Raw genomic sequence first — 288358 nt, forward strand, 5'->3', positions numbered from 1 at the left:
TACTACCTAGCCCTTTGAGTACTACCCTAATGAAACAGAGTCATATCTGAAATACTAAGAGAGAAAGGAAACAATTTGCTATGTACAGTAGACACAAAACAAGATTATAAATAAAATCAGATTGTGTGAATGTTGGGAGGTGGGGTGACAAACTCCTGGAGTACTCAAAGGTTGGGTGGGGAGGTGGCAACAGAAAAAGTGTCACACTAAGGAGCATTGGTTGACAAATGAAAGCAGTATTTTATTAAGAAAGAAAGGCCTGGTTATCTGAGTTGCAGCTCCTACAAAAGCCAATCGAGGTTTGGAAAGTACAAATTTCATACTGAGGATTGAAGCAGCAGCAGTAGTAGCACATTTCACATATCTTTTATAAGAGATAGGTTGTCAGTTCCTTTGACAGTGAGTGTTGATACTTAACCAGTTCAGAGATATTACAGTGCATTCACGCTCAGTGCATACTAACAGATTTCATAAAGCTAGATAAAATTATTACAGAAGGAATTCAATCCCCAGCGAATACTGTAACAGAACAGAGTTCCGTTTTTAAAAATAAAATTAAATTAAAAAAAAAACACCATGAAAAACAGAGTAGGAATGAGTTTTGTCAAGTAAGTAGAACCTCCTCTGGAGTAAGAAGTCAAGACTATATCACAGCATATAGCTTTGCTTTCTTTCTTTTTCTCACTTTGAAAAAATGTTTCTCAGCATGTGCTAAAAATAATAATCAGATAATTGAAACATCTACACAGAGGCGGGTCTTAAATGGGTTATAGTAGGGTAAGTGCATCTGCCCTATATAAACGGCACCATTGCAAGTTTGCTGAGATCTCTCAGGGAATTTCCATGACTGGTGTCACTCAGATGATGGTACTATACAATTTGTTTGTGTTGGTGTTTTCCCCCCGTAATAATTTTAAAAAGTGAGTTGAGGGGCCTAGTTTCCTTTCCTTTTTAAAAAAAGAATGTAGGGCTTTCTCCCGAAAAACCCAAGTGAGGCCATTCTAAATTTTAACCTCATCTCTTAAACAAGGACACATCCCTGAAATTAGAGGAACTAGTCAAATGTTTGACCGATACAAGCACAACCTAATAAAAAACCCAAGGTCTGAATCCAAGAAGTCATACTCAAGGTAGATCCACTGAAATCAATTCACATGATGAACTTAAGCCCATTGATTTCAACGAGTCTACTGTAAGTATGACCCCCAAAACGTCAGTGGATAACTGCAGTGTGTTTAACCATGGTGTGTTCTATTGCCTTTTTTTTCCAAATGAAGAAGACTGCAACCCAGGCCTTGCTTCCTTTACATTCAGTAACAATAATATCCTACCATAGAAAGCTTTTAAAAGGACTAAAAATACTGATTGCAATAAATATCTGCATGGCCTCCATCAGCGGGTGGAGCGTGCTGATGAGGGGAGGGTCTCTGAGAGGCACAGCTGATGGCTTCTATGTCTACAGGCATGTCCAAAGATCTCCATTAACTGTGCGTGGAAACATCTGAAGATGAGCTGCTGTTGCTGTTGGTGGTCTGGGCCCTCTTTATGTACAAGTTGAGGAGCTTCATCTGAAAGAAAGGAGACACAGTAACACCCATGCCTCTTCATTAATTTGCTTCCAGTTCAGAATGGGTCTTTCACAGTGCAGTCCTATGTGTGTCAGCCTGGAAGTAAGTCCCACTGAGTTCAATGTGACTCATGGATCCCTGACTTTAGCGTGAGCACTCAATGGTTGTAATTTTCATCAAATTTTCTGTTTTACAATTTCAGATAAACATTTTACAAACTTTAAAATATCCAGTGACTTTCTCCCCCTCTCTTTCCATGGTTTAATTTACATATCATACATCCCTGCATATTTTACTATAACCGTTCAAATCAATTTTCCACTTTTACATCCATCAAAAATTGTTTACTCTGTTGAATTTATCTTAATGCTGGCAGCGTTTTCAGCTGTATACAGTTATTTTCCATATATTCAATAAATGTTTTCCAATCTTCTTTAAACGTATGTTCTTCTTGCTCTTATTCTATATGTTAAATCTGCAAATTGTGTATATTCTGTCAATTTAAGTTGCTAATCCTCTTTAGTTGGGACCTGGCTCACTTTCCATTTGGGGCTAACAAAACATGGGCTGCAGTTGTTGCATACATAAATAACCTTTTCTGACACCATTTCAGTTTGGGTTACCCCCAACAAAAAGGACTCTGGTTTTTTTTGGTAAAGTAATTTTAAATATTTTTTCCAATTCATTATAAATCATTTCCCAATACCCCTTTACGTTTTTACATGTCCACCACAAGTGGAAGAACGTTCTCTTCACTTCTTTACACTTCTAACACTTACCTGATTCTGTCTTAAAAATCTTAGCCAACCTACTCAGAATTAAGTACCATCTATGAATCATTTTCAAATCATTCTCTTTCAATGAATAGCAGTTCATTGAAAGGTGACTGAGGATTTCTTTTTACTGTCATATGGCTTTATTGTCAATGATTTTACTTTCGTTTTTTATGACGCATAGCAAATTTATTTTATGAGGCAACTAATAAAAAATAGAAGAAAATAGCTGGTCCCTGCACAAAAAGAGTACATGAACACAAGTCTGACATCAGAAAGCAGTGGAGGAACACATCAACTTGCCAGGCCCATTATGTCCCTTTGCCATTTTGTATGTGCCACAACTATTGATTTCTCCCAAACGCTGCTGTGGCTGAGCAAGGCCATTTTATATTATAGGGGACTCTTTTCCGGGCTAACATGTATGGCAGATGCTCCTCCATCTTGAACTAGCCGAAATACACTCTTGAAAGGCCAGTAACCAACTACATATATAAGTGGGCTGTTCCTGAATGCTTGTGAAGCCAGCAAAATGCTTGGGAACAACTGCTCCTGATTTTGGCCTACTGACTGTGCTTAAAGTTACAGGAACTGCATTGTGTTTCAGAATCAAGAGGCCGCACGTACCTTACTCCCAGTGAGCTGTGCAAGGTGAGGCTTCAGTTCTTCACCAATAACAGAATAGATTGCCACGAGGCAAAATACACTGGCTTTGCGAACACTGCTTTCTGTGTTGTCATAGCCCTAGATGGAAACAACGGAAGGAGTCATGAGAATCGAAAGGTTTCTTCACAAGTTGTCTCTTCCTTCAGGGTTAGGAGCTAGTGGAGTGGGTTTGTAGTACACTTTCAAATGAGAACAATTAAAATATGCAGGGACACAGAGAAACCTAGTACCAACATGATGATGATGATGATGATGATTTTTAAAAAGATAATTTTCAAGATAGCCTGCAAAAGAAAATCATAAAGCAAATATAAAACAGATCAAACAAGTATTGTTACAAGATTTCTCCAACCTGGAAGGAGGTTCCCCTTCTCTCCTCCCTTCCCTTGAAAACTGGCGTGCCCAAAAACCTGACAGAATAAATAGGAAAAGTGACATATGGCTTCAGGAACTACATAAGCTCTCCACAGACAGCAGATTACCAGCCTGGCTCACAGGAAAGAACTGGTAGCCCCAGCACCCAAGAATCCCCTGCATGGAAGGCTGGGCTCATACTGTGGGTTTATTAGCCAAGGACTGGGCAGCGGTCTGCTTCTCTCTGGTACCAGTTAACCCTTCCTTAACCCACCGAAATGCAGGTTATTCAACTTCAGGAAGCAGCCTTTTCGGTAACGAATTCCCAGAAGGCTGAGTCATACTTGCCTGGGACAGGGAAGGCGTTCCTATATTTGCATTTGTAAAAGGAACATCAACTTTGTACAGAGAAGAAGGTTAACCTTAAAAGAACACCAAAAACCCAAGAACGAATTCTGACCAATAAATTGATTATAAGTTATAATACGCTAAAAATGGTTTTTTGTAAAAGAAAAAATGCAGTGATATAGAACAGTGCACTGAAAAAATAAAAAATAAGGCCACTCAGTGAAACCTGCAACAAAATCTTGCAGTGCATTACTCTACCCAGTCACCCATGTCCTTTTTCCAGGACACTCAATTCAATTCCTGCTCCCCACTGTTTTTCATCCCATGCTCCATCCAGACATTCGTATTCTGTGGCCCCTGAGCCTGCTCAATCCTCACTTGTCTTTATTTGGGGTGGGTGGGTGGGTGCGCGCGCGTGCAAGAGAGACAGATTACTTCCTTAGGTTTCCCCCTTTAACTCCCCCCCCCCCAGCTTCCTTATTTTTCTACGTTCTAATAGTGATCCCTGGTGACGAGTGCTAGCTGGATTACAATCAAAATAAGTCCCCCAAGAAACAAGAGAGGTATTTGCATGCTTCAGGTGGGTGCTGTATGAAATGCAGTTTTGCGAGTGCTTTGTTTCCTAGAAGACAGTGCCTGTAACATCACTAGTGCCAAAGAACACACTGCCTCCCTCATAATATGCACACCGTTTGGGGAACACTACATTTTAGCTTTTAAAAAACTTTTACTCCTATTGAAGCAATGTGCTTTTTCACTGCATCACTCACACTGCTCAACAACAAATAGCATCAAGCATTGGCAAGAGCTCAGCCACTTCAAAAAGCCATTGCTTTTTAAAGATTCGTGATTTTTTATTTAGTTTTTTCGAAGGCAGGTCAATACCAATAGAGGAAACAGCTGTGGGGGATTTAAAAATTGTGGTCTCAACAGAAGCAAAACATTGCAGAATAATGCCTGGATCGCACACAGCAACTGAGTCACAGCTGTGAAATTATTGCACTAAAATCAGCTTCTGGAAAGGCCCTGGCAGACGGACAGAGTTTTTGGTCTTCTTGTGCCCTTGGCTCAGAGTGACCTCTGCTGGGAGAAGGCTACAACTATCTTCATATTTCCACCCCTCCTCCTGTTGCCAGACACTAAAGGGGAATGGTATTTATGAAGCAAGACTAAGGCAAGAATCCTCATCTAATGAGGCAGAAGTATAAAAATACCGGTGTTATTTCTCATTTCCAGAGCAGGTGTCCAATTAGGGTTAAATTCCTGGGCCCTGTTTCCAGGCTGCAAATCAACTTTTTGCTCCCTGATTTAGGACAGATTCAGATGACCCACTTGGTAGGCACTTAGAATCCTATTGCCCGGCAACTGAAACTACGCAAGAAGGTGGTCATCTGTATTAACCATTTGGTTAATATTGGCCTTTTAAGATTCTCTCTCCATCTGAGTCAATGTAGCGTTGTAGCCAGAAAATGATGAACTGGCCTCAATTGAAGAAAAGGGCAGGCCACATCATGCTAAACAAGGGTGAAGTTCATTATAAATTAACTTTTTTATAATTATACATTTGACTTCATCTTGACAAGGTAATAATTTGCTTGACTTATACAGCTCCGTGCCTTCTTTGAGCTATTTTTAAAACAGTTTTTATTCCATGAACTGTGTGAATATGATGAAACAGTATTTTTAAAATGACGGAGGAGAAACAACTTGAGTCACATTGTAAAAGATGCGACACAATCCAATGACTCTCCCAGGCACTGGGTTTCACCTCGCCTTCTAACACAGGTCTTGCAGAGAGAAGACGCTTCTGAAACACTCAAGAGAGTATTCTTTCTGCTTCATTCTGCTGCCAAAAGGGTCTTTTGGCTTTGCTACAACTCTTGAAGTTCTTAAACACTGGGCTTTAGCCCTCCGCAGAACTGAACATGGTTATATGCAATAGCCAGGCATTATATGGCCAGATCTCACTGGAAGTGACACCAACTGTATGGCTTTAAATCTCTGGTCATATCTTAATGAGCAACACCACAGGTTCATTGATTTTTCTCTCAGAGCAAAAGACACAACACACTCTAGAGGAAGAATTCCAAGTGGGGGCAGCTCTCACCCTAACCAACATGACCCTCCAGACAAAAACAAGTAGACAACCTGGGGAACAAATCCTGATGGGGAAGTTCACTCAAATGCACCACCTAACTTAACTGCATCTTTGAAACCTTAATGAACTAAAAAAAAAAAAAAGGAGATTCAGTCCAATGAAAAGGCTGTTTCAGGCTGCTGGGAGGTTATCATGGCTCTGATGAGAACTGGAATCCAACAACATATGGAGGCACCCCTTCAGCTGGACTGAAGGCTTCATCTCAGGGGTTACAGGGAAACAGATAAGGCCAACTGAATGAATGAACACTTCAGGGCTAAACTGTATATTACACATAAATGTGTATAACAAAGACCCCAAGGGTGCCCGTTTTTTAAAAATTAAAAGCAGCCTCAGAAGGAGTGGTGGGGAGCAGGAGATACTTAAACTTCTCATTCACTGGCCAATTTTCAAAGTTGTCCCTCCTGTGGTTTTGATTTTTTTTTAAATCACCTTCACAGCACATATTTGCATGTAACAGTTCAATTTGCCTCTTAGGACACAACGGGAAATGAACTGTAACCTCCCCAAGGCACCAGCGCCTTTGTTTTGCAAACTGTGTGGTGTAGTAAATCACTCATGAGAACTTGGGAGCTCAGAAAGTGTGACCAACATTTACAAGAAGGCAAAACTTGCCAGTTTCAGTGTACTGATAGGTGAGAGGGGAGAACACACAGTCCCGTTTTCACAACTGTCTGATACCAGGAATGAGGGCAGTTGTGTCTGTGATACACATCAAAATATTGATTCAACCGGGGTGGGGGGGAGAGCCAGTAGAGCATTTTAAAGCAGCACTCTGCTTTCATGATGGTTATGTGCCATTTGAGGGCACAAAGGTGTGGAAGAACATTGCCGCAATAATCTTTCAAGCAGAGAGTCAGCTGCGCAGAGGGAGGAAAAACCTCTGTTTCTGAATACGCCTTGACATCATGTGCGCCATACAACAACCGAGGATACTGAATGAGTCAGCTGGAACTCTGCCAGAGTTCCCTGCTTATAACGTGGTTCTTGTCCACCTCAAACACATGGCTGCGCCTCTGACTTTGTACAAGAGAAAAACGTGTCTAGTAACTTTCAGAGGAAAGAGAACCCATAAAACGTAGCTGCCAACTTCGCCATGCTATTGGAGGCTTGGGTCAAGAGAATACAATTCACTTTGGCTGGTATATTCTTATTATACTCATAAAAAACCAAAACACAAACCATAAATATGGTACTAATCTGAATTGTTCAGGAACCAAATCACAAGAGAACCTTAAAATGGCCAAACAAAAAAACCAAAAACATTGCAGGCCAGACCCTATAAGTTTATCTAGCTAAATAACTCCAAATCATAGGCAAAACCAGAAAAAGTCCTCCAACTGATTTTTACTTTTTATTTCTTATTTCTTTTAAAAAAAAAAAACCAGCCAGGTTGCCCTGAGGTAAGGAGAAACAAAGTCATGAGAGCTGCTTGACCTATAGCTCCCAATGGCGGTTCCAGCTTACTGGCCCCTCCCTCAACCAACTGCCATCTCAGGCTACTGGCTGTGGGAGGGTGGGAGAGAGCAGATGAAAGAGCCTATCTTCAAATAACCTGAAAAAGCGCCAGGAAATGATCAGGCGGGAGCATATATTTAGACATCAAACTATCCTGTGAGATGCGTGAAAGGCAACTACTGCAAACGAACTTTTTTTAACCATAGCAACCTTGTGTATTCTTAGTGTTTAAATTATCTTTATGGTACACTGCATGGATAAGTGATTCATAACACAGCCAATAAAATAAGTTTCTTCCAGTTTTCAGAAACTTTAAGCAGGGCTTATCCAGTAGATCGTAAAGGAGAGGGAGAGAGTTCAACAGGTGCTCTCCTAAGATATACAGGACCCAGACTGTATAGGAGTTGCCAATGCGATGCCTTCCAGGTACCGTGGACTACAATTCCCATCATCCCTGACCATCTGCCACGCTGACTGGGGCTGATGGGCCACAACATCCCTATAAAGACTAATGGAAGAAAACAAAGTTCAAGAACATATACTGTCAGCTGGTCACAAAACTAAACCAGGGAGATGCTATATAGCCGAGTGAGGGTTTGGGGGCAAGTTGGAACATTTAGAACAGGTGTGGGGAACTACGAATCCCATTGCACCTATCCATTTACTGTACTTGCTGGAGCCGATAGGAGTTGTAGTTCAGCAGCATCTGGAGGCAACACACCTGCCTTAGATCCACACCCCCTCAACGCCCCACTGACTCTACTCTAGAGTTGCAGCTGGCTCAGGAAAGGCATAATACTTAGTAGAGACTTAGTAGAGACCTGAATTTTAAAGCCACAACAGTGCTAAAAGACAAAAGGGATACTAGAAGGCAAAACTAAACTGACAATTGGCTCCATATATACTCCAAACTCAAAACAACAGGAGTTCATCCAGAAAACACCAAACAAATTCCTCTCCTTCTCCGAAGGGAAAGCAGTTCTGGAAGGTGACCTTAACCTAAATATGAGAGGCATCTCCCTGAAAGACATCGAGTCCACCACCCCAGGGGCAACCTTCCTCCAAAAGAAATCTACCCAAGTGATGCCTACACAAAAACGTCATACATACACTAAGTAAAAGAACATTAGCCTTACCACCACCCCCTCTCTCCCACCCCCCTTTCCTTCCCAACCCTATACTACATATAACACAAATGTAACTGATCTGCAGAAAACACAACTTGAAGAAAGAGACAATGCATGTGCATTGGAAAATCGCTTATAAAAATTATACATATATAATGAGTGGCTTTTACTACCTGACAAAGAAATGTTAAATAATACTTGGTTTGTGCGGACTAAATGCGTTCATTCAGGGTAGCATACCTGCAACAGGCCAGGGATGATGTCTTGAAGAAGTTGATGCAATGACTCCTTTGAGATCCTCTCAATGACTTTTGTTTGCATTTTAATAGCGGCCAGATTGATTGGATAGTCAGCTGTCTGAATGATGGGGCACAGCACTTTGATGCACTGCTCAGGGTGGATGGAGCTGGCCAGAGTGGAAGCGGCTTCCTCAGCAGCTCTCACAACCTAGAATTTGGGGAAAGGGGGTGGGGGAGAGATTTACATTTTACAGATTAGTACTGCACAGAAAACCCATACATTTCCATTTCTAAAACTTAGCATGACCCAGCAGTCCTCTAGAACTAGGTTATTGTACTGATGTTAGAGAATGCGTTTTGAATCTATACACGTAATAGATTGGTGATAGTCACAAAATGCGGTTTTCTGTATTGCCCCAACTGTAATAAAACATGTCTCTCTTGTATCGGTCTCTACAGCCACAGCAGGTGTTGTAACTCTTGAATGGTTTGAGTTTACTCCTGATGACACTCTTGCCTTGTCTCTTGAGACAGACAGATGCCAACAATGGTAGGCATGGCAGGACCTTCCCAATTTTTTATTTTAATGCTTATGAAATGTGCCAGAAGAAACAAACACTGCAGGATAATGTATAGCTGAAGGTAGCATTAAGAAGAAAGGTGGACAGCTTTCTCACAGCTTTCTGAAGCCACTGACTTATCTTAGGTTAGTATACTCTGTATTTTGGGAGTTGAAGACAGCCCCAGATATGCTCTGTGTAATGAATTGAAAGTATTTGTTATGTGACTGTTTGAGGAAAAGCAAATTAAGTTTAGGTATCTTTATGAGACAAAATGATTTGTTTGATCCATCCTCTCCACATCTGAAGCAAATTTATTAGGCTGTATGATAAAATAATGTATGATAAAAAGAACCAATTATGGTTTCAGATATACACTAATTTGTTCAATATTATATTTTCCTCAAGTTAAGATACCAGACCTTTTAGTACCAGTGTGTTTTCCTGCACTGTCACACTGTAACATGGTTAATATAATTCTAAGGCTGTATATGCATTTATTCTGTACATGTACATTTCACTGTATAACAACTAAGATTGTTTGCCACACAAATAGGACAAAGTAATATGAAGGTTTAATGACTGTACATGCATTTTTTTGCTTTAGAAAGTGCAGACTGTTTGGTATATGTTTAAGATTTTGCAAAAATACACATTAAAAATAATTAAATATTTTGGTAATTCAGATATCTATAAATACCCATTCCTGTAAGGATGACAGGTACATTCATCAGAAACAATGGCACCTGTAATTTTTACAAGTGACAGAACTGAAATATTTGACTTGCTTTTTACTTTTAAAAAGGGCAACTATTTTAGCAAATTCCACCAGTTCAACATGAAGGTGAAGTGAAAATCCATAATTCCATAGGAAAAAGGAATTGGAGGACTGATTCTCACCCACAAAAGGTACAATTAAGCTAAACATACATACTGAGCTCTTCAGTACTGAGTCTATATCTACCTTTTTTTGCACTTTCCACAACGGTAATGAATACAACCACCCACAAGATATGCCTGCACACATCTGAACACATACATTGATTTCTGGAGCGGGATGCATGTCTATACTTATTGATAGCTCAAAAGTTGGTGTTTTATATATTCACAAATGCACACAAGTGGCAATGGGAGCATAAGAGTTTGAAGCAATTTAAGCACTATACATAATTTTGATACTCTGTGACACAATTGTACAAAAGTGTTTTAGGCAAAAAGGGAAAAAACCGGTGGAGAAAGCTTTGGGAGATGACAAGCTTTTCCACTCACTTGTGGAGGTGATTTGGGGAAGAAGAAGAAAAAAAAAAAACCCAACAAGGGCACAGAGTCAAGGTGAATCAAAAAGAATGTGTGCTTGGGAGATGCCTGCCAATAAAGGCACTCCTTCAGAACAAAATGTTTTGTCCAGCTGCTTTATCTGGAAATCAGTTTACAGCTGCTGTTAAATGCTGTTACAAAAAAATGAGTGTCATGTGGAGACTCTGGTTCCAAGAAAGTGTAGTACAGACATGCTGATTTATTAAACGGATTAAATATTTTCTGGTCCTCCTTTTTAAGACAGTCTTTACACATTTTGTTCCCATGTTGCTTGCTTAACCGGATAATGCCACCTTGTGCTTCAAGCTATAATCCTGCACGGGTTACATGGCTGTCTCCTGTAGCCTGGTTTGCCTATTACTCCCATTTTGCGGCCAAGAATCCTATTCCCACCCCACCCCCATTTCTCTATAAAATGCCTCAGATGTTACTTTAAAGTAACCCTACAGTACACAGTTGTACTCAGAGTTGACCCCCTGCTATTAATCTCCATTAATTTCAATGAGTCTACCCTGAGTAGTATTAGCATTAACCACCACCCATTCTATTTTAATACTTTTCCTTGGCATTTAGGTTCCTGTCTGCTACAATTCATTTTATGTAGAACAGGCACAGAAATATCTGTCAGCCTTTGAAGTTAAGCTTTGACCATTAAGAGGGCTGAGATGAGTCTCTTGCCAACAAGCCCTAGACAACAGAGCTTCTCCAGCAGCAACAAAACAGCCACCTCACCTCTTTGTGAGAATCTTTATGTGCTTCCAGAGTCTTCATGATAGTTAGTTCAGCATAGTTCTTAAACCTTGCAGGCTGGTTTCTCAAGATTTCTCGCAACACCCTCAGTGCCAAGGCTCTTATTGAATGCTAAATCAAAAGAAGAAGCACATGTTGGAGAAGAGAGCATTTAGTTTTTCAAAATGACAAGCATAAAGTGTGTAATGCTAGGACTGGCACAGTTTCTATTTTGGGGAGAAATCTTTTAGACCAAGAAAAGGGGAGCATTAGGGTTATGAGGGACTTGCTTAGCAATGAGGATCCCTCAAAACCACACATCGTGGGTCTCAAATCATTTGCAAAATTCAGTTATATATCTGAGATATATATCAGTTATATATCTGAGAGCTACCTAACAGTGAGCAATTTATATGCAGAATTATTATATTCTGCTTCTGTGTCTGTTAACCCCCCCAAATTTAAAACATTTGAACAAAACACAAAAGAATTATAATCCATAACACTGGGTGGGTGGGGAATAACTTGACTTTTCATGTACCTTTTAGCTTCTGAGCTGTCCCCATGCTCTTAAATGTATTGACTCAAGTATAAGAGGCAGATTCTGTTTTAAAATGAAGGCTGGGATTTTCTAGATTCTATATTCTGCGGGTCACTTTATCTCAGCTACCCATTGTTGAGATTCTCAAGAAGAGATATGCAAAGTTCTGATCCTGTATGTTTCTTAAATGCATGTTAATACCAAAAATAAAATCCAACACATTGCCTACTGAAATTCAGTTAAGATAAGTTTGTACTCCTCTTGTCTCACTGCATTCAGAAGAGCTACAACTATTGTTAAGCATAGCAAACCCAAGTACTGTTCTATTTTATATTGCAATAAATCTATCCAGCATTTCTATCACAGTTCTTGTCATTCGGTGTACTTCCACCCCAGCCTTGCCATTTACTGATGTTACAAACAAGAATACTAGGAACAACTGCTCAAGTTATATAACTGTTGAGTTATGCTTTTGGATGACGGCCATTCCAAACAGTGCCTACGGTTTCAACAGAGGAGCACTGAGCTTAACTTGCTCCTGGCTGAACTTTTTCAGTACATCCTGATGCTTTGAGTATTCACCTGCTCAGTTCACAGGCTAGAACATGACTCATACCCTGAATAAATCTTCTGACGCATCTATGACAACAATAACTGGTAGACACTAATAGCAAACAATAACTGGCATGCAACAAACTGCTGCTTTCAGAATAATAGTTTGATGGCATTTTAAACAGGTAAAACCATGGGCACTACTTCAGATACTTCATATCAACTGAGTAAACGTTCAGTGGTGAAGTGCTAGTGTTTCAGTTTTTATTTTGTGGTGGTAGGCCAGGGGGTGGAGGAGATGGAAACCAGCTGGCATAATATTGAATGCTGTCAAGTTATTTGCCTGTGAAATGTAAGCCAAGGGGCTTTGTAAGTTCAGACCATATCAACAAACTAAAGTCTGGCTACCTTTGGTTTACCTAGTTGCTATATTATACTGCTGTCAAGGCAAGCTGGGTGACACCACTACATTTTGCTCAACAACTAAGAAATGATTCCATTGATTGCTTTGGTACAGTGCTCAGAAACCCAAAGGCGATTGGTAAGATGTGATGACCAAACTGAAAATTTCAGAGGCTGGAATGTCCACTTCCTCTCATAAAACAAGAAAATAGAATGAAGGATAATGAAGTTTCTATTATTCTATTTGTTTCATCATCTCATTCTTGCAAACTGACCTGGTGGCTTTGCTGAAGGGCAGGATAGAAATCTTTTAAACAAATGAAGTTATGGCAGTAGCAACTGTGTTCACCCAAAGGGCAACAATGATCACACAGTGCTTTTAAAAGGCATGGCTATTCCTTAGTGCTAGCATTCATAACCATCCATGTTCAAGCTGATCTGCCCCTATTCTCTCAGCTTCCTATCTAGTTGTGTGGGCAGCTCCAGGTCTGAGGAAGTCCTGGGTAAAATGCCATCTGGTGGGATCGCCTCCTCCAAAAGGCTTACTTGGCAGCAGGGGTGGCAACCAGGAAGGTGCACAGCAACGCTGGGGGCTGCCATTTTGATTTCACATCTTGCCCCAGAATGAGGCTACTTTGAAGGCATTACAGGAAATTTAAACAGCAGCGAGACTCAACTGTCCAGTGCTGCTCAGAACACATGGATATTTTTTTTAAGGGGCTGGGGGGTGGAAACCAGATTTGGACCATTTTTTTTTAAGCAGTCTGAGGTATTCTGGAGAAGCCCGTCCAAAGCAGCTAGTTCCAGTTTCTTTGAATTCCTGGGAAACATTAATGATAGCAAACCACCACAGTATTGCCACTCCATCTAAACAATAGCCACATATAAAGGGAAAACATCACCCTTTGGCACCATTTGCTGTAGAAAATGTGTGTCACCTGAAAGATCCCTAAAAGATACTGGATCCTATGTTGATAGCTTACATCTTTGTCTCCAAGCGTTTCCAGCAATAACAGCAAAATGGTCTTGAAATGCTCCTCCCAAACTCCTAGGTTGTCTTCCCTTGTAATCTTCAGTAGCTCAAAAAGGGCCCCTTTCCGTTCTTCTACCCGCTCATTGTGGTTGGATAACTCTTTTAAAAGATCAGCTACCAAATCAGAATGATCAATGGGCACTGAGAAGGGAAAAGGAAAAGCACAATGAGGACAAATCAGAACCTACTGCTGCAAATGGTTGAGGATGAGACAGATTCACATTGTTTCTTCGCAGCGTCTATAAATATGATTTGGCTACAATACATGTTGATCTATAACATTAACATACTTAGGGAGCAATTCAGTGTTGCAGTTGCAAATGTTCTTCTGTCAGTGCAAACCATTCTGCTAGCCTGATAGAATAATCTTCCCTCTCCTTCCACTTTGAGCTGTTCTGGGGGTTCATCAAGTCAGACCATTGGTCCATCCATCTTTGCACTGCCTACAATGGCCATAAGAGGCTGTTCATGGTTTCAGGCAGGAGTCTCTCCCAGCCCTACCTGAAGATGTGAGGGGTTGGCTCCACAATGTTCTGCATGCAAAGCTTGTGCTCTATTACTGAGCTATGGCCCTGACTCAAACACACACACAGACTGCTGTAGGCTCCAGCCTCCAGGTACAGTCTCCAGGCTCATGATCCTGACTACTTAAGGATGCATTGTCTCTCCCTCAAGTTCATGTGCTGAAGCTAAAACACAGAGATGGAATACTGGTCTACTACCAGGGGCTGTCAGAAAATGTGAAATGGCTCTAATAACAATGACATTCCTGTCATTCCCACCCCATCAGCCTTATCCTGTCAAAGTGATGAGGGGGAAAGACTGTAAATGTTAAAGCAAACACTAAGTTTACCCAATGAACATATTCATATTATAGTTTTAAAGACTAGGATTTCCCAATTAATAGTTTCATATTTCATATTATTCACTGTCTTTGCATATTCTAACAGAGATGAGCTAAGAGGTGATGGAAACTGAACTCAAGAAGCAAGTTCCAGTACATTTCATCACCAATTAAATAGGAATATTCATATTTTAAAGCAAGAATGGGGATCGTCCAGGAATTTAGAAAACAAAAACAAACCGTCCCGAAGCTGATCAATATCGTCATCAAACACCGCCTCTTTAAGGGCACTCTTGTCATAGGCGCTGATAGTATCCGAGTGTGGGTAAGGGTTATACTCCCGGGCTCGGGGTCCCGAAAATGCACGCGGGGGCTGGGTGTTGAGTAGGGAAGTTTTGTTATCAAGAGCCATCCTTCCCCCTTCCACAACATCACTGCCTCCACGCACATCAGTGGCTGGTGAGGCTAAGCAGCCATCTCGAGAAACCTGTGGGAACAGGGAGAACAAGGGCAATTAAGACTAGCAAGACTTACATTAGATGCAGTTAGTAAGATCACAAAGAGAGCAAAAGCTGCAAGATTTGACTCCTGAAGTTCAATGCTAAGAAAGGGCATTGGATTATCAAAGTCAAATGGCATGAAAATATTTTCCCTATAGGAAAACTATTCAAAATCACGACATTTTGCTAACCATTTTCATCAACATCATCCTTTCATCTCCCCAGAAGCCTACTTACAATGTCACTGTCCTTCTTTCCATCACGCTTGATTGGTTCATTTAGATCTTCTTGGCTGCGGAAACTAAACTTTTCAATTGCTTCTGTGACTCCACGAAGGGAACTGTAAATTTCATCAGAATTTAAGTTCTCTGTGTCGTAATCCAACATGCTGAAGATCAAACACATACGGAATGTTAAAACCGAAGAGTGGTTTTCTTGATTTTGATCTATAATATAGCCCACTTGGGGACACATGATTTGAAATTCAGCTTCAAAACTTATGTTAACTTTCACAAGGCATGAACTCAGGACCCCAAAACAGGGATTCAGAGGTTGGCTGTGGATGGTACAAACCTGGCAAACATAAACTAAGTATTGACTGTGATACTACACTTATATGGCGGACATGAATACTCAACCAGCCCTTTCAGTGAAGCAATTTCACTGTATATTAGAAATAATTAAAAGTAATAATTTCAGCCAAAATTTAAACAGCATTATCTCATACTACCATCAACCAAAAGGCACATCAAAATCAATTATTTCCATATGAAGTTCGAGCATTCTAGCATATGTAGTCATTCCTAGTTCCAAATAAATGAAGTATGGTAAATGGTTAGTAATAAAAATGCACATCGGTGATAATGGAAACTGAAAAGTTTATGGCACCATGGACAATGTATGAAATACACAAACCTAGTTTTTGGGCTTTTAATTGTGCTTTCCAAGAAACCAAAGTCAAATTATCTAAATTAACATAAATTGATTATATCCAGAGGAAAGCTAGTTTAACCTAAACTTTAAGCTGGCTTAAGTCTATTACTACCATAACAGGAGTATCAGATATGAAACAGCTTCCCTTTGGCCCAACTGGATACTTGATCATCTTTGGATCATTCAGATCTGTCACAGGTAGCCCAGTGTGATCACTGATGCCAATGCAGTTTGCGTCAATATAATACTTGGAATGGATTTATGCAAGAAATGTGGGGAGCTATCAGCAAAGCCCTGCTTTTCTCTAATGCTCACTGGGAACTTTGGCCCCAAATACCAGAGTATATGTGACTGAATATTACCAGGGACACCAGCAGACCACCATTCCATATAAAAACCCTGTAACTATGAATATCATTTGAAAGCAGGGCACACTGGCGGTTGCAATCTTACATTGCAAAGCAAGGCAAGGGAAATCACCTTCCTGCAATCCTGTTGGTGTGAACTAAGTCATCATTTTGTTCAGCATGCCATTTAAACCTTGTCTCATGGCTTGTCTCACTTCATACAAGCCACGATCTGTAACCAGATCATGTTCTTGGGCTTTTAGTTCACAGTTTGTCTGGAGTGCGCGAAACAACCAGTCCAGGTTCAGATGACACACTAAGCCAAACCATGGATTAGCTCACAGTAGTTGGACCAGGCACAGTGACCACTATGCTGTCCTCTTCGTGTTGTGTGTGAACCAGCTATGTACAATGACTCTTGGGCTGGAGACTATTCATTGCTAAAATGAAAGGAATGAGAACTGAATCCCATCGTTTCCAAACAGGGGTGAAAGATGGCCATTTTCTCTCTGCACTGGTATGCCTCAACTTAGGAAAGATATAGAGCCAAACTAGACATGATGGGGAAAACATTCTTGGGTGTGCGCTGTTCACATATAAAGCAGAGTATACATGTATTCATTTTTTACAACAAGAAATGCACATGTGCAAAGGATCTGAACCCTAACTCCCCCTCCCCCACTTTACCTGTGTTTCCAGTCAGGGTTCAATAGAAGATGCTTTATATAAAGATGGGGGCAGCACTGTGAATGAACAAAAGTGTCTGCCCCCTTCACATATAGTGTAGTCCAAAGAAATGTGCCTGAAATAAAGAACTGGCAAATAGATTCTCCCATCACATATTACCTCTGCTGAATGGATGTTTCGCAAAATGGAAACATATTTTGCCTGGCACCTCACCAGAACAACGTTCTGGTTTCAGCAATTGACAATTGTCTAGAGGTTTCTCTTCCTGGAAGGGATTCAAAGAACTGCGGACCAAAGACAAGATTTATGTCTCCTGAGTTCTCTGGGCTTCATGAATACTGGGAACAGATACAATCCTTGGACCTCTGTCAATGCACTAACTCTGCAACACCAGCCCAAGTAGCACTACCAGAACTGAATGTCCATGGTGTGTTTTGGCAAAGCAGGCATAAGGCAACACCTAATCTCTGAACAAAGAAAAACTTGGAAGGAAGATCTGCCAGTGGTGGAGGAAAAACAAACAAATATGAAAGCCCTTTCAACTGCACTGTCAGTTTCAACTACACCATCAGTTTCAACAACATAATTTTCAACCACTTGAAAATGTTATTGTAACTCACTGATAAGAAGATACATAAAAGTTACATTTTTTGCAAAAGAATAATTTCCTTACATTCTGAAAATGGCAAAAATAAAGGGCTTCTCGTCCTGGCATTGTCTACACCACCCACAGTGAAAGTCTTGCCAGGATGATTTTGTGGAATGGTTGAATCTAGGATTTACCTACAATAGCACTTGCATCATTATTCTACCCAGTCTACCACAAAATCAAGTTCTCTCTCTACATCAGTTATTTCTCTATCATATTCAAATGTGCCACCATTTCCCGTGTTCTGAAAGAATTGCTCATTCTGTAACCAATCTTCCTTCCATCTTTTACCTCCAAAGTCTTGAAACGTGCTATTTGCTCATGCAGTCTCTACACCATCTCTCTCTAACCAGCAAAATTGAAGGTCTCTGGATTCTTGCTGCGTATACACCACACATTTAAAGCACACACGCAAAATCCTGATTGCTATACTTGTTAAAGAGTGCAGGGAATAGAAGGTATGTGAGGGATAAACTATAGTTCCCAGGATTCTTTGAGGGTAGGAGTATGCCTTAAATGCATGGTTTGTACACAGCCTTTGACCTTACCTTCCTTGATTTATGTTGCCTTTCATACAGCTGATTGCTTCTCTTCCTACCCATCACAACTTTTCAGCAGCATCCCTTCCCCTTTTCTTGGGACTTTTCTTAATCTCTCTATGTTCTGGCTTTGGGCAGATTCATCAAATTGTATGGCATTCAAACATAGACTCACTTTCCAGATCTCTACTCCCTTCATCCAGTCCCACATCTCTAAGGGCTTGGGCATTCAGTGCTTAGATTTCATTGGGCTTTCACAAGCTCACTATACCCAAGGCTGCTCTACACCCAAGACCCCAACTACCACCTTAATATTAGAGGTTACCGTCCACACACTTTCACTGTGCAGACACTGGTGGTTAGGTAAAACCTCTTTTAAACTGTTTAGCAGAGTTTATCTTCTTTCTCTCTCACGGAAGTCGTGAACAATGACAAAGTTGTTGTTTCAAAGATGACGCACAAACTCTGTGAAGTCTCAGTCAAGAGATAATAAATAATAATAATAATAATAATAATAATAATAATAATAATAACCCCGCTCATCTGGCTGGGTTTCCCCAGCCACTCTGGGCAACATCCAACAGAACATTAAAAACATAATAAAACTTCAAACATTAAAAACTTCCCTAAAAAGGGAAGATTTTATTCCCAGACCGGGTACAAGCATTACGATAGCAATATATATTTTCAACTGTTAACATAAACAGCAATTAACAGTACACTTTCAAACAAAAGTTTGTCTTATCTCCAGCACCTCATAAATTACAGGAACAGGCATATGCAAAAACCAAATCGAGTGGTCTTCTTATTTGCACTTCTAGCTGATGCTAATTAAGCTCAGAGTGCCACTCCCATACATTCAAGGAAAAAACTCTGGAACCTTCTAGAAATTTTCTACTTGTTACTGGCACAATGATTTCTTAACACTTAGCTCCTCCAACTATAGCATCTTTAGGACTCTAATTTGAATGATTTTTTCATCCATTCTCATATATGGCCCACGATCAAGTCATGGATGGCAGTGGTCTTATGAATCATTGACCTGGCATTGCACAGCAGCACCTTCAGGTCATGTGGGTATCCCTTGCTGATTCCAGTATCCGTCCAGTCAAGACCAGACCCAGCGGCAGGGATAGTCCTCAAACAACGACTAAACCTGCCTTCTCGGTAATTTCATCGTCTGGTCTTAGCGTAAATCCTCCTCCTGCCCATGATCACTGAGATCGGTTGTCCCAGTGCATCCCCCCCTGTGGAACCTGCCCCAGCCATTTTGTTGGCTCCCAGGCAGTCCTGATCCCTCCCCTTAAAATCAAATTAAAACCTATACAAAAAGCAAAAAACAATAAAAACCAAACACAGTAAAAGTTACAAACATACCAAAATTAAACAACATCCCAAACCCGACTAAACATCCATCCCACCCCCCAGGCCTCCTTGGAGCCTTATAAGCTGTGGCGGTGAGTATGGGGCCTGCCCCCAGGCCCAAGGTGTAAAATGGGCTTTAAGGGGGAGCGGTCCTCCCCAGAACTCACTGGCAGAGCTGCAGCAACAACAACAAAAGACAAGCCTGCTGGATCAGGCCAGCATCCTGTTCTCACAGTGGCCAGCCAAATGCCTATGGGAAGCCTGCAAGCTGTCTACGAGAGCAACAGCACTCTGCACACCCGTGATACCCACCAACTGGCGTTCAGAAGCATAATGCTTCCGACAGTGGAGGCGCAACACAGCCAGTGTGGCTAGTAGCCACTGGTAGCTTCATTCTCCATGCATTTGCCTAGTCCTCTTTCAAAGCCATCCAAGTTGGCGGCTGTCACTGCCACTTGTGGGAGCCAGTTCCATAGTTTAACTATGCTCTGTGTGAAGAAGTAGGCTACCTCCCTTCCCCTTCCAGCTGTAGCTAAAAATCCATTCCTTCTGTGACTTTTCTGGTATAACTCCCCCCCCCCCCAATAGTCATAGAGTACATAGAAAACTTAAGAATAAGCAACTGACACCCACTCACACGCATCCTTTGCAACTCTTGGCTCTCCTCTTTCTACTTATGTGCCTCTCTCCCTGTTGTTTCCTCCTTGGGTCTAAATTTAGATTATAAGCCTCTCAGGGCAAGGCAGGATTTTTGTTTATCGCATTCTATACTGTTGCACATGCACGCAATAATAGCCTGCATCTACTGGAAACACTATTTGCATCAGTTCGTTTATTAGTCTGTTGAGAATAAAAGTGGGTGGGGTGACATTATTTTAGAAGTAGGGCTTTTTTAAACAAGGTTGATGATGGCTATTAAAAAAAACCAAACCACCCCTACTAACACTTAGTAGCTAAAGCAGCTCATAGAGTTAATTCAGACAGTTTCTATTCTAAAACAATAACATCTGTGGAGCACAGTTACACAAATGTGTGGGTTATGTCATACAACTTGTATCATGGAATGGAATTTTATCTGCAGCCTTAAAATATCAGTGGCATCCAAAATCCACAAGGGAAGAACCTATTTTTATAACCTAAGAATGAATCGTTACAAAATAGCCAAAGGAAGAAAGAAGGAAGGAAGAAAAGCAATTTCTAGAATATTGTTTTTTTAAGAGTAACCACATGTGCAATAAAATACATTTAGGCAGTACAGGAATTGTATGATACACAGATAACACGAGGAGAGAGAAAAAGAACTGCAAGATGGAACAACATCCATTTACAAAGAACAAATATATCCCATCAATCATACAAGATAGAAAACAATGATTCATGCAGAAAACTGGAAGAATTACAAAGTGAACAAAGAGATGAGGAGAAATGCGTGGCTTTTACAGATGTCACAATATTATTTCCCAACTGCCACAGCCTCCAACAAACACAGTCTTTAGGATTCAGAGCTTACCAGTTTCTGGAGCTTTTAACATTTTCCCTAAAGTTAACCAGGATTGGCCCCTAAGGTGAAGGAGAGTTCTTCTAAATATCAACAATCCCCCTCTCTTTCTCTACAGGCTGACAGAATCTAGACCTGTGTGAAAATCCTCATTCCCATTTTCATATCCATTGCTATTCATATTCCTAGCTGTTGCCTGTGAGTGTATCATAATGGCAAATAGAATGATCTGTAGTACAGTACTACTGCAGTCTTTGCCCAGTAAACTAATTGGGAACGCAATCTATCTGTTCCAGTGTTCTCATTGTTCATTTATTCTGCAAGGAGAGCTGGATGCTTATAGAAACCTTGGAATCTGCCTTATACCAAGCCAGACCATTGGCTCCATCTAGCTCAGTACTGTCTACACTGACTGGCAGCAGCATCCCAGGTTTCAGACAAGGGACTTCCCCAGCCCTAACTGGAGATGCCATGGATTGAACCTTGCGCCTTCTGCACAGAGAGCACATGCTCTACCACTGAGCTATGGCTGTTCCCCAATTGAGGCAAGCATTCAGTTCAGTGTGTATCCTCAGAAAGCGGTGTAATTTGAGAGGAGACGCTGTCAAGTTAAAAGGGGGGCTGAACAGAATGCTAATCTTACTTGCCTTGATCCAGCCAGAAGCTACTATACCCATGCTGAAGATGGGGAATAGTTTGTGCCGTTTCCCCAGCCTGCTCCAGCAGTGAGGGAGCCGCCGCAATCCCAGTTGGCGGAATCCCAGCTTTATTTACTGGGTTCCAATTTAACTGAGGCTAGTGACTATGCACAGACTATACAGCAGCTAGGGCCAATTCACATTTAATGCAGCAAAACAGTGCTTGCCTTTTGTATGGCAAATTAAATTGCGAAAGGGTGATATATACTTCTCCACAGATTGCAGAATACATGCCAGGAAGCCATGGCCAAGCTGGTGCATGTCATGACCAGCATGCCTAAGATGCGCAGACATTTGCCCCCACAAACATCAGGATACACACAGCAAACATGCCATGTAATGTGTGATCCAGCCCCTATGTACCCAAGTGAATACTGATTCCCGGTGCAGCTGAAAGACTAGGAAGCACAACACTAAATGCAGAGAGACAACATGGTATTTCCCAACACCGCCCAATGATGCCAGGAACCCATTTTCCCCTTTGGTAGTCAAGGCAATGTAATTCTCCAGCAGCAACTCATCTATGTTTCAGTTACGTTCCCCGTGCTTCTGGTGTTCTGGGTGGTTTATCGCAAGACTCTACCCCAGGCTTTACTGCACAACGGGGAAGTGGGCTAAGGTGTGTTACCCTGGGAAACTTGCTTGCCTGACGTTGCCTTTACTGCAGTGCTTCCAGCAGAAGGAATGAAGGAAGAGATAGGAATGGTTTCTGACAATTCGGTGTGGTGGCTGAACAGGTAAAGCTTCTGGAACTGAGAAGTGGAGATTTCTCCACAGATAAAAAGTAGAAAGCAAAGAGCTGCTGCCTGTCTCTGCCTCTCCAAGAACCTATCTGTTTGGAAAGCACCCTACCTGAGACAAAAGGTAAATAACATTGTGACACCTCAGACAAGATGGATTAACAGGTAGCTTGTTACCTGGGAGAGTAAGAGCGCCTGAAAGTCTTGTGAGGAGGAGCAACGGGGATGGAGTTAGGCTGAAAAAGGGGAGGGGGGTGCTTCGACAGCCCATCTGCACTCCAACCCCAGAAACGACTGCAGTGATCACAGGAAGAAAAGAGAGAAAGGGAGGAAGAAAAAGAAAAAGAAAAAAGGAGAAAACAAAACTATAATCTGAGTGGCTGAGTCTTTTCATGCTTTCTCAGCAAGAGAGGAACTTAATAGAAACAAACCGGACAGAAACACTCCGTGTAAATATGTTGTTATTCAGTAATATCTTTAGTATCAACCAATGTTGTTATTTAAGGATTTCAGGACAGTCAATGTGTTGTTTCTGTTTGCGTATTTCACAATATAGACCCAGGATGCTATCCTGCAATTGAAATCAGTGAAAATCTGGCCATTGGCTTTCTCTGGAAGTGGTTTTCAATTGTTCACCTAATGTTAAAATACTGAGGTGATTGCTGTTCTGAATATGCATCTGGAACAAATTCACCTGGGTAACAGAATGTAGGCTCCAGAAGGGCTTCACAACTAGCCAAGTGCTTGATGGTCACCAGGTCTGATATACACATTCACAGATGACCTGGCAGTGGGAGGAATCTTATAATCCATTTCCCCAATAAAACTTCCAGGACAGTGTTTCTTCTTAGCATTATAGCTATGTCTCTGGTCCTCTGACTGAATACTCATATGAACAGTAAATACTTGTCATCACTGGCAAGTTCTTCTTCGAACAAAACCCAGAGTTCCTCCTAATCCACCCCATTTCAGCACATTTTAAGAAGACACCTTCCAAATTAGCAGGTCTACTGTCAGACTGAAGTAGAATGGGCCTTGTAAAAAAAAAAAAAAAAAGGTTGTCCAAGGCCCTGATAAACAGCAGGAGCTTTCACTGATGACTTGTGACTCTAGTTTGAATGGTAATTGCTTCTGTGGCTTCTTCATTCATTCTTCAAAGCTATTGCTCTTCAAAACATAGAAGCAAAAAGATGTTCTTATCCTTCTGCCTCCTATCAGAGTGGTCTACATTCTGCTTTCCATCTCCACCCAATCAACTTTTGCTGACTAAACATAGTTTTTGGGGCTGAGTTTTCTCATGCATGTTATGATGACTAAGGCTGCAGCCCAACACCATTGAACTCAATGGGATTTTTGAGTAAACATGCATAAGATTGCACTGCAAAGCCAATATGCATTTCCATCTTGTGTGATTTAAAAGTTAAAAGGCAGGAGAGAGGGAGATTCAGTACAGATGGAAAATTCCTGTTCTCCTAACTATAGCTGGGAGATTGCAAGGACCTCGTGGGTTCAATCACCCTCCTTCTCTCCTCATTTTTCCTTTTCAATTTCCCTCTCCTTTCTGTTTTCAAATTGTAGTTTCAAAACTACAGTGCATATTTTTCTGTAATAATAATAATAATAATAATAATAATAATTTATTACTTATACCCCACCCATCTGGCTGGGTTTCCCCAGCCAATCTGGGCGGCTTCCAATAGGAGATTAAAAATACATTAAAAGCCATGGTTCGTTCTAAGTCAAGCATAGTTAGGAGTGGTGTTAGGTTAACATTATCACAATGTTCCAGCCTGGTCTCCTAGACATTTATTAATGATCACAAAGATCTGTCAGGTCAGAGAAGGCTAGATATGGAGCCCGCAATCACTGCTAGAACCTAACATCTCAGGACATTTCCTTCTGGAGTTGCTGGAATATTAAATCCGTCACTTTGTTTCTATTGAGTTTTAAATACGTTATAAAGGTAAAGATCACATTGGTGTATGAAAAATGCTACAAGACTGGAAATGGGAAGTCAGAAATAATTCTATTGCATGTCACAGCAGTTTCTTTCTGAGCAGCAGGATAAGGAAAGTCACCCAAGAAAAAGAGATAAGAAGAGCAGTTATGCTTGCAGATACTGGTTCACAGAGAAGGAAAAGAAAGGGCAATAAATTCCACAGATGCCAATCTCACCTACCTGTGAGGGAATCATCCAAAGTCATTCAATCCCAACTTTTGAAACACACACACACACACACACAGAGAGAGAGAGAGAGAGAGAGAGAGAGAGAGAGAGAGAGAGAGAGAGTGTCCACCAATCCTGTCACTTTATAGCCATGCAAGTGGACAGGTTTATAATTCAAAAATACCACATCCTATCAAGAAAATAACATTTCAAACAGAAGAGGAATTATTTGTTAGAGTGTTCTCAGGCATTATCAGCCCCAAAGCATCTGAAGAATAATACAAGACGTTGATCTCACTATTACAAATCATTCATTCATTCATTCATTCATTCATAGTTCAAGGCTGTGTTCCTATGTCAACTTTCTGACCTAGGTGCAGGATTTTACTTTTTTGTCTGTTTTAAAACTCAAGGACAGCAGCATCAACAACAAAAATAAAAAATAGAACACAATTAGAAATAAATAAACAGTAAATAAATTAAAAAATGCAGCAAGCATTTCAGAGAGCTGAACATGAAAGCTACAAAAATGAACAGGAAAGTTACAGAAATGGCCAGAAATAAAAAGCAAATAATTGGCTGAATACCAGAAACCCCATCAGCCATGATTTTCTCTGCAACACCCTTGCTCTGCTTACTATCTAGCCAGAGTAAGAGTTCTGGAGAACCTGAAAGTTTGCACATTGTTTGGTGATATTTTGGTTGCCTTAATAAAGGTATTGATCTAATATGTTTTTTGAATCCAGCTCAAAGATGTGCATCTACTGGTATGTGTACAGAATGGAACCCTCAATAAGATGTTTGAGCTAAAGCATTGCCTTCTAGGCTCTTTACCTAATAGCAGAGTCACACTTAGAAATGTGTGTGGTTAGGAGAACAAGAACTGCATAGCCAAGTGACATCATGATGCAAATATCAACACTGTCCATTTTACTGATATCTAGCAATGGGAGTCTTCTTTAGTGCATCTATATTGCTTAAAATGTGCATCTTGGACAATTAAACTTTTTTGAAAATGTTTCTAAATACCGAGCTGCAACACTTTACCCTGACTATGAGTGTATTGTGATGAACACTATGGAAGCAAATAATTTGGTCTCTAGTACAAATTTGGTGTCAATTACCTCAGGGCCCTTTATGACATTTGTGTGTTTTTAGTCTAAATTGTCCCTAAAATTTATTTCACTGGAAAAGGAGTATTATATGAACATTAAGAAGCTGGCTCTCCAGGGCCTCAGACGAGTGTTTTTAGGTCAGGAATCTTACAGATACCAGGAAATGAATCTGGGACCTTATGCATACGAAGCCTGCACTAAACCAATAAGCTATAGCACATCCCCTAATCTAAACATCAAGTATATTCAACCATGCCCTTTGCTTTCCCCGATCTAATCTGTCCCTGGCCTTTTTGCTCAAATCCTTGAAATATGCCATGCAGGTTCCTCAAGCTGAGGCTAGGCTCCTCAAGCTATTCAGCCTAACATGTCCTGAAGGTAGCACCTTTATTGCAGGAAAATCACATTTCCCCTTGTGGTTGCTGGGGGGGGGGGGGAGGAATAGGATCCGCCCCCCAGATTGCAATTGTGATGACTACTATGTGGAATGTGACAGTACAGGTGTCACAGGAACCTAATGGCTAACGCATACAACAGTGATACTGTTCCTCCCTTCCCCCTTGATACCCATGCTACTGTGTTGTTTAAAACAAAGGTTGCATTTTATTAGTATTTTATTTATAAAGCTTTGCAGGGACTGTATCACTGTCCCCTGTATCACTCTAGCACAGGAACAACTTAGCGCAAGGGGTAGCCAAAGTAGTGCCCTCTGGCTGTTGCTTGGACTCCCAACTCCCATCCAAATGGCCAATTGGCAGGGATGATGGGAGCTGAAGTCCAACAACATCTAGAGGACACCATGTCAGCTACTTCTGATCTACGTAGTCTACCCTTCTACTTCTGAAGTCCTCGTTGTGGCACAGATGCTTGGTAATTATTTGCCAGCCTTTCAAGCCTGCGTGTTACCAGCTCCCCTGTTCTAAAATAGAAAAAAACAAACCCCCAAACCCAGGAGACAAAGTTACAGCTATCCCCTTCAGTGAGTGTGGTGAAATGATTAGGGTGCTGGATTAAGACCTGGGAGAGAAGGGTTTAAATCCTACTCACCTGTGAAGCTCATTGAATGATAGTGGGATAGGTTAATCTATCTCACAGGGTTATGGTGAATATAAATGTTGGGAGGGCCTTGGAGGAAGGTGTTAATTTACTTCATGAGCGCAAATTATTACATGGTTGAGATAAGCCAACAGCAGCGGGGAAAGCCAAGCCAGCTGCTACAGCAACAGTCCAGTGCTGACTATATAAATGATTAAGGCATGTCAGCTCATCAGCCGGGGTAATTGTGCTGTAGTGTCAGGGTCAGTCTTGAGAAGTGAGTCAGAGTCTGTGTTACATCTTGAATTGCTGTAGCAACAGAAATACTTTCTGCTTGTGTACATATATGTATCTGCAAAAGCCTATATATGCTGCAGTAATCTATTGTGAACCTTAAGCTGCCTCTGTGTGGTGACTGGAACTGGGGGCAACTTTTGCTACGTGGTTATCTCACCTCAGATTCTCACCAATAGATTGTGGAGGTGGGAACTGCAGCAACTTGAGCTCCTTGGAGGAATAATGCAATAAAAAGTAAAATAAAATACATTTTGAAGGCTATGCCATTAGATCAGGACATGTATGTAGAGTTTCTGCTAACAAAATTCTACCATGTTACACAGCTTTCATAATGTTCTCTGTTACAATGCACAAGGAACACACCCAGTTGCACCTACAGCTACAAGCAGTGTAACATCCTCTGATACGACCTGATAATGCATTATTAAAATTCAATTGTACAGCGAAGTAGGGAAAAAATATACAATACAATCCCCTTTACAGAAGGCTGTGATGTATACTTGAGCATGTGCATTTGTATAAGCCTATAGTTCAGTCTGCCACATCTATATTAGCTTTTAGACATCTTATTATAAACAAGCGTTTTGTACTCTGTGCAAAAGCTGTCATATAAGGACAAGTTTAGGGTTTTATTAAGGTACAGACACAAGCTTCGTTTCCTGACCCACTTTCAGAGCGGAGCAAATGTGTTACATATTTTCCTACATTGCCGCTTCTTGAGGAGTCACCTTTCAGGCATGTTTCACACAGAAAAGCCGCTCAGACACCTATCAATCTTTTAAAATGAAGCTGCAGTATTACCTTGGGGAGAGTCCTCCATGAGAACAGTTGGTAGGTGAAGTTAAGGGGCTGGTTCTGCTGCTAGGGTGACGTGAAGGAGTTCGGCCAACAGTATTGCTAGGAGAACCCTAAGTGTACAAGCAAAAAAGAGGATAAGGGGCAAATAACATGTGGCACAACAAGAAGATGAATAAATACGGAACCATTTTGTCCCCATTCATATAATGTGTCACTTAAATAGGATTAATTTTTCTAATTAAGTTGTTGGAATAAATGACTCCTGGGCTTGTGTTGGAACACACACACACACATACATATACACAGTGCTTCTTTCTGGGGGGACACATACCCCTAAACATTTTGTGAATCTTTGTACTTTTGTCCATTTACTGTATTTATTTTTCCTGATCTGAACTATAAAATGGTGATTTTTTCGAGTCAAAATGAGAGTACCCCTAAACATATTTTTTAAAGAAAAAAGCACTGCATATACACATGCATATGTTCTAAATAAAATAAGCCAAGCTACTCCCCCCCACAAAAATTCAGAAGTAGATTGGCTAATTTTTTCGGGACAATCCAGCTTCAGAAATTGCCTACCACAATCCACCACTCTGCCCATTCCCCCACCTGAAAGGAGTAGTGACAAACTCTGGTCTAGTTATGGAAGAGGGAAAGAGGAAGGTCTCTCTTCCTCTCTCCAGTGACTGGCCAAATGCCCTTGGGAACTGCAGTTTTCCAACAGGACATGCTGCTATGCAATGCATTAGAATGCTGGAGGAGGAGGAGACTGCCCACCTCACCTGTCAATGGAAGAGGTGGAAGGTGAGGATAAGCTTCTTCTCCAACTTGGACTTTAACCTGAGCCAAATAATATAATTTGGCTCCACAATCTTTACTGAGAAGGTTACTATTACGATCACCTAAAGTTCATAGCCCTGCCTGAGCACCAACAAGCTTTGTCGTCACCTCTGCTTTTTAGAAGCCATTCTTCAAAACCCAAGACCAGGGAAAGCCAATGTGATAGCCTTCAGGTGTCGTGGACTAGACTTCCCATCAACACTGATAATTTGTCATGCCGGATGGGAGTTGTAGTCCATGTCTGAAGAATACCAAATGCCACTGATCTAGACAATGCCAAGCTTCTTATAAAAGCTCACAACTAGTGAGCCCATATTTGAAGAAACTGAAAAAGCAGAAGTGATTTATGTACAATTATGTACAATTGTATACCTACTTTGTCAAAAGGTATTTTTTATACTACAGTGTAACCTTGGTTCCCGAACGCCTCCGTTATTGTACGTTTTGGCTCCCAAATGCCGAAAACCCAGAAGTAAATTCAACGGTTGTCGAACATTTATTGGAACCTGAACATCCGAAGCGGCTTCTGCTTGAGTGCAAGAAGCTCTTGCAACCAATCAGAATCTGTGCCTCAGTTGTTGAACGTTTTGGAAGTCAGACGGTCTTCCAGAACGGATTATGTTTGACAACTGAGGTTTGACTGTATCCTGTAAAACAAACGCTGTGTGATTTTAGCGTAGAGCTTTAGCTCTGAACAGATCAACAGTAGGGCTGGGCAATGTTAGGCTTTCAACATCACGATGTATCACCAGCCAAGCAAGTTGCATTGGCTCCGTCCAACAGGTGCTGCTAGCAGAGGGATTCAGGAGCACGGCGGTTTCACCAGCAAGTGTAACCAACATCATGATATACTACTCATACTGGTCCTGGGCTATATATCGATACATTGGCCAGACCTAATCAACAGCTTAACATAAATCAATGCCTCAGTTGATTTTTAAGGAAAATATGCCACAGCCTCACCACACTAGTGTTACTGGAGTTCTTGAGGTGGTTGTGTAGCAGCCTGGTAGCACCGTCCTGGAATGTTTTGGGCAAGGCACCAAGTAACATGGTAAACTCAGGAGTGTTCAGTTCAAACAGAGAAATCAGGACTATTTGTGCTGCCTAGGAAGGAATAAAAAAACCCCACCAATCAACATCAGGGCAATATTTAAAAACTGCTTATGTTCTATTGAGGAGGGTCTTACCAGTAATAACGTGGGATGCGATTAAGATCCATTAATACATATAGTGTTTTGTGACAAGCTTCAATTAGATGGAATTAACATTCATTAACAGTATCCATAACCACAAAGCACATCCATAACAATGAGATCAATCCATTGAAGTTTTGCAGGAATTGCATCAAAGGTGTATGCACAAAGTACTTCCCAAGTCCAATGAAATATCTTGTTTCAGCTATCTGGCCTTGGGGCTTCAGAACTGCCTTACTGCATCAGACAACAGGGTTACCTAATCCACCATGGTGTCAAACAATAAAGGGGAGCTGCAGTGCTTTAAATAAACGAACACATTGAAAGAATGTGTATCACATAGACTTGTATGTCACTTTTTGATAGAAGGCTCTTGGATCCAATGGCAGCTTCCATCAGTAGAACAGGGAGGGAGGCGACTTTTGCCAATTCTTCCCTGGTGCAGCTGTCTGCGCCATCTCCCATGTTGTTCCAAAGGGTCCCCCCAACTCTCTGGAGGTTGGGGGAAGCACAGCGAGGATGGGAAAATAGGTGGACATCACTTCCCTCCACATTATGGTGATGGTGACCTCTGTTGGTTCTAAGAGTCATGCATAAGTAGAGGGACACCACTGAATACATCCCGAGCAATGCAGTATTTTTCCTAGTAGAGATACATATCTCATGTTACACACCTTCAAAAATTACTAATCCCTACAAAGCCTTTTAGGGCATTTAACAAGCTAAACTCCAGACCAGCATCTTACACTCCACACTCCAGTGGAACTACTGAGCAGTCAGTTTTTGCACATGAAGTCTATCTGAAATATCTCAATTGAAGAATTATCCCCATGTAACAGACTCATCATATGTGGATATACACACAATGCAATCTAAGAATGTTTACTTAGAAGTAAATCCTACTGAGCTCAATGGATTTTACTCCCTAGTAAGTGTGTGTGTGTGTGTGTGTGTTTAGGACAGTAGCCTCAAATGCTGCGGCTGCTTCAACACATTAACTACAAATTCTGACTACTCTGGTCATGAGAACATTTTCAATTGGCCTGAAAGTTGATGTAGTCAGTAAACTTGGGCAATACGGTAGCCAACAGGTGCTGGAGTTTGCTTGGGGAGGGAGGGGGGAATCCACATCCAGCATTCACTATCCAGCTGCCATCTCGTTTCTTGTTTACATGTGCCATGAAGTCAGCCCTAAGGGTCACTTGTCAGGGTCTAAACCGGCTGTTCAAAGGTGTGTTAAGATTCAGTCCTTAAATGGTGACCCTTTCCGTCCACCATAAGCAAACTGTTACACCTGAAGAAGAGAAAATGTGCGTCTGTTGTCTACAAAGGCCTAATAGTTTCCTTCCACCGGCCAGAGCATCTTCCAGCTGCATAGAGAATCTGACTGTACTGTACCCAGAAAGAGGGTGGAAATCACTCCTGTCCATCTTGTTCTACAGAACTGAAGAACATTCATCAAAAGGACATTCTCTGAACTGAAAATATTATGACAAATCAAAGATGCAATGAAATAATAGGGAAAAGCAGGAAATCATGCCAAAGTACATAAGCACTCGGGACAGATCATGCAGATCCAAGCGCTGGAATTTTAGTTTGTCGGAGGATGCCGACATGCAATCAGTAGTGCACCTAGGCAAGCAAGACCTCAGGGTTGTGGAGTCCTAGAAAAGAGCAGATTCAAAGCCCCTCTTGACTCATTTCTGAATTGACTAACCCTCCTGTTCCTAAATCCACAGGACAATGACTGCTTCTTTCAGTTGTCTTGGCAGTTCTGAAGCAGGCTCCTACCAGTTTCTACTGCAGGTCTGTTTCCCCCAGGAATAATTACAATGCCATTTATCTAAATCCAAAATTCTCTCTAGTAAAGGAGCTTATTGCATTTGAGATTGCCATTCCTCAAATGCCACTGAAGGGCATAACCAAAGTTGTCTTTCTACGTAGACAAATGTCATTTTGCCTTTGTCTCCTGTAATAGGGCGGAGCTGTGTTGGGCTAATACCCAAAGGGTGTGCCTGCTGCATGCAGATGTAAAAGCAGGCACACCCCAACTTTGCGCCAGGAGCCTTCAGTCCCTTTCCACCCAACCTTGAGATGTGAACTCATCATGCAGTGCAACTAACTGCAGAGCTTCTTTTAGACAGTAATGATTACACTTCATCTAATTCAAACCCTTGAGGGAAAGGAAACGTACATCAAGCCAAGTTATTTGCACACACGCACACAGACACACACAGTCAGCACTGCATATTTATATCAGGCCCCCATTTCTCTCCACAGATGATGTAGACTAGATTAGAACTCTGGACTGCAAACAGAGAGTATACCTTATGATTAGTGTACACTACTTTTTAATCTACCTGTTTACACTTCTCTTCCAAGTTTCCTTCACCAGGACCTGATGAGGCTGATGGTCTAGCTGGTATATCCTCACCTACCCAACTATGCATGGTCTGAGGTCAACAAATAGGAAAGGGGACAGGATTTAGTAGAAGCAAGCACAATATTTTCAGTGACCCATACAGAAAAGCAGTTGCATATTTTAGTTTCTTGCCAGGGCTGCATTTTCAAAGCAGGTGGTACTTCTCAAACTTGAGGCCAATGCTGTAAAATTTAAATTGCTATTTGATCACTAAGATCTTTTACATCTTATTTTGGCTGGGATCTCATCTATTATTTTAGTGGCATTGGATTCTATCTGAATTCTCCTCTGTTACTCATGTAGCACTCAGCAGTTTTAAAGGTACTATCAGACTTTAATTACCCCCACCTTAATAACTGCTGCAAAACATTATTTTTCATTTTCTCTTTTTTTTGCGAGAGAAAAAGCACATGGACCTCTCAAATCGATTGCTCGCAAATCTTTTCTCTCCTAAAACCAAAGTAAGCTTTAAGAAGCTTTAGGAACCTCAGAGTATTAGGCAAGAGCTATGTTAATACAAACTGCAAGTTTGTCAAACGACGCAATCCTATACATGTCTATGAAGTCCCAATGCTTTCAGTGGGGCTTACTCACAGGTAAATGTGTATAGGATTGCAGTCCGGGGCAGCAAAGAAGCAGCACATCACTCTATGGTGTTCCAGCAACACCACATATTTGCCTGAGCGTTGATTAGATAGCCTTTCGCTGCAATAGTGCAAGCAGATTGGATTGCCATCCTAAGCCTGGTAGGTGAATTTCCAGAGCACATTCACCTAGCAGTAGTGTTGAGAACAGTGATGGAGAGCCACGGAGCTGTCCCCCTGGCACTGGCATCACCACAGCTTACCTGGATAAGAATGTAAGGAGAACCTGATGGATCAGGTCCATGGCCCAGCATCCTGTTTTCACAGGGCCATGGTCAGGGTTCCATGGATGCATTGGTGGAGCTCCCATTGTACCAGTCATGACTGCCATTTAGCTGCCACGTTTTGAAAGCTACAATGCCAGATGAATGACTTGTCCAAGAGACATACACTGTCCAACAAAACCCCATTGGAACTTTTATGGAACAGCCCTGCTCATTCAGACCAAGGATCCATATTGTCAGGACCTTGTTCCCAACTGTGGACAGTCAGATGCCTCCAGGAAGCCTATAAAAGCAGGGCAGGAAGGAAAAAGCCCTCTCTTGTTCTGACTAGTATCCAAGGTCTAGTTCCTCTGAACATGGAAGTTTCACTCAGATATAATGGTAAATAGCTTTTCTTAGATCGGGGTAGCCAATGAGCTGCCCTCCAGATGTTGTGAACTACAACTTCCATCATGCCTGACCACTGGCCATGCTGGATGGTTCTGAAGGGAGTAGATCACATCTGGAGAAAACTACTGGAGACCTGCACATTGGAGACCTGCACATTTTGTGACAGGCAATTAGATAAATTAACTACGCACCATGTGAGGAAGTATTTTCTTTTGTCTGCCCAGAATCTACTGCCAAGCAACACTCATCCTATTTTTTTAAAAAACTATTATTTGCAGAACTCAAAACTCATGTACTGGCCAAAATTGCTCTTGAGCTTCTCATTCAAAACAAACAAAAACTGATGGCCACTGTTTTGGAAACAAGGCTTAGGAACAGAGAGATCTTTATAGGTTCTAATGGCATCAAAGACACATTTTCAAATACCAATGTGAAAGAGGTTTTTAAAGGCTCCTTTTCCCACTTCTCTTTTGAAAAGTGCAAGTTTTATACTTCTCCAGAATGCTTTTCTATGAATAAGTATATTTAAAGAGCCCTCCTTACATAACCCCTCTCTCTTTGCTCTTACTTGTGCTGAATCTAATCAGACTTTTTTTTGCTCGGTCATTCAGTTTGACGAGACACCTTTAGAACTCTTCACTGTCTGCTTCTGATTTTAATTTGGTGTTAACAGCAAAAACTGACTTCAGATCATTTATAATTGAATTAAATAGCCATAATTTGCTTCCTTCCCATGTGAAAATTATGCAGTTAAATGCTTTTTGTATTTGCATGCAAACACCTGTTTTGTCTTTTGTATGAAATCTGTGTTTGGATAAAGTAATTTTTCCACTGATATTTAGGTTTTTCTGAGTGGACCTTTCTCTTCAGTTTCTCTCTGTGTTTTTATCACCTGCTGCCTTATCCTCCCTAACATCCACAGGTTGTATCTTTTTCTTCTTATCTAAACTTTAACAAGGTGAGATTCCTCTCAACTTGTGTGTAGCAATGGTGACACCTAATGGCAGAGCTGGAAACTTCCTAGACCTTGCTAAAATTCTATCTCACCAGCAAGTTGCTTTAAAACTATATTTTTCTTTCTTTATCACACAGAGACAAGTAAATTAGCCCATTAAGGATGGGCAGCACAACAAAGACACACACACTCTCTCTCTCAAACACTCATACGCACACACACAGTTCCAGACACTGCCCTGCTGTGGAAATCTTCTTATGAATTAATCCAAATAATCTAGCTTTAAGTCTTGACATGTGGTGCAAAGGTATGGGGGTGGGGGCCAGAGCATCATAATACTGTAGTAATGCAAAGCACATATTTACAGAAAGGTATTCTGCTTATTGTAGACAATTCCAAAGTGCCTCTTTTGTAATTATATGAAATAAATATTATGTATGAACTGAAAGAGTGTGTGTGTGTGTGTAACATCTGTTCATGCTGCCCTTTGGGTACTCCCACTGTTAAGAGGGGAATTAGGTAGTGAGCAGAGAAGGGCCTTTTTTGGTTGTAGCACCCCATCTGTGGAACTTCCTTCCTAGGAAAGCTCACCTGGCACCTACCTTGTTATCTTTCAGGCACCAGACAAAGACTTTCCTATTCTCCCAGGCCTTTCAAATATTTCACCTACTCTGTGAATATTTGTCTCCTATTGTTAATACTACTTTTTATGCTGTTTGATCTGTTATTATTGCTGGCTGTATTTAATTTGTTTTAATGTTTTTTAAATCATCCTAGACCAAGTGATAAAGGGGGTGGGTGGTGCAGACATGTTCCAAAACAAGCAAGCAATCAAGTTCTCTGAATTTTAGGGTTCATGGAAAATATGCTTCTAGATCCTATTTTTGTTCTATCTAGTATTATCTAATAGGAATGTAAATATTGTGGATGGTGAATAATCGACTCTCTCTTTTCAAAGTAAAATACCATTTGATCCGTCAGATGTAAAAAAGAGCTCAAATTTCTTCTGGTTATTCATAAAGTGCTATGGAAGACAAAAATGGATCGTCAAGTAGCCATAAATTTTATCTAAGGTGACAGATATAGATACAGCCATTCAAAAATCAAATTACTTGACCTATTCAATTTCACAATGTTTATAACGGTTTATATTAACTTTGAAAATTCTGACACTTAACCCTTGTCGTTGCTTTAACTCACCTTTCTCACATCTGAGCTCTTTGGTTCTGTTGTCCAAGTAATAATCCTAGAAACAGCAAGTTTTGCCTCACTGGAGTTTGCAAAATCTGTGGGGTCCATCTGTCTGGCCAAGGACTCAATATATTTCAGGATGGCCACTTTTACCTAAAGTGAGTGGAATACTTCGGTAAGTAAGACAGAACCCTGCAAATTCCCCAAACCCCAAGATCTTTCCCTGCTCCTGTTCAAGGATCTGTGGGTCACTGATTGCTATATAAAAGTCATCTCTAGATTTTCTGAACGCCACTAAAATATAAACACTGGACAAAAGACTACCTTCCCCACTGTGGTCTGTGGTCAAGTACTATGTTCTCAGATGCAAGCATTTCCCAATGTTACTGCAAAAGCTTTTACTTGCCTTAAGGTTTGGTGTTTGGGTTTGATCTACAATAAATCTCATCAAAATATTAAACTGTTGATCGAATGGAAAAGAATCCCTAGAGTGGAAAGGAAAGAAAAGAAAACAATGCATGAAAACAAATTTCATTACTAGTCACAACATTTATGCACACATGAGGCCACATTTGCACATGATGCTAAACCACAGTTTGTAGTATTTAGATCAGCAACCTGTGGATTAACTATGGTTAATCTCAAACAACTTGCAATTGTAATTGCTGGAGCAGACTTATTTAAACTAACCATAGTTAAGACTAGCCACTTTCAGGTTTGGATGTCATGGGAAACCGATTAATTGAGAGTGCAAATAAGAGCTTCTGAAGTCATCCTCCAAGCTGTGTGGGGTGAGGAGCAGGGGGACGGTAACTTCCAGGCGTGTTGTGTCTTGTTCTTGTTCATACATATTGCATTCACCTATGGTTTACTGAGGTGTGCAGACATGGCTAATGTTCAGCCAATAACAAAGGTTCTAGAAATATAGTTCTCTCTCTCTACACCCCCTTTCTGTTTCATTCGGTTTTCCTTTTCTTGTAAGATCTTGTCTCAGATGGAGAAATCATGCAGCACTTACCACTCACAGCTTGGGCGATGGAGCACAAAAAACTATATATATATATATATATATATATATATATATATATATGTGTGTGTGTGTGTGTGTGTGTGTGTGTGTGTATATATATATATATTTGCTTTCGTAGATTTTCACGGGTACAGGAATGCAGGTTTTGGTGTCCTCGGGTGTCTTCCCGTGTAAAAGCTGGGGTGTCTAGGCGACGTTTCGACGAGGTCTCACTCGTCATCTTCAGGCTGGTGCTTTCGGCTTCTTGTTACAGATCCTGCTCTGTTCCAGTAACAAGAAGCCGAAAGCACCAGCCTGAAGATGACGAGTGAGACCTCGTCGAAACGTCGCCTAGACACCCCAACTTTTACACGGGAAGACACCCGAGGACACCAAAACCTGCATGCATATATATATATATATATATATATATATATATATATATATATATATATATATATATATGGGTCTCAAATGCAAACATGCAAAAAAAATTTGCAAAAATGCAAAGATGGTTCTTTGGGCACTGCTATATGCAGCCCTTGTTTCTTTGACCTGGGCTTTCATGGAATCCCTCCAAAAAGGGAGGGAAGCTCTATAGCGTAGTGCTTGATGAACAACGTCTTCCAACTTATACAATCCAAGCATAGACCTTAACTATTGGCTGCTGAAAAACTGTCAAGAATCCGTTGTCATAATTTAAAGCACTCTTGTACAACTTTAACAGTCATGGCATAGCCCAAGGAAACTTGGGAACTATAGTTTGTTAAGGGTGCAGGGAATTGTAGTTCTGCGAGGGGCTTCCCAACAACTCTCTGAGTCCTTAAGAAGCTGCAGCTCCTAGGATTCTTTGGGGGAAGCCATGACTATTCAAGTTGTAGAAGAGTGCCTTGACTGTATGGTGTGGGTGTGACCTCTAGGCTCAAATGTTTAGGCTGGTTTTCAATGAATGGCAGGGTTCCTTCAAGTAGTAAATCAAAGTAAATAGCTTCTCTCCTGAAATGTACCAGGTGTTACAATGGCGTGGTTTAGATATACTGCTAAACCAGTTTACTGTTAGAGAAACAAGACTACCCGAGATTCAAGCATAAGCACTCTCCTCTCCCAATGTAGCCATGAGAATTTTATTGGAAGCATCCACGTCCCGGTTGAAATTAGCTGTAGTCTCTTACTACATCCAAACTAGGAACTGCAGTTAGTTTAAACTGTGGCTTATTTCAAGAATGTGGAATCTTTGGCCCTCCAGATAATGTTGAACTACAATTCTGATCATCTCTGATGACTGATCAACAGCTGGGGATGTTGAGCATTTTATTTCTGTACTGCCCTTCATCAGAGGATCACCGGGGGGGGGGGTACATATAAAAACACAGAAAACACATACAATAATAAAAAAACAATACTTCCACATACACACAGTTTAAACGGTCATCAATTGTTTAATCGTTCTTATTCATTTATTAAATTTCTAGTTGTTGATATCCAACATCATCTGGAGGCCCAAATTCCCCATTCCTGGTTTACTAAAACAAGCCAAAAACCACAAATTGATCTTAACTTGTTTCGATAAACCATGGCTTAAACTAATCACAGAATGGTCTAGATGCAGCAACAAACTGTGGTTAGTTTAAATCTAGAAATGTTCTGCTGATCTCCTCGTTGTGGTTGCATCAGAGGAGCAGGAAGTATTCGGGTGTGCTTGTGCATAGGGCCCAAACAGGCTTCTTCCTGTGATGTTAAACTACGATTTCATGTTATATCCCAAGCGGACCATTATGTCTAAATGTCTGGTGAAGTCACCTTGCTGGTAGGTTCACAGGTCATCCATTGTTATTTGCAGACACACTACCTTGTTACATCCAGAGCTTTCTGCACTTTTGCCTGTACTGAGCCCAGCAAGTCAGCTCCCATCTTCTTGAGCAACTGTGTCAGCAGGACAAAAAGCCAATCCTGCAAATCATCCTTGTGAATAATGATGAAGTCTACCAGGGTTTCAAGAAACATGCTGAAAACCTATAAGAAATATAGAGATAAGGGGGGGGGTGGATAATAGTTATAACAACACCGCAAACATGTCCAAAAGAAGAAGAAAAAGGGGTGGGATCTACTTTAGATACGGAATACTTTTAGAAACAATGTTAGCACTGTAAACTTTCAGGATGTGCCATATTAAACATATAAAAGAGGTGACATGAAGGGGTGGGGGTGAGGAGGAAAGAGAATACACTTACTCTCTGTAGTGAATTCCACCGCAAAACAGGCCATGCAACAAAACAAACCATTCATTAGTACATAGATATGGAGAACCAAAGCCAACTGCTCTAGGGCAGTTTCCCCCAATACCCAGATAATATGTGCATTCACATAAAGTTTGAGACATTTGTTTTATTATAGCCTAGAGTTAAGTGTTTACAAATTGATGCAAGTAACATATTTTGAAACAACCGTTCTTACTGCACATTAAGGAGATGTTCTGCCCTTAATGAGCCCTACTTCTGCAATGCTCAAGCTTCAGGAAGAAAGGCACAAATATTCTGTAGTGAGATAATTTCTTTATACCCCCACTTCCTTCACTAAGAAGCCTTAAAATATTACACACAAAGTCAAATCTGTTTCAGAGCATAATGACGCCGTCAAGAGATTGAGACAACCAAGGTTTCAATAATAAGCTTGTTTTATACCAACAAAATGCTTAAAAATATGTGTACATTCACAAAATATTACAGGTTTATCTTACAAGATCTACTTAAGATTTTACCTTGCTGTGCGGGTCAGCAAACATGCGTGTGAAGATCTCACACAGTCTTTTCAACTCAACTCGGCTGAAACACAAAACCCAAATGAGAATGTTTTAGATCTGACATAAAGTATCTGTAAAATGCGGGAAAGGAAGTATTTTACACTTGCTGTCCGACCGTAAAATGTGTGGTACTATGAAATACAGTTCTTAAGATTGGTCATATTCACAAACAATATAATATGTGCTGCTATGAATTCAGGATATGCCAATTTTATATGATAGTTGAGTGTAATGATTCTCCCTCCTACTGCCGGCCTGATGACGGGGCCCACAATTAAGACCATATTAATAAAAAATGATTTAATCTACACTGCTTTACTTCACAGACCCAATTTTAAGATGCTGGTTGCCAACTTTAATACCACAAGTGTTTGGGGGCTGGAATATTCCAAAGACTGCTTATCCAACATGACCCTATCCATCCACTGAGATCTTCTGGGGAGGCCCTGCTTTGCATCCCGCCAGTATTAGAAATACGCCAGGTGGTTACATGGGACAATGCTTCCTTGGTTACAGCACTCCCTCAGAAGGAGAATTTAGCTTCTTCCCTTCTTTAGGGAGACTGCAAATGCCATTCCTGCGGGCTTTTAGTTTAGGGTGATCACCTGCCCTCTATTTGTTTGCTGTTTGGCATATGGCTGATCGGGCTTTCCTCTTATGTTTTTTTCTGCTGTATAACCTTTTATTATCACTGAACTCTACAATTTTATGATTCTAAGGGATTCCCAAGGATCATCTAGCTCAACCCCCTGAAATGCATGAATCTCAGCTTAAGCATCCATGACAGATGGCCATCCAACCTCTGCTTAGAAACCTCCACAACACACACACTCATTTAAGGGCATTCATTAATCCTGAGTTAAAAATAAAGGGTGGTATAGACAATCAATCAATCAATCAATCAATCAATCAATCAATCATACCTCTCTTAAACTTACTAAAACAATTACCTCAGTGTCCTCTGGCTCTTCAATAAGTTTTGTAGACCTATTAGCCCCTCTTTCCTCTCAGACCAGTTGGAACTTGCACAGTGATTTAAGACCTCGGCCACATCTTCCGTCTGCCGCAGATAGTGTGGGATACCTCCATTTCGGGAACCATAGGAGCGCTCTGAGCAAGCACTTGATGCGTCACTGTTTGCATCATCATCAGAATACATTCCATATGGCTCATACCTTCGTCTCACCGGCTTTTTCTGGTGGGGGGAAATTAACCCTGAACTTAGTGGGCTCCACATGATCACACTGAAGCAAAAGCTAGGAATTTAACACCAAAGAAGCCTTTTTGACCCTGCTGGTGATTATGGCATAAAAACATTTAAACCACAATTAAACTGCATCAGGAGCCTTAGTGAAGAGTGGCATAGACTGCCCTAAAAAGGACAAAATATAAGCAGTGATAACAGAAAAGGCCCCATGAAAGAAGAAACTACCGATAATGAGATATCATAAATACTAATATAGAAAAGAACTGCAGAGATAAAACATGTAGCTAACAAGCTAGTGATTTAAACTGGAAAAAGAGAAATATTCTGTTGCTGATATCACTTTGTAAATAAATTACAAGGATTGCCTCCAAATTCACCTATATAAATTCAGATTTAAATAGTATGCCATATTTATGGTTTTAAGTGTTTGTTGGTTCTTCTTTAATAAACAAGAGTCATAATTATGCTAATACAAATTTCGTTTAGTGAAAACCAATGTCTTGAAAGCTCAGGTTTGCAAGTAAGATATTTAGCAATGATAAATGAATTTCTGAAATGATTACATCACACTCCGTAAAAGCTACTCAAGGAATACATTGGGGAAAGATGTGCACACTCCCTCTAGTCCCAATGAAATTCAAATCCCAAGAAAATGTGGAAGACGAGCACAGGGAATCCCCTGCCTGCTGGCATCAGCATAAGATCCAGGTGTCCCAAAATTAGCATTAGGAGAGGTTCTTGTTTTTGGAATTGTGTATATTTATAGAAACCTGGAGGATATCACTAGAGTGCAATAGGCTACTTTGAAAATTCATACTTACTTTGGATGTAGTCCTTATTGTCACATAATGTGTGTGGATGGCAATGCATTATGAAGAATGGCAGCTATATGCCAAATGAGAGACCATCTTGCCTGTGTGTTCCTGGAAGACCTGTTCCCTGCCTTGCAGGCCTTTCCCCACCTGGCCTGGGAGCGCAGAGCCCTGAGTGACTCCAGGTGAACTGAACACTCTTGGGCTGGGGTGTTGTTTGGTGAGGGGGGTTGTTGCTGTTGGTTTCTTGTATCTTTATTTTAGATCCTGTTGCGATTTATGTGGAAACTGTTCAGTTTGGCTGAGTATTTTAAAATAGTTTATTTGTTGTTTATGACTACTTTAGCTATGCCGTGGTTCTGTATTATTTTCATGTTGTAAGCTGCCTTGAGCATGTTTTGAAATGTGAAAAGGCGGTATACAGCAAAATAACAACAACAACAACAACAACAACATGGAATATGCTCCCACCCTTGCTAGAAATACCTAATTGTGCTACGCAACATCAAATAGCTATTATTTTCAGAGCTATGTATTACACCCGATTTCCTTATCTTTCCCACCCTCTACATAATTTAGCATATATGCATATTCACATGTACACAATAGTAATGTTTTGTTTGCATAATTCATTAAATAGATTTTTTTTCTTGGCTTTTCTTGTTTTCTTTGACACACACACAGACACTAAGTGAATGATACAGAACGTGTTTCTGAGATCCCAATTCCGCAGCTTGATAGGACTCCAGAGCTGGGCTCTAACATATCAGAATATGCTCTAACATATCAGAATATCAGCACCATATGAATTCTGTAACAGGAGAAGCAAAAAAAGAAAAAGAAATAAAGGAAAAGAACTTAACAACAACAAAAAGTCAAAAAGTCAGGCACTAGTACCTTGCTTCTGGAGTCTCCTAAGAGCTGTATGCAGGAAAAGATTGAAGGGCGGGAGAAAGCATAAGAGAATTATGTCAGAAGCTTATGCAGGGATTGCACTTGCAACAAAAATGTACAAGCAAATGTGTCTTAGCAAATAAAAATATAAATTCAGTCAGATTTACTTCAAGCAACACAAAATTAAAATGGGTACAGAGCATGGCACCAAACAGATTGATCTTCTGATCTCACTTCCCAATGCAACCTAAGTCCTCTTCAATTCAGGCATAGGTGATGTGCACTTAGCATTCTGCCTTCACTTAAAGCCAACATTATCCTATGCCATTCTGACACTTTTATACAACTCCAATAAAAAAGAATTGCAGTCCTGATTATCACCCCTATGCTTCTGTTCTCCTTAAGGTGGCATTTGAGGACATGTTATCTCTTACCAGCCACAGACACAGAATCCAAGACAAGGAAGAGATAACAGGCTCTCTAGCCTCACAGAAAACCAAATAACTAAGAGCTATTTTTTCTCCAAAGTTGTTCAAATACACTATGGCAGGCATAGGCAAACTTGGCCCTCCAGATGTTTTGGGACTACAACTCCCATCATCCCTGACCACTGGTCCTGTTAGCTAGGGTTTATGGGAGTTGTAGTCCCAAAACATCTGGAGGGCCAAGTTTGCCTATGCCTGCACTATCGTCTCCCAGAGCTCCCTCCCTCTCTCATAGCCAGCTGGGACTTATTTCTTCCCCTGAATGTAAAATCTATTTATCCCAATGTTTTTCATTGACCTTCAAATCAACAAGACTGGTTCTGTACACTGATTTCACGTTTGCTAGGCAGAAACAAAGATGTTTCTTTTGACCAGGTTCAGTTGTCTCCTTTTACAGGTACATAATTTAGTGTGTGCCAGGACACAGAATTTGACCTGCGGGGCTTTGTTTGAAATCTTGTTTGGTGGGATAAAGCCTTTTTGGAGCAGCATCTAGACTTCTCAAATACCAAGGTGGAGGGGCAGGGAGCAGAGAATGCTGCTTTTGTGAGAAAGACTACTAGAGATTAGGGGATTTTTTTTCCAGTGAGAAACAGAGAAAGGCTGGAGACTGGCTACCAAAAGTAAAACAGCTGCCTTTTCACAATAGTAACAACGATAAGAAAAACAGCAAAATTCAACAGAAATAGACTTTGGAGGGTTTCTTGTTCTACTGCAACATCAGCTGGACCTGGGTATCTGTCAAACAGGGGTTCAATGAGTCAGATGACTGGTCTGCTGCTCTGCATATCTTCAGTATGAGAAGGCCCTATCTTACCAGTTCTGGGGTTTTCTGGATTGGGCTTGCATTGCTAGTCGGCGATGCAAAATACCACTACCTTGAAGTAGAAACAAATTGTCTCGGTGTTCCATGTGGAGAATTGATTTTATGATATACTTTTTGAGGGCAGAGACCGAAGGACCCTTCTCCCTATCAGTCTTTAGACAGATGAAAATAACTGACGCGTGTATGCTTCAGCTGACAGGGTAATCTGAAAATTTATTTTGGAAAAAAATACAGGCCCCAACTTCACTACAGCCCTTTCTTTATGGATTTATGATTTTACTGAGACATGGGAGAGAGAGCGTATAATTCACAAGCTGCACCTCAGGGACAGTAGTTCCCTGTCAACTTTAACAAACACAAGAGACAGCTTGTACTGAAGTACTGGAGGCCTCGCTAGCTATCCATTCTAATGGAAGCTCTTCAGTCGTGGGTGAGAAAACAAAGTCAGTCATGGATGAACATTTTCATTCAGTAAAAAAATACTGAGATAGGTGGACCCATAGTCTAGGAGCTAGAATCAAGCCCACAGTGTCACTCATAGCAGAACACATTGTACTTAGATGCACTTAATGGATGATTTTCTGGAAATGAGGAGCTTCCAGCCGAGCACTTCTAAGGCCACATTCACGCGACACATTTTAAACACTATGATACCACTTTAAATTGTCACAGCTTCCCCCAAAGAATCCTGAGAGTTGTAGTTTGTTAAGGGGGCTGAGAGTTGTCAGGAGACCCCTATTCCCCTCACAGAGCTACAATTCTCACGAGTTCCCTAGGAAAAGAGATTCATTTTTAGCCTTCCAAATGCACCAACCAACCTTCAGGAGCCAAGCAAAATTTGTTAACACGTCTAGAGAGATTCCCAACCTTCTCAGGCCTGGAGGTATATTTGAAAATCAAAGGAACTGTTGTAGGAACTGCAAAATACCCATTTTACAGAAGTAACAGCAGTACTCAGACCTATCATCTATCTATCTATCTATCTATCTATCTATCTATCTATCTATCATCTATCTATCTATCTATCTATCTATCTATCTATCTATCTATCATCTATCTATCCATCCATCTATCTATCAATCCCCCAAAAAGCGTTAAACACACACACACACACACACACACACACACACACACACACACACACAAACATGTAAAACACAGAGCAAAAAAAGCAGGCAACACCCCCCCCCCAATTCAGGAAACTTCCCAACCAACACTCCCCCCCCCAAAGTAAAAAGAATAAAATATAATAGGGAGGGGCAGGGGCTTTGGTGAGCATCATTGGAAGATTTGAGAGTGACCCCAGATACCAACCACACCAGGGACACCTACTGTGCTGGAAATCAAACCTGAAATATCTAGAACTAGAGACACAAGTCCTTAATGTCTTACAGCTGAAGCATCTCATCTACCATGGTATATAACTGCTGAACAGAGCAGACAGCAATTCAGAGACTTTGGCTGTGCTCCTAAGTGCATTTAGACGGAATATGACTCATCCAAATAAATGAGGCTTACTTCCACATAAGGGTAGTTAGGATCAAACAGTTAATGCTTGCAACTCTTCACTTCTATCTGAGACTACTAGTGTCAATCTTCTCAGCTCCAATGCCAGCAGTCACAACAGCTCTGCCTCTTGTGCAGAACGGCATTAACTAACTTTATTCCACATATGCCAAATTCCAAGACAGACATTTAGGCAGTGTCACGCACATTAAAAAGGAACAGTTATAAACAAGAAACAGGAGAATGTACGTACAATAGGCAGCTTTAAGTCAGTTTCTGGTGTTGGTAGCATTGTGTTTTCCTTCTTACCAGTGCATCCGCCACAGCAGCCTCCAGATCTGTGCTTGTGCTGAGGACTCGCATTGCATTCATAGAGGCAGGCAACCTGCCTGGCTGTCCGAGCCCAAACCGGTCTGCACAAAAGACAATATTGAAAGGCATCATTAGGGGAGTTCACAGTCCCTTGGAATATTAATAAGGCTGCTGGCCAGGAATGAACCGACACAGAGAGGGAACTCTCACCATGGCTTTAATTATTACCAGGCACTGTTTTGTTTTGTTATGATCAGACCTCTTTAGCACCACAACAGACTTGTCAAAATGTAGAGTCCTGTTACATAGCTAGCTAGGATCCCAGATGTAGCATTGGACAAGTCACCAGAATACTTTCCTATCGAGAAACAGAGGGGAGGGAGTTGATCTCTTTTATGGTGTCTTTTTAATGAAACAACCTCTGGATATCACTCATTGTTCAAAGGATGATGCATGAGTACCACAACAAAATTTTCGAGTGTGTGTCTTGTGTGTGTTTTAAGAGAAAAATTGTTACTAGTATTCTATTAATTTTCTTTCTTTTTTTGCAGGTCCTGCAATGTGTACTTTTTAAAATACTCTAGAATAGCTAACAATTACTCTGACAGGACATGGCTTAGCATGAACTAGCAAACATGCGGATTCCAGAGTAAAGACTGTGGCCTTACTGTTGATGGGCAACACAGAGATAAGCCATGCTTTGGCTTAGCATTACATCTGAATCTGGGTTTCACAGCCTTATAGAAGAAAGATTATAATAAATAATAATGATAGAATGAATTTCAAAAGGATTTTTTTTTCAACAGCTAGCGTAGGTTATCAATCAAATAAAAATCACAGTGTTTGAGCTTTTTAAAAGCAACAGTAATGTCGAAACATGGCATGCCAATCCTACTCTAGCTATAGGCAATTAGCTGAATGGTGGTGTATATCCCTAGTCAGTTCAGTGGGGCCCAATCAGCATCACAAAGTGGATGAGTGTATGGATATGAACTACCTGCAACAGCAGAAGGCTGCGTCCTTGCATATTTCCCTTGTTAGATAAGGACAATGATAATCTGCACTACTGAACCATATAATTTGCAACTGTGCAATAAGTGATAAAAAGGTGGTTTGCATGCAAATATTTTAGGGCACTCTAATTAGAAACAGTATTTGCTTAAGTAGCTTCATCTCCAATGAATAGGAATTTCTTGCAAGGTTTAATGGGGGTGTGCAGATTCAATAACAACTGGTGCAGGAACCTAGGCATAAACAGAGTAAGTTCAACAGGAAAAATCATTGGTGAGCTCTGTGAACTCTGCAATCTTCTCTCAGATAAAAGTTGCATTCAACTTTTGCATTCGATATTTGTTTAGGTCTGCAGGAAGGGAAGCAAGATCAGATCAACTATGGCATAAAGGAAGAATCGATGTTAAGAGGCCAAAACCAATAATTTTCTAAACATTGGGGCAATTATACCAAAAGTTTTTCATTTTTCAAAATGCGTTACCAAGATAAGGCATTTTAAATTTACAACAAGCACATTTTCTAAAAATAAAAGTAGACTACATGCTAAAATTAAACGTTTTTAATGGAAAGCTTTTTCTGAAAGCAATTGACTGATGATGTTTACAGGGAAATAAAAACTGCATGTTATTACTATTCCCTTTTTTAATGCACCTAGTTGCAGAAGCAGCACAAATACTTGCTTCAAACGTCAGTTTTGTTTCAAGTAGATCTTCAAGTAGAAGACCTGGTGGAAATGTGACAATGTATATGAAGTGACAAGCCAAATGCACTGTTATGAAGTTTTGTACTAGTCAACCATAATTTTGTAAGTATCAGTAAGTATCTGGTGCAATATAACAGCCACAATCCTATAACCTACCTACTTTGTTAAAGCCCTCCACTGTTCAGTGGAACTATTTGAGTAGGAGGTTTCAGAGAATCTACAAATAGCAGGATAACTGCACTTATGTCTTTGGCTCAGGTGGCATTGCTCAGGTCTCACTGAAAGCCAGAATTTCACCCCCTGGATTTGCATCTTCCAAAATTTCAGTAATAGCACAGATAAAATGAAGTGTATGATCCAGCCACTTTCATTTGTTTCAATGAAAGAAATGAACCACTAATCTGCATGGGGTTTAAAAGTGCTGAAATTCAGCTGGGTCATGGATTAGGGTAACATTTCTACTATTTGTGGAATATCCACAGTTGAAATATAGAACTGCCATAACGTTGCCCCATTGAAAGGTACACAGGAATTTTGGGACGTGACGTTTCCCCACAGACATGGCAAATCATTATTTCTATTGCTACCTGCTTCCCAAAATCAAGGAACTGGTTGCACTTTCATACATGGTAAACTGGCCCCAGAACGTGCCACATGCAGCTTACTAGGCTAATTTTGTGACATGCAAATGAACAAGAAAGTGATCAAAGAGGTATGTGCAACCAAATTTGCTCCAGAAAACATACATAAATCTAGTACTCTTGCCCAGAAAGTAATCACCAACTTGATTTAATACATCAAGATCCCAACCACCCTGGCAAGAGCTCCAATACTGAACAATTCTTTGACAAATCATGAAGTAAAAGAAATCTTTGCATCCCAGTGTGGTTATGGCCACCCTCCAGGAAAAAGGCATGCCACTGGGGAATTAACTTTCAAGTGAAAATATTACTTGTGTAAGTTGGTAAAGAGTGAAAATCTAGCTCCAGCAATGCCAGTTGAAATGCTCACAATTTTCATAAGAACCAGAACTGAATTCTATCTGTCACATGTTATCAAGCAAAACTAAGACTGCATTAGAAAAGGGAAAATAGTTTTTTTAAAGATGTGGATAATCAGAATGGTAAAATAAATCATGTCATAAGCCTTTAAAATACCCAGCAGAAACAACTAAATTAAACTCACATTAAGTTACAAGGTGGCATGCAGCTATATGCCCTACTTTTAGCAAATGGGAAGAACCCATGAGATGGGTGACGATGCAATACATGTTTCTATTGGGACAAATTCTGGGCTTGTCAGTTCCTCACTCCAGAGAGTATGTTTTCAGTGTACTAAAGCCCATTTCAGAGATATGAATGAAGTTCTCCAGTAAAGTTTCAGAAGAGCACAAGGCAAATCCCAAATAATTTTTCAATGACACCCATTTTGAGACAAATTCTACCAAATCTGCCACCTTTCAAATGTATAGCACAAATTCAAATAAATCATGACCTATAGAAATCTATACTACTTGGCTTAAGAAACTAATGCAAATCCGTAAAGACCCAGTCCAGCTTAAAAACCCAAGCTTCTAATTGCTTGATTTGTGCCTTTCAGTAAATAAGAGTTTTATAAAGCTTGGATAGAACATCATTTAAAAAATTGTATTTACCAAAGAATATTAACCTGACTTTTGCTATTTGCACACTAGAGAGATACACTGTACAACTGAATTTTGAGCCACATCCGTGCTGCTGGTCAGCTCTGCCATTTATTTATTGAGCGTTAGAAAATTGTAGCTCCAAGTGATGTTATGCGCTTCCTGTGGCTGCTGTGAAGCATGCCCCAAAATACTATGCAATCTGTCTGAACCAATGCATAGAAGATACATTAACAAAGCCCTGAATCGCCATTTTAACATTGTTTCCTTTCCAGGAATAACAGTATGCAAACCCCCCCCCCCAAAAAAAACAAGCCACCTTTAAAAAAAAACGCATTCAAAACTTAAAAGTGACAAAAGCATGTTTAAAAGGAAAAAAAGAAAGCCTATGGCAGCGGTGGTGGTGGTAAAAAAAGAAGAAGCAGCACATGCTGAATGGAGAGCGACGTTTGTGACTGCAAATGTTAAAATGGCAATAAAAAGAGACACTATTAAGAAGCAGACTCATGCAGTTAGCACTTGTTCACCTGACTGCCCAACAGAATCAGCAGAGAGAGCGCTAGTGGACCTGGAATGACGTCGAGAGGCTGCAAGTAGAAGGAATGGCAACACCCACAGGATTAACACACATGTACTCAAGACAGAAAAGTGCCACAGTCCAAAGAGGATGCACATGATTAATACCAACACTGGCGTTACATAGTGAAAAGGAAATGGCATCGCATATGAATGGACATATAAATCGAGTGCCAGCCCCACAAGCAGGACCAACACCCAAAGCTCCCTTGCTCACACCCCCCACCCTCCCCCTCCAGCTATGGGGCATGATGCATGAAAAACAGAAGGGACCCCTTTTGAGACTTCCGAGTTACGTGCAGTCCAGCAGAGACTGAGAAACATGAATCACCTGCCGGGTTCAGGAGAATCACTGATGAAAACATGAAATGATCAACTTGGAAGCAATAGGATTTAGGTGTGGTCCGTCTAAATCCTATGGCGGAATCGCAATGAATCCTTAGAAACTGTGCTTGCAAGTGTTAAACCTCAGTAGTTTCATTCATAGATGCGAACCCATGATCAATAAAAAGACAATTTGTAGTTCAGGGACAAACCGACAGCGCCGGAGAGGAGCGGAAAGACAACATAAGGAAATAACTTTCATGACATATATTTGCTGCAGAAATTATATCCCCAGTACCACAAAGCAGGTAACCTATTAAAACTGAACATATGGTGCTACCATAGACATATTTGGGCTCCCTCTTACGGGTAGTATCTCTCCCATTCCCCAGGCAGAGCAATTTCCCCAGTTCTGCTAACCCAGAATCCATTAGCATTGAATGTGGGAACTTCTGATTTTAAAGCAAGTGCTCTGTCGAGAGTCTACTTAGGGTACCATATAGTCTGGACAACATGCAGCTACAGTACGGAAAAGAACAAATCTGGATTTGAGAGGAGATTTGAATCATTAATGTTAGTTACAGACTTTACACTAAATATAGAGTCCTGAGGTCAGTTTTGTAGCTGGAAAACATCCAAGCACCCAAAAAGTAAAAGGCACCAGCACTGACAAATAGTCATTTAAATCATTCACAAGTGCCAATAGAGTTAAGCAGTCTGGTCACAGTATACTTACCTTTGGATCTAAGACAACGAAGAGTTTGTATCATAATGATGTATTGATTAATACAAAAATCAAAGAGGTCACACATTATACCATGGAAAGAAGCAGATTTGGCTGGGGAAAGTGTCATTTAAATACTTTCACCGCTTATTTATTCAGCTGCTCAATCTGCTGTTGTACTGCATGCATGCTCATGCTTTCACTAGTTCTGAACTCAGTTTTGGATCTGAAAGAGCACCCTTCACTTTAACAACTAAAAGTCTAAGCAAGAATAGAGCCGAGAATTTGGTGGTTGATGTAAGATGGCAAAGATAAACCCTGCTAATTTTTTTTCTTCATTTCATATACTCTCCATTTGATCCCATCTTGGATGTTTCAGATAGCTATATGTGGGCCCATTTTGCATGTCACATTATATTATACGTAGTATAAAACAAACTGTGTGTGAACTAGCAGTTATAAAAAAAATGATTATGACTTATTTTATTAGAATAGATTGTTATAAGATCTGTGATCTTGTATATTGTGTTGTTCTTCAGCTTGTTAAACTTCCTTGTGTATAGTAATATAGATGAGTGGTATACAAATTAAAAGCGACGTGAAAAATGAAAAATTGTTGCTAAAAAGTTCCCATAGTTCTCTTCCCCGCCTTCTGCTGCCGCCATGCTGCATACGGAACAAGTCAGAGTTTGGCTTCCTGTGTTGCCCAAATAAACTATTAATATAATGTGATGTGCAAACCGGGAGATGAGCCAGGGTAGTACTAACATTATTTAGCAAATCTATTTCAAAGTCTATAGTTGCATTATATATAAAATGCTACTAAACTCTTAAAATTGAATTTTGATTTAGATTATCACTAACAGCAGTATTTTTCTTATCTTGCCTTACTAGAAGAAAAAATATAAATTTGCATATGTTAGAAGCTAGGAATATGTACAACCGGTTGTATACTTGGACAGTAAGAAAAGAATACAGCTTTGTATTAACAGTTGAAAAGTTTCTAAAATGGTACATTTGATACATGCACATGCGCCACTAAGACCTCTTTGGGTTTTAGTTTTTAGTTATAGTATATGACTGGAGAAAACAACATGAATATTTGGTTCCAATATCATACACAGAGAGAGAGAGAACCCAACTGCTCCTTTAAATTCATATTTTCTGTGCCTGTTTGCAAACTTTGCAGCCCAAGAACTGAGTCACAGAACAACAGTGGAAAGAGAAGAGTCTTCCAAATGCTTAAGCAATGCATAGAGATTCCCCTGTATTTCCATGCCGTGCTCCACATGTTGCATTGATCATTGCCAGGCTATGCAGCAACAAATGCCCCCCTTCTCCTAGCACTCTCTCAAACATTGGCAATACGAGGCAAAGAAGACCAGGGTTTGTGTTTTTGCTCAGACCTTTTTAAAGCCATTCCTTAATCATCCTTTAGAAAGTTATCTGAAACATTCCAGAATTCAGATTAATATTAATAAATCTTAGTTAAAGAAGAGAGGATGGTTCCTGAACACACAAATCCCTAACCTTGTTTTAGCAGTAATAGATCACCGAACTAGAGAAATTTTAATTATCAACAGTGAGTAGAAAGGTTTTCTGATTCACCTATGGCAGCAACAGTCACTTATCAAGTAGAAGAAATTTTTGTTTTTTGTTATATTGTCATTCTATCTACTATATATTTTTGAAAGCTGTGTGACGTCTGTCCATCCATTAGTTCTCTAAGCCTTCAGACCTTTTAATTGGCATGATGGTTCCTGAAGCGGGTTTCGGTCTATGTTTGGAAACCACCAGATGCCATTTTGAATCAACATGGATTGACTGAACCTTTCAAAACAATACTGATTTGGACACATATGAAGATATAAAAACTGCCAGGCTCCTTCTGCAAGAATTCTTTTCAGAGAAGGACCTGGTCCTCCCAAAGCAAATACTACAGAGGAGCAGGCTGGATCTGGGGCCTTCAGAGTTCAAGGCATCCCAACACCCTTCACAAGAGACAGAGGGGCCCTGAACAGAAGCTGAGCTGCTACTGAGTCCAGGGGAGCTCTGGAGCCTATAAGTGTAGACCTAGTGAGCTGGAGTGCCTGAAGGCTATGAAGGTTCATGCATTAAAGCTCCTAGTTTCTAGAAGGAAGTGCTGGAACAACATCCTTGACTGGACTTCCTGTGTTTTGTCCTTGGACTGCTTCTGGACCTTGCTTCTTGTGTTATCCTTACGTTCTGGTTTGTGACCAGACCTTTCTTTTTTTTTTTTTAGGATTACTAGATCTAAAGCAGGACAGTAACCAATTTTTGCATGATGGCTGATAAGATTGAGGAGAACATTTTTCCTTCCACTAAATTTGGATTCAATTGGATGCCATTTTGAATCAAGATGGCAGACTGAATCGTTCTAAACTGCTCACATTTGGACACCTCTAAAAGATACCGTCACCAATGTCTGAGGCCTACAGTTGTGCTCTGGATGTGGATCTGAAAGCTCATGGTTTAAAGACTCCTTTCCCCATCAGCAATGTTAGAAACCAGCCTCTACAGGTGTCACACACAGCAGGGTTACATTCCATAACATTTGCTTTCCTCCACTATGAAATCTCAATGAGCGTTGGGTATATAGTGCTAAAATGCGAAACACAGAGAGTGGTACTCAATTATGTCTTACTCAGAGTAGACCCATTGAAACCAATGGCCCTAACTTAGTCATGTTCATTTCTATCCCACCCTTTTTCTCCATGGAGCTCAAGGTGGCCTGTACATGGTTCTCCCCCTCCTCATTTAATCCCCACAACAACCCTGAAAGGTAGATCGGGCTGAGAGGCAGTGAATGGCTCAAGGTCACCCAGTGAGCTTCATGGAGGCCAAGTGGAGATTTGAACCCTGGTCTCCCAAGTTCCTAGTCCAGCACTCCAACCTCTATGACAGGCATAGGCAACCTTCTGCCCTCCAGAAGTTTTGGCCTACAACTCCCATGATCCATAGCTAACAGGACCAGTGGTCAGGGATGATGGGAATTGTAGTCCAAAACATCTGGAGGACTGAAGGTTGCGTATGCCTGCTCTATGACACACTGGTCTACTCTGAATAAAACTTAGCTGAACACCACCCAGTTCTTGGTACATGATCACAAACTACCTGTCTGCTTTAAGCAAGTCACAAGTACATTGTAGAATATACTGGAATGGTATTTTATATTCAGACTGAATACTTCTACAAAATCAACTGATGCCTTTCAAGGCTTCAGGATGCTCAGTTTCCTTCAGAATATCTTGCACAACTAATTAACCAATAATACAATAAAAAGCATTCATTATGAAGAACCAAGACATTGCACTACTAATTTGGAAGCACAGGTTTTTCTTTGGACTAGGGTTGTTGGACCATAATTTTAAAAGCAAAACCATGGAACTTCTGTGAAATTGTGATGAATCCATTATGCCCTATAAATACAGGGCATTTTAATCGCAATTACAGCTGGGGATGGAGTTACCCTGCGACAGCAGTCTTGTTATTGCATGCATGCAAGCCACAGGATGGAGTGCATATTGGAAGAGGGGGAAAGAAAATGTGAACACACTTTCTAAGTCCCCCCGCCCCGTGAAAGCCAATATTACATTGGATCTAAATGCCACCAGCTCATGCTTTGAGGCAGCATCACTCTTCCCTGAAGTGATGAAGGCTGGCTGCTTTCAGAAGTGCTGGATTTGTCAAAACCATTGTTGCTCAAATGCTGCTAAAAGAACTTGGAAACTATAACAAAATGATTATTATTTTTAGACGGGAGGATCTTCCTACTAAAGGAAAGCAGGATTTAAGCATGCAGAAGGGAAGAGAAAAAAGTGAGGGTCGGAAACAGGGAGTGTTGGGAAGGTTTTTTTTTGTTTTTTGTTTTGCAATTTAAAAAAAAAGAGAGAGAGTAAAACAAGCTCATTCCACCTAGTGATGTCTTGACTAAGCCACAAAAAAGGGGGAGGAGAAGGAAGGGCCCTTAGAAGCTCCAGCGCCTGCAGGTACTCACCAAGTGGAGGGAAGCCCCGAGCAGGGCTTGTATCTCGGCTGCTCTCACGGCTGGTATCGCGGCTGCACCCCTGACTCACGCTGGGTCGGGGGATACGGCTGCTCCGTGCTAGCATGCAGCAGGGAGGGTTTCAGAGAAGGTGAACACAAGTTTAATGAGGACACAAAGCTCAGACAGGAAAGTCACATTTATGGTCATTATTGACATTAGTAAAAAAGGAAAATCATGGGCAGCAGCAGCCAACTCTGACTGGCCACAGACCAACTGCAATGCATGCCAAGTGGTGCTTTATTGTGTTGCAAATCAGCACACCTGAGAGGCCTGCCTGGCAGGCAATCCCGGTTGGTGTAAGTGGTAAAGGGACAGAAGATCTTAGTTGGAAAAACAGAGGGTTAGACTTTTGCACATACAGAGAACATGCCAAACTGCTGAGGCTGAAAGAAACATTGTGGGAAAGAGATATGCTTTCAGAGGGACAACCAGATCAACAAGGATTTAGCCATGAACCACTAAAGAAAGGCCACTTTTACAAAAAGAAAAAAAAGGTCTTTGTCATAGTAATAGACAAATAATGTCAAAGGAAGGTAAGCAGGACATTCACTTATCTAGAACCTTCTCAAAATATGCTATTATGACGATGTCCCTGATCGGTTATCATTGCTACAGGCACCCTTGCAGGATTCTCTCTCCTCTCTGCCCTTCTTTTCTCCTCAAAATCCGGCATGCCTACTCAAACATGAAGTGGAATCTATTCCTTTGGGTTTCTATTCAACAGCACAACCAAAATCCAGTTATTTGTTGGAGAAGAATACAAATAAGCACCTGGAGACCACAAAGACTGAAAGGTGTCACTACAGAGCCCTTCAGTTTGAGAATAAAGAATATGGACTGAAGATGAAAACCAAACAACTGGTGCATCATTTGCTTCCACAAACCCATCCTGTTATTGCAAACTCTGGATCAGTCCACCGGCTCAGTGAAACAATGATCTGAATACTGAGCCTGAATCATAAGATTGTGAACTGAAGTGCGATCTGACTGAACCAGATTCCAAACAGGGACCGTGGCAGACCTACATTTTTGCTGCCCTGAGGTTTGAACTGTTATGTGGGGCCCTTTGGAACCAGCATTGAGGTCCAGGTAACCACTATGATCTTCTTCAACTTAGGGATTGTTCCATACAGATCACCACATATTTTTTTTAAAAAAAATTAACTTCTATGCCTCAGATTTTGATTAAAATTTATGTGCCAAAATATCTCACATGTCAAAATCACTGATGTGAACAAAAAATTTCCTACGCCTTATAGTTTTCGAGTTATGGGAGGGAAATGTTATATACATGCATGATTAACTTTTTTAAAGCAATGTGGACTATAGCTGCTTCTGGGGTCCCTCTGGGATTAGGAGCCCTGAAGCTTAAGCTTCGTTAGTTTCATCCTAGATGCGCCCGTGATCAGGGATAGGGATCTGCTTGTAGCATGTGATTCTCATGATGCAGCAAGAGAAAGCAGAAATGAACCTGCAACTCTATAAAAAAATCCATTCTGTTCATAAATAGATAAACAAGAGTGCCTGAGTAGCAGAAAGCGTTCCACCAAGTGCGAACTATTCATGACAAAAATGAACAGCTGGAGAAAAATGCACAGGGAGGTGCACTCTATATAGATTGCACTATGCTGGGTGACCTGATTAAATGCCACTGTAAATATCCATATGGCTTTAGAAAGGACGTGGCTTATTAGAGAGTATTCACAGGCATGAAATTTTCACCTTTCTGGTATCATCCAAACTGCCTATATACTGAATTCTTCACAGATGACATTTAAATAAGGCCACTACCTGACCAAATTTTAAGTTTAAAATTTTAAAGTTCTGCTTTATTGCTAGCCTATAGATAAATCTTTTTTTTCACGTATTTAAATGAAAATGTAATATATAAGCAAAAGTAACAATTGCATGTATTTTCCCCCCACCACAACAAAAGTGACGCTGTATCCAAAGAGGACTCAGACCTTACTCTGTAGCTCATTCTGCTCTGAACAGATGTCTTAATTTGGGTTGATGGGAATCTAGTTTGTTTTCCTGGATCAACTGACTCTCAACAAAATTACAGTTTTCTCATTGTGATGACTGCCCTGGTTATCAGCTTGGTATTGATGTCCTCTGCCATTTTCTTAAGAATAGCTATGTCCTTCTTTATCTTGTTTCCCTTGTCTGCGTTTTGCCTTCCTTCTCTGTGCATACAACCAGAAAGCCTGTCCCCAGATCTCTTCTAGAGAGGTAACCTCACATCCCACATTACTACTAAGGCTTTGATTGCCTCTCTCACTCACCCCAATTGCCATCTCATAAATCTGGTTGAAATTTCTGCTCAGATCTTGTATGCCTTCTGTGCTGTCATTCTATCCTGTATCTTGAGCTCTGACCATGTATGTGTCTCCCCCTCCAGTCCCACCTGCTTTCCCAATCTACTCTTGCCTGTTCACTCCTGGAATTCTGATATTGACTTTAAAGTCGCTGTTTCCAGTTCTACTCTGCTAATTTATCTGGAGGTCTCAATTGCAGTTCTGGTCAGCAGGACTGGATTCTATGCTGATGAATTGTGATGTAAACCAGAACTCCTACCTTCAAAATAAAACCTGCCAAGGCTACCATATTTTTTACACTGAAAGCAGGCAGCCTGGCTTGAACATCAGATATCTCTGATAACTGGACAGCTGCTTTTACTGAGCCATAGAACGTGCACAATGGTTCTACATATGTTCATTTGTGGGGAGGAGAAGCTACAGAATAAGTTGAATAGTTACTTGAATGGTAAACAGTACACTAATAGGTTCGATTATCAAGCAGAGGCAACAACATGATATATATTTATACATATTTTTTTCCTAAGGGAAGGTAGAGAAAGAAAATGTTAGCATTCACCAACATCAACATGAACTATGAAGTAGCTAAATTCTGTCTTAATGCTCTTGACAGTACATTTGAAATGATAGGATGGAATTAAATCATGAGAGTGGCAACTGGTTGTTGTTTTTTTGTTTAAAGTATTATTTTCTGATTAATGTTGTGATTAAACCTGGGCAACCTCCACCTAAGGTGGCTTCACCTAAAGTTCTACTAGTGTGGAATTAGGTGGAAGTTTTACTGATTCAGTAGAAAAGATGGCCTTGCCATTTCAAAGTGCTCTCTCAACAGATTCCTCTTTCCTCATTCTGGAGTCACAGAACTTTGTGGACATGTTAGCATGACTCTGAAAGAATGCAAATCACTAATAAAGTTCTTAGGGTGCACGTTTAAATAAGGCCATCATAGCCACCATGTTATTGTGGTAATACCAAGTACCATGCCGTGCTTCTTCAGTCTCTTTGTTCTGCACCGAATCCAATACAAATCTTACCTAGACCTATCCTGTTTGGACTGGTCTCTCGGCTGCAACCCTGGCTTCGAGGGACCTTGCTGCGTTTTTCAGCAGGGGATGGCGCTGGGTGTCCTCTGGTTGTTCCACTGCTCAGCCCACCGTATGCGCTTCCCAAGAGCTTGCCAGGGGAACTGGATCGACTGCCGGCTAGACAGGAACCACAGATATAAAACAAAAATATTCAGCTTATCTCAAAATGACTAAATCTGCCCAGCTCCATTTAATTAAAAAATATATCAAAAACAAAATTAAAGCAGCAAAGTAAACCCAGAAGCCACCCATTTGTTAATAAACATGTCTGATCACTTCTAAATTACGTATTTCAAAAATTATGATGGATTGAGAGGAAGTACCTCCCTTAAACAAATACCCAGTTCACACATAATGAGGCACTCCTACAAACCACAGTTTGTGCATGAAAGAAAGCTCAAGTGCCCCCTATTTCCACTTCCCCTGTTCTTCTCTACTCTCATACACCCAGGCTGCAGACTAGAGGATGCCTCCTCATTTCTTAAACAACAATTTCCCTTGATATCCAACCAGGAAATATGGTTTTATGAAGGCAGAATGGGATCTAAAGAACTGCTCAGCTCACACAAGGGACTTGTAGCAGCCCAGTGGAATTTTTTTTTTTACTCTTTCAGACTGCCTTGTGTTACCACACAACCTACTTTTAAAAGTCCCTTCAGTTTCAAAAGCACTTTGCAATGCTAGGAAGTGGGCTCCTGTTAAAAAAAATTAAAATCCAACTGAACTCACCATACTAGATGCAAGATCCTTTGATCGTGAATTTATCTTTAAATGCCTTGCTACTAGTAAGTAGGTTCTATACATCTTGAGGCATCTTGCATACTTTTTAAATTGAACCTACAATTAAGAATGTTTTTCCCAACCCAGGAACTACAATTTAAACCAGTGCTGCTGCTTCTGTTGTCTGAACAAGCAGCAAACATTTCATTTTTATTATTTTAAGAACTTCTATACCTCCTCTATCCAGCAAAGTGTCATTCGTGGTTGTTTGCAAAGCATTCTGTTTTCCATTTGAACATTTGAAGAGGTGACCAAAAGCACCATGGTCTTCTTAGCAGAAGCCCTAAAGCACACTTAAAAGGGAGCAAGCCCCATTGAACATAGTGGAGCCTACTTCTGAGTAAACATGCATAAGATTGTTCTGCTAATTCATGCCAAACTACCTGGAGACCATATAGAAAACCACATTCCTGATTTGTACGTACATTCAGAAGATTTGGGCTCTTGATTATATGGGTCTCTGCACCTTATCTTCACTCTATAATCTACTGTACTGTACAAGACAAAAATGCCAAATCTTCCTTCCAATTTACACTGAACTTAATCTCACATGCATCAGCAAGACTAAGCTGCCCAATCAGAGCTGTGTCAGAAGAAAGTCCTACTGAATTACGTAGGGTTTACTCCCAGGTAGTGGGGATAGGATTACAGCCTAAATTATGCTGATAAAAAAGAACACCTAGTTTTTAATAGTCATAGCAGCTTAAAGTATGAAATGTCTTTATATATGCACAGGTATTCTAAGTACCTAATGTGTATACCAAAAGCCGTCCAAGTCTAAATTCTCATTTTATGGGTACTCGGGGGATTAAAGAGGGGCAAGTATCCTGAATATTAAAATAGTTAAAAACAGTAGCTTGAAAGACAGCACAGACATGGAAACAGGAGTGAAAAAACAAAGAAGGGGTTCCTTACCACCAGCAGGGTTAGCTGATCTGGATCCTGGATTATGAGAGCAGACCAAAGGACAGGCAGAGAGTGAATTAGAGAAAGCGAGACAATACAAAGTTCAAGAAGCATTGCTAGTTGCACACAATACCACTTGCTTTTTGACAGACACATCACTGCTTGCACCATGCAGTATATTACACAGCAGGGCCTTTCTTGCCAGCATGTCAACAGAGACACCTATTACCTGAACGTATGAGCTGGCAAATGACCACTTGGGGGGGTCAAGCAAAAAAGAAATGTAGTGCCAGCACAGAGCCTTAATCAGTGGTATCATGAGCTGGCCTTGCACAGCAATTAGGTGCAGTGTGGCAGGACATGCAAAGCTGTTGCTGGTCACAGACAAATTACTAGCATGTCTGCACTGGGATAACTAGTGGGTCCATGATCCAACATACACATCAATCATCCCAAAGCCAGCTTCTGCAACACATCCTCCCCCCCCCCAAACGCTTCGTCCCCTTAACAATGTATTGATTTTGTTAAGGATTTAGAACACAAAGAAAGATACCGGTAAGAAAACAAACATCATCAAGAAACCAAGAGCAGCCCCAATAGCTATATTGCTCACTAGCAATCCCTTATAATGCGATTGCAACTTTCACAAGCAGGATAGTAAGACTGGCCTGCCAAGCACCCAATGAAAGAACTGCAAGATTCAAAGATTAGGGCTCTAACAATCAATGTAAAAAACACAACATCAGGAAAACTGGCATTCTGTCAGGGTCAGTGGGAATGCTCATACCATGCAACACACAAAAACTTGTGAATATGCTACTGGTAATATCATTTTTCTCTTTATGCAAATACACTACATTAAGCACCTAATCACCATTTTACATATTCTACATTATCCCTTCTTTAAAATTATTTTCACACACCCAGCACGTCAGCTTAATTGAGAGATGCCCCAGGTGATCAGGAATCGGAGTGACTAACAAGATGCAAATTAGCAAGTATCATATGCTCTTCCCCATAACTGATCAGTAATCACAGATCATACAGTACAGTAAGAAAGGATCAGAGAGCCAGCTATTATTTATGACATATGGGCATCCATTTTATTTTCTTCAGCAGTCATCAAAGATGCAGACCTTTCTGCATAATGTCAGCACTCGACCAATCCAGCCAAAGTCCCACCTTCCTACTCTCGAAAGACATGCTCCCATGATGCTGGATGAATTACAGGATGAATTGCACAAGACATCCCAGAGAGATGGATAGGGCCTGATTTAGTGGACCTCCTCTGGGGTGAAAAAAGTAGGAAAGCCCTTTACAAGTAAGACAGGCAGACACCACAGATTAGAAGCAGCTTCTAATGAAGGAGTATTCTTCCATGCTTAGCACAAAGAAGTTCATGAATGTGTGAAACACAAGTGAACAATTCAAGCAGCATATTAGGAGATAAACGTACGTGATCATAACGAAAGAGGAGGGGAATGTACACAGGGATGGTAACCATTACCTAGAGCCCTCAAATATCCTGATATTTCTATATCAGTGTACCATTTTATAATGAACTGGAGTCCTGGCCTTGGATAAGGCTGTTCTACACAAATGATATATACTGAACGGAACTGATTGGAGTGAATGGAATATGTGCTTTCTACAAGGACAGGCAATGAAAACAAGCTGGAAAAATATAAAGCCTCCTCAACAAGACAAAGCTAAATGGCTTCTTACGCTGGGACTGTGAAACTACTTTAGCCCGGCTGCGGCCTCGAGTGTCAGCAGGTGATGAGGTGATACTAGTGGTACTTCCAGAGCTTTGCCTCCTTGTGCGGATCCGGCCTAGGGAAAAGGGCGGAAAGAAGCAGCAGTTAATTAATCCAAGTGATTGTGCTTTAAATATCTTATCCTCTCACCAACACATTCAAATTGGGATGAACAAATCTATTATTATAATAATAATACTTGTACTAAAATGTAAAGGCATCCAATTTTAACTAGCGTTAGAAATATGGTTAAAAACCACAGTATCAAAACCAGGAATGAATATTTAGGTGCAACCCAATGTTGCATGAAATGGGACTTCACCTCTCTCCTCTTCCTACAGCCCCCCAAATCTGCCCTAGAGGCTTTTACAATCCTCTGGAGATGATTTTGATGGTGCACAGAGGACTCCAGTGGGGAGGAGAGGATAGTAAAGTTCTGTTGTGCAAGTGGGAGCCTGTTCTGCTTACACACATATAATGTTGGATACAACCCTTTGCATTCAACAGGGTACATATAGAACACCCAAAACAATTTGCATCAAAATGTCACAAGAAAAAGGAAAACAACAAAGTTCATTCCTAAATTAGGGGAGAGAACTGGAGATAAAGAGGTTCTGGGTGTTAATGGCTGATCTTCAAAATTATTATTGAATAAGACTAGGCAATATTATTCCTGCTTTACAGATAGGATGAAGAAGTCCCTGTGTGTCTCCAGAATGACCTAGCAGAACAACTTCTCAAGAATGCTCTAGCAAACATCCTTGCAGCCCAGTTATGGCCAGTAGAATCAGTAAGCACAAAGCACGATGATCCAAATTTTTCTGAAAAATCCTGGAGGGATCTACCTCAGTGGCAGAGCATCTACTTTGCACAGAGAAGCTCCCAGTCCCCAACATCTACAGGAACGCCCCATGTCTGAAGCCAGGGAAAGCTGCAGACAATACTAAGTTAGGTGAGCCAATGGTCTGGCTCAGTATTAAGGAAGCTTCCAATGTTCCTATGATAATACAAAGAAAGCAACAGCAATGTACCATACTAAACTTCCTGGAAGTGTGAATTAACAGAAGATGACACCAACAGATGTACCATTCCTTCATAGGCTGCATCCCATCAGAGCCCAACCCACTAGCACCACTGGACCATTTTGATTTTGTTGGACTCCTACTCCCACTTAGCCATTAGAGCCAATTGTCAGTAATAACAGGAATTGTAGTCCAATGTCTTGAGGGCACCAGGTTGGCTACTCCATGATTACTGCTCCTCCTCCTCCACTACTACTACTACTAATAATAATAATAATAATTTTCCCCAGCCGCTCTGGGCAGCTTACAGCATATATAAAAACGAAGTAAAATATCAAATATTAAAAACTTCCCAATACTTGGCTGCCCTCAAATGTCTTCTAAAAGTCTTAGCCTGTCCTACCTCACAAGGTAATTGCATCTACTATCTTCTCTTTAAGCTACAGGTTAGTCCAAAAATAACCAAGTTCAGTGCAAATGTTCAGTCTGGTTTTGGCTATTCAGCAAAGTCAGCCATTTTCGCAGTTGCCATTAGAAATATGATAGATTTTTTTTTAAGAATAAAAAGCTATTATTTCCCAAGCGGATCCCCTTTCTCTCTACTACATTCTATTTCTTCTACCTTTCTAAAGGTAAAGGTAAAGGGACCCCTGACCATTAGGTCCAGTCGTGACTGACTCTGGGGTTGCACGCTCATCTTGCTCTATAGGCCGAGGGAGCCGGCGTTTGTCTGCAGACAGCTTCCGGGTCATGTGGCCAGCATGATCTAGCCGCTTCTGTCGAACCAGAGCAGCACATGGAAATACCGTTTACCTTCCCGCCAAAGCGGTCCCTAGTTATCTACTTGCACTTTGACGTGCTTTCGAACTGCTAGGTGGGCAGGAGCAGGGACCGAGCAACCTTCTGATCGGCAAGTCCTAGGCTCTGTGGTTTAACCCATAGCGCCACCCAGTGCTATTTCAGAAAACACACGTTTTGCAATAATGAAACTATTTCCAACACCATGAAAAGGTAAACAGAAAACAGCAGAATTTAAAACAATCCCATAATATTTGTACTGTTAAAAATAAAATAAAAACATACTTAAGAAATTTAGAAACAATTAAAAACATCTAAAATATGTAAAAGCATTAAGAAAATCAAGTAACAGGTAAAGCAGTCACAGCTAATAAATTTCAAGGTTGCCAAGAACTGTACAATGAAACAAACTATTAGCCATTAAAATGTTACTAGTTCTACACAATTAATAAATAAAGTAGAGGCCTAGGAAGGCCACTGGGCAAAGAACCAGAATAACATTTTTATGCCCTTTCCTTTCTTTTTTTAAGCAAGCTTTTTCTACGGAAACGAAAGAGCCCAACATTTCCAGTTACAAAAACCAGGTAAACCCTCAGTTGTGCGGTGATATTCATGAAGTGTTCGACACGTTAGGCTAGGTTCACAGGACTACTCAGAAACAAAATGTTCCACTAAGTATTATGCCTAATGACAAGGGTGAGCTGAGAGACAAGGTGAAGGGTACTCAGCAGCAGCAGCAGCATGAGTAAGAGGAGAACACCATGCAAGAGGTCATGCAAAGGCACCAGTGAACACAGATGAAAATCAGGGACCACTTGGGTGATAACAGAGAACTGGTGTAAGAGCCAGAGACAGACCTCAGTTACACAGAGACTGCTTACCCTCAGGTTTACTGGTAGTACCATCTTTAAGCAAATTTAGAAAAAAAAATGAGAGGGATAACAGGGAAAGTTAGTAATATTCAGCAGAAGTGGGCAGTGTGTAGTTAGCTACAAAAACAAGGTATAACTTTCAGTTGAATTAAATGAATAATTTTAGTTAAACAGAAATGCAACATCTGTGCACCTGAAGCCGGAATTATCATAATACATACATGGGTAACCGCACAAGGCTGCTACCACCCCCAGATATTTATGACATTTCCTAGTCCTCACTTGGGTTGTCTTTCTTTCGATCCCCCCCCCTTTTTTATTTCATCAGGCTTTTAGTTTGCTTCCTTTTCTGCCACCTGGCTTTTAAGTGTGTTGCACAGTTGATAAGATTGTTTTAAAACTTCATGTAAACCTGTTAGAGAGGCCTATACTACCAGAGTATACAAGTACCATGAACACACAAACAAAAAATATTCGGTCATTTGTTTAACCAGACTGCTTCTTACAGCAGAGATCGTTATGACAATAGCTCCACCTGCTGACAAATAACCCCATAATGCTTTCAGCACATTTAATTGGTGACATCCAGTATTATTCCCAATGCTCCCGTTTGCACAACAGAAACCTGATTGCACAATAGGACTTCTGTTTTATTTTCTCCTCCTTCCATAGCAGATTTGGGGAAGAAGAAGGGGGGCTGTGGGGGAAGGCATGCATTGGATCTCACCCATTATGGTTCATTAACACAAGTGTGCATATGAGCGATCTTGCAAAGGCTGCTGGTTGTGCGAATGGCTCTTAAGGAACTGTCTCTGAAACTGCCTGCCCATGTACTAAGTATAGAAGGGAAGAAAGAGAAGCTTGATGTCTTTTCACTAGAGTGTGTGCGCTACTCTTTTTTAATACTGAAGAAATACAATTAGTATATTGCTGAGGAAGGGACAATGTCAAAATGTAATTCTCTAAACCAGCAGAAGTAATACAGCACTAGTTTGTTTGTGAACCACTTGTCTTTGCTTCTGTGTTTCTCTAATACTGGGCCCACAAGTTCTTCTTAAATAAAAAGGTGCTTGTGGAAATGCAGGCATTGCATACTTGGTCATTAGAGCAGTGTTTCCCAACCGGTGTTCCGCGGCACACTAGTGTGCCGCTGGACGTTGCCTGGTGTGCCGTGGGAGGGAGGCGGGCGAGTCGGGCGGCAGGAGCAAGGCTTGCGGACGGCAGCCGGCAGCCGGCAGCGCGGAGCACGGCGCGCCCTTCGGAGGACGCCCCGTGCTCCGCGCTGGTGTCGGCAAGCCTTGCGCACCCGGGGGATCTCCCCCCGAGAGCGCAAGGCTTGGGGCGGCAGCTGGCAGCGCGGAGCACGGGGCGCCCTTCGGAGGACGCCCCGTGCTCCGCGCTGGTGCCGGCAAGCCTTGCGCACCCGGGGGATCTCCCCCCGAGAGCGCAAGGCTTGCGGGCGGCAGCTGGCAGCGCGGAGCACGGGGCGCCCTTCAGAGGACGCCCCGTGCTCCGCGATGGTGTTGGCCAGCCTTGCGCACCCGGGGGATCTCCCCACGAGAGCGCAAGGCTTGCGGGCGGCAGCCGGCAGCGCGGAGCACGGGGCGCCCTTCGGAGGACGCCCCGTGCTCCGCGCTGGTGCCGGCAAGCCTTGCGCACCCGGGGGATCTCCCCCCGAGAGCGCAAGGCTTGCGGGCGGCAGCTGGCAGCGCGGAGCACGGGGCGCCCTTCGGAGGACGTCCCGTGCTCCGCGCTGGTGTCGGCAAGCCTTGCGCACCCGGGGGATCTCCCCCCCGAGAGCGCAAGGCTTGCGGGCAGCAGCCGGCAGCGCGGAGCACGGGGCGCCCTTCGGAGGACGCCCCGTGCTCTGCGCTGGTGTTGGCCAGCCTTGCGCACCCGGGGGATCTCCCCCCGAGAGCGCAAGGCTTGCGGGCAGCAGCCGGCAGCGCGGAGCACGGGGCGCCCTTCGGAGGACGCCCCGTGCTCCGCGCTGGTGTTGGCCAGCCTTGCGCACCCGGGGGATCTCCCCCCGAGAGCGCAAGGCTTGCGGGCCGCAGCTGGCAGCGCGGAGCACGGGGCGCCCTTCGGAGGACGCCCCGTGCTCCGCGCTGGTGTTGGCCAGCCTTGCGCACCCGGGGGATCTCCCCCCGAGAGCGCAAGGCTTGCGGGCCGCAGCTGGCAGCGCGGAGCACGGGGCGCCCTTCAGAGGACGTCCCGTGCTCCGCGCTGGTGTCGGCAAGCCTTGCGCACCCGGGGGATCTCCCCCCGAGAGCGCAAGGTTTGCGGGCAGCAGCCGGCAGTGCGGAGCACGGGGCGCCCTTCGGAGGACGCCCCGTGCTCCGCGCTGGTGTTGGCCAGCCTTGCGCACCCGGGGGATCTCCCCCCGAGAGCGCAAGGCTTGCGGGCCGCAGCTGGCAGCGCGGAGTACGGGGCGCCCTTCGGAGGACGCCCCGTGCTCCGCGCTGGTGTCGGCAAGCCTTGCGCACCCGGGGGATCTCCCCCCGAGAGCGCAAGGCTTGCGGGCGGCAGCTGGCAGCGTGGAGCACAGGGCGCCCTTCGGAGGACGCCCCGTGCTCCGCGCTGGTGTCGGCAAGCCTTGCGCACCCGGGGGATCTCCCCCCGAGAGCGCAAGGCCGCAGCCGGCAGCGCGGAGCACGGGGCGCCCTTCGGAGGACGCCCCGTGCTCCGCGCTGGTGTTGGCCAGCCTTGCGCACCCGGGGGATCTCCCCCCGAGAGCGCAAGGCTTGCGGGAGGGAGCTGGCAGCGCGGAGCACGGGGCGCCCTTCGGAGGACGCCCCGTGCTCCGCGCTGGTGTTGGCAAGCCTTGCGCACCCGGGGGATCTCCCCCCGAGAGCGCAAGGCTTGCGGGAGGGAGCTGGCAGCGCGGAGCACGGGGCGCCCTTTGGAGGACGCCCCGTGCTCCGCACTGGTGTCGGCAAGCCTTGCGCACCCGGGGGATCTCCCCCCGAGAGCGCAAGGCTTGCGGGCGGCAGCTGGCAGCGCGGAGCACGGGGTGCCCTTCGGAGGACGCCCCGTGCTCCGCGCTGGTGTCGGCAAGCCTTGCGCACCCGGGGGATCTCCCCTCGAGAGCGCAAGGCTTGCGGGCGGAAGCCGGGAGCACGGGGCGCCCTTTGGAGGACGCCCCGTGCTCCGCGCTGCTGTTGGCAAGCCTTGCGCACTCGTGTTGGCAAGCCTTGCGCGCCAGCCCCACAAGCTCGGGGGACAGCGGGGAGGCGCAGCACCGCCATCCCACTGTTCCCCGACCTGGTTTGGGGGGGGGAAATAAAGGAAAAATTTTTTTCCTTTATTTCCCCCCCCAAAAAAAGTAGGTGCGTCCTATTTCATAATAAAGTAATTATAAAATACTTTCTTTGTGTTTATTTGATGCCTATTAAAGAGAGTTACTTTATATATAGTCAATATAGGCACACAGTTAATTTTTTAAACATTTTCTAATGGTGGTGTGCCTCAAGATTTTTTTCATGAAACAAGTGTGCCTTTGCCCAAAAAAGGTTGGGAAACACTGCATTAGAGAGCCCTTCTGCAGAAACTGACAATGGTAAGGTGATGTGCACTCTATAATAATAATAATACTAATAATTTATTATTTATACCCCACCCATCTAGCTGAGTTTCCCCAGCCACTCTGGGCGGCTTCCAAAAAAAATATTAAAATACTGTAATACATCAAACATTAAAAGCTTCCCTAAACAGGGCTGCCTTCAGATGTCTTCTAAAAGTCTGGTAGTTGTTGTTCTCTTTGACATCTGGTGGGAGGGCGTTTCACAGGGCGGGTGGCACTACCGAGAAGGCCCTCTGTCTGGTTCCCTGTAACCTGGCTTCTCGCAGTGAGGGAACCGCCAGAAGGCCCTCAGCGCTGGACCTTAGTGTCCGGGTAGAACGATGGAGGTGGAGACGCTCCTTCAGATATACTGGACCAAGGCCATTTAGGGCTTTAAAGGTCAGCACCAACACTTTGAATTGTGCTCAGAAACGTACTGGGAGCCAATATAGGTCTGGATTAGTTGTAGTTTCCGGGTCAACTTCAAAGGTAGCCCCACGTGTCGTAGGTGTCGTAACTACTTGGATGCTATCAAATAAAATTAGTCACATATTTAAGTACTATCAGAAGAACACTGCCCCCTTTGACTGCAGTGCAGACTAAACCAATTGAAAGGAACAGCCAGCTAAGGTCAATGAAAGTAGTCTGGAATTTAAACTGAAGAAATTAAAAAATAAATAAATGATTGGGGTTATTGTAAGATTAGATGCAAGAAAAGCAGTAACTGAATAAACAAATATACCCACAAAAGTTGACAGAGATTCTGTGGTGGCACTATTGACTCATGCTGACAAGATTTCCGCTTGAAGAATGCAACATGCAAACCAATCAAGAACACAGGAGGACACATAGAAGCCGGCGTGGTGTAGTGGGTAGAGTGCTGGACAAGGAACCCGGGAGACCACCAGTGTTTGAATCCCCACTCAGACACAAAGCTTACTGTGTGGCCTTGGGCGGGTCACCAGTCTCAGCCTACCCTATCTCACAGGGCTGCTGTGAGAGTATATATGTACACCACCCTGAGCTCCTTGGAGGAAAAGTGGGATACAAAGGTAATAATAATACCTAGTTATACTACGATCACTTAAAGCATAGAGTTATTCAGGGTATTCTCTGGAGAAAAACTAGTCTATTTCATGCCGGAAATATGCTTCCTTTAACATTCACAGGTCATGTTTGTTTGTTTTAATTTTGCTCCCCCAGAATGTTAGGCAAAATTTAGCAGCTGCTCCAAATTTTTACACTGGTGGAACTTAGTGGCTGTTTTATCTTGGCCCGACTTGCCACATACTCACTTGTATTGATCCTCCTTTAAACAATGTTTTCGCCACACTAAGCTGTAATAACCTAATCTTTATGAGAAAAAAGGAGGCGATTTCCCCTGATCTGCACTGAATCCTAACAAATGTATATTCAAGATTAGAAAAAGGTTGCATTCTGCAACATCATACCCATCGCACACCTACTGAAATCAATGGATTTGAAGTTAGCTTTATACTCTGATGAAAATGGGATTACTCTGAGTATGACTTAGTGGAATGCAACCCAATAGGGACACCTTCCCTAGACTGCAGCTACTGCATTCTTTCCAGAGAATAACATTTGTTCCTCATGCTGCACAGTTTGAGTTGTCTGGCTCACAGAATTCACAGAAGCCTTGCCGAAGAAAGTGACAGCCATCATGTCAAATAAAACGCCGCCACTCCATAAACTGCTCAGGCGCCGTAGATGCCAAACCTATTTCGTTTAGCTAACGCTTCTGTAAACAATCCACAAGTTTATTCCCCATGGGACAGTATATACCGTTTTTCCAAACTATTTCTCTGTAAGGCTGGAACTTCTTAAGAAACACAGTCATTTATTCTACTAAATCCTTACATAAATCACTCATCTCCTTTATGGCAAAGCAAATAAGCTTACCTAGAGATGCATATGAACCCGGGGGCAAGGCCGCTGCTGAGCTGAAGGGGGCATCTGATCCAGAAGTGACTTTAGATTTGGCACTAGCTGCTGCATTCACGTCGATGTCACTGCGAGAACGTTGGAGGGACCCTGATGCAGACACAGATTTTGCACTCACTGTAGAAGCTTTTGAGGAGGGGGGTGGGAAGAGAGATACGCACCGTTAAAGATAAGGATACTCAGGAAGATCAGTTTAGCACAAGTCTTTTTCATTCCTGCCAGGAGAAATGGGGGTGCTAAGACTAAAGACTTTTCCCTACGCCCAAAGAATAATTTCAGGCACAAAAATGCTTCAGTAAGTTTTATCCTAATTTTTCCCCCCATAAAATGGAAAAGTACTATATGAACCTTCGATTCAAAATAAAACTCTACGCCTTCACTATTCTAATGTGGTTTTAAATAAGCCTCATGCTTTCTCTTTTCCAGCTTGGTTTTAAGTTCAGCTGAAAATTGTTTTGTTCTGTCTCTGCTAAATAAAGTTTTTTGTTGTTCTGTTGCTGACACAGAGCAATAGAATACATGAAATGAAAACATACAATAACATACAGCAATAAAACAGTAAGCCAGAAATCAATCAGTGATAAACTCCAGCCATAAAATACAACACACAAGCACAAAACAAGCAATCTGTTCAATGCTCTTCCAAAATTCACCCTCTTAAAAACAAAACAAAAAACTACGGACTGAGAGAGGCATAACAACACTGTAATTCTTGTGGTTGCTATTACAAGAAGTCTTCTTATTCAACAAATAAACTGTGTTAACATCAAACTTTTTACATCTTTTAAATTAATGTGTCATACCAAATTAAAGAAAACATATTTGTGCTCTTTATCCAGCTTCCTCCTCTCCCTTCCTATTTGGCAAAATAAAGATCTCCCTCACATTCAGTCAAAGAAACAGCAATATGACTATGGCCCTTTCAAGGACCAATCAGGTACTCTTTTGCCGGTGTTGTGTTAAGTATTCTGTATGTAATCTCAGCTACTGGGGTCCTTCCAACACAAACCATATGTGCGTTAACCAGAAACTCATCAAAACTCTAAGGCTCTAATATAGCTTTCCCCGAAGTGGTGATCATTGTTTTGGACTACAAATCCCATAAGACCCAGTCAGTGATCAGGGGTGATGAAGGCTGTAGTCGAACAACATTCAGAGGGCCACAAGTTGGGGAAGGCTGGTCTAGATTGGTGGACCTTGGTTTCTCAGTTACATGAACTATCCAGACTCTGTTCTGTTTAAAATATAGGTTTTCCTACCTCCACTCAAATCTTTATTCTGAACTAAATCATACTGCTGCTCTGATGTAGCTTCTGTGAGAAGAAAATTTGACGGAGTAAGTTAATGCTACCTATCTATTAGATTGCTACTACAGCTTATTATTACTAAAAGAATAAGGCTTCTGCAGATACCATTTGCCATTCTGGATGGTTACTACAGGAATACTCAATTCAATTTGAGGGAGTATTTGTGGGGAAGATATAGTTGAGGATTCATCTCCCTATTTGTTGGCAGGCCTTATTTTTAAGGATGTAGTTGAAAAATCTTACTAAAATTGCAACAAGACGACTGAATTTCTCTTGGCAAACAGAAACAGGCACATGAATAAAAAGGTGGCCTCATTTTGCTTTTGTTGCAATGACAATACATGATTAAAGCGTTTTTAGAAGAATGTGGTGGGTGTTAGCTGTTGCATTTTAAAAATATATATTTTGCTTGCAAATGATTGCAGTTTTCTTATGATGAGTGGTATAAATAAACTTAATCGCTTCCTATATCTAATTATGTTACTATATTTATTGTGCGTACTGTAGTGCACATTCTGTACTGTCTACAACACATTCAAAATAAACTGAAGAAACCATGGAAAACTCTGGCAATTGTAATAATCTGTCTAAAAGTTTTTCATTCATTCATCTGCAGTTCTGAGCTACTGAATGAGACATTTGTTTATGAAGCTAGGAAAAGTTAGAATGAAGACTTCAAGCTCTTCCATTCTCAAAAGAAATCCGTTTTGTGAACAGGGTGGCAGACATAAAGTACTGTGAGTTGCATCAGAAACCAATGGAGAATTACTCTCTGCATTCACAGTGTCCCTAGGAGCCTGGTTGCTGGCATCCCTTAATACTTGCAGAATATGGAATCCAAAGATTTGTCTAGATCAGCCTTTGCCAACCTAGTGGCCCCCAGACGTTTTGGTCTATGACTCTCATCATCCCTGACTAATGGGCACATTGGCTAGGCCGAGAGTGGTTGTAACCAAAATATCTGGAGAGCACTAGGTTCGTAAAGGATGACTTAGAAATTAATGGAAAATGTATCATGCCTGTCATAAATTCTCATATATTAGTGATTTGTTGCCGTCTGTCATAAGTGGCACTAAGGCCAATCTAACGAAGACATCCCAACTGATTTTAAGGAGCTTAATAAAGAATGATCTTTATCAAAACAATGTCTGGCTCAGAATGCCTTCACGGATGAACATAATTCAAATATTTTGCCAAGTGTTGCTTCAAAGTTATTAAATGAGAATTTACTCCTGCAGTATAAATTTTGAGACTAATCTGCTCTCAGAGTTCTGTTGCCATTTATCCCAAAATGTTTTCCCACTTCGAGACTGCTTCATGAAAGGTAGTAACATTTCTGAGCATCCGCTCCCATACTGAATTAAGCTAGTACTACCTATTCTGTCTAGCAGTGCCTGACAAGGGTCACTGAACAGAATTGTTTCTTGTCAGCTTGACACGAGGAGCATTAGCAGGGAAGGTGGTGCTTCACCTTTCCCATACCGCCCCATTCCCACTCCCACTTTAGACCCAGTCCTCTCAATTTTCACCTCGCGATGTAGTGCTTCCAGTTGGACTTCTTTTGGCAGACAGCGGACGACTAAAAAGGAGGAGAAAGAATGGATTTAAGAACAGGTTTTCCTTGAATCCACAAATGGCAACACTTCCAAAAATTGTTATCTCGGAGGCTTAGGAGGCTCCCTCCCCTCCCCACATTCATTTACAATTGATTACAACAATGCATGCCTGCACTGTCCACAGATTCCAATAGATGAAGAACATCAACGTTAAAAAGCATTCCGCCCACCTTCCCTATTTATAGAAGGTTTCATCTCCCATGCTTTTTAACTTCTACAAGAAACTGCTGAGAAAGGTCATAGGAAGATCCAGGCCAAAGCGTCACCTTGGGATTTTGTTTTCATCAGATCCCAGGTGTTGGTCCTCTAAACCTGGGCACCTGGGAGTGGAGCATTTCCAAGGACCACCTTCTCTCACATGTTCCCTCCCACATGGTCCAATCCCACTCCAGAATGAACCTCGGGGAGCAGGGCCTTTTAAACACCAGAATGCTCTCCCTAAGGAAGCTAAAATGGACTCAAAGTTTCAATGCTTCATTAAAACGTGGCCTTTTAGGGAGCTGTTTGGGGTAGACTGATGAACTCTGGGATTTATTCCTGTCTGCTGTGATAAGAGGCGGATGCACACTGTTGGATTATGGTTTTGTTTGGAATAAATGTTAATAAAATAATAATAATAATAATAATAATAATAATAATAATAATAATAATAATAAATTATTTCTACCCTGCCCATCTGGATGGGCTTCCCCAGCCACTCTGGGTGGCTTCCAACAAAATTTTAAAATACAGTAATGCATCAAACATTAAAAGCTTCCCTAAACAGGGCTGCCTTCAGATGTCTTCTAAAAGTGTTCATCATGTGAATGTTTAATGTTTTACTGCAAGCCGCTTCATTATTTTTTTAATGAAGAAAAAAGCAGGGTAGAAAACTCTAAAATGAACAAACAAGCTAAATTTTGGATCGCATGTGAAATCAGAACAATTAGATCAAGTTCCTATACATTAAGCCAGCAACAATTCTCAGAATCCAGAAGCGGTACCAATTCAGCAAATGAAGCTGAATGTTTAAAAAGACAATGGGGAAAGGTCATATTTTGTTAGTATTAACACTGTGAGGGCTTACTTGAGACTCTCCTGGGAGCTAGAAGAGGAGCGGTCAGACTGAGGCAAAGACACTATGCTGTCAGAGTTCTTCAAGTCAGACTGCAGGGCTTTCTGGTATGAGGACTCCAACGAATTGAACAGATGCTCTGCTTCTCGGCTAAAATGGCTGTGGAAGCCCCAGTAACACCTGAGGATAAAATTTCAAATCCATCACTGAACACGACATTAGCGTAACAGAACTTTAGCCCCAGAGAAGCTGCTCTGTTGAAATTCCAGCCAAAATTTAAAACGGCAGTGGTGGTGGGGAATCAACTTATGAAATCAAAACCAGCATATTTACATCCATTTATTTCCACATGAATTATTTATGCCTCCACACACTGGTCCGGTTCATACATCACACGTTACACCACTGTTAAAAGCAAACTGTGCTTTATTGTGAACAAGATGCATGCTGCTCACAAGTTCTTCATCCTGTCTTCCCCCACTGCTGCTGGGAAATGAGGCAGAGTTGGCTTGTCGCAACATCTGAACCAGGCCTCATGGTTTGCTCCTCAAAAACAAATTGTGAGTGGTAAGCCAAGAACAAGCCTTGGCTTCCGCTTGTGGTTTGTTTGCAGCAAAACAAACCATGAGCCCAGATTTGGACAACATGAAAAACCTGGCAGCTGCAGAACTAGGGGAGGACAACAGCAACAACAACAACTTATGAGCATCCTGCATCTTGTTCACATTTAAACTTTCACTAGCTTTTCACACTAGTTCTAATGTTCCCGGCAAGAAAAGAAATTAACAGGAAATGAGACTAAAGATTCAGGAATAATTGCACTTCCTACTGCAAAATAAGAATATATCACAATGGGGAGTACAACACACACTAACACAGCCTACCACTTTGTCACTACACTGGGTTTAACCATTGCAATTGGACTTTTCTTGCAGTTTCAGCTAAGGCAAGCAATAATCCATGAAGGCTGAGTGATCCAGCCTTGATAAGGAAAAACTGAATTCTATTAAGTCCTCAAAAATATTGGGTGGCAAGAGAGAAAGGCATTGCAAACTGCATTTCTGAAAATACCAGCCAGTCTTAGAATGCAAATGTCTGACCTTTAAAGAACCACTGAGCAAACAGATCTTTGAAACTGACACAACTCTCTTGTGAAAATGGATGAATCTTCCAAACAACTTACACCAAAACAAGGCAAAGCTATTATTAACAATACAGTCCTCTAGCATGCCTACAGTAGTCTCTTTCTCTCCCTTTTGCATGTGAGTTCCTGAAGGCATGATTCTGCCCCTCACTAAGTGACATCAAATTTCATGAAACTGCTGCAGACTTTAATAGCCTTGAATTCAGCTGCATAGCACACAACAATGTTCCTTGATGGAATCTGCAATGGAGGGGAAAAGACACCCACTTACTTTCTGGCTTTTATCCGTGCTTCAGAGTCAGCATCGTGGATTCCCTTCTTTAGTGTTTCAGCCAATACTGATATGTGCCTGAGATTAGAAAACAACATCATTTACCAGGCCGGGGGGGGGGGGATACTCCAGCGCCACTGCACTTTGGGGCCATAAAAAGTTTGTCCATCTTGCCAGAATAAAAACAGCATGCTTTGCTAAGCCCAGATTTCTACACAATATCCTTTTTGAGGATGTGGTTGCTTACTTGTGCCAGTCAGCTTTATTGCATTTGCCTCTCTTGTATTCAAAATGCCAAGAAACATTCTTCAGAGGTCAATCCTGAGTTACTTGGAAACCACAGAAGCATAAAAGTATAGAGATGCTAAAATGTGCATATGCCGCTGGAGCCATTTGGGAATCAATAGGGTTTACTTGCTGGCGGGAGCGGAACAAACAACTTTGGCACCATAATCTACGTTGTATCGTGCTTGCGACACCAACTGGTTAAGATAATGTGACAGCACAAAACGTTCAGGGAACAAAGCTATCAAAACAATTTGGTGGTCCCGTCTGCACGCAACATGAGTAACTGTGCAAGCTCCCACAGAGCAGATCACAGTCGCTTCGCTCCTACATCTGTTCTGGTTCTGTGCTGAGCTAAAACACAGTTTAGCATGTAATCCAAAATAGGATTGTGATTTAGGTTTGTCCTGTGGATCATGGTTTGCCTTGGAAAACTACATCACGAGCCTGGATTTGGACAGTGTGCGTGAAACCAAACCATGACTTAGCTAAGTGAAAGCACAGTGGCAGAACAACCAGAGGAGCAACATGCTGATCGTGATCTCCTTTCCAGGAGCCTGCACATTTGCTCCTTTGGCTTAATAGTCATAGTTTGGCTTAATGTTACATGGGAATGAGGTCGAGTCTAATGTGCAACTTATGTGACGAAAAGGGAAGTGGTCAGTTTGGTTGAGATTAAACCATCACAAAATCTCTAGAGACAGATTTGGGTGATGTAGGATACGACAAGGAGCCAGTGAAATATCCTTTGCAGTGAGGAAAATATAGCCGTAGTGATAGGAAATATAGGCCTAATTATTCTTTTCCATGCATTTCATTCTCCTTCCTCACTGAGAAAGGGTGAATTGAGACGTACCATCTTCAGTTGTAAGCGTGGTATCTCCCAGGCAATCTGTTCTCCTTTTCATTCCAGATGGGCAATATCAAATTTAGCTAAATTAACTCTCAACCCAGCATGTGGAGAACTAAGAAAGACATTAGGGTTCTTCCCCTCCTGCCCTGAAAAGTGGAGCTCTCCTGCCACAAGGTATTAGACAGCAGAAGACTAAGATTTGCCTAAAGTTCCCAGAGACAGATACATATTCTGTCAGCACAATACAATATATGCAAGCTGTCTCATCTCCTTAGGGACTATTTTAAGGCTAAGAAGTGTGGATGCTGTCTCACTGACTTGGCTGAAAACTGCAACGTCTTTTTAGCTACTGTGACAATCTCCTTATGCTCTATACCCCTGCAGATTCTTATAATTCAGCTCTCATCTAAATACTCAAGTTAGCTGCAAATGTTTTGAAAAGGATAAGCTATTACATAAGTAACACAGTTCTCTGGCAACCAAATTCCTCTCTGCCCTGGGCGCTCTACCTTTTTCTTCTAAGCATAAAACACTCATGAACTATTTTCAACTTCTGAACGTGGTCAAAGAAAAATCTTCTTTGTAACCAAGCTGGCTTGGAAATCTTTAAATATCAAACTACTCAGCAGTTTTACCTAACAGTGATCCTATAGGCCTGGTGCTAGAACACACACTGGTTAAATTTGATTTCCTCTTCTCCCTTGTTTCTCTCTCCTCTTTTGTTTATTTGTTAATTTAGAATATTTTACTGTGCTCCTCAGCCAAAAATGCTTCAAGAACAGCTTACGTAAGATAAATAAACACACACCTAGTCTGCAGATTTACAATGCAAAAAATGCAATACAAGCAGAGAGGAAAAGGAATAAAGAGGGAAGGGGAAAGCAAATAAACTCAGGCACCAATCCTTAAAGTGATGCAGTTCTTTTAAGGACCAGCTGGAACGGAACAGTTCAGGGAGAGTTTCACTAAATGGAACTGGTCTTCCCACAGAGCTGAAGGAGTGGCCCTGCTTCCCATCAATCCCTCTGCTGGAATAGCTGCTGCCACATGATATCTGCGGGAGTAAGGAGCCCAATGGAGATTGCCTACTCCTCCCAAATGTCGCCAAGTCTATCACAGAATTCCCTCCCTACCAAAGAAAAAAGGGGGGGAAAGTGAGGTTAGAGGGAAGCATGCTTCCTCTTTTACAATACACACATCTTACCTTTCTAGGGAGTGTGTTTGCCATTCTTGTAAAAGTAAATATAAAAATTCAAAACAGCGCCTAAGGTATGAACAAATATGGGAAAATACCATTAATTAGGTTATCTTTATAAATACACATACCACATTAAACTTCGTAACTGCCTAACACAAGGTCACTAAAAGCCACATCTACCAAAGAATATATGCTTCTGGAAAATACTTAGGCTTTTGCAAATTTCTGGGCAATGTGAGTTCTGTAGTTGTGATGCAGTCACTGTAATATTCTGTGTGCCTATCACTATGAGGTTGGATTTTATTTTTAAGTGGGTCCCTCCGGCTGGTCATAGAATGTGGAAGGTTCTCCTTTTGCCTTCAAAGCACATTTTTGTATGTTTCGACCAAAGTCTTGGGCTCACAGAACAAAAACCACACGCAACATTTCATACAGTGCTGAAGTGAGGATCATGTCCCTTGTTGGGATCAACTAGCATTTCAAATGCAGGCAGAAATCTTGTTCAGAATGGGTGTTTAGGATTGGGGGGGGGGAATACTGGGGGTTGGGGTTTTTTATACTAATTTAAGTGTGTTACCTCGTTGAAGGGATAGGATTCCATCCCCACCCTGCACCCTTAAGACTGAAGTCTTCTATCCAAGCCAGTTGGAAGCTAATACCAACTTTTGAACATTTCAGGTCACTTTATTTTAACTTACTGCGGATGCTTTAAACAATTGTCAACAACTGTGTGATAGATGCTACACATAATATAAGAATGAAACAATTAGTGTCTAGAAGGCTTAAAGATTTCTGAAATTGGCAGTTACAGAGATCTAGCTGATTTCCCTTCTTGTGGCAATATATTGAGGGCTCTAGGAAGAGAAGTAGGGGCATCTCCACTGTTAATTTGATCTGCAGAATTTTGGCGTGTTTCTGGATCTGAATTTGGACCTTGGGCTAAATGTGGGGGAGAGAGAGACTTTTGATCCATTCTGTTTGAAGAGGGGTCTTCAGCTTTTTATTGGTAACTAAAATTCATGTATTTGGCCTTGGTTTAATAAATAATAATAATAATAATAATAATAATAATGCCTAAGACACTCTGGGCAGCTTCCAACACATATAAAAAAATAATAAAACACCGAATATTAAGCAATAAAACAACAGCAGTGGCAGACTTTGGGTTCTCAAATTTCAGCAGCATCCTGTGTGATGCTAAAATTTGATGCTCCCCACCCTCCTGTGCTCACTGTTGCAGCACCTGCTATGGGCCGACACTCAAGTGTGGCTGAACCGAACATGCTACCCTAAAACTGCCTCTGCTAAACAGTGAAAAAGATTTCTCCATGTCCTGTGGGCAGTCTCTAGGACATTCCAAATCTACAATTCTAACACTAAATTTCATTTTGCTAAGCCACCAGATCAAGAAAAGGGGGAGGGAAACACAACTCACCTTCTAACTGCGACAGATTTGGAGGTACAGTTACTGGTGATGATGGGGATTAGTCGAGGGATGTGTGTATGCTACGGAACGAAAAGCAACAACAGGGAAATCTTAAGAGAGGTTGAAAGCAAAAAAAACTGTTCCTAAAGTGTAGATGCTAAAATGAAAAGATTGTGGTTGACTCAATCAGACACACAGAGGATGGATTCAGTGCCAAACATGTCCCTCTGCTCCTCTCCATGACAAGAATAATAAATATTTTAAAAACAAACAATTATATGCAGTGTGGTATAGTGATTATATTGTCAGACTGCAACTGGGGAGAGCAAAGTTCAAGGCCTTCCTGAGCAGTAAAGCTCACTGTGGGACCATGGGCCAGTCTATGTACCTCTCAGCCAGGGCTATTGTGGTGAGAATCATGCAAGCTAGCTCAAGATGCTTGGAAGAAAGGTGGGATTTAAATGTATAAATCATGAACATTAAAATGTATTCATTTATTTATTATCAGTTTTTCTTGGCACATGCTTTTGTTAAAAAAATACACTGGACTGAGTTACATCCCTGTGCTTGCTTGCTTTATTTATTTCATAAAATTTATACACCACTTGATTGGGGGGGAAGAGACTTAAAGTTGTTTACAGAAATAAAGATTTACAACTCTATTTTAAAACATACAAAAGTTTAAAATACTAAAAAAGTTTTCTAGTTTTGCCTCCACAGAATCTGTGATGATACAACTATGTGTCTTTTAATGCTGATATTTTCTTAGAACTGGATATGGATTTATTTGTTTCTCCTTCAGGTACTGAAAACCAAAACTGAATTTAAAAATTGCAGGGGATCATCAACAAGGCTCAGACACAGAGTAGGAATTCAAATATGTTTGTTTGCATGCTTGCTTTCTCAGGGCAAGTTCTGATCACCAACAAACGATTACTATCCCTCCTTGTCTCCAACAAATGATATGCTTTATTCTTCATCAGAATTGTGCAAGTTATGAATTTAGCATAGCTCACTGTCATACTATTAGATGGTAGCCCAGAGGGTACCGTTGAATCACTTCATTTCTTTGGCTTTGTTGGTTTCCAGTCTGGCTATGTTCTGTGAAGGAACGTTGTGGAAATTAGCACATTTGTGCACTTTTTCTGCAAACACACACACAATCTTCTTGTCTGCCAAATGTTGTCCCATTTAGGATTCTTCTGGACAGCATGCTGACTGGAATAAATAAAAAATATTCCCTGGTGTCACGATTCACATTTACTTTGAGAGATACTCACCCGAATAATTAATCTAACAGCTACCACACCAGAGGTGGCCATTACTTTGGCACTGTTGGGAATGAGATTAAAGATTGTTGGCATGATGGCTTCTGCCCCATGGTCAAATTTGTTACCCAAGACTGATGACAAGTGCCTGAAACAAAACAAAACAACAACAACACGAGAATTATGTCATAACAGTAAAACAAAAAAATGGAGTTCAATATGATCATATGCTACTTAGAAGCAGAAGCTCTCAGCAGCTTTCAATTGCATCAATACATTACAAACAGCATAACCAGAAACTGGGTTAACAAAACACTTCACATTTTTTTCTCTAACAGATAATGTGGTTTATTTTTTGTATGTGTTTTAACAAGCGATAGAGTTAGCGCAGGTCACTGTCGCACTACCGGGGAACAGCCCAGAAGGCATAGCTAAATTGCTTTCTTTTCCAGTACTGTCGGTTTCAGGCCCATTCTTTTCATAAGCTTTCCATCTTGTCTTGACATTCGTAAATTTCAGAGGCGCTGTTAAATGTGCCCTAGAGTCCAGCAGACTCCAATGTAGAATTACCACCAACAGGATGAGCAGGCCAAAGCAACGATTTGAACTTTCACCTTGAACTCTGGTTGAACCTAGAAGCAATATTATAGCTTTCCGTTTTTTAAAAAAATAGAAGTTCTGCTTCTGGCACATTCATAATACGGCGTAGCACTTGGCTTAGGGGTAAAACGTAAAGAACGATATAAAATAAGCTTCTAGGCACTTAAACCAAGAACTGCCAGTCCTTTCTAGAAATGACATTAATAGGAATGTCCTCCTTATTTGCAGCCAGCTAGCACAGTCAATGGTCAGAGATAATGGGAGCTGGGAATCAAATAGCATATGGAGGTTCCAAATATCTCTGGTCTGGATGTTAAGCAATCTAACTCAGAGCACCCCTAATCCTGCCAAAACAGAAGTGACAGGACTGCGGACAGACCACTGCAATCCCTGTTACAACAGTTAAGAAGACAGCTAAGAATATGTAGACTGCATTCCTTACCCCAATGTGATACAAGCCTCTCGCACCACCTGGGACCGCAAGTCTTTAGCAGATAGTTTAAACGCTCCATCAAGCAGGCGCAGGAGTTGAAAGAAAGTATCATACTCAGCAGCTCCAGCCAGCAATAAAGACCGGATCTTTTTTAGCTGTTGGGTAACAAGAACAAACTGCAGATTAATATCAACCATGTTTTATAATAACATTTCATTATTTATACCCCGCCCACCTGGCTGGGTTTTAAAGTGACATGTGAACTACCAAGTAAATGTGGCCTATTCAAACTTCTTTCTACAAGCCTGAGAACTGAAAGCTAAATTTCCTTCTTTAGATCCTTCCACACACACACTCCCCAAAAAGAAAACTAGAATTTCTGAGGTATAATGGTTCTGAATACAGGAGTCCTGGAGATACATTGTGGTTGGACCAGGGGTGGGGAGAGGGAATCAGAGGAGCTGTCTGTAGCTGACCTAGGGGTTGGGACAGGCTGCATCAGAGGCTTGAGAAGGGGAGGGAGCTGCGGATGAGGTGTCAGAGACCAGAGAGGGCTCCAGCAGAACATAGGCTCTTAGTGCTCCGTTCTGTCCCCTCGTTACTCAGGCGCACTGAACCTGCTTCACTCCCAACCTCTGTGCCAGGTTCACCTCCAATCTCAGCATCCCCCTCCAGCAGCACCAGAGTCGTTGGAGTGTACAGGTAGGTGTGAACAGGCACCTTAGATCCAGCCCTCTGGAAGTAATTCCCATTTGCTTGCCGGTTTGCCATGCTGAAGTTGTACTGACTCCATTCCTATATAAGGGACTCAAGAGGGCATGTTTCTTGTTGTATCAACACTGTAGCTTGCTTAGTCATGTGTAGCACCTGCTGCACCTGACCTGACTGAGCATTAAAGATTTCGCCAGAAACCATACTCTGAGTTCTTCATCCACTGAGAGCCAAGACATACAGATAAGTTTTGATTTCCATAAATATGCATGTATAAAAGGACTACTGCTATTTTCCACCATACCACAGAGTGACAGCTTTCAGGTGTCCACTCTCACATAAGACACAAAAGAGTGGTAAAATACAAGCCAGATAAGTTGCAATACATACAGAATTCCAACAAATACTCACTGCAGCTACTCTCTGTTCCCAATCATGTTTGTCATCAGACAGGATTTCTCTGATTTTGTTGATGGATTCTTCAAGGTCTCGGGCAGAATAAATCTGGAAAGTATACATGACATTTCTTAAGATACAAGGCTTATTTCCATAAACGCTGAGCTTATATTCAACTCCTACGGTTGATGAACCTTTACAACAACTGCAGTCGGTCATCCACGCCAACTTTAACTACAACCCCCAACATCCTTGGCCACAGGCCATGCAGGATTCAGATTTTGGGCCTCAGAGCAACATCTGGAAGGCACCATGTTGGCTGCCCCCTGCTCAACATGCAGTCAGGTAGCACCCCCCCCCCTCCATCTTGTCTGCAAAGAAAATATTAAAGAGGATTTGCATTGGCCATGGGCTGAAGTAAGCTCCACCCACTGCTCTTCCCATAGCTGGCTGAAAAGTATTTGGGAGCAGTGGCAGCATAATCTAAGTAACAAGCCTTGACTATGGCTGAAGGACCGTGTGTGTGTGTGTGTGTGTGTGTGTGTGTGTGTGTGTGTGTTTTAAGCCACATTATTATTACCTGAACTGTTGGGACATCTTCAAAAGCTTTAATGAAATCCTCCTCATCCACGGCACCAGCTCCTTCTTTAGTAGCTGGCAGATGCCAAAAGGAAAGAGTGCTTTAATGCTTCTTGTTAAACAATATTAAAACAAAATTAGAAAATAACAGGCAAAACAAGCTGATGAAACCATGGAGCTGCATGTAAATATTTCTTATTCTGCTAAGGATAAGAAAAGCAAAGAAACCTAGAAGTAGTAAGAATAAGTGTATCTCATAACACACAGAGTCTGGTAATATAACAGAATATTACCTAAACTAGAGGGATGCCTTTTCTCTTAAAGGATTCAGACCCATGCATAATTAATGAAAGTATGGTATTCTTGACAGGAATATACGATGAAGATGGACAGATGGGCCGAAGAAGGAAAATCTTTAAAACATTAATTAGCTGAGGCTATTGTTCAGCACAGAAACTCTTGAAAGCTTATTGTAGGTGCCATTTGGAAACAGCTTCCTAGTTATTTCTTTCTCTTATTTTGGTTTTCATGCAGTTCAGGAAAACAAGATATGAAAAAGTGCTGTCTTTATGGGAACCACTACAAATTGCAAATGAATGAAGATTTGAAGACAATTCTGATTTTGCACTGCTAACAGGGAGAAAATCTGTAGAAATACTATGAACAATTTAGTTGTGTAGCACCATGCTGACCTGATGCTATCCCATCATATTCAAGAAACATCCTTTTGTATAGTTCTCAAAACTATGAAAGACAGCCAGCCTCCTAAAAATGTTATAGTCCATCAAGAAAATTCAGATGGGCACTCAAAACAGAAAATAAAACAACACACATTTTATTTTTAGGGCCATGGGTTTTAGGTCAGCCTTATGATTTATCAAGGCCTCCACCTACCTGGAGCCTTTGAGACCAGAGCTGTTGTTCCAACTCTGCGAGCAGAACTCATCCCACTTTTTCGAGAGCTTGATGGAGCCTTTGAAGATGTTGAGGAGCTGGCTGAGGAAGGCCTGTTCCCATCCACAGAGTCGTCATCATCAAAGTTTTTATCTGCAAAAAAAAAAAAAAAAAAAAAAAAAAGGCCACAAGATGAAATTCAGGAATTTGTGAATAGCTTCTACCTCACATTTTGGAGCAAACTCTCTCTGCAAGAATTCAGAAGACAGACCCGATCGCCAGAAGGCTGGCCTTTCAAGTTCCAAGATTATATCCAAATTTCCAAAACCTTCTTAAAAAGAGGGATATGTTACCTTGTCAGTGAAGCGTATGACAGAAACTACAGGAAGGACAGTTTGTTTCAGGGGAATTCCCGATCTCCTAAATTCCTTCCATTCTATCACCCTAATCTCTTCCAATGTGGAGATTAAACATAATTCCTTCACTAAAATTTCTTCTGACAACCAGGAGGAGAGATTGGTTAGTAATCACGCACAGCTTTCTCTCTAAGGCTGTGATTAACTGCTCGAAGTGTTCAAGGGCACAAAGAAATATTTATTCCTTGGACATGACTTGCAGCTGAGAAATATTGTAAGCATGAAAATTCAGGCCTGGACCATATATACAATTCATATTATCCTCTCCATGTTCTTTAAATTGACTGCTACTGACCAACACTATATCCTGTGGTTGTGAGTTCTCACAAAGAAAGCTAAGCAAAGGCAGAGAAAACTCCATTAGTTTATTTAAACTGTCACATAACATTATTTGTCTTCCCATTCTTGTCCTGTCTGAAAGCAGCAACAGCTCCTCACACAATTTTATCCAAATAACTTACAGTGATCCTTGTTTTTTCCACTATTCTAGCCCCTATATCCAATTTAATTACATTCAGGGGATGAGTCCATGCAAGTTGTTCAGCAGAACCAGAAATTAAACATTGTTTTCCCCAGGATTAACTTTCTCAGATCTCCTTTCAGATATAGAAGGCTGTCCAATATGAATTTCAGAAAACTAGCATTAACTTCTTCTGTCAAACATTTGGTGACTGCTCATTGTTCCTGCTGTTAGAAGCGTTAGTGCTTGTATTGGCGAGGAAGGTTTTATCTCATTTTCTAAAAATCCAAAATCCCCATTTTCAAAACATTCCAGGAGGCTGGAGGTGGCAGGTGGTGTCTGGAAGTGACTGCCCCACCTCCTATTCTCCCCCCCCCACTAAGGTTTTCATCCCATAGCTTGACAATGAAGGCCTAGTTAACCTCAATTTCTAGAAATAGTTTACAAGTCTTTGGAGCCCAGATACTGGAAACGTGTGGTGAAACTATTTTGATGAGCCCATAAAAATGTTCTAACATTTATCATCCATTGCCAATGGTTCCATTCAAATACATCTGCTTAAGTCCATCCTCATTCAGTAGACAACATAAGAATGTACTCTTTTATTTTGTACTGGAATAAACCTGAAGTGAAATGTGAGAGACACAGAGGCCTATGAAGGAAGGCACTCCCTCAGGCTTTCATTGTCTCCAACATCGTCAACAATATGAAAGTGTCATCCTTCTACCCCTTAGAAACAGACCTTGCTCTATACATTAAGTAACTGCAGAAATGTTTGTGTTTATTATAAAAAGAAAACAGATACTTCAATAGCAAAGACCTGCGCTTGAAAGCAAAAAGACTGCATTGCTGTTCTCGTTCTCTCTCTCTCTCTCTCTCTCTCTCTCTCTCTCTCTCTCTCTCTCACACACACACACACACACACACACACAAAAGCGCACACACAAAAGCACACACACAATACACTCATCAAGGGTGTGGTTTATTATACCTTAGCATTAAATGGAGAGGAAAAAGCTTGATGTCCACGTTTCTCTTTAGAGAAGCACATTTCATTTTTATACATATCATAAAGAGAAACCGCTTTTCAAAAGATTGCAGTATAAAAAAAATCTCATACATAATGTATAAAAATCCAGCACCCTTAGGAAAAGTTACAAAAATACATTTACTCATAACTTAGACTGAAAACCCATTTCATTCTGCCCACTAACCAAAATAAGCTAACATTTCCCAGCTTCCCCTTCAGTTTCAATAAACTGACACATTCAAGACACCAAGCTCTGAAGCAGCATGTGCACAAGGCAGAAAGAGAAACAAAGAATAAGACAAAAACCAGAATATGGAACTTCGTGAAAACATGATGCAAGCAGTCAGATCAACACAGTAAAGTAAAACTCATATCCAACCTCAGTTAAAACAGTTGGGTGATGCAGTGATAATTTATAGCTCAAGCTCTACAGTTCATAACACTAAGTCCAAACAAGCTTTACTTCCACTGGCTTCAGTGGACATAAACCAAAGCAGTGCATGCTTTTCTGTGATGAGCGATTATCTATCACTGCTGATTCTTTGACTCGTGTATGAATGATGACTAGCAATATGCAGGCACATGCCTTGTGTGTAAAGAGGCCTTTGTCTGCTCTCAATTGTTAGGGAAGAATAAAATGCTTACAAAACCCTCTCACATTTTCTCTAAATAAAAGGAGGAAATCGTGATAAATTTGCTTACGGGTACAAATCCTTTTGCAAATAATCTTCCTCAACATTCCTTCATGCTTTCCATAGCAAGCCGAGATGCAACGCTGTCTTGCAGACCACTGCAGCTTTCAAGTCCAGGACACAATCAATCCTTGCCCCTTGTGTTCATTAGGCATTCTGCTTTCACACGCAGAGTTAAACAGCCCTGGCTTCAGCACTGAGACTTGAGAGGAGGACAGAGCATCCCACAGTCAATCCTTGGGAATTTCAAACCTTCCAATGGGGTGAAACAGGCTAGGACTGAGAGGCAGCTGCAGCAAGCAGTCCTACTATGGCTGGCTTGACTACCAAGAGGTAGCAGTAGCCCAGTATCATCCCTTGGGAAGGTTAATGGGAGTGTCTCAACAGCTCTCGTCATTTGTCCATGACAAATACATTTGTCATTATTAGTTTTTAAAAACAAGGGTTGTGTCAAGGGCAAATTCAGAAGAAAAAGATGCTATGCCAGGAATTCCAAGAATCTATGCTGATTAATGGAGGGACGGGACACACAACTGCCCCTCTCACAGGTTTATAAATTCTATAAAGGCACGTCAGGAGGCTTCTAAATAATGTTTGCTTCGAAACAAAAGAACAAACTAACAAGCAAGAGGTTAGGTTTTCATAACCTAAGTCCTAAATATGTTGCTCTTCAGATAAAACCATGGCTCTGTGCTGTGTTCCCCATTTCCAGTGGAAAGCGAGAGCTCTCAGGAGAAGCAATTTTGTAACCATCTGTTTATTTAACAGTTGTGCTGGTGACTCTTAGCCCAACAATTTTGGATAAAAAGTCCACAAATTTCCCAGAGCAATGAGTAGACATCTCTAACAAATATATCTAAGCAGCCACCTTCAAAGACTCAACATACGTTGTTGCTAGAAATGTGATTTGTTCCCTAGAGCAACGTGTAGAGCAGCCTTTCACAACCTGGTATCCACCAGATGTTTTGCAATACAGCTTTAATCAGTACCAGATGACGTGGTCAATAGTCAAGGGTGGTGGGAATTGTAGTCCAAAACATCTGGAAGCTACCAATTTTGGGAAGGCTGGTGAAGAGCACATGTAAATCTGTGCATGCATTTTCTGGTGAGAGAGAGAGAGTTCTTTTATTTGAACAACTGGATTCCCTAAGCTGTTTTCCAAGCGACACAGTGAAAACATGCCAACAATATCAGAAAAATATTAGCCTGTTCTCACAGGCACATTTATTTTCATAACCACTGTGGCACACTTAACAGGCTCAGATTCAGTGCTGAAATCTTGGAAATGATAGCAGCAGCTTTTCACAAGAGGCTTTTAAGAGAATGGCACTTCCACAAAGAGCTAGGTTTATTATTGATCATGCCTGTCATAGCATACAAAATGCCTTGTGAATTTGTTTTTCATTTAGTATTATATCAATCCCACTGGATAGGTTAGAATGAAATGGGGCTTGTCTAAAGTAAACTAATATGACCCACTGTGGCTGATCAGGGTTTTGAGTACGACTGTTTCAAGTTGAAAACAAACCATTGGCTCCTTAGCAGCGTATTTCCTGGATTACTGAATAAAGAGTGCATGACATAAAAGCTCTAATGCACTGAGGAAAATTGTCCACTCCCACTAAAACTTCACAATGTAGAAAAAAATATTCCTGATAGGAAGAAAATATTTCATATTATCATCTTCTACCTATCGAAGATAAACCTTGAAAAATGTGTCAAAAAAGCACTACACAATATTTTTAAAAATTACCCAGGAGAAAAATTCCATACATTTACAGTGAAATGGACATCAATATCCCACGATGCTAACTTAATCCTAAAAGCAGGTAGACAGAGGAAAGTTTTTCAATAATTAACACCCAAGGTGTTATTTTAAACCAGCTACATGATTCTGGATTACAGCACTGATGCAATCAGTTGCCGTGGCTTCTAACCCCTCAGAAACAAGTCCACTTCTACAATTACTTTTTGGGGTAAGTACATTTTATGGAAAGAAACCTCAATGACCTCAGCCAAATGCAGCAAGCTGTTTTCAGTGCAGGAAAGGGAGTAGACAGCTGCGCCTAAATGGCCTAGCAAGCACAGACTCCACTATCTCAAATGTGGAAGGTTTCTACCTTTTTCCCTGGTCTCACCTTGGGATGCTGAGACCGGGGGGGGGGGGGAGAGAAGCATGATCACTCCCAAGGGTTTGCCCCACTGCTGCAGAACCCACACCCTCCCTTGGTTTACTATGGAGCTGTGGCCTATGAAGCAGGCTAGGAGATGACCAGAGTGCAAGCGGTGGAAAGCTCACTCTGAACTTGGCCAGACACTTGGCAGGCAGAATCATGTAACCTAACAAGAGGCAGTGAAGGTGAAGAATAACTACTTTGTAACCTCCCCAAGAGCTGTCCAACAGAATTCTTTTGGATGGTCCAGAGGCTAGTCAGACGAGAAGTAGCGGGTAGACCTTTGCAACACCCAGTTTGCATGGTGTGAGTTGTTTGCATGGCCCTATGAAAACAAAGTTGCTAGGCCCCGCAGTGCCTTGGATGTCGTAGCTGCTGAAACCCCAGTCGAGGAGTCCAGCGCAGGGCCTTCTGATACGCTCTGGGATCAGTTTCAGTTTATTGCAGCCTTATGGTGTGGGGAGGATGCTTGCAAGGGTGTAACCCCTCTCTGCAGCAGGCAGGGAGCTCGATTGTGTTGCACTAGGGTGTGGTGAACACTTCTTGTGTGATAAGAGTTGTGCCCACTGCCCTTAAACAGGCGGTAATACATCCACTTTTGAAGAACCCCAGCCTAGACCCTGGGGTTTACAAAAACTACTGCCTGGTCATTAATACCCGCTTCTCGAGTGAGGAGACGGAGAGACTGGTGGGGTTCTAGAGAGCACAGCAATTTAAAAGGCCATGCTTTATTCTTCTTCCCACTAAGTGTCTATGAAAGGGGTGGCCAACTCCCAAGAGACTGCAATCTAGGAGAGCCAGTATGGTGAAGTGGTTAAGAGCGGTAGATTCGTAATCTGGGGAACCAGGTTCGATTCCCCGCTCCTCCACATGCAGCTGCTGGGTGACCTTGGGCCAGTCACACTTCTCTGAAGTCTCTCAGCCCCACTCACTTCACAGAGTGTTTGTTGTGGAGGAGGAAGGGAAAGGAGAATGTTAGCCGCTTTGAGACTCCTTCGGGTAGTGATAAAGCGGGATATCAAATCCAAACTCTTCTTCTTCTTCTACTTTCAGAATTAAAATCTGGCAGTGATCTACCCCTGTTTTTTTAGGGGTTCAGCTCAAAGTTGTGGAGCTTTTTTGGGGGTTAAGGTACAGGCTTCTTTGAGGAGAGGAGATCCATGGGGGGGGGCAAGGGAAGTTGGGGTTAAGACACTCACAAAAACATCACTATGGATGAAAACAGAGGGAGCACCATCTTCCCTTCCTGAGTTCAAACAACAATGGAGAGCGGGACAGGAATCTTATTTACCGACGCAGAGGAAAGGGAGCCAGATATCGACCGTGATCTACCAAAACATCGTGGGGATCTACCAGTAGATCATGATCGACCTGTTGGATATCCCTGGTCTATAAGAAATGCAGAAATGCATTCCAACTTGGACCAACTCTCCCTGAATACATGAAAGGGCGGGGGAGAGGCTTCAGAATTTATTCAGTTGTAGGGGCAAAGGCGGAAAGGGAGAAGGACGAGTATAAGATACTGCTGTAGTCCCCTTTTAAAAGGACCAAATGGACATCAGCATTTCCCTAGGATGCACATAATAAATGGCATTTACAACTTCTGATAATGCAGTAATTGCAGTTCTCTTTTGAAATATTAATGTTCACCCCCCTGGTCCTGCTTGTAATTTATGAAACTAAATTGCACAGGAAGGCACTAGAAGGGCTATGCTGTCTAGGAAGAAGAACATGGGCATATCTAATTATTTTAATATGTTATACATGCACAGTGAGCTTTACTGCTGTTTTAAGCAGTGTGATCTCCACTGGAAACTGCCTCTTCAATGCTAGCAGCCATACTTCCCAAATGGCATCAAGTCCTCAACCGAGACTTAGCTAGATGTAGAATAACTGATTATCCCTAAACATGAACCCTATTAAAGAAATGCAAATAGTTTAATACAACCCACCAAAGAAACTGCTTCGTGGCCAAGTGCTTTTTTGTGCACAGAGTCAGCATTTGCAGCATTTGTGCTTTTAATTACATATACAGTGGTACCTCGGGTTAAGAACTTAATTAGTTCTGGAGGTCCGTTTCTTAACCTGAAACTGTTCTTAACCTGAAGCACCACTTTAGCTAAGGGGGCCTCCTGCTGCCGCCCCGCCGCCGGAGCACAATTTCTGTTCTCATCCTGAAGCAAAGCACTTAACCCGAGGTACTATTTCTGGGTTAGTGGAGTCTGTAACCTGAAGTGCATGTAACCTGAGGTACCGCTGTATAGCATAGCAGCATTATATATGACCCCAATTATTCCACTCTCGGTTGAATGCATCTAGCTGTACTAAAGTTGGGAAGCTCTCAAACAAATCTGTCTCCTGTGCATATTCCAGCCATAAAACTAATTGCTAGACTTAAACACAGATGGTTAAGAGCACTTTGATTTTAGATGTAGCTTTATAGGAGCAAAAGTTGTAGGCACTGTCAGATTCTCTGTTAGTAGCTTGTTTTAAGTAAATAATAACAATAAAGTAGACTATCATCACAGCAATGAAACAGCAGAAGGTTTAATCATACCCAGAACTGCATCAGCCTCTCTATGACACAGTCAGAAGATTCAGCATACCACATCAGGCTGCATATATTTGTGTGCTGTTTTTTGTTTCTCAAAAAATATATATTAAGTGATGGGAAATAAAAAAATGTGACTCACAAGGAAGCTGACTTTATTCTGTCAAATTTATTTATGTAAAATACTCCCAACTTGTGCGCATGTTGTGCTCAGGGCAATGCACAACATAATTTAAAAACAAGCACATAAATGCCACTAAAATTAAATTTAAAAGCCATAATTTCAAAAAACAGAAACGAGAAGCAGAAGCAGCATCACAATAGCCAGACCTCTACAAGACCTTCCAGCCAAATGCCTTGACACATATGCAACTTCAGTGCAACCTGAGCTGATGATACGTTAGGCTTATTACCACAGAATCAAACAGAAATCATGAACTTCCAGCCAGTAGACAGATGCTCCAAGAACCAGGAAAAAAATAGGTAAGGGCCAACCTTCGAGGAGAAAATATTTTATTTAAATAGTAAGACATGGGAAATTCAGTAACCAATTATATTTACCTAAAGCCACTGGTCTCAGAGAGGCTATGCTGAAGCATGAGCTCACTGAATCCCCCCCCCCCCCATTTCAGACATTTCACATTTGTATTATTCTGAAGATTTGCATGTGAGCTTAAGATCTACGATGTTGAAAGCTGTAAACTCTATAAATTTGCCAAATAAAAGTGTTATTTAGGCTGATCAATATCTGCAATCGTCCCGAGTTAATGACTAAAGCAGCAGTGAAGGCATCTGTTTACCCATAATTGCGTCCCACTCAATTTAATAGGACTCATCATCTTGTAAGAGAGTGTTGAGGATTACAATCTTAAAAGTATGTGAAGTATCTACTTTTGGGGTCTACGGAGTGCATAGGAAGGGCTTTATCAGTCATCTACTTCAGCACCTCCATAGTAGGGCTCATAAATTTTACTCTGTAGCTATGCAGTAAAATAAAATCTTGGTTTATCTACACCTGCTCCACAAGACCTGTGAATTCTGTGCTATTTTCGCCCAGCAGTGCTAATGAGAATTTATTGCACTTGGTATTTTTAGATCTAAGAAAACTCCCATGCTGTTATTCGATTCAACCAGATGGAGAGAGAGAAATATGTCTGCGGTCATATTTCTGATCACTTCTTTACAAACCAGAGAACAAAAAGGCAACACTTTGTCAAAATAATCTGTGGCAAAATGATACAAAGTTGCACAACTAATGTTCAGTTGCATGAGACAGGAGGACAGCGGAGGAGATCTCACTAAGTTCAAGGTTGAGCATGAATCAACGAAGCTGAGTCGAGTGGCAAGAAATCCTTGTCTTTTTCCATGACTTGCACTATAAAGGCAGTGGATCCAATTTTGCTTCAAATGAGTGCAATTATGGCTTATAAGTAAAATAAGAGTAAGAGTAAGTTCTACCTCTCCTTCAAATCAGAACCTGTGAGAGTGGTGAAGGTCCTGTGAGAGTGTCTGGAGGCAGTTGGAGGATGGATGGCGGCTAACAGATTGAGGTTGAATCCTGACAAGACAGAAGTACTGTTTGGGGGGATAGGGGGCGGGTGGATGTGGGAGACTCCCTGGTCCTGAACAAGGTAATTGTACCCCTGAAAGACCAGGTACGCAGCCTGGGAGTCATTTTGGACTCACAGCTGTCCATGGAAGCACAGGTCAATTCTGTGTCCAGGGCAACTGTCTACCAGCTCCATCTGGTACGCCGGATGAGACCCTACCTGCAGACTGTCTTGCCAGGGTGGTGTATGCCCTGGTTATCTCCCACTTGGACTACTGCAGTGCGTTCTATGTGGGGCTACCTTTGAAGGTGACTCGGAAACTACAACTAGTCCAGAATGCGGTAGCTAGACTGGTGACTGGGAGTGGCTGCCAGGACGTATGTTTCCAATTCAATTCAAAGTGTTGGTACTGACCTTTAAAGTCCTAAACGGCCTTGGCCTAGCACACCTGAAGGAGCGTCTCCACTCCCATCACTCAGCCCAGACAATGAGGACCTCCTCTGAGGGTCTTCTGCCGGTTCCCTCACTGCGAGAAGCAAAGTTACAGGGAACCAAGCAGAGGGCCTCCCTGTGGAACGCCCTCCCTTCAGATGTCAAGGAAATAAAGAATTACACAACTTTTAGAAGACATCTGAAGGCAGCCCTGCATTGGGAGGTTTTTAACGCTTTATGTTTTTATTATGTCAGATATTCTGTAAGCTGCCCAGAGTGGGCAGGGTATAAATAATAAAAGTATCATCATCATCATCATCATCATCAACAACAACAACAACATAGCACTGCACTTTACAGAAACAACAATGGATGGAATAAAAAATGACTACATAGGTGTCAGTTTAAACATACATTAGTTTATATTCAGTGCATTTGCAGCACCAAAGTAGCTCTATGACACCATGCTCATTAAATGATCCATACTGTTTCAATAATTAGCTATTGCTTTTAAAACTACAGTTGCTGAAAGTAAGATAAAGGATGATAGACTAATTAGGAGAATATAGGACTGATGATAATCATTGCTGCACATTTCTTTCAGAGCCACTCCAAGCCATTAAGAAAATGAGTGATTTCTGTCTGGTACAGTATCCATTCTTGTGGATCATTGTCACTGACACTCATCACCATGAATCATCCTCAACATGGAGGTTTGAGCTCTAAAATATTTGTACTTCCGTTATTAATTAATCCTCATGAAATCAGTTAATGAGAGTCAGAGGAAATATTGGCTCTGGTCCCACAGAACTTGTTCCTTGACCCTACATGTTGTTGTTCTTATTTTTATTATGCATTTTATGGTTTTTATATTGTAATTTTATGTTGTGAACCACCCCGAGATCTACGGATGACAAGGGGTATACAAATTTAATAAATAATATTAGTAGTAGTAGTAGTAGTAGTAATAATACATAACTACGAGAAAAGGTACTATAGGATAGAGAAATCTCATTTCTTAGCAGGACTACATTTGTTGAACATTACTGAGTACATTTGGTAAGATCTTGCTGACTACATGTTACACAGAACAATGGGATCGTGGCTGTCACATAGCTTAGACTAGGTCAGTAGCGAGGGGAGTGGAATTGAATTACTGGCAGTGTTCCTCCCTAATGTCCTGCATTATATAGTGAACTCACTAAAGACTGTGCATGCAAATAAAGTGAGGCAGCATTATTCATTACTGTCTAGTCCTAGAGAAGAAAACAAGGAAGAGATTCACTTTGCTTAGAACAACACAGCAATAGGATTCCTCTGGTGATACAGAGGGGTATGATTAATTCTTTCAGTAGGCAAACAAGACATCCATTAGACGGTACTTGTTTATATCTATTAGCGCTATAAAAAAGAGAGGCTTCCATTCATTGAGAATGGGAATTTGCACCAATTCACAACATAGCCAATGAACATGTAACAATAATCATGCATATTTAAGAAAGCTCAAACAAGACAGCATAGCAGTAGATAGTTATAAAAGAGTTATTCTGGATGCATTAGGATGAGCACATGACATCTAGCTTTGAGCCAGTTCCTTTTCTTACTCAGAAGTAAATCCCTCTTCTGAGGCTTACTTCTAAGCAAGTGTGCACAGGATTGCAAGCTTAGTGGTTCAAAGTCTAGGCTGGGATTTGGGGAACACCCTACCAATTCCCTGTATAGTACTCTATTTTATTTTATTTTATTATTTTACTTTATTTTATTGACGGCTGATGTAGGCATCTTTGGTTTAGGGAAAATAAGACCTCTATTTTGATAGCTCCTGTATGAAGCAAACCAACTATTTATGGGCCTTTTAGGTAGAAACTAAGGCACGTCTGCTCAAGCATTTCTGCTTGAGATGTATGTTAAATGATATGTGGACGGTTAGATGATGAAGCAGACAACACTGAGAGGTGAACAAAAATATACTGTGGTGTACACATGCGTTTTATGGCAATAAACAGGGTTATATCAGAGACTGTGGAATCTGTGGAAGCATAAAAGGAAGATACTTGGGATTCATGTTTGGCTAACTCATTCACAAAAACGCTCACAGGATGTTTTGTGCCTCTCTTACGTATTGCCGGACAGACCAAGAGGGGCTTCCCATGTTATCATTTTGCTTCATCAAGATAAGCTCTGTATAGGAAAACTGCAACAAGTGAAGCCATCCTATAGTGAAATGCGTACATCACTCCTATTCTGAGTGCTGGTGAGCTCTCGGGCTCCATTTAAGTTACTGATACCAGTATATAAAGCCCTAAATGATCTGAGACTCAAGGACTGGATGATGGAACACTTTCCACCCGAAGTCCCAACTTGCAGTTTATGATGAGGGGGGAGAGGCTTTTCTCATGGTCCCACAACTGAGGACGGCTAGGAGGATGCAAGTGCAAGAGAGGGCTTTTTCCCTGCAGAACTCTGCCCCTCCTGTGGGACATGATGCCCCTTCTCTGGACGTGTTTAGGTGGACAAATGTTTATTTGTCCAGCTCTTTTGAATGGGATGTGTATGTTTAGGCACTGTTGCTTTTATAACTGTCACTTTGATTACTGGATATAGTTTCATCAGTTTTTATGCCGTTAACTGCCCCGGGAACCCTTTGGGGAGGAAGAAGGATACAAATCTAATAAATAAATATCATTATAAACTTTCCATATGGCAGAAAAGTGTCCGCAAGGCATTGCCATCAAAATGACGACAGTTCAGAAATGGACAGTGCTGCTTCATCCCTTGATATAAGGAATGGGGGGGGGGGCGCAGAAATCAGTCTTTCTAGTGCCATACAACCAATCATTTGGCAACCAAGAAAGCATGAAAGAACCACCTCCAATAGGCTTTACAACACCAAACACAGTCCTGCAAGGGCATTGTGTTCAAGAATTGCGGCTGCAAATCCAAAAGTTACGATATCAGGATGTTTCAGAAGGTAGGGTCGGGTTTGTTCTTAAATGCAAACTGTACAATCCTAGAGATTGTCAGTCCCACTGAGTTCAGGAGAGTCCACTACTAGATAAGCATGCACAGGATTGCAGCCTAAGAAAGCAGCCGTGCGGTGAGAGGAGACGGAAGAGACCATTATTGAAGCAGTGGAAAAGCAAAAGGTTTACAATGCTAATTATTTTATTCTCCAAACTTCCCCTGGGTCATGAATATTTCCATCACTTCCCTGTTCTAACAGCAATCTTACCCAACATAATATTTGAGCAGCTTTATACTGTACTAGGAATTAAAGGAAGTGATTGGTGCAAACAATACATTTGCTATTTCATAGCTAATTATACTGCTAGATTCTTAATCATACTAGAAAAACTGTTCAGTGTTATTAATCCTGCTGAAAAGAAACAATCTATAACCTTTTTTCCCCATTTCAAGCAATGGACCTGAATGCATTATCTTCCTGCGTCATTAAGCTAACTACCATTACTTTAACAGGTTCAAATATCACCTGCACTGAGATAATGTAATCATATAATTTTACTGCCTAGGGTAACAGTTAACAGATAAGAGTTGTAACCAATTTAGAAGCTCCAGTTTACATCTCCTTAAAACATTAAGAGCAGATCCCTTCAAGATAAAACAGGCAACAGAAAGGAACTGATAGGAAGCAAAGTTTTGCGTCTTGCATCCCTTATCAGCCACAATACTTCAGTTCCTCCCTCCCGTTTAAACTGTTAAAACACAAGTGAATCATGCTTTACCAAGAAGATTTTTTTAAGGGCAGCAGAGAAAGCCTTGTTTTCACAGAAAAACACCTGCCAGTCTTTGGAAAGAGTGTGGAGAGAACAGCACAAACACAGTTAAGTCAAAGATGGCTAATGCAAACGGTTCCCCCAAAGAGAAAAGCAGCGGTCTGTGTCTCCCTGCAAATTAATGCTTCACAAGGTTGCAGGTGATTCAGCATCACCCCCAACCCCCATCTCTGCTCTGTTACTATGCATCCCACTTCAACATACATTTCTTGCTGCTGCGGAATTAGGCTGTTAGGAAAACAGAAGCAGGCTCTTAGCTGTCACTCACTTTCGCTTCCCAAACGTATTGTGCCTAAACAATTATTGTGACGAAGGCTGCAATTCTAAACACGCTTAACTAGGAAGCGAGTCCCACTGAATATAGGGAGACTTGCCTCCAAATAAACATGTACAGCAGGATCGTGCTGTTAGCCTTCCATAAGCTACTGTACTACTGATTTCTTCTTTTCTTCCCCTAACCAAATCTGCCTGTCTTCTAATGCCCGTTCGACACACAAACATACCAACAAGCATCCACACATATTACAAGGCATTTTGCCCCTAGAAATACGATTACAATATTCCAGATCAGTTTATCTGTATTCCTATACAGAGACTTAAAACAAATAGCATAAAAAAATCCCTTCCATATCTAATGAAGAGATGCTATTTGCCTAAACTTTTTTACATGGTGATAATGCCTCTAGCAGGGGGGATGGCAGGGGAAAATCCATTTGTCAGGAGAAAATAACTTCTGATGGCATAAACAGGCTCAGTTGTCTGCAGCATATATATATATATACATGCTGCCTCCTTGTTTGTTAAGCAAAATGCCTACCTTTGCTGGCAGTCATGATCTGCAGAAGTCCTGTGATGCTAGACAAGGGCTGGATCTGAAAGGAGTCCTACAGTGCAAGCATCAACTCAAACAGGAGTTAACTCTCCACCCTCTTTGACCCAGCATGAGAAACAACTGCTACACTCCTCCAAAATAAAAGCCTCCTCTGCAGTTGGAAAAGCGGTGCTAGCTCCTTTCAGCACAATCTCTCTCTGCATGTAGAACAGGATTCAACAGAAATGAAGCATTCTCCCCCCCCCCAGCTCTTTCACATCTCTGTTCAGAAAACCAGCAGAAGCAACCAGAGGGATTTCAAAAATGTTATTTATAACGATGCTTTTCACCAGAGCATTGGAAAGCCTAACCAATTTCAACGGATGCAGATCACAAGGAACCCTCTGGGTACCATTCCCGTCACTGGCTCATTAAGTTAAATCTCAATAAATTTTAACTCAAAGGGAAGCCACTAATGCATTCAGGAATTGTAATCCTGTATTAATAACAAACAAACCTAGACACAGTTCTGCAACTGAGTATGGGGTCCCCCCAAAAAAATAGGCATCCTTCAATAACAGCGTTAAGTTATGCATATTTTAGTATTTGCTTTTTTTCAGTATCCCATAAATTCCATGGCAAGATCCAGAACAGAGACACACCTACACACCTCCCTGCCTAACCAAAACATAAATGCCCTGTTACAAGAAAATTAAAAGTATCCAATTTTGTTTTCTAGTTCTGAGTTTATAAGCAGCTTGCTTTAACGGATACAAAACAACCACAGTCACCTTTTCAGTTATACCTGCTGCTGATGTACTGTACGTTATGCAGGGACAGAGGGGCTTGGTTTCCAGAAAGTTGGGTGCTGCAGGACCAGGCTTGGCGACATTGCAATGGAGTTTTAATCAGGACAGTTTTGCAGCTGCCCCAGTCCAAACTGTATCAAAAGGGCAAGGTGGGACTTCCAGGCATTAACTTCCTGCTTTATGTCTCTGGTGTTTTGTGTTGAGTGGGCTGTAAGACACAGAGTTCCCTTAGCTCCACATTGCAAGAGAGTCAATACAGGCAAGCAAGCAAGCTCTCTTTGTCTCAACTTAGGCATTCCATCCCATTCCTGAGTATGGCCTTTGATGTGCCACCTATGCTGATATTTCTAATGTCCCTGGTTCTGATTATCATTCCCGGCTTCATAAACCAGGAACAGCCATTTGGGCAGAGCCCTCGTCCCTTACCAGACCCCTCAAGCTACTTCTTCCTCTTGCATACCATCTTTGCTGCTCCATTCCTGGTTTGCCAGAGTTCCTTGTTAAATCTGAACCAAGAGGACTGTGGCCACATCTGCACTGTAATTCCAAAGCTATATCACGCTACAATTCCCAGAGTGGTTTAGAAGAAAACCCTCTTCCCCAGGGAACACTGGAAATTATAGCTCTGTGAAGAGAATAGTGGTCTCCAAACAACTCTCAGGATCAGGCATAGGCAAACTCGGATCTTCAGATGTTTTGGGACTACAACTCCCATCATCCCTAGCTAACAGGACCAGTGGTCAGGGGTGATGGGAATTGTAGTCCAAAACATCTGGAGAGCGAGTTTGCCTATGCCTGCTCAGGACCCTTAAACTATGTTTCCCATGATTCTTTGGGGGAAACCATTACTGTTTAAAATGGTATGGTGCTACTTTAAATGTTACAGTGCAGATGTGGCCTCTGCACATCACTCAACACATCAGCATAACAAACAAAGCTCAGTTTCCTGGTTTAGACATAATGGGAGAAACTGGTGAAATGCCTCTTTTTAATTGGAAAGTGGAAGTCGCAGCATCAAATTGAAAGTAAGAATGTACCTCCATCATCCCTGTTTCTCGCTATGTTGGAACTGCAGCTCTGGATAGTGAAGCAAACTTATTTGATCTGGCTTTGGCATTGAACAGCTGCTTTCTTGATTAAAGGAGCATCAATTACACCACATTTCAAATGTCTTGCTATTAACTTCTACCTCACACACCTAATGGGAGCGCTGCCTCGTGGGGCACTAGAGAAAATGATAAATAAGTTGCCACAACTGTATTATGAGTCAAAACCACAAAGCTAACACACAGAGAACAACTAACAACTAAAGCTGGGAACATAAACATCATCACCACCATCAAGTCCAATAGAAAGTGTCTGCTCTGTGCTTCATTTTCACTGGACTGGGAATCAGCAACCTTAAAACTACATTCACATGGAAAGGGACTGGTTCTATGGATTAATTTATAACCAAAGACACTCCTTCCTGCATCTTATATTTAATTAAAGATCCACACACTATATCACAGGAATGGGCATGCTTGGAATTTTGGCTTTGTCATACAGATACATTTCTATGAAAAGTGCAAGCACATCCAAGGAATTACAAAAATCAGGGAAAAAATAGTAATTCTGGTTCTTTCTGAAACCCTGAGGTGAAGGAAGAACTTTCAATTTCTGCTTCCAGAGACTGATTAATTATAGGTAAAACAAGAGACATGCTCAAACAAATATGCACAGTGCTAAGAACCACGAGAAATCCAATGTGCAGCCTTGCTCCATTTTCTGGCTACGAAAGACTGAAAAGACCTCCTCGTAACTTAGCAACCAACAGCATATCCACAAGATGAAATCCTCCTTCCTCTTATATAAAGTAAAGCCCACTTCAAGTTGCAATTTACCCCCACCAACTGGCATTTTATTCATAATACTATTAAAGCTTAAAAACAAAGCCCCCGTGGATAAGGAACTTAATGCTGGCATTTCTTAAGATCTATTTAAGGAAAATGCTGATGGACTTGAATGAAGGAGGGAGGGGAAAAACCTCTCATATTTAAAGAATGGTCGAGTCATTTATTTGTGGGGTGGGAAAGCTGTGGCACTCTGAGTGTTGTTGGACTCCATCTCCCATCAGCCTGACCCAGAATAGCCAATGAACGGGAGTGATGGGAGTTACAGTCCAACATCATTCCCTGGGGAGGGGGGTGCAAATTCTCCATTACAGTGGTACCTCGGGTTAAGTACTTAATTCGTTCCAGAGGTCCGTTCTTAACCTGAAAAAGTTCTTAACCTGAAGTACCACTTTAGCTAATGGGGCCTCCTGCTGCCGCGCGATTTCTGTTCTCATCCTGAAGCAAAGTTCTTAACCCGAGGTACTATTACTGGGTTAGCGGAGTCTGTAACCTGAAGCGTATGTAACCCAAGGTACCACTGTATTGGTGAGTTCCAAGAATTTGGGATGTGTTTATATAACATCCATCTCTCTCTCTCTCTCAACAAAATAGTTACTTTATACAAAACCAAGATGCAAGCTTCATATTAGAGGTGCAATGATCAAAATTAAACTTCTGTTCAGTGAAAACAGCATTTCTAAGTCTATACGGTTATAGAGGCTCCTGTTACCTCTCCAGCCGGGAGAGGGCTGTGGGGCTATGGTGTCTTCGCTCCATAGGACGCACACACATTCCCCCATCATTTTTGAAGGGGAAAAAGTGCGTCCTATAGAGCGAAAAATACGGTACTTGCATTCTCAATGTTACAGTGAAGTAAAGTGTCTCAGCACAAATATCAGCAGCAAATATGAGAAAATGAAAGATTAAGGTCCCAAAATCTGAAGAACACCCGGTCTATTTATTAGAAGGCATGCAATATTTCTGTTCTTTTAACATAAAATTATTGGAGCTAAGGACTTCATGAATGACTGCATTAAACTCTATTTGATGCTGGTTACTGGTTACTAATTGTTAAATCACACACTAATCTACTGACATTCAAAGACTGCATCAGACACCAACACTATGTACAATATAATGCTTGTTTGCATTTTACACCGAAAACAGGACAGGCTGGGAAGATCTGCTCCAGACATAGCCGTATGATGACCTCTGAACAATGTCCAGCTTCCTCTCAGGCGAAAGCAATGGGCTACTAGCAACATAGCTTCTCCAGTGTTCACTTTAGAATTTGACCACATCCCCTCATAATAAGATACTGAAAGAACAAGCTCTGCTACTATGCCAGGCTGGCTGAAGGCTACAACAACACATGAAATAAAAGGAATATTGAATCGATAACTTTACAGCTGCAGAACTTTCAACCACAAAATAGGAATATACAGTATATGAATGCTAACACAAAGTGTCTTGTTGCTTTCATATAGAGCTATTAATCTCAGAATGAAAATTCACTCAGGCTTCTGTTCAAAACCCCTTTGGCCCCAGCCTAACCAACGTGATGCTTTTTTAAATACACCATATTCCTTTTCAGTAGTTCTGAAAGCAACTTGCATGCTTTGTTTTTAATGGCAATAAAAAATAGGATACATCAATCACAAAATAAAAACACAAACCCATTTACTTGTTATTCATTCATCCCACTAATTTCAAACAGGTCTTAACCACAACTTATTGAAGTTTGGATAAAGGGTATGATTTTTCTAAACCACTGGTTTCATCTTATAAGAAAGCAAAAACAATATTTCTACTCACCACCTGATCCCTGGATCATGGTTCCTGATTTCTGGACCTCATCAAATTTTGTAAAAATGATGTTCAACCTGGTTTGCAAGAGGGAAGATAAAACAACTGAACAATCAACATTGCAAATCTTCCAGCTGAGAATGCAGACTTTGGCAAAGGTTCGCTGATATCAACCAAAGTATATTTGTGCCGCTAATTTTAATGAAAGGAAGAAAAAACTCTTCCTTCATTAGTCAGATATAGGTGTTAAATGGACAAGAAAAAAGGGTACACCTCAGAAGTGCACACAAGCTGTGAATTACATTATTCCAGAAAAAGTTCAGTACATTCTACAATCTTAGCTTTCTCATTTATTAAAACAGCAGGTGTGCAATCCTTATAGTTAAGCACAGCTGACAATGTTCCCAAAGATGCTAACTTTTCAAATCTCACAATTTTCAAGTCCACATCATAATTCTGAGATTTTCTTTATTCATCCTGATTGTCAGACTACCAGACAAAACAAGTAATGTACAAATTAGAGTCAACTGAACAAACCAACATCATTTTCAAACTACAATCGTTCCGATTTGCTCAAGGCTTTTGAACACTAGGGATCAGGTCCAACCAGTTATAACACTCAGCAGATGAGAAGAAAAGGAGGCTCAGAGTTTAGCAGCAGAAGAAACTGAAGAGCGCTGGAAAATAAGAACATCAAAACCAGAAACTCTTCACTCACCGAGACTGTGGCAATCCTTTTTTGCTGAGATCAGCCCTTACACGTTCACCTACATGTCTGTAGATTTCTACTAGGCTATTTATTGCTGCATCGCGAACCTAAAGATCCAAGAAAAGAATAGGGGGAAAGTTTTATACATGCAATTAGATAAATCCATAAAGTAATAATACTGTTATATAACTGTCAATATTGCTGTCCAGGTCTAGGCAGAATTACATATAGGAACACACCTGACTCATGTCAAATCCCCCCCCCTTTCCCCCAATAATGTTCACTCAGACTTACCTGTTTCATTCCTCTGCACCTGTTCTATGTCACTGGCTGATGCCAGAAAAGCAGGGGAATAATATGACTAATCCATAAGGAAAAGAGAGGAGCAGAGACCTCAACCATGTCTAGTTTTCACCTCAAATTTTTAAGAACAAAAGCTTTTCACACAGTTGTGAAAACAAACCCCTCTGAACTTCCCAAGGGAAGAAATCTGGTAGATAATAGGCCACCACTTTGGCAGCTGAGTAATATAAACAGGAACACATATTTTTTCCTGTAAGCATATGATAGCATCCTGATGGCCACTAATACAGATGCCAACACAACCTGGTACGTTCACCCAGAGCCTGATACACAAGCTTCTAAAGTCATATTATGGCAAGATCAGGGTTCGAGAGCCTATGGCCCTCCTGAAGTTGATAGATTCTGTCATTAGCTTCATCCAACACAGCTAATGGTCAGGGATGATGGGACTTGCAATTCAACAGCAAACGGAGAGCCACTGGTGTCATACCCCACCCCCACCCCTTTTAGATAGTCTCCTAAAGGCTCACACTAGAGAAAAAATCTGGAGTTTCTCAATCCTATGGTTGGCTGGCATCCTTCTCAATCTTACAGGTAGATCGAACTCATCACCTTTTGCAGACAGAGGAAGAATCACCAGGGCTCAATTCATTTAAATTGGGAGTGGGATTAAGGCCAAGCAAGTCAGAAGCAAAAGTAATCTATCACAGGGAACAGCAGCAGTTTACAAAGACTGGTACAGAGACCAGTCAGTTATATTCTGAGCCACTGGTTTAAAAAGGTTTCCTTGCTGGTCTCCCTGAAGCCAGTTTTCTTCCGTATCAAGAGGGCAGTGGTGTGGCATACCAGTTTAAATCCCTTCCTGGTGTACCTTAGGTCTCATACTCAGGTTCAAGTCCTGACAACGAAGCATGTATTCCCAACCCTCCATCCATTTAAAAGATGTTCCCTAGTATTTTCAGCTCAAGGAAGAGTTTGGTGCCACTTGAAAGCTTGTATAACACACGGCGAGCAGCAGTCGCTTTTAATAAAAAGGCTCATTTTATGTTAATTTTGTTTTAACAAACTGACACGGGTGCTTGCTTTTGGCCAGCACTGTTTCAAAGGCATGAACACAGCCCTATCTTAGGATCTTAGGATCAGATTAACATCCAAAATGAATCAAGGAATTATGCACACAAAATGTTAAGAAAAAATTGTGTTACTAGATCTAACCTCTCCTTCCCTAGCCTTCTTTTCCATAGCAAATTGCATTTCGAAAACCAATCCTCCATTCTTCCTTGCTCCCTCTAGGCCGAATCCACATCCATCCCACCAGCTATATTTCCCTCCTACTCCCATGCCAGCTCTTCTGCATTGCTCCTCTTCTACCCCCCTGACCAAGCATGGCTCAGGGATCTCCCTATCTCCATGACAACAACGAGTAAAGGAGAAGCACTGTGTGGGAAGACCATGAAGAAAGAAGACTCTGCCTCTTGGCCAGTCCAGAGACTCAGGGAGTGAACCTGGAGGCAGGGTTGTGGACCCTCCTCTCTGCCCAAATAACTCACCTATGCCTTTTCAACTGCCACTGCCTAAGAGTACAACTGCTCACCGGCAGAGTTCTGGAACTTGGACTCCTACAACTGGCCATAAGCATTCCACCAACTTCTGACGGCGAGAGGACATGAACCTCTCAGTCTTTTGTGAGGTACTCTTCTAACTCTTCAAACAAACAGCAAATCAAGTCACCCCAAAGAAGAAAGGCAGCTCTGAAGATAGAGACTATAGTCCTTTTCGTGTCAAGGGGGGCATCCCGTGAAAACTGGGGAGCAACACCATTTTGAAGACCACTGGAGATCACCCAGGAAGGGACCCTATCTGTCCTGTACTGGAAAAAGAGTTGCATCGTTCCAGACTCTGAGGCAGGTGACCGTTATACATGCACATTTTTAAATGTGCCAGAGTTTCCTCTCTGAATCATTAGCAAATACATGCGGTGCTTGGTTGACTTTACTCTCTTTCATCTTTCTCCAAATATGTTTATGGAGACCAGTTGCTAGCCATGATGGCTATATACTACCTCTAATATCAAAGGCAGCATGCCTCCAAGTATCAGTTGCTGAGGAACATGACTTTGTGGTATTGCACTCATATCCTGCTTGAGGGGTTCTTGTAGGTATCTGTGGTGTCAGAATGCTGGATCTTGTATTCTTATGCAAGTGTGTGGGGATTTCCCCCTGTTAATCAACACGCAATAGTTATATTAAACTACACTAAAGAGAACTAAAATAATGTAAACAATGTTTACTAATAATAATAATAATAATAATAATAATAATAATAATAATTTATTTCTACCCCGCCCATCTGGCTGGGTTTCCCCAGCCACTCTGGGCAGCTTCCAACAAAAGATTAAAAATACATTAAAACATCAGTCATTAAAAACTTCCCTAAACAGGGCTGCCTTCAGATGTCTTCTAAATCAGTGTTTTTCAACCTTTTTTGGGCAAAGGCACACTCGTTTCATGAAAAAAATCAAGAGGCACACCACCATTAGAAAATGTTAAAAAATTTAACTCTGTGCCTATATTGACTATATATAAAGTAATTCTCTTGAATAGGAATCAAATAAACACAAAGAAAGTATTTTATAATTACTTTATTATGAAATAGTAAGTAAACAGAAATATGAAAAATTATAAAATACTTTATTTTTAAATCTTTCGAATTTTTCAATTTTTCCCACGGCACACCAGGCAACATCTCGCGGCACACTAGTGTGCCGCGGAACAGTAGTTGAAAAACACTGTTCTAAATGTCAGATAGTTGTTTATTTCTTTGACATCTGATGGCAGGGCGTTCCACAGGGCAGACGCTACTACCGTTTGTTACTGTTTGTAAATCAACACACTACGTTTATATTAAATTCCACTAAAGAGAACTGAAAACAAACGTAAAGGATTTTTACTGTTTCCCCCCTTTTTATATTTTAAAAGAATTTTTATTGCAAAGTAAATACATCAATAACAAGCCATACATAAAAAATAATATAAAGAAAAAGAAAAAAGGGAAAAAAGTAGACAGTAAAAGAATAAAAAAGTATATTTCAATACAATAAATGCTGTTTTACAAAATAATAATAGTAATGGACTTCCATCACTCTCACGAGACTTCCTTTCACATTTCATATTTTATCTGTATTTCAGTATTATTTTCATCTTAATAGATATGTATATATATGTGTGTGTGTGTGTTTCCCCTTTTCCATTCAGTTTGTTACTGTTTGTTAATCAACACTCTACATTTATTAAACTCCAGTAAAGAGAACTGAAAACAAACATAAAGGATTTTTACTGTTTGTTAACTACATCTAACTCTTCTTTTGAGAGAAGCAGCTTACATGAGACTTCCAGCAGTCTCCTAGTCAGGCCCACACTTCCATAACTTCACCAGGATTATCTATGAAGTATTATACTAGGTGCTCTTGGATCAAGGCATAGCCAGCTAATATAAATAACATTGTCATCAATCACAACAACTAAATCCAATTATTGCTGTCAGTGGGTCTAATCAACACTTCCTGAATTCTGCCCAACAGCTGGACTAATGGCTAAAAAAGGAGTCTAATGAATCAATGGGGGAAAACTTCAACGACATATAAAACCGCACCCTCAGAGTTGCCGCCTAACTGCTTTAAGCCCACATCTGACATATAATGACCTTCCTTTGACTGGACCAGTAAAAGAAAAGGAAGAATGATAGAACATACAGGTTTCGGCTAATTTGTTTATAAATTAAGAATAAAAATTTACATCTCCCCCCCCCCCGATTCACCTTCCTAATCATCCATCCTGTGCCTGCAACAGCACAGCAGAGTTCATTTCCTGAGCAGGAGCAGCACAGAGTATTTTATGGAGTTGAAGAAAATCTCTCTTTCCCATTACCAGCAAGGTCAAAAAGAAGCTTTTGCCGCTGGGCTGAACAGAAAACACAACAAGATGCAAGTGAAACAGTCTGGAGAGAGGGAAAAACAAGATCTTCTAGAAAGCTGTTCTAAAAAGCAATGATGTTTCAAGTCCAAGGAAGCCAAGTTTGAAACAGCATCTTGTGTAATGATGCTGAACTGAAGAGAAATCCTGCAATGCTTCTCATTTCCTCACTGTGTAATTTACGACCAGAGAAGTCATTAAAATCATGTTAAATTTCATGGAGTGACTCCACAGCATTTTAAAAAGTGCTATCTAGCTAAAAATAGACTATCTGCAGTTAAAAATAGAAGACCGGCCATTTAAATTTGTCGCCTTTTAAATATAGCCAGTGTCGGACACAAAGCAAGGGTTTTATAAAATGCTATAGCCAGGATCCAAAGAAACAGCTCAGTACACCCAAGGCTACTTTTCGCCTGAATTTCTTGATTAGAAGCCCTTCATGGAACATAGTGCGACTTTAACTCAAAAGTGAACCAATTGAAAATCAAGGTCCCCTTCTATTTTAATTGTTTCAACCATCAGAGGTCAATACTGATGCAAATTCCATTCTCTGCAGCTTTGATGCTATAACTCTACAACAAGAACAGGCAGCAAGTGATGGATTATGATCTGATAAGATACTGAGTCCAACCCCCTTGGCAAAGGCCAGCTGTAATCCTTGCTCAAAGAAGTGCTTATGTATTTAATTGGTACAACACTGATTTAATTTCAGCCAAGTGGTTTATTTCCGGAAATACACAACCTAAATGGCTCTCATATGGCAGTAGCAGGAAAGTAATAAGATCATTTCTAGGGAACTGCTATTAGCCTAAGGGTACAACTTAGGATTCAGGCACAAAAGCAGTGAGAGGAGAGGTAACAAGGAAACTCGTGTTTCAGATACACTTCCGTTAGAGCCAGAAAAGGAGGGGAACATTGTTGACCATCTGTCCACTATTGAGCTAGTAGGTGTGAAAGCGTGGATATATGCCTAATTATTGTGTTTGTTGTTAGTAGTAGTTGTGTTTTCCCTTTTAACTTCTAAGTGCTGTATAAAGATTTCTTTTTTAAAAAAATAGGATAGCCCCTGACATCAAAAGAAAAGGGAATGGGGAGGGAAGAGAAAACCTAGCAAATTCAGGTACCGATTCCTGAAGTTATCATTATCTCAAGTATAATGAGCTTTCCATATGCTACCATGTCAGGTTTAACATTATTTTACTACTGTACAAAACGCTGAACAACTTAGGCCCAGGATATCTTAAGGACCAGGTATGACCCAAGCCAATCACTGAGATCATCTGGGGGAGCACTATTAGCAGAACTGGTCCTGCCATTGGGCAGGGTGAGGCCACTGCCTCAGGCGGCAGAAGCCCCCACAAGTGCCCCATCTGCCCTGCTGTTTCTGTCAGAGGCAGAAAACCAGCACTGCCAATTTTTAAACTATTCATAGACCTTTGAACTATGCCACTTCTATGGGCAAGAGTTGGCGGGGGGGGGGCCCTCAATGACTTTTCTGTCCAGATTTTCACTGTTTGAAATATGGCAACCCTATTATAGCATAACAACTCAAATCCTTCCCAGACATGTTGACAAAAATCATACCTACCTCACCTGAATATGGAGGCAGATAGTATACTGAGGCTTGATTACTGGGTAAACTCCACAATAGAGGCTTGATTACTGGGTAAACTCCACAATTCTGCCCCTGGCATGGAGTTCCATTATTTATCTTAGTAACATCATGGTCCCCCTGTCTCTCACGGCCCCATAAAACTATATGCAGCCAGTTTTATGGCACTGCAGAAACATTACACCACATGCAGAAATGAAACCAAACCCTCACTGAAGGCAATTAGACATTCATTCATATAACCATGTTCGAGACTGGCACAACAACTTCAGCACAGTAGACATCATGCTCCAAGATCAATGAATGAGAAATCTCAAAGCTTGCAATTCCACACACCTGCCACCCACAAGCATTTCTTGGACAAATTTATTGCATGCAATTTAAAGGCTGTATCTGAAATAAAATTAAATAAAAAGAAAATCTTCCCTATCCACCACAGTCATTTTTTCTCCTGGGGGAATATATTTAATCAAATTTGTTTCATTGCAGACTCACCTGGCTGTTTGGATCTCCAAGTAAATTACATATATGTGGCACAATCTTGCTCAGTGTTAAACTCTGAGCTCCAGATCTAAAGACACAAAGGGAAGAGGGAGGGAGAGAACAAAAGATGTGCTAAGTATTTTGAAATGATTTTGAATGTGGATATTGTTGTTATTATTTATTATTATTAAATTGTGAATTGGGGAAACCCAGACAGATGGGCGGGGTATTATTATTATTATTATTATTATTATTATTATTATTATTAATAATAATAATAATAATATCTTGCCCTTTCTCCCAAAATAGCCCAGGGCAGCAAAATATGCTACAGGCTCCAACTTACGCATTGAGTGTTGCAATAAGGCAGAGGCAAATTCCTTCTCTAGTCCGGAAATTCTTGTGTTTGAATCCTCCCAAAATCCTGTCCCATACGTACTGCCACAGAGAAACAAGAAAATAAGAGAAAGATTAACCTAGACAGGCTGCAGTTTTTCGTTTTGTGATTCTGAGTCTTGTAAAGTCCGAGGAAGAGTGTCAGGGGGTTGTGTGGGTTGCTATTCACATGCATCTGAGCAGGCATTGATGGGAGTGGGACTTGTCAACTGTTAATTTTTGTTTTTCTAAGAACTCCTTTTTATTGAGTGAGTGGTAACCTAGCCCCTTTTCATATTGCCTTAGGAAGCTAACTATGCAAGACCACCACACAGTGATTCTCCAGAAAGTCCTATCCTGAACATCTACCCACAAAAGGGGAACTGAATGTATGTTAAGACAATTAGGACTAGAACTCATTTGGTTGCCCATAAAATAAGCATTTCAAATGCAGTGAGTACAGCCCTTTAGGTAGATTAGGTAAACAGGAACACTCAGTTGTCTGGTAACCACTTTCTCTTAGTTGGTTTAAATAGAGAATAGCTTCCCATGCCAAAAGAATTGCTAGTGTTTTGTTTGTTTCAAACAGGATGCATCTACTGGAACAAACCTAAAACTGATTTTTGTACTCCCCACCAATTTAACACAGATGCATCAGCGATGACAGCTCTAGTAGGTCATTTAAGAGTGACGCATCCGTTGAACTCTGAGCGATAAGGCTGTCTCCAAAAATTGTATTTATGTGTTTAACAGCTCTCAGCTACTTTCAAGGGTTTCAAACACAAAGCGGGGTTGTCTCTGCAAGGGGTACAGAATGGGGCTTTGCAGCTGCTCCACTCACCACAGGGCAGGTCCCCTGATATCTGTGCACCAAAAACTGTGAGAGGTTGCTTATGAGCAGGGGAACCTTCTCAGAGATCTAAGCTGTGCTTCACACATGTAACAAATGAAGGGGGCCTTAAAGTGAGAATGGCGTGCTCCATTAAATGCTAAATATTTGTCTTCTCAAAGTATGGAAATGAATGTCTTTGTATGTATCTACTTTGTGTACACTGTTTCTCTGTAATAAGCTATTTTCCATTAAAACATGCGCAGTGACTATTATTTTAAAATACGGTACTGTAAATATTCATGTCTTTCCTCCCCATCAACCTTCCAAGGAATTAAATTAGGATACTCAAACTGTGACTACTGCTGCTGCTGAAAGACTCCAGAAGTGTTACCTCAGTAGAGAGATGGCCAGTTGTTCAAACAGAATGTGATAGAGAATATAATATACCGGCCCTCTATAAACAATTTCATTGAGGAGTGAATTGTGAGGAACAAGCGTTTTCCCAAAAACATTGTACCTGATTTCTTACACACCGTTTACACAGAACTTATTCACCCCTGTTTTGCATGGTGCTTCCACAAAACTGTTCTGAAACCTCTTGGTCCCAAATCAGGAAAACCATTTGGAATTTATAGCCCCCAACTGAGTGTAAAATAAAAATCAGTTTTAAATTTGTTTCAATGGGATTTGCTTCCAAATGAGTGTCTATAAGATTAACATTCTTTATAGCCGAAAGCAATTGGGGAAGGAATCTATTGCAGCAATGTATTTATTTCAAGGCTTTTCACAACAAAACAGGCAGGTAGGTGGTTCAAAATAATTCACAGGTTTGGGTGTATTCCCTAAACTGCATACAGATTTTGTGAAGATTCTGGATTCCAATCCCTCTAGTAACTTTATCATTAACTATTGCACTTCTGAAGCAGCAGGCCATGACTGTTCATTGAAAGCTTTTGCCCCTGGGTGCCGAGCAAAAATGCTGCTACCACAACTGCAATTCCACTGCAATTCAGTCTGCAGGATGCTGCTTATGATGGATAGGTAGCACTCAGCCTATTTGAAAAGCAGCATTTTCTAAATGATCACAAACCAAAACCTCCAAGGGATTCTTTTCTCGGGAGTTGCTTACTTGTATACTGAAGTTGAATATTTCCAGGAACTCACCTGAGGGCTAGCAGCTTGCTCCATGATTTTTAGCAGCAGTGCCTGATCCTGCTCTCGGACCGAGTCTTTCGAATCCCCCAGTCTGTCAATTAAACTCGGTAGTACTAAGGGCAAAAAGCAAGGCTGATTAGGAGGGGGAAAGAGAGGGGTATGGAAAGACAGAGCTGGAAGTACAGAAGCCAACATTAATGGAACAGACACTTGCCAAGGACAACAGGCTAATGACAAGGCTACCACACCATTCTCATCAATAGATGCGCATGCTGTGACTTTACCCATGTCAACTTCCCAGTGACATTGACATGCACTTGCCACATATGCTAGCCCATTTGCATATAATGATCGGACATTAGCAGCTGAAGTAAACCTGTGAATTGGCCAGCAAGTGCCTTTAAATATAACCAGATACGCATGGGAAGCAGCCATGGGTAAGTGCTTTCCGCTCGGTCCATGTCATGTTCAAAGCAGGTCTTACACAGACCGCAAGGCCTTATGCCCCTGTCTATAATCTGCTCCACTGCTGATGGGTCAGTGTTACCCGTGTGCATTTCCACACCTCCACATGCAACACTTGGTGCAGAATTTAGAATCTGAGAATCCAGCTTTCATTTAATGCCCCCACAACAAGAAACCCAGCTTCTTGTCGCTTTTGTTCTGAAAATAAGCTTAGAAACAGGGGAATGATAAATTGGCTTTCCAATTTAAGCAGTTTCTAAAGGAACATCACCAAACTAATGATTCTAAACTCCATGGCACACAATAAATGTTATAGAAAAATGAGCAAAGAATATAACATCAGTGCTCAGAGATCTGCATTGCTTGCCAATCTGCTACTGGTCCAGGTTCAAGGTGTTATTATTACAATTATTACAAAGCCCTTAACAACCTGGGACCAGTTTACCTATGAGATAGCCATAAACACCCACTTGACAGCTTCTATTGGCAAAAATGGCACTAGTATAAGTGCCACATAATACCCATTCTGCATTGGTAAGAACTCTATTGTTGAGTGTGGCAGCGCCTACACTTAGAACTCCCTGCCTGTCAAGCAGGTGCCTTCACTGTACTCTTTTTGACACCTGCCAATAATATTCTTGTTTAGGCAAGCCTGCCTAGACGCTCAGAAATACTAGTGTGAATTTTAATCTGTTTTATTATCTTAACTTTTTGTATGTTTTAAAGTATTGCAAAAAATCTTGATTTTGTTGTTTTAATTGTTAGTATTATTATTATTATTATACAATCAAGTGGTGTATAAATTTTATGAAATAAATATATAAATTAGAATCCAGATTCCAGTTAACACTTTACAGCCTGTCCTCATAGCTGCGGCTCAAAAGGAAAATGCTCTGGTGTGTCTACATGCAGACAGTCAAGTCCCAGACTTCACAATCACAGTTGTTGCAAACTGCTATTTCTTCATAGTTGCAACAATTTAAGAAAAGGGACTGCAAGCTGGAAAATACCTTACCTGTTCCAATTTGGGCTTTAAATCTATCTTGGAGCCGTGACACCAGCGCAGATAAGATGTCCAAGCCCAGCAGGACAACCTGAGAGAGAGAGAGAGAGAGAGAGAGAGAGAGAGAGAGAGAGAGAGAGAAGTAAACATAAAGCATGCAAACTGAACATGAAAGTTAAGCACAATGGAACAGGGCTCCCTGCTACTGCATTGCTACACACTACTACTTTTGAACATTTAGAAGTAGTAAATTAACAGCCATGCATTTTTAGCCTGGTGTAGGGCAATGTCTACCTCTCCCTCCCCAAATTCAAAAGTTCGCCTTAAACTAATAAATTCACAAGGTGGTATTGGCAAACCACCAGTTCTTAACTACTGCTCACCAAAATTGACATAATGCACTTGTTACTTGTTATTACTGACAGTAGTTATTATGTAACTAAAGAAGCTATATTACTGCCTGTGTTCGTGTAGAACCTTGTATCTGTCTTTGTGTTGTTGTTTTGGTTTTGTATTTTTATCTAATGTGTTATTTTGTTTCTAATTTTGTGACTGACTTGGTGTGTCACAGAGATGATGAGGTTAACAGGTGGCTAAGAAGTGTAAATAATAGTAAAAAGAACGCAAGTACTAGACCAAAATACTTGTTTAGAATGGCATCCCACACCCACTTTCCTGGGAGTAAGCCCCACATGACTCAATGGGACTTACATCCAAGTAGACATATCATGCTGCTAACAGTTTCAACAGGGGGAAGGCAGTTTATTGAGACAATGCTGGCTTCTTTCTAACGCACCATCTGTTAGTAGAGGGTAGAACAAATAACTCTTGCATATATGAAACAACCTATAAAAGTGAGTTCTCGGCATTACCGTTCATTGTTAAATCACATTGCTAGAAAGGCAGCCCTCGCAAGAAGTCTGCTCGGGTTGGAATGAACCTTCGACTTAACTGAGAAAACCATCAGACCCCAAATTCATGCAGCCTCCGTAGAGGCTTCTGTGTGTTTGCAGCAGGAAACGTATCTATCAGACTTCACAGTGTTACTCGAAAGTAAATCCCGGCGGCATTCAGCGTGTTTTCCTCCTATGCATCTACAAGTAAACGCCCATTTAGCTTTGCTACCTCCGAGTAAATATGCGTCTGGGGTTTGACAAAGAAATATGTTTGTGGACTGCAGCATTTATTTTTTTTAACCCCAAAACTCTCAGCAGCCGATGCGATTGCACTAACTCTGCAAAACAGCAAAAGTCCTCCTTTGCAAGAGGCGTCGCCAGCAGTTCGCCACGAGCGGAAGCGAAGGGCGACTCTTCCCCACCCCGCCCCGCCCGCGTCGCTTTCGCAGCCCTCTATGCAAATGAACAGCGCTGCAATGCACTGTGGGTATCAGTCCGCAATCGCAAACACCGGCCTCAACAGCGGCTTGCTTTGCAATCCGGAACCCGGGACGCCGCGGAATCCTCATCCCCGCATCCGAGCGAGGCGGGCGCCGACGCGCTGGCCGCGGCCGCGCGCACACCCGCTCGCCATGACCTCAAGAGGTTTCCCGGCCACCCGCCCAGATCGCCGCAGCGCTCGCTCGCTAACCGTCCTTATCTTGGGGTTGCGCTACTGCTCAATGAACGTCTAGTGAGAGTAGTACTGCTAACACCTACACAACACGTGAGCATCCCTGGGGTTTCTACCCCATTGAGGTGCAATTTTTGGAACCTTTACTGTCTAGTGGCAAAATAAGAATTTAAAACTCATGCGATACTAACCCCAGGGGTGCTTGGATGTTGCACAAGTACTGTTTTTGCATCATAAATTTGGTAAGCAATAGTGGAACCCCAGTCAGTTTCATCCATTTTTCTGAGCTTAATAGTAGAACTATTCACATTTTGCCATATGGTTAGAAAGTTGCTTATAGAAAGAAAACACAGTACACATTTTCGTTTTTATTGTGTTTTCAAATGCTGCCACTAGATGATGCTAGACATCACTTGTAAAATCTTTTGTTAGAAAAAGCACCTTTGCTGCAACAAATATTTATAATTATTCTTGTAAATATGTGCACTATTGGTGTTCCCTACATACATGGGGTGCATTTGTTCTGTTCAAGGTTTGCAATTTGGAGAACACTAGTCTATGAGCCAGAATTAGCAAATCAACGCCAAATTTGAGTTATGAGCATGAGGAATGCTTAATCATGACAGAAAAAGATGCACCATTTCCTCATTTAATTGCAATTATCTTTTGGACAGCAGAGAGCAGTTTGGCAAACAAGAAAACTTTAGGCTTGCAAAGCATTGATCTAATCTTTAGGTTCAACCATACAGGCTACTCTGCCTCCTTCTGGGGTAAAGAAGGCTCATCCACTTCCATCTGCAAGAGCAGGAAAATACTCTGCAGCTTTAGCAAGAAGCGATGTGGTCATTTTCAACACATTTATCATCCATGGCCAAACATCAGCCTAGAATTACCCATTTCTGAAAGGGGAATTGAATATCTGACCCATTTTTACAAGGCTGGAGAAGGGGAAAACTATATGGAGGATTTGAGGCCAAGTAAACTAAAACAAAACATAATCTTCAATCATAATTGATTGTTTTGTTTATAAGCACCAGCAGAATATGGGTTTTAAAAAAAATCTATTTCTGCTTCACTCCTTATTTCACTATTTCTGTACAACAGGTTGTTCCCGCATTTACCTCTTTCAATTTTCAAGTTTACTAGGGGCTTAAGGAGGGAATCGCTCCTCGTCCCCAAGATTTTGAAGCCATGAGCAAATTGAGTCTAAGGAAATTAACATCCCTTGCTTCAATATGTTGAGCCACCATGAAGAGAAACACCTCACACACCTCCAATCATCCAGTCGCCACCCTTTGCATCCCTCCTTTGGTAAATCGACAGCTCACAGTACCTCAACTAATGAATGTGCAGTTGAGATTTTCAACCAACAATAAGGCTGTGTATTTTTTTCAAGAGCGTAGAAAAGCCACTTCAACCTCAGCTGAAAAGGGAACAGGGATCTTTGCAAAATAACAATAAAAATAAATAAACATCAAGTCAAATTCTGGAAGAGCAACCACACTAGTCTCAAGCAGAAAGGCAACCAAAGAAAGCACTGCCGCATCTTTATATTAAAAAAAAAATCCCCTCAGGAATTCAAAGTTGGAACTCTTTTCGAAAAGCAAATTCAAAACCATGCTTTGGTAATGATGAAGTGGGCAGAGGAGGGCGGGAAGAGACTTGGAAAAGCTCAGGGGAGATATGAAAAAAATATAGTAAGAAAAGCCCGGGGCAGAATTAATAAAGCAAAGTGAGTCACTATTGGCACAAAAAGCAGAGGTAGCAGTTTCTGGGGTGCTCAAGAACTGTATTAGAGCAGTACCATAAAAAGGTAAAGGGACCCCTGACCATTAGGTCCAGTCATGGCTGACTCTGGGGTTGCAGCACTCATCTTGCTTTACTGGCTGAGGGAGCTGGCGTACAGCTTCTGGGTCATGTGGCCTGCATGACTAAGCCCCTTCTGGCGAACCAGAGCAGTGCACAGAAACACCATTTACCTTCCCGTCGGAGTGGTACCTATTTATCTGCTTGCACTTTGACGTGCTTTCGAACTGCTAGGTTGGCAGGAGCAGGGACCAAACAACGGGAGCTCACCCCGTTGCGGGGATTCGAACCGCCGACCTTCTGATCGGCAAGTCCTAGGCTCAGTGGTTTAACCCACAGCGCCACCCGCGTCCCTCAGAGCAGGACCATACTAGCCAACAAAATGTCACAAAAGAGTGAACTGTGATAATATCTCTTGTTGTCTGTGTATACATGTGGACGGAAAGGTGGCTTGAAGGTGGCTGGAATGCAGCCTGCTGCAGAAAGGTTAGGAGTCACGCCTTTTGCTCTTTTGGCTCTTGGCTCTGTTTGCCACTGGCATACACCACCACCACCACCCCCCAGAATGTTGCCCATGGGGGAATATGGCTCTAAGACTGATAAATGTTCCTCAACACTGGGCTAGAAGATGAGAAACAAAGTCTGCAGTCTGCCTTTGGTCCCAGCCTTAAGGTGGAATAGGGGAGGAGGCAGCAGACATTCAAAAGAGGCTCTGTTAGGTGCCATGCAGGTTTCAAGTTGCATCAAGGGCCGCTGCTGGAGAAGTAACAAACTACCGTTTATCTCACATGTTTGGAAATATCAAGATTCTAGAAATAGGTGCATTTACCCCTACGGTGACCTTTAGATAAAGCCTAGCCTATGCATGCAGCAGAATGAGTTGGCTGAGTAGACAGCAGCACTTCAGATTACAGGTGAGGGAGGCTTCTGAATGCATTGTGACATGAAAAACAAAAGCCTACCCTTTCCAATTGGAAAACTAACACAGCATGGAGATAAATGGTCTACTGCAGCTTTCTTTTTGCAGGGAGTTTGAGGGAAAGAGCTAATTCACAGCCGAAGTTTAGATGACACACTTGGTTAAACGATGGCTTACTGGGAAGGAGTGACATTGGCACAATCTCCCCAGAAGCCTCCACATTTGTACCAAGCCATGGTGTTTGGCTTGGTGTAATATGCAAAGCAGGTCTCTGAACCCTTCAGGGGAAAATACAAAGTTCACAGTGTATCCATTGCTTCCAACTGTTTCACAAGTTCAATAGAGCAGGAGCGGAACCTACCAGGGTCTAATTATAAAAACAATTAAATTCCCAAACCCACTCCCAGCTTCTAGGATCAGACAATGGGGACACAGTTAAGCCATCTAAGACTTTTTAGCTATTTCCTTGTCTAATCAGCATTTAAAATTAGCCAAGGGGTCAGGCTATCACAGCAATTATCCAGCTACTTCCAAAACCTGAGGTAGGAGTGATACAGCACCATTGTCTCACTTGTGAAGATCGAGAATAGACTGACAGGCCACTAACTGAGTCCACAGCAGTCTCAAAAAGTATCAGTTCAAAAGGCAGGTTCATTAGTGTAACCATGGCCAACCTCTCTCTCTCTCTCTCTCTCTCTCTCTCTCTCTCTCTCTCTCTCCCCCCCCCCCCCCTCTCTCTCTCTCTCTCTCTCACACACACACACACACAGTCATATATTTGGTGCTATAAAAATAAGCATCTGTAGATAAATCACCCCTTAAGCCACATAAAGAAATCCAAGCTATATACTTACAATGGGGGGGGGACATATATAGGGCTTTTTGATTAGATAGAAATCATTTGATGTAAGCAAGTCAGATGTGCTATGTCTTGAATTTTCAGCCCTTGTGACAAACCAGCTGCCACTATAGCGATAACTTTTTAAAAAATAATCAGAACAGGAACCACATTTGTGCAATAGCAGAAGAATGAATTTTGGCTAATATGCAGCTTGATCTAGCTATTCCTCACTATAAAACAGAGCATACATTCACCTGAATGATCTGTCATGTCTTTATCGTCTTATTATGACAGGTCCTTGATCTTTTGGCTCCTGAGATTCTTTCTAAAAATCTACCACCGAACAGTGCAGAGTGAAAAGGCTAAAATACTTGCGGTTAGTATAACATATCCTTGATTGGTTTGCAATTCAGCTCTTTCACACACTGTTCAAAATTGAAGACAATTTTTAAATATTGCTACTAGCTCGTGAAATGAAAGTCAGAATTCCTGAACCTAGTACCCTCTACAGATGTTTTGGAATACAACTCACATCAAGGACCTGGGCTAAGTGGCCCCTTTTTGCAGCCTTACAGGCAGGTTGGGGAGGCGGGGCAAAGAGAATTACAGCAAGGGTGTATACATGGAGGAAAAACAGGGCATGGGAGGGCTGCAGCTTTAGTGGAAAAGCAGATGCCACACATGCCCAAAGTCCCAGTAGGGCTAGGAAAGACTCCTGCCTGAAAGAGGCGGCAAGTCACTGGTCAGCAATACGGAGCTAGGTTTGGTCTGACTTGTTATAAGGCAGTTTCCCACATTCCTAAAATCAAGGCCACTTCAGGAATGCAGGCTGTCAATTAAGTCTAATCAACAAGTATACTTGGGCCTCTTCTATCTACCCAGCCCTCTAAGCTTATCTTCCAATTAGTGAACATCCAAAGCCGTGAGCATCTGGGAACGGGCTGTGATAAAAAGGATCGCCTCCCACTTCACCTCAATATTCTCCCAAAACGTTTTGTGGAAGTGTTCGTTGTTGTGAAGTTTTTGTTCGTGCACGTGAACAAATTCGGAAACATTGCCGGACACAATTATATATAGAAAGATTGGAGTCTCATTAACACCAACGTTAGAAGGAAGTGTCAGTAAGTGCTACAAGAGTGCCTTCTACACTATAAGCTACACTGTTTTGAGAACATTTTAGCTGTAGGAGCTGAAATGTCATTAGCTCAATTAAATTCCCTAACAATGTGACTTTTAAATCTAAGACAGGAGAGTACAGAAATTCACACTAGATGTCTGTTTTGGAGATATCTACTTATTTGAGGCCTATGTCACTGAGCCACGGCCTTTCTGCTGTGCCATTCCTCCAAGCTCTCAAGAGACAACCATATTGTGTGTCACTCTACTCATATTTGATTCCAGTAAATGTGACAAACTGCATTTGAGAGCAAAACATTGCAGTGCTTGAAGCTGAGAAAAGTATCCCAGCGGTATTGGCCCAATGGCAGTTCTGGAGCATGCTTATTGTTAAGAGTTACTACAGTCTACAGGTCCTCATCCAGTGCACATTCCTTTTCTAATGCTACAATAAGCAGTAGGAGAGCTAGACTTGCAGCCAGATCAGCATTGCCCTTTGTTTAGAATGCAGCTCTGGTTCTCAATCCTCCTTTTAGCCTCCAGCGGCTAGCATACTTAAGCCAAGAAGCACTGTTGCTGAGCAGCATTGTGGTGGAACAAGTAAAAGCAGTAGTGCACAAGAGAGATAGAGACGAGAAGGGAGACCCGTTCCCGACCTCACTATTACTTCTACAGTTTGTCCAAGCCTTGGCACAGCCCACAGCACCAATGCAAATCTTGAAACTTGACTTAGTTGCCTATTTATGATCTCCCGTCATTATTTCTGAACCTTGGTTTTTTATTTTTTATGTTTAAGGAACCAACAACTAAAATTACTTTTGCCATGTTACATATTTATTCACAAACTCACAGGCTGAATCGTTTCGGCATCTATAGGCGACTGAGCCAACTTAGGGTCTTTTGCACACTCTCCGTTGAAGTGTGCCACAGCTTCGTTTTGGCCTTTGTACAATGCTCTCTCAATTCTCTGTCGACTGACAATAGCGTCTGTCAGGTGAAATTAGTCACGTATGAATTCCAAGCACAGCCCTTCTGGGTGCTAGGGTGGGGCTCTGCTATTTCTGTCACAGCATCCTGGTAAGAAAATATGTTTTAAAAAAGCCTTGGGCCCCAATAGTATTAAGGTTGTTTGCCCTTTCCTGCCCTTATACTGTACAACTCCCCTCTCCTGTCAGCAGTTCATAGGCTTTCTCCAGGTCCAGGTCCTACCTAGACCCTCTTCCCTGCTCTGTTGGTACGCTTGTTCCTCAAAACCCAGTTCCCCAAGTCTTCCTTCCCAGCTAGCTAGCGCTCTCTCTCTCTCTCTCTCTCTCTCTCTCTCTCTCTCTCTCTCTCTCTCTCTCCAAAGCTCACCTGTCCAGACTTCCTTCTAGGAACAGACCTCAACTTGTCTCTCTGACCAATGCATTTTGCCGTCTCCTTCATTTACCTGACCCTGCAGAGAAGACTCAGGGCCCTTCCAGTAGATGGCTTGGGATACCACAACATCTGCACAATACAGAGGAGGGGAATAACTGTGCAACTGTTTACACACACAGGCTTTATAAGGAGTACTGAGGTGCTAGGGTTGTGCCACTTGTCAGTAAGCACTGACAACCAAGCCACCACATTCAGCACAGCAACCTAACAGTAGCTCAATATACCAAGCAATGAACAACAACATCATGTTCATCAGTTACAAAATACTGTGGTAGAATACAGGATAAGATGGGGCTGGGTGATCTTTTTCTCTGCTAAGGGCCACATTCCCTCAGGTGTAATCTGTCAGGGGCTGCCTACCATCAGCCGACAAGGCCGGAGGCCTCTCATTTAAGATGGATGAGTAGGGAAAGAGGAGAGAACACCTTTAATAGTTGTGTCCTAGATGAAACTGTCACCCAGGTGGGCAACTGCTGAAATCCTCTCCTATACAAAACCATTAAAGGGTTCCTGCCCTCTTTTCCCACCCAGCCACCCCACACCCTCCTCTATCTTCACCCCAAACCTCTTTTCTCTCTTTTTCTACTACCACCTTTACCATCATGTCACCCACTTGAAATTGGGCCATGGACCACAGCCTGGTCAATTTGCTTCGAGGGAAAGGGGTGTGGGTTGTGGACAACAAATAAAGCATGCACTCATTTGTACAATACAGTGACTATGCAGAAGGAAAGCCCCCAACACAGACGACAAGATGAGAAGCTGGGTTGTTCCCTTGGCACACATTGCTCTGCTTTAATAAATCTATACTCAGGTTTCAGTTTCCAATCTGACTGTGTCTATTTTTAACCTTCTTGACCTTCTGCATTAAGCTGAGGGATGAGAAGACAAGAGGTGGAAGAGAGATGGTGCCTTTCATTGATCAGGACACAGTAAGCATCTGTGGGTAAGTTTGAAAAACAACAGCAGCAGCATCTGGCTAATCACAGTTTAAGCACATGAACACATGCACATAAGCAGGCATAAGACTGAATGCAGGAGTACTAGTTAAAAGACAGTCATACTTAAAGCCAAAATTGTGCATAGTCAAAACATATTGGGTGCAATGGCAGGCGTGATTGCCAAAATCCTTTTCCCCAGAAGCCTGCCCCCTTTCCGTCCCCTTTTTAAATTTTTTCAGTTGCCAAGCGCATAAAGCTAAATGTGCACAAGTTAAATGAACATAGGCTGGGGGCTTACTGGATACAATATTACGGGCATGGCTCCATTCTTCCCTTGCTGGGTCCCTTCTTAAACGTTACCCAATTGGACTTTTCTCACCACAAAACAATCAAAAGGGTATTTCATCCAGCAATTAAAAGCTTAAAACTAATGGGAAAGGTCTAGTCAGAAGATATGCAGGAATGCATAAATGTGCAAAGTGTGTCTAATACCACATTTATAAAGAACATGGTAATCAAGCAACCCATTGCTGCAGCTGAATGGTCAGTGCAGGTTGCCATGTCTGTCAAAGAACCAGTAGTCCTGTCACCAACATTCAGTGGCAGATCATCACCACTCCCTCTAATAGCAAACTCAGGTGATTGAGTGCTGAAAAGACAGAAAACAGGGAGTTGGGGGGGGGGGAGATGTATCAACATACTTGGTTGAAGTAATCAGCATGTAGAAACAAAATCCTTTAAAGCAAGGAAATTGGTTAGCAGTTGAAAAAGAAACCTAGGAAAAGTTGTTGGGGTGTGCGCATCTGAAGGAACTTCTCTTGGGTTGGGGAATGAAAACACTGAAAGGGAACAGCAGACCAAAAGAGAGAGAAGAGGATAGTACCTGTATGCTTTGTTTCATATCACAGGTTCTACAAATGCTATAAACATAGGCTTTTCTTTTTTAAAAAATGAGAATTTGAGGATTATGGCTTATTTGAGGATTATCGTTCCCACTACCTCCTTTCCTGTGGATACCATGGGTGAGAGGAGAAAGAAAAGAGCCATCTTGCTTGAGCTTTTTTTACAGATTCCTGAAGGATGTCGTGGCTGAGTAGCTGGAACTCTGAACAGAAGTACTTCTGGCAGGAGGAGACTGATGCACTGCAATGTTTTGTTTCAGGTCCCTCTTGTACATCCCTGTTGTGCATTAATCTATACAGGCCCAGGAGCACAATAGGAGCAGGCTTGCTTTGATTGTCACAGCTCAAGGCCCCTGAATCTATTTTAATGCTTAGTGTTAGAACATGCGGAGTAAAAAGAGGAGAGCCTCTGAGAAGGTACAAAGCACCTTCCATGCACTATTTATTTTAAAGCATTTTAATATGCAATCTAAAGCACAATATGACCGTTGTTTAGGATCAATCTAGCCATCAATCCAATGGGTTTTTAAGAACTGATTGAGCCCCAATTCTATAAATTCTATCCCTAGATAGTGGTCATGTAATCTGATGGCAAAGGTATACTTTCCCCACCAAAAACATAGGCACATTTGCACACTATATACTCATATCATATCCTGTATACCAATAATCATATATTTTTTAGTAGCATTGTCCTTTTAAAGCATTTTTTCCTTGCTTTTCCTTTGATCTAGCATCAAAGATGTAAAAAAAAACCTTGAAAGTCTGTTTGTGATGGAAGCTAGGTGAACAGTCTCTTATAGTTAGAACTGTAGGGTGTGTGCTTTTTAATACAGTAAACAAATGCTTACTTTGCAAGAACATTTCAAAAGGGGAAAAAAGGATTTATGGCATATTGAGGTCGGGAGTTTCATTACTCCTGGCATGCAAGAACTGAGTTCCCTCCCTTTATTTTCCCTTATGGGGAAATCAGTAGCAGAAATCATACGTTCCCAATCCAATCTCTTGCATCTACAGAAAAAAGAAAGTATTGGACAAAAAACCTTTGCCTAAGACCCTGTAGAGCTGCTTCCAGTCCCTGGTTTGCACATCATATTAAGCTGCTGTTTTAAACCAAGTATAGGTTTAGTGTGAACAAACAGGCTCACGGTTTGTTTCCCCCTGACTCTGGCTTATTTTGTCTGCACGGCAGCAGCAGGAGTGGAAGGAGAAGCCTCATGGGAACTTTTGAGCAGCGTGAATCAGTGTGCTGCTTGTTCACATTAAACCATAGTTTGCTTTAAACTATGGTTTTGTATGATGCATGAACCAGGCTAGAGTAGACAATAGTGGGCTAACAGATATTCTGACACTGGACAAAAAGGGAAGGGCCATAGCTTTGGAAGCAAACAATCCCAGGTTCAATCCCTGGTATCTCCAGGTAGGCTTGGGCAGGATCCTTGTCTAATGCACTGGAGACTTACTGCCAGTCAATACAGACCTGGTTGAACCAATGGAATAAAGGCAGCTTCCCATGTTCCTTAAGTCATAAAGGAAGGCAGGATAGTTGGTCTGAGGTAGCTTTTCAGTGCTGCAAAATTTTATATTAGGGAACACTCAACCATATTGCCAGCTTGCAAGATTCAATAGCCATGGCTAATGAATAAAAGAGGCTCTATGGATTGGGCAACTCAGCCATGCTGACTGGGCCTGATGGGAGTTGAAGTCCTACAGCAACCACGTTCGGAAAGCACAAGGTTGGGAAAGGAGGGCTCTTGTAGCCCTCTTTTGCTTACACTGCAAATCTGGAAGATACGGCTCATTTATTATGGTTGTTTGTTTGTAGAAATATTCCACTGTTAGTAGCGAGCCACGTTTATCTGAAGGATATTTTTTAAAAGTATCCCTGGGCTATCCAATCAGACCAGCCAAGTCATACCCATACAGATTCCACTTTTCAAATGTAACGTTCATGCAACGCATATAAAGTTTGTGACAAGTGCACACTTCATTACAGGTGTGCTCTGAATATTAAAGGCGTGAGAAGAAATTTATTTTTATAAAAACAGTCTTTATATGCAAGATTAAAGGCAGGCTTTGCTCTGAGGAGTGCAACAACTGAAGCTCATTAATTTTTGGTGCATGAACTGAAAATTTATACTCTTAGAATCATACAATCTTAAGAGTTGAAAGGGACCCCAAGAGTCATCTAGTCTAACCCTCTGCAATGCAGGAATCTCAGCTAAAGCATCCCTGACAGATGGCCATCCAACCTCTGCTTAAAAACCTCCAAGGAAGGAGAGTCCACCACCTCTCATGGGAGTCTGTTCCACTGCTGAACAGCTCTTACCGTCAGAAAGTTTTTCCAAATGTTTAGTCGGAATCTCCTTTCTTGCAACTTGAAGCCTATGGTTCGAGTCCTACCCTCCAGAGCAGAAGAAAACAAGCATGCTCCCTCCTCCATGTGACAGCCCTCAATATATTTGAAGATGGCTATCATATCTCCCCTCAGTCTCGTCTTTTTCAGGCTAAACATACCCAGCTCCTCCAGGATGATGACAAACCATTAATGAGTACTAATTAGGTGGGTTTGTAGCTGATTGACTGACCAAACCCAACAGTTACCTCGTTCAATCCACATTTTACCAGCTTCCTTGCGAGAGTATCATGGGGGACTTTGTCAAAAGCCTTACTGAAATCAAGATGCATTATGTCCACAGCATTTTCCTGATTCACCAAGTTTGTAATTCCATAAAAAAAAATCAGATTAGTCTGGCATGACTTATTTTTGAGAAACACATGCTTGGTCTTAGTAATCACAGCATCCTTTTCTAAATGCTCACAGACCGACTGTTGAATTATCTGTTCTAGGACCTTCCCCCCTGGTACTGAAAAGCAGGAAGCTGAAAGATATGAACATGGTACTTGATAACAATAGAAGGTTTTCTGTAACACTTGGAAACATGCCACTTTCATGCAGGTTTAAAGGGGGAGGACTGAAGGCCAAGCAGAAAGGATGGAGATTCAGAGCCACTCCAAAATAACTGTATTGAGCTATATATAATCTACTGTATGCTATAGACAAGCTTACAGTATACAACATGTACCCAATTGTACCCAGCCAACCTTATTTTTATAAATGGGTTTCTCTTTAATGCTTAAAAAGACCTTTGCATTCAACTATATTTGGTCAAAGTCAGAACAACTGAGAATATATTTGCTGCCTAAGCAGCTGCTCTGATGAGCAGAAGTAGCATTTTAAGCTACAATTTGAAAAACCATTTTCAACTGTAATCTATACCAACACTGTAGGCAGGGCAAATGCAAACAAAGAAAGCCAAATCATTGTACAGTGGTACCTCAGTTTATGAACTTAATCTGTTCCGGAAGTCCGTTCTTAAACCAAAACTGTTGTTAAACCGAGGCACACTTTCCCTAATGAGGCCTCCCACCGTCAGTGCCCTTCCACCACTCAAATTCCGTTCTTAGACCGAGGTAAAGTTCTCAAACCAAGACACTATTTCCGGTTTTGCGGGGTTTGTAAACCAAATCGTTCTTAAACTGGACTGTTCTTAAACCGAGGTACCACTGTATAAGCCTAGTTTGTTGGTACTCCTTCGGTAGGAGTAAAGATTTGGGAATTCGGGGGTTAGATGTCCAGGTGAGAGAGAAACACGCTTTATTAGTTTTTGAGCATGTTTGGCATCTTTATTTCTATCCCCTTGGAAATACAGTACTTCGAGAAGCAGATTGTTTAGCCTGTTTTATTACTTGCTGCTCTCCTTATTCTAATCTGAAGTTGCTGTGCATTGTCTTATTGCTACTGTGGTTAAATCTGTGGTTTCTGTGATTGATTTTAATTGCTGAATGGTGGGTTGGCCATGCTGGCTGGTTACTGTTGATTGGTCAGTTGTTCAATGAAGCAAATATGCTTCAGGTCTTGGGACTGCTTTCTATTTACAGATTAAGTTCATAAACCAAGGTACCACTGTACTCCATTGAAAAGGCACATGGGCAGTGCAGGCTAAGCTATCCACAAAATGGGACAACCCTTCCTGTGGCACCAGTGGCAACCCACAACCTGAAGCAGCCATGGGAGAAAGCCTCCTTTGACATGCAGCACCCAAAGTTTGTGCCCCATGAGCAACAAAGAAAAAGGCTCGCTCAGGATTAAACTGGTTCGATTCTTCTCAACAGCAACCAAAGGGCATGGGGTTGCTGTTGTTGGCATCCATTTGACTCAAGACACAAGGGAGTGCGCCTCCAGGGGGTGAAGTCAAACCACTGAGTTAGCAGTACTGAAGTACCTGGGGTGCAAGGCTGGTCCTGTGTTGCCCAGACGACAAGACCCCCTTCTTGGCCTCATGGGTGTAGTCCAAAGGAAAGCACAGCAGTATATTTGGCACCAGCTTGGGTGCAGGAGTTGCTGGAAGGAGGTGTACAAGGCGCCATCCAACCATCTTAGGGACTCCACTCTGGATTTGTGTAGGGTTTACTCCTTAGCCTTTTCTTCTCCCAAAGATATCCCACATGGCAGAGGAAGTTTAGGATCAAAGTTTACCTTCTCCTAGAAGGGCTAGCTTCCCAGGTTGAGGAGCCCCATCTGCCCCTCACTTCCCTCTACAGCACATGCAAAAACCACCCTCACTGACCACTGGACCCAGTATTGGTCTCGTCCACTCAATCACCTCAATATTCTTGGTGTTCCAACAGCTGCTATAATTATAAATACTGATTACTCTGAAAAAGGGTAATCTGCCACTATATGTAAATATATATATTTAATAATATCCTTCCTTATCTAACAGAACATGTGGATGAGATCTTTTCCGTATTACACAATGCAGGTAGCCATTCAAAGTCTTCCATTAAGGAACAATTAGCAAAAGTGAGGAGAAGAAACCCTTATCTTTTGATTTCTATGACAACGGCAGAAAGAAACTCTATTAGATTTATCATAATTATCCCTTTAAAAACCAGCCTTTTCCACCCCTGGAACTAGTTCTGCAGACAATGGGATTCAAAGGTAAATGATTCCAATTAACAGGGATGCCAGTGAATGATAATGTTACAGATAGAATTACCAAAAAATAAAATTCAACACATCAAAGTAATATATTTAATAGAGAGACAATAGGCTGGGCAGCCTCCACCGGAACATACTACAGTATTTACAAGGCAACTCTTGTTATCTGCCACTGAAAGGGGATATAAACAAAAAGAGCAAAGCATGGCTGTGAGTCAAATGCAGCACAGCACATCCTCTCTTGTTCCATTCCTTCTACATTCCATGCGCTTCTTATAGGACACATATTCAAGATCATCTAACAGGGATCAGTTACCCTTTGACCACTCTGTCCTATTCACACCCGCTGTCTCTCTCTCCAAGAGTTAATTCCACTCACTCGCCCACACGATCCATGCATGCTATGTGGAGTCCAATTTGCAGTACAGCAGTTTCATATAAAACAAGCAGTGTCAAGACAGGTAAGACATGCGAGATGCCAGAACCACATTCATAGCCAACTATCCCTTATACAGTGGTACCTCAGGTTAAGTACTTAATTCGTTCTGGAGGTCTGTTCTTAACCTGAAACTGTTCTTAACCTGAAGCACCACTTTAGCTAATAGGGCCTCCCACTGCCAGAGCACGATTTCTGTTCTCATCCTGAAGAAAAGTTCTTAATCTGAGGTACTATTTCTGGGTTAGCGAAGTGTGTAACCTGAAGCGTATTTAACCTGAAGCGTATGTAATCCGAGGTACCACTGAATCCCGCTTTAGGTGGCTCTTGTATGTGGTAACTCTCAAGAAGTGCTGGATATCCACTCCTGTGCTGACAGAACTCTCAGAATATGCAGATGTGATTCTGCAACATCATTTAAGAAGTTTCCTTAATTTTTCATTAAATCAGCACCTAAGCCTGACAAATAACATGATGATAGCTCCCTTCCCCTATTGTTAAAATCCCTATCCAGCCACCTTGTTGGGTGCTTCTCATTGTGTTTGACAAGAATAATTGCTGATTTGGTCATCTGCTATTGAATTTTTACTATCTGAATTTCTAAAACTGCACCTTCATCCAAAAGTGGATTTCAGAGTAGTAGTAACAACACTTGCAGAAGTAAATGTAAAATTATCCATTTAAACTCTATTTTAAAAAAACCAAGGAAACCAGATTTTTAACTCAGCCCCAGCCATGTATGCACATATAATCTATTTATTATCTCTGATAATTTATATCTCCATGCTGTAAATAGCTATAAAATTCAGAAGGCCAGTAGCTCAAATAATCAGACCACATCTGGAGGGCACCAGGTTAGGGGGAAACTAGTATATAGCACACCAATCTACTAAGCTAGACAGGCCTGCTGTCTATCCCAGCAAGGCTATGTTTATGCTGCTGCCCACATACCAATTGTCCTTGAGTTCTGCAAAACAGGAATTAAAGTTCACAGAAGAATTGCAATGGTGATAACCAAGCTGACTTAAAAAAAATTCACAGGCCAGATTAGCATTGTGAGGGAGTAACACTACACTTATATACGAAGCGTATTTCATCTGGCAAACTTACAACAAACAAACTCAAGCCCCAGCAATTTTGTTTTGATGGCAGGATTTTTTTTCCAGGCACTTATGTCAGCTTTGGACAAAACAGCACAATACAGGTCAAAGTCACTAGCAGGAATGCAGAAGGCAATAAATATTCTCAAAACAGCTCGCCTAAGCTGAAATCCACTTTCATTGGAGAAAGTGAACTCTATTAGTAAAACTCAAAAAGAAAAGGGGGGGAAAACCCTCTTTTTCTTGCAGAACTTCTCATTGCATCTTGTAGAAAACAAAGGTTAAAAATACATTTTTCAAAGGTGTTCTTTCTTCACACTCCCCAATTAAAAACTGCAAACAAGGGTCACATTTTGGTCTAAATATTTCCACACAAGGTCTCTTTTTTCCCTTCCTGTCCTTCCCTCAGAAATACGTGGCCTACAGGCTAGAATTTCATAACATGCTGGCAAGCCACTGGGAAGAGCTGAAAGATACTGTTGTCTGGCCTGCTCATTATTAAAAGCATGATTCTGCCCACCACCCTGCTCCTCTATTATGAATATCTGAAAGCTACCAAATGTTAACATTCCCACCCTGACTCTCCCTCACACCCACTCTCTGCCATAAGCAACCGCAGAAATGCAACGGCTTTACAGCTCAGGTCAATGAAATCCAATGAAGGGGGACTGGAACAACATTAACCCCACTTGCTTGCCTTTCCCTCTCCCAGAGATACTTGTTTTTCTGGCAATAACAGTGTACCTGCAGAAAATATCTAGATATTGGGTGACATAGACCTAGCAAAGCAACAGACAAGTCAAAGCCAACATCATCATCAGAAAAAGGATTAGGGAACACAGAATTCAAATCAAAACCACAGAAAACTAGCAGCAGTCTGGTTCAAAACTGCAGGTGCTGCCGAATGCGGTGGGTGGCCCAGCTTTTGGCTCCCAGTACCTTACTAAGCTATGTTCAAGGTGTATAAAGCCATAAACAGCTTAGCACCAGGTTACCTGAAGGACCGCCATGTCACTTAGACACCAGCCAGACCGCGGCCATCATCTAGAGAAGCCCTCCTGATTGTCCTGCAGTCATCCAATATTTGTTTAGTTTCTACGCAAGCTAATGTTTTTGGTGTAGTGGTGCCAATACACTGTTGCCATTGAAAGCAGACAAGCACCTACAATTTTGATATTTCCTCACCTGTTTGTGAGGCATTTTCAGAGAAATACAGTGGTACCTCAGGTTACATACGCTTCAGGTTACACACTCCGCTAACCCAGAAATAGTGCTTCAGGTTAAGAACTTTGCTTCAGGATAAGAACAGAAATCAGGCTCCGGCAGCAGGAGGCCCCATTAGCTAAAGTGGTGCTTCAGGTTAAGAACAGTTTCAGGTTAAGAACGGACCTCCGGAACGAATTAAGTACTTAACCCGAGGTACCACTGCAATTTAGTTCCGTGATGGTCATCTGTTCTGCATTTTATGATTTTATAAAGCTTTAACGCTCTTACTGTTTTGCCATTAGATAGATAGATAGATGGGGGGGAGAGAAAAGAGAGAGGGAGGGAGAGGGAGTTGGCAGTTTAGAAATACTCTTATGAATAAATAAAATTAAGTGGGCGAACATTAGATATTTTTGTACCTAAGGCAAAAAAGCTATCAAAATGACAGGACTTCCATACCCAGTAGGGTGCCCACTTGAGAATCTGTTACCCAAACCATAATTTTCATGCGAAAGCTAGCCCTGCACTTCTCTACAGGAAATAAAGTCAGCTAGGAGAGGAGAGGTCTTCAGTAGGAAGGGCCGCTCCTGTACACTAGCTGCCCTACTCCATGGCTCTCACTTCCTTCTCCCCCCCTCCCCCTTTCCCAAATATTTGACAGGTTAAGGGAACTGAATGAAACAAATGAAGTACCTTTGCGCAAATCTACCTACATTAACATCAAAATGCATCCCAAATAAGGTTTTAAGTTTTCTTGTCGCAAAATTTGATGCAGCTTTGCTCATTATACCTTTAAAAGCTTGCCGTGGAAAAATGTAGGTCAGGAGCCCCTGCAGAAGACACCGCAAATGCAAATCACACTGGCACATCTGTGCTAAATTCAGACACACAAAAAACAAAAAAGCTGTGCTAACATCTTCAGAGAGGTGTTACTTTAGAGGCCTGTACAGTGACACACAGCTAAGCAGCACAAATGCGGAGAAGGTTAAGGCTGGCAGCGAACTTCTCACCTACCTAACCTCTGTCTCCCCCATGCAAAGATTTACTCATGCCACAAAAGTGGGGAAAGTGAAAATAACTTAAGTCAACAAGGCAAACCTTGACTTTCTAACCTGATTATTGACAATCATTATTTTTTTACTCCTTAAAATATTCATATATAAACAAAAGCAACACAGCCCATAGCGGCTGTATTGCTTGGTCATATTAACATATCTGACCCACAAACTACTGAGCATTAGTGGTATCACACCTGTTGGTTTTATATCAGGAGGGACTAGAGAAAATCTGATTTACCCCATTACACAGACTTTCACTGGTCAATCTCCAAAGTCTCTTCTGATTGTTCCGACAATTTTTAATTCCCAGGGCAAAATACCTAAATGTATCTATTTCACGTTAACAGTTATGCTTCCCTCCCATGCCATTCAACACATTTATGTGTTTTATATTCTGTAACTTGGTTTCCCCCCCTTGTTAGCAGACCTTAAATAAATTACATTTATTTATATTACAACTGTTGGCAAAAGGGGTTAAAAGACTTTTGAGACTGGAGTCCAGTTGAAGGGCAACTGAAATAGTGGGCCTTTGCCATGTCCTGTTAGATTGTGATACTTTGGAATAAGGAGAGTGCTATAAAAGAGAGCATCCATTCAAACTTACACAACAAACAAGTCCTATGCAGCTGTCAACATTGATTCCACCTTCCTTCCTAGGTCTCATCAAGTTCATAGATCATATAGCTTGCTTTAGCGGAAGAACACGTTAACACTGTCCATTTCACATCATCATCAAGCTAATTCCATGTTTCCTTTCCTCCACTGAACTTCAACAGAACATGAAGCATGCTTCAGAAAGCATGTCTGCTTCTTAAAGCAGCTGAATGATGATTGCTACATACGAGTAATTTTAACAGACACCCCACTTTAAACTAAGTTTAAGCCATCTGTTCCACCCCTCAATTATACAAAGCAAAATAAACCTCCAGCAATGCCCCGTAACAAACAATGCAGATGTCAATCTGCTTCTGTCTGTATTTACGTTCTCCGCCAACCCCCACCGTTCATGGGGCATTAGTAGCATCTCGTGTTGCAGAGAACAAATTCATCATCAGAATCCAGAATGGGGGGACGGGGACAGAGAGGGAAGAGCATTTGTTATTACTATTTATCCACTTGATCCTCTCTGTCCCGTGTCCCAGATCCTCTCTGCATTCCTACATTACCAAAGTATGATGAGATGAGGCCACAAGGGAGTGAGAAACATGGATGTGAGAGCCATCTTGGGGAACGGCACATAGCTTATGCACAACTATAGCACAGTATAGCCAGCTGCATCGGTAGGTGCAGGCACAGAACAGCCCTGACCCAACTGTGGTGTGGTTAAGGGAGAACGTAGTGTGAAAAAAGAAAGGGTGCATGTTACTAAGGTGAAAGTGATGGTAAAGGGCAAGCAAAGACTGGCATGAGGGTATGAGGGGGCAAGCTAAAGAAAATGACAGAGCCTGAGAACAACCAGAATACTTTCAGAGAAGGCCAGAGAGGAAAGGAGTTAATTAGGATTGCCATAACCAAAGTCTTTTTATCCCAGGTCTCTACAGATATATCCAAAGAACCAAAATAATAAGGAGCATGTAAGAAGGGGGAAAGATATGATTTGGAGAAAATGCTGTTATGTAGATTTATATGTATGTGATATTTTTAAAGGTGTGGCTCTAGAAATGAATTCAGTAGAACTATAAATTTCAGAGTGCTTTCTCTTCTCTTCTGCATTTGTCCTCGCAACCACCCTCTGTGTGATAGGCTACAATTATTCCAAGGAATTTGAAATAATTCTCCTAGCTCTGTTTTATCATCAGCTGTTGCTTTTCATTTCCTGCCAGTCTCTTTCAAACAGTATCTGTCTAATGCACTCTTTCCTGCCAGCTTAATCAGAAGTGTTGAATTAAGAGCACAGTTGTACCTTGGTTGTCGAACGGAACCTGTTCCGGAACTCGGTTCGACTTCCAAAACGTTCGGAAACCAAAGTGCGGCTTCTGATTAGCCGCAGGAAGCCAATTGGAACCCATGTCGGACATTCAGTTTGGCGTTTGGGAGCCAAAACGTTTGACTCGCAAGGAGTTTGGGGTCTAAGATACGACTGTAGTTTATAGTGATACACTTCTAAGGACCGCTTCACAAGGTAATTTGGGGCAGCTAAAATGCATAGGGGGACGCAGGTGGCGCTGTGGGTTAAAGCCTCAGCGCCTAGGACTTGCCGATCGAAAGGTTGGCGGTTCGAATCCCTGCGGCGGGGTGCACTCCCGCTGCTCGGTCCCAGCACCTGCCAACCTAGCAGTTCGAAAGCACCTCCGGGTGCAAGTAGATAAATAGGGACCGCTTACCAGCGGGAAGGTAAACGGCGTTTCCGTGTGCGGCTCTGGCTCCGGACAGCGCTGGCCCCTGGCCTCTTAAGTGAGATGGGCGCACAACCCCAGAGTCTGTCAAGACTGGCCCGTACGGGCAGGGGTACCTTTACCTTTACCTTTAAAATGCATAGGTTGTATCCAATGAAGCCATCCAATTTGAGTAAAGACTTCTGGTTGTGCAACAGAACTTCCCTTCCCTCTCCTCTCCTCTCCTCTCCTGCCACAGTCCCTGTAAATCTGCCTTGGTAGAGAACAGGCGGAAGTACTGCTGTGCAAATGGAAGTCCTTGCACAAATGGAACAATTTTGTTTTCTACAACACCACTATTTTAATTTTGCATCATTTAGTTTAACACAGAATCCAGATATTAGTCAGCATTAACCCTCCTCCGCTTCAGATATTCCTTACACTCTCTGTCACCGTCACAGATTAGGATAAACATGGAGAGATGTCTATGGCTACCTCTCTTCAGCCTTCACGATTGAACATCCTCAAAAGATTTTCTCAACTCGAGAGAGGAGAGCCCCAGTTTCCAATTTATGATAGAAGAAAGGGGCTACTTATAATGTTCTTTGTTATCAGAATATCTTTTAACTATGATACCATCTCTAAATCATGCTCCCTTCATAATGACTATTTAAGGCTTCACTGAAATTACCCACATGTGAACTATTTGCTAACAACTGTAGCACTTGCCACCAGGAGTTAGATAACCAAGAAGTTATATATAGGGCCCATATGGCAGTGACCAATACTTAAAGATCCACATCCTGTTATCTCTCCACTGAGGTAACAATGAACAACCACCAGCCCCAAAGTTACACTTTTTTCCACCTGTTATATTCTTTCTGAACTACTCTTGGGCTTATGATGTAACTGGTTAGCTCCATGTTGAAAGCCATTCACAGCAGCTTTCCCCATGTCCACTTTCTCTCCAGATAACACTAGACTACAACCCCACCATGTAATAACACCAGGAAAAGGACCGCAGCAAGTTATTCTGCACATTGTGGAAGGGGGTGGGGTGAGAGAGTGTGACACAGGGCTGATGTTCCTGTATTTCTTGCATTATTAAATTATGCCCTCATGCATAGGCTCTTTCCAAGGCGACTTTCCTACAAGTATTGCTGTTTGTTGCAACAGGGTAACTCTAAAGGAGCTTGAAAATCCAGTAGATATTCACCATTACAAGCAAGGACCCTGATCCAACCCAGTAATGAAGATCCTGTTTTTATTTCCATCAGTAAAAAGTGTGGGGGGGGGGGTATTTTTCTTTTTAATTTATTTTGAGTTCTGCAGTGTGGGCTGTATACATTTTCAGAAACGAAACGCCACAAAACTACAAACTTGCTGTTACATTGGCTACAGATCACCAAGAAATGCACGGGATCAAGAGGATTTGCAAGCTGTAAAGCGAAGAGTGATGTCTCTGTTCCATAACTGTTGACAGAAGCCTGTGTGAACGAACCAGCCAGAGTTGAAGCAAAATTTGACCTTAGCAATCCCATCTCTGCACATCAGTCTTACCTTATAATTGCTGGAATTTACCCACGAGGTAGCAAGGCCATCAACCATTTTATCCAGCATGGTCTGATCATGTTCCAGATCGGCAGATTTCTGTTTATCTGAGAAATAGTCTATCAGTTCCTGGCCAACCTGAAGTCTCTTCCCAACATCCTTCTGCAGAACCTGGACCAAGCAACCCTCCATGGTGGGCTCCATGTTGTGCTAGGAAAACAGCACAGCCAGTGGAGAAGCTAGAGGGCAGCAGGTTTGAAAAGTCCTGCTGCAGATGTCTCCTCTAGGTCGCCTCTTTGTTCGATGAAGGTTACCAAGGGCCTGGATTTCAAAGACGTGATTCTGGGAATGGCAACAATGCACCATGTGTGTCTGAAGAGCAGCTGGCAGGTTATTAAAAGTTCAATTCAAAATAACTAGTAATAGATAAATAAAGCTGGGAGCGGACCAGCCGTGCTGTATGACCAGGTCTGTGATGCTTCTCTGTTCAGCAGTCCATCCTGAAAGAAAATTTTAAAAGAGGGAAAGGTTAGAGGCAAACTAGGAAGAAAGCAAACAGCCAAACAGCAGAAAGTCCCAGCTGAGATACTTAAAAGCTGTCATGTCGTGTGTGTGTTTTTTTAAAAAAGTAGTAATTTATCTATCTGTTCCCTTGCAACCATTCCTTGCAACTATTCTCATGTCTTACACAGCACTGCAGTCTGCCCCAAAGAAGAAAAAGGAGCTAATCCTGTTATACGGGGCATCAACTGCTAAGGAAAAAAACCCACGTAGACAAACAAAAAAGAAACCCACATTTTGTTCATCAACAAAAATGCAGTCAACAAATTATAATATGGATTTCTGGCTGTCAACTGTATGGAGAGACGGATACTTTGCCATGGGTGCTGTCTGCTGAAATCAGACACGACCAAAAGAAAGAGAAAAAACGCTTGAGAAAGAACCACAGAAGCAGTCGCCTCCTGTTCTGTCTGTGCGTGCATCAGATACACAGAGCAAGTGACAGCAAGGTTTTGCATATTGGTGATAGCACAGGGCAAGTCTGGATGACTCCCTGAAGCCAGCTTCATGTTTTTAGCAGCTACTTTGAGAAATATACTGCACTGTCAGGAGTTTCAACATTCAGTCCTCCAGAATGCTACCCATATTCTGGCCTCTGCATCCCAATAAAATTATTCATGTAAGAATTACCACAACATAACTTCTATGTTTGAATGCACTAACTGTGCAGCCTTGTACAGGGTTACTCAGAAGTGTACCCCGCAGATTTCAATGGGACTTATTCCCAGGTTAGTATGTATACCAGGAACGGGGAGCCTGTGTTCCTTCAGATGCTGTTGGACTCTTTAGTCCCTTCAGCTCCAGCCAGCATGGCCAACAGTCAGGGATGATGGGAGATGGAGTCTAGCAATGACAGGGGCCAGAGGTTCCCTCTCCTTGGTGTATACAGCTGCAGCCTTAAAACTGCTACCAAAGATAGTGGTCATGCATATTGCCAAAATGTCCTAAGAAATCTGGTATCTGCAAGGTCTCCACTGATGCCAGATGGAGGTTCATTATACAGTGGTACCTCGGGTTACAGATGCTTCAGGTTACAGACTCTGCTAACCCAGAAATAGTACCTCGAGTTAAGAACTTTGCTTCAGGATGAGAACAGAAATCGTGCTCCGGCAGCGCAACAGCAGCGGGAGACCCCATTAGCTAAAGTGGTGCTTCAGGTTAAGAACAGTTTCAAGTTAAGAAAGGACCTCTGGAACGTATTAAGTACTTAACCCGAGGTACCACTGTATATATTTTAGGTGCCAGGCAAAAATGTTCCTCTTCAACCAGGCCTTTAAAATGTGTCTGTGGGAAGGGGTGATTATTGTTTTGCTGTTTTATTTTAATTATTTACTTGTTTTTATGCTGTATTTTATTCTGTGAACTGCCCTGGGACCTTAGGGTGAATGGCAGGTAATTAATATATTATTATAAATTATAAGCATGACTATTATTATTATTATTATGCATCCGTTTCTAACGAGGCCTTGTATTAAAGCATCAGCCCGGCAGGTATAGGGAAAAGGAATTCCATGCAAGCAAGTGAACAGGTTGGTTGAAGCAAGGCAGAGCGCTTCATTCCTTCTCTTCCCCTAACACAGAAATGCAGTCCCTCCTCCAAGTGTCAGTATCTTCAAAAACTTCTGTGTTTTCAAACAGGACTTTTAAAGAGAGGCAGAGGAAGCACATACTGCAAGCTCCCCCCCCCCCTGACAATGCTGCCAACTCTTCTGTATCACTTTACCAGCAGCTGCAGGCTCTATGTTCCCTTCCCCCTCCATAATGAAATGAATCTTTGCTCACACATATTCCAATACAGTACACACACACACACACACACCCTCCATTAATTCTGGCAGACACACAATCCTCGCTTCACCACCACAACCCCCACAGCCCTTCAACTTCAGTCTCCCATGTGGCCTTGCTTATGCGGCTAGAAAAGTACCACTTGCATGGTTTAAAAAAATAATAATGGGGGGGGGGGTCTCCACATCCTAAAAGCTATTATTTGCAGGTGCCTTTTAACGTAAAGAAAAATAAGCTGTCTAATGTTAACATCTGAAGCTCCTGGATGTATAGAAAGTAGGGCATACTTGAAGGAAAACAGGTCAAGCTCAGTTCAAAAGAGAAGGGCGGCCGGCGGGGGGGGGGCGTTAATCAGACAGCTGTAAAGCACATCTCTTGCCAAGTAAACAATCAGGGCAAACCTACAGGCATCACCCGGTACAAAAACAATACAGTACAATAATACATCCTAATTGACTTTTATCTGAAGAGCAGAGTGTCAGCAAAGTGTCTTTCCTCACAGACTGTATTTCTAGGTCATCATTGCTGCAGTTCTCTTTTCCCTTTTTTTATATAAAGAGCCCCGACCGTCAGAGAAATGACAAAACTCCTCCAGCAGTCATGGCCTGTATGTTGTCTATTCAAAACAGCCTGCCCTGCCCTGGTGAGTTCCAAATGTGTTGGGACTATACCTCTTGTCATCTCTGACCATTGGCCATGCTGGCTAGAGCTGGTGGGAGCTGCAGTCCAAAGTATCTGGAACGCACCAGATTCGGGAAGGTTTGACTTAAAGATAATGTATACCCTTCTCCATTGCCTCACTAAAAAGACTGTTTCTTTAAATAATACCGACTCTGCACAAACGTCCCTCGCTGAATCCTAAGACACAAAACGAAGTCCCAGAGCACTAGACAAGTGGGCAAAAACATCAAAATGGTGGTGGATAAGTGTATCAGTACTCCACACAGGGATGATGCAGATGTTACTTGTGGGTTATAAGAGTTCGAGATATGTACTGTAACTTGAAGGGTAAAGGGCTTTCTTATTAGAAAAAATGAGGCTCATAACACAGTCATTAGGCCAGCCATCACTAACATGGTGCCCTCCAGAAAATCTGGACTACAACTCCCATCAGCCCCAGCCAGTCTCACTCACTGTATTAAGGTTGTACAGCAGGCTTAGATAAAACTTTAAAGTTCAACGCAGCCACCCTTATCTAGATATTAACACTATGGGTCAGGGATGGATAACTTGTTAAACTCCAGCTGCTGTTAAACTCCAAGTCCCATCAGCCCTAGCCAGCAGGTCCAATTGTTAAGGATGATGGGAGCTGGAGTCGAATATCATATGGAGAAGACACAGGTTCCCCACCCCTGTCATAGACAAAATCATCTAACTACACACACACACAACTGAGAGAGAGGCAGAGAGACAGGAATCTGCACAATATTGACTTAAGTAGTCATTTATTGCAGGCTGCAAGATCAGCTATGGCACATTTCTGGAAGAATCCTTTAAATGCTAATCTTACCTACTGGTACAGATGGTTTGGGAAACAGCAATAATGGAAGAACAGACATTAAAAAATGTGAGTCATAGGAGGTCAAAGCACAGAAGACTAATTTATTAGTACATGATATGATTTGGTGACATAAACTAATGTGAGAGAGCATGCTCGATGCCAGATGCGGGCAAATCAACGGATGTGGATGATATAGACTTTTATAGAGGATCCCTTTGTTGATTTTGTGTTATGTTAGGTATACTGAGAGGACCACCCTATTACTTTTAACAGAAAGAGGGTCATTTTGTTAGTATCATATTGGCTTGTCAGCGCATTATGTATTTTACTCTGGACCGTACTTTATGGACTTTACATGGCATGCCTATTATTATTCACTGAGTTTAAAGTACCTATAATTATTTTAGTTGCTTTTGAAGACGGTTTACTGCCAAATGGCAGTGCTTTTGTAATTATATATAACCAATAAAAAACTGTTGTTGTTTTAAAAAGACAACAGTCAACTGCACAACTATAAATAAACAAAAAGAACATCTCGAAGCCTACTGTCAACAGCTGGACCTCAAATATCTTAACCATTAATTTTGGCCTGCACCTTACATTATGAGGCTGTCCTGTGTATTACATCATCCAACTACCTGGATCCCTTTGATAGTCACCAGACCACAAACAAGAGCTTCGTGTCAAGGAAGAAACTGCCCCGGGAGCTATCCCTTCATTTCTCACAAGAACGTATGTTCAGGATGGTTGGGCCAATGTGAGGAAACCACCCCAATATCTATATCCACTGCTTCCGGAGAACAACTGGGCTGGTTTTCACATCCTTCCTATCCCTTTATGACTTTGTACCGAGTTAGCTGGAGGCTGCATGAATCCAGTGATTTGTTAGCTGAACACAGCAGTGTTTGTCTTCCTGAGAATTCAAACTGTGGAAAGAACCTTAAGAATACCAAAGTAGATTATAGGAGTAGGTTTTAAGTGGCTGTGGCACAACCTATAACAGAGGAACCTCTTGAAGCAGAGAATGCTTGCAGGTGGGGTGGGGGGGAGATGACCTGATGCAGAGAAATGCTATATCCCAGGGGTTGTCAACATTGTGCCCTGCAGATGTTGCCAGACTAGGTAATTCCTTCTCATTGGCTATGCTTGCTGGGGCTAATGGGAGCCGGGAATACACCATGTTGGCTACCCCTTGCCAATCAGATTTTGTCAGATTTTCAAGAGTCAGCCATGACACTCTGCCAATGGGTTATGCAATACTTCTGCAAAGATTCCCCCAAGAAGCAGGGGCAGGAGCTGGGGGACAATACTGGGTACTGTTCTGCATTTGTCCTTTAAAGCCTTACTGTGGACATCTAGGCCTAAAGCATCCTTGATTAATAAGAGCTCTTTGAAGAGCTCTCCAAGTAAGGCTGCTTGGGACCGTTTCAGTGACTCTAGCCAAAGGAGGTTCAACTAGAATCTCTCATTGTTTAGGACAGGACTGGAGTACAACCCTTGTATTGAGCTCATTAGGCCAATGGCCTTCCAGCTTCAATTATTTTCTTTCGCCTATTCTGTTTACACAATAGCTTTTGTATCTGAGGACTCTTTCCAGGGGTACATTAAGTCTGAAATTTTGTCAACAAGAAACAGCAGTTCCAAGAAAGAAAGAGGGGGTGGGAAAGGTAGGAAGAAATAACTGCCTTAAATTTTATGGCAAGGTGCCATACTATTTTTTTGGGGGGGGGGGAGAAATCTAACATACCATGCTAGTTGTATTGCCGGGGGGGGGGGTTCCAATGCTTCTTCCTTTTTTACACTGAGCAGGGGTGGCTAACCATTTTTTGGCCCAATAGCAAAAAGCCTTCGCCAACTCTCTAGGGGCTGCAGGACAGCAATGGGTACAGTCAAAAGTGGACATGACCACCCACATTCTCACATGATACTCAAAGATCTCTCTCTATTCCCTGATCATCAATTAATAAATCTCATGACTGGAGAGGGAGCAATCTGGATCCCCATCAGAGTGCTGAGCTGGGAGGCTGAGACCTCTCCCCCCCACCCCAGGACTTTGTCCATTTTCTTTCATTCTTTAAAAATACTACAGTTCCCATGATTCTTTGGGGGAAGCTGTGGGAAGTAATCCACTGGGAGCAGTCAAATACAACATTCCTTGTTTTGCTAGAGTGGACATGCAAGGGAATGTTTGGTCCAGCCAGTTGAACTTCCTGTTACACCTGTGGTCTGGAGCATCCTTCCTTGCATGTGACTGGTAGGTGGGCGTGACCTTTCCAGACCTGGTAAAAGGCCAAGTCATGCAGCCACCTCCCTCTCTTTGATCTTCTCTTTCATCCTGCGAACTTCCTGATTCACGTGGTCTGTACTGATTCACCCCAGGTTATCTCCCATATGGGCTAAACCTGTTTGTACATTTTTGTAACTTTAAGCCTAAAGCCTGCCTTCAGGGATCACACTGTGCTCTGCCTGATCATGAGTAAAACTACTTTTTGTTACTTATGAATAAGACTGTTGTGTCTTTATTCTTTAAAGGAGGGGGTCAAAGGGGTCTTACCAGGAATAACAGAACATATCTCAATCTGGGCAAGCCAGGTTGAACTGTTTATTGTCTTAAGAGGCTCACACAAGTCTGCAACCAGTTTTCTGCTACGTAAAGGGGGAATGCACTCTGCTAAGTGAAGAAACGTGCTAGCGCAAGTTAGGAAAGATATTAATAATCAATATATCAACATTCCCACAGAAGCAATGACAGTTTAAAGTGCTATGATACTGCTTTAAATGTATAATGCAGATGGGCCCTATTACTAAACAGGTCACCATCAAAGATGCTCAGTGTCCATGGGCTTTTCTACCACTGGCACCCGTCCCCCACTTGCTCACGATCGACTCATACGTGACGGCGTATACGCACAGCACCGGGAAATCAATCAATTCTAACCTGAAATGGAGGGAGAGAGCTGGAAAGTCCTTGTGGCTCGCAAGGAGTCCCTCCCCAGAGCCTAAAGAGGGCATCAGTGAGCCAAAAGTTCAGAAACAAAGACTTCAAGGGCTCAAAAAATGGCGCACAGGAGCTCTCGCTGCTATCAAGCTAGCCTCCTCAATATACAGTTGTTGGGCAGAAAGCTGTATGTACTGCAACAGGCTCCCCACTCACACGTGCTTCACTTATGCACTTGGAGGCCCAGAACATAACCCCCACGTAAGTGGGGAATCAACGATATTTGGGAAGGAGCTGAGCTGGGCACTATGTCCCTCAAAGAAGCACATGCACCACCCATTGCTGCACCCAATCAGTTTAATAATATTTTCACAGCAACAATAAGCAGACCGAGGAACGTAACTACAGTTGTACCTCGGGTTAAGAACTTAATTCGTTCTGAAGGTCTGTTCTTAACCTGAAACAGTTCTTAACCTGAAGCACCACTTTAGCTAATGGGGCCTCCCGCTGCCGCCGTGCTGCTGCTGCGTGATTTCTGTTCTCATCCTGAAGCAAAGTTCTTAACCTGAGGTACCATTTCTGGGTTAGCGGAGTCTGTAACCTGAAGCGCATGTAACCTGAGGTACCACTGTATTATACATAATGGTTTTGGAGGTGGTGTGTTTTTTGTTTTTTCTACAAATCCTCCATAATGACCCCCCCCCAAAAAAAAATCTGAGAAGCAAACAAGAAAGACCAGAAGTTCAAGGACTGTAGTGCACACTTAATAGCCCCAAGGGTAGCACTGATAAAGGTATAATTAGCTGCTTGGTGCATAGGCTTCCTGGACCAAAGCACAGAGAATAGCAGGGAAAGCATCAAACCACTCAAAAAAGAAAGAAAGAAAAAGAACTCAGCATGCACATGCAAAAGTCCTTTCCCCATGGCGACCCCAGCTGTGACCTTGGGTAAAACAAGCATCAAGGTTGGTTGGCAGGCTCTTCTATTTAGAATGTCAAACTTCATAGAGAATAGGATCAAACCAGGTTTGCCAAGAGCTTCAATCCCCAAAAACATTTGCCTGCCAAAAAATGGAAACAAGGATTGGAAGCACAGACCTTCCTACCTAACACTTTTCTCTGAAATAACTTGCACTTAAAAACCGCGATATGAGCCCTAAGCCAGATGGACTATTATTGGACACACCGTGTCACAGTTTGTGAGGAAAGTCTCTCTCTCTCTCAGCAGCAGCAGCAACAACAACAAACAACAACCAGATTATTGTGGCACTACAAGGTACCGCAGGAGTCTTTGTTGTTTTTACTGCGGCGCAGGCAAATTGGTGGAAAACCCGCTCCACCCATGCATGAATTTGGCTGGTTACAGAGCTGGGTGGAGAATGCTTCTTGACATGCAGTAATCCCTTAAAAACAGTACCCTTGCAGTACTTTCAATACTCAATAGATTTATTGTGGCACGCTTTTGTGAGGGTGCGGTGGGATTATATATAAATAAATAAATCCCCATTTTATTGGATGCACAGAGTGTTCTACATGATACAGTGAGCACATTCCTGGACTTTTTTTTTCTTTTAAAAAAGTATTTTCTACTCTGCCATTCCTTGGAAAAGCTTTTCCAGAGTGGGTTATAATAAAATCATGAAATATATACATATAGTAAACAGCTACCCCATTGAAATCAGCAGCACTCACTGTTTTTCGAACCTCACTTGGTTTAAAACACAGACCCCACAACCCGTTTTCTTGTATATCTGCCCACTTCATGTATTTGATGATGTGGCAAAAGCTTACGCAACAATGAATATACTAGCCCAGTAGTTCCTAATTAGCCAAGTACTGTGAACCCCCTGTTTTTTAAAAGCTAAGCTATGGACCCCTCCCCCACTTTTGAAATTGTTGGTATCTCTATGGTAGTTTTCGTTGTGCGAATGGTACACCCTGGGGTCTGTGGATGGCCAACTGGGAACCACCATACCAGCCTTAAGAGGCCCAACTTGCGGTTTTTCCAACAACAGGCCAACCAACACAGCTGCCCCTTCTGGAAGGAACATTTTAGGACAAGGCTGGAGAACCTGTGGCCCTACAGTTGTTGCCGCACTCCAACTCCCAGGCCCAGGCCCCCTGTTTTTCTGGCCATGCCAGCCCATCTCAAGGAACCTGGGTTCACCAACCCTGTAATAAGCGATTGCAAATCAGAGACAGAGAATTTTGTAGCAAGAACAAAACCCAAAAAATATGTGACTTGCGATCTCAAGTTTAGCAATTCATATGAAGCAGTATGAATTAGAACCAGACAAATAACTTAGCCTCCCCCCCCCCAGAAAAGTCTATTGCAATTAAAACAATATTTCTCCATTTTCCATTGCTCCCTATTGTTCTCTCCTCAGCTCCACTCACTACTTCCTGACCTGCAGAAGAGAGGCATGTTGAAGTCGGGCACCTGTGTGCAATGTAAAATGGTACAGATCCCACCCATAAACTTCAGATACGTCCAGGTTTTTCTTCCCAGCCATTTGATTTAAGCAACGGACTGTGTGCTCCAGGGGGCAGAGTTCAGGACACAGGAGTCAGGTTCCAATATCTGACAAAGAGCCGGTCTATCAACTTTGCCTTCCCACTAATGTTGGCATCTGACCAGTCAGATAATAGCCATATGTAGTTTTAATAACAAAACAGAGAAAGTTATGACAACTCATGGTCAACTCTTAAGCCAGTGTTTCTCAAACTTGGGTCCTTGGTTGTTGTTGGATTACAACTCCCATCATCCCTAGCTAGCAGGACCAGTGGTCAGGGACGATGGGAGTTGTGGTCCAAGGACCCAAGTTTGAGAAACACTGTTCTAAGCATTTGTGGCATATATTATTGCCACAGTCCATTAAAAAAAACCTCAGGCAGCTAACCAGGATTTCACGGATTTTGGTTGTGACCTCTTCCAAAGCTAAGTACAATCACAGGGACAAGCCCCATGCCCCTTCTCCCAAGCTCCAAGTTGGGAAAATGGGTTCATTCCTGTCATGTTCATTGTCACACTCACCAGACAGGGCAAGGATGCTTGTGACAGAGTCTATAGCAAACCAATTTGCAGACTCTCCATCCCTAGCACAGACTGCAACCAAGCATGCGGACAAGGCATTCTTGACTTCATGGAAAATTTAACAACATCTGATGGAAGCCAACTGACAACACTTGATGGGCCAGCTGGCTAGCACTGAAATCCTGCTTCCTGCTGTCACAGCAAGAACAACAACTGGTTACATCATGGAACTGTCATGAAGACCACAAAGAACTTTGCAAACCTAGCTGGCAGAATCCAAGTTTTGTCTGAACTTGGTAACAGGAAGTTCAATACACTGTACAAAAAAGATAATCTATAATGGGGATGGCCAACTTTTTCTGGCATAAGTGCCACACTCACTCTTGGCCAACCCTCTGGGAGCTACATGGTGGATGTGGCGAAAAGCAGGTGTGACCACTTCACATTCATGCATGCTTAAAGCTAAAGGTAAAGGTACCCCTGCCCGTACGGGCCAGTCGTGTCCGACTCTAGGGTTGTGTGCTCATCTCACTTAAGAGGCCAGGAGCCAGCGCCGTCCGAAGACACTTCCAGCGTGACAAAGCTGCAGCTGGCGAGCCAGCACCAGCGCCGCACTCGGAAACGCCGTTACCTTCCCACTATAAAGCGGTACCTATTCATCTACTTGCACTTAGGGGTGCTTTCGAACTGCTAGGTGGGCAGGAGCTGGGACCGAACGACGGGAGCTCACCCCGCCGCGGGGATTCGAACCGCCGACCTTACGATCAGCAAGTCCTAGGCACTGAGGTTTTACCCACAGCGCCACGCATGCTTGCACATTCTCAAATGCACAAGGGACATAGTCCCACGCAGATCAGCTAGGAAGGTGGGCTGCTTGCCCCCTCTCCATCCCAATTTGCAGGAATGAGGCCATTTGCAGTCCTATTAGGGTGGTGGGTTGAGAGGTTTGAACCTCTCTGCCAACCCCAGCACCATGCCTACCTTTTTAAATTCTATTTTCGCTTTAGGCACACCCCACTCACTCCCAGCATGTACCCCAGCATGTGTGTGCTCACCCCAGACGGCGACAGGAGTCACTACATCCCTGGAAGAGGGCAAGTCTTCTTCTTCTTGGAAAATAAATTTGTACCTTAATGCTATTGCAGAGATTTTAAAAACTGCCTCTTGCTACAAAGCATTTACATCTTAAATAGATATCAAATGTCACAATTGTTCCTCTGCAACATTCTCCACTTTAATTATAGCGGAGTACTGCAGTTATTTTGGCAGATTATGAAACAAGCCCAAACAAAATGAATCAAGTAGAACCTCAGGTGGGTCTTCAAATGTATTTATACTTTGCCTGCTATGATTACTTCTTTATTTTTATTTAAAAGTCAGAAGTTTCAAGGAAAGCTTTCTCCTTTAGCTTTGTTTTCTAGAAAGGTTCCCAAGGCAGATCTGTGGCCTTCCAAATAACACATCTGTACGACTCTGCTTTTCTGCTCAACAAAGCCATTTTGTTGATGTTTCCCATAGGCATTTTCTCCTCCCATAAACTCAACACAACATCTTTGCCCCCATTTACAGTCCGACACAGTGGCCCTCTCACATGTAACACTAAACTACGCTTTAGCACTTTGTGCTCAAGTTAAAACTACCACAAATGAAGGCTTAGTCTTGTGCACTCTCTCATCCCTGCCTCTGCTCAGCCAGGAAGATTTCACCAGCAATAATTTCCATTTTCAAATAATCTCAAGCTTCTCACTGTTATACAAACCAGAGATTGTGGCCTAAAATAAAATAAACCAACCAGCTTCATAAACCATGGTTTGAAGTTGGCTTCTTCCAAATGTAACAACCCTGGCAGATCAGACCAAAGGCCCATCTAGTACAGCATCCTGTTCCACAGTGGTAAACCAGTGCCTATGGGGAGCCCACAAGCAGGACATGAGTGCAACATAACCTTCCTGCTCATGCCCTCTGGAAACTGGTATTCAGAGGCATACTATTTCCAATACTGGAGGTCATATATAGCCAACATGACTAGTTAGTAGACACTGACAGCCATGATGTCTATATGTTACCTTTTCCCAGTTGCATTGGAGGAGGAAGCACGAGTATGAGTTTTCGCTTGGGCTCATTCCAGCTTTTGCATATATTGCTTATTCATGATGTACAACCAAGATCAATGGCTGTGTTTAGACATGACAATGAGCCACGGTTTATCATTACAGAAATGATCCTGTATGAGCTTTCCCTCTCCTCTCCCAGCACAGCTACAAGGAGATCGCTTTCATTTTTTGCTAACTGCAACAGTTAGACTGGTGACTGGGAGTGGCTGCCGATACCATATAACACCTGAAAGACCTAGACTGGCTCCCAGTAAGTTTCCGAGCACAATTCAAAGTGTTGGTGCCTGACCTTTAAAGCCCTAAACGGCCTTGTCCCAGTATACCTGAAGGAGTGTCTCCATCCCCATAGTTCAGCCTGGACACTGAGGTCCAGCTCCAAGGGCCTTCTGGCAGTTCCCTCACTGTGAGTTGTGAGGTTACAGGGAACCAGGCAGAGGGCCTTCTTGGTAGTGGCGCCTGCCCTGTGGAACACCCTCCCATCAGATGTCAAAGAAATAAACAACTATCTGACTTTTCTTTAGAAGACATCTGAAGGCAGCCCTGTTTAGGGAAGTTTTTAATGTTTGATGGTTTCTTGCGCTTTTAATGCTGTTGGGAGCCGCCCAAAGTGGCTGGGGAAACCCAGCCAGATGGGCAGGATATAAATAAAAAATTATTATCATCATGATGTTCAATCCCTAATCCTGTGGTTAGTCTCAACAATGGTTTGTTGAAATAGCCTAGCTTCATAATCCATTGTTTCTAGTTTGCCTTATTTCAACAAAAGCATAGTTAGGGTTAGCCACAATTTGTCAGTTTGGATATAAGAATTTGCAGTTAATCTAAAAGAGAAGCTACGGTAACTCTTCCAGTCTCTTCCTCATGGTCACACCAGAGGAGGGAAGAAGGGAGAACGCATGAGCTTGAGGCTCCCACAGGCCCATTCCCACCCCATGGTTTTCAAGCCTACAACTATGCATTATGAATGCAGAATTTTACAACCTGTGTGGATTTATTCAGCTAAGCAAATCTGCATAAGGAAGGTGCATGGCTTTTCGCAACATAATTGAATTTTTACAAAATGAGACCTATTGGAGGAGCATACCTTATGCACAAGGAGTGAGTGACTTGAAATAGCTCCATGCATGGTAATTACTTCCTAGCTGCTAGTGTCACAGCTGCAGTAGTGCTTAAATCTGTAACATATATCCGACACCTAATTATCTGCACCATAGATTAGCGTGAACAAGTGGAACTAAGTATTCCCATGCTGCAAATGACATTGGGTGGAGCTCAGCAGAGACAAATTTTCATAGTTCACCTTGCCACCCCCACCCCCCCAAAAAAGGCTGTATGTGAGAAAATTAGTTTTTAATTTAAGCCACGACTTTGTCTTGAATTATTTGAAGTGGTACCAAAATAATAAAGTAGCTGAGAGCAAGGAAAGCAGAGTTCCCCCTCATTATTCAGTAACCATAGCCTATCCCCACATATGTAGAAAACAGAAGGCAATCCTGAGCTCCTGTATCTCTGGGTTGTTGTTTTTTAGAAACTAAGCAATGCCTGAAAAATCCAGAGCAACCATCTTCTCAAAACACACAGAGAGAAAACCAAGGTTGCAGCCTGGAAATTCCCAGAGAGGCTTGAGATAGCAATGGCACCTGGCAGTTTTTCAAAACAATCCTCCGAGGGCTGCTGGAAGCTCACATTTTGTGGAGTATATGAGCAATATCCAAGCAAGCCATGGCTCAGAGTAGGCTTACTCAAATCAGCAGGCTTACTCCAAAGCACGACTTACTTGCATATCAATTTATATCAAAGAAGGAGAAAAAGGGGCCAGAGAAATCAACTAACAATAATGCTGCCATTCTGATCTGATAGCAGGCCTATTGTTAGCATATTTCTCCCACTTTACATTTTGCTTTGTTATACTCTGTGTAGTTCTGCATGCATCATCTCTTTGCTAAGAATTCGTTTTTTAAAGCAGCAAAGTTCCACTGAATAAAGAGGAGACCTGATGGAAACTGCATCATGCATACATGCTTCTCGAAGGGCTGCCCTTATTCCCAGTTTGGAGTCTACATCAGCTAATCCAATAGAGTGGTACCTCGGAAGTGGAACAGAATCTGTTCTGGAAGTCCGTTCGACTTCCAAATGTTCAGAAACCAAGGCGCGGCTTCCGAGTGGCTGCAGGAAGCACCTGCAGCCAATCGGAGGTTGTGGAAGCCACACCAGACGTTCAAGTTCCAAAGAACATTCGCAAACCGGAACACTCACTTCCGGGTTTGCAGCATTCAGGAGCCAAAACTTTCAAGTCGCAAGGCGTTTGTCAACCAAGGAAGACTGTACTACAACTGCAACACTTGCTTGATATACACATCCCTATAAACATGTCTGCAGACTACCATATATACTTGAATATAAGCTTCGAGTGAGGCGGCGGCAGCAGAGGGACGAGCAGCGAGAAAGGAGCCCTCTCACAAGGGCAGGCACAGGAGCCATGGCTGGGAGACGCACTGCACTGTTGCTAGCGGCAGAGGCAGTGGCAGAGGGACGAGCGGTGAGAAAGGAGCCTATTCAGGCTGCTCCTTCCTCCTCTGCCGCCATCAGCGGTGGCGGTGGCGGAGGAACAAGCAGCCCAAAAGGAGCCCTTTCGGGCTGCTTCTTCTTCCTCCTCCTCCGCTGCTGCCACCACCAGGTTTGTGGTGTGGTGAACCGGCTTATACTCAAGTCAATAAGTTTTCCCAGGTTTTTTGTTCTAAAATTAGGTCCCTCGGCTTATATTCGGGTCGGCTTATACTCGAGTATATACGGTACTTCAAGAGTTCAGGGAACCCTTTAGGCAGGGCTATCAAAACTGACTTAAACTGCTCAAGCATTTTCCAGGCAAGCTTCCTGGCTTCCCAAGACTTAAGCAGCCATCCTGTATTATTTGTGCGCACTTGAGCAAATAACCACAGTGATGCCTCATGACAACTTAAAAAGAGATTGATCAATTATAACACAAACTACTAAAATGTATGCTGGGCTTGGCTAATTTAATTGTTCAAAAGTTGTACCCAGTGCTTTTTCTACTAAAATATGAGGCGTCACTACTACCCTGGGCAGCAAAAAGAAAAAGAAAAAAGTACTACCCGTACTCCATACACGTTAAGTAATATCACAAACAAAAATAAGCTCTGGCCGCACTGTGGTTATCACAAATTTGTCAAAGATTTATAAGCAGGCCTCAAAGGTCCTGCCACTTTAAAAAATGAGAATTAGTTAGCAACTTTCTGTGTAATCTCCCCACTGGGCAATCACTCCCTTGTAAACAGCAGGTTTAAGAGGTTTAAAAGATGACTTTGCAGGCTGTCCATATATTAGTCTGCTAGACAGACAAATACCCCCAACACCGTAAAAGTGCTAGGCAACGAAGCAGACCCTTAGATACCAGTGTGATAGATGAACACATAAGAACCTGACTGGAACACTGAACAGGAGAGAAAGACTCCAGGCTACTATTCTTCACCATTAAATGCACGGACAGGGGGCTGAAATATAGCTTTCCTTTGAACAGGTGATGATTCTGTCCATCTAGATAACCATTTAAAATGTTGATCTTTTTGATATTTCTACAACAGTAAAATCTGCTATCAACCCCAATAACAAGCATGTTGTTTCATACAATTGTTATTGTTTTTGTTGTTATTTATTTATTCATTCAATTCATATACCACCCTCTATCCAAAGATCTCAGGGCTGTGTTCAACATTAAGAACCCGTGCAGTTTGTCTGAGGCCCACTGGCTTGTTCTTGGCATGCCAGTGTAAGTACAGCAAGCCCCCTGGCGGTAACCCCTTGGCCAGCTTTGCCCTCCAAGGCCTGGGGCAAGCACACCCAGCTTCTGCCCCCCACCCCCGCTGCATGGACCTGTTAAGAACATAATTTATGGAGCAATTTTTTAAAAAAACCAAATGTACAGCATAATAATACATATAATAATAAAATAATCATAACAGCAGCCCCACACACATTTAACAGACCATTGATTATTTAATGGCCAAAGGCCTGGGTAAAGAGAAATGTTTTCGCCTGGTGCCTAAAGACATGTAATGACGACACCAGGTGAGCCTCTCTAGGGAGAATGTTCCACAGACAGGGAGCCAGCACAGAAAAGGCCTGTTCTTGTGTTGTCACCCTCCAACCTGCTTGGGGAAGGGGGGGCATAGAGAAAGGCCTTGGATGACAAGCACAGGGTCCAGGTTAGTTCATATGGGGAGAGGCGGTCCTTAAGGCAATGAGGTCCTGACCCATGTAAGGCTTTACAGGTCAGCATCAGCACTTTGGCCCAGAAGCTAACTGGCAGCCACTACAGTCAGGCCAGGATTGTTCCATACAATCGTTTCCATTTGCTCTGGAGTACTTATTCATCACTGTTCTAATTTTGCTTCACTGTCTCACATTTTCAAAGTGTATTACTGGTCAATTTGCAAAAGAAGGTCTATTTTGGTCCACTGCATTTGAACTATATGCTTTAATGTTCAACCATTTCATCTATGTCTCAAGCCCTATTTAGGCAGCCTGGAGTATAAAGAGGCCTTGTACTGTATTTTGTGCCCCAGCTCTAAAACCATTCACCTAAAATGTGCTATATTTATGTACAGTACAAGCTCATAGCAATCTATGCACAAGTAGAGCTCACTGAGTTCAATGGGCCTTACCTTCCAGGAAAGTGTAAACAGGACTGCAGCCAAATTCCTATGCACACTTGCCGGTGAGAAAGACCCAGGCGTTTTAGTGCCTGTTCAATTTCTGCTGTAATGAACCAAGTTAGTTTCCTTAGTTGTTGAAAAGTAGCACAAAACAATGGACAGGGTAAAAGATTTAGAAGAGGGAGACTATACACACCAGGGTGCTACCCCTAGGGCCTTGAGTTGGTGCACAGTGTTCCCACATTTCATTTCAAATAGAAATTTGAAGGTTCGCTATGTTGCCTTTCACCCTCAATGAGATATATAGCTAGGGAGGGGCCGACTGCACCAGGCCAGGGTCCAATCACACCTCAGGTAGCATTCTGCAGGCAAAATGACACCACCCATGGACTTACTGCATGGCCTTGGACAGGATGTTCTGCACGTCTTGCATACTAATATTATATACTAGGAGTAGCCAACATAGTACCATCCAGATGTTGTTGTACAACTACCCCTGTCATCCCTGGCCATTGGCCATGCTAGGAGTTCAGCTGTCACTTCCTGTGCGGATTGACCTGGAAGCCATGCTAGTTGGTGCTGATGAGGGTTGGGAGCCCGCAACATAGGGAGGGTCCCATGTGGCCCAGCTCTGGCATATGTGTTTATTCAAAAGCAAGCACCACTGCACTCCAGGGAAGCAGGCACAGCATTGCAGACTCGGCTTCTCCACTTGTAAAATGGGAATATTTTCCTACCTTAGAATGAGAATTGATAAGTTACTGCTCGCTATCCATTTTAGCAAAAGTTTTTGAAGTACATCTAGAATGAATTAGTACATCTATTAGAACCCATGCCAGTAAGCTGGTTAAACTGCTACATATAAGTGTTAACACAATCTTCGTAGCTGTGCTGTTATCAGCAAAATCACAATCACCATGGAATGGTCAACTATGTTTATCTTGTCTGTGTGTGTGTTTTGCACAGAACTGCCGGAGGCTGAACTGACTTTTCACTTTTAAGTCTCACTTGGTATAACAGATACCCCAACCCACAGTTCATCTTCTATGAACTCATGCATTGGACGAAGTAGGAGCCGTCATGATGTAGTGGGCGGTGTATGACAGACCTGAATTGGGGGAAACGGGGTTAAATTCCTATTTAGCTCAGTGGATCACCGTGGCCCAATCACTCACTTAAGACTATGAACCTAGAAGCATTTCCCCCTTTACTCAGCAAAACTTATTTCTGAGCAGACACGTATAGGATTGCACTTATCCTTATCGTAGGATAGCTGTTGTGAAGATAAAGTGGCAGGGAGGGGAAAACACAGACTGTGTACACTACCCTGAATTGCTTAAAATGTAATAAATCAATGAATATAAATAATAGGCTTCCTCTCTTAGAAACTTCATCCCACAATAATTTGTTAGCCTTTCAAGCAAGAATTGGGAATCTGTGGCTTTTCATATATTACTGGACTACAGTTCCCATCATCACAGACTTCTTGCCATTCCGGCAGAAGTTGATGGGAGCTGAAGTCCAACAACATTTGTAGGTGTCCAGTCCCCCTCATCCCTGCCTCAAAGGTCATCATAAGACTCTTTTGTTCTTTGTGCTGCAACAGACACAATGCTCACTTACCTGTAAGTCCCACTGAACGCAACAGGATTTACTTCTGAGTATACAGGTCTAGGATTGTACTGGAAAGCTAGCTACTCTTCTAGAGATCATTGTCATCCTATATACCGTATTTTTTTGCACCATAACACTCACTTTTTTCCTCCTAGAAAGTAAGGGGAAATGTCTGTGTGTGTTATGGAGGGAATGCCTACGGGTGGCATGCCTACGGATTTTCCTCCTCTAAAAACTACGTGCGTGTTATGGTCGAGTGCGTGTTATAGAGTGAAAAATACGGTATGTCCTTCTCAGGAAGGACAGCTCATTCCTTATATTCCCCATCCCTCCCTCCACTGACTTCTTTCACGCATGATGATCCTACTGCATTACGAACTATGTCTCCATTACATGTCAGTCCTGATAAATGCTTGTGGGACACTGAATATACTATATAAAAGAGATTAAATTCATATGAATTGAATGTAATATTGACAATCTGAGGAGAAATACCAGTATGACAACCAAAGGTACAGAAACACTGAAAAGCCTAATACAGTGGTACCTCGGAAGTCCAACGGAATCCATTCCAGAAGTCCATTTGACTTCCAAAACGTTCGGAAACCAAGATGCAGCTTCTGATTGGTGGAACACTCACTTCTGGGTTTGCGGCGTTCGGGAGCCAAAACGTTTGACTCACAAGGCGTGTGGTATCCAAGGTATGACTGTAGTAACTGGAAGGGTTGACTATCACAAGTAACATTTTTAAAAAATTGATTATGTTCCAATATTACTTATAGCGAATAAAAACATATTACCTTTGCTTACATGCTTGACAGTAGGGATGGAGAATTTGTGGCGCTCCAGATCTCATTGGACAACCAACTCCCATCAGGGATGAGGGGAGGGCCATAGGTTCCCAATCCCTGCTGAACCGCAACTCAAGGGTGTGCGCTTCCAGTTGTCTCCCCACTATGATCACTCTTCCAGAGTATCTCTACCACATGAGCTAGAATGGGACTTGTTTTAGAATGTTTATTATTGTTAGCTGCCTTTGCTAGATGTCTTTTTTTACACTAACATCACAATACAATTAATCAATCAAGTTTACTGTAATAAAAAAGGCAATATTCGAGACAGATTTTGAGCCAAGAAAGGGTTCATGAAAGATTTCAGAACTTGACTTAAACATAACCAAGCAAATATATCTTTAAGCAGAGGCTTGACAACCATATGTCAGGAGTGCTCTGATGGTGTTTCCTGCTTGGCAGGGGGTTGGACTCGATGGCCCTTGTGGTCTCTTCCAACTCTATGATTCTATGATATCACTCAAAGATGCATAATTAAGTATTCACCAACTAAAACTGATCATGTGGAACAAGGAGCCATGGAATGCTGGAGCCACCTGAACCCACCATGTGTTTCGAGTAAACATACCTCATGCCTTTCCTCCATCCTTCAGACTTCTCCATGAAACACAAAGATACACATTCATTCAGAAGTCTCAAATCATCAAATGCATTAGTTCCGGCCCAACAGCTTACTCAACACGGCTTTGTCCCACTCTGCTGCAATTATGGCTCATATAACACTATATACCCAAATTTGAAAAATCAAGGGGGCTTTGAGTGGAAATTCTCACGATCATGGTCACAATGCATGTTCCACAATAAGATAACAGGCCACAGTTTGGTAACATAAACATGCTTTGTGGGCAAAAGATCCAGATGGTGGTGGACTATAACTTCCATCTATTCTTGACCATTGGCCATGCTGATGAGGAGTGATGAGAGTTGGAGTTCACTAACATCTGGAGGTCACAGATTCCCATCCTCCAGGATCAACCATAATAGGCTAGATCGGTGGTTCCCAGTTGGCTAACTACTGTAGATCCCCTACTTTTGAAAATTTTGATATCTCTGTGATAGTATTTGTTAGGTGAATGGTGCCATGGATCCCCTGGGTGGTTTAAGTGGACCCCCTGGGGTCCGCAGACCACCAATTGAGAACCACTGGGCTAGATGAATCCTGGGTCTAACTCCATATGTTTCATGAGCTCATGAGAAGAATAGTCTCTACCCTACCACCTTCAATTCCTGCAGGAAAAGAAAGATAAGAGGGGGAAAGCACTTCTGCCACAACAAACCCCTAAGACAGCAAACTTAAACATATCAGACACTAAAGCCTACTTGAATCAAAGCACATTGCTTCTGAGTAAACATGATTACCTTCAGGTAACGTAATTTTGAGTTACAAACGTGGCAAACCCGGAAGTGTATACTTCCAGGTTTTACTGCATAAGCGCTCTATCGCACCACATGCATGCGCAGAAGCAACTCCTCCAGATACAGACTTTTCGGGGTAAGTACGGACCCCCGGGACGAATTAAGTTTGTATCCAGAGGGTCCACTGTAAATACAAAGGAGAGTGCAATTGTGGTGAGGCTCCTCCCTAAACAGGCTGGGGAGAGTAGTGTTCACGCTAACACTTACACATGCAGAGTTTTTTTTTATAAACTAATCACCTTGCCCAACCCGAGAAAGGATTTTAAACCCACACCTACACACACAGCCCCAAAAGTTGACATACCTGCTGCAGGACATGGAATTGGTGGAGGATAAAACTGTTGTTCCTTTCAGCAATTACAGATACAAGTCCTTCCAGATAACCTACCCTTCCCTATGCTCTTCCACATTTTGGCCCCCAACACCTGAAATATTTGGGGAGGGGAAATGCAGGGCTCTTTGGGTCTCCCAGATTCCTCCTGCCCACGTATACCAACCTCATTCACCCATCCCAGTTAACATGAATGAAAGGAGTAGAGGGTGTTTCTTGTAGGGTGGCTGACCACCTCTGCTTCTTCAACCTCTCCACCCTCTCCCACACACAGATGATCAGTCAATGTGTGCCCAGCCACATTATAGGCTTTGTGGCAGAGGAGCATGGCTCACGTCATTCTGAGGGCCACTTCTACATAGCTAATATAGCAAGAAATCTGCATCATTGCTTCAGCTACATACACACACTATATGTGACACACTACAACCCATTCTCTATTCACCTCTTCTCTCTCCACCTCCATTGCAGGGCTGTCTACAACCCATGCTGCTCAGATTCATCCTCTGTGCACCATGTCTAGCATGCACTCACTCTCTTCTCTCTGCATCCTAATTCATAACCTTCTGTTTCCTCCTTCTTCTGCATATCAGTTATCTCCTCACACTCCCACAGCTCTCTTTGCACCCCATCTGTTATTCACCCACCCCTTTCTCTTTTCAAGGGCTGGCCCACAGATAAGCCTGGCTGGGAGGGGGAGGAGGGAAACAAGTGCCTGGAATTGTACCTCGAGGGCAGGGAGTGGGAACCTGTAGCCCTCCAGATGTTGTTGGACACCAACTCCCATCAGCCTCTGCCAGCATGGTCAACAAAATAAAATAAATTCCTTCCAGTAGCACCTTAGAGACCAACTAAGTTAGCTATAGGTATGAACTTTCGTGTGCATGCACACTTCGAAAGCTCATACCAATAACTAACTTAGTTGGTCTCTAAGGTGCTACTGGAAGGAATTTTTTTATTTATTTTGTTTTGTTTTGACTATGGCAGACCAACACGGCTACCTACCTGTAACTAGAAGCATGGTCAGCAGTCAGGGATGACAGGAGTTGTAGTACAGCAACATGTGGGGGCCTACAGCTCCCCATCCCTGCACTTAAGAAGGGACAAATAAGATGGTCTGCCCTCCACCTATGAACTCAATGCTGTGTAGGTATGATTACAGGATACTTCTGCAAGAACAAGTTCAAAGGCAATAATAAGCTATCCAATCCATATGAACTGCAGGGGAAGGGGCAGCTATCTTTTATCTGGGAAGCAGGCTAGCCTTGCTGACCCAGAACTGCTATGGAACTAGGTAGCTGTAAGTCTCAAGAGGAACTCCACCATCACCACCATTGAACCATAGGTTTGTTCTTTTTAAAGCACTGAAGAAAAAGGAGTACAATGTTCTTAGATTAATTTACAGTATGACATTGGAAGACAGTAGCATCTCTTGTGTTTATCGTTCCAAGTGGTACTTTGAAGAAGCACTTATTCTCTTACAGAGTTGAAACAAAAATCATTTCAAAACACCTATAACATGGCATGGCAGGGGAAGCCATCTTTCTCATCCATAAAGATGTAAAAAGGGCCTATATAACAGATGCTATTGTAATTTCTGTATATTGTACTGTACAGTTGTGACACAATGTTCACTACTATAGTTGATGGGGGGAGTGGAGACAGTCAAGAGATCTTATTTTGGAAACATTAGGGCTCAAGGATGATAGACAAAAAAAAAAAAGGAAGCTAAAACTGAAAACTATAAAAAGCTGCGTATATACAATCACACGAGCTGAGAGATCAAACATCTACCTTCCTGAGAGAGGTATAGTTCCCCCAATTGCATAGCAAGTGAAGCAGATCATCTGTAAAGGCTCCAAAACAGTGGAAGTAGTTTCTGTGATAGAAACACCAGAGGCCCAATAAGAGACACAATCATCCCCATGTTCCCCTCACAAACTGAACTTTTTTGCAAATTGTTTTATTGCAACATCTTCATTTGGGCACTATTGATAACCACATAACTGAATTGATCAAGTTTTGAGATGAACGCTCTGAGAATTTACCCCTGTGCTGTGCCCACTGAAGGCATCAGGAAGTTTCATTTCATTTTATATGTTTATAAAACTGGGAATCATTGATCGATGGTAACACCACATTTATTAATCCACATACCTAGCACACACAGATAAAGGCTGCAACAATAGGACAAAGATACCTACGCATTTTGGAGAGAGAAACTGAAACAACGACAAACAAAAATCTCCAAAGAGCCAGTTAGGGAAAGATAGCCAGGACTAAGGTGGAAACAGAAATGCATCCTTTTACATGGCAGCACAGGCTTGCCTTAATCTCACATTTAAGCACAATAGGGAGAGGTGGGGATAAAACAAAAGCTGCATTTCTCTGGTCTTTCTTTCTCTCAATGTAGATTGCAAACACATGGAAAAATTCAGAGGCTCCTCCATAGGTCACCCAATCCACCCCAGCCTATTTAGATGTACCCGCCCTGCACTAATCCTTACGAATTTGCTTTGTTCGAATATAAATCTCCAAGAGATGGGAATAGGGCAGGGGGAGATATCCCTCTGGCAGGTCACTTTCTTACAAGAGTTCCCCCCACCTACCCACCCACAACTATCATGCTCGTCCATTGTGCCGGCGCTGGAGATCTCTCCCCTATCCTACATGCGGAGAAGACTGAAAGCGCGACCTCTGAAAAATAAAGAAAGGAGCCAAGATGCGAAGCCCAAGCAATTTTGTCTCGCCCACCCTGGCATAGTCTTTCACCTACAGAGGATCCCTCTCGCTCATCATCCCCGCTCGCCATCCAGCCAGCTCTGCAGCTCCAGACAATGCTCTCCCTTCGCGCTCCCCACCCGCACACCGCCCTCGCCCTCGCTCCCCTCCCCCTCCAAGCCCCCTGCCCATGCAGATCCCGGGCAACATGACAGTGCAAGGGCGGGCGGGTGTGAATACCTGGCGGCGGAGGCTGTGGCGCCGACACTGGAGGCGGGCGCAAAGATATTTGGACTCGTGCACGTCCCAAAAGAGGCATTCAGACGAATGGGAGCAGCAGAAGCCTCTAATCCCCGCTGCTGCCGCTCCTGCTGCTGCAATGCATGGCTGATGCTCTTCTCCGCCCCTGTGTTGCCGATAAAGCTGCAGCTTGGGCTTGGTAAGAATGGAACCTCGGCGCGCAGGCGCACTCGCCGCTCGCTAGGAAAGACTGGAGTGGGGGGGCGGTGCTGCACATGCGCCATAGACCACAGCACAGGGGTATGCGGTGAGCATGCGCCTCTTGTTCCTGGCTCTTCTAGGGACCATCACGCATGTGCTGCCCGAGTCTCTTCCCTGGCCGACGCTCCCGCCGACAGTCATAGAGGTCCGTCAAAGGCTAGATAGAACCAAGGGGGGGCATCTCTATGGTGACGTGAATCCGATACTGGAAGGCGCGGGGCGGAGGGATGCAAAGTGTGTAGCTGAGGCGATGAGCTCACCGCGCGTTGTACGCATGCGTCGGCCAGCCGTATTCTAGTAATGACGTATGTGCACAAAACGGCTGCTGCATTCCTTGATTAATATTAATAAGAGAACGAGAGGAGGCGGAGTTACGGAGTGGAGATGAAGGCTGAGCGCGCCGGTCTCGCCTTCCGGGGTCAAAGGTCATAAGAAGGCAATGCAGTATTATTTCAAGATAATTAGGGAAAGGGGTGGGGGTGGGGATTGCGTCCTAAAGAGACACACTGTACAGGGAAGCTTCTAAGGAAGTAATATTTCCTTCCCGCTCCCCGTTATTATTCCTGATTACCTGTTGAATTTCTGCCTGTTGTTCTATTGTTAACTGCATTCAAATACATTTCAACTGGTATTGCCTTTAAAAGATCTCTATCTGTGTGTGTGTGTGTGTGTGTGTGTCTGTGTGTGTGTGTCTGTGTGTGTGTGTCTGTGTGTATTTGGGCGGTGGGAGTAAGAATCTTATGGCACCTTAAAGATTAACTGCAAAATATGTATACATGTCTACTCAGAAGCTTCACTGTAAAAAAAATGCATTGTTTGTATTTGGTTTGCCGTTGCTATTCTGCAAAAGTGAAGAACAGTTATGGATTGAAGGTTAAATTTATATTTCAATAAGCAGTTAACCATTTAAATGATCTAATAAGGCAGCTATGGTTATACTTGGTTGCAATGAGTTCCTTAATGGTAGCCCTTGTCCATCATTTGTCAGGTTAAGAGGTACCGCTGCTGATTGGAACTTACGGAGAGGATTGCTCACACAGAGAGGCATCCTAAAATGCTTCCATTTCGCTCATTGTCTGCCTGCCTCTCTGCTGACTCTGTTCCAAGCCATCAAAAAGAACAATCAAAAGGAGATCACTGCAATGACCAAGTCATTGTCCTAACAAAAGACAGAGAGAGAAGTCTTCAGCAAAACTAAGACTATGTGCCCCATCCTGCACCCTGCACTCTGGGTAGTTAGCAATGGAAGATGCCAGAGAGGAGGAGGCAAGTTCCAGGTTTGCAGGGGGGAATGATGTAACCAAACTGAGAAAAGTGTCAGTTTTGCAAATGGGGGGTGGGGGTGCATGTGAATGCTCTGTACTCTAGGCTCAGGTTGTATGTATGTGTAAATAAACCATATATCATAAAGATGTCATAGTCTCTGTCATTGTCCAAAAAGAAACACAGACCCTGCTAAGTGTACCTGATACCCCTGGAATCTTGCACTGCTCAGAAATTGGGGTGTCGTGTAACAATATCCTCTGCCCGGATCTCTGTAAGTGAGGACTGCATGAATGGGTGGTTAACTTAGAAGGGCCATAACCTTGTGCCTATTGTGTAATTTGCCACCACAGGAAAAGTAACATTTAAACAACAGTCCTAAACAGGACTTACTTCTGAGGAGGCATGTATAGGTTTGCAGTGTTAGTTTGTGCAACTTCTGTACGTTGGAGATACGTAAGGAAAAGGCCAAAAAGATTCCTTGTAGAAATGCAAGTACGTTCTCCCTTACTAAAACAAAAAAACCAAAAAAACAACAACCCTAGAATGACAACAGTATGCTGAATTTTACACTTTTCTATCATGGGATTCCTGTTGCTGTGAAGTACACTTTTTCCCTTAAAATATTTTCACACATCCCTAGCTTTTTTCAACAGTTCACTACAAAGCACAGTGTATTGATTATTCACAACTCCCAAGCTCAAACAGCATGAAGAAAGCATGGATTCAAATAAATCTTATGCCATATCGTTCATAGTCCACATGTCACTATGGTGTGAATGGTGCACTGAGCATAGAGTGAGGCTTTGCTCTCTGCAGTTTGCTATGAACTAATCCTAATGCAAGGGCTATGTATGCATATCTTTGACCGACCTTGGAAGGAATAACTTACACATACAAGTCATAATGTAAAAGGCTACTTTGCATATATTTCCAATACACACAAATTGTGTGTTTCCTTTCGCACCTAATTTCCTTTCCTTTCACTCCCCCGCTCTTCCACTTCCTTTATTAACATGTTTCTCACCAGTAGTACACAGCAAGCCATCATAATCTCTTCAAGTCCTATTCCTACACTTTAAAAGCCCACTTACCATATTAATTCCACCTAACGGCAAGCCTGCTGTATTATGATGGGAGTTTTAAGGTTGTAAATGAAACAAGCTCACATTAAGGGAGATTCGCTAGTTCTGTATGAAAGGCTGTGCAAAATCAATGAAGGTTGCGATCCTAGGAATACTTACTTGGGAGTAAGTCTCGCTGAAAATGATGGAATTCCACAGGGGAGCAGTAAGAAATATTATAATATTGCTGACCTGCTCATTTGCAACAAATTGGGGTATTACCTCTGGTGGGGGACACATCATACTCCTTCTGGGGTAGTTTGTCCACCTTTGGTCCCTATCCAGCACTCAGCTGTCATCTGTGGCTCCTAAAAGTTGCTGGCATGTGACAGCAGCCACATCCCAGGAATGGCTTCGACTGGCCGGCTAAACCAGGTGAGGGTAGCCTATGGGTCTCAAACTCTTGGTGAGTTAGGGACTTCCCCTGTTTGCAAAGCCAGGCTCTGAAGGATTGAGCAGATGAGACCAACATTAGGTCCAAGGGTCACGAAGACGGTTTATGCATGTGCTATAGATGGAAGTGGGGGGCAGATGGAGATTGTCAACCCTGGGAAGGAAAACTCTGATTCTAAGCCTCTGCTGCCTTGTGGGATACCTTCAGGAGAAGAAAAGGCTAAAGAGTAAACCCTACACAAATCCCGAGTGGAGTTCCTAAGATGGTTGGATGGCATCTTGTATGCTTCCTTCCAGCAACTCCTGCAGTCAAGCTGGTACCAAACATATTGCTCTGCTTTCCTTTGGACCATCAGTGAGGCCAAAAGTGGGGTCTGATTGTCTGGGCAGCCCAGGACCTCCATACACACTGCCCAGGCTTGCACCCCAAGAAAGTCACTTTGGTGCTGCTAACACAGTGGTTTGACTTCACCCCTGAAGGTGCAGTCCATTGTCTCTAGAGACAGACAGATGCAAACAACATTATGTATAGTCCAATCTGATGCATTTTAACTTGGAAGTCATAGTGAATTCAATGGAACCATACTACCTAAAGGACCATCTTCTCTAATAAGATAGGCAGATGAAGTGGGACTTGTTTATCTACACAGGCGAGTCCCTTTTCATTTAAACAGGACTAATGAGCTGATTTGTTCTTCTCGGCTGCTGGCTGCCATTTTGTTTCCATTTTTTATCTGCTCTTACCCTATTTCTATATGGTTTTATCGTGTTGTTGCTTGTTACGTTATGTGGATTGGTTAGTTTCTATTGTGGATTTTATTATTCTTTCCCACATTGGGCTTTTTAAATTGGAACATGTTGGGGTAAATGTAACAAACAAAAATAAGTGAGTAAGTCCCATTGAACTTAATGAGAATTCTGGGTAGAGAGGTTTAGTTTAGGGTAGAGAGACTAGTGATGGAGGTCAATAGGAATACAATAACTGACCATTTTGAGGGGGAAAGTGCTAGTTTTCAGAATAAAAACTGGAAAGATGTAACTGAAGTTGCAAAAATGTCCTTTATATGTCAGTATCATCTAAACTCCTAGTTGTAGTATAATACACACATTAAAGTTTCATTCCACAGAACTGTGTATCTAGTTATCTGAATCCATGAGGAGTTTTTCTGAGGGGAATTTCAAGAGCAGTTTCTGGTATGGCATAAGATCAGCCGCTCTATCTCTACTGTCAGAGAAGGGAAGAGTGCTGTTGCACCCAGGTCCTGCTTGCAGGTTTCCCCACAGGCGTCTGGTTGGCCACTGAGAGAAAAGAATCCTGAAGTAGATGGACCACTGGTCTGAACCAGGTGGCTTTTAAGTTCTTATTCTTAACCTCCTCATATTGGCAGCCTCTGAACCTAAGTTCCTAGCTGACCTACTTCTTTTAAAAGAAAGTTAAAAACCAGAAGAGGAGTTTGAAAAAACTGCAATGAAAAGCAAATAGATATGCAAAATGGTAAATAAATTGTATATATAAACAAGAGATTACCATTAAGCCATTTTTAGTCTAGCATTTTTATTGTCTTTATAAAAAACCCATCTGGTTAATTAAAACCCTTATTACTGTTTTCATCTCTCATTAACTTGCAACAGGGGAAAACCCTTACTATCCATGAACAGTATTAAACTCATTCATTTTAAATGTACATTTAAACAAAAGCTTTTAGTGTTCATACATCAAAACAGCATGACATTGCAATGAAGGTATAATTAAGGAATTAAATGTTGCACTTTCCTTTACAGCGTGTATGTTTCGCCCAGACGTATCCTAAGCAATCTTGCTTGTGGTCTAAGGAGCATTTGGAGCTGAGACGTTAAAATCAGAGATGGCCCAAGACTTTTCTGTGGCTCAGAGAAAAAAACCAGCAACGTATGGGCTCTTATGGTGGTTTTATATAGTTCTAATAGAAAAGGCTCCGTTTTTATGTATCCTTACTTTGGAATAAGCTCCTGCAGCAAGATTGCACCCCACCCATCTATTCCATGTGGAAGTAGATAGTGCTGTTGGCATAGAAAAGTGAGAATTATACAGAATCTTAGGTGGCAGCTGCATTGTGGCTAGCTGAGTCACGCTCCTCTCCCAACTTCTCAGAGTGCCCACTAGCAAGCCCCCAGCTCCAGTCTTTCCCATCACTGACATTGCCGTCACTGTTCCCTACCCATTCCTCCATAGGTAAAGGTAAAGGTACCCCTGCCCGTTCGGGCCAGTCTTGCCAGACTCTAGGGTTGTGCGCTCATCTCACTCTATAGGCCGGGAGCCAGCGCTGTCCGCAGACACTTCCGGGTCACGTGGCCAGCGTGACAAGCTGCATCTGGCAAGCCAGCGCAGCACACGGAACGCCGTTTACCTTCCCGCTGGTAAGCGGTCCCTATTTATCTACTTGCACCCGGAGGTGCTTTCGAACTGCTAGGTTGGCAGGCGCTGGGAACGAACGACGGGAGCGCACCCCGCCACGGGGATTCGAACCGCCGACCATGCGATCGGCAAGTCCTAGGCGCTGAGGTTTTACCCACAGCGCCACCCGCGTCCCAATTCCTCCATACCACTGAGTATAGAATGGTTTTGGCAAGGCAAATAAAAGAAAAGGAGGCAAAATTTGGATTGGCAACCGGAAAGTTTGCATTTGAACCAGGGGACAGCAGCTACCAGCTTCTAGCACAGAAGTGGGAAACCTATGGCCCTCCAAATGTTCATGAACTACAACTCCCATTGACCAATGGGAGCTGTAGTTCAGCAACATCTGGAGGGCCACAGGTTCCTTACCCCTGTCCTAGCATAAAGGCTCAAACAGAAGCAGGGTGTGTTTTAACTGATCATGTGAGAAGACTCTGAAAGTTTTACTGCTTTTATCTTTATCACTTTTGGTATATTTTAGCTGCTTTAATTTCCACTGTGGAAGTACGTGGAGGGAAAAAATCCCGACCCTAACAAAGACAACAACTGCTAGACAAAATGTTTTTATTTTCATGCCTCTAAAAGCATTTCCCTTGTGGTTATATGTATGAGTCAGCAACTCATCAATTCTGCAGTATTTTTAAAGAGTTGCTTAAGGGACAATATGGCAAAGCAAACCTTCTGAAATTAGGATATGCAAAAGCTTCCAGGGCGGGTGGAACTATCCAGACTCTGGCTCTACCAATTGATTTTGAACTAGGTGGGGGGGGTGGGACACCAGGATTATTATTAATAGCCTTCTAGCTTTCTGGGAAATGATCTCACCAAGCTGGACTAATCTTTTAAATTCGCATTATGGAGGCAAAATGTCTTTTTTTAGAGGCAGCTACTTAAATCGATGGGTCGTTTCTAACTATATAATACCTTATATGTTGCTCTGAATCTTGGAATGTCCCCAGAATTCCAACAGCAAAAAGAGCAGGATATCTCAAAAGAGAACGCTGTGGATTTTCTCTCATTGCAGGTACACAAAATGCAAATCAACCCAGTCCCCAAACACTAAGCCCCGTCCACGCAAGGGGTCTGCAAGATGCTATTGAGCTTTAAGTGGCCTGCCTCCTTAATTAATTACACATGTAATCCTATTTAAAAAATCCACTGAGAGGATATGCTTTGAATTCCAATTTGTTTATGCCCCGCCTGTGTTCATCTTGAGCTTACTTAAGGATGCGCCCCACCCCCTTCCAGAGGCTCACTTTTCCAGAGGGAACAGGAGCAACTTCTCCCTTACTGTTATGCTATTCTTGCCTTGGTCCGGCTGCTGTATTGATAAGTGCAAAAATGAATTGGGTAGGAGGAGGCAGAGAATAAACAACTGCAGCAGGAACAAGCTCGTATAAATGTTCCCTACTGCAGGTGTCAAACCACTTCAGAATCTGCTTTGATGTTGCAGAGGTTTCCAAGGTACAGTGGTACCTCGGGTTACATACGCTTCAGGTTACACACTCCGCTAACCCAGAAACAGTGCTTCAGGTTAAGAACTTTGCTTCAGGATAAGAACAGAAATCAGGCTCCGGCAGCGCGGCAGCAGCAGGAGGTCCCATTAGCTAAAGTGGTGCTTCAGGTTAAGAACAATTTCAGGTTAAGAACGGACATCTGGAACGAATTAAGTACTTAACCCGAGGTACCACTGTACTTGCTTGGTGTACATGGGGAGAGCCGGTTAGGCCAAAACAACACACAAGACTTTGCCCTCCTGGATTTGTAAGTCACCACAAGTAGCTGATCACTAGTTGCCCCTTAAGAGAAAACCCAAATTGCTGGAAAGGAGGCATGCACATCCCTCACGGTGGGATGGGGAGGTTTTTTGTTTTAATTGAGGTTCATGGCAGGGCATTGCTGCAAATGAAAGAGCAGCTTTTATCTGCTGTCCACTGTTTGTGGCAGTCTATTTATTTATTTATTTAGTTATTTATGGACTGTCTTACCCGCCCTTCACCATGAGGCTCCAGGGCAGGTTATGGCAACACAAAATCTGTGGAATCTACATCTATCTATCTAAACTGTCCAAGGCCAGTTCAGCATTTGGTAAAAAAGATGTTGCCAGATGCAGCTCTGTGGAGAGGAAACTTAAAACTATCCCAGGGAATGGGCTACCCTCAGGGAATATGCCCTTTCCTGGGCTGTCCCCCCACAACCTTCCAAGAGCGATCAAACTACCAAGGGGGCCTTTCTGCTGATCTGAACACCTGAGAGGGCCTGTAGGGAAGGGAGTGGCCTTCCATACATTGCAGAGGAACATTAGTGGCTGCACGTCTGCAGGGAAGGTTTCCGATCTGCAGCTACTTCTCAAAGTGCTATGAATGCAATGCAACAGTGAAACGCCTCCATAAATCTGTTAGTCTTTCAGTTGTGTGCATGCATGTATTCAAAGTGGAATTCCAGTGACGGCAATACAAGGAAAAAAGATTATTGTGTATATAATGTGCTCGGGAAAAGAAGGGGTGAAAGCCATTGCATGTCTGTGAAAATCAATCAGCTGCACAACCCTTAGAATTTGAAGCAGGTTTAGAGACACCTGCTGACTTATTTCTGTATGACAGTTAAATATTTCTTAGAGCTTTGGAATCAGAATTTAACTGTGTGTCCCAATGCAAAGGATGACAAAAACCTGTATTTTTAAATAATGAAGTACATGGAGAGTTTTGGGGGGGGGAACCAACTTGTCAAGTAGCAGGGAGGAAAGTCTGAGCACGCTGAAATTTCCCCTTCTGTGCAATTAGGAAATGTATAGGCACCCAGCCCATTTCTGCGTCTGATTGCATGATTTGCATAACATTCCTGTTTCTCTTTCATTCCACCTTTCCAAAACTCAGCTGGAAGCTTATCCCTTTCTCTCTTCCTTAGCCTCCCCAAACTCTACTCCTCGTACATTATGTCATCTCTCTACTGATATTTATGAGGTGAAATGAATTGCAACAGGGTATATACAGCAAAGTTTGCTGACCTGGTGCCTTCCAGGTGTTTTGTACTACAGCTCTCATCACATGCTGGCTGCGGCAGATGGGAGTTCTGGAAAAGGCTGGCATATGGAGTGTGTTGAATGTTGAATACAAGGAGCAGAGCAGTACATTTTGACTGGCCTAACTTGTTGTGAGAGTTAAGAAAAGCTGCACCTTCTAGAATTCTCTCTTCTTTATAATTATGTCTTTCTCTGTATCTGGACACATTAATCCAAACAGCAGGTCTCCTGGCTATGTGTTCTTCCTGAACTTCCTCACTTCTATAGGAATAAGGTTTTGTGGTTTTTTTCAATAAGAGGATCCTGCATCTTTAAGCATTGTGGAGGGACAGGAATTATGGCATGTGAAGCTTATCATGCAGGGCTTTCACTTAATCTGACGCATTTGGCTGGAACAAGAAGAACTAAACAGATTCATTTCTTTTTAATACAACTTGTAGATAAAAGCATGTTCTGAATAAAAACCAAATACTGCAACAACCTACTGGTGACTTTTGAGTGCAGTTGTGGTGGAATGAGAATTTTTTTCCATTATTTATATTATTATCTACCATTATTTTTGTTTGCTTGCTTGAAAACACTGGCAAGTATAGAAGCATGCTGCATTTTGTGGGATGAAGTCAGGGCTTTGATTCCACAAGACAAAGCAGGTGTGACAGTAATTCATTCCAGTTCCCAGGGCTAAATGAATAACTGACAGCTCTTGCTCCTTCCACATTCTTATGCTGGGTGCACAGAAGAGGGGCTCAGCATTCTCCAGGCGGGGAAGAGGCTTTGCTGACACTTCACTCTCTTAGGGTTCAATAACTGTTTCCCTTATTACAGCAGCTAACAGATTTTGTCAGTAAACTGGATTCTGCAGCATGCTGCGAAGAAAAGAACGATAGGTGCCAACAGAGTCATTTCTGCTCCCTTTCTAAGTTAAATATGGGACACTGCTGATATGCCTCTTTAACTGCTGTAGATGAGAGACAATTTGGGTTGATTCTGCTTTTTCTATCACTGTGGCACCAAGCTGCACTATTTTCCCTTCTACATAATCTGCATTTGCAGGCACAGGTAGAAGCCTTAATCCAATGTTACCTGCCTTAGTCCATGGGTAGGCAAACCAAGGCCTGGGGGCCGGATGCGGCCCAATCGCCTTCTAAATCCAGCCCATGGGCAGTCCAGGAATCAGTGTGTTTTTACATGAGAATGTGTCCTTTTATTTAAAATGCATCTCTGGGTTATTTGTGGGGCATAGGAATTTGTTCATTTTACCCCCCCCCTCAAAATATAGTCCAGCCCCCCACAAGGTCTGAGGGACAGTGGACTGGCCCCCTGCTGAAAAAGTTTGCTGATCCCTGGCTTAGTCTAAAAGTAAGCTTTTTGGAGGTCATCAGTTACATTACCCTGAAGTCTCACTGTAGTTTTAATGAATAATATGATTGAAAATGGCTCAAAAGTTATTCTAACCCATCTGCCCTAATATTTGCCAGTTTTAAATAACTCTCGTTCCTCACACAGCCATGCCTCCTGTTTATATAATTGCGAAGCTTTCTTTCTATCTCACTTAAGGTCACCAGAGTGTTTCCTGGCGTGGCTGGGTTGATTTGTAAGAGCTGCATAATTGGCAGAGATTCATCTGGCGAATCTTTCCTTCCTGCACTGCATCACTATGCCAAAGAAGAATCATCTACTGAATTTTCCGCCCATCATGCACTGTTAAAGGCAGACAAGATATGCCAGCAAAAGGGTTGCTAACCTGTCTGTCTATAAGTGTGCAAATACAACCAGCAGAATTGAGAGGTTTTTATTTATTTCTCTCCCCTGCCCCCCCCCCCGGTAGTAAAAATGATGTAAGTGAAGCTTTGCCTGGGAAACCTTAATAATGAATTTTGACATGTCATGCACCTATTAAGTAACCATGATGGAAGACAGTTGACAACCTTATTCTATCTTTCACCATCCCTCTCCAAATCTGAACAAGACTGTGACTTACCCTGATCCTAAACATGTTTCCTTAGGAAGATAAGAAGATATATTACAAGTAATGGTGCATAGGCTTAGATTCTTGGTGGAAGGGCTTTTGTGTGATGAGCAGAGTCCTGAGCATAAAATCTCCCTATGAGTGGCTGAAGCAGAAGTCATGACACAGCATGCCTGTTCACTTGCTATGGAAACTATGTTTGGTTAAGTATCAAGTGTCCAGATTTCTGCTCATGTGCTTAGCAAGGAAGTGCTGCATATTTATAACTTAGGCAGCCTAAAGACTACAACAGCAAAGCAATTCCCTTATGGGCCAGCAAATTCATTCCACAGCTTGGCCTGAGCAATGTATTAATTATTGTTGTTTTTATATTGCCAGAAGAATGTGGAATCTCTTCTAGACCAAGATAAATTGATACCAGAAGGATTAATGGTCTAACTTAGCTACAACACAGTAAGGCGTGTGATAAACCAAAGAGTGGGGACCCATATTGAGGCCTGAGGGTTGTATCCAACCAAGTTATACTCAGAGCAGAGTCCATTACATTAATGGACCCGTTAGTCATGTCCATTCTTTTCAATGGGTTTACTCCAGGAGTAAGGAAGCTTTGACCTGTGAACCAAACCTGGCCCAGCAAACCTCCCCATTTGGCCTGCTAGGCTGCTTTTCTTAAACCAGGCCTACCTGCCCCACACCTGATGTATAAGATGTCAGGTCTGGGGCAGGTATCAATGTGGCTACAAAGTAACAATCAGGAGTGTAAAGTGAGTGACTGATTGTTCCTTGCTGGAGCATGGTACACTTCAGATGTTGGATGAAGGGAGTGTATCTTTTTCTGAGAGCACCAAGCAGTTTGCATTAAAATTTCTGCTAAAACAGGTTTCCCCCTCCACTTCAATGCAACCTGCTAGGCACTACAGGATTAGCAAAGTCCCTTGTTCTGTGGTTCCCAGTTGCCAACTGGCTGTCAGGCACTTGACATAATGATGCCAAGTGATTGACAAGTGAGTTGTCCAACCCACCTGTCAAAGCTGGTCCACAGGTTATGGTCAGATAAGGATCTGGTTCAAAAAAGGTTGAAAAGGTTCCCCATCCCTGGTTTACTCTGAGTAATACTAATATTGGCTACAACACTGAGTAATCCAGAATACCATTCCATAGGGGCATGTTGGAGCTGCAAAAAGAACCTGGATGAAGGGTGTGTTTGAGAACATATATGAACACCTTAAATTTGGAGGCTGCAAAGGTACATTGAATCAATTACCACCTTGTTGGTGAGATCCCGAAGCAACATAACTTTTTATAACATGTCGAGATTGGAAGCTTGGCAGGATCACTAAACAACTTTGTGATCCTCCCACACCCACAATCTGCGCTGTTGTTGAGACGCACACTTCCCTCTAGTACAAAGTGTATTACTTAGGAGAAAATGTGGGAATTCTTTTTACCAAAGTTATGTTTGTGCAGAAAACGTGCTGCAAATGAGAAACAGATGTGTACCGTTTTTTAAAAAACCTGAAATTAAAAATTTGTGTAGAAAGTATGTAAATTGGTAAACTTGCTGCCCCCTAGTGTATCAATGTATTCATGGAAGGAGACTAGCTTTTCTCTCTCCTATTATAAGGACTTAATAATTGGAGCTTTGCACACTTCATAACATATAGCAAAACACAGATTTGTCATAATTAAAGAAAGAATTGCTTAAGCAACAGCATAGATTTGTGATACTAAAAGGAAATTTTGAAGTACACAGTGTGAAAATCAAAGTTTGATCATTGATTTAAATTCCCAAGAGATTGCATGAACATGCTACATACCTAAATGCACACAGTAAAGAACCTGATTTTCTGTTTGGCAACAGTTTTCACATAAAAACAGACTTTTGTTACATGAAACTATCAGCCTGGTTTAAATTTGATGATGGTAAACTACTTGTAAACTACAGCCTGGTTTAAATTTGATGATGGTAAACTACTTGGCCGCCGGGACCACATAACACCGGTTCTGAGAGATCTGCACTGGCTCCCAGTACGTTTCCGAGCACGATTCAAAGTGTTGGTGCTGACCTTTAAAGCCCTAAACGGCCTCGGTCCTGTATACCTGAAGGAGCGTCTCCACCCCCATCGTTCAGCCCGGACACTGAGATCCAGTGCCGAGGGCCTTCTGGCGGTTCCGTCATTGCGAGAAGTGAGGCTACAGGGAACCAGACAGAGGGCCTTCTCGGTAGTGGCGCCCGCCCTGTGGAACGCCCTCCCATCAGATGTCAAAGAGATAAAGAATTACCTGACATTCAGAAAACATCTTAAGGCAGCCCTGTTCAGGGAAGTTTTTAATATGTAATGCTGTACTGTTTTTAACACTGATTGGGAGCCACCCAGAGTGGCTGGGGAAACTCAGCCAGATGGGCGGGGTATAAATAATAAATTATTATTATTATTATTATTATTATTATTATTATTATTATTATTATTATTGTGATTCACATGGGATCTGGGTCTGTGACAGCCTGCTCAGATACTTGGCTCAACACATTTAATGTCAAACATATAATAGAAAATAATGATGAGTTGTGAAATTGGTACATCTTTGGCTATAATGATAGGGTAAGACTTTGAGTAGGACTTATCAGATGCAACCCTTTAAATCAGTAGAAGTTACTTTCTAGTACTATGAATTGCTTAAAAGCTGTTGAATGCAGTCTGAATTCACTCAAGCTCAGGATCTATATCTCCATCCTAGGTGGTTACATTACATGACCCCAATACTGGCTAATGGTTAGAAACCAAACAAGCCAGTTCTCTCTAATATGGTATTCATTGTATGAACATGCTCTGTGTTTTTTTGTACTTGCAAGGCAAAGGCATGTGCAGTATAGCAATTACTATCGGATAGGTAAAAATATTGCCCCAGCTCAACACTGTGACCAAGCTAAGATGCCTCAGTGAGATCAGGAGACATCAAAAGAAAATGGTATTTCACATACTAGGGAGTCTACTAACTCAAAGAGGTGATAATGCTAAGCATTTAAATAGCTTCCCTACTATTATGTCTTGCAAAACTGTGATAATGATAGTGTAGCTGGATCCAGTACTGCATTCTCATTATAATTTGTGAATTAAGAACTCCTGAATATGTTGTACAGTCATTGCATGATGCGCAGAAAGTCAGCTCCTAAGACTCTCGGCTTGTAAGAACAAAGCAAGCTTTTAGCTGACATAATCGGCATGTGTTCAAATGTTGGGTGGCCTGATGCAAAAGGAGACAAAGCTTTTGCACCCTTAAGAGGTGTATAGAAAAATGGAATTTCAGGAGGCATGGCTTGCCATGCAAGCTACGTCTGCTGCAATGCCCTCTTCTGCAGAGCTATTGATTTTATTTATTAGTTATATTTATTTCTAGCCACTTTCAGCCTACCCACACCACTATCCCCATCCCCAGTAATTATGGCCGGCATTTTGGCGGTCTTGTAATAACAAAAGGGAGAAAGGGGTACTCCTGAAGAGAGAGCGGCCCCTCGCTATCGCCTAACGTCAACCGTGAGCCCCCGAGCCCCTCTCTTATTAAAAGAAATCAGAGAGGACGTCGCTTTCGGCCCCGCAGCTCGTCAATTGCACCGATCGCGCAATCCCAAACGTGGAGCTAAAAACCAGCGTTTTGAAGGAGGTGATTCATATCTTTGCCAGCCAAGAAAGCAGCGCCTCCTTCCCAAATTCATTATTCTTCTTGCTATTATTGTTGTTGTTACATATGTACTGAATTCTGATGGGGTGTTGTTTAGGCTGCTGCTGCTAATTTAAGACAAAACATGCGAAAGGGTATTTCATGCAATAAGGCAAAGCGTATCCCGCGCCAGCCATGGGAAAGGCCCCCTTCTCTTTCGCTGCGGCTGAGCCTGAACCAGAGACTAAGCGGAAGCTGAACCAAGAGGCGGGGGGAGGGCTGTTGCTCAATCGATCCAGCGAACGGATTTCATCCGTCAAATTGGAATTTAACAAGGAGCCGCCATCTCGAGGCAGCAATAAACTCACGTGCAGCCCGAGAGGCAAATACCCCACACAAAAGGGTTAGAGCTGCTTAGGGGGTGGGAAGCGGGGACCCAGCCTGGTTTGTTGTTCTGCAATCCGTTTGGTTTGTCTTAAAACAGCGTGTCCTAACGTGGTCATTTAGCTTCGGGTGCTTTTCGTGGCGATATATTACCACTAATAACGGAGGCTCAAGCGGCAGTTTCAACAGCAAAGTTACTCCCACTGAGCTATATAATACCAGATCAACATGTATAGGAATTGCAGCCTGAAGGGGCTGAACTCAAAAGCCACCCATCCTTGCATCCTTTTCCTTTGCAATGGGGAATATTGCAAGCACCACCCAACACTGTGGGACCTACTTCTGTGTAAAGCAGAGGCTCAGCTGTCCAGCTGCGGCTTCGTTGCTAGAGCCACCCACCTTGCGCGCGCATGGTCCCACGTTCAATTCCCGGCATCTCCCGGTAGGCTTTTTTTTTAAAGCACTCCTGCCTGAAAACCTGGATGGGTGGGCCAAGAGCCTGACTCGACTTAAGGCAGCATCTTAACACCCCCCCCCCAATAGATCTGCCCTGTTTATAGGGCTCCCCCCAGGTAGAAAGCGATATGTAAAATGTGGCCAAGACGACGAGTAAGCACCTCGGAGCCGTTTAATCTCTCCACTTAGGCTGTGCAGCTGCCTCTGCCCCCGCCTACTTGCCCCCATGGAAGCCAACGGGGGGCTGATCACTGCCCTGCGAAGAACGACGCCTAGGGGCTGGGGCTGGGACACGCACGAGAGCGGCGCGTTTTCCTGTCAGGCAGCGAGCGGGGCAGCCCCGCGACGGCAGTGTGGAAGGACCCGTCCCTTTGGCGGCACGGAGAGTGGTGGGAGTGCCCAGAGCGCTGTCCCTGCAGCCCGTCCGACTCGCAGCTTCTCCTCGGCGGCGTCGCCATGTCCGTCAGCGAGATGTTCATCGCTTTGCAAGGGGTGCTCACGGCCGACCAGGATATCCGCGAGGTGAGAGAGGGTCGCGCCGGTGCGAGGACCACGGACGCTTCGCCAGAGCTCGGAAGGGGATCCCTTCTTTCCCTTTCGCTGCTCCTCGGATCACGGGGACTAGAGCCTTGGTTTTCCTACCTTCCAAACCTCGAGAGCCAACCTTTTAACAACTGCATGCCTAAAACATGGGACCCATTTCTATCACGTAAACCCAAAACCGCCCTATGTGTCTTTGTTGTGGCTCCTGTGATATTTACATAACGGCCCAGGAGAGGGAAATTTAGTTGTTGCTGCTTGTTACGCTAAGTGTGAGAGAAATTGCATAGGCTGAAATCTTCTGTCCTGCACCACCACCGTTAAAGATCTTATTCTCCTTTGCGCCTATTCTTTGTCAAAGCTGAACAAAGAAACAACAACAACAACCAGTGATGGTTGCAAGCACTGCCACCCATCTTGGGTCAAGGTGTGATCCACTATGGGGTACTGACCCATCACAAGTAGCAGTATGATGAACAGAATCATAGTAACAACCTAATTGCCTCATAGATAACCATTAGTTAGCTGAGTAGTGCAGACCCCGTTTTTCAAAAGCCAAGCTATGGACCCACTACTTAAAAAAAATTTGATATCCCCATGGTAGTTTTTGTTACGTGAATGGTGCCACAGATCTCCCGGGTGGATTACTGGGACTCCCTGGGGTCCATGGGCCCCCAATTGGGAACCAGAGGTCTAGAAATTTACTAGAGAGAAAGACGGGCAAAATTGAACAGCAGCTTTGTGCTAACACATTGCATGTTTGTCTGTACCATCATATTCTGAGTATTTTATTGTTGTTTACAGGAGATCAGGAAAGTTGTTCAAACTCTGGAGCAAACAGCCCGGGAAATTCTTACAGTGCTACAAGGAGTCCACCAGGGGTCTGGATTTCAGGACAGTAGGTCATGCTTTGTTTGCCTATTGAGAAAAAAAAGTCACAAACATGTTTACATGCATAAAGGATGGTTACAGAAGATGAGGATAAAAGATGCCACTCAGTAATGTAAAAGTGAAATGGTTATGTGTTTTGTGAAAAACATTTTTCTACTTCAGTTTCTTTGTGAATTGGAAATGCAGGAAAGTGAATCATGTACAATAGATTATAACACTAAATTTGACTGTTTCATTATTGGGCACTTAACTAGTCAACAAAGATTTATTCAGCTGTGAAATCTTAAAATGTCCGTCAGCGAGATGTTCATCGCTTTGCAAGGGGTGCTCACGGCCGACAGTCTGGTTTCTATATCCTATCAGACAGGGCAGGGCAGCTTGTGGGTTCTACTCTGCTTGAGCAGAGCCTGGTACAAAAGACATACTATTAGAATGAAAGAATTCAGAACCTGGAAATTTTTTAAGGGCCAGAACTGAGCAGAGCACACAGTCTTTCCGCACAATAAACCACTCCCTCCCCATTTCAGCAGTACAATTTAGTGGGTCATTTTGTTGTTGCAAGTGTTAAACACATCTGAGTAAGAAATCCTTGCTGATCTGCTTCAGATCACCCAGAGAATTACTATTCAGTCACAATTTACTTTCTGTTCACTCCAGGTGTGGGGAGCCTAAACAAGGCTTCCTGCTTCAAACTGCCACCCTCCAATTCATGGGGATTGGGGGTGGATAGTGCTAGCACATTTGCTTCCACACCTCTACTCATCTGACAGCTTACCCAGTTGCAGGAATGAATCTCCCAGTAGAGCAGAGTGGCTGCTATACATTCCCACAGCAGAGTCATTGCCATTTACTTTGAGGGTGGGAAGGGGTAGGTGGTGTGAAGGTCAGGGCTGTACAGACGAGCTAGCTAGCAGGCGCCCTTGATTGCCTCTTCCAGTGCATCCACAGAACCCTAACTCACCCACCCACCTAGTCTTTCCCTGTAAATGACAGTGACTGTTTCCAGGCACCTATTGCTGCAGCTGAACCACTCCTGTCATTATGAACTTATTTCAGTGGGACTAAACCATGACTAACTTAGGCTTCAGTCCTGTATCCACTTAGCTAGGAATAAGCCCCATTGAACTTAATGGAACTTAGTTTTGATGCATAGGATTGTGGTGTCCTATGGATGGATCCAGTGAATCAAACTTAATAGAAAATTAATAAATATATAAATGCTGTTGGGGTTGTTCATTATTATAGTGTGTACGTTTGTGTTTTTATGTTGTAAACAACCCAGTGTTCTTCAGAGGAAGGTATAGATAGCAAATAAATAAGAAACCTGTTTCTTTTAAGTATCACAGTATTGTCTTTGCTCATGGTTCTATGCCTAAAGGGTGTTTTCTTTAAAGAAACTCAAAAACAAATAACTAACCTTTGTTTTCGAGGTTAAGTGGTGTTTGTTTTTAATTTCAGTACCAAAGAAGTGTCAGAAGGCTCGTGAACACTTTGGTACTGTTAGAACACAGCTGGCCTCTCTGAAAAACAAGTTCCCTGCAGATCAATATTACAGGTTAGTAAATGTCCACTTTCCTCCTGCCTTTTGTGGTCTTTTTTATAATATTTTATTCTTTTTTCCATATAGAAATTACATTTGTTACTGAGCAATTTCAAACCAATCATTTAACTATGGATGGCTATGATTTATTTCCACTGTTGGAGGCAGCATGCTTCAGCATACCAGTTACTAGGAATCACAAGTGGGGAGGATGCTATTGTACCACCACAGGGATAGGATTGAGGACTAGATGGGCATTTTGTCAGATCCAGCAGGAGTCTTCTGTTTAAAGCGCCAGGAATCACTTTCTCTTTCCCCCCATGCAGATTTAATGAACATTGGAGATTTGTGTTACAACGTTTGGTGTTCTTAGCAGCATTTGTTGTCTACTTGGAGACAGAAACCTTAGTGACTCGGGAAGCTGCTACAGAAATACTTGGAAGTAAGGAATTGTTTTTCCACTTAAACGCAATGACTTTTGCCTTCAGCAAGGCTCCCTGTCTAAGAAATTCAGTAAAATGTTAACCTAAATTGGCACGTCAGAAAGCTTCTACATGTCACTTAGCTTTCCTTCTAAAACCTTTTGACATAGTTTGACGGTGAAATAAAGACTAGACCTCTGCTTCAGCTCTGCCAAGGTTCCTTTTTTAACTGAAAAAATTAGTAACTGTTAGTAAAAAAAGGAGTCCATATATGCACTGCTCGAGAGCTATGAGTTGGCAGAGTTGCAGGCTCCCTGGAAAGGTAGAAAGTCCACAGTGAAAGACAGGGGAATGTGGGAAGATTAGTATGCACATTAATTATATGAAGCTTCTATACATTCTTATTTACTTTGAAGAAGCCACACTTGTATTCAGTGAGGCTTACTAAATGTTTAGGATTGCAGCTCCACTCCAGCAGTGTGGACTCTAAATGGCAGCTACTCATGAGGATCTTGGGCAGAGGTTTTCCCCATGAGCCCTGCTACCTGAAAATCCTTTTAACTAAAGATGCTAGGGAGTGAACCTGGGACCTTCTGCATATAAATAATATGGTCAGCCACTGTGCTTTGGATTTGGGGCTCAGATATGTAACCCTACAATCCTTTCTAGAGTCTGAGATTAACATCCGAGGTACTTCTCTGTGTGCACCCACCGAGAGATGTCAGAGTGTGGCAATGAGGGAATGGGCCTTTTCAGTGGTAACCTCAGTTATAGGATACTCTCCCCAGGGAAACTCACCTGACACTGGCTTTGTCCTCTTTCAGGCACTAGGTGAAGACATTTTTATTCTCCCAGGCATTTGGACAGCAGCACTGATATTGGAACTTTTGGTGGCTACCAGGGTATACATCCTGTGTGAAGGGCATGGATGCTTTGTGCTGTTTCAGATTACTTTTTCTTTGGATGAACACTTTTAGTATTTTATATTTGAATTGTTCTTGAATTGATCAGTGTAATTAACTAACCATTAACCTAAAAGGAAGGCCTAACCTGGCACTCCTTTCATTTTGGAGTCTTCTAACCCTGATGATTTGTATTATCAGAGTTGAATCCAAATCCGTTCATTCTTTTTGCAGTTGAATCTGAAAGAGAGAAAGGCTTTCACCTGGACATTGAGGATTACCTCTCTGGGGTGTTGACTCTGGCTAGTGAGCTGGTAAGTATTGAGAAGTTTTAGAACTAATACAGCATGACTTACCTAGTTGGACTGAAAGTAATATCCAGGGCCTTGTGTGGACAAAACTAGAGGTTACATACCATGGCTCTTTCTTTAACAAAGTTGCTAGTTGCTCTTTTTCTGCAAAGGGAGGCTTATGGTTGCATATTACTCTACTAATAGTAAAGGTTCGCAAGATTCAGGCTTCTTCATCAAATATGCTCTAAAAGCCAGTATAATTTATCCTCTGGAAGGAAGACAAGGTGCTGAATACCCTGTTCAGATGTTAATACAGTTGTGGGACTCCAGTAAGGCCTACCTGGCCCGATTTGGTCTGTGCACGTCTGCTTATCTTGCACCGTTCTGCTTTCTTCCATAGGCTAGGTTGGCAGTGAACAGTGTCACAGCTGGAGACTACGCCCGTCCCCTCCGCATCTCTGCTTTTATCAACGAGTTGGATTCCGGATTCCGCCTTCTCAACCTGAAGAATGACTCCCTGAGGAAGCGCTACGATGGCCTCAAGTACGATGTCAAGAAGATAGAGGAGGTGGTTTATGACCTGTCAATCAGAGGGCTCAACAAGGACTCAATTGCTAATGCTGGTGGGGAGAAATAGAGGAGGGCTTGTTGAACTGAAGCAATCATTACCTCAGTCTTGCTGCCAATGAAGGAGAAGCTTTAACTTGAGCTCTCCAGCAGTAGTTTAGAGGAACCACAAAGCTGCATACCACTGTTGTTTTTTCCTAATGGAATGTTTAGTATGTCCAAGCAGAAACACTCATTCCCCACCCCCCAAGCCCCTCTAGCAGGCACTGCTTGGAGTCCTAAGTCACCCTGGTGTAAGCAAACTCATCTCTGAACTACAGCTGTTGCTATCCCATTATCCCTGCAGAAACAAGCATGGGGATTATTTTCCCCCTGCATCACAGCCTTTGTTCAAGCCTCATCCTTTTTGGATCTCCACGTCATTTATATGTATCACAGTTTATGCACACTGCTGCCCTGGGCTCCTTTGTAATAAATAAAAGTTCAGTACTTGGCTGCAGCTGATGTGTAAACAGCTTGTCAAAAAGCATTCATTTTCTGCTCATCTGTGTAAACCAGATAGATTGCTGCATAAAATCAAGAGTTCAGAACTAGGATGATCAGTTCAGTAGAAATATTGTTGGGAATGTGTTTTCAAATAGTCACCATTATATAGTGCACATATATTTGTATCCTTAAACATGCTGATTTTTACATTTGGGAAGAGACGTGAAATAGTCGTTGAAGCTGAACAGTTGCTTGTGGGCATGTTCCAAGTATATATATATAAGTTTTAAAAAGCAAATCCTGGAACATGTTTTAGGTGATTTTTTGTGGGGGGAGGAGCACAGATTTAAAGGAGGTAAGTAGTTACGTAACAGGGCAAAGGTGTTTATGTTCCCTTGAATTCTAAGTGACCTGTTTCACATTTCCTTCATTTTGTATTGTATCTTTTTTATATAACGTTCTTGGTCCATCATGCAGCAAAGAATGCATTTGGCCTTAACAAAAAACGGTGACATTTACCTTGGCCCTAAACACATGTACATGGAGGCGAGTTGCTTTGTGCATAGAAGCACAGCTTTTGTATGTAGGGTGCAGGTGCGAATCACTCTTCTTTCACCTCCATGTGTGTGCTACCTCCACTGTATTAGTATTTAACACCCATCTTCTGAATCTCATATGTGCAAAATTTGTTTCTGCAATATACTGTGTTGTTTTGTCTGAGCATTTTTCATATTGTGTGCTGTATAGGATCTGTTTTCCCCTTTGCCCTAAAGTTTTTCCTTTGACAAATATCACCTCCAAAAGATAAGAAAAATATTTCTACTTTACAATATTAGTGGCTGTAAGTATCTTTTGTTTGTAAATCTTTGCCTTTTTCTGGTTACATTTTGGGATGGGTGGGGGAAAAGTTCATTGAAAAGCAAATTCTTCCTTTGTTGACGTGGGTAAATAAAAGACACTGTTCTTTAATATTATGCTTCTGTGATTTTGTTTTGTATGTTTCTTACAAGCTTGCACCCTGTAATTCACAATAACTTGTTTAGTATACAGGTGTCATATTTTCTTCATTTTAACGAAATCCCTTCTTTCAAGACACTGCAATTCTACAGCACCCATTTTGGGAGGAAGGCTATGATAAAGGGTTCACAACTGGTGCAGAAAATCTTGCTAAACGATATTCTTATAGGTTTTTTTCCTGTCGGCTATAGAATAGAAAAGTGCTGCTACATATTTTGTTCTCTAGTATTCTACAGAGTTCTTTTTTATTATTATTCTCATGTGTCACTAGGATAGGAGTGATCTGGTATGGAAAACAAAAAGAGAAGTTAATTAAAGTGCAAGGAAACATAATTATTAAAACATTTTATGTTAATCTACAATAATGTAACGGATTCCTTTTTAATTAAAATTTTGAAATACACTAGATTACATCATTTAAATAATCACAAACTAGAAGAGGTAATTGAGCCTTGTTAACAGAAGCGTATTTCAGAACAATTTCTGATGTTAAGACATTCCTTAGATTTCTACAATGGGTTTTTAACCATTTACAAACAAATCCAGTGATCCATAAAGGGAGAGAGTATTGCTTATCCACAGGATTATACAGGTATTCTGGAATGTTTGTGAGTGAACTCTGAATATATTTCGGCTTCCTTTTCCATTTATGTGTTACATGCATTCAGTGCAAAGTAAAACTCGGTAAACTGGTTCCTACATGGGCATGAGGGTAGAAGAAGAAAACTGATAAGCTAACAAAAGATGGATGAATTAAATGTTTCCTGGGAGAGCAAGCTGAAATGAGGCTAATTATACTGTCTAAACATTCTCCTTTATTGTGTTAATACTGCTCTAAATTTGACTGGAAGTTGCCTAATGCTGTTATAATATATGCACAATGAAACCAGTCTATCATATATGGTCAAAATTCCTTTTTCCCAGCACAATCATGCAGTGTCAGACATCTCACACTCCTATCTGATCCCCACATTATTAACAATATTAGCTCAATATTTTCTCTCTAGAGACCTGCTCCTCATAATCTGGTGCCAGTAACCCCTAATTACCATAGAGGAAGACATCCCAAGTAGGCCACAAATCTGAAGGGCCCGCCCTGCCCCCCTTGAGCAAGTCTTCACAGGGTAAAGCCTATTTGCCCTCAGACAGACAACACACATTTTGTTGTCTTCACTGTTATACCTATTTACAAAATGTGCAAAAGATTCCCATTACCCAGAATCTAGATCTCACTCCTCTTACCACTTAAGAGCCTCCTCTGATTTCTCCTTAGGCCAAGTTGTGCTGAAGTGATTATTTTGGCTAGCCAGATTAACACCTTCTGTTCCTACAGCTCATGCTTAACTTTCACTCCACACTTAACAGGCAGTCTTCCAACTAACAACACTCTTCCTTCTCGTTACCAGCTCAGTCAGTTACACTAAGCAGAGGGTCAGCCACCAACCAACCTCTCAAGATGACAGCCTCTTTTTGACAGTTCTTGTTCAATGGGGCCCTCACTTTATCACCTCATCAGGCAATGCCTCTCAAAATGGGGAATGTGGCCTCCAGAAGGGTTTGTGGGACACCTACAAGAGAGGGGGTAGCATTTTGTAAGTCTTATTGATAAGTAGGTCTATAAAGAGGCTCAAATTTCCCACAATCTTAGTGTCTACCTCATGGATTTGCTGACAGGGAAGGGTGGAATAGTCAGTCACAGACTGCTGTGAGTTACCTGAAGCTAGAGACCATGGGCTGTGGAGCAGCTGAGAAGAGGAGTAGCAGAGGTAGGGGAGCAACTGTGTGTGTAGGAACCACGCAGTTGGGAGCAAAGCAGACATAAAGGTTGTAGGAGCCAGGTAGCTACACCCAATGAGGTTTCTAAGTTGGGTTGTATGGAAGATCTAACAAGCTTTAAAACAGGGCACATTTTTTCCTTCAATTTGAGAAACACTCATTTAAGTGGTACTCGTCACAAATGAATTCTCAGTAGAAAAAGACATTGTTACGGATAGCTTCAATGCTAATTGGCCAGGTGAAGTTCATCCTTGGTGCAATTTTTGTTGAAAAGGAGATCTTCAACCCAAAGCAGGTTGTGAGGAAATTTCTGAGCTTACTTAGCCAAGTCATTTCGCAGTCAGCGATCCTTTCATGACCTATTGTGCGATGCGCTTATCATGATGTTGGGCAAGGCGTTGCGCCGCTTCTTCCAGGAGCCCAGCTCCCGAGAGTACCTCCGTATCTGCCTGAACCAGTGGTGAGTCCGTGCCTTGTCTCCATCTCGGAACACAAAAGACTCCCGCCTGATCTCAAGGAGTTCAAACGTGTCGTCGCAGTCGGGATCCACAGAGACCACACAGTTGCTGAGTCTCAAGGGCTCCCTGAGCAAGCTGAACTTCCCATTGTTTTTGTCCCTAATCAGTACCAGTACTGCATCTTTCACAGGTCCTGGCTCTCCGGGTTCAAAGCTAGACTCAGAGGCACGTCTGATGTTGACCATGAGGAGCACTTGCATGTTCTGGAATTTTAAGGTCTTGCTGCCCTTTTTGACCCACTGTCCATCAGGAGGCTGGGCCAGCTGCAAGGACCCTTCCATCACAAAGCGGGTTTCTTCCCGCAGCCAGCCCACAGTCTTGATAGCGGTCTCCCTCATTTCAATGTTAATGACCTCCCTGTTCTTCTTGCTGTCCTGGCGGAAGGAACGCAAAGTCCACGAGTTCCCTTCCTGCTTGGTCTTCATGTTTATGTGCTCCAGGTGGGACTCAATGCGGCTTTTGGCCTCCCTCAGGCTGCTGTGATCTGGGTGGTACTCAGTGGTGGCTTTGATGATGCGGCTCAGCAGAAGTGGGTACTTGGTGACTCTCTGCAGTGGAGCCATGAGGAAGGACCGCAGATTCATGCGGCGAAGAGCTGTGTTGTCGTTCTGGGAGACATTGAGGAAAATCCTGCAGGGAGGTAAAAAAATAACATATTTTGTAAACAGGTACAGGAAAACAGAAAAGCTTACACCGAGGGTCTTGTTCTTACATACACATGAGGCATTGTTATCTTTAATTAATTAACATTTACAAAGTAATTATGACTTAAGATCCCATATGTATACTGCTTTCCTGCAAAACCATTTACTTGATTTGCTAGACTCAGGAACATTTTTTATTTTTTCCCCGTTCTCAGGCTTTGTTTAATGCATCACTAAGGTAAGGTTCAATAGACTTGCTGTTGATATCTTAGCTGTGAAATATTACTCAATGTATGCAAATGTAGACACAGGGCAGTATCTAGCATATTAGTTGCAATAGTGCAGGGAATGTTTTCACCCTCTCCTTGTCCTATGTGTCCTCTGTGCACCCCCTATATCTGTTCTGAGGGTTCCCCCAGCCCTCTAAAACGGATTTGGGGAGGAGGTTGGAGGTGCAGGGAGCACTCAGACACTGTACTGGGAATGTCACATGTGGATGGGCATGGCCTTTCTATCGTTCTGATAAAGCCCCAGTTGGTGATGTGCCTTTATTGGTAAACTCCTCAGCTCTAGTTGATGCCGTGTATCCTGGTGTAAGTGCCTGGTCATTGATGAACCCCCTCTCCCCAAAGCATACTTGCTTCAAAGTATGGGCTCATAGACAAACTTTTGCATATCTGAATTCATATGTACAGATGCAAATTCAGAATTTTAATATTACAGACGATAAGCCCATCGGACACCCCAAATATGTTCAATTATCTTGCACCCCACTCCAGATCTGTCCCCTCTTCACTTAATTTACTCTCGTTTTCCCAGCAGATCCTTCTCCAAATCCATTTAATCCCCTTACAATTGCCCCCATTCATTATTATCTCTAGGTACGATAATTTCAAATTCATTTATTTCCACAAATTTATATCTTACTAACCCAGATCACACACCCCTCTGACACACACCCAGTTAATCTCTTGAATACATTACCTACCCAGAAACTCTCAGTACATTTAGGAAAAGATACGGGGTCTGTGCCCCAAGGCATATACTCCCTACCAGACCTGTGCAAGGGGGCAGGGACAGCTGGGTACACTTGTCCTGGGCCTTGGAGAGCTAGGGTGACTGGGGGGCTCCACCAGGGGCCTGCAGGACTTACGGCGTCATGTCAAGAACAAGACTTCCATGCTGGGCTTCATACAAGCTCTGAATGGTCCTGCTACCAACCCAAGATTAAGAGGTCTCCTCACCTGAGTAACTCCTTCTCTTTTTCCAGTGCATTGAGCATGTTCACTGAAGATGACTGCTGGAGGCAGTACGTCTGGAAGGCAGGCAGCATATTGACAAATTCCAGGAATATCTCACCGATGCACACAGTCATGAGGTCATCATCGCCCTGCCGACACACAACACACAAGGCAATGCATCAGCCAGAGACGTGGAGGTACTAGAGGCCATTAAAAGCCACCGGCCTAATATTCAGTTGTGGCGAATGTGCTGGAGTGGAGCTGGTGACATTGGTGTCTCCGCAGTTTACGGAGCTGAGGTGGGGCAGGGCAGCAGCAAAGGCAGGGCTGTGTGGACATACCAGCAGGAGGAACAGATTGGTGTCCACACAGCCCTGACCACATCACCGCCCTGCCCCGTCCCAGCCCTGTCCAGGTAATATGCAGCCCAGACCTACCACTTTGACTGCAACTGCTAATATAATTGAAAGCTGATCTTGGACTACACGTTAGCAACACACCTCATGATAGCTGTTTCAACAGTGAGTTTCTTTAGGCCATGAACTACAGCTTGAATGCATTCTGAATAATTAAGCTCTTTCCGCACTGAAAACAAGGAAAAGTGCTACACGTTTTTTCCTTGAACTGCAATCTATTCTCCAAACAGTGGCCCAAGCCCAGTCACTAGGAATCACAAGAGAGGAAAATGCTGTTATACTCAGCTTCTGTTTGTGAGCTTCCTATAGGCATCTCATTGGCCACTGTGAGGACAAGATGGTAGGTGAGATGGGCCTTTGGCCTGATCTAGTGGGGATCTTCTTATGGTTTTCTACTGACTCTGGTAGAACATTAAAAGTGTATGCAAACACAATGCAAAAGTGATTAATCTCAGCTTGACAACCATGTTGTTATTCCCTTCCATGTCTTTTAATGATTTACTCTACTGATGTATATTTTTAGAATCTGTTACATTTTGATTCCTAATTAAAAAAAGATAAAAGTATTTCACAAAAGACTATTGCAAGACCATTCCCCTTTTTTTGCCAGCATGAGGTGCTGTAGCACAGAGGTTCAATTATGACAGAGAGTACTACACTATTGCTGAAACAAAAACCAACATTCATAATTAAGGAAACATGCCACCCAACTTAAATGGTTTGCTGAAATCCATTAGCAGACAGCATCCTTGCAAGTTAAACTGGATTTCAGTTGAATTCCATGGATTAAATCTGCACTTTTGAGGTTTTGAAACTGGAGACTGTACCACCCTATTCCCCCCAAAAAATTTCAACCCCATATATGTCAAAATAGAACGCTCAACATCTGAACCCTTTAAACTGCATTAAAATGTGCATGCACACAGATTCCCACGAAGTATTGCAATGCAAATTTTGCATATATGATTTTGAGTTCTAAATTAATTTTTAAAATTGTGACTGGCAGAGGTGGAAATGGCTCACAGGATCTCTTTTATGCCTTTAGTCTTATCCCCCAGCTCCTCTATTATCCTTGATTTCCCTCCTTGGCTCCCCAGCATCTTAAAAAGTTCAACTACATCTCTGACGCAGTGGATAGCATTATCACATTTCCCCATTTTGGATGATTATATCTTGGCTTTCAAAGACACAAACCTTTTGCCTGCTTGCACCACCAGCATGCAGTCCCTGGAAGGTCAGCTATGAGGAAATACAACACTTGAACTGAAAAAGGTTCCTTGACCCTCGTCCAAACTGGCTGGGAGTGACCCCCAAGGGTTTCACACAAGACCCTTTTCCAACCCTATCTGGGAGATGCCAGAGATCAAACCTTGAACCTTTGTATATAAAACATGACCTCCGACACCAAGAAGAATCCCTGTCCTGCCTACTTGTCCATATACCCAGTACTGTCTTCTCTGATGGCCCTCTAAGGCAGAGGGTCTTCACTGCACCTGCTACATGATCCTTCCCTCCCTTTTAAAAATGGCTAAGTCAGAGACTGAACCTGGAACTTTCTGCATGAAAAGCATGTGTTCTCCTGCTGAGCTCTGGCCCTTCCCCAAGGCGATTATCCGGCCTTCAAAATAATACTCTCTCCTGCATTTGACTTGCAAAGTTCAGCAACGGGGCGCAGAGCCGTGTGCCGTGCACAGGGTGCTAGTCTGTAATAATGAACCATCAAGAACTGCTGTTCCAGCAAATAATAAGTAACCTTGAGTACGTTCAAGAAAGCGTGGCTCAAATAACACTTAAAGGATTTAACTAGCCTTGCGTCTGTTCTTGGCCACCGGCAATTGTTGGCAGGCAAAGCCGCTTTTAATTGCTCTCCTGTGGGCAAGATGGGCTTCTTTGAATGCTGCTGTAAAAATTAATTTCATGGTAAAAGGGTGTTTTGTTTCTTTCAGAGCCCTTAATAAAGCACAGGGCATAATATAAATACACAGCGGCGTGTAAAAGCCATTCGCTTTGCTGAGGTGCTAGCGCAACCGTCTGCCTGCCGGCATTGTTTTCCTTCAGCCAATGGAAATGCGGCAACATTTGGAACTGATGGTAGGCTTCGCTGCGCAGCAAATTGAAAGTGCTAAAGGGGCAATTCCACATGTCATAAAGCTAGCCCCAGACTGGTCTGCTCAGGAGCACATGGGGCCTTCCCCAGCCTGGTGCCTGCCAGATGTTTTGGACTACAACTCCCATCACCCCTTACCATTGGACATGCTGGCTGGGGCTGATGGGAGCTGTAGTCTAACCACACCTACAGGGCACCAGGCTGGGGGAGGTTGGCATAGGGATTCATGCATTGCAGGGGGCTTTCTTAGGGGATTCTATGATTCTACAAGGCACAAAGGATTTTTGAGATGCTTATTCACCAAGTGGTCTTGAATTGGCGTATCTTGCTGACAATCACAAAGAAACACAGGCGATCTACAGTAGAATGGGGGCATCCAATCAGAGCTAGAGGCGGATGTTTACTCACACAATTGAAATGACAAAAAATAAATAAAAAGTTGGTACCCTTTGGAGCAAGAGCACAGGGAAGCTGCCTTATACCAAGCCAGATCAACTAGCTCAATACTGTCTTCTTTGACTGGTAGCATCTCTCCCAGCCCTACCTGGAGATGGTGGGGACTGAACCTGGCACCTCCTACACGCAATGCAGATGCTCTTACACTCAGCAATGGCCCCTTCCCCCTTTCAGCAGCTAAAATGAGTCCGACAGAGGCATACCCATTCTCAATTCCCTTACCTGCTCATTAGGCATTGTGCCTTTCTAATGAGTGGCACAAGCTTTGAGTGCCATAGTAACAAAGCAGCAGTGGCAAAAGTAGCTCATTATAACTGCACAGGGAAACGGAGAAGAAATCTGAGGCCATACACTACCTGCTCAAAGGCCTGCTCAATCTCTTCCTGAAGGTACTCCAGGAAGTTTTCGTTGAGGTCAATGAGCTCCTGTATGTTGCCGAAAACCACCAGCAGCTGGTCCTGTGTTAGCAGGCCAGCAGCTTGCATGGGGAGGTAGAACTCTTCCTTAATGATGCGCAGGTCCTCCCCGTAGCTGGTTTCAGTGTTGACAAACTCCAGCACCGACTCCTTCCGCTCCGTCCGGCACTTCAGGCACTTCTCACAGAGGACGGCCCGCCTCTTGTTCTGGTTCTGGACATCCGTCTCCAGCGGGAAGTGTCTCCCCCCACAGTCGGTGCAAGGCTGGTGGGCCTCCCACGCCTGCAGAGATGCCAGCGTCTCCGACGCCTTGCTCCTCCACTTCCTACTCAGCACTTGGCTGATGCCGCTGTCCGCCCGCTCCATCTCAGCCGACCTCATCCTTGGCACCCCTCCACTGCTGGCATCGGCACTGTCCCTCTCCTCACTCCCGCCCACAATGCCGCTGTCGGCGCTGAGACTGCTGACGTTGCTCCAGCGGTGTTTGGAACGAAAGGAGCCGCCCAGAATGCCGTGGTTCTCATCAACGTTGCTGCTGTAGTTGAGGTTGGCTTTTGTCAGCACTGGGCCTGTGCGGGGAGGAAAATAAAATAAATTTATTTGTAGAACCTTCCCATTGTTTTGTTCCTCAGCCCTGTTCATCCAACAGTAAAAAACTTGTCCTGTTTTGTTTTGTTTTTCTCCTTGTGACCAGGAAGGATTCTGCAAAGTACTTGAATACAGAGACAGGGAGAATCTAGTTCTTAATGATATGTTGCTACATTCTGGCATTTTCATACATACATAAAGATTTTCTTTTTCTTCATGCTAAGAAAAGCTTGACCTGATCACTAAGCATGCTCTTAAAGGTACAGTAGCAGGTCATTTAAAAAAAAAATAGACAGAATTGTATTGTACTGGTTAAATTGTCCATCTTGCCTAATGTTACCTCAAAGCCTTGGTCAAGGTTTCCTTAGCCTTGCCAGCTGAGATCCTTTAAATAGACCTAGACAACTTTTGACCCACCAATATATCCCACTGGCTACATTGCTTGCTGGGTGCTTGTATATATTTGCAGCCCCCCAAAAGTAGAGGTTTATCAAACTCCTGGTGGGCCACAATGCACAACTGTGTTTAGTCTCGTGGGCCACAAGCTAGCAGGTCTACTTGACAGTATGCAAAGAACATATTCCGCTTCTGAGTTACATTTCTCTCTTTAATTCAACAGCTAGGGAAGGACACTCTCATTTGGAATTTGGCTCAGGTGTGTTGGAAGAAACAAGCCTGTCCTAATGAACTATGCAAACAACAAGCGGAAGCCACATACTGATGGCTCCATCTGCTCAGTATACTTGCAGAACAATTGTTCCAGGTTCTACTCACCTTTTGCTATATCATGCATGAAGTCAAAGAAAGCACTAGATTGAAGCTTAGCTCATGACACTGCCTTACCTTTGCATACCCCCTTTCCTGCATTTGCCAGGAGCCAGTTTGGTCCTGTATGGGCCAATCCAGGCTATTGGCTGTTGCTATGAATTGTACAGATAGAGAGTACACTAGAGGAGGAGCTGCTACTGTATTCCCTCTCCTCTGGAGGGACCCTGGAATAAGAGGCTACAACCGGCTGCAAACATAATCCACGGCTGTTGAGTGCGAGATGTTTGGAGGCTATCTCTCTGAATGATGACTGCTAACCTAATGTCAAAACACACCCAGAACTATGAGTGACATGGACAGACCCTGCAAATCACACACAAAGCAAAAGGCAAGGGGAGCATACTGGAATCTCTCTCTTGCCGGCGCTTCTGGGCATGCTGCCGTGCTGCTGCAGCGATCTTCAGCTCCAGTTGTTTCCTCTTCACAGCATCTGTTGGCATCGGATCACTGAAATGAGGCCGCAGCCGACACTCCCGTTGAGCTTTGGTGCAGTCCGAAGTTTCGTAGGAGATGTCAGAACTTGATCGGCGGCAGTTGGGGCTGGAGCTCTGAAAGGAAAGCAAGGGGTGGTTGTGGGGAGAAGTTTCTACTAAACAATATATGAGATACTTAAATAAGGTAAAGGTAAAGGGACCCCTGACCATTAGGTCCAGTCGTGACCGACTCTGGGGTTGCTTTATTGGCCAAGGGAGCTGGCATACAGCTTCCGGGTCATGTGGCCAGCATGACTAAGCCGCTTCTGGCGAACCAGAGCAGTGCACGGAAACACCGTTTACCTTCCCACCGGAGCGGTACCTATTTATCTACTTGCATTTTGATGTGCTTTCGAACTACTAGGTTGGCAGGAGCAGGGACCAAGCAAGAAGAGCTCACCCCGTCATGGGGATTCGAACTGCCAACCTTCTGAACAGCAAGTCCTAGGCTCTGTGGTTTAACCCCCAGTGCCACCTGCATCCCTTGAAGATACTTAAATATACATGGCCAAATCCGACACCCAGCACCCACTACCTCTAAAGCCGTTGTTTCTCCTCATATCTTTCTGGCGGGGCAACACCCTCACTCAAGAAAGGAAGCAAAATATGAGCTGTTGGTGTTACATTAAACACATGTTCATGAAATCTGTGTGCAGCTGTTTAAATGTGCACATAGTTTAATATTGGGGTGTGTGTCAGCAAGCAACATGTATTTTATCGGGCTGTATGGGAGAGTTGGCAGGACGGGCAACCATATGTGAACAGTGTATCACAGCAGCAGCTTTACTCCAGTTAAGATGGCAACAGCCACCAGCCACCACTGTTTGCAATCCAAACCCAATGATTTGGATTTGTAAGTGCTTGACTGAGGATGAAACGGGCATTCCTCCCCATGCCTTTCCTTACACGCTTTCTGAAGGCTGGAACTTTATGTCTATACTACATATTTAAACCACTTTCCAACTGGTTTCATTGTTATGGGTCATGACCAAGCGATCAAGAAACACTTTTCCGTGAAGAAACTACACAGATTACTCTGAGCACCCTCACGCAGCTGTTGTTCACCCAAAGCTCCAGTTGGGTGAAGCTAGGATAATAAAACAACTCTCAAACCAATTTTGGGCCCGATCCAGCTAACATTATGTGAACAGGTCCTATTGAAAGCAATGGAGAAAGTTAATCACCAGTTCCATTGCTTTCAACAGTACTTTGGGCCACTCCAGATATCCTTCTTATTGCACACAGGTGATGATTCATATTCATGCTGGTATCGGGGCGGTTATCCACAATCCCGCTTTCAGTTGTTTGCACGTGTCATCGTTCTGAGGTGAACATACTTTTCAATTGGTGCATGTCCTGTAGCTTCCTGTTGAAACCCTGTAACTTTTCATATCTCAAATGTCTCAGGTTTTTTGTTTTGTCCTGCATTTGTTTTGCTACAGAGCAAGTTTATTCCTCCAGACAGGAAATATGCAGTAACACTGGGGAAACATTTGCAGAACAACTGATAAAGCAGAATAATCATAGCTGTCAACTTTTCCCTTTTCTCGCGAGGAATCCTATTCGGAATAAGGGCATTTTCCTTTTAAAAAAGGAAACGTTGACAGCTATGAGAATAATGTGTGGACAGCCCAGCGTCAATCCAACATGATTGCACTATTACTGCATGAATGACACGCTGTGGAATACACCTCCAAAATGCACCAGTCTGGAGGGGCCCTTAGTCACATGTAACTTTAGCTGGATTTGCACGGTAGTGTTGATGTGCCTTAGGTATCTTCATTCATTAGCTTGTTCCTCGCAGCCACCCAGAAGCAGGAAGGGTGAGATGGGGTGCGGGAAAACAGGAAAGAGAGAGAGGGGAGAGAGGTAGAAGAAGAGAGGGAGGAAAAGGCATGGAGAGGAGAGCCAGAAGAGTATTAGTGACAGGGGTGCAGAATAGCTGAGAGCTGTCATAGTAAGTAAAGTTACAGCTCCCTGACCCAACACTTCTGAGACCCCTTTCTGCCCCAGGCCACTCAACTCACGGTGGGTTGATGCGAGTCCTCCACAAAAGTGAGGTCATCCTTCTTAAGTTCACAGAATCCTTTGGAGGGGGGCTCAGGGGTAGCTTCGCCACTGCAGCTGTGAAAAAAGGGACACCACCCCAATTAATGTCCTGCACAAACAGCAGTCCAGAGCCAACTCCAAGGGTTGGGAGGAAAATGCATCTTTAAAGCTACAGTGTATTATTCTACAGGTCTTCTACCTTGTGAAGTCAAAAGCACCTCATATCGTCTTTCTCTTACATATACCATTCCATAAATGTACTTCTAATGATGCAGTGGATAATAGGGTTGTGTGTGTGGTTTTTTTAATGAAACATGTTTGTAAATTTAAAGGGTTGCCCCCCTTAATATTTATGTATAAAAGCAGCATCTAAAGTGCACGAAATCTTTAAGCTTCTCGTCCCTCTTAGTTGTTTTATTTGCACTAAGATAGGAGACAACTTTCTGTTCTGTCATCAGAAAGAAAGTGCTCCCCTAAATTATCAGATACCATGAATAATTTCTCATTCATAAATGATGAGGAAACTGTACAGTATTATCCAAGCCCCGAGAGACAGAAGAGAGAGGACAAAACCTAGTCACACCCACATATACAGGATTAGCGGTGGCAGAAACAGAGATACAGTGGTGCCCCGCAAGACGAACGCCTCGCAAGACGAAAAACCCGCTAGACGAAAGGGTTTTCCGTTTTGGAGGCGCTTTGCAAAACGAATTTCCCTATGGGCTTCCTTCGCAAGACGAAAGCCCATAGGGAAATCTCCAGGGACAGCGGGGAAGTGCAGCGCGTCTTCCCCACTGTCCTCGGACCTCCTCCGAAGCCTGGCGATGGGGCGGAGAGCTCTCCGCCCCATCGCCAGCCTCCTCCGAAGGCTTGCGGTGGGAGGAGGGCTTTCCTCCCCACCGCCAACATTCAGAATGCTGTTCTGAATGTTGGCAGTGGGGAGGAAAAACCCTCCTCCCACCGCAAGTCCCGGGAACAGAGGAGAAGCGCTGCGCGCCTTCCCCTCTGTTCTCGGACCTGTGCTGAAGGCTTGCGGTGGGGAGAAAAGCCCTTCTCCGCACCGCCAGCCTGGCAAGCGGTCTCCATAGGAACGCATTAATTGATTTTTAATGCATTCCTATGGGAAACCGTGCTTCGCAAGACGAAAAACTCGCAAGACGAAAAAACTTGCGGAACGAATTAATTTCGTCTTGCGAGGCACCACTGTAATATTTAGCATTTACGTAGCTCACTTGAAGTGTTCACTACACTCGGCACACAATTATGAATGGTTGAAGGGGTTTAAGATTTTCAGGTGTCAATCACACACAAAAATGCATGCTTTGCTTATTTGATATATTGCATTTGGGGATCTTGTGAATCATCAGGAGACTGCAGTATCCTTCCTTCTGCCTGTGTTAAAGAACTGTATACCACTCTAGATAGTTGCCCTCTAGGAAACCCTTCATACAAAAACACAAAATACATCTTTTAAAATAAATATTCCCTGTGTGGCCCATCACACATTTTCTCACAAATATACAGTGAATCTTTGGTTACTATGCTGCTTCATATAGCATTTTTAAAATAAAAAAATTACATCATTTAACAAAACAACAACAGAGTAACTATACCAACTCTGGATAGTGACATTGGAGAATATCTGTATACATATTATTCATGTGGCTTGGCTCACTTTCATGAATCACTTGGTATTATCTGATATAAAGACAGCTCAGGGGTGTGTGACTTATTCACTCCTGCTTTCAGCTTGTGGCACAGTGTTCTGAATTGATCTGTAAGGAGCTGGTGCATGGATAATCCTGCCTTGTGGGGAAGAAAAGGGAGGTTGGAGTCCATGCCAGTTCAGTGTTCTCCAACTCTATGGCTCTGCCTAACTGGGATGACAGCGCTTTCTGCCCCACAATATTATACACATTGTGGACAAATTTCCAGCTTAGAATGCAGCTAGCTTGTTCTATTTCTCAACTGAAGCTAGTTTGAAAGGAAAGACATCAAAATGCAGTAAAAGTATCTCCCCGCTTATGCATGTTCGATTCTCGCGTGGCCATGTATATGCTCAGTGGAGGGAAACAATAGATAGATTTAAATTTCAAAAAGGCAAGAAAAACGCAAAAGCAGTCCTAAAAGAGCACAAGAACTACAAAAATGGTGTGAAAAGAGCAGAAAAAAATGGCTAGCAATCCCAGGAGCCTTTGCAACTGCAATCTCATGAGCCTCTGCACCAACCTTTGAGTTAAGCAGTGGCGTAGCGTGGGTTGTCAGCACCCGGGGCAAGGCAAGTAGTTTGCGCCCCCTAACCCTGAGTGAGCCAGTTTAGGGGCAGAGAGCTGCGAGTGCGCCCCCCCAGATGTTGCGCCCGGTGCGGCCAGCCCCCCCTGCACCCCCCACGCTATGCCACTGGAGTTAAGTTTGAGAAAGGAGGTTTGGAGGGAGCAATTGTGGTGGAGTTTGGCATGTTTTGGGTGGCGCTTGGCGGGGAAGCTGTTTACAGGATTTAGATGTGCCTAATATTCTGTGTGCCCTGCTTCCCAAACCAGCTGTGGAAGTACACTGGATGCAGAATAAACAGAACTGTGAACACCACCTCAGTTTTCCAGAGAAAGAGAGAGTACGGTAGGTATTTCAGGTGATATGCAAAATGGCAAATTATATTAAAACTACTGGGAATTTTCCTTTGTAGGAAGTTATTTATATTCAAGAAATCATATACACACAGTTCCATATTTATTGAATACTGGAGTGCTCTTATCTGTACATTAGTTCTCATGATATATATCCTCTCAACTGCCTCTTGGCCGACTGTTTTTGCATCTATTCTATCTCTTTCTCCCAGGTGAGAGTAGTTCTTCCATATGGTATTAGAGCAAGGAATTAATGTAATGGAAGATTTCTGGATGGGGGGGAAATGTACATAATGGTACTGCAACTATTTGTGGCTGAGGTGGTTCAATCAGAGATGTGCGTAATTCAAATGAAGCTAGGATGATCAGTATATGACGTTGGTGTTGTTTTTATTTCTGCTAGACATGGTAACTGGCTTCAGTTTTTGGAGAGGGGTAGTCCATTTGCCTGCTTCACTGAAAAAAAATTGTTCCCAAGGCTCCACCCTATTTAGTACCTCACTGCTGCAGATCCCAACTTTATCTCTGATTTTATTATGAAACCATCTTTATCCACCTCTTAAATAACTGAGCAATACTTCAATCTTGAGGCACCCTGTCATCTACTCTACAAGCTGGGCCTTTCTGTTATGGCTGAATTTTTCCTCTTCTCACTTCCCCCATATCATCCTTGACATTGGCTGCTGTTTTGACCTTGAAAGAAAACAATATTTTGCCCAGCAACTTCATGCACTTTAATATGCTCAAATCCAAATATATATATATATTAACCTTGGGACTTTTATTTCCTTAACTGCTTTCTCTGTCATCGTAAAATTTTTGCCTGTCTTTATTCAATTCCTTATATACTGGATGATCTGATTTCCTGCCCATTCACTGACTTGACTATTAATAATGCCCTAGGTTTTCATCTTTCTCTGTCTTCAGAAGTCAAATTCCTCAGAAAGCCTGGTAAACACAATTCACAATCAAAAGGTAAAACAGGTAATCAATCAGGATCTCCTTTCAATCATGCTTTCAACCATTTCTTTTTTGCTCAAGTAAAAAAAATGCTCTACAATTAATGACAGGCTTTAGATTATTCCATGAAGATAAAACACTACAAATTCGAGGCTCAGAATTAAAACATTAAGCTGCTTATAAATGTGCTGAGTAAATTACATTTGGAAGAAAGTTCAGAAATAAAGGGCAGATGTGTTGCATGTAATTCAAACACACGCACAAAATTCCAGCAGAATCTTAAGAAGCCAATGACAAGAATAACCCAGGAAGTCTTCCACTTCACATGAATGAATGCTAACTTAATCTGAAATGATAAAATTGTCATGGATGAAAAGGGTATCAATGGCTATATTATGAAGGCTATATTACCTCCAGTATGCTTCTCGCTACCAGTTGCTGGACAGCATAAATGCTATTGCAAAAATGTCCTGCTTGTGGGCTTCTTGTAGGCATCTGGGTGGCCACTGTGGTAACAGGATGCTGGACCAAATGGACCTTCGGTCTGATCCAGCAGTGCTCTTCTTATGATTTTATGTGCTGAAAGGATGCTGCTCCATGTAAACAATTGACTGTATGCAGCAGCTCACCTTACGGACTGGCCTCACACCAGATCTCCCTATGTTATTCATATTACTGAGGTTTTCTTACAACAAGCACTGGGTCAAATCATGTGGCACGGGGGAAAATCCACACGGCAAGACAAGGCACATGAATACCTGGCCCCATGGAGCAACTGCCACAAGGACCCAATTTCAAGCAGCCTCAGCGCCATATGTTGCTGAAGTGAACCCAAGGCTTGCAACCCTGTCATTTCACTGCCAAATCCTGAGAATATGTTGCCTTTCAAATCTAGTGACACCCCTGCCGCTGAGCCAGAAACTCCCATCGTCAAAACAAGATCCTCCATGAGATTGCTAAAGCTCTGGAAGAAAATGACAGCTGGGTTTTGAGCAAATAATGGCTCTCAGTTTTACAATTTCAAAGGGAAACTGTTTGGTCTCATAAGCTTTTGACTCAAAGTCAAGAGAAGCTTGGCAACTGGTTGAAATGACCATTGTGCTTTTCATAGCAATGAATTAATTTCAGAAAGCTCTGAATGTAAGCAAACTGAGCTTGATAAAGTCCATCTATTACTATGACCCTGCCTGGCAAAAGGGATGTTGTGAACAAAAGAAAATAACACTGTACGATGGATCTCAGTCCCATACTTGCAGAACCCATGGCTTACAAGAGCAGAGGCTGGCTCACCTGAGCAGGAGGAGGCGTTTTTCTGCACGTGGGACAATGGAATCTCTATGTAGATCAGACAAGAGTGCCTCAATTTTTTTAGACCAAAGGGCTGCATTTTCTCAGTCTCCAAGCTCCTGTGTGGTTTTTAATGTTTGAATACCCCTTTCATTGACTTTTGCTGCTCTGATGGGTTTCACCAGGCTGTATATTATGTATTTTCTGTTGTGTTTATAGTTTCCTTGTTCTCATTCTTGTTTGTTACTTTAATTTTCAAATTTTGTATTGCCTCATGTTTGCACATCGATAAACCAGATTTTCTGGTTTATTGTGAACTGCTTCTTTCCCCTCCTAGCACCAGTAAGATAAACTAGGAAGCCTTGGCTTCCTAGTATACCTGAATCAGGGTTCATGGTTTGTGGTTTCCTAGTTTATCTGAATCAGGGTTCATGGTTTGTTGATCCGTAAGAAACAAACAAACAAACAAACAAACAAACAAACCAGGATTACAAGCAAACTTTAAGCCATTTAAACCATAGTTGTTGGCCTATGACATGTGGACTTGTTAGGGAGCAACAAGTCATGATTCCTAGCTTGGATGTAATGGGAAGCCAAGACTTCCTGGTTTGTTCATCCTGCCTGGGGGGAATGAGGTGAGAGTGATTGAGCATGCTGCTCATTTACAATAAACCACAATCTGCCAGAAAATCTGACTTATCATGATATGTGAATGTAGATGTGATAGAGCAGAGCATAAATCTTTATATATAAACCAATAAGGGTTCCATTCAGTCACCCCGTATGACCCTAGAATAGTGAATCCTAAGCTTATGGTTCCAACAAGGGAATTCAGTCTCTGCCTTGAACTCATCATGAAAACTATCCCTCATAGGATTTATGTTGTAGGTTGCCCCAAATACACACTGCAGGAAATCTACCAATATATTAGGTCTCTATAACCACTGATAGCTTAGAAAAGGCAGCATTTTTTGAATTATTTTCCCAAGTCACCTGAAAGTCAGTTTTCAAGTGATCACAGACTTTAATATTATGTTTTGTGTCACCTCCATTCACATGATTGACATTTCCTCCAACCTTCTGCCCAGAGTCAATAATTAACCCTCCCTGTGAAGATCTAGATGTGTGTCAATGAACAAGGAGGACCAGTCATTTCAGTGCCTCAAGGAACAGAGCAAACACCCCCCACGGGGCAGAGGGAGTCCCCACCCTCTCCACAATCCCCAGACTACCCTTCTAGATTGTTAGGCAAACTCCTTCCTGACATCAGATATAGCAGTTAGTTAAAAACCCCAGCTTCATCAGTTCTCCCAAAGTGGCAAATGGGAAAATGTCTGCACAAATTAACACAGCCCCAACACTATCTCTTTCCCTACAGCTGCCTGATACCTTAAAGAAAGGAACTCCCCACAGGTCAAAAGGGGGAAAGCTATTAATGGCGTAAGTGTCTGTGCAAATTATTACACCTCTGCAGCATACTGATTCAGCAAGGAAATTCTATAAATTACTTAATGCAGCTAAATTTGAAAGTGCATTTTATAAGTACCCGAAAACTGAAATTGCTCTCAATAACTCTAACAGAGTTGGTTACCTCTTCTTAATGAGGTCCAGTGCAGAGCCTATAAATTCATCCTTCATTTTCTGCAGTTTAGCTCCATAGCTGGATATATCTGTCGCTTCTAATAGCAATGGGCAGCAAGAAGACTGGTTTTCAGGCACCACTGGCTGTCCAGCATGGTGGAGGACTTCGCTTAGTTGTCTTGCATTCAATCCCTGAGTCTCCCCTTCAGCAAAAGTTTTCCCTCCCTCCTCCCTAAGGGCTGCAGCAGACTGTAGAGGTGGTCTTGGAATTGGACTCGAACAAATGGGGACCGGGATTCTATCTGAAGTTGGCACTTCATAGCGCTTGTCCCTAGCCATAGGCATGTTCATCAGGCAGAAGCTCCTGTCCCATGTAGATGAATTATCTTGATAGCCAACAAGGCCAGAAGTGCTCTGGGTATTTTCATGAAACACATCATCATAATAATCTACCGTTGCAACCGTTTCTTTGGCAAGAATTTGCTGGGCACCTGAACAAGGGTTCTGATTTCTTTTTTCTTCCAGCTTTTGGGTTTCTTCCTTCACATCTTTTGTCACGTCACCGCTGCCACCGAGAAAACATGTCTCCTTGATTCTCATCCGCTTGAACTCTTCAAAAGTTGGAATGTAGAGTCTCTCTTTGAAGTCCCCTTTTTTGCTCAGCTCCAAAATCCTTTTGGTGTCTCCTTCCCCCTCATATTCCTTTAAGGATCCAGTCGTTTGGGACTTGACCATGTCCTGGCCATCACTGGCACAATGGAGAGTCAAGTTGGGCGAGCTGTTCTGTCTCCTGATCTGCAACCTTCTCCGAGCTTCTTGCTTGATGTCTTCTGGGTTTGTTAGTCGGCGAGAAAAGCAAGGCCGATGACTCCCCAGAGCTGTCCATGGCCCGTGAGTCAGGGTGGCATGCTGCACAAATATGGTGCAACAGTTCACTGAACAACCGTTCTTATATTGCTGGCATGCCCGGCATTCAGAGCATTCCCTTGGAACCAGGTCATTCAAGGAAACCTGAGGTCTGAGAGGCTTGCAGATCTCTGCAGCTTTACTACTGTGAATTCGAAGTTTTTCCTTTAGGGTTTTTTTGGCATCCCCGTCAACGGAGGAGAAAAGCCACGGAGGCACTTTGGCACAAGGAGGAAGGGTGACGTCTCGCGCTGCAGGTGGAATTCTGTCCAACGTGAGAGGGAAGTGTCGGCAGCATTCAGGTGAGCTGGGGGATGGAGTACCTTCCGCAGAACACTTTGACCAATGAGCTGTGCCTTTGTAACGGACAACAAATTCTTTGTCTACATTTCCGTAGCGGGGATGGCAATGCGGCTCAGCCCCCGTGGCCCAGTGTAGATTCTCCACACTTCGATACAGATGTGCCCCTGCAGTGCTGTCTGCTTTGCTCACAGGATTAAAGTCCCCAGTAAAAATGCGAGCGTCCAAGTTCTTCAGTGGATGCATACTGCTAACTGAGAAATCCTTTAAGCCATGTTGTGCATACAGCTGATTATTCTGGCAGCTCAAAATTACCCGACAGTGTTCCTGCCTCTCATCAACGCTGATGTATGTCATAGCAAATCGACGCGGACAATCTAACAGGCTGATGCTTTTTGAAGGAAGAGGGCAAGAGGAGGAAGGAGTTGTCGGACTGCTCAGATGCTGTTCAGGAGTCCTAGCCACAGACAGCAGGGCTGTGCTATCTGGGTGCTCACATCAAGGAGCAGGCACATCTCCACTGTGAGAGCACGTGCGGATGGAGAACACCTGATGATGCAAAGAAGAAAAGGGAGCTTACAGAAGAGACACAGCACCCAAAGAGAAGACGGGCAGCCAACGATCACAGAAGTAACCAAAAGTGAAGCTCACCCACTACCTCTGACTTTACAGCTGTTCAGCATGCTCTGTGTGGTGTGGTGTAGTGGTTAGAGTGTTGGACTACGACCTTGGAGACCACGGTTCAAATCCCCACTTGGTCATAAAGCTCACTGGGTGACCTGAAGCCAATCACTGTCTCTCAGCCTAGCCTACCTCACATGGTTAGTGAAAAGGTAGATTGAGGAGTGGGGAAATTATTCTCTCAGCATCACCCCAGGAACCTCATGGAAGCATGCAGTGTATTTTCTACCTTAAAACTTCTCTCTGTGGAGACTTCACTGTGGCTAAACGTGTGGATGTGCATTTCTTACAAGCAAGCCCACTACATGAACCACTACCCCACACGGGCTCTTTCTGATGTATATGGACTTTGTACTAGAGTACTTACACCTGCATATGATTCCCCCCCCAAAAAAATAATAATATAATAATGTAAAGCCTTGCAGAGCACCCCCAGTTTGCATGAATAAGATGTCCATGTTTTCCCCAAGGTTATTTTCTCTTATCCGCTCACCACCTCACCTGGTCCTCTCCGAGCCTAGGAGGGCTTGTTTTGAGATGCCTGATTTTCTTCATGCTTTAATTATTTCTCCTCTGCTGTTCTCTCTGGGGAAGGCTGCAGGTAACGGCAAAGAAGCATTTCTTGTGTGATCAAAGGGTACAACTTGATCTGCCAGGAAAGACAGAATAAAGACAGCACGAGAGGTGAACGTTTAGCAGAGAACAAAGATGGCTCACCACAGAGCAGCACTGGCATAGAGGGAGGTGGGAATCTGCCAGTGAAGAAGTTTCATAGTAGGATTCTATAGATTCAATGGAAATTACTCCCAGCAAATTGCAGCTACTGAAGCAGTCGCTGTGAGTTCTTCTCCCACAGTGTGAACCTGGTGCTGTGCAAACTATAGACACACCAGCAAGCCAAGTGCTAGATATGTCAGTGAGTCAGTACGTATGGTCTCTCCGACTTAAATTTATTTTTAAAAATAATAATAGATACACACTTGCACTTATGCATATGTGTGTTCATTTTTCCCACTACGTTAAAACAATGCTCCTGGGACTATGTGAATTGGCATGTTGGTGTTGTCACAGTGATTTGCTAATAGATGCTTAACACAGCTGCAACACTATCAGCATTCAGTCTGAAACCAAACAGAAAATCTACACTCCCCCCCCCCCAGCTTATACCAGGTCTGAAAAACTTTATAAATGTCCAATTTATCCTGCTGTTCTTTGTCTTCAAATAATTTGGCATATCACTTTGTGTAAATATAAAAGTAATTTTTAATAAGAAGTCATGCTGATGGCATTTGACTCTGCACCATCTCACAAAAATCTATCCAAATGTCAGCAAGACATGCTGAAAACATAAAGCAGGCTATATGTGTGTACCTAGGTGGAAAGAAAATCAGAAGTTTATGAGGGGAAATTGTTAATATTATGCAAAATATGATTTTTATATACCAGTGAGTCTGTTGCAAATTCTTCTAGGATATCTTAAAATTGTTATACACCCAGAACATTGTAATTGGAAAAGAAACCTGCTAAGTACAGCAAAAAAGGAAGATGCTAACAACAACTCAGTGTACTGTGAGTGTACTCAGATAATGCCAACTGAACAAGAGTGGTTTAATGAACATGGCACATTACCTCACTGAGCTTACTGCGATGTTATGATTAAAAGAAGGAAGACATCAGAAAATCACACTTTGAGAAAACTTGGTTGTTCTTTATCAGTGCTATTTTTCTAGAAAAAGAGGTACAGGAACTCACCATGAATGCCTCCCTCCTTCTCTTATAATGGCACTGGCACCCACCTGAAAGGTGCTGGAACTCAGTTCCGTTGAAAAAAAGCCCTGCCCTTTACCAATCAAATGGAACAGAAATATAGTTTGGAACTATTTTAAGCCTTTTAGTTGCTGATATAAATTTGAGATTCTTGGCTACTCCAGATGTCATGTTGATGGTGCATTCATGATTATTTGTGTCCTTGTTGTGATATCAAGCCATTATACATGATCCCACTTTTAACATTGTTTGCACCTGGAAGAAATTTGGGGCGGAAATACTGCTTTGTTCCCAGTCACAGCATGTCCCATAACTTTCCTGCTGAAATCCTACAACTTTTTATACAAAAAAATGTCCTGGTTTATTTTATGTTATCTTTGTCCTGCTTTTATTTATTTCCGCTATTTTTACACCACTTAATCAGCAAGCTTTCGAAGCCGTATACATACACGTTCCAAAAAGCATACAGTAGGTAAAATCAATCAAATTTAATCATGAAACCAGACTGTTGTGCTACAGTGCCCCTCCAGGCAGCAATAATGCAATAACATTGGGGAAGCATATAGAGCTGGACAGGGGATTGATGTGTGGAAGGTTCAATATAAATCCACTACTAATGCACTATTGCTGTGTCAGTGACATGTTGCAGAATACACCTCACAAAAAACCGCACCAGTCTGTCAGATGAATTGCATTTGGAGAGTTTATAATATAATGAGCTTGCAAGGGAAATGCCTTTTTTCTCATCATTGTTGCATTTAGTAGTAAACGTGTAAGTTTTATGTTTGTGTGTGTATAAAATGAAAAACGAAGAAAAAAAGGACTTCATCCTAAACCAAGCAATGGAGAATAGAATTCAGAAGGGGGCTGAGAGCTTAGACACCAGCTAGGAACCCCCATCTAACCAGAAGGTCCAGAAAAGAACCACCTGTATGAGGGCTTCTTCACTTCCTAAGAAGTTGCATGGATATGTTTAGATGTGGCAAGGCTTGCTGTGTGATTTGTGGTTTGAATATCAAGGACAGTTGACAATAAATTTGTAAAAGCTGCTGAATACCTGCTGTTGCTGTGGTAGAGTTCCAAGGCTAATCACTAATAACTTATAGACTGTTGAGGAGCTTAAGAATACTACCTGGCTTCTTACAAACTGTCTTGCAGACGTCTCTTGCCCATACACTTTGGAGCTCGTGTTCCTCACTGGACCACATTTGGAGCCAATCTCCATGCCTGAATGAGTCATCACACAAGAGAACTTTCAGAACACTGAAGATGAAAGGTCACCTAAATTTTCTTTTCGGTTGAATCAGTTCGCACATTTAGCTGTGATCCATCAAATGAGGGTAATTCAAGTGGTGTAGATATGTGCATGCAGACCTCTTATGTCACTTCATCTCCCCAGATTTCAGATTTTAAGAACCCTTTCACAGCAGATCATGTCCCAGCTTCTGTAAGCTTCTCACATGGGATGCAATTGTGCCTGGGCTAATTTGCAAGATGACTGTATCAAGGCCTGAGATAACTGAGGTTCAAATCCCTACCCAGCCATGAAGCTCATTGGGTGACCTTGGACCAGACACAGCCTCTCAGCCTAACTTATCTCACAGGGTTGTTCTGAGAGTAAAATGGGGAAGATGAGAACCATGTATTTCACTCTGGGCTCCTTGGAACAAAGGTGGGGTATAAATAGAATAATAATATTAAGAAACTGAAGGTTTGAATGAGTCCTATAGCTTAGCCGGAGCTGATAAGCCTCTGTGGACACCAGTCAGAGTTTTTTGCTACACCAATCCACGTGACTCCTGGGAGAAACAAATCTCATTGCTTACATAACATTTGCTAATTCGCCTGACTCAAAAATTGTTTAAAACACACACACACACACACACCCCACAAACGCACTGTTCTTTGACAAGCACTCGGCAAGCAACAGGACTCCGGCCCACAGACCATTATTTCTTCCCCATCTCCCCTTGAACCTAGTACAGGATAGATTTGACACCACCAGCACCAAAATCACTGAAACAGGTTTAAATGACTTCCATTCCAGTGACACTGTACTGTACTTAGCTGGCTCATAAAGCTGCTGCCCATCTTCTATTCTATTCAAAATCCTTCCCCACCCGCACCACAGCAAAGAATCTGACATATTTAGAGGATTATGCCTCACTGGAATAAATTATTTCCTCCCAAGTCTGCCTCCTGCTTGCCTGCCTGGCCCAGCTTTATTAGAATTAGTGGGAACATCAGGAGGATGAAAACAGACAAACAAGACAGGAAGAGAGAGGTAGGAGGGGAGAGGGGGGAAAAAGAGAGAGAAATATTTCAGCACAAATTGGAAAGGACTTATAAAAGGAGCAAGGCAGCCTACAAAATCACCACAGACCTGAGCTAAACTGGTATGTCAGGCGCCCAATGATAATAGGCACATCTCAAAGCAATGGCAAAAATTAAAAAACTGCAGCACAGGTTGTTCACTCTGCTCCTGTAGGGATTAGCTAACATAGCGTTTTGATTCTGGAGAGCGGGTTCCTTAGATTGTCAAAGAGGAGATAGTTGATTCCATGCCTGGGAGAAAACTGCTTTGCTTGCATTTTTCCACTTCAGTTGACACCTCTGCCTGCTCCCTTCTTGCATTCCACATGGTTAAATGCGGCACTGGCCCAAGGGACTGGGGGGGGGGAGCAGTTCCACGGCACATTACCCTGCACCTCCCTCTATCATCTACTTCCTGGAATAATAGCTCCCAATTAGTAGAGAACAAAGCACCTTGTGACATAATGCCAAACATGACTCTGGGGAGCAGAATGTAAGGAGCAGAGGCCAGAGCAGCTGGCTTTGCTGCAGCATTGGCTAGCAGCGGACAGATAAAGTGTGCCTGGTCTCGTACCTCTCTAATTCCCACAATTGATGCTTCTCAAATCTCAGCAGTAAATTGGCAGTGGGACAGCATCACTTAAGAGCATCCAGCAGGGAGCCCTCAATTTTATGGCCCTTCTCCTAGATATTTAACCTATATATCTAGCAGAGAGAGCACATATGTTTTAAAGTATCTGATATCAAGAAACAGAAGTTATACAGAGTGAAGCATATCTCCTAATACATCTCCCCCTCCTAGGCAGACAACAGCCGCCACCCCAAACTAATTTTGGTCATGCCATCATATGATACACATGGAACTGGTTGACATCAATGATTCAATGTACATTTGCAAATGCATGCTGTTGAACCCATTGAATAACACAACTCCATGTGAATCACAACACAAGGTGAGTGAAAACATTGCTTCATGGTGGGTGGATTGATTGATTGATTGATCGATCAATCAATCAATAGATAGATAGACAGGACCACCAGCAATGCAGGTAGGCGGAGGATTGTAAGGAGGCTTATGTAACCTTTAATGAAATTTTATAAGTAAAGAGCAGCAGCAAAAAGCCAAAAGATGCTCAATGAAATTAAAAGGCCTTTGGAGTCCATTTGAGAACCACCTAAGAGGGGGCTACAAAACATTTTTAAGAAAAGCAATTCCAGAGATGCAGGCGCATCACTAAAAAGGCCCTGTCCATGGTACCCAACAGCCTGATCTTTGTGAACCAGAACAATACCACCTCTGAGGCAGATCCTATGGCATGAGCAGGTTCTATATGGGTGCAACCAGTCCTTAAAATAACCTCCAAAGCATTCAGGCTCCAAAGACCAGCCTGGCTCACAGGCCTCTTGTGGAGCAACATCGCAGAAGAGTGGTTTCAGGCAGCCTCCATATGGAGGCTGTAACCTTTGGATCAGCACCATGAGACTTTCATTTCTCAGACATCACTTTGGGGATACTGTTAGCTTTTAACTGCAGACAAAGCAGGAAAGATGACTGTGCCATTTGGATAGCAAGTTCTCCAGTAGTTCCAAGTCTTCACTTCTGGTAAGCACTGCTTCTCGGTTGACATGCAAAGTCTCCAGCATGCTCAACATCAGTAGGAGGGACATTGTCTCAGCTGCAAAAACATCCCTGGGTGGTTAGCAGGCAGCAGGGTTCTGGCATCACCCATATCCAAGCATTGTAACGCCATCTGAATTTTACTTGAGCAGCTTGTTTCTTTTCTGGGAATGAAGCATCATTTCGGACAGAGGTTTGGCCTGTGCTTTGGTTGTGCCTGACCCCAAAGCTTCTCAGAAAGACTGAATGGGAAAACAAGTCTGCAAAACAGTTGCACTCTTGCGCCAGGAAGGGAGTATTTGGGAGTTTGCTGGGGTGAACCAGGGTAAGGTTTGGATCTGAAGAAACTAGCACTTTCACAGACCCCCAAAATGCCCCCAAGCTGGCATGATTAAATCCTCTCCACTTGTTTACAGTGGGAGAGAAATCAAGTTTTTTAAATAAAAACAAAAAACAGAAAACGGCTGATGAGTGCAAAACTGCTTACTGCCAGTCTGAGTGCCTAGTAGGACACTGGATTACGCAGTTTGATCACATTCAGCCCCTCATCCCACCCTGGCCTTTAGTATTTCATTCTAAAGCTGAGACTTATCAGGATTCTGCTGATATACTATCAGTAAAACGGCAATCATGCAGATTTCTAAGTGAGCAAATATAAAATATTTTAAAATGTCATTTTATTTACTATCATGTATGGATTTTAGTTAACATCCACGGGTATAAGCAAACTGGATATTTATTAATAAACTTCTAATTCTACCACACCTGCTGATGCAATGCAGTGTGTATGTATACTGTGCCATATACAACTGATTATGTTCAGGAGAAGAAAAGAAATCGGAGTCCCTAAGATGAGTGGATGGTAGCTTGCAACTGAACAGCAATCCACCCATCACCTATTATTCAGTATAGTTTCCAGTAATCAGATATTTGAGAACATAAAAGGAGTCTCATAACCAAACTACCAGAAAAGCCATGGATCATTCTACAGTACTATATTAGTTTGTCTCTGGGAGTGAGCAAAGAGCACAATGTCTAACTGCCAGACTCACCAGTATACAATTATAAAAGAGCCCAATTCCCAATCCAGTTCCCATTTACTGCGCAGAACCTATATGTTGCCTATAATTTAAGAATTAAGCACTGTTCCAAAGAGACACCAACATTGTGGCAGTTATTTAAAAAACCCCTGTACAGATAGTCAAACTATTCTGGGGTGAATGTGGTCACCTGTACCATTCTGTTACAGATTTTTTTTTTTTAAAAAAAACAATGATAAGTGGCAGATGTGTGGTGAAATATGAGGTAAAGTGGTACCCTACCATCCTTAGGGACAACTAAATGTGACATTAAAAGCACAGCTTGGCATAGCACATATAAAGAGTAGCCAATGTGGTGTCTCCTGATGCTGTTGGACTACAGCTTCCATAATTCCTAATCACTGCCCATACTGTCTAAGGCTGATGACAGTTGTGATCCAACAACATCTGGAGGGCATCAATTCAGCTACCTCTGGTGTATATCTTTTAACAACTGCAAATAGCAGCTTCAGGGGGTGATTTTTTATTGGGACTATGGTGTGGGGAAGAGAGTTCTGCAGTTGCGATTCTTATTCTGCCCCTTTTTGGTAGCTATGGTTTACAGTTGTTGCTGTTGGGTTTAAAAAAAAATAATACATACCCACAAAATTAAGTGTTTTACATCACATATAATTTGGTCCTTCCGGGTCTCCCCAAAACGTCTCTCATGCACAAAAAGACCTTCTGACAAGTTGGGTAATGGATTTGTTTAAATTGCAACGGGCATATCGTAAAATAATCACAAAATTTGATTACCTCTATCAGCATGCTGCTGTTTAATTTAATGAAACGCAGAACTCACCAGCATTCTTGTATTTTTCTCTCTTAAGGAGTTTACCTGGGAGATGTGCCATAGATCAGTGCCCTTGGCAATAGCATCATTGATACAATCCGAATTGCCCTACAAATTAAGTCTGCTTAAGCTCTCTGCATCTGTGACTCAATAAAAGGCATACCAGGCATGGGCACATGAACAGAGACAGCTAAGTTTACACTCCCCCACCCTGCAACCTTGGCAGAAAATCTGACAACCTTAATGCTATGACTGACCCCAGAGCCAGATCCCAGGTCTTCCTCTCAATGCACAAATGGGTGCATCTTTCTCTATCCACCTAACCCTTTTTCTAAAAAAATACCCAAAAGTGAGGCTGAACGTTTTACTGGAAGAAACTTTTCTTGGATTTTCCCAAACTAACCCCATCCACCCAACTGCTTTTGGTGGGAATAGATTTTGCTATTACTTCAAAGCTGCAAGCTCCAAAGTCTTCAGAAGGAAGGTTAAGTATCTAGGGATTTGGTTAACATCAAGGAATATAAACTTATATGAAAACAACTATAAAAAAATCTGGCTTGATGGTGTATTTTTGTTAAAATTATTGTGTCAAAAAATGTAATAAAAAATTAAAAACAACAACAAATTCTTCAGAAGGAGAAAAAAAAATTGAAAATGGAAAAAGATCTATTTTGGACATTATCTATGGGTAAAATTGACCATAATAAAAAATGACAGAAATGCAAGCAAGTGCCAGTTTTTTGTAGAACTAAATTTGCTTTTATTGAATTGTTATTCTTTATAATATGTTACCGTATATGCTTATTTGATTATTGTGATCAAAATGCTGCTTTTTATTTGGTTAAGGATTGGTTACTGTTTCAAACCGCTTTGGGCTCAGCTTGGTTGTTAGAAAAAGCAGCACACAAATATCAAGATAACACAAATCAAGAATTGTGCAAGCCCGTTCCCCTACTGATCTTCACTCCCAAAGTCTATTAAACACTGGTATGACAGTGAAGATAAGCTTTTAAGGGTTTTGCTGATGCATGAAATTAAAAAGAGTAAATTAGATGCTACTTTAACGGTATTATTAGAAACCATGTGTGGTTTAAAAAAAGAAAATGAATAGTAAAATTTTGTGTATGAGTGAGTGTGCAAGCACATTTTTATCAAGATTGCAGTGCTGGGAGGAGGTTTTGCTCTTCCCTTCTCAATAACTCTCCTTCCTCCACACACACCAGGCATGGGGAAAACGTCCACATGCATGCTACAGTCCTGATGAAAATCACACACACCCTTCAGCTTACTATTAGGATTCTTTTTTGGGGGAGGGGGAGAGAAGTGTGGTTGCCAGCATGGTGCAGTGGTTAGAGCGCTGGACTAGGAACCAGTCAAAAAGGATCAAATCCCCATTTAGCTATGAAGCCCATTGGTTGACTTTGTGGGGCCAGAGCTGTGAAATGCACAAGGGGCACAATTCCTAGAACACTGCTTTGCTAGCTAGCTAGTCACTGCCTCTTGACAACGCGTATTTCCCCATCCACGTGTCTGCTGTACAGATGGCAGGAGAAACCTATTGTTGAAAAATGAGAGATGCAATTGTTCATTTAAATCTATATGTCAATGGTGTGGCCTGAGAAGATTGGTCTAGAAAGGGGAGGGAAGAGGAGAGAGAGAGAGAGAGGAGGAAGAGTCCTTCCCCCGTTTCCTCTTTTGCCATTTTTACCATATAAGGAAAGGAAGCTGCTAGCAGGATGCCCCACAGCAACTACCATGCAGTCTTGACTCTCACTGCGAAGTCTGCCTCCTGTCCAGGTGACTGAGCATGATGCAGGAAGGAAAAATGCCACGTGCCCTTTGCCTGATCTGGGGTTCCTGGCAGGAGGGCATGCCAGCTGGCAGCCTCCTATGCCAGATCCTAGGAATCACCCCCCAGTAACGTGGCCAGTGAAAACAGCCTTCCCTAATTAAGATCAGGAGCAAGAAGTTAAATGGAGCAGCTAGACATGCATTGTAATTTTATTCTGCCTAAGCTTTACAAGTGTTCTGCCTCCTAATTAGAACATAATTTTACTTTTAAACATGAAAACGTTTTCAATGAAATTATTCTGGAGGAACCATATTTTGTGGCACATTGCCCAACTCTGCACTGTTCCGAAAAACCTACAGCTTTTTATCTGCTTTGGCAAGCATTACGCGTAAAGGTGGCTGTGCCTGTTTTGGGAACTGAGCACCCTAAACCTGAGCCTGAACTGAGGAGAGGGGGGGGGGGGAAACAAGCCTCAGTTAAGCAGCATGGCTCTGTGAAATGGGCTACATGGTTACTTCATGACAGCTGATGGACTTTAGGATCTTTTGCTAACCGGGAAGATCAGGGAGCAGAAGAGCCCAGGATTTCTGAAACAGGAGCCCGAGACTTGGCAGAATTGGGTTTCCCCATAGGCAGTGTCCCACTTAATGACTCCTTGTTACTATGACATTACAGTGGTACCTCGGGTTACAGACGCTTCAGGTTACAGACTCCGCTAACCCAGAAATAGTACCTCGGGTTAAGAACTTTACTTCAGGATGAGAACAGAAATTGTGCTCCGGTGGTACAGCAGCAGCGGGAGGCCCCATTAGCTAAAGTGGTACCTCAGGTTAAGTACAGACCTCCAGAACGAATAAAGTTCTTAACCCGAGGTACCACTGTATTGACCCACAGACTTTAGATAGAGGGAAGTTCCAGTGAAGCCATCATAAAAGCCAGGGACCCTTTGGGAAAGGCCAGTATTTGCACACAGATGGATTGAAAGGACTAACTAAACTCCTTTGATGATACTCCCTGCCTTTTAGCTTACTTTTGTCATTTTTTTAAAAAGGGTATCACTCAGCAAATGTCTAAACATGTAGGTATAGAAAAGGGATTGTGACAGAGGGCATGGGAAACAGTCAGGTAGGCACATGGGGTGTGTGCATGCGCATACTAGTAAAACAGGTGTGAGGCAACCTATGGCCCTCCAAATATTGCTGAACTACAACTCCCATCACAGCTGGCTATTGGCCATGCCTGCAGGGGCTGATGGGAATTGTCATTCAGTAACATCTGGAGGGCCAAAGGTTCCCCCACAGTGGCTATTTAATTATTTTATTGGTTTATTTAATCCACTCTTCTCTAATGCTCTTGCAGTTTATCCCTTATGATAGACAACCGGCACAAGTTCCACTGGCTGAGCCCAAGATCTGCCAAATTAAAACTCCCTCATCCCAGCAGATATTGGTTTTTGGATTGAGCTCTAAGTCTTGAGGGATACTTAAAACACAAGTCTCACACAACCTAAGAGCAGCCAAGTCCCAGGATGAGAGATATCTGGTTGCCACTTCTGTAGCCGCAACTTTTTTCTTGTCACTTCCTATGCCATGGGTCTATGGTGAGGATTAAAAGGCACAGGGCTTGCAAATTTCTGCTGTGCCTTTGAACATACTCATGAGCTGATCAGCAGCGCCTTCAAATTCTGCTTTTGACAGAGAGCCACATCTTTACCCGTCCACAGATGTAGTGTGGTGGGTATTGCTTGGGAAGTTGGACAAAATGGCCTGGTGAACCAGAGATTCCCCATTGCTGCCCAACAGTAATGCTGAAAGAACCCAGCACTCAAACTGCCTGATGCAAAAAGAGGTGTGGAACCCAGCCTTGAGCAAACAGTGGATTCAGGGCCATCTTACCCTTAGGCACTAGGGGTGCAGGGCACCCGGGCGCCGGGCTCTCAGGGGCACCAGGCCAAGAGCCTGTCGGTCGGAGCACTGCAGCAGGTTGTTCTGCTGAGGGTGGCTCTGCGCCACGAGTTCAGGGGCAACCAAGCCAGTGAGACACTGAGGCAGCCAGCCGGCTCTGCCCTCCTGCGCGTCTGGGACTGGGCAGCCGGGGGGGGGGGCGCCGGGCAGATCTTTGCACCCCAGCACCGCATATGCATAAGACAGCCCTGAGTGGAGTGGATTGCATCACACATGCATGCGATTCCTCTACACTTGTTTACCGAATACGTACTAGTTAATAACTGACATCCGAATGTGTGGACCCACTCTAATGTAAAACATTACACTGGATCCAGCATTCTCAAGACCAAGACTCCTCTGAGGACACACCTGCTGGAAGAAAAGCATTGGGTGATTTTTGCTGGTTCCTCCTTCCCATTGTACCTCCAATATATTTGCTGTGGAGGGTTGAGGGTTGGAGGAGACCTGGTGCAATGGGAATCAATGAACACTCTGCCTTCTCCTCTCCTTCCTCCAGCAGGAGCCTCCACTGGACCTCAGTCCCAAGAGATTGATAGGAGCCCTTCTGTTCACAGAAGAGTCACTCAGAAGCTAACACACTGCATTTGTAAAAGTTCTGCTCATGGTATTCAACTTGTGATATGGCCCATCCATGCATGCCCATCCCTTCATGCTGCAGAGAGATAAATGTGCATTGATGAATGCTTTAAAAGCTCGAGGGTGGGTTGGGTTCCTGCCAAAGGGGAGCACAAATATACTTGGGCCTGGCCAGGTCTCCTTCAGTACAACCCTTCCCCACGTTTTTGATGCAATTGCATCACATGCTGGCAGGCACAAAGCTAGTTCTGCAATATTCTTTTCCAATATATGGGGGCTGTTTTATTCCTGTGCTTTCAGCCATGGCAGCAGAATGCTAGAATGCTCCTTTAAAAGAAATCAGAAACAAGGTTCCATAGTTAGAAATGTCCTTCGAGAAAAAGGAAATAAAAGGCTCAGAAAGCTATAAAATCAGCCAGCATGGAAATTAATAAAAAGAGCAGCAATAGAAAGGGAAGCAATTTATATTGGACACATATTCCATTTCGCTGTCGCCCTCGTAGCAGTGGCACTCTCTCTGAATGCAAAATCAGAAGCAGTCAGATCCAAGAGATGGAAAAACCCTGCATCTGAAGAGGACGGGGGAATCCGCTTCGATTCTGCCAAATGCTAAGCCAGTATTGCTTTCCATGCTCGTCCATCAGAGGGCAGTTATCGTAGCCTTCCACAAAGACATGCCACAAAAGAAACTTTTTCAAATTCACAGCACAGAGCCGGGTTATCTCTGAATTCAATGGCTAGGCCTACAGCAGGTAAAAGAGAATAGAGGCAAAAGCCTATTCTTTTCAGATCCAGCAAGAGAATGGAAAAGAATAGATTCTACACACTTATTGGCAGGAGATGGGGAAGGAAGAGGGCCGGCTAGTGAGGATGGAAAGCTGTCTGACAACATCCCTTCACTAGCAAAGCTGCTCATATCCTACAAAATCAAAGGCTTTTCCTCAGAGGATATATCATTTCCAAAATCTATGGGTGCACTTTTATTGCTGGGATACATGGTGCAGTCGAGTTGCTTTAATATTCCCCCCCCCTATTGTATGACACTCCAAAACCTCACCATCTGCAATTAACTAGCGGAGAAAAATTCATCAATCACAAGCAAAACAAAGGTCCTTATTAAAGTGTTCCTCTGACACCGACAATGGGAAACAAATTTGTCCACTAGTATCTTCTTCTACGGCAGTCAAGGGCTGATGGGAGTCATAGTCCAAAATTGGTGGAGGGCGCCAGGTTGGCACAGGTTGCTGTACAATGAGCTGCTGTGCTGAAGTCTGAGGCACCTCAGAATCTTCTGTGAGATGTGAGGGTTCTGCAGCAGCTATTCAAAAGTTCCTTAACATGCAGATTTATGTGCAAAGGATCTCCTGGATCAGGACCTATGAAAACATTTGCCTTATAAATGAGAGGCTGCATTGCAGTAACCACACCCACACTGCTTTGTGATACCATTACATCACACAGCAAAGAGTAAAAGATTATTGGCAGCCATAGGATGGAGCAATAAATATTTTGATCAGTGGGGTGAGGCTGATTCAGTGCAATCTCCAAGAAAAAATAACGTACTGCTTTTTCAATTTCAACAGTCCTTTTCTGACAGGAAAAACTGTGTGTTTGGGTTGTACTTTAGACTGCCGGTAGAGCTCCCATGACAGAATGTTCCTCAGCACTGTAAATAAATAATAAATAAAACTCCTGCATGCTGAAAACTAGTCTGTCAGGGTAAACGCCAGGCTAGACTCCTCCTCTCTAACATCTAGTTTTCTGTATGCAGGAAACACTCAGCACTCCTCCAGACTACCTGTCTATTGAGCGTTCATCCCAATTTGATGGTATGAAGCTTGCACAGCATTTATAATATGCTCTGTCCTCATCTGAGTGCTCAATTTGAGCGGGGAGATTATGCAACAATGAGCATTCATCATCATTTTGATTTGTTGTGTGGTAGTTACGCATCTTCCCATTAATCTTCATTCATCACACAGTTTTACTTTCCAAACTGCAAAAAACCTTGTGTTGTTTTAATATGGATTTGTTGCACCAGGATGACAGAGCACTTTAATCCCCATTAATTGCGCAAATCTAAATTTCTAGCTTGTTTTTCAATCTCTCCTGCAAAATATAGTGACAGTTAACTGCAGGCGATCTCAGTCATGGGAGCTCCTGCCTACAGGGGTACAACCAAGAACTAAGCTTCCCTCTTGGCACTTGTGAGCACTTACAATAACATTTCTGAAGGTTTATAACTCTGCGCCTAGTTCATAGAATCATAGAATCATAGAGTTGGAAGAGACCACAAGGGCCATCGAGTCCAACCCCCTGCCAAGCAGGAAACACCATCAGAGCACGTTGTACGAAAAGGTGGAAAACTAGTAGGAAAAAATAGAAAGTAGACTTGCTCCTTTTTGCAGTGTCAGAAGCAGTTCTAAACACAGGATCCCTTTGCTCCAAAACAACAACTGCCTTCTGCTGCAATCAAACTGTAATTTTTGCCTGAATGGTGATGAATGGCATTGTTCAGAATGAGCAAAGGCAATGAACTAAACGAGTAATAGGAATTGCAAGAGTCCCTTTGCTCTGCGGCTCTCCTATTATTTTATTTAGCTTCATGATTTAATTAAAAACTCCATGACTCCACTGCTGGGTAAGGCGAGAATTGCTCATGTGAGCCAGAACGCAGAAGGCTTGTGATCTTTCTTACTTGGAAACTTAAGCATAATGAGCTACTTACTTATGTAGGGAACCTTAAGATAGATGGCCTAAATCTGCTTTCAGAGTTGACCACAAAGCTAACCAATGTTAAATTGCCCTTCAGTTTTCCAGAGATATCACTGTTTGCGGTTACATATTCAGACACCCTTTTAATTCAGCAATAAGATTGTGGGAGCTGGCTGCCGACGTTATCTACCATTGTATAGACTGTCTGGCTCCTAAAAAAAATCTCCCTGAACCATCAGAGCGAAAAGCTCAAAAATGTTTGGAAAGGTCTCCACTGCAGTTGTTGGTTTCAGTCCACAAACAGTATGTAATGCTACGTAATTTATGACTTTCCTCCCCCCAATTTACACTGGGTTTCTTTTGAATTGAAATGAATGATGAGGAATAGCGTAATTAATTATGTAACATTTCACCATAATGGACAGCAAGATAAATAATGTAGTTTTTGTCGGAAGATGAACTGCAGTGGAACAGAAACAATGCTGCGTGTTACGAGAATACAGGGTGGGATGGAATCTGATGCCTTCTTACATCACTGGTCAGGATTGGGTAATAGCTGCCAGATGGGCAACCTGGACATACTTTTTACCTTTACCTGATACAATGGGAGATGCAGCTGGTGAGGTGAGGGGGGGAGTAGTACTTGGCCACAGGGATTTGGGGAAGCAGCATGTTCTTACAGGTGGGGGCTGAGATGCAGCAATAGCAACAGAGAGAGGCTGGCTCTGAGCTGAATAGGTGCCCACCCAGTAACAGCACAGCAAGATACAGATGTCAGGTATAGGATGTTGCTGGTGCAGCACCTTCCACTTCTGATTGCAGCTGACCAGCCACTCCCTTACTCCACTGCCACTTATCAACATCTCCTACGTCCTTAATGTAGGAACCAATGTAGTTATTGGTGTGGTGGAACAAAGCTGCCTTTTCAGTACCAGCATCACTACAGTACACCTGGACCTTCTTCTTTGGCGATCACTTGTAGCCGATTAAGACTGTCTTCCATAATCCCGGTTTTTACACCTGGGTGGAACCAGAGTGGAAAACCCTGCCCAACCCCATCCCTGTCCAGATACACCATAGTGGTGCCTGTGTCAGGAAGGAGGCTCTGTCCCACCACACTGACGGCTACTGTGTGGGTCTCCTTCCTGCTTGGCCTCTGCTCAGTGGCTGTTGCAGAGTACCACTGTAGGAAAAGCAAACATCTCAGGATTGCGGTGTCCTTCATAGATCCTTGTTCCCCTCTACAGTTGGCAAACACAAAATTGGCAAGTACCCTGATGAATATTAACTGGCACAATTTGTCAGAGAATTCAGCATTCCCTAGTGCAAAATACTAGACTGTGGTTTTGTTTTAAAGCACAGCTCTGTGCATAGATACCACAGGCAAATAACTGAGCAGATGAACCCTGTGTATGAAGCAGCTCCTAACTTAACCTTTATACATCAGAGAGAGATTTTACCTTGTTTGTAAATACCATCCGGCTGTCACCACTACGTGTAGTTACGAGAACTTAATGATCACTTAAGGAAGGCAAGGGGAAAATGGGTTGCATGACCTTTGTCATCCCATATCCTGTAGGTCAGCATTATTTAAGGCAACTGGGACAACGAGGAACTGAACATTAGGCCTGCCAGATGAACAGATGGATGGATGAAAGCCAGCGCAATCCATCTTCCAGCTTTCCCCTCCACAGAGCAGAGTGACATTCAAGCCCATCTATTTCCTCACATACGTGGGGAAAGCACGTGGAATTTCACAGCAGCTCTTTGGCTGATGTGGAGGCTGACTACAATATGCTTTATGGCATAATACAGTGGTACCTCTGGTTACGAACTTAATTTGCTCCGAGGTCTGTTCTTAACCTGAGGTACCACTTTAGCTAATGGGGCCCCCCGCTGTCGTTGCACCGCTGCCGCGCGATTTCTGTTCTCATCCTTAGTTAAACTTATTAGCCTGAGGTACTACTTCCGGTGTTAGCGGAGTCTGTAATCCAAAGTGTTTGTAACCCAAGGTGTTTGTAAACCGAGGTACCACTGTACAAGCAACTGTGCGAAAGAGGAAGCACAATTTAAGGAGGCAAGCAATATAATGACCACTAGGGCTTTTCTTGGCAAGCAATATGAAAATTGGGCACAATCCATTTGCTTTTATCTTGAAATATTTCAAATGAGTTGACCTTTAAATCATAATGTTGGGATCAAATGATGCATTATATGTATCTGTGTATCTTTTTCTTTCTGTTTTAACTGAAAGAGTTACAAAGTCCTTCTCTTCCTGCCCCTAAACTCCCATTCTGAGATTTACTGGCATGAAGACTACATTCAATTTTTTTAAAAAAGAAAAACATAGTTAAATAATGGATACACATGGCCGCATGTAATACATCATTTGGCCTTTAGAAGTTGCTACCAAATAAGATGCCTAATTGCTTCTTGGCATCAAATATGTTTGGAACAAATATCTTGGAAGGAAAATATGTTCCAACTGGGGTTGCACAGGTCTAGGCAGGTTCCCATAGCTCTTGAGTTTGGGTCAGGTATGTAGAAGGAGAGACTTAACTGACCCTAAGATGGTACAGCAAAAAGGGCAAAGATGGTATGACACCTGGTGAGATTAGACTGGCATAGGCTCATCTCACACATAACACAGGTACAGACAGCCATCCCTCGCCACGCATAAGCTGATTATAAACTCACCACAGGACAATTAAAACCTTGTGGGGGGATGTCTGTGGCGTCCAGCCACGGAATAAGGTATGCTCTCTCACGAAAAGGATGCCCAGCATCCTAAGCACAAGGACATCATGAGAGTAGGTAAAAGTGGAAGCTGGGTTGAAGGGCATCACTCCCAGTCATGTTAACTTTATATATCACAGTTGTTGCTGGACTACAGGTCCCTCCAGGAATGTTGTCCCGACCCACTGGCTGAAGCTGATCTGAGCCCATCGGCATCTAGAGGGCTGCAAGTTGCCCATCCCTGTATTTTCTTAAAATCCCCATTTAATCTCCAAACCTCTTTCCTTTCAGCACAGTCCTTGTCATTTCAAATCTCTATGAAAGTCTATGATTTTTTTTTAAGAAAATGAGCCAGCTCTTACACATTCAGCTCTCACTCATACCTCCATACAGATGACAAAGATCTAATAAAACAGGCAAGCCTTTTCTAATTAAAGGTTCAGCCATATGAGCCAGCATCTCCTTTCACCCAACCTCCTCCTCCTCCTGCATTTCCTTTATAAAGATCTACTGATATCACTGATTGCTGAAGACATGACTATATTTCACACTGCGTGGTAGTCTTCTTCCATGGGCTGCTCCCAGAGGCCAGACTATAAAAACTCCCCTAATGGCAAAGCCCCTTCTGCAAGGTCTGTCTTTGAGAAATTCATCCAAAAAGATCCCCATTGTCAGGTCTGCAGGTGAGCTGCTCCACTTTGACTCTCCCTGATGACATATTTCCATTGGAATGGAAGCCAGAAACACACCACTGGTAGGTTAAATATTGTTGCACATCACCCCAATATCTGAGTGGTGCAAGATCCCAAGGGTTCCAGGTTTGTGGAACAAACCCAGGGTTTGTGTTTCTTTTAAGAATAAGGCACAGAGGAGACTGTGGTGTCTTTAGGACATATGGTTTATTTACACATACAGTGGTACCTCGGGTTACATATGCTTCAGGTTACATACACTTCAGGTTACAGACTCTGCTAACCCAGAAATAGTACCTCAGGTTAAGAACTTTGCTTCAGGATGAGAACAGAAATCGGGCTCTGGCGGCCAGCAGCAGCAGGAGGCCCCATTAGCTAAAGTGGTGCTTCAGGTTAAGAATAGTTTCAGGTTAAGAACGGACCTCCGGAACAAATTAAGTACTTAACCCGAGGTACCACTGTATAGGCAGTCTGAGCCTACGATGGAGGGTTGCACACCCCCAAAGGGTCTTGTTTCTCCCATAACCACAGCCTTGGATTTAAAGAGAAATGAACCACTGCTGCCTCTTTTGCTTTCCAGCTTGCTGCTTTGCTTCTGGCCCATATCACTACAAACTCAACTCTAAACGCAGGCTTTGTCCTTCCAACTATCTGTGAGTTAAGGGTGGGCTCCCACCCATTTGTCGTCTCGCACAGAGCCCCCTTTCCTTTGTTCTCTTACTGGCCCATCACCCAGGCTATCACCTCATCAGGAAGCTAGCCTGGCTTATACTTTAACACTTGGTGGGTCCAGGGTTAGAAGGGTCTCAACTTCCCACCCCAAACTCCTAACAGTGTTCAGGAGGAAATCACTGATTGGTACTGAAGGCTCACACTCAATGTGGCTACTTGTCTAAATGTTTTGTGCCAAATACTTAAATTCTCTCAAGCCCACAGCATTCCCCCTGCCTGCCAAGACTTAAGCACAGATTTCTGCACTTTTTCTTTATTTTATTTAACAAGATTTATATACCGCTTGATTGTAAGAAAGCCTCTTAAGTGGTCTACAATAAATATCATCAATAAAACAGTTAAAAACATTAAAAACAATTAAAATGATCAGCAAAAAAGATTTAAAAACACCAACATATTAAGTGTCTGGATAGGCTAGCCTAAACAAAGATGTTTTTAAGTAGGCACCGAAAAGAGTGCTGTACTCTTTCTGCTTCTTATAGTCATCATGCTGCAGCTGTGACTGTAAGAACTTAAAAGCTTGCTGGATTAAGTCAGGGGTCCATCTATCCCCTGCCGTGGTCACAATCAGAACCAGACCACACATACTTGCTACTCACAATGGGAGGAAAGTGGCAGTAAGAGCTTCTCCTCCTGGGGAATGGAAGGGCTACGGGATGGGATTCCAACTGGGTCCATGGAAGGTAGAATAGCTTAAATCCTGACCCTGAGTAGGTCCTTTTCTAGCTCACCCTCATGCCTCCCATGCTAGTTATTTCTGTTTTGCTTTTATAAAGAACCACGCACACCAGGGCTAACCATCTGATTTAGTATCATGTCTAGTTGGACCCAATTTAGCTCAGTCTTCCGACATGCAATGTGATGGTTTGAAATCACGATTCGAAAGGAGAAACAAGAAAACAGTGTGAGCTGCCGAGATCCGCTCCCTGCTTAATCCCGCTCCAGCTGAAACAGAGCTTAATGCTTCCCTCCTGTACACATCAGCCAAGGGATTAAGTCCAGCGGAACACAGGCTACAGAAACACTATACCTTCAAAGCTCATTCTAAGAACAATCGGCTCCCGCTCAAAGAATTCTGGGCACTGTAATTTGCTGCAGGTTGCAATTGTGAGACATAAACTACCCAGTGCCCAGAATTCTTTGAGGGGGGAGCGCTTTGGGGGTATAGTATGCACAAGGCAACAATGGCACTTACTACAAGTAAGCTTGCAAAAGATTGCCACCACATGCAGGTGTAACTGCATTTGCCAAGACTCATCTCTTGTTACCTTGCCTCTCCTTTCCCACCCACTCCTCGGCTGCCCCCCTGCCAAAATGCAGAATGTAACCTACTCAAGGCAGGGACCTGTCTTTTCTTTGGTTGTGAAACTCTGTGAAGAACTATGTGCACAGATGGCATATGGTGGATAAAGGTAAAGGTAAAGGGACTCTTGATCATTAGGTCCATTCATGACCGACTCTGGGGTCGTGGCGCTCATCTTGCTTTATTGGCCGAGGGAGCCGGCGTACAGCTTCCGGGTCATGTGGCCAGCATGACTAAGCCGCTTCTGGTGAAACCAGAGCAGCGCACAGAAACACCGTTTACCTTTCCGCCGGAGTGGTACCGATTTATCTACTTGCACTTTGACATGCTTTCGAACTGCTAGGTTGGCAGGAGCAGGGACTGAGCAATGGGAGCTCACCTCGTCGCGGGATTCAAATCGCCGACCTTCTGATCGGCAAGTCCTAGGCTCTGTGGTTTAACCCACAGCGCCATCCGTGTCCCATACAGTGGTAATGGACAGATAAATAAATAAATAGCTTCAACATCAATTCACAGCTCACATGGTGTATGTAAAGCATGGATAAAGAGCTGCTATATCAACACAAACAGCCTGCTCCTATGCAGGAATTTTGAGCAGCAAATCCCATTGACCTAAACAGGATTTAGGGTTCATTCATACTTCCGTTCATCCCAATACCCCCCTCCCATTTGTCCCGTGAATTCTAGGCACAGGTCTGAGAGGTTATTCTTTTCTCCCACTGCTTTCCCTGTGAAAATCCGCTGTTTACTGCTGAGTTGGAACAAACAACAATCCTCAGAAAACCCAACTGACGTTTGTTCCAATGCAGCAGTAAATATGGGTCCATGAGCCCTCACTTCCTGGTAAGCATACTTAGTTTTGCAGCCTTGGGATGCCAACAATTACAATGCAACCCAATGCATGTATTTACTCAGAAGTAAACCCCATTTCTTCCTTGGAATGTGTGTTTAGGATTGCAACCTTAGGCTTCTTAACTCCCCTTGGTTTCAACTGACTGTGGGCTCATCCAAACTTTCTCTTGGCCCACATTTTGATCTTACTGTGTACCAATTAATTTCCCTAGGCCTGAGAGCTTTTCTTCTTCGTCAAAAATCTGAACTTACCCACTAAAAAGAAGCTCAGTTAAGCAAAGTCTCTCTTCAGATTTCCCACACATCTGGTAAGATCCAGTTCAGCAGGTAAAATCAGATTTTCTCAAGTTACAGACGCAGAACAATGAGAAAAGCTGTTTGGCTCAGAGGAATTAATCAGTACACAATATGATCAATACACTGATCAAGCAAGTGTGCATGAGCCCTGTGCACAGGTTTGCAGCCTTGGTCTACTGCTTATCATCAGCTATTCTGACTTAAAAATGGCTTACTATGTAATATTTTATATTGAACTGCTATCCATGGCGGTACCAAATATAGTCATTGTTTGCCTTGTTTGTCCCCTTGCAATGAACGCCAAGCATTGTTCTCAGTGTATTGTGAAACCTTGCTACAGACATTGCTCTTTTGTCAAATAGTGTTATCCAGTGGTGAATTTGAACAAAGACTGCCCAAGGGGAAAATCAATGTGAGAGTTTCATCTCTTAGGTATCAGCTTTCAGGTGGTCATTCGAGCTACCATGCTGCTTTGAAGGAGTTTATCTTCACACAGTGAAAAGAAAAGGGAAGTTCAGACAAGGCTCCAAATACACAGACCCCATGCATTGTGTATAGGATCGGAATTGTGCCCTCTCTGCCCACTGGGCATGGCAGTCCTGCCTGACACCCACAAGCTGGGTCCAATGTTTGTACAGTATAAGAGCCCACATGCATAGGTATCCTTGGCAGCAATTCTGCAAGGCATTTGCAAAACGTAACATATTAAATGCTTAACATTATTTTTCTGAAGGTTTGTCTCAGCTTAGTTGCAATGTGAACTTTATTCTCAAGAGTTTGGGGCAGGGAGTCACTGCCCAATTGCATCCATTCAAAGCTTCTTGCAGAACAGTGTTTCCCAAAGTGAGGCAGGCATGCACCATGCTAAATGTACATGCAGAGGGGCACAGGAGCTTCTTCTCCTCTTGATTCTTGCATTCCTGCCCCACATTTTTGTGTGTGCCCATTATCCTTTTTTCCCCATGTTCTTCTGCTGTGTCACCCAAAGTTGCTCAGGACCCTAAGAGTGCTTTAGTGGTTCTGTAGGAGGTTGCCTCCTCTGAAAGACGCCTTAACACAACATTGCAATACGTACAAAATATAATCCAGTCTCTATTCTGGCCTAACCTCACATTTTTAGAGGGACTTGCTGAGAAAGCTGCAGCAATACTCCTGCACCAGCACCCGGACTGGGATCGGTAACTGACGAAAGGGGTGGGATGTAAATTAAATAAAAATGAAACAGATTCCAAAAACATTTTCCAGTCGGGGCTCCAATCCTCCTGTGGGATAGATGTGGCACTTGTCAGGATAGCAAATGATTTATTTGCTAATGATTTCAGAACTGAGGACCAATGGCAACTGTGGTTACAGCAGACCTCACAGCACATTCAATAATATTGAGCATGGGTTGCTGTTTCAGCAGATGAGAGACATTGCAGGGTGTGACCACATCTGCCAGTGTCATAGGCACAAGAAGAGAGTCAATCAGTGGTGATGGATAGCTATTCATCATCCCAGAGATGCTTAAAATGTAGCATCCCTCAGAGATGCAATCTGCAGCTCACTTTGTGAACAATAAATATAGGGGCCCCTGAGGAATGTCATGCTAAGAGCAGAGATTCAGTTTGCTGATAATATGCAATTGAACGTTACTTGCCCTGTGAGGAACAGCAGCTCTTCCTGCTCCGGAGGAAGTGCCTGAACTACGTAGGACTGCCAGCTGCATAAACAGCTTGGGATCAGGCTAACTGAAAGTTTGCCTTCCTCTTCATGCATCTACTTGAACTTTAAAGTCCTCTTCCATGGACCTATTCTGGGTACCCCTGCCAAACAGTGAGTCAGTAACTCTTAGGGAGTTGGCCTTTGCAGTAATGGCACCTGAATTTGAATGAATTTACCTTATTACAGTCACAGACCAGCATAAGCAAAGCATCTAAATAAATAGCATAACAGTGAATGGCACCTTTATTATGGAAGAGCCTTCCCTGGGAGGCTCACCTGAGAAGGCTGTTGTGGTCTGGAGAACCTTCTGTTTAGGCAGACCTTTTAACCAACTTAGATAATCTGGGCTTCCATTTTTCGAAGTCTGTTTTTACTTTGGGTGGTGTGACGAGTTCTGTTTCGTTGTACTTATGTAGTGTCTGTCTCCCCACACACACCTTGTTTTAACGGTTGTATGTTTTATTTAATATGTAAAAAGCAAATGCAATATATATTGTGAGCCACCCAGAGAACATACAAATTCCATAAATAAATAAAAGTTATATTGACTTCAGGGAAGTTGTATCCAATTACTCTACCTGCAATTTTAGCCCAGAATGATGCTATTAATTTAAAAGAACTCCCTGTGCTAATTTTTAGATCAAGCTAAGTTAGACACATTGTGATCACCACCAGTATTCATTAGAGCTCTGTAGTAGTGGTGGTGGTGTGGTCTGCATCTTGTTTATCTATGGATAAGTTACAATCCCCTACCCCCTTCCACGAAAAGCCCACAACAGTATTTGGCAAATGAACCTCTTGGTGCCTCGGCTAGTGGTCCTAGCCTGCCTGAAAGGGCACTGTGGAAAACTCTGGGCTTATTAAATTTAATGAGGAGTTCAACCGGTTCCTAAATAATTCACTGCTTATCATCATCAGCTGCTGTGGTAATAAGAGCTCAGCAAGTCACCACTTCAAGAAACTATGCCAGGCTGCCTCATGTCCAAAACCAACTTACATAAAAGAAAGAAGTCTACAAAGATATTGGATGTTGCTTTAACGTATCAACAGGCATCATAAAAGACCAGGTTTTCAGTGGATATGTTATTATATACCAACAGAATATTTGGTTTAGATACAGCTATGCTATAAAATTCATTTTGGCTTTAACGGTCATTCCCTCTCCCAGGTAACCTTGGAAATTGTAGTCTGATAATATGGAAAGAGGCTAGGGATTCCTAACAGAGAATGATGAGCTCCCACACCTGGCAGTGGCCAAGTTGACAATTAAAGGTAAGCCATAGTCTGAAACAAACCACTGCTCACCTGCCCTCTCCTCCCTATACTGTGCCAGAAGAATATAAGCCAGAGCAGTGGCTTAGTATTACAGAAGAACTAGCACTTATGGTTTATTCCCCCAAAACAAACCACAAACGGTGAGCCAAGATCAACAAATTCTCTCTACCAATACACCATCGTTGCTGCTTTGGATCCCAGCTTTGGTAAACTGCTTCAAAATCACACACCTCCAGGCAATTTCTGGTGGAAATGAACATTTGAATGCTCTCATTTTAAAAACACAAACACAAAAAAATCGCTGCACATGGAAGTCAACACATTGGGGATAATGCTCCTCCGACATGTCCACTGTCTATAGGCAGCACATTTTGAAAATGTGTGAGACCATGCAGATTTGTGACACACTCACCAAGGTGTATCATGTGCATTTTCTAAACATCTTAATCTATTCCAAGCTGGAAAAAGCTATGGATCAAGGTTATAATTTTAAAAATGGAATTAAAAAAACAAGTCTTTAGCTCAGGGGTGGGAATCTGTGGTCATCTGAATGTTGGACTCCAATTCCCATCAGCCCCAGCCAGTATCCCAATTGACAGGAGTGATGGGAGCTATAGTCCAGGAACATCTGGACAGCACCAGGTTCCTGATACCTACTTTGAACTGAATTAAAAGGTTAGTGTAGTGTTTAGATCAGGGATGGGGAACCTGCAGTCAGCATCTATCAGCCCCAGCCAATGGTTAGAGACAATGACAGCTGGATTTCAGCAACATCTGTTAGGTGATGGGAGGAAAGTATGATGTCAGCAACTTGGTGACTCAATACTTTTACAAAGTACAGAAATGAAACATATCTTCCTGACTCATAATGAGTACTATGAGAAGATTAGGAATTCAATAAGTGATGCCTACTTCTTCTCTTTCTATTTTCACAATAAGTGAAAACATTCCTCCTCAGTGATCCATAGTGATGTAAGCCCCTTAGTGTATCTTTCTTACATAGTGTTTGTACCAGTTTACCAGACAATGAACTTCCCATCAGTCATATACAACCATGACGTAATGCTACTGTTTATACAATTTAATTGGTGTTTCTTCCCCCTAAGAGGAAGTCATCAATAATTTACAGCATGTCCTCTGAGCAATAAGGCGCCATCTCTCAAATCATGAGCAACTGGGCATAAGATCAGAGGGGCTTATGGTTTGGAAAAGGCAGACATTTTTGATCATGAAAGGAAAAGCAACAACACAAAGTAACTTAAGACTTTTCTTCGAGTACTGAGGACTAATGATGACACTGTTAAAAGGAAGTTCAGCTTGTGTATAAAAAAATGATTTGTTTGGGGGGAGTGTTCTGGAAAGCAATTCTCTCAGAGGGTTATTCAGCTAACACGTTACAGTGCAAGAGAAATAAATTAGTACGAGCTAATATGAGCGAGGAGGGGAGTTTGCCATGGTACATGGAATGGAAAGTTGTCCTTTGGATATCACAGCTGGCTTCTATAAACCCTTTGCAAATGTGCCTAGAATCTACACATATTGAAAGATCGGGTACCCACCCTCCTTGAAATACAGAGCTAGTGGCTAGGATTTTTATTTTTTTTAAGTATTCCCCAAACTAAAATTTCAGCAGCAAAATTAGACAAGTTTTGCAACTGAAAGGTCTACAGTTTTAACAAATCTAAAGACTGTACAAAATTTTATTTCACTTGTAATATAAGTGATTGAGTCTTATGGAGAAATGTCAAAACAAGATGAAAATCTCTGTAATTTCCCCAATGGTTCCATGCCCTTATAAATGTATCCCACCACGTGGTGCATTGAAGGGGGGATGGAAACACTGTAAACTTATTCACTGAAGCATTTCTCTCTCTCTCTCTCTCTCTCTCTCTCTCTCTCTCTCTTTCTCTCTCATAAGCAATAAATATATGCCCCAGTTATATTACAACAGTTCCACATGGTAGCTTCCCTCCACAAGTCTCTTATAGCCTGTATCCCATTATGTACATAATATGAAGAGAATACTTTGCAATGGGTAGATACCTTACTGCTCTTTGCCACATTTAATAAAGTGTCAGCAAAGTGCACTCCGGCGCTTGAGAAGGCAAGTTCATAGCATCCCAAATTTAAAGCATTTTTAGGGAAAAGGAAATTTGTAAAAGAAGCAATTAGTTAAAATGATTTAATTTTTAGGAAGGGCAGGTGCAACCTATTGCCAAGTGCCCTCAAAATGGAATAATTTGAGGCAGAGAAGGTATGAAATAAGTAGGTGCTTAACCCTTCCTCTGTTAGCCATTTTTTTTTGGGGGGGGGTCTTCTCCCCTCCCCCTAGCCACTTTCACACCACTGCAGGGACAAGACCTGGGTCTGGCAAGAGTAAAAGCAACTTGGTGGAGAAGCTTCAGCAGGAAAAGATGGTTGGCCAGAAAATGATTAAGCACCTTCAAGCTAAGAATAGATGCAGGTCAAATGCCCAACTAGTCAGCATCCACTTCTCACAGTGGACAAAGAGATGCCTATGGGAAACTCACAAAAAGCAGGATATAACTACAACAGCACTCTCCTCCCTCACTTGCAATTCCCAGCAACTGGTATTCAGAGGCTTATTGCCTCCAACAGTGGAGGTAGAAGATAGTTATCCTTAAATCTCCCAACACTCAGTTTCATTAAAAAAGGTAAAGGGACCCCTGACCATTAGGTCCAGTCGCAGACGACTCTGGGGTTGCGGCGCTCATCTCACTTTACTGGCCGAGGGAGCCGGCGTACAGCTTCCGGGTCATGTGGCCAGCATGACTAAGCCGCTTCTGGTGAACCTGAGCAGCACACGGAAACGCCGTTTACCTTCCCGCCAGAGCGGTACCTATTTATCTACTTGCACGGCCCTAAATTCTATGACACACAAGGGAAAACATTTCTTTGTCCACTTTCTCCACACCCTGCACAACTGTAACGCCTCTATCATGTTCCCCCACCCTTTACATTCCCCTTTTCCTAAAATGAAAATTATAAATGTTGCAACCTTTCCTCACAGCGGAACAGCTCCAAACCCTCAGTCATTTCAGTTGCTCTTTTCTGCACATTTCCCAACTCTGCAATATCCTTTTTGAGGTGAGGCAACCAGAACTGTACACCATATTCCAAGTGCAGCTGCACCCTAAATATGTATACTGGCATTATGATACTGGCACTTTTATCTTCAGGCCCTTTTCTAACGACTTCTAGAATGAAATTCACCTCTTTCACAGCTGCCACACACAAGGTCGCAGAGTTTTGTTTTGTTTTGAAGCAGATTTTCAAATTGCCCCAATTTCTCACCAAGACATCCCACCCCAAGAGTCCAACTGCCAGATGCATTAAGGGTGCTCTGAAATCAGCAGAATGCTGGGAATATCTCCACAACAGCTTAAAGGAAAATGAGTGGCTTGAGCAATAAAAGAATTGTGTACAGTGGTACCTCGGGTTAAGTACTTAATTTGTTCCGGAGGTCCGTTCTTAACCTGAAACTGTTCTTAACCTGAAGCACCACTTTAGCTAATGGGGCCTCCTGCTGCCGCTGCACCGCCGGAGCACGATTTCTGTTCTCATCCTGAAGCAAAGTTCTTAACCCGAGGTACTATTTCTGGGTTAGCGGAGTCTGTAACCTGAAGCGTATGTAACCTGAAGCGTATGTAACCCGAGGTACCACTGTACATTTGTTTCGCAGCAAACTGTGTGGAAAGATCCAGATCTTTGTCTGGATCTGTTTCACCACGCAGAGATGAATATCAAATAAAAAACAAACAACCACTGAAAATTTACAGGGGCATTTTGCCTAATGACAACAAGCATGTTCTGAGCAGCGCTTATTAAAGGAAAACAAAGGGACAATTTTCATCTCTCAAATGACAGGGGGAAATCATTGTTTCAGCCTATATGTGTAGTCCTGGGGGCACGAAAGTTTACAAAGCTTGGTGTTTGTATAATTTCTCATTTCTAGGGGAGTATAACTACTACAGATGCCAACCATCCTTTCGTTTTTTTCAGTCCAGGATATACAAACCCCAAAATGCAGCGCAGGAAGCAAGGTTCATGTGATTTTGAAATCATACCTTTGAGAACATGATAATGGAGAATAACCAAGCAAATAGGGGGCGGGAAATAATTTTTTCTGAGAAAGAAATGACTGCAAGGACAGAAGCGAATGGAGTTAATTAGCAACTGGGGAGTAAAAGCCAAGCTTCAGGTGCAACTATGTGCATGCCTCCACGGCTTAGGTTAAACAGAACAGCTTTGGGAAAGCTACAACTAAACCCATTTATCACAGCCGATAAAATGGTCTCAGTGGTGTTTAAATGTTGTAAGTTCTGAGGCTGTTTTAATTGGATAGAAAGCCTTGAATTATAAAGTCAGTTGTGTGATGGAATCAACAACCAAAACACCAGAAGTCAATAATATATTTACACTCTATCTCCCTTATCAGACTGATAACATGGGCAGCACACATGAATTTTATAAAGAGAGAGAACAAACATTTTACATTTGCAGTGATTGCTCTGTGCATAGTAGAAATTAAGGCACCAATGGCCATGGGTAGAGGGAAAAACCAAAGCTGCAGATTTTGTGATAATGATAATAGTAACAAAGACACGAGTGGCCTTCTGTGTGACAGTTACATCATTGTCCACTTACACGAGGCAGCTGGTGTTCCCTCTACATTTGATGTGGCATGGTGCAATTACAAAATTTAATGATATCTGGAGGAACAATGGGCCATGTATATACTGGTTCTGGCAGATGAAGCATAATAGAAGGAGGTGATCAACAGTTATGAAATGAATACTAGAGAAGGAAAGTTCCCAATCCAGTTTGAGGACAGTTGTGTGCACAAAGCCCACAAACATACAGTTTGTAATGTGTAGGCTCTGTGCCAACATGGTTCTGAATGTACATGGTGGGGGTGGGTAGGGATGGGGCCAGGAGGTATGAAACAACTTCCTCCATTTATGTACTCTATTTACTGCACGTACTCAGTGTACACGCAGAGCTTTAGATAGGTTTTATTTATATTAAACTATCAGTGTGAACAAAACAAGGAGCTAGCATGATGCAACCCGTAACGCGTCTAGTTACACCAATATATCATATCAATATAAAAATCACTTTTAAAGAGCACTGATCATCAGATTTCTAAAAAGAAGTATTTGCTGAACTGCCTTGCCCACTCTCTCAAATGCATATATGTGATGCTAAAGAGAATGGTTATCCTGGATGAGGGTCTCCCAAAATCAAGCAGTCTTACAAGTGCAATCCTATGCATGTCTTGGGCTGGGAATACACTCCACTGAACATTGTGGGACTTACTTCCGAGGAAACATGAACAGGATTGCACTGTACATCTTGCAGATTTGGGAAACATGTCCGGCCACGTGCATAGTTACTGTGCAACAATTGTGCTGTTGTTAAAAATTATTTCACAGGGGCATGTTTGAACACAACATGGTAAAATTCCACAATATATGAATAGTCTCAAATAATAAGTTTCAGACCTATTGACTGCAGTGCTAGGAGAATTACACCAGTCCAAGTGGAAGAATCTGGATTTTTGTCTCATCCCACAAAGAGACTGAAGCAAAGCTGCAGTGAAAGCCGCCATCCATTTATCACACTGTATGCTGCTCCCCCTGAGAGGCAGAGCAAAAGCAGATCAATAGTAAACATGGAGCAGGGACAGCTAATCTGCACCCAGAGCGTTGCTGCAAATTAAAAAGAATATGCAATCATCACAGTCCTCTTGCCCCTTGCCATTATTCTATTGGATGATAATTAAAATCCACAGGCCAAATTCAATCTGAGAATAACTCTATGGATTCCAGGAGAGATTCAGCAGAGATCAGTTCACCTCGTTATGTTAATTGTGCTGTAGCTGAAAAGGGCAGCAGCAGCAGTAGCAACAACAACAAAAGGAGGAGGAGCGAGGAAGCCTCAATGTAACAGCAAAGTTGTTAACTCCTGCCTGCTAGGCACATGGACTAGAGTGGCTGCTGCCATCCGCCACAACCTTGATGCTTTTGTATTCCATGGAAAGAATCTTCCAGGAGCTCAGGTCATTTACATGCTGAGTTCCCCACACTGGTATTTCAGAAAGGCTGCAGTGTTGTTTCACAGCTCTCGGCAAAAGACGTGCAAACCTTTGCCTAATATTAGGCTTCTTTCTGCTATACCAGACATAGGCAAACTCGACCCTCCAGATGTTTTTGGGACTACAACTCCCATCATCCCTGACCACTGGTCCTGTTAGCTAGGGATGATGGGAGTTGTAGTCCCAAAACATCTGGAGGGCCGAATTTGCCTATGCCTGTGCTATACAGCCACCCATGCAGCTATGCGTCCTCCTCATTGGATCTACCTCATACCACATCCTCCAATATATCCTTCACCCTGTGTGGTAACAGATGACCACCTTTATTACATATTTTCCCACACCATCTACACTTGATGTATAGTGAAATCACTCTTATTTATATACTCATTATTGGGGGGTGGGGCTGGAATTATACCCTTCCCTCTACCAGGTCTTAAACCTTGGCTTTCGAATCAACATCGAAGAAAACCCAAACTTCAGTCTAAAAATGACACAAGGCAATGGCAGATCCAGCAACAGCAAAACAGGGAGATGAAAACAGCACAGAGATAAATTTATTTACAACTGGTCAAAGTCTCGAGAGAGAAACTCTTCTGCTCCTAAAGTGTGAAAGGCCATGGTTCAGTGGCAGAGTATTTGCTCTGCATGCAGAAGGTCCCAATCCCCAGCATTTCCAGGAAGGGCTTGGAAGAGAGCGCAGTCTGAAAGACCCACTAGAGAGTCACAGTCAGTCAGAGAAGTCCTGCTTTCTGTACTGTTTGTGCCAGCAAACATTTGAGGGCAGTCAGATTGCTTCACTCCCAATCAGTGCCTATCCTGTTGTAACTTCCTGCTGAAAGCCTTTAACTTTGTATACCACAAATATTCTTGTTTATTTTTGGCTTGCATTTGTTGTACTGTAGCCCGCTCTGGGACAGCAATAATGTGGTAGCATTGGGGAAGTACTGCAGAACAAACTAAAGCAGAAAAAAGGCATCACCAATGCACCAATGCACTATTATTGTGTTAAGAACATGTTGCAGAAATAAATGAACAAATAAAACAGCAGTCTGTCTAGATGGGCCCTATGTTATGTCAGAATTTCTGTGTTGGCTGACCTCAGAAGCCAACAGACCTCAACTCTATTTACGGTATTTATTAAGTGCCACGGATGTGCATGGAGGACAGGCCCCTGCCCCCAAGGAGTTTACAGTTTCAAAGAGGAGGTTACAACCTCCTGTTAATCAGCTGGCTGGAGGCTGGAAAGAACGAACAATCTGAATATTCCTTAAATATATAATTATAGAACCTGCATTGAAAATAAATTTCTCAAGTAAGCATTGGTTGTATGTTTTTCATGTGCGTTAAATGGTCACAGAAGAACCTAGTGCTTGAGACTTACTTTGGTTTGTAGAGCAGCTTCCCAGAGGAGCTTGAGGCCTTGAAAGTGTGTTAATAAGCAACTGTTCTAAAGAACAAAGCCCTCTTGTTTAACAACTGTCCTACTGGTCAGTGCCTCAGACTTTTGTTGAAGCTTCTCGCAGTGTTGGAGAATTACTGCTTTCTCTGAAGCTGGCGTTGATCTGTGGCTGAGGAACCAGAAAGAACAGCAGTGTAGACCCTCCCCCCATTTATTCTGTATCCAGTGCACTCCGACCACTGGTTTGGGAAGTGGTGTACATGCAACGTTATCCTGTAGCTATGCTGCCATTTCATATGAAATATTGCATTCTGATATGTTTTCCCTCAAACCAGCTTTGAGCCAAATGGAGAAAAAGAACAGCCTAGCTGCATTCTGAGATGGTAACGTGCCCACAGCAGCGTCACCTGGGATGAAACCTATACCTGCCTAGAGGCTACTTCAGGACAAGGCAGCAGACTGCGCAAGTTGTTAAAATGAGCCACAAATGACAGCAGCCTGTTGAGCCGCCCCAAGCAAGCCAAGTGGGACCTGGGAAGGGAATGCAAAGAAAATGGTTACTTTTCCTTCAAGCACCTGAATTTCAAAAAAGGAAAAGATTCCCTCCATAATGTGGTGGCTACCAAAAGACATTAGATTATAACTTCCAAGGACGATGGGAGCTGGAGTCCAACAACAAGTAGAATACAGTGGTATCTCGGGTTGCAAACACCTCGGGTTACAAACACTTCGGGTTACAGACTCCGCTAACCTGGAATTAGTACCTCGGGTTAAGAACTTTACCTCAGGATGAGAACAGAAATCGCGCGCCGGTGGCACGGTAGCAGCGGAAGGTCCCATTAACTAAAGTGGTACCTCAGGTTAAGAACGGTTTCAGGTTAAGAACAGTTTCAAGTTAAGAACAGACCTCCAGATCGAATTAAGTTCGTAAGCAGAGGTATCACTGTACACCAGGTTGGGCTGGTATACAACTCAAAACTTTAGTTCGTTTCCGTTTAATTTTTGATCAGTAGATTCCAGAGTAGACACCAAGACTTCCAAATGGAAGTTATACCAGATTACAAAACTACCCAACGTCCACTTGCCAATTTAGACAATCCCTACAGCTGCTGAACAGGGAGTTGGAGCTTGTGGGCCTCCAAATGTTGCTGTACTCCAATTCTCATCAGCTGCTGCCAAAATGGTCAATGATCATGGGATGATGGGAGTTGTAGTTCAGCAACATCTAGAGAGCTACAGGTTCCCCATTATCTGTTCTAGAAAGAGAAATAAAACTTTCCAAGATCTTAGATGGTGAAAAATAGTCCCTTCCTGATCTCAGCAGGCAGCAATGGAGACCCTGGGGGAAAATGGCAATAGTTCATAAAATATCTTTCAGATAAGACATAACATGGACCTTACACTATAGAGGTTGATAGGGGAGAACAATAGTCTTTCCATCATGTGTATTTCAGGGGAAGTAATGGCAGCACCGTGCACCAGAATATGTGCTCACCTCACTTCTGGGTGTGGAGGCACTGCAGAAATCTGAGTAAAGATGCATGGAAAACAGGGACAGATTGGCAGGGTTGTAGAGCAGTGGCTCATCAAGTGTATTTTAGGCCTAAAATTTCCATCAGCCCATGCTGGTTTCCATTCCTGTAGCACAACCTTCTATGGACAGTGGGAGGGATGGGTGCCTTTTCAAAACCCTGCTTGTTGGTGGTGTGAATCGCCCAACCTCCAGCTTCTGCACCAGGAAACACCCTGAAACAGCTCAGCTGGATTCAGCACTTCCTCCTACTCAGCGAGGGGTAGCACCTTGCCGACCACGGGCTATAGATCCTCCTTCACAGTGGGTGGCATCCCATGCCTAGCAAATCAGGCAGTTCTTAGCGGGGAAACAGTGTTGCTAAGGGACAGCTGTGGAAGTAGCAGATGCTTAATGAGAGCATATGAGGGCTCACAGAAGGCCAGCCTGGTGGCAACCACGTGGATGCTTCGTGGGTGAAGAGCAGTTTGTTCTGTTTTGCAAAATAACTGATGAAGGGATGCATTTGTCCCTGTCATGTGAAGATTCTATGTACCCTACTAAAGTGGTACCTCGGGTACAGTGGTACTTAATTTGTTCCGGAGGTCCGTTCTCAACCTGAAACTGTTCTTAACCTGAAGCACCACTTTAGCTAATGGGGCTTCCTGCTGCTGCCGCACCGCCGGAGCACGATTTCTGTTCTCATCCTGAAACAAAGTTCTTAACCTGAGGTACTATTTCTGGGTTAGCAGAGTCTGTAACCTGAAGCGTATGTAACCCGAGGTAGCACTGTATTCTGGAAGTAATTTCTGGATGACTTTGCTGTATACAACCAGTGCTGGGGATGGGGGATTATGAAGGTGCCAGTACTCCACTCTAGTGAATATCATCACGCACAAAAATAACTGGATACAACCCAGCCAACCAAAGTCTATGCAGCTAGTGCACAGGGCTCCTTGCCACCTTGCTTTCAATGTAAACACCGAGGACGGCCATTTTGTGCCATACAGTTCTCTCTGGGAACAGTGGAACATTATCAAGTCCCATCACTTCCAGGGGGACTTCCTTTATGTGCACTGAAAGCAAAATTATGTCATTTACTGGCAATTCCTAATAAGTATTTGGGAACAACTGGTTTAAAAGGCACTGTAATGTTCTTTTGTGGTGAGGCTATAATTGCATTTTTTAAAAAGCAGTTTGCCATTTGCAATCATCTGAGTTAATATGAAGTATTTTCTGCTATCCAAAATGAATTGTTTTTTCTTTCCAAAGGTCACAGTAATCTTCTCTAATCTGTTTTGCGGGTCTGTGTCTTAACTCTTATCCTATATTCTGTATTCCTATCTCCAAAGTTTTCCCTTTGACGTCAGTGCAGCTAAACACTTGTTAATAAATATTGTATGGGATAAGCATCAATATACAAGTACTTCATTACCGTTATGTTTTAAAGCATGCTTTTGCATAATTCATGACATGAGATATAGATTTTTTTTCCGGAGGCTGATCATTCTAATTAACCATGATATATGTTATTATTATATGCAATGATAATATCTGACTTACAAACACATTGAGAATTAATGCTACCCAAAAATCCATATATTTGCAACCATAAAGAGTCAACTTCACCAGTTTTTTCCCTCCTTCAGCTTGTTTTCTGTCCACTACTAATATTTAGCACCACATTTATCAGCTATGGGGTGCTAATTTTTTCCTCAATTAGTTTTTCTGTAATAAAAGAACCACATGGTACATTTCTCATGACTAACACGTCACTTTTAAGGCACATTCCCCCAAGAGCCTCACGCCTCCATCCCAACGCCTAGTGCATTGCTTAGCCAGCTTTGGGAAGGCAAGGCAAGGGTGGGGAGCGGTTGTGAAATTTTGAGCTTGCTCTCCCCCCCCTCCCTCCACACACGCAACAGGACAATGTGTAGCCCATGGGTTCCATGTTAAAGTACTCTTGCAGCCCATTTTGTATGATAAGTTGGGTAGGCCTGTTCCAAGTGGTGCTGCTTGACTTTGACTGTGTGTTGAGGGCATTGATATGAGATTTCTGGAAAGTTTTGAATTTGCACAGGGTAATTTGCATTGGGATTTTTTCCTGATGCCATAGTGTTAGCTAATTTAGCATGTCTATTTTACTTATATTTCATAAACAATGTTTTTTTTCTTTAAAAAAAGTGCCACATGTTCATTTTTTGCCCCAATACACAAGTATTTGGCCTAAAATATTTGAAAGGGGGAGGAATTAAAGCACATTTAATGTGGTTTAAATATTATATTGGGTAGTATTGTTCATTGGAATGCTTGTAAAAATAAAGACAATAGCATGCCCTTCCCTTACATTGTTTAAATTTAAGGTAGTGGGGAAGATATTGAACACCACTCACACACTAAAGTTTGTTTTCGCAAACCCAACTGACAACCATTCTTCTAGCATCAATTAGCATCAATTCATTGTTACGAATGAGTTTATGAAATGGAAAAAAGATTTCCAGGAAATTACCCCACATCACTGAAAGTTAAATTGCGTAAGTGTAACAAAGTACATTTCTGGCCCCCAGATCATTGTGGTCCCCAAGAATACAAAAACTGGCCATCTCTGATTTATAGCACTAGCTTATCTGGCTTCATCCTTCACTCTTGCTAAGCTATTCCCGCCTCTCTACCATTCCAGCACCAATATTGTGTCCTACTGTGAGGCCTAGTGAGATCTTCTTATATTTTATTTATTTTAATTGTACTTTAATCGTTATTTTCCTTCACCTGTTGCTCCAAAGCTTTAGGATAGCATTGCCTATGAATACAAGGAGTCAGCATTCCCTTTGAGACGCCACAGCTAAAATTAAGCAATTGCAGCAACCTTCCAGTTAGGCAACAAGTTTCCCGTATTTTGATCTTATTCTTCCTACCCTCCCCTACTCAACATACCCAGAGAAGTGAATGGCCTGCTTTTGCATGGTCAGGCACTTATACAAGGACACTTTAAAAAACCCTTCATTCCTCTCCTGCCAAGAGTTATTTGCCAGAACAGCGCATACAAAAGTTTTCTTCAGTGCTTGTGGCCTGTCCTCTTTATTCAGCTCCCTGAATGTGTTCACACTGGCATTTTTCCTTCGCTGATCAGCTACACTGAACAGAAGCAACAGCCAAACAACTTCTTCACAGAACAAACGTGGTGTATCTTGACATTGTCCCCCAAGATATTCTTGTGGAGAAGTTGGTAAAATGTGGGCTGGGCAAGGTAACTGTTAGGCGGATTTGTAGCTGGTTGACTGACCAGACCCAGAGTGCTCACTATAATGGTTCCTCATCATCCTTAGAAAAAGTGTCCAGTGGGGTGCTGCAGGGTTCTGTCTGGGCCTGTTGCTGTTCAACATCTTTAGATATGACGACTTGGATGAAGGAAGTGAGGGGGTGCTCATGAAATTTGCAGATGACGCCAAACTGGGAGTGGTAGCTAATGCCACAGAAGACAGAATGGGGATTCAAGATGGCCTTAACAGATTGGAGAACTGGGCCCAAATTAACAGAATGAAATTCAATAGGGACAAATGTAAGGATTCCAACAACATCTAGGGGCCCCATCCCTGCAATACACCATAGGTGCTATTTCCCTTATAAAAAGCTGATGTACCTGTGTAAAAATGTAGATTTTATTGTCAGTTGTTAAATAATGCTGGTAGGGTATCAAGGATCAAAACGGCTCTCAAAGATGGCTGCGCATATAAGCAAGCCAAGCAGAAACTGGTCTTTGGCGCTGATAGAGCATCAGGTGCAAATGGGAGTCAAGTCCGTAAGAGAACTATTTGGAAACAGTAATTTTGAAAACCCACCCGTGATTGCTCCCTTTCATTTTAGAAACAAAAGCTTTGTTTTAAATGTGAAGGGTAAATTACTCTGTCATTTTAAAGTCTGGACTCTAGGAGAAAGATAATACGTATTCCTCACACAGACAGAACCGTCCAACAAGTATTGATTTTTGAGCAGCCTATATTCAAAATATTACTTGGTCACTCCTTCATGTACACTCATGGTTTTCAAATGTGTGACATTTGCTAAGCTGAAGTGTCATGGGCGGTTGTTAGGAAATAGTTCCTAATCCTTCCAGTATCCCTGTTTGAATGCTGCCCAAAGGGTTGAAACTGTGTAAACGTGCTGGCATCCAATGCAATGTCCCTATATTTCACTGTGCTTCCTCCCCACTGTTTAAAAACTGTGCTCATATTACATGAAGACAAGAAGGAACCACTTCCCCTTACCTTTTCGGATGACCACTTAGCCCAGGGGTAGGGAACTTTTTTTTCTGGCAGGTGGGCAGAACCACCCATTGTCAGTCACCTGACACCAGGTGATGCTTCCCTTTGAAGCACCAATTGCTCCTGTTTTTCCAGAGTTCCCTGGGAAAAGGGACTGATCGCTAAACTACTCTGTGAATTGTACCTCTGTGAAGGGAACATGGGTCTCCGAGCAGCTCTCAGCACCCTCAACAAACTACACTTCCCATGATTCTTTGGGGGAAAGCCATGACTGTTTAAAGTGGTATGACACTGCTTTAAGTGTATAGTGCAGGTCTTCTGAGAATCATCCCTGAGCCCAAGGGGTCGGAGCTTCAGGGACTGGAACATGGAGTCACAGGCCAAAGAACAATGTTTTAGAGGTCCCCTAGACAAATACATCATATTATGATAAAACTGAATGCAACTGAATGCTCTCCCATATTAAAAATCCCTGCTAGAGATGTCAAAGTCAGTCTTTACCCTGATATACTCATTTTCTACATGTAGGAACATAACGTGCTTTTAATCGTAGTGTAATAACAGTGGTTTATGGCACCTAAGGAAAGCAAGGGAGATCAGAGGGGTTAAACTCACAATCCCAAGGGCAAAAACCTGGTAAGCATGCTAGGCTTAAGCTACTGAGCTACAGTGTACTGCGCTAGTCCTTAAATATATCTGTACCACCACTGCACATCCCCTATATCTGCTATCATGGAGGCACTGCCCATATCTGAGCCAATACATTGAAGTAAATGACTTTTAATTATTATGCTTCCAGTGTGGAGAACCACTATAGTAAAGTGCCTTCAGGGAGCCTTCGCTTGAGGGCTGCAATGCTCAAAATCTTAAGCTTCTTCCACACAGAAAATGTCGGCTTTCTGCATTAGTGCTGCTTGAAGAAACTTCAAAAAACCCACAACCCAGTACCGAGCTGTTACCCAGAACTCTAACAAAGCTGCAAGCCAAAATAGTGCAGATTCATGCAAAGTGAGCGTGAAAGGCCACTGAACTCTGGGATTCTTTGAAGAATTACAGGATCCTGAGGGCTCTCTTACAGAGTCATTTGGAATCTAGGGATTTTGGTTCCAGCTCTTGATAAAAATTAAATGTCTATAAAGGTAATAAGAGGGGATTTTTTAAAAAAAAGAAAAACCCTCTTACGTCCCAAAGCCAAGACAAACATTAATGCATTGTTACTGAGACAAGCAAGGAGCTTTGCTAAAGCTAATGTATTTTAATAATGTTACAACCTTCCCAACTGCAAACAGACACAGTGAGAGAGACAATTTCAGCAGTGCTTTGCACCATTTTCATGCAGAGTTGGTTCCTTCGACAAGCAGAGAAGGTTTCATCACAATGAATCGTGCACTAAATAGCCATGCCTACCCCGCCAGATAAGAATGAACGGACATGGAAGAGATCACTTCACTCCCCACTATACCAATGTCCACAGAAAGTAGAGTGTCTCGCAACGCACCCTCCATGGAATTGATGACTTGATGGTTTAGGCGCTGTTTTCCTGTCTTGGTGCTGAACATGGGCACTGGATGGAATGATCAGTGATGCTCATGACAAACGTGTGGGCCACCCCTTCACAGGATTCAAGGTCAACCAGCATTTGGTATGGGAAGGCCTTTGGTCCCGAAGGGCTATGAATTCACTGTGCTAATCTGTTGACCAGCTGTTGAGCAGTGTTTGACAACACCAGAAGCTTTTCCGCTACCTGGGTGTGTTCCAATCACCAGTTACTTACTTAGCAACCAATGTGATGATGGCATCACGTTCCACAAACAACCTTTCCTGAAATCTTTTCTCTTTTATAACCAATATCCTCGAGACACGATCCTAGCATATCTGGAGATCCTAGCAGGATCTCAGATGCTTTGCTCTAAGTGTAAATCATTTCCACGCAATACCATTAACACAACTGACAATTCTCAAGTAATACAGTAGTTAATAAATTTCACATTTAATGGCATCTCTCTGTGCGTTTCTCCTCGGAATTGACCCAAACCCCTCAGCACCAATGCTATGCCTGTGTTCAGCATTTACCAATATTCCACTCATCTGCACTGCAGTCATGCATGCATCTGTCTGTCAGCACAGGGCTTGCACAGCAGGTGCTCTGTACAGACAGAGGAGCAAAGTCAGCACAATGTGTCAGTCCTGTGTATGGGGGATTTTTGCTCTCCTGGCACTTCCACATCAATACTAAAACAGCAAATCAGGAGGGTAGGAGCTCTTTGTGAGATACGCCCCAAGCATTGCTAAGACATAAGAATCTGCGTGCTCTGTTAAGTAAACAAATTGCTCATTCAGAAGATGATGCTTTACCAAAATTACTCACTGAAAATCCTTTACAAGTCAAGTAAGGTACTATAGGCATCAGCATTCATTAGGAGGGCTGTCATTATGTCTTGTATTGATTTCAAAAGGCAAAGGTTGGACAAGTCAACTGTCACTCAGTAAAGGTACTCAATTTGGGAAAATGCCAAACTGGGAGAAAACTGTATAAGTTCTGGACCTCATAAAATCATTTTACACACCCTTTAACAAACTGTCTTCAACTTCAGGTTTTATATTTCAGTGCACTGTTTCTGCAGTGGCTGAGTTTGTGATTATGAAATGATACCCTTAGATGGAGTATTACACTGTCACAACCCAAGTCTTACTACGCAACCAAAGACTTACAAGAAGACATAATATGGCAGGGAACATGGATTTCGGCATCCTAAGAATTTCAATATGTTTGTTATCAAAGAAAACACATAGCTTTGTTTTTGCACAGAGAAACTTCTAATATGCATTGGCAGCATCTGCCACAGGGAAGCTGACCAATGGGATCTTTGCAGGTACTGCTACAGGTTATAGGGAGCCAGAATAACATTCAGACTGCTTGGTTGTTGTAATAAATTTTACAAATTATGTGTGTGATTTTTATGGCATTATGCAAATTTAGCAACATCTGTGTACAACTACACCCAGCAATTGGGTTTTCCTAGTACAGAGTATCTGAAGACACAGTGGCAGAAACCTGAGGTGGAAAGGGCACCAGAAACCTCTTTTAGCAGGAAAAAGTACCAGGGCCAGCCCTACCATTAGCCAGAGTGAGGTGATCACACCAGGCAGCAGATGCTTGAGGACTTATCAGCGGCAGCCCCCAGCCACAAGTTCCTCTGTTTGAAAGCAGAGTTGTATATGGCACACAGTCTATCCTACACCTTTTAAACTAGTCTGCTTCTCTTTGGTGTGGTGTGTGACACTGGCCTATTGCCAGTACTGAAGTAAAAAAAGGTAACTGCCAGCCCAGTCAGCTTTCTTCTTGTATTTTGCCTCAGGCAGCAATATGTTTTGAGCTGGTCCTGATGGGCACTTCCAAACAAAAATAAAATGCCAGTGTAGCACTAACTCATTCTAAATGAGCTAGATCTAGTCTAAGGGGCTGCCCAAGATAGTTTGCCACTTGAGGCCAAACACATTAGAGGTTGACTCTTATGTCAACACTGGCATTGAGACAGCATTCTACACCACACCCAGGATAGCTCAGTTGGTGCTGAGCAGCTTGCGTTGCACACACAGATCAGCCCTCCACAATTTGCCACCACTCCTTGCTTCCCCAAACTATCTGTCACCTGAGGCAGCTACCTCACTCTGCCTAATGGCAGAGCTGACTCTAATTCCCACAAATCTGATAACATTTCACTTCTGCGCAGAAGATTTCACCTGCCCAGCCCCTTTCCACGGAAGAGCTCCTGCCACTGCTGAGTTCCTCCCTCAGAAAAAAAGGGCACGTGTGTATAAACTAGTTTTAGAGCGCACCATTAATATTTTAATTAAATTCACTCACAGTGCAATCCTATGTACGTCAGCTCTGAAGTATGTCCCATTGCATTCAGCAGGGCTTGCTTCCAGGTTAAGTTGGTACAAGACTGTAGCCTCAGTTGCCACAACCCATCATTGTAAAGTCTTCTGGGCTTTGCAAGGACAGAGGGCATAAATGCTTTAGGAAGAGGAGGAGGAGGAGGAAAGAAAATACTCCATGGTTTCATAATCAGACGCTCCATTTCAATTAACTAAATTATGGGACTGTAAATAAAATAATCCAGTCAATAATATGAGTCCATCATGTTGCATTAGCATCACAGGCTAAGTGAGTGATAACAGGGCACAGAATTAATCGGATGTGACAGGAAGCTGCAACTGCAGCACCCTGATGAAGGCCCCCAAGCAGTATCCTTTTCCAGAAAGCCACTCAGCCCTAAATGAAACAACAACCTGGCCTGCAAAACTGTGACCTTAACTAACATACGCAAGTGATTGCCAATACTTTTATTGAGGGGGGGAAGCTCAAGTGGCTTTCGGACTTTGTTTGTCAGTTCCAATCCCTGCTCCTGATGTGAACACCATTTCTGTCTTTTAAAATGTTATTATGCAGTTTACTGCTTACAGAATGATGAGTTCATAAGAACATAAGAACCTCTGCTGGATAAGCAAAAGGCTCATCCAGCTCAGGATCCTGTTCTCAAAGCAGCCAATCCGATGCTCATGGGAAGCCCACCAGCAGGACCTGAGTGCAGTAGCATTCTCCCACATGTGGCTCCAGCGACTGGTACTCAGAGGCATACTCTGAGGCTGGAGGCAGTACACAGGCATCTTGACTAGTAGCCATTCATATCCTTATCCTCCCATGTCTAATCTACTTTTATAGCCATCTCTACATCTTGCAGCACTGGATTCCAGAGTTTAAACACTTCCTTCTGTCAGTTCTGCATCTCCTAACATTTAGCTTCAATGGATGATCTCAAGAAAGAGGGAAGAAACTGGCTTCTATCCACTTTCTCAACACTATTCAGAACTTTATACACCTGTATTATGCCCTCGCCAGCGACACACCATTTTATCCAAACTGAAAAGCCCCAAACACCATAATATTCCCTCGCAGAGTAGTTGCTTTAGCTCAGGCATAGGCAAACTCCAGCCCTCCAGATGTTTGGGACTACAATTCCCATCATCCCTGACCAATGGTCCTGTTGGCTAAGGATGATGGGAATTGTAGTCCCAAACATCTGGAGGGCCGGAGTTTGCCTATGCCTGCTCTAGCGGCTTGATCATTTTGGTTGCCTTTTTCTGCACCTTTTCCCAGCTCTACGATGTCCTTTTTCAGGCGTGGCCAACAGAACAGAGCACAGTACACCAAGCGCAGCTGCACCATAGATATGATAATGGCAGTTTTGCAATCCGTTTTCTAATTATCCCTAATGTGAAACTTGCCTTCTCCACAGCTACAACACACTGGGTCAGCATTTTCATTGTGCCATCCACCACAACCCCAAGATCTCTTTCCTGGTCAGTCAAAGCCAGGTCAGTTCTCATGAGCATATATGGGAAGTTAGGGATTTTTGCCCCAGCGTGCATCACTTTGCACTTAACATTGACTTTGCTACCCACAGGTGATTCTGCAGGCAAATATATTGCTGGCTCCATATTAAACCATAGTCTTTAAACTACCTGAGTGGCAAAAAGTACCATCAGGTAGTGCCTTTGCCTCCAGAAAAAATTCAATGAGGACATAGGTGATTTATACTGATAGAACATGCTGGCCTCTTTCAGACGTAATCTAAACTGCGGTTTCATGTTTTACAAGTGGCTGCATCAGAGAAGAGGCAGGGGAAGGGGGGCACACAAGCCCAAGGCTCTCTGATGTAATGCTAAGCCAAGTCTAACATTACATCTGAACCAGATCATTGTGAAGGCAAGACCTAGTGAAATTCACACTAGGAAAGGTTTACAAATCTGAGCACTAGAAAAGGCTGCCAATATATTTTATTGTTCCTGTGCATGCAATTTCTATTACATTATACATATATATATACATATATATAATGTATTGATGCACATCATTTGATTTACTGCTTTAAAATGTGCAACTATATGATTAAGTAGGTCCTCCCCCAACATACAATGGGCATATGGAATTGTCATTAAAGGAGCTTGGTTTTTGTTTTTAAATCACCTTTCACAGGCTTGAACACAAAACAGAACTGACAAAACTTGTTGCACATATTTCTGTACCTTTTTTTCTTGTTTCCCCCTATTTGTGCTGACCTGTTGCCATTAGTGATTTCATATATATTTAAAACAATGGTCACCTGATCTTTGGAATCAATGAGATTATTTTTTTTAAAAAAAGGATTAATAGAAAACCATAGGCTTGCACAATGTAACAGAGGTCAGCTATTCATTTGTTTCCCCCAAAGAAGGGCCCATGAAAGTTCTTGTTCCTCAAAAGTCAACCTCTACAATGCACACTACAGTGTGTTACTGCAGAAAACTGCCTGCAGAGCAACCTGATCCCAAGGCCAAAATATATATGACGTTAAATGCATATAAGATTTAGCATGTAAATATTAAAGACTTTGAAAATTAGGTTGGGGAAAGAATCAATACCACCGTGCATGAGTAGGGTTTTTTCCTTAATAATAATAATAAAACAAACCCTTTTCCCTGTGTGCCACAATCTGCAGAAACTGTCCCTATCCCCAAAGCTAATATTAGTCCTGAGAAAGAAGCTTTTATTTAGGTAAGAATTAAAAACTAATACAGGTGTTACAAGGTTAAGAAATTAAGGAAAATTACAAGTTTTCCAAAGAAACAGATCTGGAGAAAGATTTCATTCCGACTCCATATATGGTAGTTAGACCTTAGCGATCAAAAGCTTTCCATTGAGACTGTGTATCAACGATCATCTCTGCTGCATAATAAAACCTATTGCCCCATTACTGCAATTCTTGATAGTATGAAGAGTTGATCTAGCATCAGTAGCTTGATAACTTTACCAACACAAGTAGGAAGGCAAAAGCCTCATTGAAGGGTGTAAGAAGCTTGTTCGGTGTTTTCCTAATTACAGCCATTTCCTCTTGGGCTGCATAATTAAAAGGCAATAGGAAATTCAAACCAGATTACAAGCAATTAATAGTCTAGGCAATTTCACACACACAACCAAATAAACCTACAATTCACCCCCACCCCCCGCACATTTTTAGAAGAGTAGATGAACACATAATCAGATAGATATTCTTCAGGAGTGGGACACAGTGAAGGTCTCTCTCCAATAAATACTCTCAGACCAAAATATATGCATCTGCTGTAGCCATGCTGATCATACTTCTGGGGGTTTGTTTTCGCTCCTCTAAAGTACAGCTTTAAGAATGATGAAAACCTGCAAAATGTCCTCAGTATCATTGTATCCACTGATGGCTTTGGTTATATGCTTGGTGGCAAACCAGGGTTTGCATCTAACTGGGCATAAAAGTTGAGGGGTACAGAATAATGTTTAGTGTATGGCCCCAATAATTGGTAACCCACCTGTCCTTATCTGCATAAATCAGTCATCCAGTTAGCTATGCTTTATAAGGTGGCAAACTCTTTAGCTTGGCTTGCTCTGAATCACTCTTCTTTCAAACATTCTGTGCATCTCATTCACATTACTTTTCCCACCTTTGAGTAAATATGTTGATTTCTGAGTTTCCCATCACTTTGCTTTGGGGAAAAGATCGTAGTATGTTTTTCCTACATCAGCATATGCTTCCTCCAGCACGCATATTGCACTTCCCACTTCCATCTGTATGTGAGATGCCCCTGTCAGCAAGCCACATTAAAAGCAATGGTCCTAAAAGCTCCACAGCAGACCAAGTACAGTGGTACCTCTGGTTACGAACTTAATTCGTTCCGGAGGTCCGTTCTTAACCTGAAACCGTTCTTAACCTGAGGTACCACTTTAGCTAATGGGGCCTCCCGCTGCCACCGCTGCACAATTTCTGTTCCCATACTGGGGCAAAGTTATTAACCCGAGGTACTACTTCTGGGTTAGCGGAGTCTGCAACACGAAGTGTTTGTAACCCGAGGTGTTTGTAAGCCAGGGTACCACTGTATTATTAGAAAATTGTGTTCACATTTTATAATTGGCATGCAAACTTGTATTTGTGCTGGCCTGTGCTAAAAAATAACAGCTTCAGCTTCCAGGTTCTCAAAGAGTGCAGAATATGGAATGCCACGTAAACAGAGACCCAGGTCAGACCCAGAAATAAGAGATATACAATTCTTTCAGAAGGATGACATGATGTGAGCTTGCCCATGCCATTTTCATGTGCACATTCCCTACACCCGCAGTTTAGAAGCAGTGGAAATGGCAATAACACAGGCTAATGCAGATATACCACAATGCCCGTCGGCCTTGGATTTGCAGCCTCAATACCTGCCAGGCTGCATCCCCATTCTTTAGAACGCACATAGGACATTGTAGTAATTATTTGAGGGGCATGTAAAGTTTAACTTTACAAGGTGCTCATTCTTGGTACAAAAAAGGGGGGGCACAGCTACCAAGGATGACCTCATTGCTATCATCTGACACAAGTGAAAAGGTCTTTCACATCATCTGCTACCAAATTCTTCCCATTGGAGATGCCAAGGATTTAACTTGGGACCTTCTGCATGCCAAGCATGTGCTCTCACTGAGCTATGGTACCTGCATTGGGAACAACAGCTGAGCTCTATGCAAGTGCAATGCCCATTCCAGAGAACAACCTCTCGCTATCCTGTGCCATGCATTGTGTTATATCTAAAAGCAGTATCAGCAAAGATACAACTGGTACAAAGCATGATTGTTATTGAAGTTGTTACTAACGCTGCTTATAGGGCATTTTACCATGCCATGTCTTTCACAGGGCTCACCACAACCCCATGAGGTAGGCAAGGCTGAGTGATTCCTATGCAACAAATGATGCAGTGAAGGTGAGAATCTAGGACTTGCCTCCAAATCACCCCCGCAAGTCCATTTTTGACATGCTCTCCTCGACTTTTTGTTCCCCTCTTCTATGAGTGCCACAGCAAATAATGCAAAGAACACCCAAGCCTGAAGGAACAATTGTGAATTAAATTTCTGCTGTGTAATTATAATTGAAGAGGTGTAGATTTGGCTTTGGCTGGTTATTTATAGATTCACGTTGGAATTCTATTTATACTTGACATTTTCCAATAATCCAATGAAATAACTCCCCACAAGCATTCAAACAGATGACCTTGCCAATGCCTTCTGGGGCTTCAAATCCATATGTATAAAAGAAAGAGGGGAATATATTATGAATCAGAGTGGTGAAAGGAAAAATGAGTCACATCCTCCTGATTCAAAGGGTGAGATGCTAAAGCAGCTCTCTTTTCTTTCTTTAAAAAAAACACCACTTAAACTACCGTTACAAGAAGTATGAAATCAGCTATCCCAGATGGGGAAACAATCATCCAGAAATGTACGCATTTTCTGCCCCACTGCTCTGAAAACGCTTAGCATTTTTGCCTACTACAGATGCTGAGCTGTCTCAATAATAGACTGGAAAGTGTTTGGATTTCCCTCAAATCTTTATAAAAGCAGGGGAAATCCTATTTTTCAATATATTCAACAGAAACAGTGCTTTTTGCATTGGTGAGTGCAGTATGGATGATCATGTACTTAAACAACCCTTGCATGCAAATTTCCACAGGGAGGTGAAAATTCATCCTTTGTATAGTATCTACGTTTCACCTCTAGGGTGTTTTTTTAAAAAATTCATACTTTCATTCATCCTATCATTAATGTTAGAAATCATTATTAATAAGAGGACAATAGGTACAACAAAAAGGCATGGTGAGTCGTCCCCAGATTGTAGGAACAGTCTGTTGAGCATCAGACACAGCCAGGAAAGGAGTTAATGCATTTTGGAAGCAATGCCTTGCCTCTGCAATGTGACAATTCCGATATGGATGCAGCTCTGGCTGGCTGTTTGGCAGGTAACAGACCTAGTAGCAAAAGGATTGGGTATGTGTACCAGAGCAGATCCTCTGATAATGTAAGATGTGGTTTCTATTTATTTAATGATGTTCTTGACTTGCTATTTCAAGGGGGTGAGGGATGACCAGAACACAGGCAAATAAGAGAAGGCACTGCCTGCTCTCTAACCTCTTGTAGCTCTCCCTTTCACTCTACGCAGCCATTTGCCTTTGTAGCAAAGCCTATACTACAGCCCTGCAAGCTTGGGTCAGTATAGCCAGGTTTGCTTTGGAAACCAATTCCTTCCACGCAGTCTTTCTGAACAAAGCTATTCCTTTAATCACCCCCAAACTTCCACAAATCTGTCTTCTTATGGCAACTAGCTCCACTAATGAAATCCCTACCAGACAAGGTATGGCAGAATGAGGATTTCTAAATAATAATCTTAATAAATTAAGCTATAAGTACATAAAATGTGGAGATACAATCACATGGAAAGGAGAAATGGATGCTAATTTGTAAGGAGAAAGAAAAACGTTCTGAGAAGGAACTCAAGGAGACTCTTAAATTGAATACTAAATGTGTGGTTTATGCAAGGTGGCAGCTTTTTCTTTCCCAGAAATCATTCTTAAAACCATGGCAGAGTCAAGAAGAAACAACCGGTGCATGATTGTGGAATCCCCAACTGACAAGTGGTTGCTGCAGCTTTGGTTCTGAGGCACCCCTTCCTTTTACACACGGTGGCCCTTATTTTAAATGGTTGTCTTCTTTTTTCCAGAACACCGCAGTCCCATAAACCACCATGGATAGCCGGAACTCCAAAGAGCCCCATGCACAGTTCTCTGGTGTAGCCTATTATTATTATTATTATTATTATTATTATTATTATTATTATTACAAATTAAAATAAATCAGGCACCTTCACACAACGGGCACAAAACCGTGAATATCTGCATACAGAACTTAACCCTGCAAAAGCACTCGACCAAGAGCCTTCAAGCCCAAGTGGGAAGTTTCTTCGCCTTCACGCCTTCCTCCACAACCCAGCCGCACCAACCCCTCTGCCACTTCAGCTTCCTCGCTCCCCACTTCGCAAGAAACTCCGTCCCCAACTTTAATGCCTTTTTTTGATCTGCAAACCTTCACGCACCAAACAGCCGTCGCTTTGCGAGGTGGGGAAGGGGGGGGGGAATCCGCAAGAGCCGGGATGCGCCTTATTGATTGTGTGCAGTGCGCGCACAATGGAGGCAAGGAAGGAAGCTGCGCGCACACACACACACACAAAAATAAAGACAACGAAGGAGCGCCCATCCACGCCACAATCTACCCCGCTTCCATTTTGCCAAGTTCCCCTCACCCCTTTCTCGCCTTGCACCCCACCCCCCAGCTCTACACACGCGGCTTTTGTTCCCCTGCCGTCTCCTGCTGAGCCTCACGGTTCCTTTACCTGGAGCGCTTCGACTAGGATGTTTCGCCTCGCCGCTTTTCCTGCGCCCGCTCTCCGTCTTCGGCTCCAGCCGCTGCAGCACCTTGCGCGACTGATAAGCGAGCCCTCCTCTTCCCCCTTCTCCTCCTCCTCCTCCTCCCTCCTCCTCCCCAGCCGAGCTTGTTGCAGGCTGGCGGGCAGCCTCTGGTTTAGTCCGTCGCCACAGCAACCCCCGGCGAGAGGCGCGCGCGAGAGGAGCAGCGCCCGCGCTGATTGGGTAGCTGCGACATATATGCAAAAGAGACGAAAGGGGCCGGGCCTGGGAAGGAGCTTCTTCGCCGGGGCGTGTCGTAGGCGAGCGTGAGGGATGCACCTGCTGGGATCCCACGGAGCTGCTGTTCCAGAGGGCGAAGCGGGTGCTTCCAAGGCAAGGGGAGGGCAAGGTTGCCCGAAAGGGGCTTCTCTGAGCCAAATGCTCGTTTCACTCCCAACGCATTTCCCCCCCGTGGAAGCAGGTTTATGTCCACGGAGATAACGCCAGACAAAAGATTTAGGGAGATCTTATCTCGCGCAGAGAATGCCATTCTTGACTATTTCCAGAGGAGGGGCTGTGTTGGTCTGCTGCAGCGGGGAACGAGGAACAAGTCTCGTGGCACCTCAGAGACTTCAACAAATTGACGGTGGCAAGGGGATAAGTATTCATGGGTTACAGAAAATGGTCCACAAAAAGCTTGTGCCAACGCCAGAATAAATTTGTGAGTCTTTTAAGGTGCCACAAGACTCTCTGTTATGATTCTCAAAGTTGAAGGTGCTACCACTGCTGTTTATGAATGCTTTTGGGACTTGGGAGTCCCAAAGGGCCAAGGTCATCTGGGATTTTCATGAGGGACCGAATGAGCTGACATTCAGTGAAGAGAATTGCCAACAGGTTAGAGTTAGGTCAAGGTTTAGTCCGATTTTCCGTATCAGCTGAGCTTCCAGTTCTGCCAAAAAAAAACCAATATACCTGAATATAGCGTAATTATTATTACTATATTAAGTTTGTGTACTGCCATTCATCCAAAGATCACAGGGCGGTTCACAATAGGTTCATAATAGGCCATGGGGAGCAATGTAATCGCCAAATAGGGTACAAATTCTGACTAAACAAAAGATTCTGACAAAGCTGTTTGACAGTGGCCTGGGCTACCTTGGAAGGTAGTAGCCTCTTCTTCATTGGAGGTTTTTAAATAGTGGTTGAATGGCCATCTGTCAGAGATTCTTTAGCTGTCATTTCTGCAGGGGGTTGAACTAGATGACCATTGGGGTTCCTTCCAACTCTAAAATTCTGATTCTTAGTGTCGTTATCGCCACAAAAAATCTGCACATGCAGCTCGTTGCATAGTCTTTTGACCGATCGTGACCCAAGTGTTGTTTCTCAATTGATAACACTATACTTTCTTTGACCCCGGGAGTAAAATGATACTGTGTTTTTAAAACATTGTATTTTATAATGCCTGATTTACTACGGGGCTGATCAAAAACAAGGCACTGTTGCCCAGTAAGAGGAATATTTTATTTATGCATCCATTCTACACCATTTACAAGACTCGAGATGGATTAGTGTCAGAACAGCATGTGTTAAACACCTGTTGAAAACAGAATATATGTGTTTTTTTAATGGAGCAATGTGACTTGTCCAGTTTGCTGTCAGTGCAAAGGCAGTTATCACAACATCTAATCTATCCTTCATTTCTTTGAATATATATAAATACACCTAATTCTGTTTCCTGGAAGAAGAAAAACACCAGCAGTTTCTCAGTAAGCTTTGTGCATTTATTCACACAATAGCTGAGAAAGGATCTTTTGGGCTTGGAACCTACTGACATCAGTTTTGACAGCCCACTGAGATATGTTAAAATAAGCTGCTGCCTGTGCTAACTTTGCTTTTCAGGGAGCCCTTTGTCACCACAGATCTCTAGTTACTGGAGGTCTGAATTAAGGTGGGAAACGGGGTTTATTTGGAGGAAGTACCAGGAGCAAATGACTAGATGATGTCAGGATTCTGCTTATTCAGGGACAATAATCTACCTGTTTGTTTAAAGTGATGGTTCTCCATTGTAGGAACCTGTGACGTATAGGACTCTTTTGCTTCCCACACTTATCGAGATGAATTTTCCAAATGTGTTCTGTGGCCGTTTTGTCGCTTGAGGCATTGTGTGTAGATGAATGGCTGTTATTTGTTATTTCTCTAATTTGTATCCTTCAGAGGTTCACTCCTTCAACTGTAACAACATTGCCCCAGCCAAGCAGTATTATCTTAAGGTGGGAGGTAGGATGGGATGTGATTCAACAAATTGTTTCAATTCATCAAAACTCCAGAATTGTACAATAAATCTAAAATGGCCTCATGGGCCAGTTTGGACAGCAGGCTTATTCCCTTCCCTCACAGAATGTGTGCTAGTCCGAGGTGAATGCATTGGAGATGACAGAGCCTCTGCTCTGAACTTTCTTGGCCTCTGATGGGCTCCTTGGGTGACCTCTACACGAGGACCCTCAAATAAATCCTTATTATTGCTGCTGTTATTGTTGATAATTTATGAATAACTTTTAACGTGTGCACCAAGATTATTTATGAACATCACAAAAAGAAGCTAAAAATGGTTTTTGAAAATAGAAAAAAATAATAATTGAACACGAAATACAAAGTCAACATGGATGGCAGAGAGGCCTTTTCACCCAGCTGGAAAAACCTGTTGGAACAAAAATGTCTTCATTCCTTTCTGGAAAGTACAGACAGTGGCACTTGTGTAATGCTATTTCACACCACAGGGGCAGCCACGTTGAAAGCCCTGCTCTGAGTTAATGTGGGATGTGTTTCTCATATTTTTGGAACTTGCAGGACCAGCTCTCCCAAAGACTGGGTGTTTAAAGGATAAGGTGGTCTCTCAAGCAGTCTGGGCCTGAGCTGTATAAGGGCTTAGATATCAGTACCAGAACCCTAAACTCGGCCTGGTAGGTGATTGACAGCCCATGCAAATTCTGCAAACAAGGTGTTATATGCTGGTGGTAGTTTGCCCCCACAGGCAGTGTAGCCATCACCTTCTGCATTAGCTGCAGCCTCTGAACCAAGGGTAGCCCCACATAAAACACATTGCAGTAATTCAACAGTTGCATGGGCAGCTGTAGTGAAGCTATCCCAGTCCAGGAGCAACCATAAAAGGCACTCCTAGCCACTAAGGACATCTGTACGTTCAGCAGCAAAGCTGGATGTAGGACCAACTCGAAACAATGTACCTGATCTTTCAGGGAGTGGAACCCCATAAAGGACAGACAAGTTACTGATTTATTGGACCTGGGAACCTCTCACTCACAGAGCCTCCATCTTGCCAGGATTCAGACATGGTATATTACAGCTCATCTAGCCAACCGCTACACCCATACACTGGTCCAGGGCCTTCTCCAGATCATGTAATATTTGCCAATTACTCGTTCTTGCATTATTTTTACTCCAAACCCAAACAGGAAATCTGCCCTCCCTGATTCATACTAGGTTACAGGCAAATCTACGATTCTTAATTCACATTGATGATTTGTAACTTCAGAACTGGGAAAGTGATAAATTATTACTTCGAGTTAATGCAGAGTGAGAAAGGGGCACAATCTCATTTATCTTTTCATCTATATTCCACTCCTCTTTGGTTAGTCTCACTCTTTCTGGACTTGGGTGGCTTCTAAAAGTGTCACTAAAATAACAATGGCATCAATGCATCCTATCATATAAGGCTAGGCAACTGTAGCAGACAACCAAAAACTGGGTGACTAAGCAGCCCAAAAAATGCATATTGCTGCAGATCCGATGAAATAAGTTACAGACCAAATATGGTCATAGGTTCCTCACTGCTTCTTTAAGACAAGGACCAAGAAAGTAACTTTGACATTATAGTAAAAACTGCGTATTACAAACTGCATGTTAATAATAGGTCTCTGGCCTAAATACAGCTTTCTCAAAAGATAGTCTTTCTGAAGCAGCAAACAGCATTTAATGGAAAAATGAGGTGACTTCAAAATTGTTTTGTGATATGATGGAACCTCAACAGTGGTTTTCTTGCAAACAAATAACAGATAAAACATTGATTGCTTGGACAGAGATCTGTATATAGATTGTTTACAATGATATCTATTCTCTCACAGGGGACCACTCATTAAGATTAAATTTAGAATCCCACTCAAATCAATTAACATTTTCAACATTTAAATGGTGTGCATGAATAGAGCCCCAAAATACATACATTAAACGATGGAAATATGGTTGGAATTCTGTACTGGGAGGTTTGTAGAGCTCAAAAGCCAATGTGTTTGTACTTAAACGTAAGTAAACCAACCCTGACCCAGCCCTCTGGCTGGTAGCAGAAAGCTGTTTTCAGCCATTTAAAGAGGTATCTTACAGGAGCAGAATCCCAAGATAAAATGGTAGTAGAGACCACACAGCCCTGGAGAGAAGTAGAACCATGTTTATGCTGATGATAAATAGTCTTGTATGGCGAACTCCACTGACACTTAGATACTTTTAATCAGCCATTGAAAATGGGGGTTAAAAATGGAAATCCTATTATCTAGGAAACTGCATATTACAAAGGGGGAGTTCATAATCTAGTTCAATGGTGGTAAGTGGCAGAGGCCATTAGCATGACAATGAATGGACTTTTGGTGAGACAGCTCTATAATTCACCAGCTATTTAACACAGGCCAGGGGGTTCATTTCTTTAGAGGAAATGCATTATGCAGGACACCTTTGTGAACATCTCCCTGTGATAAAAAGATGCTATAATGAGGATAATTATGAAGAGTTGGGTATAGAGCACTGCACTGCAGTAAAAATTCATAAAGCAAGGAAGTCCAGTGCAAAAGGTATGGCACACAGTATGGAGACAGAGAGAGCCTCGAGGACATAGTCAGGAGCAGCTCCTGAAATGTTTTCACATGTCCTAGAAGCAGGAAAACTCTAGGCTCTTCAAAGCTGTTTCCAAGCTGCTCTTGGAACACATTGGTGCACTGTTTTTAATGAGCATTGCTGATTCACTCTGTGCCTAGAATATGAAGTGGTGGGGAATAAGTCCATTATATAGGAGAAAGCCCGAAGTTTGACACAGTTCCACTTTAAGGTGGTAACTAAGCTACGGATTTGCTGGAGATAAAAAGCTACCCTCTCTCAATAGGTATACAATTTAGAAGGAAATATTTCATTGTTCTGATGCATTAGCCCTGTACTGCCAGTGTCATCATATCACTGCCACACCTCTGTTTCATGACATTAGCTGCGGTGATGTCCCAATGTAGCAACAAACGTTATGCATCAAATCTTGAACTTGGGTGGAATCTACACACATAAAAAATGTTCTGAAAATGCTTTTTTAAAAAGCATTTTAAAAATACATTGAATTTTCCATAAGGCTCACCATCTATTGTCACATTGTATACAGTCATACCTCGGGTTGAAGTAGCTTTTTAATGAATATTTTCGGGTTGTGCTCCACGGCGACCCAGAAGTAACAGAATGCATTACTTCTGGGTTTCGCTGCTCGTGCATGTGCAGATGCTGAAAATGAGGTCATGTGCATGCGCAGAAGCAGCGAAACACGACCTGTGCACACATGCAGTCGCGTCTTACGTTTACTTCAGGATGCGAACAGGGCTCCGGAACGGATCCTGTTTGTATCCAGAGGTACCACTGTATTGCACTTAGAACACACTTAAAACCTTTTATTTGCAGCTGTATAACTGAGTCCTTGATCTTGTCTTGGTCTGTTAAAAAGGGACTTATTTGTAACAATTTACTATCCTTTAATAATACAAAGAAAAGAACATTGATGGTAGAGAGGTGTATTTCCCAGCCACTCTGTTAGAGGTGAGAAATCATGTTTAGAATCCAATTTGTCTCCATGAGCTTATCTGTAAATTCCTTAAAGATTCTACAGTGGCACCAGAGAGACTGTAGGTTAACAGGGGTAGCTACCCAACTATACAATACAGAGAACAGACCTCCTAAAATCAATAGACTACAATAACTCAAATAAGTAGTGGGTCTACTCTGAGCATGTTGAGCACTGCATAAAGCAACAGCACATGGAACCTATCAATAAGATTCAGTAGATCAGCTAGCCCTAGAAAAGTTCTAAATGAGGGAAGAGACTATAGCTTATGCCATGCAAAATGCCTGGTAGCTGAAATTCTGGCTGTCTTTGTAATGCTTGAGAAATGCTTCTGGTCACGGGAGTCTAGGCCTATAATTTAAAATGCAATCAGAGGCAGGATCTCATAAGGATTCCTCCATTAGTTTCTCAAACTATTTAATACCGCTTCTCTCAGACAAACTAACCTACAGTAATAATAATGCTAATTCATTAAAACAGAAAAGTAAATTTCATAGCACATCTAAAGAAGATAAAACATGTACAAACTGGTTAATCAGAAGACTCAAAGCAGAATGGGTTTGGGATGATATTGTAAGTCAAGCATGGGGAAACTCAGTCAGGGGGCAAGCCAAATGCAGCTCTCTATTGGGCTCTTTGCACTCTGCCTAGGCTACACCCCTTCTCTGCAGGCCACACCCCCCACACTGGCTCTGCTTTGCATCTGAATGCTTTTGCCTGGCTGGAATGACCTCTTGAACTCTGATGATTGCTCTTGCTTCTCTAGATGCAAGATAGAGATGGGTGCTTTAGCTTACTGTGCAGTGCTAAAGCTGGCATTGGTCGCCTCACACACTTTTGCATCTGGCTCCACACACCAGTGGCATCTGACCCTTGGAAGGCTACCTAGAAAAGGAATATGGACCTCAAGCTGAAAAAAATGCTCTAAGTCATAAGGGGACTGAAGCTTCTCTCTGTTGACCCTTGCTTCCTCCCAGAGCTCCGAGGTTCTATTTCCTAGCCTATACATACACACAGCTAACTCCCCATGAAATTAAATTCAAAATCCCACTTTTTTTTAAACACTCCAACTGAGTTTCACAAATATTTAAAATGTGAATTGTAATGATTTCCAAGTCATCTGAATGGTAAAATTTAGATATTCTGGTTAGAGGTCAAAATCTGTAAAACAGGAATTTGATAACAGCTATATATATATATTGCATAAGTACAAACTCATTTTATTAACTAATTTTTTTTGAAAAAATCAAATCATTTGGACAGCATTGGATGGACTGTTTGCTTGGAATACTTTTTTTCACAGAAGATATAGTCCAGACTATAACCTTGTTCATTCCAGATTATGTTTTGCTGCCACCAATGAACAAAGTTCCCACTTCAGCACTCAGATCTTCTGAGATAACCTCTTCCTCTAAGAAGTCTTCTTCCAGCTTCTTCCACCATGGCCACCGTGTATATTTCAACATGGTGCTGTGGGATTGTTTGGCTTTGGCTACCACAGGAACTGATCTACTCATAAAGATATTCAGATCTTTCGTAGTGGATTCGGTTAGACTTGGAGCACCTGTGACAAAAGGAGCAAAAGAATCACAATTACTTTTTTTCTTAAAATACAAGGTTGATCATCTTGGGGCTATATTTCTTCCATTTTCCATTATTTTGAGTCTTCATGGGCCAGTACCAGTGGGTTTTCCCCTTTCATTTTTGTAACCTAATTCTTCTATTTATAATTCAGTGAACCCATCTTCTGGGCACTACAATTAAAAACCAAATCTCAAACATGCTGGGAAAGTACATGCCACATATAGCTCACAATGGCAAAGGGAAATAAAAGAAGAACCCCAGCATACTGAACTTCATTTTGTTTTGTTTTTTGATAAAGTAAGAGGGTTACTGCCCACACAGCAAGCAGAAGATTTCTGTAAAGTTTCCCAAAACACCTTTACACAAATACTCTCAGCATTAACATCTTAAAGGGGAACAAGACCAAAATTGCCATGGAATCAACAGGCTACATGGCTCATGAGTCACACAACCAAAGATTATCTCTGGATGAGTGCTGTGGTGTCTACTATTAGCATGAATCAGTCCCGACACTCACTTTCATCAACATTTACCACAATATGGGAAGAAAATCAGAGCCAGGCTAAAATAATGGTGATGATGAGGTAGACACATACTCATTAGCTGGTCCACATCCGTGTGGACTTGGGCTAGCAATGCCTCCCTATGCTGCTCTGCTTTGCGATCCTGGCTTCTTTTCAACAAATACTGGGCCAGCTTTTCCTGAGCTTGATGATGAAGTTCCCTGCTCATTTCTTGTGACATTTCAGAAGCCTGGAGAAAAATGATAGTGCCTGTCACTGTTAGCGGTTATACGCTTCAAACCTTTGTGGATGTCTACAGCACAATATTTGCATTTCTTGGGTACTTGTAAATCTAATAACTGTGCTTCTTCCTGTGTTTCCCCCCTGAAGCCATCGATCTATCACTGAATAAATTTAGTTTCCTAATTAGGATTCAGGAAGAAGCAAATTCCTATTATTATATTAATGGGGGAAAGGGAGGGGGGGAAGCACCAAGCAACACCCAATACCTTGTTTCACAGACCAAATAAAGAGGGACCAGTATATTGCTGATATATTCAGAGTTTACGTTAGGTAAACAGCATGGAACTCTAGGTAAAGGCTGTGTACTGACATTAACTTTTCAAGATTTGGCAAGTGATATTGTAGAGCCATCATTACCTCTACTACCCATCAATTTCTCTCTCTACAGTCAGGGTCTCTTGTCAAAGTAGTTTCGTAGACTTAAAAAAAATGGTTTGTGGGGGAAAGCTAACAGCAAAACTGGTACTGCTGCAACAGGTATGCACACAGGTCTCATATGCACCTCCTGGCTGCAGTTGCTTGCAGCAGCAGCAGCAGCAGCACCATTGACCAGCAACATATGAAAGCAATAGAAGCAGAATACTAAAAAAAATAAATCTGTAAACATATTGGCAGTCCTTGTGAAACAATAAAAAGCCCAGCTGCATTCCTGTTGACAATTATCTTCCTCAGGGCCCCCCAATTAAGGTTCTCCTATGAAGGTAATATTTCTCTGATCAGGAACACCTACTTTTTAAAGCTTTCCTTAAACACTTTAATATTAGTACCATAAAGGATGTGTGCATATATGTATGAGCACCCATGCAACCATTTGATAAGTGAAAAATGTTCTGTCATTTATGGAAATGAAACAGACTCACTAGTTCATGAGTTTGTGTGGAATTAAAAAAGCAGTTGCAGTTAGGATAGGAGGCAACAGATTTCCCCCTCCCCACTGAGTTATTTCAGTTATCTAACTGCCAATGCTGTATTGTGGCTCCTGTCAAAGTAGTGATTAGGGGCAAAACATTCCTGTTGTTCTATGGATGTGGTTTTCAAACTGTGATCCTAGGTTACCCAGGTTCCTTGGAAGTTACAGGGTCCTTCAGTGAGGAGACAAAGATGTGGCACTGATGCTTCCCTAAAAGGCAGCTTTACCTGTCTTCACCATTACCAATCTTCTGTCATGCACAGCTCCAATGAGAGCTTTGCGCATTGTCAAGGCTAAACTAATGTCATGTGTGACCATGCCATGTGTAAACTGAAAGTGTGCCTAGACTCCCCGGCAACATGCAAGGTTCCCCAGCATGTCTGTAAGCATTCCTTGGCCAACAAACGAATGTGAAAAGGTGCCCTAGCCAAAGGAGGAATGGTGATGTACCGGGTGCAGTTTGATATAGTCATTCACTTTTTGTTGCAATGATAGCCTCTGTTCATCAGAGAGGTGCTTGGGCTGTTTCAAGAGAGAATAAGCTTTCCTTTTCCTTTGCTTTTCCAAGAACTTGAGCACCTGTGGAAACAAAAGTATTCAAGTAACACAATATATTTATACAGTCAGAATTTTTACAGCAGGATAGTTTCTTGATGGTTAGCTTGGGAATCCATACACACACACATGATAATTCATGAACAAATAGTATCTTGTATTCCATTTAAACTAAAACTTTATTATAATATTCTTGTTTTATACAATAAAAAAACAATAAAACAAGAGTGACTCTAAATTCAGGGCTCTGTCAACATGGAAATGAATACAAACCTTTAAGCTCAGATCTGTTACTTGAGTATCTAGTCCAGCACCCTCCTTTCTGCTGAGTTACGATGAAAGCCAGACCATTGAGAAATATGCGTGTTTCTCCATTTGATTTTTTTTCTTCAGGCAGCTACAATTCGGCAAAGCTCAATTTAGCTGGAGAATGTGGTTCTGCAAGCGCAGCTTCAAATAAGAACTTGGTCTCCACAATGTCATCAAATTAAAGAATAATTTTATAAATTGGTAGGAAGGATTGGCCAGGGGGCGGTGGGGGGGGGTGATGAAGCCAGAAATGGTTTTCTAGGGTAATATTCAGCACTATGGTCTCAAGTCTTCAGCAGCTTCTTGTAACAGGTTTTTAAAAGGGTTGTTCAGATTTTTGCAAATTTTTGCTATTCTGAAGACCAATGCTCCAGCTTAATTTTGAGAGTAGATGCTTATAGTAGACTATACTGGAAGCTTTGAATTAAAACATGAATGTTAACTTTTTGGGTAAATTTTATGTCATGGCAGCACTTGGTTGCATACTCACCGCTCTCTGAATGAGGACAGCTGCTTTATACTGCTTAAGAGACTTCTTTTGATGATGAAAATTTCTCCTTTCCCTAAATGCTCTCCAGTATCTTTGGATAGTTATGGCTGACTTCTCCTCCATTTCATGCATATGCTTATCTACCTGACCTAGGAGATAAAGGAGGCAAATTTCTGAATATGTTTGGGTTTCATGGGAGACTCAAGACAAGCCAGCTGGTTTCAAAAAAAATTCAGCTCAAATAGCAGAAGCAGACCTTTTTCTAAACCAACATCCAGATATGTTTGAGGACGTTTTGGTAAGGATGGAGATTTGTGGTCCAGCTGCTACACAGATGAGACCCAGTACCAAAGTCCAAGAGGAAATTATTCACATAGAGATCCTCTGGGGAAATTAAACTATTCACATTCAATGAGCAGCTCAGATCCAAGCATAGAATTGCATTCCTGACAAGGGGCCGCAATAGTCAATACTGAAAGAAATAGATAGAAGAAATTGCACAGGGAAACGAAGTGGATAGCTATCCTGCCCCAGGCTTTGATATTAAGGATGTTCCAGTACAGTTGCTACCTTCCAAAATGAAGGAAACAGAGAATGAGTGGGGGAGAAAGCACATAAACCTAAGGCAAAGAAATGATTCACACATTTACTGAATGCGAATCGAATTACATTCATTTCTCCCATCAACTTGTTCTAAGTATACATTATCACTATCTCCCTATAAGTCCTAAAGGGACCCAAGGGAAAGATGCTGATACCCTTGAAAAAATACCTGGCCATTTAAGGAAATGGCATCTTGTGCCTCAAATACTAAGTCTTAGGAAACAGAGTATGAATAGAAGTTTTCAACTAACAAGAAAGAATATGGGAAATTTGTTTCTGCATGGAAAACGCCCTTCATGCTACTATAATAACCATACCTGGATGAACTATTTCCAGTAGCGTAAGCTGTCGTTCATGGAACAGCCTCATGGCTCTCTGTCTCCGAAGCTGCAATTGTTGGCGGAGGTCCTCCTCTTCTTTCTGCTTTTTTAAACCTTGCAACTCCTGTTTTCTTTTAGCTCTACAGCAACAAAGTTTTAGAAATTACAGGGGGCAGAGTGTTCTACATTTAAACAGGTGTGCATTTATCCTGCAGATGGGAACATGTACCCCAATAGTCTGAAGATGCACATGTAGTGGTATGCACAAACATACTTTAAATCATGGCCTGGATGCTTAGTAGTGAAGCCTGAAATTCTGATTGGAACCAAAGATTGCGCCGAAATCTGGAAACCCATTACATGCGAAGTCTGCCCTCTACTGGATTTTCCAAACATGTGCCTGTTAAGATACCTTTTTAAAATGCATTTTATTATAGAGCAAACCCCTCTATACTTCTGCAATCAATTAGCTAATGTAGCACCAAGAAATTTGCATGCTGCTTAATATATTCTCACAACAACGTTTCTGGCCAACACAATATTATGAGAGGGAAAGAATGTAAGTATTAGGGAACTTCAAAAACCTAATCTCTAGCACAGGTAGAGAAGTTACACAGATCAGCAAGCATGTTATTGGAGAAACTGCAAAAAGGGACGAGGGTCACAGTGACTTGTAGAGGCCACATGCAGGCACTGGGTGAGACCAGAAGAGAAAGCTGCCCCATGATCTGCCTTTGCAATCACCTCACCACTACTTTCTTTTTTCTTCTATAAGGGAAGAAAAGGGAAAGGAATGGGAGAACAGACAAGGGAGTGGGAGGAAGAAGGGCTCCATCACATAACTATCTGTTTGCATCCACAGGTTTGTAATAAACCAAAGGTCTTGCTTTACCTGAAATTTCTCTGCAAGATTGTTACTGCTTTTGGAAGCTGCTTTAATCTTTTTCGAGTTTGAAATCCTCTCCATGCTGCTTGGATTAAGCAAGCTGCTTGATGTAGCCTCTGAAATAAACAAGTCAGAGCAGTGCTTTTTATCTAAGAAAAAACAGGTGCCGGTACTCACCCTGGAGTTGTTACAGTAAGTACGACACTTTTTAACAACAACAAAAAGAAGGTGGTACTGTGTACCCTTGAGTGTTCCCTGAAAAAAAGCACTAGGTCAGAGGATTATGCTCATTTCCCCATCGAGCACAGTGACAATATTAATACGACTTTAATGCTTTGCATCTCCCCCTTGCCCCATGTCAATTTAAACTATTCCTCGGTGGTGAGGTGGACAATGTCATACTATTATTTGCCAGAACAATTCCTGTGTGAATTCAAACTGATCTGCCTCTTTCCAGGTAATACAATACCTCAACTTTACATGATCCAAATGAAAACAAGAATTCATTTTTTAACAACCATTAGAAATGTTCTGAATATGAAAGCATTATCAGCCTGCCCAACAGAACAATCCATGCAATCATCTCAAGACAACATACAATTTAAACAGCTAACAACTGCTTTAAAAACCACAAAACCACAGTTCAAGTCCTTTGAGAAAGGTTTGATGCCCTCCTCAACCACCAGTGTCCATTTTGCATTCTCAGAGTTGTCAAGTGACAACCTGAAAATCCCCCTGCACCTTAATATTCACGGATTAATTGGGAAAAGATCCATTTGCTTAGCTTTAGCTTATGTGCCAGCTGCACCTTTTCCTGGGCCATGCTGATCAGGCAAGTGTCACTCATGCCCTGCTCACATCGAGACTGCACTGCTGCAGAGGTTGTGGGGAAGAGTGTTTAGACACTGACAGGAACATAATTCAGCAGCCCAAGTGGTTTCTAGTGCTTGCTTTTCAGAACTTATTACACCAGCTCTTGTCCATTTGCACTGGCTTCAAATTCATTTGAGAGCACAATTCAAAATGTTGCCTATTACCTCTAAAGAGCTAAACAGCTTAGGACCAGATTATCTGGCGTAATGCTTCCTCCCATATGAAGTTACCTGTGTTCAACATGTGAGGCTGTATTTCATCTTCTCCCACCTTCAGTAGTGCATTACCAGCTTCTGAGGTGGGGAAGACAGAGTGGACCTTCTCAGTGCTGGCACCTGGACTCATTTCTGATAGATGTCTGTTGGCTCCCTTTCTCCCAAGTTTAACAATGGTAGCAAAGACTCTTATTCCACTGTGCTTTTAATCATACCTACTTATATGGTGATGTGTCTTTAAAATGACTGCTTATGCCCTTTCATGCACTGTTTTAATGATTTAATTGACAATGTATTTTTGTATTTGAAAGCTGCAATAAAAGAGGGGGTGTATGATATTTATAAACTCTTAGAGGTGTTTCTGTGTTAATTGAGCTATTGTACCTATAACATCTGGGCTGTGGGTAAAACCTCAGTGCCTAGGACTTGCCGATCGTATGGTCGGCGGTTCGAATCCCCGCGGCGGGGTGAGCTCCTGTCTTTTGTTCCCAGCTTCTGCCCACCTAGCAGTTCGAAAGCACCCCTAAGTGCAAGTAGATAAATAGGTACTGCTTTATAGCGGGAAGGTAAACGGTGTTTCCGTGTGCTGCGCTGGTGCTGGCTCGCCAGAGCAGGTTCGTCACGCTGGCCACGTGACCCGGAAGTGTCTCCGGACAGTGCTGGCCCCCAGCCTCTTAAGTGAGATGGGCGCACAGCCCTAGAGTCGGACACGACTGGCCCGTACGGGCAGGGGTACCTTTACCTTTACCTATAACATCTAGTGAATAGATGTTGGTTGGAGTCACTGAAATATACAGTAATATAGTGATGAAACTTTAAATACAAGCTACTTCCACCACATACAGAACTCAGTAAGATTTCCACCACACCTGTGTTTTGACAGCCTTGTAATTTTCTGAGCGCAGCAAGTCCAAAAGCTGATTGAGGTTCCTGTCAAATCCTTTGCCACTCCACTGCTTGCTTAGAAGGCTTTGTAGTCCTTAATCAGTGAGACACATCAAGATAAATATGCTGCTTTATAAGAAGCACAGTTAGTTTGCTTATCCTGCAGACACTGGAAAATTATAGCTGTACATGCCAAAGCAGACAGTAGCATGAATTTTTCTCACAAAAAAATGAATGGTGAAAAGAATGAACGAAGTGTTGATACAACTAAAGGTGCTTACACCTGTAAAGTGAGGGGAAAGCCAGATTTCCCTCCAGCTGGAAAACAAGCTAACCATGGGCCTTTTGGTGTATGAACTAGTATAATGCACACTGCCAAATGCATTTGTCCCAATGGGATAGAGTATTTTCAAATCTACACATAAAACATGTACAGACATGCCCTAAAATGCAATATTGAAATGGTTGCAATAGTGCTACAACTTTCTAGGCCATATATTTTGAAGAAAAATCATGGCAAAATACTCAATGCAATTAATACCATGCAGGAAAAGACCAATTTCATATATAATGACAGCTCAAATATGCTGTCCTGGTTTAATATAGAACCTACCAAGACAATTGTATTGACTGAACAAACTTGGCATTGGTAATCGGTGGTGGAATGGCAGCTTTTGGCATTCACTTTTGGAAAATTTGGAGGGAGTGCACTATGTTTACCAAGAAGTAGTTGCTCTCAGATGTCACAAGAAGCACCTGGAATTAATCTATACATGCTGTAATTTTACGGAGCCCAGGTACCAGCTCAACAGAATGGCAATGCAGAATAAAAACTTATTTTGTTGCTTGTCAGTTTTATGGGCTTGCTTGGCTAATCAATTTCAGGTTGGCTTAACTTTATAGAAGACACTGACAGTGTTTACATGTAACATTAAACCAGTTTAGCAGAGGGATGGGGAGCCTGAGGCCCTCCAGACATTGTGTGGTTCCAACACTCATCCCGTTTAGCCAGCATGATCAACAGTCAAAAATGATGGGCACTGTGGCCATCCAGATGATGTTAGACTCCAGCTTCCCCACTGTTGGTTTAGCATTATATATCTGAGTATAGAGGAGTCCACATGAAGCATTAGACTCAAGCACTAGACCATCCCCCTAAACGGCTGGGAGGAGGAATAAATGATGATTAAGTTTCGCTTTAGCCAATTCCTGGCTTGTCCTTATGTGCAAACCAGGAATCCTGGTGTTAAATAAACTCTAGTCAATGTAAAAGAAGCCGACTTAAAACCACGAGTTACAAAGCAGGCTTGTTAACAACTTAAGTGTTTATTTTAAACCTGGACTCCTGGTTTTTGTGTTAATGACAAGCCATTAAGTGAAACCAAGTTCTGTTTTATTCTTCTAGCCTTACAGAAGGTGGGAGGGGAAGACTAGTTGAACTCAAGCCTTTACTCGGCCTTGCGGAGGCTCATGCTTATAATGTTACATCATACAATGTATGGCTTAGCATTACTGTAGCTATTGCCTTTCCTGTGCAGTAAAAGTAGTGAACATCAGATGCAGTTATTTTGTACCAAGGTTTGTACCAAGCATAGAGTTGGATCCACATTATGTTACTTGAACCTAGGTCCCATTCAATTCTGGATCCAATCAATAGGATTTATGCTAATCTGAGAGCAAGTCCCACTGACATGTATGGAACTTTAAGTTTTCACATTCAATACCTTTTAGAATTGATACACAAGTTCTAGGCTGTACAAAGTATACCTTTGCTTTTGGAATTATAGTGGGCCTTGACCCTGAAGGGCTAATCAGTGCCAGCGTTACTACAAAATTCTTCCCAAGTCTGAGAAACAGAGTAACAAACCTTTGTAGCGGGTAGCGAATGTTGTCACAAGTTGGGCATCAGACTGTGCAATCAAGAGTAACAGCTTTATAGCTGCATTTCCTATGACAGGATTGATGGAAGACGAAAGCTTGTAAACAAGCTCATCTAAAATGCAGTGCAGGGACTTTTCAGCAACTTGAAGTAACACAGCACTGACATAACAAGAGAAAAGATGGAATGATACTGGAGTCTATTCAATGGTGCCAGAGGGGAGGGGAAGGTAAGCAGATTACAGTAGCTAGCAAGTATTGCACTAAACCCTTTAGTAACTTTAAAATACAACTGTAGTGCTGCTTAAAGGTTGTAAAAGGGATTTCTCTTAATAGTATTGAAAAGTAATCAAAATGGATCACACAGAAGAAGTTTTGCTTGGGTTGACTATGGTTGTACTGGCTTTCATTATATTGAGATTATAAGCTACTACAGTGGAACCTTGGTTCTCGAACGGCTTAGTTGATGAACAAATCGGCTCCCGAATGCTGAAAACCTGACGTGTTACAGTTTTTGAACGTTTTTCAGAAGGCAAACGTCTGACGTGGCTTCCGCTTGAGTGCAGGAAACTCCTGCAGCCAATCAGAAGCTGTGCCTTGGTTTTCAAATGTTTCAGGAGTTGGACGGACTTCTGGAATGGATTAAGTTTGACAACCAAGATACCACTGCTTATTCAAGTGTTCTAAATTGCTCAGAATGGACCACTCAGAGAGGTTCTCTATACAAGAAAGGCAGGATACAATATTTAATAAATAAATGCACACAATAAAATTAATAAACACAAGCTGAACTGATAGATGGTCCTCCAGAGAGAAGAGGATATGGCTGTTGGTTAGACATTATTAAAAGTCGCCTGCCTCTTGAGGTAATGCATTATAAAACATTCCTTCTAAATTTGGAATCGTAACCATTTGGTGCAGACAGAAAGGACTCAAGGTGTATGAATCTATATGGTATCTCTACTTAAGTCAAAAAACGATACTGTTATAGCAGGAGGTCATGCAACATGTGCAGCAGTTAATGGAATGGAAGAGTTTGTCACTTATCACTAACATATTACAAAAACACCCAGTAGGGGGCCTTGGCACACACCTGCATTCAGCACAGCAATGTCACCTGCTAGCTAGAGGGAATAATAGATTGACTGCCTTGAATGGGAAAGAAATGGGAAACTCCCATAATAAAAGCATAATCCTGAAGATGATGTGAGAACACTCTACCATCAAAGGGTAATTAATGCACAATAAACTGCTCAAAAAGGCCTTTGCTTTCAGAATCCTGGATGCTACCTATGAACGATCATGGAAGTTCTACGGATGATATTTATGTAGTTATCTTGAACTAAAACAGCCACTAGGAAACCACGTGTCATTGTTCTGGAGCTTTTACTGTGCCTTTAACTCTCTCCTCCTGGCAGTATCTCTTGCTCATGTAAATAAATTCAGAGAAGTGATTAGCACTGTATGATAAACTTTAAGATATATTAAGGGAAATGTTTAAATTAAGGTATATCAGTTACCTATTGACTCTTAAAATATTCTGCAACACAGACATCATTATGGTTGAAGTTTCAACATCGTCCGTCATCAGCAGTTGCTGGAAGTGTCTATTCTGAAGCACTAGGGTGAAAAACAGGAAGAAAACTCAAGCCATGAAGCAATATCCATGAATTTGTAGTTTTACCAAGGAAAAACACAACGGTTATCTACAAGCAGATCACAAAAGGGGGAAATATTTCACCAGAAACCGCTATGCAGCTATAGTAATGATCTTTCAGATCTTTCTTCCCTTACCATTTGCTGTTAGCTGAATGAATCCGCCACACAGCCAGCAGATGGCATCAGTGACTGTTCTGAAACAGTGTAAAAATTCATTCCTCTCTTCATCCTTCACAAAAAAGCAAGAAATTAAGATTATAATTCCTGAAACATTACTTTGAAAGCAACTTATTCTGAAGTTATATACCGTATTTTGCACTCTATAAGATGCACCAGACCATAAGACGCACCTAGTTTTTGGAGGAGGAAAACAAGAAAAAAAATATTCTGAATCCCAGAAGCCAGAACAGCAAGATCCCTCTTGCTGTTCTGGCTTCTGGGATAGCTGCGCAGCCTGCATTCGCTCCATAATACGCACACACATTTCCCCTTACTTTTTAGGAGGGGAAAAGTGAGTCTTATAGAGCAAAAATACGGTACTTGCTGAGCAGGATAGTTAATTCTGAAACTCCCTCCATCCAAACTTCATCAGTCTGAGGTCTGGGAACTCCTTTGCCAATCACCATTGGTGGACAGATGCACTTTTAAAAACTTAAAACACTTTTTCTACTGGAAAACCAGCTGGTTCCATGGGTCAGTAATGCTACTACTGTAATCTGATTCATCAAATCCACCAACCTTTTTTGGAATACTGTGAATTAAAACTTTCAACATTTAGTTCAACTTTTGTTGAAATGCTGCTTTAAGAAGAAAGCATCTACACCACAATATTTGTCCTGGAGGCATGTCATAATTTTGCTTGCATTTTTTTCATGTTCAATAAACTATTAGTGATTTAACTTTTACTGGAGTTGATCCAAAATTTCAGTATCCCTTGCTGTCAACCATGGCATCAAACAATATCATAATAGGCCAAAGCTTCCTGCTGTAATATAGTTGTTCTGAGTCCTGATTCCACAGAAGATATGCCCTTGGTATTTGGTATGCAAGGCGCCTGGAGTTGGGGGGCAGGGCAAGGGAAGACTGCCTGAATAAATCAACTATTCAGCATGTTAACATGTCAAGAAGTTACAAAACAGTTCCACTACACAACCTTAAGCCGTTCAGCCTGAATACCTTGATCGCTCGGATGAATCGTGCTTGCAGGCGCCTCCCCAAGAAGAGGAGATTGTCTGCTACAGAAGGAAGTAGCTTATTGTAAAACTCTTCTGGTTCTTCTTTTACCTCAAGGCCCACACAACACTGGCTGAGAAAATAAACACACATACATTTTAGCAGTTTGCAGGTAATGCTGTAATACACCCAGGCTAATACACAGTCACACAATGATTTCAAGAAGGGTGGGCTAGAGACAATTCAGGAATAAAAGCTGTGTAACCATGGATGAGTTTACCTTAGTATCTCTGCTATTTGGGCAGCAGTGGTCCAGCCTCCAAGCACTCTTGTATAATCTTGCTTAAGGACTAATGTGCAGTATTGAACCAGATCGTAGTAGTACAAGTCTTGTTTAATTTTTTTTAATTCTTTGCTGCCAGGCGGTGCACTATTTAAAATATCTAGGGAAGAAAAATAAACCTAAACAGATGGACCAGGAGCTTGGGTGACAAAATGATACTTTCTCAATTACAGCATGTGACACTCAAGTACCCTTCTACTCTGAAAGGGAGTATAATATCAAGAAAGATTAAGTGAGCATGAGACAATGTGGAGCCCCAACTACCATCTTGTCATTACTGCAACACTGATACAGAGGCAATTGCCAGCTAGGAAATCTATAGAACAAACAAACCAGACGATTCATGCGTAGAACGCTTACAGAATACATTATAGATGGATAGAAAAAGATGGGCAAATAAGTCAGTGGGATGGTGCAAAGGAGAATTAAGAAACGGTGGAGATGCAAGTATGATGAAAAATAAGGTGGCTTATAGAAGACTTCCTTGTTTTGCACCAGTAGAATTACTAGACTCTGGCCACAAAGACTTCCTTTACTAGAAAGTAGCCCTCTAGCAACTGACAGTTCCTCTAGCTATAATGCTGCTGCAGTTCATCAGCAGCCTCAAATCAATAATTATATTTGGAAAGACTTGCAGAAAATATAAAATATGCACATATAGACTTTGTAGAATAGTGAATCTCAACAGTTCAGATAGAGTTTAACGAGTAGTGAAAAACAATTTCATTTATAGTATAAGAATCTCAACACTTGAAACTATTTCATTACAGGTCTGAAAGAACTCAACCCATTTACCTTTTAACTTCAGCAGCAGCACAGGGACATCCTGATCAGGGCTTTCAGTAGCCTGGGAAGCCAGGGACAATATTCTGGAATCCACTGATAATGGCTTCATTTCATCCAAGCCAACTATATTTTAAAATGAAAGAAAGAAGAAAAGAGACAAAACATTTGACTTTAGCTATGGAAGAGAGCACTGATGTTTTATAGGAAGTGAACAGATAAATAAAAAACAGTTCAACAAAACAGATGCATCTAATAAAGATGATGTATGATAAAATCCACACTGGGCAACCATAGGAGGATGTGTTCCAAAGACAAACCAATTTTAATAGCAGATTCATAGAATATGCCTCTTCTACTCTAAACGACATCACGTGTTTTTCCACAGCTAAGCTAGAAAACATAGTTTAATAATTGACATCTTAGCCCAAAGCCCCAGGCCCACTCCCTGGCACTGCCAGTTAGTTGATTTCAAATAAATCTGTGTGAAACACTTTTGCCTGATACCCTGCAGAGCTGTTGCCAATAACAGTAAACAGACCTGGCCTAGATGGATCATTGGTCTGACTGTAGGAGCCAGTTCCTCATACCTTTATTAAGCCATCATATGGAGCTGTTATTAGTAGGTGACTGCGGTGCTTGTCAAAACTGGGACAAACTGGAAGGTGGCAAACTACTCACTTTACAAATACCAGCTTGGTTGGTCCCATTGACTGATTCCTAATGGGCTATAGCTGGAAATTATTAAACAGAAGAAAGCAAACTAAAAGCCCACAAAGTAATAATTTTAAAAAAGGCCTCTTCATGATTTTATGGCTATCCAGAGTTGGTAGAGGGGAGAATCATAGCTTGGGAAACAATTGGGGATAAATATTTGTGAGCAGAGAAAATATCTAGGACACTTGAAAAATATCTGCTACTCTGGCCATAGATGACTGAAGTGAGACTTTTCATTTAACAACTACTAGCTGGTTGAGTATTCTTTATGAAAATTTGTTTGCAGTGAAGTAACACTGTTGAACACCAAAGTATCAGAATGAAATGTAGTATACATTGCCCAGGGGACAACTCTGTTTCTTCTTTCAGTACCAGCTTAACTCCCACACCTGTTTCAAAGGGAAAAGAAAATGAAAAATGCAACACAATGTGCTGAGGCACTGGAATGGCAACTGGCATGCATTTTCAATACACACTAAACTATCTATTTATTTATTACATTTATATACCACCTTTTTCTTCCAGTGAGCTCAAGGTGCTGTACATGGTTCTCCTTCGCCCCATTTCATCTTTACAACAGTCCTGTGAGGTAGGTTAGGCTAAGGAGGAGTGATTGGCCCAAGTTCACCCACTGGGCTTCATTTCTCAGTGGGGATTTGAATCCTTGTCTCCCAGGTCATACTCCAGCACTCAAACCATTATGCCACACTGGTTCTAGTCTAGTTTTACTACAAACCCCAATTTGATGTCACCCCCCTCCACATTTGTGCATTTCCCTCCTCAATGATCAAGAGTATAGCGATAGTTCCCAAGCCCACATGCTAGGGAACAGTGCTGTACAGAAGAGCAAGATCTGTACACATAGGCTTCTCCTATGATATGGAACTCTGTGCAATGAGGAATCCACATCACAAGGGAACTTATTTGACACATAGAGCACTCTCCCTTCTATGCATGAGCAGCAGTGGAGTGAGAACAGGTGCAGGCACAGTCCCATTGCACATGACCATAAATCACATGAATGAACACACAAACAGGACACAAGTGTCAAGGGAAACAAAACACTGCGATACAGAAAGACTGATGGATCATACTGAAAACTGATGCACACATTCACGGCTTGCTGCTGTTTCAAGTACTGTACAAAGTTCAGCTCAGCCTCCGCCCCACATTTCCAAAAGGGAAGAATGGGCAAATGTAGGAAGCTGCTTTATGCAGTCAGATCCTTAGCTCAGCATCAGACTGCATTTAGCTCAGCATTGTATACTGATGACAAAAACCCTTCAGGGTTGTTGGTTTTTTTAAAATGAGTCAGGATTGAACCTGAAAATTTATGCATGTAAATACAACTTAAGAAGAAGCTGCTGGATAAAACCAATGGCCCATCTGTTCCTAAAGTGGCTAACCAGATTTATTTATTTAAGATAAATAATGCATCCTTCTGAGGGGACTTACAAAGGATAATTTCATATGCATAGTAGGTACATTATGCTTCCAAATGATCTACAGAATCGGAATTGTAGAGCTAGAAGGGACCAAAGGGTCAGCTAGTCCAACCCCTTGCAACACAGGAGCTGCCCCCTTCAGATCAAGTAAACCAATAGAAATAATTAACTGACCAATCAGATCAGTACTGCCCCCCCAAATACTGGCTACACCCATGTTCCTCACCAACTATAATTCAGACATACCACCTCAGAGTGGACAGCTGTCATGACCAGCAGCCACTGAGCGCCTTATCCTCTATGCATTTGTCTAATTCCCTTTTGTAGCTTGTCCGAGTTGGCAATTATCACTATGTGACGCGGTAGTGGATGCCATAGTTCAACTACCGGCCTTGTGAAGATGCATCACCCTGGATGATTCACATGGCAGAAGAGAAGTCAGTGTGCATGTTCAGGGCACCGTCCCGAGTCCCAAGCACAAACCTGAGGTTTGATCCTCCAAAAACCTTTCACGGGGTTGTTAAGAAGGCCTCTCAAACACGGCGCCCTTTACCAGATTGACAGTGAACAGCCTCACTCTCCGCCCATTACCCTCAAACCTCACGCCCCCGCGGACCCCCCCCCCCGACCACTACCAGCCCCCTCATCCAAGCGCCTCCTTCCACAACCGGAAGGACTAATGCGGTTCTCTTACTCACACGGCCAGTTTCACGGCTGAGGTCACGAGGGTTCCTGCCCAATAGGAACGCGAACCTGGGCGCGAGGAAGCGGCAACTGTCCCGCCGGCACGCGCTTCTCCAACCGTCCCTCCGCCCTTATTTGCATATGTTCCCTCCCTAACGCCTCGCTCGAACTCCAGGAGGCTCGGCAACAGGCGGGCAGCGTCCCCTCACCCCACTGTCACTACTGACGGACGTTTACAGTGGGCGTGACTAAGGTGCGAAGCTGCAGCCAATAGAGAGGCGTTAAAGCTCCCTCCGCATCGCCGCTTCCCTCTGAGGAAAGGCGCGCGCGGGGTGGGGGGTGGGTTGGTGCTACCAAACTCGATCAGCCACTGAGGAGGAGGCGGGGCGCGGAAAAGGGGGCGCGGCCTCTGGAAGGAGAGCGCGGGGTGGCCCCGCCCCCTCCCCTCGGCAGGGCGAAGAGGGGTGGTTTTAGCCTGGCAGCGGCAGAAGTGGAGCGGCTCTGTTGCGCGCTGGTCGGAGAGAGAGAGAGAGAAGAGAGAGGCAGGAGCGGGAGGCTCGGGGATGAACGGGGCGGCCCCGCCGATCTTCGACTGCAAGGAGCGCGCCCTGCTGCTGGGCGAGAGTTTCGAGAGGCAGCCGCGCTGCGCCTTCCACACCGTGCGCTGTGAGTGAGGAGAGCGCTCCAGGGAGTGGAGCCACCGGCTGGGGCTGCCAGGCAGGCAGGCAGGGAGGGAGGGAGGCAGGCAGGCAGGCAGGCGGGAGCCTCGACCCCGTCCAGGTGGGGAAGAGTTTGGGTGAGGAGAGCTGGCTCCCTCGTAAGTGAACGCCCGACAACTTCATAGCTGGTGTCTGTGTAATAACGATGGGTGGTAACTTGCTAATCGCCGTCGTCATCATTGCTATTATGTTGGAAGCAGGAAGGTTGGCATCTGTTTGGAAAGGAACCAAAGTGCTTCATCTAGAGCTAAGTCAGAAATTATGGAAGCGACGGGCACTTTGGACTTACTGCGGGAATTTTTTTTCGGGGGCGGGAATTGTTTCCGCAAATACCACGAACAAATTGAGGGAAAGAAGCTGTCACTGTGTCTACCATTGTAAGAGTTCAAGAAAGGAATAAGGCTTTTTTTAAAAAAAAAATGCCTCTATTTGCTCAATATGATAAAGCTCCATACTTTTAAATCTATCAGAAATATTAAATTCAGCACCCAGTGACATCCAGTGAACTTTAAGAACCCATTGTGTTCTTAAAAGGGACGAAGAAAACCAAAGGTGACCTGTCAAATCTACATGGAAATGGGGAGATCTGAGGTATTTTGGTGTGTTTGGGGAGAGGAGGCATAGGGGATGAATAGAGCGCCTAGATATTGCCCGACAGTCTCTCTCTCTTTTTTTTTTATAATTTTTTTTTATTGATTTTTCAAACACATAATAAAAGACAAACACATTACAAAACAGAAACATACACAACATTAAACATATACTGACTTCCCCATACCTCCCTTTCACTGCATCCTTATTCCAAAGTTCTTTAGCAACCCTTTAATCAGTTTATCTATTGTTTCCCTTTCATTAAATTTCTTTAAACTTAATAATTACAGCTGTATTTCTCTACTTCTTACCCCCTGACATCTCAACACTCCTCGATTTTACAACAGTTTTTAAGATATAATTTAAACTTCTTCCAGTCCTCTTCCACTGTCTCTTTCCCCTGATCTCGGATTCTGCCGGTCATTTCTGCTAGTCCCATAAAGTCTGTCACCTTTGTCTGCCATTCTTCCAGAGTAGGTAGTTCTTGCATCTTCCAATACTTTGCCAGAAGAATTCTTGCTGCTGTGGTAGCGTACATAAAAAAGGTCCTGTCCTTCTTTGACACCAGTTGGCCAACCATGCCCAGGAGAAAAGCCTCAGGTTTCTTAGGAAAAGTCCATTTAAGGACCTTCTTAATTTCATTATAGATCATTTCCCAGAAGGCTTTAATCTTTGGGCAGGTCCACCAAAGGTGGTAGAAGGTACCTTCCGTCTCATTACATTTATTATTGGGCAAATGGTAAATTTTTGCAAGCTTGACTGGGGTCATGTACCACCTGTAAATCATTTTCATTATGTTCTCTTTTAAGGCATTACATGCCGTGAATTTAACACCAGTGGTCCATAACTGTTCCCAGTCAGCAAACATAATGTCATGACCGATGTCCTGTGCCCATTTAATCATAGCTGATTTCACCGTTTCGTCCTGTGTATTCCATTTCAACAGCAAGTTATACATTCTAGACAAGTTCTTAATATGGATTCTAATTGGCCAAAATACTGTGAAATCCTAGAACAAGATGGTGAGAAGTTTAAACTTCAGAGTTATGAGAAACTAAAGTTCAAAGTTCGAGACTGGCTACATTACCGTCAGATAAATGAGACATTTAAGCAGGACAGGAAATAGGATTTCAGAAGGAGAGGTCAAAGTTAGAAACAGAACTGTTAGAACCCAATACTAAGAACTAAGATATTGCCCGACAGTCTCTACCACAACAATGATATAAAGATGAGCATAACTATTGGTTATTGTGAGTTTGATTTTTTAAAAAATTAAGGCAAGAGACTGTTTAAGATGTTGCAGCAAGGGAATATAAAACAAAGCCATGCACTTCTTTTTGTAGATGATGTATATTTGTATCTCATGCTCATGAACTTTTCTAAGTTCACAGAGGAGCAAAAGCCAGGCACTCACTCTCAGAAATCATGGCTTCCATGCTCACTAGATGTAGGCAACATTTAGCTTTCAAATATCTAAATATTTCGTGCATTTGTGGTTTTTAATAAATTTAAGTATCATTCTTACAATGGAGCTCAGGGTAATAGGCAACATATACCGGTACATGCAACCTATAATATAAGGTTTACAAACACAATGCTAAAAGGAGATCTTAGCAACTCATTAAAACATTGCTGCATTTACACTGCAATCTTTTACATGCTTATTTGGAAGTAAGCCCAATGGTGATGGTGTTTACTCCCTTGGAAATTCAGAATAGTAGTGTATGGGTTGAATTGGCTTTAAAAAAGACTTGTTAATTTGGAGCTGAAGCTAGTTCCTAGCCATGTGGAAGTTTGAGATCTATTTATTTAAAACTTAAACACTTTGTTACAGTGTCAATAATTAACAGGCTTAGTTAACAGGATCAAGACCAAACTGGCAGTAACAAGTGTATTTTTAGTATACTATTATGAAATATTTCAAGAAAGCAGTATGTTTTTAAAGCAAGCAAAGAAAGAAAGAAAGAAAGAAAGAAAGAAAGAAAGAAAGAAAGAAAGAAAGAGAAAGAAAGAAAGAAAAGTTATGTGTTACATTGTCCTTACCTCACTGGGTGTCAGCATATTCAATATTTTATTTTACTAATGCCTATGGTAAGTCAGAAACTCTTGGTAGATCCTGTTTCTTTGGACTATAATAGAATGCAGAAGGCTACAAAATAGAAAATAAAGCTGAAACAATCTTTTAGAGCATTACTGTGTTTCACTAGAAGGATTAAAATCACTATATATGTAACTATTGAGAGTTCTACTTGTTACAAGGATTTGGGGTAATTTCATTTGTACTTGGGCAATATTTATCTTTAGGTCTGAAAGTTCATGAACCTTAGTTTTCCATTATTTTCTCTTGAAAATTAGGTGCAAGTGAATTTCAGTGCTCTATTTAAAAATCATTCAGCATATCTTGGTGAATTTGTACAGCTCCTACGTGTGGTGAATCTATGATAGGTATTAAGAAAACCTTCTGGTCTGTGCACATTTTGCAGTCTTTTGGATAATAATGTAACTGAATGTGGCAGGCAAACTAGCATTAGAAAAGATATGAACAGAATGATCCAGTACCCTCACCTTCGCCTTGTGACAGGATCACTGATTAAGGGAGTAGTGAAAAACATGACCTAATATATGTAACTGTAACTTTTTTACTTAGATGATTTCAAACCAGCCTCCATTGATACATCTTGTGAAGGAGATCTTGAAGTTGGTAAAGGCGAACAGGTGACAATAACTCTGCCAAATATTGAGGTGAGATTTTCTGTTCCCTTTGAGGGGAGGAGTCTAGCTGATTCTTAAACTGTGGCACTCTTTTGTAAATACATGAAGAATGTGGCAATAACATATGCTATGGTTGTGCCGGTGTTAAACCAATGTATTCTACTTCACATATGTACTGGGTGGATGGGGAAATCCACCTGGGTGGGGTATAAATCATCATCATCATTTCACTTCATTAAAATGCAATGGTCATACATTTGGAAGGCACAGCCAATCAGAGTTCAACATTGAAGAAGGCATATCTGTACTGTTCACTTTATTGATTCTTATCTCCTTCAACCCTGCCACACACACTTTGGGTAGCTTTGACACATGGGTAGAGCCATCCACCTGCCAATCATCTGATGGCACAATATCCTTTCTTGCAAAATGCTTTGCCTCCCAGATGGCACTAGGGAGTTCTTGAGGGAGACCTTTCGAGGGCAACTGATCCCAGTGGGGCTCTCTGTCAATGAGCTCTGCTTGCGAAGGAACAATCGGAGGATTACTTTAAGTTCCTTGTTGTTTCTTTTGAACTACATCCATACCTGCCCACTTGTGATTTCCAGTACAGTAACTTGTATTCAGAGGCATACTGCCTCTGACAGTATGATGCCTGGCATGGAACAGGTGGGAGGAACAGCTTCACAGACCAAATTGGGACCCATACAGAGCCTGATTAGTTCTGCGGGCTGGAGTCTCTCCACCCCTGATGTATTGATACATATTTTTGCTGTTATGTTGTAAGCTGCATGGTCATATTTATGTGGAAAAGAAGGCTTGTCACCTCCCTGACCTGTTCTTCATTTTCCATTAATTATTTCTCTTATTCACACTAGTATTTGGCCAAAAACAAATTTGTGGTGTTTATAATCTTTGTTTCATGAGATATGTTTGCATTTCTCAGATAGGAGTGATTTTTTTGAGGCTATGCTGTGAAACGTATGATGCTCATTTTTTTTAAATATGCCAAAAATATCCTCAGTAAATAATTGGCAGGCTAGAAAGCTCAAATGGTTGTCTTAAAGTGATCAAAATGGCTTGGGAAAAGGCTGTATGCAACCCTGACAACAATAAGCACAGTGTTCTGTGATAGTTTCCCTTTCCCCATATTCTGGTATAGATTTTAAGAACAAAAGATGAAGGGAGTATAATTCAATCTTTGTTGGTGGTGATTGATGGTTACTGGTGCCAACAAGCACTTGCTTTTTTATTACCGCTTCATAATTGATAGAATATGTTAATAAAGGAGTTGGTTGAAATTTTATTTGGTAATATGACATGTTAGGAGAATGAGTCAGCTTTCAACTGGATGGAATTCAGCATCATGAGAGGAACCTTGAAAGAACTAAAAAAGAATAAAAAGCCACTTGGTCAATGAAAAGTCAATCCATTTTCATATTGAGACCGCATTTTGTAATAAATCTTGGAGTCCTGAAAAATCACTGTAGCAAAACTGGCTTCATTCTCTGCCTTCTTATAATAATGAAGTACATGCTGTTAGCACAGTGTGTTGTGAAAAGTGCAGGATTTTAAATCATGAAATAGACTCTTTAAAAAAGCAGTTCTAGAAGTGCCTGTAGTAGGAGTAATTTTCTTCTGATTTAAAATAGGGTTCTACTCCACCAGTAACAGTTTTCAAAGGTTCCAAGAAGCCATACCAAAAAGAATGCATCTTGATAATTAACCATGACACTGGAGAATGTAGACTAGAGAAACTTAGTAGCAATATCACTGTGAAGAAAACCAGGTGGGTGGAAAATTGGAAACACGCTTGTTTTCTTACTCATTATGAAAATTCCATAGTAAAAGCAATTTTGTCTAAATTAGGAAAAAGAAAAACTGACTGCTACTTTCTTTTAAGAAAGAGACTGAAGCAATGACCCAGTTCACATGTAACACTAAGCCAAACCATGGCTTTGCACAAGCATGCATATGTGTGAGTTCCCAGAATGAAGATCACGGCTGCTGCATTCCTCCTCCTGCCCTGTTGCTATCATACTATCTGGGGTTAACCCATAGTTTGATTTGACAATAAGTTGAAACTAGGGCTTGTGGCTTGTCTCACTCCAGACAAACCAGAATCTGTAACCTAGGTTCTTGATTTACTACTCCTGGTTTGTCTTGTGACCTAGTTCCTTAAACGTATTGATTTCAACTCAGAAAGTAACATTGGATATCACCACCCAGTTCAATTTGTTTGCATTTTTGGGGTGGTGTTTGGAGAACATTTCACTGGAACCTGCACAGACTTAGCATTTGTTAAGTACTGCACATAAGAGCTTTCTTATTCTTATCAAAAGTGGTGAAAAATCAGTTCTTCTAAAACTACTTGGAAACAAAATTATTGGCTTTATAGAATTTACAGATAAAACTTTGTTTTTCAACCCTTTCATACAGAGGTGAAGGAAGCAGTAAGGTCCAGTCTCGTATTGGGCAACAGCAACAGCTAATTCGAAATGCAAATAAGATTCCAAATAGTGTTAAATGTTCTCCACCAAAAGAGAAGATGTCTCCACCACCTTCTCCTATGGATGATATTGAAAGAGGTAAGTTGTAATTGAATCTCATATTGTTCAGAGTCTTAAATTATTCTGTAGTTTGAAGGTTTTGAGGTTGGAGTCCATGACCTAATTTTCATTTATGTGGTAAGCTTGTCTAGTCTTTGCAGCTCACATGACTGAATGCTTCCCTCTCACTCCCTGCCCCAGCATGTAGAGGAATGCATAATGGTGGGAAGGTTCTAACCTAGCTGTTCCCTAACATTCCAGTTTTCTATGTGAAGGAATCGTTTTTTCTATGGAGGAGGATTCAACTACAGGAGCCAATCCTTTGTAGTCTGAAGTGGTACAGCCCATACATAGATTTACCACCTCAGCAAGAAATACGCTTGTGTTGCAGTTTTTCTAACCCTATATTGTCTTGAAGTAATGAATACCAGGCTCCAACCAGCCAATGCCATGTCTCTTTCACAACAAAAGTGGCACAGGTCAGCTTTTGAATTCGCTCTTTAAATATAAAAAGGTAAAGGTAAAGGTACCCCTGCCCGTAAGGGCCAGTCTTGACAGACTCTGGGGTTGTGCGCCCATCTCACTTAAGAGGCCAGGGGCCAGCGCTGTCCGGAGACACTTCCGGGTCACGTGGCCAGTGTGACAAAGCTGCATCTGGCGAGCCAGAGCCGCACACGGAAACGCCGTTTACCTTCCCGCTGGTAAGCGGTCCCTATTTATCTACTTGCACCCGGAGGTGCTTTCGTGCTATCTTTAAATATAGTAGCCTTCAAAAGTTTTTACTCTTCTGCTTTTTACACAGAAGATGGTGGAGGATGGTCAGAATTGTCCATCCCTTTTCTAGCTTCTCTTAGGAATAAAAAGCAGGCCAGTACAAATATTTGCAGACTAGAAATGCAGAAGGCTAGCAGAAGAGGTATGAAGTACTGCCTACCTCCTCCACCAGCTGTTTGGTTTTTGTCCTGAGCACAGGAAGGGGTTTCACCTCCTCCACATCCAGCATAGAAGTGCAGCAGGCTGGAAGCAAAGAAATGGATTACTCCTTCTCTTCACCACTTGTTTGTCAATGGATGCCCAGGTTGAAGTTTTGCCTCCTGTGTGTCTAGCAATCAAATGCTGGTGAAGGATGGATTGCTCTGTTCCTCTTCCATCAGCTTGCTTCATTTCTGTGTTGACTCAGAAAGAAAGGGGTTTACTTACTCCACAACCATCATGGATAGCTCAGCCAGTAGAGCACGAGACATTTAACCTCGGGTCATGGGTTCAAGTCCCATGTCAGACAAAAATTATTGCAATGCAGGGGGTTGGACTAGATGACTCTCATGTTCCCTTCCAATTCTATGGTTCTATTGGATAGTGTCTGGCCATCTATTGAGAGCATACAAATAGTTTTAATACTACCTGCTTCCAGTTCAATAGTTGTTAACTAAACTTAATAGAAATTGTGTGAAGAGGTATCAGAAGCATTTGTGGTCTTGTATTTTAGTGACTATCAAGGCTTGCTTACATAAGGCTTCGCTCTCTTTATGGATGAATACATTCAAATAAAAGTGGTTTTGCAATCATAAATGGAGAGCCCATCCCTTGAAAAAACAAAGACATATGAGTGGAAAGAAGTGTGACAGAAGTCCTTGTGGGATGGGTAACTAGAGCAAATATTAATGTTTTGTGTTATCGCTGATGGGCTGTTCAGACCTAAGATACTGAAAATGTTCAGCCATTGTTTGTTCCACATAGAACTGGCTACAGATCCCCTGCTCTGACCTTATTTATCTCTACCATCCTATCTACCACCAGAAAAAGTAGTATGGTATGACATAAAAATGCTAATGGCAACAGTGTACTGTTCTGTTAGTGTTGGTCTATCATTTGGGTCTTCCTTCCATCTTAGTCCAATGATTGCTGACAGCTTACATATATCATTAGGCCCCCATCCTCGTCTTCTTCCCTTAATTGCTTGAAATGGTCTCATTTCCTTACCCAAGGTGAACCTGCCGATTACATCATTTTGCTATATGTTGTTTAAGGCAAACTTAGTCATATATTTTATAAGATTTCCTTCATAACCCTGAGGGCAAGATTCTTTAGAGCATAAACCTAAAAACTTTACAAATTTAAAAAGTATCCTGGTTGCTTAGGTACACCTTTCAGAGCCTTGGGTGACCAGATAACTGGCAATACATGGCTGCCTTAAAATCTAATGTGCACCATGAGGAAAGGATTATGGGTAATACCTTATTCTGCATGCAGTCACTCTAAATGCTTCTGGTGGCTTAAAAGTAACTTAGTAGAATGTCATACTGTGTTCAATTGGCCAGCTAAACTTCCTGATGAAATGTTGGGGCAAGCAGCAGGAAAGGAAGATGTTACATGTTGAATTAATGCTGGCAGATGGTTGCTCTGTTTATTGATAACTAGGACTGAATCCTTGAGTACACAGTGTAAAAAAGTGGAACTTCTCGTGCAGGTGTTTGTTTGTAACTATAATGAGAAAATTCTGTCATTTCTTTCCTTGTACAGTTGCTAAAAAGTAGCCAGTGCTGCAGGGGAGGGTGTTCAAGGGCACATGAAATCTGAGAGACTCTTCTAGAAGGGTTGGTTAGTTTGGTTTAAAACTTGTTCTGAGTGACTCACAAAATCCCAAAGCTGTTTTCCCACATTCTAGCAGCCGCATCATTATGCATAAAGCATTGTGTTACCTGATAGTTTCCCATCGAGAAACTTGCTTTTGTGCTAGGGCCCATGACGGAAGCATGGGAACAGTAGCATTACTGAGCAAGTTGCTTTGTGTGCAAAAATGCACTTGCAAATAATAATTATTATGCTGGCTAAACAGTAAGCCCCAAACAGGAGTGCTGTAGCACTTCTGTTTGGAATGACTATAACACAGTACAGGAGCACTACAATACTGGATTTGGGGCTGGTTCAGGATCTGTCATGATGTCTTACCATGGGTCCTTTACTTCTTTAAGTTCTAATATCAATATCACTATAAATTAGCAGTGCTGAATTTTGCTCTGAGAACAATTAATGTCCAAGTGTTGGCAATTTTTAAAAAACATTAATATCGTATGTTAAAATCTGATATTCTGTAAGCCCTCTTTTAGGATTTCTAATTATACCTTATTTAGCTATGTCCATAAAAAAATGTAAGGGCTTTACAAAGCAAATACTGAGAGACATTAGATATCTTATGCGTGCATTTCCACCACTATGTGAGCCTGTGTTGGCTGAATTTTTTTCTGAGGCTATGCTATCTTTCGTATTTGATGCCAAGGAATGAGCTAGCTACATGGAAGCCACCCAGCAGACACTGAGCCTAGAATGGTTTTTTTGCCTATTGTTGTAACAGCTTGAAAAAACACTAGTTGTGGTGGTGGGAGAAATTGACTAAGGATCAACATGTGGCTGGTGGCAGAAATCAGCTGTCACATAAGCAGCTCACCCTTGATAAAAGTGGCAGCTGCTGTGGCCTTAATTTGATTAAAATTTTAGGGCTGCTAGAATAACGCCTGTTGTCTAATGATGTTGTGATACAGCAGTCTGGGAAGCCTGGCAATTAAATTTATCGCTTTCTTCTCCTCCCTACCCTCTGCCCAGTTTGGGATGGTTACCTTTATACCTAAGGAGTAGAATATTGATTATCAGAATTGATTATTCTGTTTGTCTTCCCAGGAGGCATACACTGTGCTCCTATTTTATAGTTTAAGTTACTATGTGGAGTGAGGCTGAGAGATGGTGACATCAAGGCATTCAGTGATTGTTGAAGAAGTAAAGAAACTTTGAGGTGTGCAGGCAATTATTTATTGAGTCCAATGTGCTTTGAATGGAGTACTTCCTCAGTTGAACAACCAATTGAAACCAATTTCAATCCTCCTGAGAGGAGACCAGGATTTAAACTTGTAGTTCAAGAATGCCCCTGAGGAAGAATTAAATTCTAAACATGCTGAGATCAAATAAATGTTTCCTGTGCAGCTCATTTCTGCAGTTGAGACCTCTCTGCTTCTTCTTTCTTGAGTAGGGATTTCACCCTGGCTCTAACACTATTATACCACACTGACAGATAAATACCGTTCCTTTGCTCACTGTCTTGATGTCACTCCCAAATACTACTCTGAGTTTATTTATTTTCTTAAAATTTAATATTGTGATCATGTAAGGAATGAAGTTGGTTCTTAAATTCTTTTCCCTTCCACTTAAATCTTATTTTCAGAGCTAAAAGCAGAAGCTAAAGTTATAGAGCAGATGAGTAGCTCTGATAGCTCATCTGAATCTAAGAGTTCATCCTCTTCATCAAGCAGTGAAAATAGTTCTAGTGATTCAGAAGATGAAGAGACAAAGCCACCCCTTCCTCTGTCAATGCCACACCTACAGCCTTCGATGATGACTGTCTCACAGCGAGCCTTCCCAGATGTAGATGCTGGATATCACAGAAGTCGAGAGGGCACTGGCCACTTGATGAACACACTGCGTAAGTACCGGTACATGAAGCAGAGAAGCTTGTGAGATTCATACTTGAGGAATCTAAAAGGAAACCACATGCTTTTATAACTTTCTCATGTAACTTAAGCTTTGTCTGGGTAGAGAGGGTTTGACCTACTGAGGTTTAGATCAGAAGCTGGGATAAAAGCTGTTTTGACCACTGATTATGGTAAATTAAAGCTTATGCAGTTTACAATGTCATAGATGATACTGACTGCTGCTGAGTTGTATACAGTGGGATTAAAAACCAGTAATTTGTTCTGGAGACATTCATACATCTCAAAAGGAGTTGCTTAAGTGTTTAGTGCAGTATGGCCTAACTCTCAATGCAATAAAATGCCCAATCAACAGGGCCAGTCCAGATTCACTAATAAAACTGTGTTATGTACAGTAGGGGTATCTAACAACTCTCATCATCCCTAACCATTGGCCATGCTGGCCAGGGCTGGTGGGAGTTGAAGTCCAGCAACTTCTGAAGGGCCACAGATTCCATACCTCTTTCATTTGTGGTTCTGCACCTTTGTTCCTCACGACAAAGTGAGCCATTGCTGTCTGGTAAAGCATGAAGTTGCAGAGGAGGTAAGGATTATTATCACAACCATATGGTAATCCCCATTTGCTTCCCTAGTATGACAATTGGCTTTTGTTTCAGTGTTGTCAAGGCACTGAGTGTCTCAGCACCCTAGGACCAAAACATCAAGTTCTGTTAGTGCAAGGACTTCTGGCTCTTCATGGAACTTCTGCTTCCTCTCTACCCCACAATGCCCCCTAAAACTGTTATTGGTGTTCCCCCACCCCACCCCCTGGAGCGGATTAGGGGGAGGGGAGTTTCCATGTGGCAAAAGGAAATATTTGTGCTAACAGAACTACTTTACTAGATACAACCACCCTAACTTCTGTGAGCTCTATTGCCACTCAGCTAAATTTCCTGCAACTTTTTTGTTCTAACTCTTCCAATAAAAAATAAAATACAGCTTTCCAAGCTGGATAATGTTGAAAGATGAGATTTATGTGGCCCATGTGGATAATGCAGAGATCATGGAAGATGCATAAATAATTTGGACCATGGGGCATTAGAGATCTATGGTTGGATCTCCTCTCCATTTAAAAATATATCTCAAAAATAAGCAGCTGGTGGTATAGAAAGTAGGATCCAGATGGGGACTATGGTATTGGGTGTGGATTTTCTGGTGAAAACTGCCTCCCCCAATGTGCTATTTGCTTCATCTTAACAGTTTTCTTCTAAATATGGCTTTTAATTTGCACCTGAATCCACCATTTGACAGGAGCTTTATGTTTAGACCAAAGAGACTAATGTACTGTACTGGGAGATATTCGCTGCTTGATGGAAAATAATGTTATCTGGAGTTGATAGCATGACTTTTTTTAAAATTTTAGGGAATGATCTCCAGTTGAGTGAATCTGGAAGTGACAGTGATGACTGAAGGTAGTTGACATCATTTCCCTGGATGAAGATGAAAATGCATTTGTTTTGCACTACGTATGAACTGATAATAGACAGAGGAATGTTACCAACTTTGATAATAAAGTTGACTTAATTTTTCTGATGTTGTGGTTCAAGTTCATCAGCATTCTTTTTGCCATAACTTTATATGGCTCTTCCAAATGTTTGGGTTTGGTACTTACTCTTTTTAGCTGAATCCAGAGTTTAGCTTTTACTACCTCCTGTACTTAGTAGTTAACTGTCTGAAACTTCTATGTGTAAGTTAGACATAGAGGAAGTTCTTGCTTATACATTTTGGATTGAAGTTTCATTTGAGAACCTGTGTCTGCATGTGTATGTACAAGTAAGAGAAAGCAAACAGTTGAAGCCCATTATGTTTTTTATTTTTTACAGCTAATGTTGTGAAATAAATTGCCAAACAGCCACATGGCACTATCTAATGTTTTGAACAACACAGCAACACATTTTGAAGTGTTTTGTGTTTCCTACTTTGCAGTCTCTCACACTAGAGATTTCCCCCCCTTTATAATAAACTTGGCTTAACTGAAAGCTTCAGCATCTTGCTAGCTAAATGTAGAATGCTGTGCAACACAAATGTGTTTCATTAAAATTCTGTTAAGATCAATGTATTAGTTTTGATAGGAATTCAAGAAATATTAAAATATTTATCATTTCATTTTTGATTACTGTTTTTTATTTGAAACATTTCTATGGATTTTTCCTCTTTATAACCTAACAGAGTGTACACTAAGGTTTCTGATTACCTGATTGCAGTAAAACCATGAGCTATTTGAGCTTTGACAGCACAATAATGTGCATGCAATAATTTAATCAATCAAGGGTTTGTTATGGGCAAACTATTAAAAATATAAAGTACAAAATTCACTGCCTCAATAGAACCAATTATTAAGCTTGAAACTATCTACCATAGCAAGACTGAGGAATATGTCAAAATATCTGAATGTTGTCATCTGTTTGGTAATAATTAGTTTCTTCAAGGACCAGGATTGCCTCATAAGAGGATAAATTATACATTCTCTAATGCCCTGATAAAATCTACTGTAGAAGAATGCATGAGACATTATTTCAATCTCTTGAGTGCAAGGTGCAAGGACAGCACCTATTGTTCAGGAGAACTTTGGCAAATTTGCCATCTAGGACCTTGAAGAACATAACATTAAAATAAGCCCAGAAAACTGTTGTTCTATATTTGAGTATTGTAAGAAATCTAGATGTGGCATACCTCTGGTAGAGGCATACCAAGTCAGACTTGCTAACCATGGTATACAATGGCTTTTTAGCTGTCACATGTAAGTCTTGCACACGCTTATATTTTATCTTCTGTTTACCCCTAGGAAAAAATGGCTAGGAGAAAACGGCCTTGTGAGCCAAATTGGGACTGCTGGCAGGCCTAATTTTTCCCACAGGCTGGAGGTATCCCATACCTGATCTAAAGTAAAACCATGAGCAAAATGAGAAAATGCCTTCTGTGAACTCTTGATCATGTTAGCAGGAGAGTTTGGAATGCACAGTACACGGAGGGTTGCATTATGATATAAGGAAAATTAAAGCAAAAGCTGACACATTTCTCATTATTGAAGAGGCTGCCTCTCTCTTTAGACTGATTAGTGGGGAACACTTTGGCCTTGTCATTCCAAGTTTGCTTCACATCCATCTATGTGGAATCTACTTCATTGGTGGTGGAATTTCTTACAAACTGAACATTGTTTGGGAATGTTCCTTACAACTGACACACTAGGTGTCGATTGCCTAGGAAAATCCCGAGAAATTGGATCCACTCTACCTATCTGCTTGCTTCATCTACACACAGCCCACAGCTTTGTGATCATATCACACAAAAGTGGCTATGGATGAAGAAAGGTACCTAAGTAAATAATGTATTGTTGATTTATAGCATTGCTTCTATTTGGCAATTGGGAGTAACCTCCTAAGCTGCTTTAATGGAATTGGTTATAGTATGTCAGTTCATAGACATTTGTCTTCTTAACTGGTGTCTTTCAAAGGCAGTTGCAAACAGCCATGGGATGCCTTGATGCTGCTTATTGCCAGCACCCCCATGCTGCACTCAAAATGCAATACTCTTTCCTCTCAGCAGATGAAGGTGGGGATGTTCTTGACTATTTGGCTTCAAGAATATGCTGGGTTGACATGATGCAGTTCTCCCACCCTCCACTTCCACTATTCAGGGGTTAGGTGGGCTAAGCTCCCGAGATAGGCTGAGGAGGGCTGGGGCTTAAGGATGCAGATAAGGTCAGACAATTATAAAGAACAGTATGTCTATTTTCTCTGATAGCATAGCCATAGCAGATTGAGACAGCCAAAGCAGGTGTGGAATTGGACACTTTTCTGGAAAAAATCCTTTTTTATCGAACAACTGCAGATAGACGGGAAGGCATAGCAATTTAAGACTTCTTAGTTGTTTATAGAAGCCCAAGAGAAGTTAGCTTCAACACAGAACAGAAAGCCCAAGAATAATAGAATGCGGAAACTGTGTCCCTTGCCCTCTTCCTTTTTTCTCCTCACTTAAAAAAAGAGTCTGCAATCAGGCACAATACTGCCCCCACCTGTTGCCTGTCCGCAGAATAGCCTTTCTATAGAAAATAAAATGTGCCAAATGTCTCTGAACAGCTTGCTTTCTCCTATGCTCTGAGTGTTGTCGCCCTGCTGCATTAACATTGGAAGTTACTGTATACTGCTTTTTAAACACTCTTCTTTCTTTCCTTACTTTGAAAAATGAATTGTATAAATGTTTAGAAGGTGGATTATATAAGTTATCTTCAGGGCAGCATACTAAATGTGGGTAGATAAGTAGTCTAAGAGCCCCTCCACCCTGATTTGTTTGTGCACAGCTTAGGTGGTGGTGAGACCATCTCCAGTCTTCACTGAGCATTTATTCTGATTTGTTGGCAGGGTGGTTAGACCACAGTGAGTGTTTGGCATGATTAGCTTGCGGAGTGTTTACATGTGTTCCTGCTATTCATTCATCCCACGCTTTTCCATGAATATCCCCATCACTTTCAGAACTGCAAGAAAGTTGGGTTTTGTTTTGTTTTTAGAAAAGTGGATTTTGTTGTGCCAGGGCAACAGAGCACTTAGTTTGCTTTAATTGCACGAACCTAAAGTTCTAGTATGTACTTGAATCCCAAAATGCTGACAGTACTGGAGGCACCATGAAATTAAATATCATCCCTAAGCAAGTCCAGAATGGTGGAATAGAGGAGTACCTTGTCACGTTTACAAGACTGCTGATATGTCCTATTGGTGGTCTGAATGAAATGAGCTATTACCTGTGTCAATTTGAACATGTTACAGAGAGAAGTGGATGATGCAGCATAAACTGGAATAAAGAGCATCCTATATATAGTTGCATACATTAAAAGAACATGCTAATACA

The 288358-nt window shown here is 42.4% G+C and overlaps 5 protein-coding genes and 4 long non-coding RNA genes across 18 annotated transcripts; 5 read left to right on the forward strand and 4 right to left on the reverse strand.

Moving 5' to 3' along the window:
* Positions 1–957: 957 nt before the first annotated feature.
* Positions 958–159346, reverse strand: CLASP1 (cytoplasmic linker associated protein 1). 7 transcript variants are annotated; one of them, XM_081924670.1, is made up of 43 exons: positions 159172–159346; positions 135400–135890; positions 113219–113297; positions 111748–111851; positions 109723–109814; positions 109389–109464; positions 103017–103114; positions 102308–102375; positions 83900–84052; positions 83007–83080; positions 82442–82534; positions 81329–81474; positions 80299–80434; positions 79028–79098; positions 77599–77658; positions 75257–75334; positions 73854–74021; positions 72701–72750; positions 71124–71177; positions 69823–69990; positions 61617–61724; positions 59901–59927; positions 58155–58322; positions 54752–54859; positions 49637–49696; positions 45751–45854; positions 42628–42651; positions 40662–40906; positions 39670–39733; positions 38761–38924; positions 36309–36387; positions 35912–36055; positions 32437–32529; positions 29844–29987; positions 28041–28147; positions 22803–22919; positions 15407–15557; positions 14910–15156; positions 13776–13966; positions 11301–11429; positions 8693–8899; positions 2969–3085; positions 958–1568 (listed from the first exon to the last, which is right to left on the reverse strand). In XM_081924670.1, the coding sequence occupies exons 2-43, from the start codon at positions 135592–135594 to the stop codon at positions 1482–1484; spliced, it is 4848 nt and encodes a 1615-aa protein (XP_081780796.1). In that variant the 5' UTR covers positions 135595–135890; positions 159172–159346; the 3' UTR covers positions 958–1481. The 7 variants fall into 7 exon arrangements, with proteins under 7 accessions (XP_081780796.1, XP_081780797.1, XP_081780799.1 ...); XM_081924671.1 differs by lacking the exons at positions 49637–49696; positions 54752–54859 and having other exon boundaries at positions 159172–159344; XM_081924673.1 differs by lacking the exons at positions 49637–49696; positions 54752–54859; positions 71124–71177 and having other exon boundaries at positions 159172–159344.
* On the forward strand, positions 105080–107499 carry LOC309377791. The gene is made up of 2 exons (XR_014171642.1): positions 105080–105214; positions 106891–107499. It is a non-coding gene; the product is annotated as an uncharacterized lncRNA (long non-coding RNA).
* A 97-nt stretch (positions 159347–159443) lies between the features above and the next one.
* LOC309377782 lies at positions 159444–160844 on the forward strand. The gene is made up of 2 exons (XR_014171641.1): positions 159444–159577; positions 160421–160844. It is a non-coding gene; the product is annotated as an uncharacterized lncRNA (long non-coding RNA).
* Positions 160845–166729: 5885 nt separating this feature from the next.
* LOC309355407 lies at positions 166730–171391 on the forward strand. The gene is made up of 2 exons (XR_014162534.1): positions 166730–167740; positions 169226–171391. It is a non-coding gene; the product is annotated as an uncharacterized lncRNA (long non-coding RNA).
* A 3100-nt stretch (positions 171392–174491) lies between these two features.
* On the forward strand, positions 174492–180747 carry TSN (translin). Its single transcript, XM_081925432.1, has 6 exons — positions 174492–174659; positions 175482–175575; positions 177027–177123; positions 177435–177550; positions 178667–178746; positions 179126–180747. Exons 1-6 carry the CDS (start codon positions 174594–174596, stop codon positions 179360–179362), a joined length of 690 nt encoding a protein of 229 aa, XP_081781558.1. The 5' UTR covers positions 174492–174593; the 3' UTR covers positions 179363–180747.
* A 55-nt stretch (positions 180748–180802) lies between these two features.
* LOC309377494 (uncharacterized protein) lies at positions 180803–249549 on the reverse strand. 2 transcript variants are annotated; one of them, XM_081924814.1, is made up of 8 exons: positions 249417–249549; positions 201148–201241; positions 198770–200514; positions 192286–192382; positions 190129–190333; positions 188310–188938; positions 184978–185123; positions 180803–183719 (listed from the first exon to the last, which is right to left on the reverse strand). In XM_081924814.1, the coding sequence occupies exons 3-8, from the start codon at positions 200320–200322 to the stop codon at positions 182924–182926; spliced, it is 3426 nt and encodes a 1141-aa protein (XP_081780940.1). In that variant the 5' UTR covers positions 200323–200514; positions 201148–201241; positions 249417–249549; the 3' UTR covers positions 180803–182923. The 2 variants fall into 2 exon arrangements, with proteins under 2 accessions (XP_081780940.1, XP_081780939.1); XM_081924813.1 differs by having other exon boundaries at positions 201148–201295; positions 249417–249540.
* A 6947-nt stretch (positions 249550–256496) lies between these two features.
* Positions 256497–272664, reverse strand: IQCB1 (IQ motif containing B1). Of its 3 annotated transcripts, none has more exons than XM_081925133.1 (14): positions 272440–272664; positions 269592–269705; positions 268734–268896; positions 268457–268586; positions 267416–267509; positions 267142–267241; positions 265611–265783; positions 263728–263837; positions 261777–261886; positions 260882–261024; positions 259962–260110; positions 259058–259186; positions 257488–257644; positions 256497–256871 (listed from the first exon to the last, which is right to left on the reverse strand). In XM_081925133.1, exons 2-14 carry the CDS (start codon positions 269689–269691, stop codon positions 256648–256650), a joined length of 1782 nt encoding a protein of 593 aa, XP_081781259.1. In that variant the 5' UTR covers positions 269692–269705; positions 272440–272664; the 3' UTR covers positions 256497–256647. The 3 variants fall into 3 exon arrangements, with proteins under 3 accessions (XP_081781259.1, XP_081781260.1, XP_081781258.1); XM_081925134.1 differs by lacking the exon at positions 272440–272664 and adding an exon at positions 272225–272356; XM_081925132.1 differs by lacking the exon at positions 272440–272664 and adding an exon at positions 270809–271850.
* A 36-nt stretch (positions 272665–272700) lies between these two features.
* EAF2 (ELL associated factor 2) lies at positions 272701–285619 on the forward strand. The gene is made up of 6 exons (XM_081925394.1): positions 272701–273091; positions 276383–276477; positions 278100–278236; positions 278887–279035; positions 283210–283467; positions 284877–285619. The coding sequence occupies exons 1-6, from the start codon at positions 272989–272991 to the stop codon at positions 284921–284923; spliced, it is 789 nt and encodes a 262-aa protein (XP_081781520.1). The 5' UTR covers positions 272701–272988; the 3' UTR covers positions 284924–285619.
* On the reverse strand, positions 273559–275723 carry LOC309377837. Its single transcript, XR_014171712.1, has 2 exons — positions 274937–275723; positions 273559–273803 (listed from the first exon to the last, which is right to left on the reverse strand). It is a non-coding gene; the product is annotated as an uncharacterized lncRNA (long non-coding RNA).
* Positions 285620–288358: the final 2739 nt, after the last annotated feature.

The sequence above is a fragment of the Podarcis melisellensis genome, assembly GCF_964234715.1.
Source record: "Podarcis melisellensis genome assembly, chromosome: 1".
Lineage (NCBI taxonomy): Eukaryota > Metazoa > Chordata > Lepidosauria > Squamata > Lacertidae > Podarcis > Podarcis melisellensis.

Coding starts and splice junctions, on each gene's coding strand:
- EAF2 (XM_081925394.1), top strand. CDS start 272,989: ATGAACGGGGCGGCCCCGCCGATCTTCGACTGCAAGGAGCGCGCCCTG. Junction 278,237..278,886: donor ATCACTGTGAAGAAAACCAG/GTGGGTGGAAAA, acceptor CCTTTCATACAG/AGGTGAAGGAAGCAGTAAGG. Junction 283,468..284,876: donor CCACTTGATGAACACACTGC/GTAAGTACCGGT, acceptor TTAAAATTTTAG/GGAATGATCTCCAGTTGAGT.
- IQCB1 (XM_081925132.1), bottom strand. CDS start 270,860: ATGGGGCGAAGGAGAACCATGTACAGCACCTTGAGCTCACTGGAAGAA. Junction 268,897..269,591: donor GCTGCTGCTGAAGTTAAAAG/GTAAATGGGTTG, acceptor TTTCTTCCCTAG/ATATTTTAAATAGTGCACCG. Junction 265,784..267,141: donor AATATTTTAAGAGTCAATAG/GTAACTGATATA, acceptor TTGTTATGTCAG/TGCTGTGTTACTTCAAGTTG.
- CLASP1 (XM_081924670.1), bottom strand. CDS start 135,594: ATGGAGCCCACCATGGAGGGTTGCTTGGTCCAGGTTCTGCAGAAGGAT. Junction 83,081..83,899: donor TCTGGTCTCAAAGGCTCCAG/GTAGGTGGAGGC, acceptor GGCATCTGCCAG/CTACTAAAGAAGGAGCTGGT. Junction 79,099..80,298: donor CTGTTAGATTAATTATTCGG/GTGAGTATCTCT, acceptor TTCGTTCCGTAG/CATACACACATCCCTCGACT.
- TSN (XM_081925432.1), top strand. CDS start 174,594: ATGTCCGTCAGCGAGATGTTCATCGCTTTGCAAGGGGTGCTCACGGCC. Junction 177,124..177,434: donor CCTGCAGATCAATATTACAG/GTTAGTAAATGT, acceptor CCCCCCATGCAG/ATTTAATGAACATTGGAGAT. Junction 178,747..179,125: donor TGACTCTGGCTAGTGAGCTG/GTAAGTATTGAG, acceptor TTTCTTCCATAG/GCTAGGTTGGCAGTGAACAG.
- LOC309377494 (XM_081924814.1), bottom strand. CDS start 200,322: ATGACATACATCAGCGTTGATGAGAGGCAGGAACACTGTCGGGTAATT. Junction 192,383..198,769: donor CTGGACCTCATTAAGAAGAG/GTAACCAACTCT, acceptor CTTTTTTCACAG/CTGCAGTGGCGAAGCTACCC. Junction 185,124..188,309: donor TTGAGCAGGCCTTTGAGCAG/GTAGTGTATGGC, acceptor GTGTGTCGGCAG/GGCGATGATGACCTCATGAC.